The sequence below is a fragment of the Haemorhous mexicanus genome, chromosome 10 (assembly GCF_027477595.1).
Source record: "Haemorhous mexicanus isolate bHaeMex1 chromosome 10, bHaeMex1.pri, whole genome shotgun sequence".
NCBI lineage: Eukaryota > Metazoa > Chordata > Aves > Passeriformes > Fringillidae > Haemorhous > Haemorhous mexicanus.
The window spans coordinates 22,200,527-22,484,290 of NC_082350.1; the positions used below are offsets into that span (position 1 = coordinate 22,200,527).

The window sequence follows — 283,764 nt, forward strand, 5'->3', positions numbered from 1 at the left end:
TTCACAAGCAACCTGGGCTTTAAGCAGCCTAATTGCCATTTACTAGCAGCTGGACTAGCTCTTAATGCTCAGTTCTGCAGAGGAAAAGGCTAATTCTCTTTCAGTGAACAGCATGTGTCAGCTACAGCAAATGCAAAACTCAGACTTGCTGTGTGTGTCATCTGGTGCTTCTGAGAGCTCACAAAGGGCTGAACCCACCACCTGCCTGTGCGGAGGATGGCGGATTTTCTGTCAGGGTATGGCTAACTTGCTTCTTAAGATGTTGTGTAAAGCACTGAAAGCTTCTATAACAACTAAATAATTCAGAGAAATTTTGCAGAGAGGTCCCTTATGGGGCTGCCAGCACCTGCCCTCTATATTTTGGGGGTACAGAATGGCTTTATCCCCTCTGTCTAAGCATGTGGTGGAAGGGAACCAACAGGACACAACTCACCACAACCAGCTTTGGTCAAGTAGGACTTGAAAGTGGGCTGGACCACTGGTTCATTTTTACATCTCCCTTGGCAGGCACCAGGGGGGAGGATTCTTCCTGTCAGGAGAATTTGAACTCTCCCAGTATCCAAGGGCACAGAAACACCTCCTGCCTTTGCCCCTGCCCCAAGCCTTTCAGCTGACTCCTCGGCAAAGGCTGGGTTAGATAAGCACCAGTAACAAAGCAGCAGTGACAGAGCAGTGCATGTAACAAACAATGTGCTTGGTATTTGGAGATGACTCAGCTTTCCAGAGCCCTGCACTGAACGGGGCTGGAGCACCACTCTGACAGCCTTGGACAGCAGTGATGGACAAAGAAGTCAGTCTTCAATCGCTGTCATCTGTGCTGTGTCTCTTCCCAGTCATCTCCATGTGCTTTTGAGAGTCTTGTCACTCTTGGGGGTGACAAAGGTCTTGGCAACCTCTGTGCAGGCTGCAGTACTGCATGTGCTAGGAGCCACAAACTGAGAAGCACAAATTTCTGAGTTAATTAAATATATAATGACACTTTTAAAAGTCTCTCTAATATTGTTGTTGCTTTGAGCCTGTAGGGGACAGAATTTCAAAGGAAATTTTCTGGCTTATCCCTCCCACTCCGAACTGGTGCACAGAGGAGCTGGGTCTCAGTCATGTCTTTGTCGTTTGGGCTTGATGTAATTTTCTTACCAAGGTTCTCCTGAGTGTCCTGTCTATTCCCAGCTGATGGTTCCCTGGTAGTAACCTACTCGTGAGAGCCCAGACTGCAGGCTCAGATGTGGGCAGGGTTTCCCCCTGCTTTGAGGATCAGCCCACTCTTTTCTGCTTTCTTAACTGAAGATGGAGTCACTCCAGTGAACATGCAGAACGCCTTCAACAGATATTTTCAAAACCACACAGTTTCCTGCCTGGTGTTTTGGTAGTTATTCAGAAATCACATGTTAACACTAAAGTCATCAGCTTGTTTAAATGTACCCGTTTTATTTTGATCTATACAGGATATATAGATCACACAAGTGTGACAGTGCTTTTCCCATCTTGGATGGTCCTTCATTCCCAGGTTCCAACTGACCAGTAGAAGGTTCCCTTGTCCCTTCCTCCTGGGTTTGCCTCCCATGGGTACAGATGTGTCAATCAGTGTATATAAACTCTACAGGACCTCCTGGGCCCAAAGCCAGCCTCCATCCACATCCCTGCAGCAGAAGGCCTTCCATATATAAACCCAGACTCGAGTGCCTCCTCTCTGAGATGGTGAAGTGGTATTTTTGGGTGCTCTGCTTATGATTTTCTCTTTCATCAAGTCAGAAGCCCATGCCTTGATATTCTCCACCCGTTTCCTAAGCATACAGCATGTCTTACCTTTGGTGAATATTTGGGTGAGCTTTTTAAAGCTTTTCCTTGTTATGACATGACCTAGAACATCCCCCTTCTTCTTTTATTTTTTTTTTTAACCATTTTCATCTAATTCCAGGAGGAGTGCTTTCATAGACTGCCACATCTCCAAGAAGGCATGAGGAAGTAAACACCTCTGAGCAGAGCCTCCCCAGAAAGGCAACAGCAGTTGGCTCAAACCCTGTCTTCCTACTCAAACCTCACACTTTAAGCGCTACTCAGACAATTACTTTGAGTTCCTTTAAGTATCTGCAGTTGTTTTCTGACTCACTTCTGCTTTGGGCATTGATGATGAGTGGAAAGCCTGAAAACACTTGCAAAGTCTATTCTGTAGTTTAACCTTTTTTTTAATTTCTTTTTTTTTTTTTTTTTTGTGTGTGTGTGTATAAAAGAGTAATGCCTTTTGCAGGGGAAAGTGGCAAGTATTCAAGTGCTCCCAACAAGGCAGAAGCATCATGTGTTTGTGGCCCTGTCTTCTTTGCAGAACAACAAATCTCACAAGCCACGGTGAAGACACCGATCATTAAAAAAAAAAAAAAAAAAAAAAAAAGGGGGGAATCTGGAAAAATATATGTGCCCAGGAGGTTTTGGACCTGTACTGCGTCCAGTCTCTCGGGTCTCAGAGAACCCTGTATGCCTGGCTGCTGCCACCAAAGGCCTGTGGGACCTTTGTTGTCAGCACGTTTGCCAACTGCAGTTCCAGTTTTGTAACCCCTTTCCCGAGGAGAGATGTTGAACCCTACCCACACCTCAGGATAGATTGTAATTTAAAAAAAAAACCTCACTGTTCCTGAAATGTGTCTTAATTAACTCTCAGCAATTTGCATTTGACAAAAGATAGAAGCCAGTTTCTCTTGTTCTACTGATCTGTGCTTCATGCCAGATGGGGGTGGCTTCGGGTCAGGTGTTTCCCAGACCTGGGGCTGTCTTTTGGATGCAAGGCAACCCAGGAGAGAAAAGGGAAAGAGAGAAAATAAATACTGGTTGGCTTAGGGTAGCTCAGCTCCAGACTGATCCGCATAAAAAACGTATTGGGATGATAAATAATTTTGATAAAAGGCACTTGACAAATGGAGCAGCTGTTCTACCCCGTGGATGGGGCTGTAAATCCAGTATTTATAGGCAGGGGCTCCCAAAGGACTTCCCTGCTGTGGCAGGTGGGTCCTGGGGAACGTTCCTATTCTGGCAGCTCATGCATTGTGGATCTTACACCACTAATATCATCCCTGAGATGCAGGCAAAGAAAGGAGAGATTAGTATTCCTCAGCAGGACTGTGGGGACGTGGTTTGCTGGGGGCAAGGCCACGTTAGGTTTTCTGCAAGCAGTGCAAAAATGGGGTTTTGATTGGTTTCTAACCAGTCACAATTGGCACATTTTAAATGACTATAAAAGACCTGACACCCTCCTGAAGAATAGGGTCACCCTTTAATGTTTTTTTTTCTTTGTAGAGGAGGCACAAAGGAAAGAGGTTAATTGACAAACCAAAGTCCTGCATCAGTAGTGTGGAGGGTTCCCAAATTGCAACATAAAAACATATTGCCAAAAGGACATGTTAAAGCCCTGATCCTATAGCCAGGCTGAGGGGAGAGACATCAGCTCCTGCTGCATCTGGGGAGGCACGCACATTATTACATACAGCTCTGCTTTAGCTAAAACCTGAAATTTTACATTTAAATGTTAGCATTCTGGTAAATGATACAGAGGTGCCTCAAAGGGACCTCTGTCAGGTCCCTTTGTGGGTGGGTGCTTGCTACCCTGGAGAAGCCTCCTTCAGCTCAGGCAAGACACAGAGTGAGTCTGAGCTACATAAACCAGGCACAGGCACAGCAAGAGCTCCTGCTGCTTTTGGCAACGTGCTGGGGGTGGCTTCTAGGCTGGAGTGTCCTTAGTGGCTTTGGCCCCCAGTGGCAGCCCTCAAGAGAAGACAAATGCAATGGCAACAGAAGGGGTGTAAAGAAAACCCTGTGCTGGTCCTCAGTGTCAGATATTTTGGGGAAGAATAGCACCCCTGGAGGAGTGCTGTGGGTGAGTGAATGTCCTGGAAGTGAACCATCCCCTGTCTCTTTCCCCATGGTGCCCCAGGAAATTGCTGTTTGAGTGTACCACTCTGTTCCCTGGTATGAATCTGTAGAGGAAGGGTTTTCCAAAGAGCTCTTGCTGATTTTCCATTTACTCCCCCATCACAGTGATTACAGAGGTTTGTACTTATACAATGCTTCAGTAAGGGAGTGATGAACTATTTACAGGGGATTTTTCTTTTGTCTACAGCTATAGGAAAAATCCTGACAGCAGGGTTCACTCACATAGTCCTGCTCTGCTCCAAGGATGCAATGGAAAAACACTTCTCTCCCTGGAGAGGAACCCACATCAGCGGGAGGACGAGCAATCAGTAAGTGATAATGAATCAGTTAAAGTGCATTTGAGATCAATAGATGTAGGTTAGGACACATGTAGCCAGTCATTTCTGAGTCTCTTTTAACACAGCTGCATGTTAGCCTAAACCCCAATTATTATGCATTTTACAGAGTATAAATTTTTCAGCATTCTCTGTTCAGTTTGGGCAGAGTCCTTTAAGTACTGTCTTACATGGGCTAACAGTGGGGTAAACCAGCCTGGATTTAGAAAAATTGGGGCCACATGGTCACAGAATTATTGTGGAATAAATCATATGTTGGGGCCCAAACATGCTTCCTTGTTTGCTTCATTCCTCTTCTTGATGATCTTTTGAAGAAAGATCCAAAGCCCAAAGCACCTGAAGCTGTTGCTAATTGGGCAATGGCTTATGTGTCACTTAGATTTACTCATTCTACATACACCCCCTCACAATATAATTAACAGTGATGGCACTGTTAGATAATTAAATTTAGTTTTAGGCAGAGGTCAAATGACCTGGATAGTTTATATGGGGGCTGATGCCCTTCAATGACTAAATCAAAAACAGTGATTTCAGGGTCCCCCACTGCTGACAGCTGAGCTTTGGGTCATTAAGGTGCTCATTGCTCACCAAGGCCTGTGGGAAATATGGAATTTTCACATTTCCCCACTTTCCAAATGGAAATTAAATAGCAAAAACAATGACCTGTCATAGAATGATCCCAGTGTGTGGCAGAAGAAATGGAAATGGAGCTGATGAGGGATGTAGGGACTGAGCTGGGAGGGCTGTGTGCTTCTTCCATGGTTATTGTTTAATGAAGGATGGGATGTGGTAACTCCATTCCTTTATCTGGCTTGGTGGTGCCCTGCCCATGCTGCAACTCAGCCATATCTGTGCCAGTGCTGGCTGGGGCTGCTGTGACACAGCAGGGTCTGGCTGCCGTGCCCAGGGGGTTCCTGCCAGGTGGAAACTCAATCTTGTGCTGAAATGACTCATGGCAAAATATCTTGAACCAGTTCAACTGAGTACTTTGTTTTGAGTCACGGCGACTGTAACTGCAAGGTTTGTTTAGATGCTCCTGGCAGAAAAAAAGACAGTGTGCAGAGAGACACAGATTGGTAAATGTATAACTAAAAGAATAACATACTGGAAACATTTTTTTAATGGAAAAAGCTTCCTGCAAAAAACGACTGCTCAGTTTAAGCTTTTCCTGCAGCCTGGCTGGGTACAAGTACAGCCCACGTAGCAGCCCTGGCATCTCCGGAGGTCACTGGGTGCACATCTCCCCTCCAAGGCTCTGAATTTGCTCCAAGCAGCCCTCTCTGGGATCTTCCTGTCACTTCCCTCTATCACTTTATGCATTTCTTATTTCAGTGATAACAGGAGGGTCCTCTACATTTTTCCCATCTCTAGAGGCAGTGGATAGATCATAATTAAATCACAGCTTAGCTTGGGACTTGGCACTCGTGCTGAGGATCAGGGCAATCTGTCTATTTGCAGGATTAGACATACATACATACATACATATATATATATATGCATATATTAGTCCTTATGTTTTTCACAAATAATCCTGTGTGTTCTTGGATGGAAAGCACATTAGAGCAAGCCAGCATCTTCTCTCATCCTGTTTGTTCCTCCCTTCTCTGCCTGAGAACAATGACAGCAGGAGGAAGTCTCGCATTGGTTTGTTACCAGTTTCCAGGCAGTTTTGCTTCCAGCTCCCCAACTAGAAGCGCAACATTGCAATCCCTGGGCTGGAACAGACGCAGACAACATCTGGTCTAGAAAAACACCATGAAAGATAGTGGAGTTTGCTGAATTTAGCATTTTGATCAAATTTACCTCTTTATATGTGACAGGGCTATTGACTGTGCACGATATTACGGAGGGATGATGTGTAGCTTGGGAAGAGGGGTTAAATAGAGGCATGCTGCCGTCACTGCGGGTGATGTGCAGCCCCGTGCGACTTCCGCTACCTGCCACTTGGGCAGTTCATTACCAAAAAAATCACATTCTGCTGCGCCCTCGCAGCCCTGCAAGCTGAAACAGACACAGCCAGCGCTGCAATCGGGATTAGTAAGTGATAAGGCAGGGATGCAGTCCCCCGGGCAGAGCCGAGGACAGAGGCAGCACCAACCCTGCTGTTTCTGGGGAGGTTTCAGCAGCTCTTCTGGCCCTTGGTCCGTCCGTGTCCCGCAGTCCTGCCTGCTGAGGCTGCACCTCCCGCACCAGCAGCAGCACGCAGCCTCCCCACAACTGCACGACCGTTTGTAATGCCATTTATTATTACTTTTTGGAGCACATCTCCAATCAGAGAGTGTAAGAAAATCCCATCCGCCTGCCAGTTGACTCATGTGTAGGGTTTCCGCTTCCCAGATCTGCATATTGTAAGCTCCTGACACAAGTTGATGTTGTTAAGTACAGCTTCCATACGGTTCTCTCAAAGGCAACAGATTTTTTATACATATATATTTATATATGGCACCTGGTTTGGCAGGAACCACATCCGAAAAGGGGAAATAAGGAAAACTAAAAGCTGACTCTACCTAGCTATTGCTGGCTTGGGAAGCGCTTTGGCCAATTCCAAACACAGCATCAATCCCTTATTCCTACTGAGGATCAGCCTGCGAGTTGGTAGGGCTGGGATGGCTCCCGAGTGCCGAGGGAACAGGTCGACAACCGGTCAGCAAACCCAGCTGTGACATCTGAATCCAGCTGCAGAAGGGCCAAATCTCACTGAGCATCCCGAGGAACACCAAGCAGGCTCCTCTGGCCTTGGTGCTCCCACCTCCTGCCTGCAGGGTTTGGGTTCAGCACCTGAAACTGGGCAGCCCTCCCCACCGCACCTGACAGGCACCGCTGCCGGGGTCCTTGGGTGGGGGAACCCATGCGGCCTGGACCCCTGCGCCTTTCCGCCCAGCTCCAGCCCGGATGCCCGGACCTTTCTGTCTCGGGGGGATCTGCGTGCTGAACGAGCCCGTTTGCGCACCCCGGAGGGTCCCGACGCCCGGTCGCTCCGCGGGTGCCGCTGCCCCCACACGTAGAGTCCCCCTCCGTGCCCTCGCTCGCCACCGCGGCGGGTCCCGGCGCAGCCCCCGCCCGCCCCTGAGGGGGCTCTGCCCGCCCCCGCGCGGCGCCGCCCCCTGGCGGCGGGTCGGGCGCCGCCCCCGCGGTGACAGACAGGGGCGGCGCGGGGCCGTGCGGGCGCGGTGCGGGGCGGGCGCGGCGATGCGCCGCCGCCGCCGCCATCCCGGCGCAGCCCGCGGCGAGCCCTGCCTGCCTGGCCGCCCCTAGGCAGCCGCGCTGCGGGCGGAAGGACAGGGGCGGCGGCGGCGGCTTCTCCTTCCCGGCGCCCCGCATGAGGAGAGGCGTTAAATAGCGCCAGCGCCGCGGCGGCCGCCACTGCCCGGTCGGTGGCGGCGGGGCCGCCTGGCCGGCGGCGGAAATATGGCGAGCGATTCCCCGGCGCGGAGCCTGGACGAGATAGACCTCTCGGCGCTGCGGGTGAGGCGCAGGGCCGGGGATCGCGGGGAAGCATGCGGGACGGCACCCCTCCCATCCATCCATGTATCCATCCACCCATCCACCTATGCATCCATCCATTTATCCATCCATCCCCCGGTGGCGGGGAGATGGGGCTGGGGGTCCGCAGGGCTCGGTGTGTGTGTGTGTGTCTGTGTGTGTATGTGTATGTGTATGTATGTATGTATGTATGTGTGTGTGTGTGTGTGTGTGATGTGCGCCTGCACGTATGTAAATGCGGGCAAGATAACCGTGTGCGCGTGCATGTGCGCGCCCGCCGCCGCTCGCGCGCGTGTGTGCGCGCATCCACACGTGTGTGCATCCGCACATGTGTGCGCGTATCCGCGCGTGTGCGCATCCGCACATGTGTGTGTCTGTGTGTATGTCTGTGCGTGTGTGAGTGTGTCCGCCCCGCAGGTGTGTGCGTGTCCGGGTGTGCGCACCCGCGCAGCGCCGCGGGGACGCGGGTGCGGGCGGCCGGGCGGGTCCCCGCGGTGGGGAGCGGGGCCGGTTCCACCCGGACACCCCCGCGCTCCGATCCCCGCCCGGGCAGTACGCGTGGGCAGGCGGTCACGCAGGGATCGCGGTGCCGGGCACCGCCGGGGCGCGGAGCTGCGCCCCAGACCCCGCTTTCCCCGCCCCGGCCCCGCAGCCTCTCTCCATCCCTCTCTCCATCCCTCTCTCCATCCCTCTCTCCATCCCTCTCCCGCTGTGTCCCTGCGCGCTGCCTCCTCCTCACCCCCCGGGAAAATGAAGCCCAGCATGTACCCTTGAAATGTCAGTCTCGTCAGACGTGTCAGCCTCGGCGTGGGCTGTGGCCTGATGTCCCCCCTCGTCCATTTCTCTTGTAACTTTCTTCCTTTTCCCCATCTTGCCGGCCGTAAGAACAGCTCGTTGGAAACAAGCATGGGGAGTCATTGAGAGAAACAGCATTTATGCGGGAGGCAGCAGCCAGGCTGCTCCACACAACCCGCTGCATAGACAAATAAATAAAATCAAGCAGAATCTGCTGAAGATTTGAACAAGTGTATTTTTAGAAATATTATTTGCTTCAGTGCAAGAAAAAAAAAAAGAGAAGTCTATCTTTATTCACTTGCCCTACTTTCTTTCTGGTGAGTTTCTGGTTGATTAATAGTGTAAATGATTGCTCAGCAATACACAGTGTAGATGAGATTGGAATGGGGGAACCATCTGCCTTAAAAACAGACCTGGAGCTGGTTTCCCCTTAGAGGTGGAAAGTGTCTTGAAAGAAAGGTTGCTGAAACTGGTGGAGTTAATCCAGGAGAACGGTATAATTTGGGGGCAAGGGGGCCCTCTCCTTTTTCCCTGCCCTCTGTTTTTTTTTTATTTTAATTTTTTGTTTAACATCTGTGCTGGGAAGTGTATTTGAACTAGGATATAATCTCTTTTTAAAACCATATCCACACGTGCTTAGGTTGTTTTTTGGTTTGGTTTTTTTTTTTTCCTGTTTGTGGCTTTTTAATAGCAATGCACACCAGCCACAGTCAGGGTTTTGTTTTCGCTTTAGGAGGAAATGTATATTCCCCCCCTCCCCCTGAGACACAGCCCCATGGGCAGTGAGCAGAGCAGTGCTGGCATTTCAGGGTAACCGGAGACAAGGGGACCCAAAATCCCGACTGTGACCGGGGTGGGACAGCAAAACCCTGCTCTCAGCCCAGCAGTGGCCACTGCCAGCACAGGGCTGCTGCCACTCGGACCTCTGCTCCCTCTCAGGGGGAGAGACCTGCTGTGGCACTTTCCTGTAAAGGATGAGATGTGGTGGTTTGCAAGCAAGACAAGAATAGGAGCTTAATTTGCCATGGAATAGATCTTCTTCTAAACTAAGCTCCTCCAGCACTTAGAATAATTGTTAAAGGTCGTAAATTCAGCAGATAGGGCACAAGGCGTGAATCATTCCATGGGGTCTGAATCAGAAATCGATAGTAAATTTGCTGCCTGAGCACAAAACATGGCAGGGAGGAGTAATTCCCCAAGCCTTGCAAAATTTTTATGTATCAGAAAAGAGGTGTCACATTGCAGTGGGGTTGTAGATGAGCCTGGGTGGAGGAGATGTTGCTCTTGTTCTGCTTGTGTGTTTAAAGGGGTGAGAGGTGACTCTGTGAAATGCTGGGAGCAGGTAGTGACTCAAAAATCTGGCCATTTGTTCCCAGCAGCGGGGAAAGGAAGCGCTCAGGACACTTATCTCTGAGTTTGAGTCACTGAAATGTTCCAGGAGGCATGGCTTATGAGCCACAGGCAAATGGGTGTAAGGTGGACCTCTGATTGCCAGTTTGCCCGGTCCTTTGCTTTGGCTTGCCTCCTGCTGTCCCCGGGAAGGGAGGTGTATTTGCAGGTTGGCAGGGTGCTGTTGAAGGCTGAGCACAAGCAGAACCCTGCACACCATCATTCAATTCAATGTGCCACTGCCCACAGCCTTATGGGGTTGGATTTATAGATCTGGGCTGGAAGGTGACATAGGAGGTGGCAGGAGCTCCCATTTTTGCCACACTGTAGAGTTTATTTTGGCCACACAGTCGGGCTCCACTGCAGCAGTGCTTCTGCTTGATGTGCTGGTGGCTGGGCCAGGAACAAAGCACTGAATTCTGATTAAAATGCACGGCCTGGTGCACTTGGGGTTGGCTCCTGCCTTCTCTGTGACATGTTTGTATCCATCACTGGGCACCGTGCTCATTGCCCTGGTACCCAGGAGTGCCCCTGTGGATGCAGAGGACTGAATGTGCCAGTATAGGAAGGATTCTCAAACCAGAGATCTTCCAGTGGTGGTGCTGGTAATGAGGATTGTTAATGTTGCAGAAAACTGTAATTTAAAACAATGAGGCCATCAAACAAGTAGCACTGCATATTATACTGACAAGGGGATAAGATAAACTACATTATAATGTTCTTTTGTATGGGCAAGGGGATATTTTTTGCTAGTCCACTCAGCATGTTTAATAGCCAGATGACCTGGCAGTGTTATTAGCAGAATAATGATTAACGTGGGGATTCACACAGGATGTTGACAGGCATGTTGGAGAAGCAGATTTTTGCAATAAAATGAAAAAGAGTGAGAAGGGATGCAGTGGGCCATGGTCTGTGCTGGGAAATGCACAGCTGATCCCAATAGGAGAGAGCAGAAAGATGGGGCTGGGTTTGGTGGTTTTTTCCCCCCTTTATTTTTCCTCTCAGCGAATGCAAGAGCCTGTCATCTCTTGCTGAAGGCAGTGGCCTTGATCCTTCTCAAATATTCAGGTCAGTAGCTTTTCCTCTGCTGCATCCATCTGCAGGGCTGGGCCTCTGGCTGATGTACTGAGCAGTGGTGCTGGACTCTTCTGCAGTAGCTGCCACAGCTGGATTCATCTGAGTTGCTTTGCAAGGTGTGTGGGAGGTTATAAAAGATCTCAGGGAGGAAAAACCTTTCCCAGGGAGCTGATAACCCCTGGGCTGGGTCTGGCTTGGGGCCAGCAATCCCCTCTGCTCACAGCTGCTCCTTGTCTTGCAGGCAGGAGCTCGCCCTGGGCATAGGGCACCAGGCTCAGCTGGGATGTACAGCTTGGCTGAGGGTTTCCTGCAAGGCAGGGAGTTTAAAAAGAGCCTTTTTGGGGAAGAAGCAATTGTTTTCTTTGTGTACCTGGACGTTGCTTTTGTTTTGAACTCATTAACAAAGCCCAGGCTTTTGTTGTTTACTTCAGTGAAGTGCTGACCATGCACTCTTTGGAAACTGTATCCTAAAATCGTTTATTGTTTTGGAAAAGCCTGGCCTTTAATGCTCAGGCTTGGAGAGGAGACAGCACAGAATTTAAGGAGCCGGTGAGTATTAGCTGTTGCTGGGAAGAATTGGATGAAACCCAAAAATGTCACTACTCTTCCTTTAGCTTGCTTTGTATAGAAGTGAAGTTTCAGTGGCCCTTTGTTTGCATTAGTTGATCACTGTCAATGAAGATAAAAGCTGACATGTTAAAAACCCACAAAACTCAAACATTCTGGCATTGTCCTGTTTCTAGAACTTTGTCAGTTTATGGCATATTTCAGCATCATTAAAGATTTAGAAGAAGCTCTATTGTGGGATAAGCAGTGCAAGCCACCACTCAGGAGCATTACTCTGGCAGCATTATTTTAGGTTTCTTCTTCCAGCACCTTTTAAAAAAATTTCTGTAGCTCAACAGAATTTGGGCAGCTTTTGTAAAGGTCACCTTCCTAAACAGAAAGAGGAACAAACTTGACTGGAGATGACTTCTAGAGATTAAAAAAAAAAAAAAAAGATGTGAAAAGCTTATTTTGCTGTATTTTACGTGATAATGCCATACTTGCAACTAACTTTGCAAATTAATATTTAATTTAAAATTAAAATAATTTAATATTATTTTTGCAAATAACTGCAGAATTTGGGGCAGATGTTCAACAAATAAATATATATATTCACAGTTCCTGAGGAATGACGCTCGCAGGAGTATTCCATTTCCTCTTCCAGTGTCATTCAGTGCACATATAAGCTATGGAGCATGACAGTATCCATGTGCTTTGTCTATTTTGGAGTCCTTTAAGTTCTAAGCCATAAAGCTGCAGCAGAATACTTATCTCTGAATCACAGAATCATAGAATGGTTTGGGTTTGAAGGCACCTCAGAGCTTATCTAGTTCTAAACCTCCTGCCATGGGCAGGGATGCCTTCCCTTAGACCAGGTTGCTCCAAGCACTCTCCAGCCTAGCCTTGAACAATTCCAGGGATGAGGCATCCACAGCTTCTCTGGGTTTTATGTTGCAGTGCCTTACTACTCTCTGAGAAAATAATTTATTCCTAAGATCTAATCTAAATCTTTCCTCTAATTTAAATCATCCCAAAGGGATGGCAATGTCCAGCTCCATTCCTTGAGCCATTGGTGCAAATGTATCCTCTATGCACCTGTGCATGTTCTTGTGCTCATGAAAAGTTACAGTGGAAAAGGATCTGTCTTCTGTCAGATCTTTCTCTGGGGTTGATTGTGTTCTTCTCTCTGCCTTTTGGAGTTGTGCAGCCCAGCTGCTGCTCTTCTGCACTTACTCTTCAGCGCTGGTCTTCCTCATCTTTGCAGTTCTTCCACAACACAGCAGTGTATGGTCTTTTTGAAGGCATGGAGAGTTCTCTGTTCTCACTAATGCTCTTTTGCTGGGCAGCCATAAAAATTAATAATTTGGAGTGAATTTATGGCAAAATATATGCTTGAGCAGGCTGAAGTTTGAGCGCAAGCACTTTGTTGAATCAAGCCTTGAAGCAACAAAGAGCATTTGGTTGGTGTGCATATTTAAAATAAAGGGTCTGTTTTTAATCCTTGTGACAAGAAGGAATTAGAGGAGGTTTTTAACCTTGCTACCTGAAGGTAGTTTTTATATGCCAGGCTTGTAGATGTAGTGGTACAGTCTGTATGGGGTGAGGGAGGAGTTTCCATCTGATCTGTATGTAAATCCCCTGGATGAATCACCCAGCTGTGGAAGAGGTGTCCTTGGAAATCATCATTCATGTGAGGCCAGGTCAGGCGAAAGTTCCTGGGCTTGGCTCTGAGCTGCTCCCTGCAACCCCTTACCTGACCCCTCCTAGTGCACCCTTACCCTTTGCAAGGGTAATTATAGACACCAGTGGGACTTCTGTGACTCTGACCTGCAGACCAAGGACAGGGTATTGATCCCTGTCTCATTTCTTCATGCCTCATCTGTAAAGGGGTAGAATCCTGCTAGATTTCCCTAGGGAAAGCTACCAGCAGGCAGAAGGGTGCGTGGTGTGGAGGAACAGCTTTGGCAAAAACTCCTGTGCCTTGGGCTGTGGAGGATGGTGTTGAGGGTTCAGGACCTACCACCTGAAGGCAGCTGCTTGCTCTGGGATGCCAGGGCAACACGTGTTGTTTTCCCTTACTGCCAGCTACAGAAGAGACCAGGAGCCTCATGGAGTGAAGGGCAGAGCTGCATCTGCTCTCCCAGGACTTTGGCTGATCCCTTCTCCCTGCTGATGGCCTTTTTGGCTCTGACTGCTCTGTGGTGCAGAGCCTCCATCAGGAGGTTTCTGTTTGCTGATGCTCAGGTGCCTTCTTTGCTACCTTTCACACAGCCATTAAAGCAGGATGCAGGTTAAAACCCACAAGCCTAAGTCATTGGTAGCTCCACTGGGTGAGAGGTTGTGTTTCCCACTCAGAAAGCCAGTAGCTTTAATTTCTTTCTCCCCAACCCCCTTCCCCTGTCCTGTTTTGTCACTTTGATCTGTGACTGCACATTGAAAGTGATGGTCAGTCTGCTCTGGGCTCAGGAAGATAATTTATGTAAGTGAGATTTGATGTTTTCCATGTAAATTGTTTATGATTTCTAAAGGAGCTCTGGCCAAGGAACATGGTCCTTGGAAAATGGATACTCCCCCTCTCCCTGCATTCCTCCTCCGTGGCTGTTTCTAGATGAGCCCTGCAAAGGGCTGAGCATCCCCTTTCTGCCCTGGGATGAGGATACCCAGCACATCCCCCAGCCCTGGGGAGCTCCTGCAATGGCTCGTTAGTGAAAGGAGAAGAAAAGCCACCAAGGTTTGAAAACACTGATAAGAAGTTTAGTTGGCACTCAGTTCTATCTCTCTGCACGCTTGATTTTTATTTTGTAGTGGCCAATCAGAAAACCTTTCCCTTTGATCCAGAATGTCACTTTTCTGTGTTCATTTGCTGCAGTGCTTGCCAGAAGTTCAAGGTTGCGTGTTGGTAATAAACGATGGCAATCAGGCGGGCAGTGCTGGAATGGCCAGGTTGGATACCAGCTCCTGCTTCCATCCGAGGGGAGCCAGCAGCCTGTCCTGTCCCCACACTCAGAAACTGAGTTGCCCTGGCCAGCAGAAGGTGTTCCCTTTGCTCTGCTGTGGGTAACCAGCTCTGCTCTGCCACAGGAGCCCTGTCAGATATTCATGGCTTCGTGCAAACACCATCCACTGCCAGTCAATGAGGTGTCACCTGGGCAGGTGACACGGTCCCATCCTTCCTATGGATGCACCCAGGTGAAACCAGCCCTATGGCAGACACTGTCCCTGCCTGGTTTGTGCTGCTGTGAGCAGTGAGCTGCTCCTCTGAGCAAAGCCTGAGCAGTGCAAGCTCAACATCCTCTTGGTTCTGAGCGCTCCTGCTGCAGCGAGGGTGGGTGCTTCTGCTTGCCTGAGTGCACGTGTGGTTTTCAGCTTCAGAGTGCACACAACCTTTTGTTACAGTTTTTGCTGGTTCCCTCCAGCAGTGGCATTTCAGGGTGCAGAAAGTGTTGCTTTCAGAACAGCAAATTGTTCTAAAAGCAATGCTCTTTAAAAGCCAGGGATATTGCCTCGCATGCATATTCCTTTATAAACTAACAAGAAAAGTAAAAAATTTGTAGGGCTGACAGTTTCCCCTCCCCTTCCTTTTAAAAATTCCCTTTTCTCCTAATTTTGAAACTCAGCAGGAAAAAGCCTACTGCCAGCTGAGTCATGTGTTTAGTGCATGACAGAAGTGACTGTTTGGGATCATGCCCTTAATCTGCTGGATGGTGACTTTAGGATGCATTGGAGGTGGTAGAGCCTTTGCTGAGGAAAAGATCGCACAGCTTGAGCCTAATAAAATGTGTCTAATAACTGCTGTAGCATGCTATAGAAATACAAGAGATCAAAGCTTCAGAGGCATTTATTTTCATAATTTGTGGGTCAGATCCTTGCAGGACTAATTGGGTGCTGTTTGATGTCCAGGCAACAATAGAAATCTCCCTGTACATCAGAATATATTTGTCTCTTCCTTTTTCTTTCATGCAAAAGCATAAAAGCTTAGTGTGATTTTGAGATAAACTGGCAAAAGGGAAAGAGCAGATCTCCTCCCTACCTCACTGCAGTCTTTCTTAGCAGTATTAAGAGGGTAGTGAGGCACTGGGACAAGTGCCCAGAGAAATGACAGATGATCCATGCATGGAAGTGTTCAAGGCCAGGGTGTGGATGGGGCTTGGAGCACCCTGGTCTAGTGGGTGGATCTCTGCCCATGGGGGAGGATGAGCTTAAGGGTCCCTTCCAACCCAAACCATTCCATACTTCTATTACATTGGGGCCATAGAGCTGATACAGTGACCAAAACAAATGTGTCTACTTGCCAGATGTTGACTGTTTAATTACCATCAGTGTTTCAGGAGCACTAAGCCTCATGGCTGTTGCCTACCAGGCTACTGCTCCCCAAAACATGAGCCAAGATGAAACCAGAGAATGAGATGTGATGGTGCAGCTCAGTGCACCTCCCCAGCCGTGGCTCACTAGTTGTGAATCTCTGGTGGTATCTAAGCACCATGGGTGGTCACCCCCAAAACACAGCAGGTCAGATGTGCTTTGGGCTTTGCAGGGCACTTACAAAGGTCTTTTATTTATATGTATTAAAATAAAGTATACAAATCTAAATAAAAATAAGCGTGGCTCTAACTGTTCCCTCTTGAGTGGAGCAGGACAGCACAGCTTGTGTCCCTGTACCTGGCAAATAGACCTTCTTCAAAACAGGCCAGAATTTTCCAGGCTATTCACTCAGATGGGAGATGCCAAAACAGTCATGAAAAATGGCTGGAAAGGAAGGTGCAGTGCCCTTAAACTTGTGGGGTTTGTGTTTGATGCTCCCACTGAATACTCATGGTAGGTGTCTGGGGAAGGGGCTTTTCTTGCGTGTTTGCAGGTGCCACCATTTGGGGAGGAAAGAAAGATGGGTGTGCAAGGCAAATGTTTCTGGAGAAGAACCAGAGGCCAAAGCAACAAAATGAAAAGGACTTTAAATGCATTTTCTGGCGATGCAGACAGGCTGTCTTCAGTGCAATAAATCTTCAGCCTTTATGTATTGATTAGCTTCAGTAAATAGTGTGATGACTCTGCTCTTCCCATTGCTATTCTGTGGGGATCGGTGTGTTAGTATGGCTGAAGAGGCTATAATAGCTAAATGGGATTCCAGTAGTGAGAGCAGTTTACAAATGCTCTCCAAAGTGATCCTCACAGCCAGTGGGACTGTGTTTGACTGCTGTAAATGTAAACAGAATGCTCCACTGGTGACCAGGCTTGTAATGGCTGTGTTTTCTAACGGGTAAAACTCTGTTCTCTGAGCCAAGTGTCCTTCAGTGACTGTGCCCTGCCCTGGCAGGGCTGCTGTCTGCTCCTGGTCCCCTGGCTGGGGTCCTGTGATGGACACATTCTAAAGAGGAGAGGCTGAAATATGGGGCTGCCTGGCTAGAAGACAGAAAATGGCTGAAAATGCCCCTTTTTACACCAGCCATGTAATGATTTCTTAATATTCGTATGATGCTGGGCATAGTTTGAAGCGATTTTGCCTGTCGAGCTTTGTCCCTGCTCTTGGAGCCAGGTATGTGATGTGGCAGCCTGAAAGTGGTTGTGTTTGAGCTCTGGGCAAGCCCCAGGTCCTTGAGCATTTGCTATAATAAAGCATGAACAGAGCAGGAAGATGTCAGGAGCAGCAGTTCGTTGTCCTTGTGGAGCAGGGATGGATGGATGGAGAGCTGCTTTAACTATTAATTGCCATGGCTGGAAGCCCATCCAGAAGACTTTCCATTGGCATCTCCCTCTTTTGTGAATACCTGTAACAACACCCTGGTGAAGGAACTCTTCCAGAGGTAGTTTGGACCATGAGCTGAAATCCCAGGTTGCTCTGGAGACAGTTGAAGGAAAGATAGGATGGAGCAGATACAAAATTAGCATAACAATGCACCTTTAATTCAGCTTGAAGGAAATAATTGAAGACTAGTTGTCACTTACGTTTGTGACCTCTGCCAAGATGACTCACACTGCAATATAATATGAGTCACTTGTTAATGATGGCCTGTTAAGGAGAAAGTGCCAAATCCCTGTAACTTCTTCGCTGTGCTCTGTAAAAGCCAGGATGGGTGTTCAGGATATTATTGCCTAGAAGTAACTGATATGTAAGAGCACTGAAGCACCTTTACTTGGCTCTGGGTGACTCTGGCATGAAAAGGCAAAGGTCCTGAGCAGAAATGCTGCTTCTTCTTTGGCCTTGGTTTAAAAGAGCCACAAAACACCATGTAGCTCTCCTCCCCAGTGCTGCCTTGACATGCTGTTGCCCGAGGATGGGGACCCTGATAACTTTCCTTCCTGCCAGATGGCCCAGCTGGCCAGAGGGCAAATGCCTGCTGGTGGGACAGAGGGTGGGAGGGAGGGAGGTGGGTTAATGGGTGCTCAGCTGTGCATAGGGCATGAAACCTCTACAGAGCATGGGAGGGAGGTCTTAGAGGCATCCTGGCTGATGGGAGAATGTGAAGGGAGCAATACAATACTCTTTGGGAAGGTCCCTGGGGTACCACTGATGTAGAGACCTGCAGCCAGGAGCCTGGGGGAGAAGGGTGAAGAGCTGCAGCCTGTGGTCCCATGCTGTGAGGGCTTGGCCAGGCACAGCTTCCCCGTGAACTCCTCGCCTCTGACGTGTAAGAAGTTTTTTATGGCCTTAGGAACTTACAGTACTCCTGAAGCAATTGACTTGAGCACTCACTTGTTAATCATCTACTAGCTGTATTAGATGCTTCCTCTTACTGAACTAGAGTTTTTCCTCAATAAATGAGATTTCACAATCCACAGAAGAAGTGAGAGGCTGCTGTGGAGGTGCGGCTAAGGGCAGGAGCTCACCAAGAAGTGCCTAGCTCCTGTGCTCAGGAAGGGGTTTCTCAATTGACAGAAGCCTCATGATTTTGTCTGTAGTCAGGAAATTCTGTGAAGTGCTGACACCAGAAGTTATCTTGAAAGGGGAATATTTTTCCCTAGATCTCATAATTCTAGAGAAGCATGGAAAAAGGTCTTCTTGAAAGACCATAATCCAAAGGGCAAATAGAAGACTTCAAGTAGCTTATTGAAAATTCAGAAGAAAAAATGGAGATAAATGTGTGAAGCTTTGCCTGCCTTCTTCCACAAGTGATAAAACAGAGATCCCTGAGCTGCTTGTGCCATGCTTTCATTTTCCAGGTGAGAAGCTGCCTTACCTCTCTTCTGCCACCTGTTCCAAGGTATATCTTGCCCTCTGGACTTTGCCTGTTGGCAGTCCAGACAGGACTGGTGTCTATACAGGATCTTGCTGCCTTAGGCAGCACCAGTGCGGGCACAAGGAGACAGGAGGGTGGTGGTGAAGGGCTGTGGAGGAAGATTGAGGTGTGAGGGGATGAGGAGGAATCCTATCAAGGCAGTCTAAGGTGACCAAAGGACCTTGAATGTACAAGTTGGTTGGATTGCAGAAAATTGTGTGTAGTACCTTAGGAATAGCTCTCTCTGAGGGATGGAGGAATGAGACTTCCAGAAGAGAAGCTGCCAGCACAGTGGAACCCAGATCTTGAACACATCTGTATTTTGTCTTGCTCGTTTGATAATGATCACCCGATTCTTTATCAGTTCCTGCTTTAGCCTAGCGCTCCTGCTGCAGTGGGAGCTCTCAGGAGCTCTGATCATGCCTCTTGAATAGGCAAAAGTTTATCATGTGATTGAACTGGAGGCACACCTTGCAGGTGGGCAAACCATAACCCCCCCAAAAATGGAGCAGTGTGGTTGACCAGTGAGAAAGGGCAGAAGTTCACAGCTGAAGTTGGTTTCTCCAGGCCCTTTCACAATAAATGTTGGGTTTGTTTTTGCCTGTTGATGTGACCTCTTCTGTGCTGCTGGTGTACAGCAAAGTGCCTGCACAGATGAAATGTCCTCGAGAGAAGATGCAAAAGCTCTGCTCATTATCAGAAACGAGTAAAACTGCTCCAAGCTAATATGGCTGCCTAAAAATAGAAGTGGTGTTAGGGGGAGGGGCTGTCTTCTGTGTTCATTTGCCCTTGATTTTCATGACATTTTGCTGCTCTATATTGTGTGTCTTGTTCAGGAGACTGTGTGTCCTGGTCACACTGGAGGAATTCACAAGAATGTGTGCTTGTGTCAAAAAAACATCCTGAGGAGACTGAAGAGCTTGTTGGGGGTTTAGCAGTTAACTGGCAGAATGCAGTTATTCAGGTTTATTCCCTCATCCTCCTGCCCCTCACAGGTTCACAGCATGTTCCTTGCTGTGATCTTGAAGCCTCTCCTGAAGGAGTGGGAGGCCTGAAGAAGGGGATGTGACTGGGATGGGTGCTGTGAGGTGGTGGGAGCAGAGGACATCCATCATGTGTAAGCCTTGCTAGAGAGGACAGTCATACCTCAGTTGAAGGTTGCAGCATCTGCTTTGCAGTTAAGGAAAAAAAAAAAAGGAGAAAAAAATTACTTATAAGACTTAATTACTGAGTTATTGTTATTCAGTATTTAAAGCCCAAGTTTCATAACTGCCTTGTGATATCAGCATTCATGTTCTTTGTCAGTATTATGCAAGCAGCTCACCTTGTGATCATGAAATACTGAAAAGTGCTTTCTAATGCTCACCCTCGTTTCTCAACAAGTCCATAAAACCTCTTCTGCTTTCCATTAATTATGGAACAATGGGACAATTTCATCTTAAAAAGAGCTGAGCCTTTTTTGTTTTTTCTTGCAAGTTCTTGAACCAGCTGCTCCTTTGAGACCTGTCTGTTCTCTGAGACCAGAGTGGACATATCTTCTGTCCTTCACTGCATTGTCTTTTGCCACCTGGGAGAAAGCAGGAGGTTTATGGACCAATCTTAGGGGCAGAGGTCTTGCTCTACTGAAGCAGTTCCAGCTGGTGCTTGGCTGGTTCTGGCACTGCTGTGGTTGGTGTGATCTGCCTTCAAGGTTAACTGAGACAGCTGGGAAAGATGGGAGCAGGTCCAATGGGGATAACTCTATTTCCTTCCCAAAAGAGCTGAAATACTGGCTTGCTTGTTGATATTCAGTTGTTTTCCAAGTGGGAGTTTGTTTAAAAACAGAAGAAGCCCTTTCTGGCCCCCAGCAGGAGCCGTGCTGTGAGACCCTGGCAGTGCAGCTCTGGTTTCACCTGTGCCAGGTCTGGATTTTCCCCATCTTCCAGATTTTGCAGAACACTGAGAGTAGACCTCTAGTTTTCCTCTTGCTCAGTCCAGTTCTGCCACTCAGTGGCATCCAGAGAGAGGGTGGGACAGGGAGGGTTGTCCTGTTCTGTGGGGGTTTACCTGTGAGGTGGTTCTGCAGGTGACTCTTCAGAGGTGATGGGGTCTTTTGATATTCTTGGGAAAATCTTGAATGATTTCCTTAAGAGATGCAAAATTTAATCTTTCCTCTGAGCTTTCTCGAGAAAAAGGAAATTATTGTTTTTTCCCTTCCCTGTAGGGGGGAAGGGTTCAAATGTTTCTCTGAGCACAGATGTGGAGTGCTGAAGGGGATGTGTCCCCAGGCTCTCTGGCCAGTGCTGCTTCTCCACTCCTCCAGACTTTTCCTTATGTACACATCTGGAGATCCGTAACTCTTTTCACATGCTAATGGGGACTTTATGGATAAGATCCCCTGTGAGGAAAGGAATGCCAGGAGAATCTCATAGCAGGGAAATCAAGGCGAGGAGTGGTCAGACATCTTCCTTAGATTCACTTATGAGCCATGCAGCCCCAGCAGAGCTCAGAGTAGAAGTCAGGCCCTTTGGCCTCTCATCCCGTGTTGTGGCCATTAAACTCTGCTCTCCTAAGATTAGATAACCTGTGGTTTTAGTGTCTGCAAGTCTTGATGAGCAAATTCCTTTGGATAAATGCTTTTCTTGTATACTTGCCAACACAGAGTGATGTTTGGGACATGAGGGAAGGGAAATAACTTGCAGGCGTCAATTTTCAGGAGATGAATCAGATGAAGAGATAATACCCAACAGGTTTGAGCTGTTGGAGTGGCTCAGTGGTGAGGATCACATTCTGTGTCTCTGGTTTAGACTAAGTGATATGGGAAACCCAGGGTGCAGCTGTGCTGCCAGCAGCTTACCATGAGTTTGGATACTGCTGAACAATCTGGGTCTCTGGCAGTGTTGAGAAATGTCACTGGAGTTTGAGCCTTGGGATGGGTGCTAAAGGGATTGGAGTTGCATACTTGGTGTTGCCCTGAACAAAAAGTCCATCCTAGCTTTGCATCACTTGCAGTCTGGGAAAGCTGATGGTTGAGGTGGTTTTCCTGCATAATGAATATTCCTTTTCAACACAGGTCTTCAGAGAAGGAAAGGATTGCAAAAGCATCTTGGTGTTGTAGTACTTTGTCTTTCTTGCTGTGGCCTGTAAAGTTGGACCAGAGCTCAGCTGAGCACATGCTGCTTTTGGCTTACAGTGAAACTGCAGCATCTCCCCTCCCTTCAGACCAGGAGAGACAGTGATGGGCCAGCTGGGTCTGCAAGGAGGGATGAAGTGATGCTCTCTGAGGATTTAGGGTGGCCTGGCAGAGTTTGTTGTACTGTTTATTTTGCTTTCTGTGGCAGTGTGTTGTTGCTGAAACACGTGGATTTGATTTCTGGTTGTGAGCACCCTTATCTGCTTCTGTAGCCATTAGCTCTCTGTCTTGCCCATGTGGGAAGCTGTAAGCTGCTTCACCCGATAAGGCTTTTCTTATCTGTTCTGCTGTTTATTGTGTAGAATTGAAATTACTCTAGGAACTGTAAAAAAGACGATGGAGCCCGGGAATTGCAGCTGAGGAGTTGTGTTTCTCTTCCCTGCACAGACCAACAAGATGTCAATAGAAAGTATGAATGTCGCCAAGCATCAGCCGAAGCTGAGTTCTTGGTCGTGTATAATGTTAAGAACAAAACATATGTCCTGAGATTTCCTTTCCTTACGTTGTGCAGCATCATCAGAACACCCCATCTGGCCTTTTAAACTCATCAGCCTGCTTGTGAAATATTCAGTAAAGCTTGGGCTGAGTTTGCATCACTGTCAGTAGGTTGCATCTTTTTGGAGTGACTTTGATCTTGCTTACTCCGTGCTGAGTAATTTACAGTCCTCTCCCTCTGAGTGTCTGGCCCTTGCAGGCTCTCTTGTTTCTCCTAATCGTAAGCATTTAAGTGGTATTAAAGCTGCTTATCCCAGTCTTGTTCTTTTTTAGAGTCATTAACACCTCTGCAAAGAAAGTGTAAAACTCTAGTAAAGTCAGCTGGTGGCACTTTGCAGTGGTTTGAGTGGTTCTAGAGGGAGCAGAGGGCTGAGCAGGGTGTTTGAGAGGGGTGCTGGTGGTGGCGCAGTCCCAGGGGTGGGGAGCACCCAGGCATGGTGGTGTTCCCCTTCAGCCTGTGGTCAGGGCTCCTTTCTGGGTATGAGAACAGGCACCTCAAGCTTTTGTTGAGTTCTTCCCCCACCCCAATTCCCTAGAGGCCAGAAACATCCATCTCTCTGTGTATGCTGTGCCTCGTTCGAGGACATGTCTCAAATGATGTCAGCAATTTGCTTTTCTATTCGGTTACCTTTACAAAGAGATGTTCAAGGGTGATCCCACCAGGAAGTCATCCAAGAAAACCCAAAGCTGGTTTTGTTCTTCACCTTGTCTGTGTTTCTGTGCAGCAGCTGTGCCACAGTGGCCTGTTCTGCCTCGTGGCCATGGAGAAGTCCCACTCTTGCTCTCATGGCTTGGTCTGTCGAGCCAGTTGAGCTCTTCACTAATTAATGGGAAATTGTCATGACTTATGTTAGGCTGGCAGGAAGAATTAATGGGGGTGAATAATAGCACAAGATACATGGGAATCAACGTTTTTCTCCTTGGAGGCTGTAGATGTAATCCACTTAATATTCTGTGGAACACAAGATTAATATTCTTCAGCATAATATATTTGAGGGCTTTTCTTTTTAGTTTGCTGGCAGAGGCATTGCTGCATTGCTAAAGCTGAGGGCAGGGGATTAGGAGGGGGGGGAAGGATGCTGACCCAACTTCCAGAGGATTCAGGAACAGTGAAATCTGGCTAGAGAAGATTAAACTTCTTCCTTGCTAGCAGGACTTTTATGCAAGAAGTGTGCCTCACATTGGGACAGCCTCTGTTGAAACCTGGTAGGGTGTCTTTCAACTCCTTGGATGCCTGAATTATTGGGGAATAGATCTGATTTGCTTGGACTGTGTGGTGTGACTCTGCTGGTGGGCTCCCAGTGCAAAGCTGGTGCCTGCAGAGTGTGGAAACCAGCTCCAGCCTTGCACTTGTCCTCCCTCACAACATAGTTTTGCCATGATTTAAACTCATAGAACTGCTAAGCTTCATAGAGGTTCCTTTAAAATAATAATAATAAAGCAAAGCCCCTGTTCTTTTTCTTTCACAGGATGGAAAATATGCAGTGAGTTGCCAAGCTTAAAGAGGAGTAGATACAGCAGAAATAAATAAATCAAGACCATTTATTTTAAGTTGATTAATCTGATATCTTCATAGTTTTCTAAAATAAAATCTAGCCCTAGAGAGTTTAGCAAATCAAATAACAATAACGGCAATTAATTTAGAAGCAGTTACTAATGTTTCTCATCCCCTTTTCAGATCCTTAAACACTCATGATTAATCTCACATTGTATGACTGTGGGCCAAATCCTCGTGGGGATGTGCAGTGTCTCTCTTGGGTTGAAAGAGGTGGGCCTGAAGAGCTGACCCCATTCCTGAGTATGGGGAAGGACTGGGCAGGGCTGAGATGAGTGGCTGGTGGTTGCTGGCACCTTTTGCCTCCAGGAGGAATAGGTCTGATTTTTTAGTTGAAATTCTAATTATTATGGGCTTCCCCACTTGTTTTGCTTTCCTGTCTGTACTGGTCTTCAGGAGGCTGGTCCCTGTGGTCTTACAGGGCTTGCTTAGCTGCTCTGTGTGTGTTTATATTAACGTTTCCAGCCTGCTTGTGTGAACTAATAAAAAATTGTGGAGCTCTGCAAAAAGCCAGATAATGTCACAGCTGGTTCCAGGGACCAGAGCTAGCAGAGAGCTCCCAAGGCAGGGAGGTGTCACAGGGCTCCAGTTTGACAGGGAGCACAGTGGGTACCATAAAGCAAAATGTAGTGGTTGGATTTATGGGACATCAAGATGATTTGCAAAGCAAAACCTGCACATCTTCCTGGGATGTGTGGGAGAATGGTCCCTCACCTTGTCTCATCTAAAGTGCTGTTGTAATGCAGATATCAAATGAACTAAACTAAATCATCTGTGTACCCCTGCCAAGTTTAGTAGTTAGGGGCATTGGTCTTTGAACTAAAAAGCATCTCCCTCAATTTCTGAGAGTGTTTTGCAATGTAGGAAGCCACCAAGAAATAGAAGATTTGCTATGGGAAATACTTCACACCCTGGCAAAAAACAAATCTTGCAAATCACTTCAGCAAATGTGGATCAACCCTGATTTTAGGCTGTTTTTTTTTTTTTTGACATGGATCAGGCAGGAGCTTGCTTTTTGCTGTGGGATGTTGTTTTCCACCCAGTTTGAGTGTCTGTCATAACCAACCTTTTGGACTTCCTGCTGGGTCTGGCATTACTGAAGACAGCCTGTGAAATGTAGGTAAAAAGGTGAGAAGCCTTCATTTCCCCTTCCCCACATCTTGTTAACTCTTGGGTGAGACATGTATTTCTAAATTGAAACATGCAAATTAGTATATATTTGATAATCTTTTAAATAATTCTGCTGATTTGTCAAGACAATTAAATGTAAAATTGAGTTTATGAAACAAGGTTTTGGCATATTGTTGGTATAGTTGTGGAGTTTGTAATTTTTCTACAGTCCATCCTCCAGAGTTCTGATCCATAATTTAAAGTGATTTGTTCCCCGTATTGTCCTTGCTTGAAACTGCTGCCACTGGAGAGTTACCTGCCTTTCTTGCTAGCCAGCCCTTGTAGAGCCAAGTGTGAGGAGCTGATGACAAGTGGCAGGCTGTGGGTAAACTCTTTGAAAAGCACAAAACCAGCAGAGAACTCCATCTCCAGATGATCTGTGAAAACTGGGCTGATGTGAGAAACTCTCAACTGAATCCAGCAGGGAGGTGATGTTTCTCCAGAAATGTGTGTAGGGATGAGAAAATGTTGAAAAGTTATGGCAGCTGCTTTAATCTGGGATTCAGGGATTTCTGGAATGCATGCCTACATGCCTGGCTGTGTGTTGGTTGTTGCACAGATCCCTGCTGTTGAAGGCTGTGGTCCATGGCTTGTTGATGCTACAGCCCTTTCATCCCTGACAAGACTTCTGGTCAGCTCAGCCCACAACCATAACTGAAAAATAGACATAAGAGGTGCAAAACCATCCTAGTTTAAAAAAGCAAAAGGTGCTTTTCTTTTCTTGTTCCAAAATGCATCTGGGAGTGAGACATTCTCCTGTTTTAAGCCATCCCTCTGGCCATACCTCTCACTGCAAGGAGGGAGCAAGGCTGTCATTTCTTGGCAAGGGTGATCCCAGAGGGTGATCCCAGCAGCCTCCTGTGAGGGCTGCAGGAGCTGGGCTCCAGCAGTGCCTCAGGAAAGTGCAGACTGGCTTTTGTCACCCCTGCAGACACACACAGACGAAGCCCCAAGGGTGGCCTGCTGTTGGAGACTGCATGTTAGCCTGTGTGTGAGAGGGTGCTCCCTTCTCCTGGCACGAGCTTGGCAGCAGCCGTGCTTTGCACAGTGCATCTCCAGGAGTGGGATGTTAAGAGGCTGCAGTTCCCAAAACAGCTGCCTTGGTAAGTAATTAAACCAACTCCTCCAAGAGCCCATAAACCTTTGACAGTGTTTAGTGGCAGGTAACGATTTCAGCTTGATGCAAACATTTGCTGGCCAAGGTTGAAACTCTCTTTCTCAGAAGGGTGAGATCTAAACACTTAGGAATAATATCTTATTGGTCTGAAACTACATGAATGACTTCCAGTGAGGAGAGCGTCCAGCTGCTGTGCTCTAATTGATGTCTGCATCTGAAGAAGTGTGGTACAATACTGGTAGTGACTTTAGATCTTCTGGGGGCTATAGATGTGATTTATAATTGGCACTGCAGCTTTTTAGAGACACTGAGCTCAGCCAAGCCTTTTATATATTGCCTTGTTGAAGTTGTGTGCTTGAATTAGACATATGTTGAAGGGGTTGATGGCGCTCTGGCTGCATTCATCTAGCAAGGCACTGAAAACCTTGGGGTTCACTTAGCAGTTGTGCTTTTGCTGATGCTTCTGGTGTGATTGGCTTCTGGCTCTTCTGGATGAACAGTCGGCTGTGAGCTGGAAGGTGGGCTTGTCATACAGCTGCAAACAATTCCTGGAGTCTGTCGTTGTGATCTGTGGGAAGTGCTGTAGAGCTTTAGAAGGATGAGAGGAATGGCTGCTTTGGAGGGAGACTAACTTCAAATGAAGAATAAATATAATTGTGTTGTCTTGAGGGTTATTGAATATCTCAACATTTTCTTACCACGCTGAGACTCACAGAGGCCACACGTTCATCTTCATTAGCCTCAAGTCAAAACTTGCTGCCTTTTGCTTGAATGACATCAGGAGAGATGAACTCACCGTGTTGTGAAGGAGTGTCAACAACTCTCCATGCTTTTGAAGGAGTGGGAAGGAGGCTTGGACCCTTGTTTTGATTAATGTATATGTGTAGCTTGTGGGTGGCTTTTCCTTAGCCTGGACTGCTCTGACATGCAACATTGGAGGAAGGTTAATTTTAAATATGTTATTGTTGTCCTCTCCTGGTATCACTAGTACATCTTGGTCTATGGGACCCACCATTTGCAGTGCTGTAACTGCATCATTTTGGTTGGAGAAAACCATTTTTTTCCAGGTCAGTATATGTGTTCCTTACAGGCTTAGAGCTCCCACATTTCATATTTGTGGAGAGGGTACAGAATGGCTGCTTTTTCTTTTGACGTGCTAGAAAGGAGAAACTAGGTCAGAAGAACTCTAATTTTGTGTGTGCAAGTTTGAGTCTGTGAGCAGGAAATCTGGAATACTCAGTTTTTTGTAGCTTCAGTGGCTTGGTCTCTGCAGAACCAAGTGGGAATGAACTGTCTATGTGCATAAGGCATTTTGTATTTTTCTTCCCTAAGCACTGGTGTTGGCTATTCCTTTACTGGCTGGGGGCTACAAATCCACACTTAGATCCTAAATTGAACAGGTAATAGTTGAAGAAGTAATAGAGTTTTATTGACTGAAAAGCCCAATGTGGTGATTAGTTCTTATTTAATTTTGCTGCTGCCAACTATTGGCAGGTCTTAACATTCTGGAAAGGAAAGAGACGCTCACATGGTGGCTGGGGCTTTATTGCAGTGAGAAGCTGGAGAGGAGAGTGCTGGAGACCTGGGAGAGTGGATTTATGGTTCAGAAAGGGGGAATGGACAGAGCACAGATGTGGCTCTCAGTAGGGCCTGGAAGAGCTTCTCCTGGTGAGATGCTGCAGAGGAGTGGTTCGAATAGATTTGTAAACAGGCTTCTCAGGTGTCCAGGGGAGAAATTTTTCTTCTGTTAATGACTTAGCCTTGAGAGCAGTTTTTCTTACGCTGTGTAGTACTGCTGTTTCTTGACTAACATCTTCTTTTAAGTTACGGAGCTGGGTGTTTGGGGGTGAGGCAGGACAAACTGCTTCTCCAAAATGAAAACAAAGCCCTTGGGGAGTTCATTATTACTCTTCCAAGTAGAGCAGCTTGTATTGCTTGAGTAGGCAGGAGGTGCAGTGGTAGATGGCATTGATGATAGCTTGTTTTGTGAGTCTCTGGATGGGTGGGCGAACGAGGGGAAGGTACCAAAGCTAGCAGGAGAAGGCGTGAGATTAAACAATCCCTGTGAGAGCTGAGTAACATCCAGTAGTCCAGCATGGTTCTGCTTCATTGCTTGGCTTTTATCTCAGAAATACCTATGCAGATTTTTGAGGTTTTTTGCGCTGCTTTAATTAATGGGCAGCCTTGGGGCTGTGTCTGTGTGACTGAAACTTGAAAAAGTCATGTCCCCAGCATCTTTTTTAGAAAGTTCCCAGTGACTCAGTCAGTATTTTCTTGCCTTGGCCTCTGCCTTCCTGCTTCGTTAGCTGCTGTCTGCAGCTATATTAACAATCCTCTCCTGGCTTGTGCAGTCCATCTTCATATTACTCACAGGGCTGTTAACTACAAGTGCCTTGGAGATGGAGACAGCCAGCTGATTACTAAAAAGCAGCTGTGTCTTCAAGTGCTCTTCAAACCCCTCTATTTTTCTGTGAACTGCGTGTCATTTGGGGTAACTTCCCCAAGGTGATCCAGACCTTGTTTTGTCACGCTGCACAAGTGCTTCAACTCCTGCTGTAGAAGCCAGTGCAGAAAGTGCTGCAAAAGGAGGGAGCTGATGCCCCTTCAGAAGGAATAGCAGGGGACTTTGTAGAGCTTGAGGTCCCTGGGGTCCTGATGCCTGGGAGATTTATGGCTGTTTGCAGAGTTTCTAAAGCTTCTTTCTAACATGAGAGGTGGCCTCACAGAGTATGGCCCAGCCAACATTTGGCCTTGGGGAAATGAAATCTCGGCAGGTCTACAGTGTGAGAACAAAAGGCTTCATCCTTGTACTCATTCCTTGCAGTGATGCTTTGCATAGTCAGGAATGTTACTCTGATGACAGTTTTGCCTATTGAGCTCTTCTGCTGAAAGGCTTTTCTGTCTCTCCTGCACTGCTTGCAAAACCTTTCTCACATTCTGAATCAATGATCTTTCACTTCTGGTTGGAGTTTGGTAGGGTTGGAAAACTCAACTTTCTCCAGGCAACTGTTACCTCAAGACAACCACTTGGGTTGACAGTGCTGCCGTGCCAAGCTGTGTGATGCCAGGTGGGATTATGGCTTTCCTGGGTTGTCTGGATGACATGGCATTGCCATTATGACCCAGCTTTTTGGGAAGAATGACCCTCTGGTGCTTCCCAGTGCCAAAATTTCTCTTTGTAACTCCTAGGACTTGTCTAGGCAGAGGCACCTGCACACAGACAGAGCTCCCTGGGTCTCATGTTGAGGGTGATGAGTAAATGGCTTTGTAAGCCTGCTTTGTTTTTTGTGGGATCTCCTGTTGAGGCTGTTTTATTATGGAGATGTAAGGCAAAGGCTCATAATATCCTGATGCTTGGGAGCATTAGTGCACAGGCTTTATACCTTGGTGGAGTTTAAAAAAACTCTTCTGATGCCACAGAGCTGCTTTAGCTGATTGGTGCCTGGGGATGCTCCTCTGTTACTGACCCGGAACTGTGCTGCCTCTGGTTACACAGTGCTTTTTCCTTCTCTGGGGTTGTAACATTTGCTTAATGACTGGGTAGCTCCATGATTTTTGGCTGGAAGTTGTCATTAGCTGCTAGAATTGGAGGACTAAGTGCACAGTGATTACAGAGGCTCCAATCTCTGATTTCCCCTCCTGTGCATCCACAGCAATCGTGTTTTAATTGGTGTGCCCCTGGGTTCCCCTCTCCTGAGCATCTTTCCACTGTCTCCTCATGTAACCCTTCCTGTTACATCCCTTTTGTGTGGGCTAGAAGGGAGAAAAATGAGTCTCCTTCAAGGAAAAACAAGCAGATTTGGTGTACAGGCTGTGTATAAATATTTCTCGTGTTTATGGACACCTGCATAGTGGTATTTAAAGATGGCTAACTTGTGTTCTGCTCACTAGCAGCACTTGTCTTCTGTTCACCATAGCCAATACTGATACACACCTGCAGCCCTTGGCCCTTAGGTGACTTAGCCCTGGGTGTGGATATTGATCTCTGAATAGTCTCCTCAAGCAGTGTTGTGCCTTGGACTTGTTGAGACATTGTGGTGTGGGCAAGGACATCTTTCAGCTTTAGTTCTGTGGGTTAGGCAGAAGGGAGGGAGCAGTTTTAACCAGGAACCTGCCAGCCCCACTGTGTGCTCCATGCTGATAAGTCTTCAAAAGGGAGGCCTGTTTTGTTACTGAAATTTGAATATATCCTGCTTTATCATCCACACACAGAAGTCCCTTTTCTGATAATGCCCCAGTTTCAAATACACTGTTTACTGAAATAAAGTGGCCTTTTTTGTCCTTACCCATGATATTGCTGGAAAGGATGATGCCTCTGTGTTCTTCTGTGTCTCAGACTGGTTTTAGCCACTGAAACGTTTGTGCCACTGATTTTCTTGAGAGATTTGTAGAAACATAACAATTTCCCACTTGAATTTGAGCCTGTCCTGGCTTTGCCTGTGGCAGCATGGTCATATCCTGGCACAAAAGGCAGGTCTGGGCAGGTCCCAACCCATCTCTGCCTGGAGGAACGCTGGGTCTGCACAAGCCTTGCTGCCAGTGCTACTCTGTGGAACATTTCCCATCCCAATGGGTAGATGAAAAGTCCTCTTGAGTGTATTGTTGCTTTACAGAGAGAATATTTTATGGAGAGCCTGAATTTGTTCCTGTGTTTTCTGGCACAAGCTCTGAGTAGCAGGGAGAAGGGAGGGACCCTACCTTAGTTAAAAGTATCTTGGCAAAGTCCTGGTGCTACAGCTGTAAAAATCCTTTTCTAGTTAAATGAAGCTAATGTAGAGCTGAAAATTATTTGTGGGTTTGTCTCAAATGCTGTCTCTCTCCCCCCTGTTTTAAACAATGCACCTTCTTTGCCGAAACTAACAGCTCACCTCATTTTTTCCTTTTATTTGTGGGCTTGTTATTCAGTGCAGCTGTTTGCGGTTACAGGAGGTACAGTAGTTCTTGTGAAGGCATTCTGGGGTGTGGGAAGAGCAGGCTGCAGCAGCCTTATCACCTTTGTGTTCCTCCTGGACTGAGGAGAGGGCATCAGCAGAAAGGAGGGAGGTGCCAGGCTGGAAGCAGCTGTGTGGGATGAGCTTTGCAGCCACCCCCAGCCAAGTGCAGCCTGGCGCTGCTGTGAGCCCTGATCTGCAGCACAGGCTATATTTGGTCTGAGATTATTCCCTGCTTGGCCTGGATTGGTCCTGGTTGGGGCTCTGCAGGGTGGATTTCTTTTTCCCCTGGCTAACATCACCCGTGCTGTGTTCCTCTCTATTTTTCTTCCTCCCTGCCCACTCCAGCCTGCCCGAGCTGCTCTGGTACCCTCCTGCAGCATCTCAGCAGGGGCTTTGTGGGATGTGCAGGATGTGCCCCTGGTACCAGGGACAGTCTATTCCCAAGCAGCCTTTAAGATGCAAATCTCTTTTCTGTGTATCAATCAGTCCAGGGGAGGCCAGTGGGAAGCAGGGCTTTTTTTTCCCTTGCCCACACCATCGTTTGCTGCGTGTTTTCTGGAAAGGCCATTAATAGCATTTTATTCCTGGTTCTAATAGTGGCTCTTGGGGAGAAGCTTTTCCCTTTGACTGCCTGCTGCATGCGAGGAGGGCAGGTCTGGGAGGAGAGATCCAGCCCCCTGTGCTCCCTGACAGTGCTGGTGCTCCCAGCGTGTTGGCTGTGCTGAGGTGGAGCTGTCTGTGGCAGCAGTCAGGGGAGCAGTGTCACTCCTGGCTGTGCAATGCTTCTGGAAAAATGCAGGGAGAAAACAGGATGGAGAGGGGACATTGCAGCAGAGAAACTGCCTGGCTGGTGGGAGACAGGCTGGGATGTCAGGAGTGGAAGGTGTGGGTGATGGGAGCTATGGGGGAAAGCCCTCCTGGCACAAAGCTGCCCCTCGCTGGCACAGAGCTGCCCTGGGCACAGTGACAGCAGAGGCAGGTGTGGGACTGGCATCACAAACAAGTGATGGATGGACTCAGGCAAACCTGTTGGAGCCACAAATGTGACGTTTGCACATGTCAGAGCAGTGAACCTGGGACGGTGGGATGGGGTGCTCCTGAGTTTTAGGATTTGTAGAAAGCGGTTGGAAAACATATTGCAAAAAAAGAGTTCTTTTTATCAGAAATGGCCAGCTGCATCCCTGGATGTTTCTCCAAACCTCCTAAGCATATGCCCTAGGCACAGCTTTCTTCTGCCTTAATCTCCTAGTGAATATTCAAAAATAGATATACTTGTAGCGCTGGAAAAGCCTCTTTCAGAGTTGTTTCAGCACTGCAGAGAACAACCCTTAGGAAAGAAACTCAAAAAATAAACAGCAGCTGCTGCCATGTTTCCCCCTCCCCCACCTCCTCACCCAGTGTGGAAACCCGGTGTCAGTTCCCTTTCCCATCCATTCCTGGCATTTCCCTGCCTGGTACCAAGGCAGCAAAACCCACAAGCTATCCACACCCAGCTGAGATGCTGCATGCTGGAAACCTGTTGAGCTGCAGCTTCACCTGTGTCCAGCCCAAGTGTGTGGATGCAGGTGTGTTTGCACCAGGGCAGATGTGTCCTCGGTGGTCTCCCTAGCACAGCTTCCCTGCCCTTTCCTGCAGATTGTCCCAGAAGGCTGAGTGGGGTTCCCACCCTGGAGTACCCCAGGGTTTCCCAGGCAGCCTGAAAAAGCTGCTGATGGAGGAGCAGGCAGAAGGGGGATGTGGCATTTCTGAATGGTCAGAGGGGTTACTGTCACCCTGTCATGGAGCTGTGCCAAACCCCGGCTGCTCCATGGCAGCACGTGTTCCTGGCTGGATGGAAAGCTGCCCCAGCCACGTCAGGACTCTGATTAACTTACTTTTTCTGGATGAACCTTGCTTCTCAGCTTCTCACAAAGATCCAGTGTTTGACTTTTGGACCCACAAGCATCTTGAGTTCATGCAGCTTTGTAATGAATGAAGCCTCTGTGTCTGTAATGGGGTGGTGGGTGTCCATCTCCTCTCTCCTCAGGAGTGCTGCTGGCTGATCCTCTTTGGCAGGTATCCCTGGGAGCTGGTAGCCCTGGGCTCACTGGGATGCCAAGTCATCCAGCAGCTCAAGTGACTCAAAACCCAGCAGGGAGGATGAGGATGGGTGGTGGTGTGGGAGACAAGGATGGGCTCAGGGACACACAGACCCCAGGGATGTCAGGATGCCTCCACATCTGCCAGCTTCCAGGGCGATTGTGCTCTCCAAAATTGGAGCAATGAGTCCTGGAAAAGGAGGAGGAGCAAGAGAGTATAAATAAAGCTTCTGGAAGGGGAAAACCCACCAAGAGGAGAAAATAGCAGCACTGGTTATTCCTTTTTTCCCCACCATCCCTCCCTGGTACCTCACTGCTCGTATCATCTTTGGACTGTGCTGCTGGGTGCACATGTGTGTGAGACTGCACTTCCCCTGGCTGGGCACATGCTAGGTGCAGGGGGACCTGGGGACAGGATTTTGTGCTTGGTTGCCACCTTTACAAGGTATTGTGTCCTCATATAGCATTGCCTTGTAGCTGCTCATCGCAGCTGGCAAACTGGGATGTCAATAGCCAGGGTGCACCAAACCAAAAATGGCCTTTAGACCTAGTAACACTAATGCTGCTGACCCCAGAAATAGACCTGGAAACCCCTGCTTTGAGCCCCAGAATGGCATCCTGCCAGTTGGATTGTTTTATTCCAAAGCTGATGCATAAGAAAATCTAACTTCTAATAGCAAATGTTTGCTGTTGCATTTAAAACATGCCCTGAGTATTCGTAGATCAAGCAGATGACAGTCAAATGGATGGATGTTCCCTCACAGGCACCTGCCTGGCATCTCCCAGCCCAGGTGCTGGAGGTGGGCAGCAGCTGGCAGGTCTGTGCTGCCCAGAGTGCTGGGGCTGCCCACAAAGGGCTGTCACCTGGACAGTGTCACGCTTCTGCTCATTGTCCCTGTATTTCCCATCCCTAGTCTGTCTGAAAACGTTAAACTACTCAAAACCCTTGTTAGAGAAATGCTGATCTTCATCAAACGTTTATTTTTTCAGAAGTCTATAAATATTGCTTATTTAACATTCTTTTTCTTTTCTCCTAGGATCCTGCAGGAATCTTTGAATTGGTAGAGCTCGTTGGCAATGGTACCTACGGGCAGGTCTATAAGGTAAGAGTTCCAGCTGAAGTGATGCTGTTTGCCTTGGCTGTGTGTTGAACATGGAGCATCCCAGCACATCACCTTGACTAGGCTTTGACCATTTCAAACCTGACAAGAAGCCTTGCTGAACTCTGACCCTTTGGTCTTGTGTGCAAGTACCGTGTAGCACACAGAGCTCTTATGATAAGCAATTCACGTTAGTTCTGAAGCTGTCACAAGAAAATGAATTGCTTTTTTTTTCTCCCCCTTTCCCCCCAGTTGCTTTTTATTGATTAGATGATGAGGAGGGAGTGAGAAGTCTGTGCTTTAATAGCTAAATCTCGATCTCGTCTAAGAGCTGAGTTTACGGCTGCAATAGGCTGCCAAATGAGTTTGCTACAGTCTAGTGCTCTGCTTGCACACAGGCTTGCTGCCATCCTTTCCACTGGCAGGAACCTGCTACAGGATTAAAAACACTATTAAAATGTTTTTATTAAAGTGCCTGTTACAGTCAGTAGGATTGCTTCAAATTTTTCTAAACATCAAGAAGCAGCAACCCAGATGAGAATAGTGAAGGGACTGTGAAGAGCAGGATTTTTAAAAGCATGAACTTCTTTACAAGAATCTTTAAAATGTCCTTCTTCTGTATTATATCACCTGTCCCAAACACTTCTTAGCTTGGGGGATTTCCAGATTTTGTTATCTTGGTGGGGTCTTTTTATGGACTGTTCTTGTGCATTTGGGGTGGGATTGAATTATTTCAAGGTCTGGGGTTATCTGTGTTTATATGTGGTGGGGAGATGTTTCGTGTCATGGTTGCATGAGGAATTTGCCAACTTTTATGGTTCTGCTGGGAATCAGTACCTCCCCTGGGCCTCATTCTCCAAGAAACTCCTGTATGTGTGGGCACAAGTGCTGTGTACACGTGTACTCGTGCGTGTGTGGGCACACAGAGATCCTGTTTACCCATCATGCCCATGTTTCATTTTGACTATAGAAAAGAATATACTCATGTGCTCCTACTCTGTGGTTTTGGAGACTCAGCTCTTGCTTGTCATGCTCTCAAAGACAGCGAGCTGCCCCTGCTGAAGAGAATGGTGTTCAAAGAGCCAAGATTCCCCCATCCTCCTGCTGCTGTAGACTAATCCTGTCAGTAGAAGGATCAAGGGATTGAAGTGAACCGAGGATGAACTGGAACTTCTGGAATTTTGAATGTGTGAATTTTTGAACTGAAACAGATTTTTAAAAAAAAAATAACAAAAACAAAGGAAAAACCGCCCCACCCCAAAGCTGTTCTTATGAAGGTTATATTCCAGGGAGCCTTCCCCTCTGGTATTCATTGTTTTCCCACCATGTGCTCCCTGCCACGGGAGCTCCTTTCTGAACTGTTTTTCTTCTCAGCTGCTAAAATAACGGTGGAAGGTGACCTAATTTTAACTGGTTCATATTTCTATCACTCCGTGGAAACTATGTGCCTGTAACGGCCTTTTCAAAGCGTCGTGTTTTTGTGGAGAGCAAAAAAGGGAAATAAGCTAGTGCTGCTGGTTGTGTGGCTCAGCTGATCAGGTTTCCTCTTGCTGGGTTCAATTCTTTCTGTGTGTTACCTCAAAGGGGAAAAAAAACACCCAGAAATGTCCCAAGTGTAGGCTGAACGTTTCTGTGTTCCTTTTTCCCGTGCTGTAAAAGGGGAAAATCCTCCTCCTTACTGTTTTTAACGTGCTGGAGTAACTGGATTGTCCTCGGTGTGATTCAGTGGTGCCGGTGCCAGACAGGATGGGTACGGGGGTGGAGGGGAAAGCATTGCTGTCCAAACCAAATTAGTAAGTATTGAGGTATGAGCTCAGGCTAAGCCTGACTTTACAGCTCTCCTAAACTGAAGTCCTGGAGTAGCACACGCTCTATAAACAAAAGGAGACTTTGATATAAAACATACATAACTGTTTATGGTGTCCCACCCTAAAACCCAGCGTGGAAATAAGATCTCTGTGATTCTTTTTCTCCAGATACCACCGCTGTATTTATCTCTTGCAGCAAAACAAATGGATCAACTTTCAACACACACAGACCTTCTGGCTCCATTCTAAATCAGCCCTTAGAAGTGATCCATACCTAGGAGCAGCGTCCTCTGTAATTAGATGGTTGTTCCATTGCCATTTCCAAACCCCTCTCAGGCAGGGCTGGACTGTTCACAGAATCATTTAGTTTGGAAAAGGTCTTCATGATTGAGTCCGGACAATAACCCAGCACTGCCAAGCCATGTCCCTAAGTGCCACATCTACACATCTGTTAAGTCCCTGCAGGGGTAGTGACCTACCCCTCTGTGCTGTGTTACCTGAGGTGCACCATTTGCTGCCCTCCTAGAGGCTCTTGTACCTCTGGTTGTGATTTTGGGTTCTGGTGCTGGCTGCCAGCCCGAGCTCTGCGGGTCCAACCCCTGTGCTCTCAGCCAGGAGCAGTCACCTGTTGAGCATCACCCCCCCTTCTCGTGGCTGGTCCCTCTCTGAAGCAAGAAAAGCAACTTTGCTGTTGGAAAGAGGCAGAAGTGAGATGTTTATTCCAGGCAGGGGATGATGTTTTGTGTCTGTGTGCTGCAGCCTTGATGTTTCTCCTAGAAAATCTGATATAGCAGCAGTGTCTGACACTGCTGCATGGCCACGTTTGTGCTGGAGACTGCAGGTGTCCTGGTGATAACCAGCTGGCCTGCCCGGGACCTGGGGGGAAAATGTGCAAGGTGCAAACTTCCTATTGACCCCATGGGATAAAGGGCATGGTTATTTCTTCCTACAGCTGAATGATCTCTCAGCCCTACAGGGTGGGGAGCCTTGAGAAGTGTCTGGGAATACCACAGTAACAGGAGCCCTCAGAGAGCAGGGATTCATGGAGCCAGCCTCAGCATCTGCTGCGTTGGAGTGGCTGGGGAGCCCCTGGCACAGCACATGCCTTCTCCTTGCTCGTGGGAGGAGAGTCGTGTTGGCCAAGCCTGGTGCATCCTGAGAGCTCCCAGAAGGAGGGCACCACTGCCAGAGCATCTGCCTCGGGATGCAGCTGCTGCTTTGATCCTGCTTTTCTGGGTCATGGTTTGAAGATCCCTTTCAGGTGCTTCACTGTGCTTCTGTGAATCAAAGCCTTGTTTTCTGAGCCTTGTGCTTGAGGCAAAGGCCATGGGCTCTGTTTGACCTCTGTATTTTCAAATAAAGGTCTTCCTTTGCTCAGAAGAGCAGGTTAAAATATCCCTTTGGTTCTTCCCAGCTCTGGCCATACCCCAGTGACCTGGGCACTGCAGGAGCCCTTGGCAGTGACCTGCTCTGCTCTCACTTCTCTAATCCCACACAAGCTCCTCACTTTGGAAAAATGCAGAGAGAAATAACATTCCTTGTTCACTGCTTAACAATCTCTTGTGAATAGCTCGATTTTTATTCTAATGAGGGACTGCACTGGTGATGATTTATCTCTCTAATTGAATCGGAAGCTTTGCTTTATTTTCTAATAATCCTGCATCTAATGTTACAGATTGTAAACTGGTTTTGATGAAAGACTGAGAACTTGCTAGCTTCTGTGCCAGACATTGTTACAGTAGTGAATTTTTCTGTCCTTGGATTTTATTTCTGTTATAGGTATTTAAGGAAATGACTATCAGGAATACAATGAGTTGGACTTGGGGAATTAAGCCTTTGCCTCACTGGTTTTTAGCTGATGCTGAAAGCAACTCTAAACACAAAACTCACTAGGATCCTTCAGAGCATTATCTAAACTGTGAGGAAATGCTGCTTTTATGTCCCAGAACATTGTTATTGCTCTTTATTTCTCCTCTGCATGAGAGCAAACAAATACTCCTTAAAATACTGCATGTGCTTAGATTGCCTGGATAGATCAGGGCCATAACCAGTGGGGTGTCCAGCACCAATAAATACAGGGTTCAAAGGAAAAGGACTCTGGGCTGCTCAGAAATACCTGTCCAATAGATGGATGCAAAGCTTGGGGACATATGCAGTGGGCTACTTACTGTGCATTGAGTAACTGGAAAACCAGAGCAATCCCCCAGTGCTTTTATGGGCTTAGCCATGGCCATTAGCACAGTGGCCAATGGATGGTGTCATCCAGGAGGGATTTTGATGCAAGCCTTCACAGTAGTGAGAAAAAAAAATCAGGAAATAGATCAGCTGGTAACCTTTGTACCTCTCATCTTGTGTGTTTTACAACATGGAAGTAAATGATGTTGAGATTACATATTCACGTGCTTCTTCCCAACTGTGCCAGGAGGACAGTGGTCATTAATGCCAGATCCTGCTTTGCCTGGTGCCCTGGAGGTGTGGCTCTTCATTTACAGCTTCAGCAAGGTTTTATTTTATAGGGTACAAGATAGAGTATGTGGGCACCTCTGTAACTGCACAATAACTATTGATTGCTTAATTATCTGGTAAATGCCATATAATCAGCAAGCTATTAGGCAGCAATAGTCTGTGCTCTCATTTAGAGCGTGTGGGATCCACGTGCTGCCCGTGTCAGCTGTGGCCCTCCAAGGAGCTGCTTTACCATCCCCACCTGATGGGGCAGGGCAGGGGAATCACCCCTGGGAGCCACACCAGGGCAGGTGGAGCACCTCTTAGTCCTCTGCCAGCCCAAGTGAGGCAGCTGTTTGAAGGGAATATGTTTTTTGCAATTGCTTTTTGTTGTCTCTCTGTCTGGAGTACAATACACTTGGGAAAAGACTGAAGAAATGCATCCCAGGGTCTTAAGTCAGGACTTACTTATTGCCTAGCTGGTATTTGCCAGAAGTCAGGGCCAGTCCACCTGGAGGCAAATGCTCAGGTTTGACCTAGTAGGTGGAGATGTTGAGGTGTGTGGGTATTAGAAAGGAAGTAAAATATTTGAAATCCAAGTCACCTGTTGCTGGAGAGCTGGGAGCAGCAGGACTGCTGGGACATTCTGGTTCCTGAGACAAACCTGTGGGAATGTCCCAGGCACATTCTATCAAGCCTGTGTTTGATAGAGTTGTCTTGGAGTTTGCAGGTGCCAGAGGAGGAGGGATAATGCATGTCCTGCACTCCTGGGTGCTGTTTGTGCACTCCATGCACAGTGACATCCTTCTCCTGGCATCCCCAGGCATTCCACCAGTGCAGGCTGGTGGGGTAGCAGGTAAATATCCTAAGGAAAGACTTTTAGAAGACTCCTTTTTCCTTTAACTTATTTTTGAGGGTGGATATGAGAAAATAGAGTGGAGTGTGTGCCATGTTTAACTTGCCTGACATCTGCCTCAGTCTGGCTGCTGCTGATCAAGTGCTGGGCCCTTGCATCTGCCCTAGTGAGATCAGAAACTCTACAGGTTCCTGGGTCATTAATAGAAGTTCAGATAATTAGCCAGAGTGAAGAATGACAGTAATTGTTTTTAATCATCAGTTGGTTTATTGTCTCTCTTTCTGAAAGGCTGATGGTCAATAGCTCGATAATTAATCACTGCTGCTTTATCCGTGTGGAAGAAGCTACCATGCTGCACACAATTAATATTTCCTGGGGATTGTTGCTGTAAAGAATTAACTGTAGTTTACGTACACAGCTTTTATAGCTGCAGACTGACTGCTGTGCCTTGCTTGAGAGGCCAGACTGAAGTGTGCACACCAGTGCCTGCAGAGCAGGTCGTGCTGCTGGCCACACTTGTCCCAACACCTGGCCTGCTGTGCTGGGTGCTGGTCCTGAGCACACCAAGGACACCTGGTGCCCCCATTCACGGGCTGCTGAAGGAATTCAGAGCCCCCATCATCTTGGAGTCTAAACAAGCAGCTCTAACCCTAGACAGCTGTTGCATTTGTAGGAGCACTGTGAGCATTTCTCATTTCCCACCTTCATGTTTATAAAATGAACTGTGATGTTGCAAGGTTGGGTGTGATTTGGGCATTGGTGGTTCTGGTGTTGTAGCCTCAGCTTTGGGTCTTTTTTAAAGTTTTCAAGCTCTTCAGGGGCTGCTTTTGGTCCAGGCTGAGTGTAACCACACATATGTGAATGTGTGTAGCCATCTCTCCTCATGCTCTGATGGTCCCTCTGGTTTGGGAAGCTTCCTGGCTTCCCCATGGTTTGGTGCTGCTCTGAGAGCCTGCTCCGGGGGACTGAGGCAGGGAAGCACTTTGTGTCTGCCCATCCTGCCCTGTCCCAGGCTCTTCCTTCCACTGGGATGGTTTTGGTGTTGGCTGGAACGCTCACAGCCACATCCACACCCAGACCCTTGTGGGTGGTTATTGGCTGCTCATCACCTTCAAGGTCAGGGATGGCCTGAGTGTGGAATGGATTTACAAGACTTAAAAGCTGCTTTATAATCCTTCTGTATTACAAGCACAGCATTAAATATTAAGCCATTGTTTCTGCTGGGGTGGCTCCATGTGCCAGCAGAGAGGATGGTGATGTGGGGATGCTCACCATGGCTGGGGTCTCCACTGCTTCCACAGGCACCACCTCACAGGTGGTGCTGGGCTTTACCCAGCTCTTTCTGGGTTGCAGGAAAGGGCTGGGCTGGAGTGCTGGTGTGTGATAACTCCTGTAGCCTTATCAGAAAGAAAATTGTCAACCTCAATGTAGCAGCTTCCCCACGATGTTATAGTAGCTCTGGAGGAGAAGGTCCTTTCCATGCTGACTCAAATGGAGTGTGTGTGTTTCTGAAATGCACATTTGTTTTTGCCATGCAGGCAAGGAAGTCTGAACCGAAAAATGCTTAAAATGATGCTTCATTCTTTAAAAAAAAAAAAAAGGCAAAAGCTTTGTTACCAGAGCAACTGGTACATCTTGTGCTGCTTCATTTCTCTGAAACACAGAGCGAGCCCTCAGCCCTCCCTCCCCCCCGACAAGAAACCAGCCCCCACACACCTACACACCAATATGTCACATTAGCTTTGCTGCTTTCTGAATAATGTAAGGGAAAGGTGCTTTTATAGTCCTAGAGAATGCAGGTTATAAAAGGTGATTAAAAATGTCTCTGTATTGCCTCCCTTTAAATCTCTGTTCCCTTTCCCTCCCTGCTGAGTTTGTGAAGGGAAAGGGCAGGGTGAAGGTCAGGAGCAGACTGGTGTGTCTGTGGAGTGACATTTGTCCACTCTGCCTTGCATTGCTGGATGCTCTGATTCTGTAAATACTGCACAGCTTTGTAGGACAAAAAAAAAAAAAAAATCTGCAATGTCTGAGGGTTAAAAAAGCTGCTTTTGAAGATGCCAAGTAAAGTCAGCAGTGCTGCAAAGTGTGGGGAATGTGGTGGTTGGGTCTGCAGTGCCATTTGTGTGGGTGCCAGGCATGAATAGGGACAGAGGGAGAGCCCCCTCCTTGGCTTGTGGCATTACAAGGTACTTTGTGCAAGCAGCTGCTTTGTGGATCATAGGAGCAAGCACCATGTCCAGTGCCACATTCTCCTGTCCCAGAGCAATGGCTGGGCTGGGAGCTCAGACTTGGCTAGATCTTTTGTGGGGGCCCTGAAAGTGAGAGGTGAGGATGCAGTGAGTGGGGGAGGCGTTTAGAAAAGAGCCAGCTTTCAGAATTGGGGTTATTGCATGTGAAAGCAGCACTCTGTGTTTTGGGAGGGGAGGCTTCTTGTGTGCTGAAGCTCCCATTGCTCTGCTCACTGTAGTATCTTACCAGCAGTGTTTTACAAGGGTGTGGCTGTGGCTGGTGGGTGCTGTAAAGGTGTGGGTGCTCTAAGGCTCGGGTGGGTTACAAAACACATTTGCTCTTGGGTTATATCCCTCTAATGGGAACCCCGGGCTGCAGGGCACAGGTGAGGAGCTTCTTCCTCTCAGCAGAAGCTGGTACCTGCTGTTTTTTGCAGCTGTAAACTTGGATATTGTATTTAAGAAGTAACAGGCTCTTGTAGTGAATTGGAGCCTGGGGCAGTGCACAGGGAGCTGGGGGCCAGGACCTCACTGCTGTGGACTTCTCCAGTGACCTTTGCTAAGTGCCTCCTCTTTTCTCCTTTCCCATCTTTCTTTCCCATCCCTGTCCTTACCCTTTTCCTGATATAATCAGAAAGAGAGCAATGCTGGGGTGGTTTGGGGGGCAGAGCTCAGAGCTGCTGGGTGGTACCAGCATTGCAAATCGATCTCTGAGGCCGTGGGAGGCTGGGTGCCCCTGCACCAACATTTTGGAAACAAAATGCTGGGAGCAAGGCTGATTCCCAGAGGAGCAAGTGCAGCAGCTGCTACTAGGTCAGCTGAGGAAAACAACCGAGAGAAGCACTGAAAAATAGGTTTTGGAGCTGGGAAGTGTTTTGTTCCTCCCAGCTCTGGAGGTGCCACTCTCAGCTGGGAAGGCACTTTTTAGAAAGCTTAGAGAAGGGGATGGGAGGAGCAGCAAGCTGTAAACGCTGGTCCAGGCTGTGGATTTGAAGCTTTTGCAAGTGCTGTGGTGTTTGTCTTCAGAGACGTTTCTCGCTTGTCATTTTTTTATGTCACTCCAAGTTTTGATGCAGCTTGGCTTGTGGCTGACCCTGAGGACTCGGAGGCAAGTGATGCCTACAGGGAGCTGGCTGGAGCTCTGCAGCTTCTTCTGGTTATGCTTTGAAGGCTCACTGAAGAGAGATTGGTGCCTCTCTTCAAATCTGCTCTTTATTCTTAGGTTTACCTGGGAAGCCCTTTACACTAATTTCCTAAAGATGGAAAGTGCCAAGCAAACACAGCCTGCTTCCAAATGCTGTGGGATTTTTTTCCTTTTCTTGCATAAGAATGGCAGATTGGTGTAATTTTTTTTTGTTGTTTTGTTTAAGTCTTCATATTTTTTGTGTGTCTTTAGGTGTCTTAAATTCTTGTGTTGAAATGTGCCCAAGGAAGTGTGTGGCTAGAAGCCCAGCTCCATCCTCACATGCCCTTGTCTCCAGCTCATCTCAGCCTGTGTGTAGGTGGCTGGGAAGGAGGTCAGTTTGGACTGCAGACAGAGCTGCAATTAGCTGGAGAGGGATGTGGAGGAACTTTGTTAGCACCAGCTGAGGTGATCCAGCCCAGAGAGTCTGTCAGGTGCCACAGCCACCCCTCCCTGTGCCCAGGGCTCACCCCTGGGTGTGGAGCATCCCAGCCCACAGTCACCTGCCTTGGGCTGGGCTCCAGACCTGTGCATTGATGTCCCAGTGGTTGCTGGTATTCTCTGACTCCCCTCCCCAAGCTTTTTTTGCTCTCCACTGGAGTAGGGCAGTGCTTTTAAAGAAGTGTTGGTAAATGCTCCCTTTTCATGTGTCCCCTTGTTTTTCCCAGCAGAGAGGTTGTGATGGGATGCGTTCAGGAGACTCAGATGGGGCCTGCAGGCTTGCAAGAGGATGAGAAATTTAAGTGCTGGGTTGGGGTTGGTGGACTTTCTCTTGGTGTGAATCTCTGATTTAGTGTGGGGCTGTAGGATCCTCCTGGGTTGTTGGGCTGTTTCATTTGTGTGGTTGGGAGTCTCACCAGGAGTCACAGCAGCATCAGCAGGAGGAGCACCCCAGAGTGGAAGGGATGCTGCTTTGCTTCAGTTTCTAATATTTACAGGGATGTTTGTGACCCAGTGAGATTGCAGAAAGAATAGCCTTCTGCATGCCTCTTCTTTTTTAACCCACACAAGGTGAGCCTGATAGTGAATGATACTTGAAATGGCCTGGACATGAAGGGACAAAAAGGGACAGCGAGGTAATCCAGCCTATTGTGTTCAAAAATGGGAGCTGTGGAAGGGAGAGATTTTTGTAAAGGACAGAATTTGGTATCAGATGCCTGTAGTTAATTTTAGGCCACAGGCCTGGTCTGGAAGCTGTGCTGCCTTTGTTAGCTCTCCATGGGCACTGAGAAGGAGGGGCAGGAGCACCTTGGCTGGGCAGGTGACATGCTGCTGTCACTGGAGGAGATGCTCCACCTGGACTGTAGGGAGCAGATGGTGATCCCATCTCATCTCATTTCAGTGGACTGGCCTTAACTTGATGTGATTTTTTTTTCCCAGTTAGTGCTGAGTGTGCATATTATTTTAATAAGTCTGGTTTATAATAAACCAATAAACAAGTGGTGTTAGTTCCTTACAGTTCTTCTGTTCCCTCAAGAAATGGTTTTTAACAGGGTTAGTGTGAAGAAATGTATCTTATGTTTGACTACATGGTATCTAGAGCAAATGAGGTCAGGATTACACAGTAAAACAGCTACATTAGAAATGTATGCCTAATTATTAGCTAAAAGGTGTGATTTGTTCCTGACAGGTTGGTTTTGTGTTTTCCTTTCCATAACTGTTGCTGTGTGAACTTCAGGGTGGTTCCTCCATCTGGCCAAGCAATCTTAATTAAGGTCTGCAGGGATTCCTGGGGGGGGGGGGGGGGGGGGGGGGGCTCAAGTTTGGGATGGTGTGGGAATCTCTGACACTGATCTCTCAGTTGAGCTCCTCCTCCAGAACCCCTGTTGTAATGGTAAGTAGTAGGAGGGTTGGAAGGGAAAGCTAGGAATTTGTTCCAAGGCCTCTGCTCCCTGTCCTTAACTTTCCTGATGATGGTGTAATGACCAGGGCATTGGGTTGGTGGGGCTTTGTGCCTGCATTCAGGTCAGTGTCTTGTGTGGCAGTGTTGATTTGCATTTAAAAAGCCCCAAACTTAGGGTGGCTGTTGCTGAGGAAAGGTTGAATGTGTCAGCCTCAATGGCAAAGCAAACAGAGGTAAGCAGATGTGCTGGGAGACACCACCATCTCTTCTGCTCTGGGCTCTGAGGTCAGCAGAGTGAGATGGGGACAGGGAGCCATTTCATCCTTCCAGCTTAACTCTTTTCTTCTTGCTTTGCATTCCCTTTTGAAAAGATGGGAGATTTCCATCATATCTTGCAGTTTATAAGTCATTATGCCAGTACTTTCCTTGGTGTTGTAATTTCTCCCTGAAAAAAACCATTATTTGAGGATAAGATGCCTCATTCAGTAACTTGAGCATTCAGAAGCCTCCAGCCAACCTCCCCTGTCCCCACCTGGGACATAAAAAGAGTTGAAAACTCTCACGGACAACACGAAAGGCTGGAAATGCATCTTTGTTTTCCAGAGGTAGAAATTCAATATAAGCAGTCATCAGGGCTTAGGAAAAATAGCAAATTCCACTGGATTTGCCATTAGTCTCTTGTTCTTTTGGAGCAGTTATGGCTGTAGTTGAAGTGGGCAGCCCCAGTGGAAATGCCTTTGCATTCCTGGACTTCACAGATTTTCCCTTTCACACTTTTATTCAGCAGGTCCAGGATCAAGGCCAAACCTTTTCTACATAACTAATAGAAAGACAGCCAGTTCAGCAGAATTTCTGTAAATAGCCTGTTCCAGATGAGTTGTGAATTGTGTATGTGAATGCCAATAAGGCTAACACAAGGGGTAGTTTGCCAAAGAAGATGGAAATCTTGTCAAGCAGGCTTCTGAAACACAATGTCAGATTACATTTTTGGACTCTGCAGAAACATTGTTTGCTGTAGTCATGAAACTGCCCAAAATGCAGGAAAGTCTTGATCCATGGCACTGAAGAGCAGCATCCAGGGGGTGAGTGCTGGTCAAATAGAAAACACTCAGCATCAGCTGAAAATCCTGCAGCAGCCCAGCAGTGAGCTGGGCCCTTGAACACCTGCTGAAAGAATTCCTCCAGTATTTTAAATGTTTTTTTTAACTGACAAAAGCCAGCATCTGTTGGGATAGTCATGGTGCGGTTTGGGGTACTCCACACCCATTTGGGGGCTGGAGGGAGGGGTGGTGAGCATCTCAGGGAGGTCCCTCAGCTGGGCAGTGGTCCAGGGCATGGCTGTCCCTCAGTAGTGATGCTGTCCATGGAGTTCAGCCCCCACAGGAGCAGCTGGATTCAAAGTCTGTCACTGTTCAGCCATTAAAAGCCACCATGGATGGGGGTGGGGGTACATTGTTCCTTCATGCGGGCTGCCTTGTAACTCCTTGCCCTGGAAGTGGATTTGCTGTGCTGGCTTGCTGGATTGTGCAGTCCCAGGAGAGCCAGGTTACAGCTTTCTGCTTGAGGGAGAGGCTGGTTCTCATGACATTTGTGTATCTTTGGCCTGGGCTGACCTGGGCTCTGTGAATCACTGGCATTTATCCTTGTGCAGAGAAAGCACAACACATTTGCTCACCCAAGTTAAGCACGACAGCACCACCTCCATCTTCCAGCCTTTTTCTCCCTTGTGGCAATCTTGGGGATTTGGTTTGGGTCTTTTTTACTTGCATCTGCCCACAGTAGCTAAAACTTGGCATGGCCAAGGAAATTTGGTGCTTTTCCCATGCTGTTCCACATCAGATACAGGGTCGCAGAGTGGTGCCAGCAGTTCCACAGGGCACCTAGCAGGGGATTAGCCAAAGGGCTCACAGAGAGCACAATTTTGGGCTATGCCATGTGTCTAAGATCACTCTTCTCCCTCCAAATCTGTCATCTTTCTTCTAGAAAGAGCCCTAAACGTGTGATACAGTGCCTGGGGTTGTGTTTAGAGGACTCTGTATATCAGCAGTTGGGTTTAAGCCCAGTGGGGGCAGTGTGTGAGCCCCACCCTCAGCTGGCTGAGCCCCTGGCAGTGGAATGTGCCTGCCAGTGAGGGTGCAAGAAGCCCCAGCCAGCTGTGAGGACATCCCACGTCCCTGGGGAGGTGATGTAGCTCCTGGCATAGCCACAGCAGTGTGTGCCTTTGCTGGTTACTGCCTTCAGCACTATTCCAGGGCTAGGGAATGTTCCTTGGGCTTGGGGGAGCCCACGGCTGAGTTGGCATGGGGAGAAATCCAGTGACAGGCAACAGCAAATGCTCTTGAAAGCTCCAGCAGATGCTCCCAGTATTGAGTTTTCTTCTTCCCTCACTGGTGACTGTCTACAGCCTCTTTGGGAAGGCACTTGAGAAGAAAGAAGGTAATTACATAATTTAATAACAGGTGTGAGAGTGCCATTCTGAGCACACCAGCAGTGTGGAGGAGCTGGGGCTGTGGAACGTGACTTGTCTTGCACGGGAGAGATTAATCACGTCGGCTCCTGGGAGACAGGTCTGCCAGAGAGGTGCTTATGCTGGGTGCACTGTTCATATCACTCAAATTAGGCTGTGTACAAGAACTAATAAAAACAGGAGGAGAGAATTCCAGCAGAAGGGATCAATAACTTGAAAGCGTTTTAATTCAAAACTAGAAAAATGAGAGAGGTTATGGGCAAGGAGAGTATGTTAATAAAAGGAAAATGAGTATTTGTTACTGCTGGTGTGAAATGAGATAATTTAAGAGATGTTCTAAGTGCCTTTTGTCACAGTTAATGCCTTTTGTTAGGTTTCCAAGCAAGATGGAGCCTGCGACTTTCAATTTCAGGGTTCTCAGATGATCAAAATACCGTGGGGCAGCTTGATCATCTCATGCTTTACTGGAATGAGGTCATCAATAACTTTTGCCTGGGTGTGATTTACACAGTTGTCAGTGTCTGAATTGCCATAATATGTCTCTGCCCAGGAAAAATGCTGCATTTGGAGGTGGGGGGGAAACCAGCAAAGCAGAAGCTCTCTGGGTAGTTGGTTCACTGCTAATAATGGATACAGAAAAGTGATTACTTGTGATCCATTCAAACAGAAATACTCAGCCTCTAAAGCTGGAGGCATGGAAGCTGTTACAAGGTCAAGCAGTGTCCTTTAAGGAGAAATAGGTGGCACAGACTGTCAGTGGCAGATAACACATCTGCAGCATCATGAGAAGTACATCTGAAATTAAGATTAAAGGTGCTTTGCACTCGTATGGAGAGGGGAAAAAGAGAAGATAGAGATGAAATCAGAAAAAAGAGGATTAACTTTTGGTGGGTGACAGGCAATAGCTCTGGCCAGGGAGAGATTTTAGCAGCAAAGTGCTCAGTAACCCAGGGAATTATCAAAGGTTTCTGCAGCTGCTTCCAACCGATGGTCTTCAAGAGCCTGAAATTCTTTTTTGAACCTTTTGTTTGAACCTTTCTCTCACCCCAAGCCTGTGTGTGTGTGTGTATGTGCACATGCAAAATTTCATCTGCAGCCCCATATGTCAAGCTGGGAATGCAAAGGCTAGAGGCCCTGGTCATCCTCACTTAGAGGAGTCTGCTTTAATTTTAGATGCCTTAGTTTACACTGAGGCAAAAGGGGACCTGACCTGCAGCTATGCTGGCAGACCTCATTCTTTTGTTGACTTACACTGCAGGTCAGGGCACCAAGAGCTTCTAAAAATGAAGTCACTGTGTCTTGGCAGATGTTTTCAAGTCCCTGCTTTCATAAATGGGGTGGGAAGCTTTGCTGAAGGACCTGCAGGAGAAAGTGGATCTGTTGACTGATGGGTATGAGGTAAAGTTAGCTTATTTGAGGTGTTTAAGAGGGTGGCACTAAGTTTTGTCAATCTCACAATGCTGAGAAACCCTGATTTGTGAAGACAGATTTTGGCTGTAACCTCTTTGAGGAGTAGAAGGACTTTGACCCTTAATAATTATGGTATGGCAGTGGCTTCACAGGTGGGAAATTTGTATTTGTGTTTCCAACTTAAAGTGTTCCCAAAGGAAAACACCTTCCCTGAAGCGGAAGGAAAAAGATCCAAGGCATCAAATGTGCTTCTCCTGCACCTTGGGAAAACACCACAGCCAACCAAAACTTATGAGGTTTTCATTCAGATCCGACCCCTTGGTGCAAATCTTGGTTTTACAAAAACTTAAATGTTTGGGGTTTATTCCATTGTGGGGAAAAGAATGTGTTTGCAGATCTCAAGCATTTGGGGGAGCGTTGTTGGTTTCCTGGTGGTGATCAGCCCAGGGCTGCTGGTCTACAGTTCTGTTTACTTCCTCTGTGGCAAGATGCTCACTGACATCCAAATCATCAGGTCCATAAATACCAGGCATCTGGGAGGCCTTCCTGGTGTCTGGTCTGTAGCTGACCTTTCATTTTGCTGGCAGAAAACAAAGATTAGCCTTGAGATCAGCAGACTACAGTGAAGATTGCACATCCATGCTGTCAGATAAAAATAGAAACAGAAACTGGAAAGGGGAAATATCATATCTGTTAAAGATCATCTGTGTGCTATTAATGTGCCAGTGACCAGGCTCTCCCTGAGCTTGTGAGAGCTTTACCTGCTTAAAAAAGTTGTGTCTGAACTACAACAACCTCCCAAGTTTGTGTCCTTCTTGTACATATGTGGACCTTGCCTTCTCCATTTTCTCATGTGTCCAAACCAGTCTTATCAAAAGAGCATAGTGTTTAATCCAAGGCAAGCCTCAGAGGAATAAACTACTTTGGTTTTCATAGTCTGGTACAAAATTCTTTCTGCATTTCTTGGCACTTAGTTATTAATAAGGCATTTGTTCTGTTTGCTTGAAAACCTCCCAGCAGCCAGCACGTGTGTGCTATGCAAATTATTTGTGGTTTGGTTAAATACTGTTTTACTAGGAAGGGGAATAACTGAAATTAGTAGAGGAAAAATAAGTAATATTAACCCTCTGTAGGCTGTTCCCTTGTTAATTGTTTTGGTGATTTGGCTCTTGAACTGAGTGTGCCACTGTTGTAAATGGCAATTTGGGATGTGGGTTTGAATAGTCACGAACCCCTGAGTGCTTATTTTGTGTGGCAGTGGTCCAAAAAACTGCCAGCCTCCTAATTAACACACTTTTTCAATGGACAATATTAATATTCATACTATTATAATGTAAAATGAGTAATTTGAATAGACAGAATACCTTGCACTCTCTTGATCTCTTGTGGATTAACCTACAAAAGGCCACTGGCACTCATCCTTTCAGTCCTTAATGGGTACAAAGGCTTCTAATAAAACTGTTTGGAGCAGAGGTACCCAGAAATGTGTAGCAGATATAGTGCATGTGGTAGGGATGGTGATAATTTGTTAGAGTGGTGAAGGGAAACGGTTGTAATAGATGAGCACCTCCAAATGATGGAGGAGTGAGGCAGATCTCGGGGATGACTGGCCCCACAACATCCATCTAAATGATGTCAGCCTGGCAGCAGTGATGCAGGAGTCCCTCAGCTGAGCTGGTGCTTAGAGGAAAATAGTACTGAGGGGGGGAAAGCAGATATATGTCTGACTGGAAAACAAAAGACTCACAAGGCTGGCTTGTTTTATTGATGCCCACCATTAGAGGCTACCACAAGATCTACTGCTGAGTTTAGAAAAAGGAATGGAAGTGCAGAGAATGTTGTGAAAGAAAAGGGATTCACCCAGGAGAAAAAGCAGAGGTGCAACTGAAGCAGGAAACACGGGATTTAGCAAAGAGGTTGAGGTGTGAGGATTGTGGGGCGTGTTTGGCTAAGCCCAAGTCAGTTACTGAGGGATCCAGGTTCCTCCATTCACCTGGGATATGTTCCCTGTATCTGCACAAACCATCCTATAGCAGACACCCTCTGCCTCTCCCAAGGTCTGACTGACCTTGAGTCCTCAAAGAAAAACTGGATTTGGGGTCAATATTGAGGGAAAGCTGCTGCTGAAAAAACCAGACAGGTCTCAGCACATCTTCAGCGCTCGGTGCAGAGAAGGCTGTTAGCTGTGGGAATGAGCTTTGCAGATGGTCCATCTTCTAAAGAGCCCTTGCTGGTGCAAAAAGTGCAAAGGAAGCTGTGGTAGCTGCAGGTTTGGCTGTGGTCCCTGCAGGCCTTGGGGTCCTTCAGAGAAGCTGGTCTGTCTTCAGCAGCAGAGGAGAAAACCTGTGTGAGTGCAGAATTGATGGCAACAAATTTGAGTGGCTCGGTGTAGGAATAAGATCACTTTTGGAAGCATCAGGGGAGACTTTGAAGAATGGATGAAAGGGAGCTGAGTGAGCAGGCAGCTGTGGACACAGATTCCCTGGAGCCAGGATAGTTTTTGGTGGCGTCACACACAATCTGTCCATTCCCAGGGCCTGGCACTGGTCATGGTCTCTTATGGAGGATGCAGACACACCCTAGATCTCAGCAAGCCAAAGGCATCTGTGAGGAGCAGTGTTTTTCTGCAGAGGAAGGTGACTCAGTAGTGCTGCAGGGTTCAGTGATGAAACTGATTTAGTTCACTTTGTGTATGGGTAGCTTTAACTTCTGAATGAAAACTTAACCATGGAAACTGTAGCTGCTCAGTCAGAGCAGCAAACCCCTGTCTGCAGAGCCTGGCCTGATTCTGCTCTGCTGGTGGCATCCTTGTGTCTGTCTGTGGCCTGTACAAGTTGTTGGAATGGGGCACTTTTCCTGAAGGTTACTCATCAGCCCCTCTGCCAGCAGCCAAGATGGGGAGACAAGACTGAATTACCCAGCTGACTTTAGGTGCTGCCTTCTGCCTGGGGGTAGGACCTAAAGTGTTTGTGTGTGCCTGCCCGGGCTTCATCCCTTGTCTGGTCAAAGATGGGTGGCATCTCCTCTTCTCAAACAGCCTCAAATACCTCTTTCTATGGTGTGTTCAGGATGAACTCTTACCTTTGGTACCACCTGTGGGCTCTTCCCATAACCTGGTTTGCATCCCATGCAAACCCTGAACAAGGGTGATTTACACTCCATTGCACTTTGAAACCCCAGCAAGTTTGTGCATCCAACCAACACCAGTGGCCACATTAGCTGTCACTTGGTGCATCCTGTTCCAGCTGGGGCACATCCCCATCTTCATTAAATAATCATCCTGAGAAATGGACTCATAGCCCAAAGATCTGCACTGAGCTCTGGTACCTGGAGAGCAGCTCTGTGGGTCTGTTCCCATCAACTTCTGGGTAGGCACATTCCCACAGATGGGAGGACTGCCACTTAGTCTTCCTCGCTCACTTCCTTCTTAACTCAGTTTAGTATTAATTATTATAGATCTTACTTTACTTTTTACGGTGAAAGGAGACAAGAAGTATGTCTTCAGGCTGTGACAGAGATTACTTGAGTCTCTAAACAAAGGACCCACTAGAAAGGTTGGAGACATCCCATTAGCCGGGGGCTCATGGAAAAATTAGAGGCTTTTAGAGCCCAGGTTAGTGTTGTGAATTAAACACTGAAAACCTGTTTTGTTATTGCAGCGTTACGTGAACTAGCAAACCTCCTACAAGGAATTTCTGATTGAATGAGTGGAAAATAAAAGTTCACATCCCAGATGCTTCTCCATGGTGGCTGTGGGGGCTGGCTGGGGCTGGGGCTGGCAGCCTCCCTGTCAGCCCTGGCTTTCGCCCTCCGCAGCTCCCTCCCTTGAGCAGAAGATATTTTGGCGAGCAGTGAAACAGCCAGTGAGGCAAAAAAAAAAAAAGCCAAAGAAAGGAGAGAGGAATAATAATACATCTAATACTCAAGCCAGTTGGGAGGGGAGGGAAGCTGGGCCGAGTGGTGCAGAGCTGTGAGTCACAGGCAGCTCTGCTCCTGTGCGAGCCAGGCGAGCGCAATCCTGCAGTATCGCTGCTGCCAGCCTTGGCAGCTCCCCAGCCACGGGGCTGCCCTGCTCCCACATCCCCTCATCCTCCTCCACGCTCCTTTCCAGCCCCGTGTCTCCCACCATGGGCACCGGGGATGCCCGTGCCCTTTGCTCCAGCAAGATCCAGGAATGGGAATTGTGTGTCTGGAGCGAGGTGCCCGGTGCGGGGTGGCACTGCTGGGCACACGCTCTGCTCAGCTGAGCTCCCTCGCTGCTGCTTCCATCTGCCCCTGTCTTTGCTGCCAGAGTTCATAGAAGTACCAAAATCTATTTTCCTGCCCACACTTGCTTGTCCTTAGGTATCCTCTTTTTGTAGAGCAGTTTCATTTAATTGATTATTTTTCGGAACTTTTGGGAAGAAGCCTCAGAGAAGGCCTTAAAATAGAGAAATCATGTAAGTTTAAATATTTTTGAGGAAGGCTGGGAAAATATTCTGCAGCCTGCTCTGTGACCTTTCCATGTCTCCTAGGAGCCTGAGATAACTTATTTTTGAATAATCCCCTATTTGCATTGAAAATATGGAAAAACTCATTTGTATAGCTGCATGTTTTGCTTCAAGGTGAACAGCAGTCTCAAATGGACTGACTGGTGGCAAGCCAGGGCTGATGGCAGGAGGGTGTGTCCCTCAGAACGCCAAGGCACAGGGCATGATTTTTTATTTTTATTTAATCTCACAAGAAGGCTGCAGTTAGCCAGGCCAGGCTTAAGGTCAGGCTCAGCTCCGCCTAAAAGCTCTCATGGTATTTTGTTCAGTTGAGCTTGAGAGGGTTTATTGCTTCATTTTTTAGCCTCAAGCCAGAAATTGTTTTCCCCTCTTTTTGCAGGAAGGACGTTTTCTCACAGATCCTTTGCTTTGCTGATGACGGAAGGAAATTCTTGCGAGCCAGAATATTCAAATGATGGTTTCCTTCTAGAAAAAAATAATATCCCCCTTTTTTTTTCTTCCTTCTCTTCACTGTAAAATGTTTGTATAACACAATACCTGTCTGGGGAATGTGCTGTATTTTTAAGCTTTGGTTCCCATTCTGGGGTTTTGCTTTGTTTTTAACCCGTCTTTGCAGCATGAGCTGCTGCTGTTCCAGTTAGCTCTGTTCACTCCACATGGAGACATTTAATGAGAGGTCTTCCAAGGCTCCCCTTTCTTAGCCACATGCCTTTTCCTGCCCTGGCTTGAGATGAAGCGTGGCTGCTCCTGGAGGAGCCTGGAGTGCCCTTTGTGGGAGCAGCTCGTGGCAGCGGCTGCTGAGGTGACAGTGCCCTCCATTCCAGCTGGAGCAAAGCTGTCAGCCAGCAGCCCGAGAGGAGCACAAGAATGAACTCTTTATTTCCTAATTACTGTTATTTTGGCAGATTGTTCTGAAGGGTCTGTAACTGATCTCTGCTGCAGTGACTTTGGCAAGGGGTGGCTCACTCCAGCCTCGCCTGCAGAGCTGTGTTGTCCTGGTACAGCATTCTCAGCCTCTGTCAAAACACTGTTCCTTGCTAATTTTCTGTAATGGTGGTGGTACTTCAAGCTGGGACTGAGCAGACAGTGAGAGCTGTAGTGGTGGGATCTGTGTGTTCACCAATCCTTCCTTGCTCCCCAGGCTCCCTGGCTGCCCCAGGCAGTGCAGGTAATAGGGATGCTGTTCTAGAATGGCCACCCTGATGTCAGGGTTAGCCAGGAAGATGTCAAGAACACATATTGTTTTGAGCAGAATGAGGTATCTGCTTACAAAGCAAATGACTTCTCATGGTTAGGTTGAGATCCTCACAAATTTGCAAATTCTGGGCTGTGTAGAGATGAGGCACCCAGCTTGCTTAGTGTTGCAGTGAGGAGATCACCTCTGTGGTTATTTAAGGATAAATCAATCAATGCTCAATCTCATCTATATTTGCTCCTAATGTGTTTATTTACATGCTCAGCTCAGGCATATGAACAGCCCTTTTAGAATCGGGGGGAGAAGATGCTCCAGTTAAAATGGGAAATTACTTTCTGCAGCATTTTATCTTAAATCCAGTCTATGTTATTGCTCCAGGACTAGCTGGGTGTGATGAAGAGCCAGGAGCCAGCAGATTACTTCAAATTCCTTTTTTTTTTTTTTCCCTGAGGAGACAGAGGAGGGAAAAAAAGCTGTCAGGGTTCTTACACCAAGAGGGAAGGGAGGAAGGAGTAAGAGGGAAGCCCCAAGTGGTTTGCTGCTGCCAGGGTGGAGGCACAGGGGTCCCAGCCCTGCACCTTGGGGTCACATCCAGGCCTGTCAGAGGAAACAGTCACTGTTCCTTCAGAGGGACAGAGGGATGCATGGTGGCAGGACACATTGAGGCAGGCAGCTGAGTCATGGCTGCAGCAAGGGGATGCTTGGGGAGCAGGGACCCTCACCCTGGTGCCCCCAGAGCATCCCTGCCCGCCCTGTGGGGCTTCAGATGGGCCCTGGCACAGTGGAGCAGGCATCACCTCCAGCAATTAAGTTTTTCTTCATCTTTCAGTTCTGAAGCAGCATTTACATTCATATCCATTTTTTCCCTGGCTGCTGCTGCATTTATACCAGGGGAACCTTTTTGGAGAATGCCTTTGACAGAAATGTGTTTTCTTATCCCTTGAAGCTGAAAGCCATAAAGAAAGAATGAGTTTAATGAACAGACCTTGCCGAATCACCACCTTGAAGCTCTAGCTGCTCATGTGAATCAGAACTGGCTGAAAGTAGGTCATATAGTAAAAATGAATTAGGCTTACTTCACATTTTATTGACTCTGCCAGTTTTTCATTCATAGAGGCTTATAGTTTGGAATGTATCTTGTCTTTTTAATGCTAGGCTGAGGTAAAAGGGGAGAGCTCTGTTCCTTATTCCCTCCCTTTTGCCTTGAATGTTTCTGGTGGTTGATTTTATGATGGCTGGACTTTCTCTTTCCCGTTTATTTATTCTTTTATTCTCCTGCACTCAAGAACTGCTTGAATGATGAGCATAATATGTTCACAAGTGGGAATTCAGCCTGGTCCCAAAAGTTTGTGAAACACCTAAATTAGTCTTAAAGTCTCTGAGAAGGGTTGAAGAGGTGAGGTGGAGGTGGGGGCAGAGGGATTACACTGGCATCTTCTCCTTGGGGCTGGGCTGGGCAGCAGGATGGCATCATGTGGGTTAGCACAGGGAGGGGTCAGTCCTCTGCTTCCAGCCTCTACCCCTGTGAGAAATCCTGGATTTCAGGGTAGGTCAGACCTACCTCACCATCTGGCAGATGATGGGCTCCACCTGTTAATTCATGCAGTGTGGCTCAGCTGCAACTTGGGCAGCTTATTCAGATCAAACTTTTAATTTTGTGTAAATCCTTCAAGTGTCAGTGGTTCCACTGCTCGTCCATCCATCCCTGCTCATGATTAATTACTCTCACTCATAAATGATGCTCTTTATTTCCCATTAGTCTTTGTCTATTTTCAGTTTGGAGTTATTTGGTCTTGTGGTCTTTGCCATTTTCTGCCTCTGTCTGGAATTGTGATTTTTCCTGAAATTTCTGCTGGAGTTATACAACCTGGTCTCAGCTTTACCAAGAAGCTGGAAGAAAGAGGATGGAGAGAAGGCAGAAACATTGCAGTGGTGAGATCCCTGACTTGTGCATGCAGTGTTCATTTAAAAGACATTTTTTAAGGGAGACACATAATACACAGCACTGAGATTTTGTCTTGTATTTAGGATTTCTGTTGTGGCTAATGGCAAAACAGGGAATGAGGGCAGCTTCTGTAATGATGGATGATTTTTCCCTGCCTTCCTGTCTCTGTTGCCTGCTCTAGATGGCACATACTTTAGGGAGGTAAAAAATCCCTGCTGATAAATTAGGATTTGTTTTGAAACCTTTTCTCTGCAATTACAGCTAACTGCTTTGATCTCAACTGAAGACCTTTATCCAATGACAGAATATAAATCTTCTCTACCTGTGGTTTCATAACTTAAATATAGCCAGAAACTGTCTTGGTAGGAAGAGAAAGTCCCTGCTGGTAGCCCTGTACCAGCTGACTGGGGAGGGCACAGCAGATAGTACAAGTACCCTCTGTCCTTATAATTACTGTTGGACAATCCACACATTACCTAAAATCCCAGCTTGAAAAAATTAAACTATTTAATCTTGTATAATACAATGAAAGACATAGATGAAGGCCTGTAAGTAAGCCACTATTCTACTCCAGAAAAGACCTTCATTGACTATTATGTGAACAATAAATCTTCCATTTTCTGTTAAGAAACAGTAATTACAGAATCTTCAGCTGCGATGGGTATCTCCTGCTGACAATAAAAGTCTGTCCTCCAGCACATCATCAGCATCTTGGTGATGGATGCTGTGGACTACGCTGTAAAGATAATGTAAAATACTGTCTGTAGTATGTGCTGGCAGCCCTTTTTTAAGCCTTGTGAGTACAGATTGGGAAGGTGCTCTGTGTATCCAGGAACATGTCTTGTTTGTCACACTTTCTGTTTTTAACAGTTCCAGGATATTTTTGCTGTTTGGCTCGGTTGCTAGCAAGGAGCTCCAAGGAGGTAAGCTCTGCTCTTTGGTAGGTAGGAAGCTGCCTCAGCAGACATGGCCAAGGGAGATGACCTCTTTCACTGCTTCACCAGCAAAATCGAAGTGGAAAGCTGAGTGGATCAATGGAGCCATAATCCAGTTTCCCAGCATGGAACTGGGTCACAGGAAGCATGGGCAGGTTGGGAGCTGAGCTGTGACCAGGAACATGACTGTGGGTGCAGCTCCAGCACTCAGGGACACCTCAAGGTCACATCCAGCTGCCGTTCCCATTCAATCTGATGGGCACTGGCTGCCCTACAATGGGTATTGGTATGGGAACCAGGTGAGGGGGTCAAACAGGAATTGTCTTCTGTATCCATCATCCCTCATCGTTAGGCTGATGTGGACACTGCTGGAAGGCAAATGTGGAGTCTCTGGCTCAGGATCTACAGCTGGAAGCAGCTCTGCTGCCCAAGCTGTCCCTGGAAGGTTCTGCTGCACCTTGTCATGACTGGTTTCAGGAGATCTTGACTCCAGATATCATGGACCCAGCAGGACCATGGAGCTTCTGATAGAAACTCTTGTGATGAGCGGGTCTTGGGCAGAAATGGAAGACTAATTGTGATGAAGTCAACATGAAAAAGGAAATGTTGCCAAAACCTTGCAAAGAGCACATTTTAAAAGTACACTCCTCAGCACTAGGTTGATGACCACCAGGCTTTGACTCTGCTTCCAGGCCATCCATAGACACTGAGGGCTCTCTGGATTCCATTTTTTGGTGTTGAGGAAGACAAGAGCTGGATGGACTCTGAGCTATTTTTAATTCTCAGACTGTTTCTTGAGAAAATATTTCTCAAAAAAAGTTGCAATCTTATTAAATGGCAGTATATCTAAATGTACTTAAAATTTTGAGATTTTTTAGTTTATTTCTTTTTTCATGGCCTAACGTTTTATAATCTTGCAGGAGTTGGGTGGCAGCAGAGACTTGGCCTCTGTTTTGGAGAATGCTCAGGTAGATCTGATTTTCCAGGAGTCTCATTACAGAGCCTCTTTGATTCCCCTAGAGTTCAGAGTGAATCAGGGTCAGGGTGTCAGGTTGTTGCCTGCTCTGGCTGTCATGTCACAGCACAGCCTTTTTCCATGCAGGGGTTCACATGCTTGAGACTTGAAATGACCTCCATAAACATTGGGAGGTATGTGTGTGCCTCCATCAGCGCTGCTGGGGGCTTTGGTCAAGTCCTAGCTGGGGTTCTTTTAAAAAGACTTCAGTTAGAAAAGCAGGTGCTGTGCTCTGACCCTTAATTTTCTCTCTTCTCTTCCCTCTCCCAGTCTGTTCTTAAGCCATTGTGCATCAGGCACGTGAGAAACACAATAATGGTTTGAAGAGAGCATTAAATAGACAAATAGCCAACTTTTGCCTTTAGTAGCTTCACTTCATTTTCCCCCCTTCCTTCCTGTAATGTATTGTTTCTGTGTTATTTCTTTTTTTCCCCATTTCCTCATTTATTTATATCTTTCCCTGACTGAAATTGCCCTAGTTACAGCTGTCACATCCTCACTTCGTGGTGGTCTGATTTGGCAGCCCTGTTCCCTCGTAAAACTTACAGACAAATGACGGCGTTTAACTCGCGGCATCCTCTGGTTGCTCTGCACTGTCACAACAAGATTAGAGCAATTCACACAAAAGTAGAAAACCCAGCTGTCTCCTAGGAGGAAAGTCTATTCCTCCATTCCTTCACAGGCTGTGAAGATGGAGCAGTTTTTTGTGGAGAGCTGTAGTTGCATTTCTGTAGTTGCATTTCTGTGTTTAAGACGTGTTAAGTGCGTGCTGCATCCTCCTCTGTTAGTGGTGCTTTCGTGGTGTTCTCTGTCCACCCTCTGCTTGTTTTCTGGGGTTGGAGTCAACTGGGCACCATTTCATTGCTGATGGTTTAAATCCCAGACTGAGGCGTATTGTTCCTCGGAAATGAGCAGAAATAACTCGCTGAGATGACTGCCTAAATAATTCACTCTTGGAGGAGCATTCTTTGTGCACTCTCTGAAGCAGTGATGAGGAAGGAAGTAGAATGCTTCTCCTGCACAGCAGCACATTGAAAAACATCTCCACTTCTTTTTCAGTGACATGAACGGATTTTGCAGGCCATCCTAATGTTCTGCTACCTCCTGTCCAGTGACTGATGTGATCCATTTCAGATTATACAGTATTTTTCTTCCTGTCAGGGGCAAAAATTGGCCTTGCCTTGTGGCTGGTGACTGAGGAGCTCCTGGCATTTCCTGGGATGACTCATCTCTCGCCATGTTGAAATGACTTTGAACTCTGTGGTGCTTTGGTAATTAATTTGGCATCTTCCTGAAAGGGCTTTCAACAGTGACTCCTTGTGACTTCTTTTGCTGTTTAAGTCATTGAGCTGTGGTCATGAGAAGCTTTGTGGAAAGGGGAACTTTTTTGGGTTTCCTTGCTGCAGGATTAGTCAGATAACGCCCAGTGGGCTACAGCCTGAAAAGGATCAGATGTGTGTGGTCAAAGCACAGGACTAGGGTTGAAGAGCTGAATGTTTCTGCTGTGTGACGTGGTTTTGGTATTTTCAGGGCTGTCGACCTTTCTGTGCCTCCCTTGGCTCATCAGTACCATCAGCCCAATGGGGACATTCCTCACTTTGTTACAGTTCTTGGGTAACTGATGCTAAAACCACATTTTCTAGCCAGTCCTTCTGACTCCCTAGGGCATGCTAAGTGGGCTTGGCAGTCTTGTGAAGCTCGGGTGGGGGGGGGGTCCCTTGGTGTAATCTCTGGGTTAGGAGAGGGGTCATGGGGGACCCAGGTCCTGTGCTGCAGGAGGGCTCCCCAGGCATGGATCTCTGCAAGCAGATGTGCCTGTGACTGAGGAGGAGCTTCACAGCCTCCACGGGGCTGTGGCTGCTCTGAGTGCTGGTTCTGCATTCCTGGAGCATTAGGGGAGATCACATCCCTCATGGAGAAGAGTCAGTCCTGAACCTGGTTTTGGCAGTGCATGGAAGGATTAGGGTACTGTTCCTGTGAGGGACCAGGGGCTGCTCTTGCCTCCATGAATTCATGGCATGTGCCCCACCATGGGAGCAGGTTTTAAATTTTGGGGATACACTTGGTTACAGGAGCAGCCTTGTGCTCTTAAGTGAACCACCTCATAAAGGAAAGGGTGGGTTGCTGTGATAAAACACTGTGATCTGATGTTGAACTTACTACATCATCTACTATTCTGTTAGGGACCACACTGCTCAGTAATGCTGTGGCCCCAAAGGGAGAGAGCACAGGAGAGGATGAGCAGGTGAGAGATGAATTTAGCTGGAGATGGTCCAAGAAGCACCCTTAAAATATACTGGTATGGATAGAAAAACTTCCTGCTGGTTTTAGAAGAAGTGGAACAAGTGGGGTCAGAGATCTCCTCATGCCCTCCAGTTTGTGGCATATGTGTGTCCCAGGGCAGATCCTGCTCTGGCCATACCTGTCTGCATCACAGGCTTCTTACTATAAGAAAATGAGGGTCCTTTTTCAGAGTGGCTTTGAATGGTGCTGGGTTTTTTGACCAAATACCTGGGACCTAGCTGTGATCTTCACAGAATGGCTTTTGTACAGACAGTTTGATAAGAGCCTGGGCTGTGCCACTATGAAAAAGCTGGGATTTTTACAAAGGCTGCTGTTCATGGAAATAATGTAAAAATTTTATTTGTTGTCAATACATGAAAGCCCACGCTGAAGATGAAAACTCGTCTTGCAAACTGCTCTCTAAATTATACCCATGTGGTGTTTGGAACATTCTGCTCAACCCTTTTAATTAAAGATTAAACTCTATGAGACAATTGCTTTGCATCCCTCCCCTCATCCCCCTTTGCTTTTTTGGCTGTTTCTTTAAAACATATTCCCTCTCTTGGGAGGAATGACTGAATTCTGTTGCTCCCAAATGTCCAAAGGTATGTTACTTGCTGAGTGTATGCAGTGGGATGGGCTTGGTGCAGGAGCAGCAGGACTTGTGGTCCCTTTTTCCCAGAGAGCAGCAAAGCCCACTGGGTACCATACTCTGACCCCAATGTGTGGGTGAGTTGCCATGGCCAGATAATGTGTCACCCAAAAAGCCTTGGCTGTTACACACCCTGCTCTTCTGCTTTTACTGACAAAGTCCCTTTTGGTCCATGGAGAACTGATGCTCGCCTCAGGGACAGCATTTTAGTGCCCTGTTCTGCCAGAAACCTCCTCTTTGGTGAGCATCACTTTTTGTGGTTTCTTTTGCCTTCTCTTCTGTGATGTGGGGTTGTTAGTGGTGTTGTAAGTCCTGGTGCTTCTGCAAGTGCTGTCAGTGCTGGGCAAGCAGTCAGAGGCTTTGATGTGTCAGGTCAGCTGAGCTCAGCATAGCGTGAGGGTTCAATTGTGCCACCTAAATAAACAGCATTTTACCCAGTCAGCTCTGCTCTTCCTGCCTGCTTTGGGAACAGCCAGAGATGGGGTCTGCAAAAAGGCAGCAGGGATGTGAAGAGATGAGTGAGGGACTTCTCTCATAGACAAGTGACCATCACAGAAGGGCCAGGTGCTGGACCTTGCATATTGCTGGTGGCTGTTGCCTGTGCAAGGAGCAAAGCTCTTTCTGTAATCTGTTCTTGCTCTTCTTAATCTCTTAATGTCTATTTTCTTCTTGATACCTTGTGAATAAATGGCATCAGTCCTGGGATTAAAGTTCAGATAAGAATCTCCTGTAAGATTGAGACCATTTTCTCTCCTGAAGGCTGTGCATCTACACTAAATGGCTTAGGAGTCAGGGAGCAAACGACTGTAATGAAAAAATTGCTCTCACGAACCATTGTGTTCTCACACCCTGTTATAGGAGAATCCCAGAGTGTGTTCAGTGGTGTATTTGCAAGAAGTAGATGGGCAGAAGGGACTGTAAGTGGGACAGGTGCTCTTATATCACACAGAAGGAGAGAGCAATCTCATTCTTGCTGTTCAGAGGAGCAGAATGCACCTATATCACGGCAGCAAATTGAAAAGTCGTGGGTAGAAGATTAGGTTTACTAGCTGTAGAATGCCTCCTGGAATTCAGATAGAGCTGTGCCATTAATAGAGCATTAAAATTTGATAGCTCTTGGCTTTGTTGGAAGTCTGAATTTACAGCTAGTTACTGGGGTGTGCTGTGGACCTGGAGGAGTTGGTGGAGGGTCACCATGGCGGCTGATGGAGTGTCCACCAGCATTTCTGTGCTGTGGCCCTGCTCCCTCCTCTGGGTCAGCCTCAGCACCTGGGTGGGCATCATCTGTGTTTGCCCTGCCTTGGACAGGGCTTGGCCCAGTGGAGGTCCCCTCCAAGCCATACCCTTGCACGTTCAAAACAGTCAGGGTGCTGTTTTTGTCTGTGGAGTCAGCAGGTGTGAGGAACTGGCTGAGCTGAGCAAGTCTTGGTTTAGCTGTGCTGCTTTCTGACTGTTCCCACATGTGAAATGGGGGGACATCCCCACCAACAGGCAGATTAATGTCTGATTTCTGCACCATCAGTGCCAGGATGTGATGCATGTTCCTTTTGCCTGTGGACAGTGGCTAATCACTGGGGAGCCAAGGGAACATCACACTGAGCACCATGTCCTTTTTCTGGCAGCACTGGCTGGATACCATTCCTGGTTCAAGGCACTGGTGTTTCCCAGGCAGGGCTGGGGGTGGGAGCAGCAGGGCTGGCTGGGCACACTGCATGCCTGAGCACAGCACACATCATCCCCACTGCTCGCTTCGGAAGGTTTATTATTTTTAGACGAAGCAGGAGATGGGAATGTGCTGAGCTGGCTCATAAGACCTGCCAAAAAAAGAACATCTTTCAGGACTTTAACTTCCATCCCTGTGTCGACAGTAGAGCAGTCTACCTGGAATTGATAAGTGGTATTGCTTAGAGTCAGTAAGACTTTTGTAACACCTCCATAAGGTATGAAATCTATTACACAACTGTTGGAGGAAATCTGTCAGGATAAACATTAGGCTTTAAAAATAAAGCAGGTGTTTTGCACCCAGAAAAATTAAATTACTAGATTTTTAATGCTACTGCTAAGAAAGACCGAGGTGCTTTGTGGGACAAATCATGGCAGCCCTGTCTGTTCTGGGGCTGTTGGTGCTCATGGCATGCTGTCAGGCACACAGCCCTCTGGTTGAGAAAAGCAGTGGAAAATGCCAGAGTCCTGGTGCAAGGACAGGCAGAGCTGCTGGCTCTAACATCCATGGGGTTAGGCTTTTTTCCATCTGTACTTCCCACTTCTTATGAGTTGTTCAGGAGTTTGTAAGTGATCCTCCTCAGCTTTCGGAGGGCCTGCGATGCTCTGAAGTGGTCCCAGTCCTGCTGGGCAGTGTGAGCTCCTGGAGGACACCCTGGCTGTGGGGTTTGCCCCTGTCCCAGCGTGTGCCACAGCCCAGCAGCAACTGCAGAGCAGTTTGTGTGACGGGAGGAATGCAAGGCCTCCCGCATGACGTGCACCTTCAAATATGCTCCTTTATTCTTGGCCCTTGCAGCCAGCAGATAAACTCGTGACTTATAGGGTAAAGACAAACAGCAGAAGCACAGCCTTGAGTTATCTTGGGTGACATTATTACTGTGATGAAGTACCTTGCAAGGACGTTATCACATTGTTTTGCTCCATTATAAGGTCAGCCATTGAGGGCTGAGTCAAGGAGGGATATGGCATTTTTGTTTTGCACAGTAAGCTTGATAGGGATAACTCATTTTTTTCCCAGACTGATAAACTGCATTAAAAGTTTTGTTCAAGACACGTAAAATTAGGGGTAAATTTAAACTGTGTGGAGTAGAGGTAGCTTTTTTTATTTAAATCTTTTTGTGAACCTAGTCAGCAAAGCATTTAGAAGTAGTGTTGGCTGTAGCTTCACTGAGCCGGGGACAGAACTACCCCAGGTTTGTAGTGAGAGGTAATGTCTTTTATTAGAACAGCAGTTTTTAGCCAGCCTGGAGGAGCTAGCTGCCTGAGCCTTGGGGCATGCTCAGCCCTTTCCTCAGCCTGGGAAAAGACGATGAAAATATTTTCAGCAGTCTGACTGTGCTAGGCAGGATCTAAATCAGCTTCCTGGGGCAGTGATTCAGGTAGGGTGGGAAAGGCTGGTCCATGTCCATGCAGAATGGATGGGATTCTGCTGCCATAAGGAGATCCAAGATCCTTGGGGTCAATGGCTGATGTGAAACCCACTGAGATCGACTGGAAGGCATTAGGGATCACTTGTGTTTGGGGACAGAGCCCAGGCAGCCTTATTTATGTCCCCATCCAGCTGCTCCCACAGAAGACAACTTGCAGGTGTCCCCGGGAATGGGAGAGCTGGCTCAGCGAGCTCAGCTTTCTCTTTGGCTATCAGTGCTTTGCTTCCATAAGTGAATGTTTTCTGCCAGAAAAATGTTCCCAGCTATATTTTTTTTTTCCACTGGCTTTATTGAAACACTGTGCCTTTCTTCTCCTGGCGTCCCAGCTGGTGCCTGCCCTTCCTTTAGTGCATACCAAGTCCTCCCTTCGTCACGGAGAGGGGATGCCCAGATGCTCTTGCTCAAAACTGGTTTACATTAGGGGGAAAAAAAAAACTTTTCTGCAAATTAAAAGTTTGTTTTCCATGGAGAGTCTTGGATTTATTTTCACATAGTATCTTGGCAGTTTTGAGAGGGCTTCTTTCCTTTTCTTATGGGGTTTTGGAGGTTTTTAAACTATCTTTACTTGGTGCCAGCCTGGAATTGAGCATGAAAGTAATGATATGCTTTTTAGCTGAATTTCCCAAAGAAATGAAGCTGTGCCAATGGCATGCTTATCAGTGAGTCTCCTCTGTCTCCCAGTCAGGGAAATTTCCTCCCAGCTCATCCCAGCCAGATTTTGCAAAAGTAGAGGTCCCTAGGACCAGTGAATGTCCCTAAGACAGGTAGTTGGAATAAGCAAGAGACCCTCCATGCTGCTGAGGGAACAGCTGCAAACACTGACATTACTGAGCATCCAAGAGTTTATATTTATGAGTGGCAAAAAATAATTTTCATAAACTGCAGTGCTTGTTTCTCTTTTCCTTTTTTTAATGAACAGAATGGCTCGTTTATACAAGATGCTTAAAGGGCCTTGTGTGCACCACTTATTTAATGGCTTGTAGTGAGCCTTCCTGGGAAAGTGACCTAGTTCAAGTCCCCGGAGGCTACTGCAATAAAAATGATTATGAATAAAACTGCTCTTATCACCATATGGCAGTTTCAGGCATTGCACATCCAGAGTCTGCAGCGGTTTTGTCCAGAAATGGTGAGCTTTTTCTTAAATAAATCTATCCAGCAAAGGCAGCAGAGGAGGGGTTGCCATTATTATTAGTGTTTCTCCCCGTGAACTGGCAGCAAAATCCTCGGTGGCTGGAGAGGGGAGGATGGGTTTTGTTCTGCAGGCTGCCCTGGATAATGTGCTTTGGGGAGCTGAAATCCTCCCATGGAACAGAATCCGTTCTGCAGGTGCAGAGCACTTTACTTTTTCCTTATAAGCCCAAGCAGAGATTTAATTGCTGCTCTTCAGAAGTGCAAAACAAGAGAATGTAATAATTAGAGCTGTCAGGGTGTCCTTTCTTTCATGCTGATGCTGACATTAGCTGGTTTAAAGCCTATTTTTAACCTCTGCAACATTGAAGACTGACTGTGTATTTTCAGTCTGGCTTTATTTGTTTCTAACTTTGTAAATTTTAAGTAGTGTAAACTGGAAGAGGTGAGGAGAAAGAAGAAAAACTGGATGAAAAAAGGAAGGAAAAACAAACCAAATGGAATGAAAAATGCATTGGTAAATTATGTTCATCTTACAGTGACTTTTTTTCTTTTTATGATCCTGCAAAATTCCTTCTAACTGGAAGTTGAAAAATCTCAAAACATAAAACCACAAGTGCCTGGTAAGATAAATATTGTGTTTAATGTACCTTCAGACAGTGCCCTGGATACAGCAGGCAGCACGGGGACTGTTTTTCTTCTTCAGCAGTCATGGCTTTATCCAGCTTCATCCCTGACTCCTCTGGGGTTATCCTGATGAGCCAACAGCAACACCAGGAAACCACGATGTGCTGATTCAGCACTTTGCATATATTGTATGTAGGTATGTATATGTGACTGGATATCTATGTGCATGGATTTAAAAAAAAAATAATACATGTATATGATGAGTGTTAAAAGTGAGCCACTGTTCCCCTACAGCTTTGCTGGGGCAATGGGGATCCACTGTTTTTTATTGGAGGCTAACAAAAGGCTGGGCTGGTGGAGATGCACCTATGCAGGGCGCTGAGGACTTTGTCATTTTTTACTAAAGGGTCTCTCCTTATCCTGGAGGAATAAACCCAAAGGACACAGTGAAACTGAGATGTTAGAAAGGTCACAGTCCTCTGGTGCTGGTTAAATACCTCATTTAAAGTGAGTCAGGGATGGAAGAAGAGCAGTGTGGTTGTGTGGTCTCAGTCTTGCTAAATTAGTGCCAGAATGGGATGTTCAGACAGTCTCACCACATGGCTTCCCATATATGTTCTCATATATTTTTCTCTGTCTGGCATTTAATTATCATTTTTTTTGGTACCTGTCAGTGCTGCCAGCAGTAACTGGAGGCTGTAGGGAGAGGTGGGGATGGTTGTGTGGTGAAGGACTCCTCTTGGATCCATCTGATGGTGGTGTGAACTTTGTCACGTTGCTGATTAGGCACTGAAATCTTGTGGCTGTAGCGGGACAGTCCCAGTGAAGACAGTGGATGTCTGCACAGAAGTGTATGTTAGTCCACCTCTTGTTACAGGAGAGCACAGAACGTGGTGTTGGCAGTGGATTTATTGTATTTTTTTGGTGTTTCTTGGCATGGATGGCTCATTCCTTGCTTGCCCTCTTGGTTCCTTGCAGATGGATTAGAGCGTCATAGTGCCACTGCTTATGGCCTCTTATAATGCAAGGTATTGACATCCAAAATACAGAATTCTAATCCTAAAATTACAACCTGCTCTTTCATAATGTGAAATCAGTTAACCTCCAAAGAGTTCCCCAGCCCCTTGTTAGTCACTTTGCACTATTAAACTGAAGCATTAAAGCACAAATGTTACACACACCCGCTGGCTCTCAACCTGCCGGCCCCAAATGAGGATGGGGTAGCAAAGGATGGAGCTTTCCAGCTCCAGTGGGCTCAGTGCTGCCCTGGGGAGTTAGTGTCTTCACCTTTTCCTTCTCAAAGCCTCTTGGAGTGCATTGTGGCACCCAGTGATCCTGACTTTCCTCTTACACTGGGGAAAGTGACATACTGGAATTGCTGGAAAGCACTGATTAAATCCGACCTGGGAACTGGGGTTGAAAACTTCTTCCCATAAGGCTGGTCCAGCTGTAGTTTGTGTTCTGTAACCAGAGTTAAGCCAGAACCTGGCTCCCTCCATAATGAGCTCAGTTACTTGCCCATTGTGAGCGCCATGGTTCTGGAAGCTCTTGAGTTTTGGTTGGTTTTGTAGTTAACTTTTCCTGAAAGATCAAACCAGGACTGTGCTGTTAAGATTACTGATCTGTTTTATCCTTCCCCCAGTAATCAGGAATGAAATGGGCATTTCTGCCAGCACCAGAAGTACCTGGTTTCCATTGTATTTATGTCTCTTGGTTGATTGAGTACTTCCCTAATTAAATTAGGATTCTATTATGTCTGCTTATACCTATAGTCTCTCACTCCCATTACTTTTTTGGCAACACTGAGGCTGCTATAATTGACTGGAGAAAGGGGCCAGCAAGATTAAAAGCTGTTGGGAGATGAACCTCATGACAGGCTGCATCCAGCATCCTTTGCCACCCAGCTGCCTGTTGCCATGAAGTTGGTAGAAAATAATTATCTTTGATGTCTTTGAAGTTAGCTAATAGTGTTGAAGCCCCCAAGTGCACACATGCATGCACCCACGTGAGTCGAATCCCAGCTTGTTCCTGAGGAAGCTGGGATGAAATGGAGGAGGGATGGTCTCTTTTCAGTCCAAGCTGAGCTTGGAGGGCTTTGCTCTGGAAGGTGGGGAATGTGTGTGGTCAGCATGTTAAAGTGTGGTTTGGCAGGCGAGGAATGGCACGATGAGTTGTGCACTTGTGGTAGCACAGTGTGAGAGGGAGAAATGGGCTAGCAAGTGAACACTGAGGGGTTTTTGTGTAAGCAGCAGCTATTCCCAAATGTGGTCTGTGCACAGAAAACCAGGCTATTGCCTAGAAAATCATGTGCCAGAGTGCTGGGATAAGTCTTACTGGTTTTGGGACAGGTAGGAGATGGTTGAGTCTATCTGAAAACAGAGGTGTTTCTCCAGGAGTGCCACAGTGCAGACATCAGTAGAAATAAATGGAGTGGAATAGCCCCTGGAAGGCTGACTGCCCTCATTCCTGCCTGGAAGGGGTGACATGACACCCTCTGAGCAGGAGACCCTCCAGGCTGGGTCCTTCCTCACAGGAACCCTGCAGGACCCTGGGGTGCATTTCAGGAGTGCTGCAAGAGCTTCCCATTCAAGTGTGCCCCAGACATGACAGTGGGACCTCTGTCCTGTCACAAGGTTGAGAAAACAAGTTAGTAGGTTGAAAGGTGGTGTGATATCTTCCTCCATATGTTATGAAAATCGTGGAATGATGGGAATCCTTGCTGGAAGTCCATCTTTAGTCTGAAATGTTTGTGTCAGGTTTAGTAGTGTAGAAAATACGTGAAAATCGAGGCCTTGCATGGCAGATACCCATTTGTGAATAATTACATGGCAGCAGAGCTCAGTTAACAATTTTTTTTTTAAAAAGAAACAAAACAAATTTGTAGAAACACAACCTTAGGACTGCAGTAAAAAAGTGAGTTACCTGAGAAATGTGAATCTTCTGGTTTGCCTATATGACGAGAGGGAGGAAATGCTAAATATTGGTGTGGCGGCACAGCCAGGTCTTAGAAAAGTAATTACATAAATGTTCTTGGCCCACCTTCCCACCTTTTTTGCCCTTTTTTAAAGGATGTATATTCTTTTACAGCATGGAACAATTTTGCAGCCTTAGATTTGCCATTTATTCATTTACCTGTAACTAAATGAGATGTACTTCTGCTTTTCTGAATTAGCCTGTTTCATTTTCCATGCTTTTACGTGCTTTTTGCTCTAATTTGTGTGGTGTCCAGGTACCACAGTCAGAGAAGAATGGGTGGGGGAAGGAGAAACCCTCCCATCAGTCCTGTCCCTGCACCCTTCTCCAGCTGAAACTGTGGGGTCAGTGGCTTTTTACCAAGTCCTCCAACTTCTTTTTCAGATGGATGCCGGGTACCAGGGGGATACCTGGTGTCAGTTGGATGCCTTGCCAGGACTGAAGTGAAATCTTACCAGGACTGTTGTGGAAATGAAGCAGGGAAAAGCAGAATGTGAAAAACAGAGGAAAATGGAAAGACTGAAAATAAAGGAGTAAGAGGAAGGAGGCATTAGGGGCTCGAAGGACCTGGATAAGCTGCTGTCAGACAGTGCTGCACAAAGCCTGAACTTCTATTTTTAGGGTCACTTGGGTTTATACTTTACTGTAAATAATGGGTTTGGGGGAGAAGAAGAGAAATGACTGTTCTTCCTGCCATCTGTCCCACTAGGCTTTGTTTCACTTCTGCTTTCCTTCCTTGGAACCACAGCATTTGCAGAGTGAGAGGTGTTGGCATCCTCCCACCCATTGCTCCTGGGACTTGCCCCAGCACAGCAGAGCATTTCCAGGTAGCACAGGAGCCAGGGAACCACCATGTACCACCCACCTCCTGGAAATCTGCTTTGCCCACTCAGACATTCAATGGCAATTTACCACCTCTTGTCATCCAGGACCAGGTTTGCTGTATGTTGGAAAATTTTCCCTAAGTGTTTGTATTTCAAGTGGTTCTGGGCTCAGAGCAGAGGAGCAAGGGGTGGGTAATCTAATTTGCATAAAATCATTGAGGAAAATGGGACACTTGTTTTGGAAAGACAGGTATATTTTTGACCTGTTTACTGAGCTTTCAGAAAGAGGAAATGATTTGAGATTTCCTCAAAGGGATTTCAAGCTGTCCAGGAATTTCAGGGGAGACCAAGATCTGCTTTTCTGTTGTCACATGGGGTGTTTTTCACTTCTTCTTACTGCCTTGTATTTTCACAGAAATGGGACACATTTGTGCTAAATCACAACATTGTGCATCACTGATAGTTCAGGCAGGGTTTATGAGCACTTTTAAAAGACTCTTCCCCCGTCATCATTTAAGACAGAGAATGACTTTCATTTATCATCAGCATAAGCCCTTTCAGGAGGGAAGGGACCATGGTTTCATAGCACATTAATAGGCTGCTACAGATGGCATGTCCTGAGCAGGTGTAAGGAGCTTTTCCCAGGCTGCAAGTGCTGCTGAAATCTCTTACTCTAAACAACTATCCTCCACGACCACAAAACCCAACTTGCAGTCAGGGGACAGCTTGGCTTGGCCATCATTCAGGTCAACTAGTGGTGACTGATCTCCTTGCATGGCTTTACATCTACATCAAGGCAGTTTATCCCCTCTATATTTACATTTATCTTCAGGGTAGGTTTTATTTGCTGAATTCCATTTCTTCCTGGTCCAGCACATAAGCGCTTTGAGAGCCTGAGAAGACAAGGAAAAATACTGCAACAGAAATTTATGGGGTGCTTGTGCATGAAAAGGAACAAGATTTATTGAATTCTCTGGTTCTTCTTGATCTGGAAAGTACTGGGAACAGCAGCCTTCAGGGAATACTTCAGCTCAGCTCTTTCAGAGACAGTTAGGAATTTGGAGATCTGGAGGAAGGAAACAAAATGTTAAAAGCTTAAAAAAGATGAATAGAAAAAAGATTGAGACTTGTAGCACAGGTACCTAATCCAGTTGAGATATTTGTGTCAGAAGTTTTGACGATGGCTCATTCTTTTGTCTGAAATTACTCATCTTCCTCCTTTGTTTGAAGCACTGGAGGCTCATGGCTTGTAGGCAGCAAGGATGAGTTGTGGCTTCTGCAGTCACCTCCTGTGCAGTCCTGGTGCTGCTGCCAGTGACTTCTCAATCACATCACCACTGTGAGCATTAATCACAGTTATTCACTTGCAGTTAAACAGCCAGGATGGATTTGAGTGGCCTTGCAGGCTCTCTAGAGTGTGCTTGGTTGGAGGCACCATCAAGAGAAGTGATGCTGGGGTCAGCAAACCTGCTCAAGTGAAAGGCAGGAGCAGGATGCTGGAAAGGAGGGTCTGAGTTAGGGGGAGTGCCTGTCCAAGTGTGCTTTTTCCCAGTAAAAAGATTTCTGTCCACACTTCTTGTTTCATTAGTGAGAACTGGCCCGTGCAACTTTTAAATCCCCAAAGAGTGGGAAGGGGAGGGAGGAGGTTTAAAGGCCAGACTGATGGGTGGGTTCCAAGCCATGTGCTGAGCAGCACTTCCATCTCTCCTCGAGAGACTTTGAATGTGTTTTGTTTAAGGACAGTGCTGCTGGCACTGTAAACATCTGTAGGGAAGGAAACAGCTACGTCAGCCACACAGAGGGCCCAAAGTGTTGCAATGGTGTTCATCTAATCTTTACTGACCTGAGAGCTTTGACTCTGAGGGAGAGGTGGTGACTGCTCCCGCCATCCCATGTGCTTTCTGCTTGCAGTTGCCCTGGTGTCTTGCTTCTAGAGGGTGATGATCTGAACGGAGACAAGTTGGGCATTGGGAGGGAGCAGACATGATCTGCCACATTTGTTGTCCCACTGTCTGATCTTCCATTTTTGTATGACTGACTGAATGGCAGAGGGAATTCAGGGGAGCAGGGATCTTCTCTATCACACCCTGAACACAGGTTTTCCATCTCAAGATTGATGCTTGAGTGGCCCTTGGTCTGGCTCTGGGTGCAGCTCTGCAGCACTTCTAGCAGAAATCTTCCACCCATGTCCGTGTGCTGCCCTTTCCATATTAGCAATGCATCTTCCTGTTCAGCCAAGACTTCCCTTTGTGATACAAAATAAGCTCTTCTCCTGAGGAGCTTTTTTGTTCAAAGGGGTCTGTGTGTGCTCTTGTGAGGTGGGGGAAGGAAAATCTTTCATCTCTGGAGAGGACCCAGGTGGCAAACATGCACCCAGGAGAAGAACAACCCAAAGCAGAGACACATCCAGAGGTTTAAGTTCATGGCCTGCTGGTGCCTTTGCTGTAAACATCCTCTGCTCCTCACAGTGCTGCTCCTGTCTGAGCAAATGCAGCCCTGGCATTTCATTATCCTCTGGGAGTCTCCCACCTGCCTTTGCCCACCCAGGAATCCCCCAGGTTCATCTCTTGCAGAATAAGAGGAGCACCAGGACATCTCTGCATCATCTCAGCCCGTCACCTGCATTGTTTGGGACAAGAGGAAATTGCTTCAAATTGCATCAGGGGAAGTTTAGATTGGCTATTAGGAAAAATTTCTTCACAGGAGGAGTTGTCAGGCACTGGAACAGGCTGCCTAAGGAAGCAGTTGAGTCACCAGCCCTGAGGGATTTAAAGGATGAGTAGATGTGGTGCTCGGGGATGTGGTTTAGTGCTGGACTTGGCAGTGGAAGGTTTACAGTTGGGCTCGTTGATCTTAAAGGTCTTTTCCAACCTAAACGATTCTGTGATTACTGAAACAACAACATCAACAACAAAAGAAGAGGCAAGCACATCTTGTAGCTCCCTCTGGGAAATGTGGTGTCCGTGGAAATATTAGAAACTAAATCTCAGGGTGATATTTCTGCAGCCAGTGTGTCCTGCTGAGCTACAGCTGTGGGAGGGATGAGAAATACCAGGTGATCTGAGAAGTCAGTTTTCTGCTCCAAAGGCAAAGGAGTAGGTTACATTTATGATGGCATTTGTACAAAAAAACACATCTGTCCATGGGCTTAGTGTTGTTTTTCTGGGCATTAGGTAAGGGGTTGATCTTTTGCTCTCACAGGCTGCTTGTTTCCCCTCTGATGCTGGTCAGAAATTGGGTGATAGTAACTGAATTTTATCTTCTACCCTTCACATTTAAGGAAACCTTCCTCTGTTCTCTCATAAATGCTGGCAGCTCACTGTGTGCTGATTGGAAACAGTCAGTGCTGCACTGGCAGAGCTGGCTGAGGCCAGGGTTGAAGCTGCAGAAGCCTGAGTCATCTCATGAAACAGATCAGCTTTTAATTACAATTTCTAGTGCACTTTTTAAGCAGTCTTGTGGAAATGCTGTGTAGAAACATTTGAATTAAACATGTAAAGAAATTTTGTTGACTTTTTTTATTCTTGTTAAGTCTTCTGGGAAAACAAAAGCCCTTTGCTTAAAAAAAAAAAACTAAGAATTTATAGACCACTGTTGTTTGAAGGTGTGAATGTAGGGTATGGCTGTGTGAGGAACAATTCCTGATATTCTCTAACATGTCTCTACACTTAGGCAAGGCTTTGGAGGCTTTTTGCAATATGGCATCACCCACTGCACCATCTTTATGGGGTAACTAGTATTATTTTGCCCATTTTACCAGGGGAAAACATTGAGCAGCAAAGAGCCCAGACTCTCACCCAAGGTCGAGAGCACTCGGTGGGGATCCAGGAATAGCACCCAGCTGCTTGGCTTGGCCTTGGCCTTGCATCCCAGGAAGTTGTCTCACACCACTCAGCACTGGCTGTTCTTTCTATCCTTTCTTGGAGTTTAAGACTCCACAGTGCACTTAAAAATCAGCATTAACTTAATCAAGGCTCCAATGTACAGGAAATTTATATACCCTGGTAAGTGTATACCAAAACTTACCCCTGAATGTGAGTGTTTGAAAAATTGGGCAAACTGACAGGTTGGGTTTTTTTTCCCCTGGAAAAATGCAGGGAGGTCCTTCCCTGCTTTTGCATATTGGTGGCTTCTACAAATGACCTTTGCCCACACTGTTATACCTGAATACCAAGCAGCATAACCAAACCAGCATTTTGTCTGACAGCCAGCTCTTGCTGAGGGGAAAGACCTTGAATATGAAAGAGCTTTTTAATATGAATCTGCCTGTACCTATTGGTGACTTACAGTGCTTAGTAAACGTTGCTCCTACTGGGAAAGGGTTAAAAGGCTGTGGTGGGCTGGGAGGAGTGGCATGTTGTCCTGGCTGTAGGGAGTGGGATTTCTGGGTGGCCTGAGCCGCCTTTAGGTAGGAGCAGGATGCAGCTGGTCCTGAGTGATGCTTCTAAAGCTGTATCTTACCAATTTCTTTCTCTTAGTACAGCTGAAATTGCAGGTTTGTGGCGTGACTCAGTGCAGTGCCTGGCCTTAGTTCCTTCCTGGCGTGCCTGCAGCATGGCATAGTCCGTGTGGATTAGCTGTGGATGAGGTCTCACACTGAGCTTTTCAGATTGCCACTAAGATCTTTATCCACTGGAATAAAAGGCCATCACCCCCTGCCCATATGTGTTCTCCCTGCAAAGCTGCAGGCAGCCTTCGTGAGCTGCCCACGTTCCTGCAGGCAGCTTTTTGGGCTGCTTTGAGAGCTTTTTGTCTGCTTTGTTTCACTTTGCAAATAACTGTGGGTAAAATCCATAGCCTTCAGTCGGTTCCTTCAAACTGTACAGCATCAATTTGTATCTGTACATGTTATTGCTCTCTAATGGCTGCAGAGCCCTCCTGCCTTGATAACCACATCAGGCAGTGGCTGCAGTCCCAGAATTGCCAAATAGTGACCCGCTGTGCCAGTGCTGGGCTCGTCCCTCCTGTGCCCAAGTGCTGAAGGTGGCAGGGACACGTGGTCCTTTCTGGCTTCCTCCCACTCATTCCTGAGCTGTACTGTTCCCATGCAATCCCTGGTACTGGCTTAACCTTCCCCTGCTAATCCCAAGTCCTCCTCCTCCTCTTCTCCCTGCTTTCAAATCCCTGGCTAAAGCCCCTCTCTGCTATGCTGCCTTGTGGCAAGGCTGGATGGGGGGTTGTGTGCAGGGCAGGGTCTTCTGGTTTGTGGGGTCTTTTAGGGCTCACTCCTTTCCTAGAGGAAGCCTTGCACCCCAGTTTATTTAGCAGAGGAATGAGGACCAGTGAGGAGCCCTGGGTGTCCTGGGAGAAGGGTCCTTTGGCACACGAGGGCACCCAGTGGTGGCATCAGGTCTGTTTTGCATGGAAGGCAGGGAAAGGAGGCTGCCTTACTGCTTCATAGAAAAGCATTTCCTTGCCAGTGCAAGGGTAGGAAATTCCTGCTTGCTTGAGAGAGGAGACTTGGAGATGGAGAAGCTGTAGAAGCAGAGTAGTTTAATCTGCTGATCGACGCTGTTGATCCCAACCCTCAAGGCTGGCTTAGAGGGTGAGCCTCAGAGGGGCTGTTCTGCAGCAGAGTCAGAAATCCCATCTTTATCCCAGACAAAGCAGCGAGTGCACACGTGACAGACACAAAGCAAATACAAGGGTGAAGGGGTCTACGTGTCATTCATCAGCCTCCCGTTTCCAATAAGCAGTTCTAAAATTTTGCTGCTCAATACCTGACTTGCTTGAAACATTGGACAGCATGAAAGCTTTGATGCCTCCCTGTGCAGCCAGATTAGTATGTATATCACAGAGGATTGCTCTAGGCCTGGCTGGGTCTTTTAAATCAGTGGAACACAGGCTCTGCAAAACGTTTATTGACTCCTGACAGTAAGTGACTCAGGGTAGGATGGGATGGACAATAAGTTGTCAAGGCTGCTCAAGGCAGACAAAAAGCCTGGAGGCAAGTCTGGATGAAAGGGAGTGTGATGTCCATCTGCCTTCAACTATGTGAGGTCTAAAATTGATATTTGAGCTGACATAGATAGAGAAATGTGCAACACAGGGTCTGCAGTATCTTGAGTTACAAAGTCGTTGGGATTAGGGGAACACCTCAGCCCTCCACAGAAGAAGATCTGGGGTTATTTATGTCATTCTTACATTCATTTTCCTCATGCTACGACCTCAGTCACCCAAGAGATAGATGTGAGACTTTCTGGCAGCTGTGGCATTTCCTCCTAAGCCCCATAAAATGTAAGTACCTTTATCAGCTTGTTCTTGTTACTTCTGCCACCCTGAGACAGGGACTTGGAGTCTGCTCACAATTGATGAATGAGTGAAGCCTGAGTGTGTGAATTGGCTCAGGTGCCAGTCAGCCCTGCCACGTGGGCAGGAATCAAGGGGTTACATCTGTGCTGATCTGAGGGTTTCCAGGACTGGAAAGGCTCAAAGAGGGAGGCGGTGGAAGGGTTGTAAGGATGGCTTGCTTAGAAAGTGGTTCAGAGTGACTGGACATAAATCCTGGCTCATGATGGGCATGTTCAGCTGTTACCAGCATTGGACTGGAGCTCAGAAGTCCCCAAATTTCTGCTGGATTTGGAGTGTTAGGGTTGGTGCATGAATGAAACTGGAGGATTTGTGTTGAGGCTCCTTTCTACAAGCAGGGAGTCATGGAGCAGGTGGGAGTGACAGAGATGAGAGACTGATAACCTCTGCTGAGGTGTCCAGAGAGATCCATGGTGGGATCTCATCCTGGGCCATCGTGTCTGCAGAGAAACAGGGCCATGGGGGCACGTGGGGCAGCTGTGCTGTGCTGTGAGCTGAGATAAAAGAGTGCTGCCCTGCAGTTACATGGAGAAACACAGGGAACAGGACAGACATGGCTGGGAGAGCAGGCTGGGCTGCTCAGGCAGCTGTGGTGATTCATGGGAACGTGGACACGCTTGGTTTGTGCCATTGGCAAGTCAATGAAATGCAGTGGAATCCCTTCATGAAAAGCCATTGACAGCCATAGAATTAAATTTCCTGAATTAAATGGCCGGGAAAACACCACAGATATTGGGCTTCCCTTCTTACTCAGTTTTCTTTACACAGCCACAAAAAAAAAGTACAAAACCCTCAAGCAGCTTTGGATAACAGATGCCTCTGTGTTACCTGGTTCCCCTGTTGCTGTCTCCTGCCACCAGTGCTGTCCATCCCTGCTACCAGAGAGGATGCCAAGCACTCAGGTTCACAGAAGGTGGTTCTCCCTTGCTGTTGTTGGTTGAAAAATCACCTTGCACTTCACATACCACCTCCAAAATTGAATCTTGCTACTATGAAACTGGAGCCGAAGTCAAGCAGATGGCACTGCAGAGGTGTTTCCAGAAACTCCATTTCCATCACTGTGTGTAGTGTTTTTTCCAGAAGGGCCATTTTCAAAACTCAGTTTGCAAGACTGTTATTGATTTGGGGGATGGCTTAAAGAGCAGGTGACAGTTCAGATGTTGAAAAGCAGCTGTTTAATGTGTGGTACAAATAAATGGGGTACCACACCCCTGAGGAGGCTGAGGGGTACCTGTGTCCTTTGGTGTTCTGGGATGGATTGTCATGGGAGGCAGCAGCACACGTTTGCAGGCATTAAGCCCTGTCTGCCCTGCAGCAGGGATCAGGTTAGGAGCAATCTCTTTTGAAGGAAATTGTTTTTCTTGCAAGTACAGAAGACATAGCAGCAGCTGCCAAAGCACTGGGTGTTGTAGAGACTGCTGGTGCCCCTGAGCTCTGGGCACAGCAGCTTGTTCTCATGCTGAGCTTTGGGTCTGAAGTCATGAGCAGCCCCAGTCGTTAAATTACATCCCTGGTGCCCTGGGCTTCCTTTTCCTGTGTCCTGCCCAGAGCCTGCTTCATCTGTGATGGGAACTGGTGCCTGAAGCTGCTGAGCTCGTGCTGGAGTTTGGGTTTGAATGCTGGAGCTGAAGTGGTTCTGGCCCCAGTAAAGCCAAGGTGCCCTGGGACCAGGCAGAAATGGGTGCTGGGGGTTGCAGACAGCAAAGGCGTGTGGAGATGGGCATCTGTGTGGCATTCTGCAGGTGTGACAGCTCCCTGCTGCAGCCCAGACCTGGCCAGTGTCCCATGTCAGGGAGCAGTGCTCTGGGGGAAGGTGCCAGCTGTGGGCTAGCCTGGCCCTTGGAGGAGGCTGGCTCTTCCTTGGGCCACCCTTGAGAGCCAGGGGTCTCCCTTGGGAGTGCTGGCTGGTCCAGGCAGTGCTCCCTGCATGGCTCAGTGCTTCCCACTGGGAGCAAACCTGGTGCTGCTGTCAGGACGTGGCCTCTCTGAAAGGGTGCCTTGTGGGTCTCCTAAAGGCAGATTTAATTTTAGTTGTGAGCACTGCAGTGTTGAATAGGCAGCGACGTGAAACAGAAGCACAGTGGGGGTGTTAAGGGGTGGTAATAACATGGCTGTCATGAACTAATGTTGTTGGGAACAGGCTGTGCTGCCTCCTTTTAGCTGTGAAAATGTGCACTTGCAGAGGAGCTGGGGCAAAGGGAGGACAGGCTGTGTGGGAGAAGAGGGAGCATCCAAGGCCTGGCTACTGCCCTCCCTGCCTGGTGGGCTCCCCCCCTTGGCAGAGACCCGGGGGAATTGGCCCATGATGGATCTGGGAATGCTGGGGAAGGGAGCAAATATCACAGAGAGCCTGGGGAGGCTCCATGGGGTTCAGTGGTAAATGGTGACATCCCTCTCCTTCATCCCACTGATACTCTCTTGAATCTTGCTGCCTTCAATGTGGGACCAACTCAGTGAATATTGTCCTGAGACACTGCTTGTCCTTCTTGTTATTTTTGTATATACATTACTCTTTGTCAGGAACATCTCTCCTTAGTCCTTTGGTGCTTCAGGTTCCCATGGGCTGCTCCTAAACCCCACTTTTGGGGTATATTTTGTCTGTTAATGATCTCCATCTCTCTCTGCTCCCTGCTCTGGTGCTCAGCCCACTCCTCTTCCAGCCCAGCCCTGTTCTTGTTGAGGCTTTGACCTCCCTTTCCCAGAGCAGTGTTTGTTCCTGGGCCCTGACAAATGCAGAAACACCTTGAAATCTGCTCTGCTGCAGGGTTTGCTGTGACCATGAAGAGCAGACCTTCAAAAGCTGCATCTTCAAACACTTGTGGGCAAAATCTGTCACAGTCCTTGGTGTGACCATGGAGGAGATGCACAGCCTGACATGCCCAGTGGGCTGGTGCTGAATGGTGCCACAGAGAGGGGGACAGCCTTTCTAACCAGTGTTCTTCCCTGGTTGGAAATCAGAAATGGGGCAGGCCATATCTAGAGGAACCATCTGTAGAAGCTTCTGGAAAGATTCAGCTCTCTGATGCTGATTTTGGACTACTCAAGGCAATGGTTTTATCCATGGAAGAGGGAAACCTGGTTCCTCCTGAGCTGGAGGTGGGAGTGTCCAGCCTCATTTGAACTACAGGAGGGATAGAGGATGGAATAAGTACAAGCACTGGCCTGGGAGATGTGTTTCCATTATATAGGGAATATAAAACTGTAGTCTTGCTCACCTATAGGCTGTAGTGCATGTTATTTCTGGAGATGAATAATATGCTAATTTAACAATTTCGTTTGTTAATCTAATAATCCTGCCTTCTTTACCTAATGTCAGAGCTATTGTGGAACTGCAGTAATGGAATTGCAGCTCTCAGAGCTGCCACGTCCTGATCAGAGCTTGGATTGATACAGAGGGCTGGAAGACACTTCTGTCCAAAGGTCAGCTCTGTTGGGTCAGCACAGAGCATTAGTTTGGCCCTGTGCAATTAGAGATGTCTGTGCTGGGAGCAGATTTAGGCTTTTCCAAGGGGAAGCTCTGGTTGTTTAGTCCAAACTGAAGTATTAATAAAAATTCCCAGCTGAGCACCAAAAAAGAAAAAAAAAATCCACTTTTTTAAGTTTCTCTTTGAGTTTTTTGAATGTTTTTCAATATTTTACTCTTTAAAACCTTGGGAAAGATGACAGGTGTAAGGGGAGGATTGGCCATGAGTGAAATTTGTGTTTGTCCCTCCCAGTGAAAGGTCATCTTCTCTCCAGAAATAGCCCAGAGGAAGGGCAGAGGTAAAGGTCTGTGCCCAAGTGGGCAACCAGTGTTCTGAGAGCTCAGGAGAGCAGAGGAGTGGCTCTGCCCACCAAGTGAGATGTCAAACACTAGATGCAGCTTTTTTTGTTTTTCATAGGTTTTCCATTTCTTGGAGTTTCAGGTGTGCCATGTGTTTTGGAGGATGCCATTTGCAGAGTGTTGAAGTCTGGGGAAGCAGGGGCTGGTTTACGTGGGGTTTGCCCCAAGTGGAAAGGAACTGCAACAAGTCAGTCACGTTCCTTTGGTGCCTTGAGGCAGTGGGGTCACTCTGAAGCTCTGAAAATCTGTTTGTGAGCCCAGGAAATGATGGAGAGATGGAAGGGTGTGGAGGGAAGGAAGGACACTGCCATGGTGGCCAGCTCCTGCTGTAGTAAATTAGAGAGATGGGGCTGAACCCCTGGGCAGGGTGAGAGCTTGGTCTCCAGTCTTTAGGGATATCTTAAGTCCCCAGTGGCTTGAAATCCCTCTCCCATACTGGAGTTAAGTGCAGGCAGCAACAATAAGGTTTGGCCCATGATGGCTCTGTTTTAATCAAAGAGATATGTTACTCTTTGTTAAAATAAACATTTTCCCCATCCTGTTCTATGACTCAATTTTTCTTATGCTGGCCTCCAATGTTTTAACTGCCTTCTCAGATACATGGATTTATTTCAGATGTATTACAGAAGAGATCTGTAAACCAAGTGCAAAGCTTGTGTACGTCATTTTTAGCCAGTTTTTTTTTAGGAGATTGCTGAATTTTCACACTAAAATAAGACTATTTTTTACATCAGTAAGTATTTTAGCCCCTCAGACTAGCTGGAGAGGGGATTTTGGCACCCTCAAGATTGCTTTCAATGGGAAACCAAGTACATAAATATGCCTGTACTCTGTAAAAGCTGAGAACAAATCATGCCAGGTGCTATAAAATGGTCTAATGTACAGCAGGATGGCAGTTCAGCTTCAGAGCTCCTGTCAGAAGGCAAAGCTCCTTCTCCCAGGAAAAACTGGATGCAGTTTTCAGTGCATTAGTGCTGAAGTGCCTTCATGCTAAAAATCTTGGACTGAGTCCCTGGATTGTCTTGAACTACAGGAAAAGAAGGAACTGGCAGGACCTAGACCACGGAGCTGTGAGAGGTTCTGACCCATCCCAGGAGATCCTAACTGCAGGTCTCGGATGCTGAAGCAGAATCTGGAGGAGATGAGACTCACCAGTGGCACCTCAATTGGTGTGTGTGCAGAAGTAGGGCTGGGCAAAGAGTTTTTTGTAGCGCTTACCAAAAATTATATGTGAAGACAGAAAAGTGACCTGGTGACTTCTAACCTGGTAAAATCTCTGGTGAGATTCTTCTAGGAAGGATATTCAGGATGTGGTGGAGCTGAGGATGTGCTGGGTTTGGAGGCAGGGGTTGAGCAGTAGAAAGGGTGGTGGTGGTTGGGCTGCTAGCACCAGGCTCAGTATTTTAACTGTAACAGAAATGAAATTGAAGAAATTTATTTGGGAGGTTTCTCTGCTGCCAAAGTGGTGATATTTGTACTTTTATGAGACTTTTTGTTGTTTGTCTCGCTGAGATTTCTGCATGAGACACAGTGTTCCTCAGTGGTGAGGGCTGATGTTGTGGTCTGGTCCCAGCAGGGCTGTACATGTTGAAATTTCAGCAGTGCTTTGCAAGAGCACCCTAATCCCACTCATTTGAATATTTATATGCAGCATTACTAAGGGCAGTGCAAAATGGTTGGATTTTAAGTGTTTTGCTGTAAAGCACCAGGCATACAACATGGTTACTCCATTAAATGGCTGCAGTGGGGATTTTGTATGCATGGGGCATTGGAGGCTGCATGTCCAGGCTGGGAAGTGTAAGAGATGTTGCCCTGCCTGGCAGAAGGAAATGGGAGCTCTGCATTTCCCAGCAAAGTGACAATTCTGGTTGTGTCCCACTGGCTGCAGCAGGTGGTGGGTCATTTATTTTGTTGGATGAATAAAAGCCGACAGCACAAGTTAAATAAATATGATGGAATACATTTCTGGGTACAGAAACTGCAGTTCTTGCTTAGAGGTGAGATCCATGCTTGTGCAAGGAAAATTTAAAAAAGCAACAATCAATCATCCTCTTTCTGTCCTTAAAATGTGGACTTCAGTTTTGGCCCAGGATATGCAGTTGTTGTCTACAAAGGCTGGTATTGAGGCCAGGGTTTATTTATTTAGTAAACATAATGCCTGAGTGCATCAATTGATGTTTAAAAGCATTTACCAATGTTCTGATTGTGTGCTGGTCCATTACACTTTATGGAGTGTGAGGACCACAACCTTTGAAGAAAAAACTCGTGGTGCTTGCTTCATTTGTAGAAATTAGTCCTAATACTTGACATTATCAAGTTAGTGATAGTTGATATAACATTTTGAGAGTAATTAGGAGCATGAATTTATGCTCAGATGGATGTTCATTTAAAAACTGTGGCAGCTTTGAAGATCATGCTTGAATAATCCTGAGGCTGAAATGTGGGTTTGTACCCAAGTGAACCTTGACAGCAAATCTGGAGAGGGGGAAATGCTTTAGTAGCTCAGTTTTCCTCCTGTATGTTTTATGCCATTGTAGCCCTCTCCAGCATGCCCATGGGGGCACCAAAATGGAGGACTTTTGAAAAAGTGGAGATTTTCTGTTGAACCACAACACTTCTTGCCTGTTCTGAGCCACATCTTTGGTGTCGAGGAGACAGAGTTGAGCAGGGCTCAGTCTTAGTGTGGTTTTTGGATGGATGATGGCTGATGGTGTGCAGTGGTTTAAAGGAAAAAACCAACAAGTTTTGGTGGGTGGAGGACACACAGGAGGTAGAAGCATCACAGCAGAGCTTTTTGGTGCTTTTCTTGTATTCATACCCCAGCCCTCTTTTGTAGCTTCCTTACAGCAGCACAGATTAACACTGGACAACGTAACACTTGACATTCATTAATTCCCATTTTCAGCTTGCCTTGTCTTTGGCAGAGGTGGTTCCACTTTCTTATCCAGCTGATACTTTGGAGAGACTGCAGGGGCATGGGTGCTTCTGGACTTGCTTCCAGGCTTTGGGCACAGGCACTGGAATCTGCATGGCCAAGGTGTCAGAGGTGGCTGATGCTGTGAAAGGGGTTTATTGCTGCCGTGGTATCTTTAATGGGTACAGGTTGGATGCTGATTTCTTTTCTCTGTTGCATCTCTCACTTCCAGTTCTTGGTGTCTTCCTCCAGCCTGTCTGTATCTTTATTGCAAATAGGGTAAAAATTGCAGTAGGGTAAAAATCAACTGGGTTTTCTAAACTATTTATGAAGGTTTCACAGCAAGTCTCAGTGCTGAGCAGTAGGTTGAATTAAAAGGGATGGTTGGCTGGTGAGGAGATGCCTGTTTTCCCCGGATGGTTTCATCTGTCAGGGTGAAGCTCTACAATCCATTGTTGTGAGCAAACTGTAGAAAAAGCAAACCTTTGCTGCAGTATCCCAGGGTGAACACTTACTGGTTCTACTCCGCCTGATTTTGCGTGACTAAGTGCCCCTCATGGCTTACATTAACATATGTTTCCAAGAGGTTTATTTTGTTTTGGTAAATGTTTATACGATATTAAGTTCTTACCATTGTCTGTAAATGTTTGGGAGGTGTGCAAGGAGGCAGCAGATTCCTGGGAGAAGGATGCTGTGGACACACAGGGATCTTTTTCCCCTTGGCTGGTGCTGAGGGAAGCAGGAGCCCTTCACCATGGCAAAGCTGGGGCATTGCCTTAAAATACAAACTGAGGTGGTGATGCGTCCTATGAAGGCAGGTATAACTCCTAAATCCATGGCTTGAAATGCCTCAGCTTGCTTCCCTTTCCTCCAGCTTGTGGGAGATGGGGCGTGCCATGGCCCAAGTGTTTACCCTGCTCGTGCTCTGTGGGCTTTAATTAAAGTGTCAGTACACGTGGGGACTTCCTGGGCAAGCCAACAAGGACAAATTTAGGAAGAGGAGGGTTTGTTTCTGCAGATCATGCTGTCTAAATGGATGGTGTCTAGCAACATGCCCCTCCTCCCTGATGGCCACATCCAGGGGATGCTTCAGCCACAGCCTGGGGCTGCTGGGCTGTGCTTGCTTTTATTACTTTTTGTGTTGCATACTCTTTAAAGTAAAGCTCTTTTTCCACTGCTAGAACATGGGCTTGCTCAGGACGTATAAATTGTGTTAATAAATGAGTGAGGAGCCCTGGTGGGTGAATTGGCTTCCTGGTGAAGTCATAAATTTGGAGAGGATGATGCTGCCTTGCTCCACAGCCGGCGTGTGGGTTTTGCTTCCCAGCGCCGTGCCTGGAAACCTGAGGGACCAGGGAGAGGTTCCCATGTCTGGTAATTTGGGGTTCTTGAGCTGAGATGGTGTGAAAGACCATCTCCAGTCTGCAGGAGGCCTGGGAGACCTGACACAAACCCCAGCTCATCAACACACACACTGCTGTGGGGGCAGGAGGAGCCTGCAATTTAGGAAAAGCTTCTAATTTTCCCCTGTTTCTGCCATGATGCAGCTCTTCCCCTCTTCGCCTTTGCTGCTGGTTCTGTCCTTGTGTGTTAATTATCAATTAGCACACCAAGGACAGGGCAGGAGCTGCCACTGCCTCTGTGTCTTCCACACCATATCTCACAAGACGGGGCCTTGGGCAGCTTCCACCGTAAATAGACATGTAAACTGGGAAATAGGGACGCTTCCCTTTGCCTCCTATGAGGATCAGCATTTGCTGGCTTTCCTGGAGGAAAAAGGTCTTTTCCTCAGGCTGCCTGGTTTGGAAGCAGAGCCCATGTCCTGCAGCTGGGGGTGGGAATGATTTGATATGAACAATTTGGATGTGATGTTGGGTGATCAGTTTCTCAGGAAAGGAGGAAAGACTGGGAACTGCCTTTCTTGATGGCAGTTGTGTTGGTTTTAAGACCTCATAAATAGTTGGAGCTCTTTTATATTTTCACCATCTCTCCCAGGCATTTTCCCATTAGGATTAATGTAGTCGAGCTCTGTGCAACAAACAGTTCATTGCAGTGATTTGCTGATTTTTTCAGTTGCTGAAAATTGTAAAAACCTCTCTAAAGCCTGCTAACCAAATCTTTCTGAATAGAAATAAATTACTGGACAGAGTATTCACTCTGGTGAATTCACTATGGTGCCCTGCAGGCCAGGGGTCCCAGGTGTGTGCCCAGGGAGCTGGGATGGGACCCAGGTGGGCTGAAGGCAGTGTGGGTACCCCAGCCAGCACACTCCCATCATCTCAGCTCCAGCAGCCCATTTCCAGCCGAGTCATGCTCTGTGCTCAGGAGAGGCCCCAAGCTGGTTTTTTGTGCATGGCTGAGCATTAAAGGGTATTTCCAGCACTTGTTTGCCAGGAAAATACGGCACTGAAGGCCCTGTACTAATTAATTGTAGTGGCAGGAGGAAGGGGAGGGAATTGCTTTCTCATCATGGCTGCTGTGAAGATGCTCTTGAAAAAGCAACAAATAATGTGTGGATGCTGCCAGGGCAAGGAGATTGTTAAAGGATATTGTTCACTGCGAGGAAAACACTGTCACTGAGCAAAAGCAAACAAATTTCTCCCTTTTCTTTTGCAGGGTCGTCATGTTAAAACAGGCCAGCTTGCTGCTATTAAGGTTATGGACGTCACCGGGGTAATGTATCCTCATCTTCCTCCTGCATTCTGAAATTACAGATAAGAGGGGAAAGGGGATGGGGTGTGATAATGTATGGGGGTGGGTGGAAGACTGATGTTTCCTGGGGTGTGAATTGCCTTTGTCTTAATTTGATGTGTGCCATTAAAAGGTTTTAGTTTTAATAAATATGTGAGAAAAAAGTACATCTGGAAGAGTTTTGGAGATTAAGTTCTTCATGCTGAAACAGAGCAGCATCCAGTTCCAGCAGTGGCTCTTTTAAATATCCTACTAAATTCTGAAGAAAATCAGAGATTGATTTGAGTTGGAAGGAACCTTAAAGATCATCCATTTGCAATCCCTGCCATGGGACACCTTCCACTATCCCAGGCTGCTCCAAGCCCCATCCAACCTGTCCTTGGACACTTCCAGGGATGGGACAGTCGCAGCTTCTCTGGGCAACCTGAGCCAGGGCCTCACGACCCTCACAGGGAAGAATTTTTTCCCAATATCCATTTAACCCTGCCCCCTGTCAGTTTGAAGCCATTCCCTCTTGTCCTATTGTACGTGACTTAGTCAAAAGTAGCAACAGGATTGTGTATTCATAACTCATTTTTGTTTTTCTGCATCCATGATTTTCACTGGAGAGCTTTTGTTCACCAAAAATATGTCGCAATTATTGTAATGAATAACTTCACGAGGCAAGTTGAATAATTCCTGTGCATCCTGCTGATAAAGAGGAAGAAAACCACACCATCCTGGTCTCAAAGGTGGCTCTTTTGAAACTTGTGTCAGACTGAGAACCAAGAATTTACAAATCATTAAATTAATAACAAAATTTTGGGGAAAGGATGGTTTCACCATTTCCCAATTGCCACAAAACAAAAAATTATTTAAAAACAGAGATGCATTTAGGAGCGTGAAGTTGCTTTTTCTTGAATATTTTTTTTCCAAGTGCAGTACTATCCCTCCCAAAGTTCCTGCACTGGAAACCATGCCAGGCTTGAGAGTAAGAATGTGTTTTGCTGTGTTTTGTATTTTTTTTTTTTTGACTGGAATAACACATTTCAAAATTAGGACTAGATCACAATCTGCCCACCTTAATTTTTGAGTTAATGTTTTAGTAGCTTTCAGGAGCTCAGCACATGCAGAAATGTCTCTCTGTGAAAGCAGTCAGCTGGCCTTGGGAATCTGTTTTGAAATACCTTAGATGTTGTGGTGTGGTATTAATATATATGGGACCTTCGTCCAGGTTATTTTTGGTGCTAACAGGTGAAATGGTGTGTGGAAATAAGTCTGTAAATGTGAATGAGATTTGTTCCTGTTTACTTGTAGTATCTACAAGTGCCATTTATCTCGTTCTCGTGGGAAGCAGGCTCCAAGGGAATAGGCAAACCCACCAAGCATAAACCCATGGCATAAATAGCAGTGAAATTCCCATGGGATGAAGTCTGATGTTAGAATGAATTTTAGCTGAGAAATCAAAATATTACTTTGAGGCCAAACACAGGCTTAGATATGAATCCACACTTAATTCAGTTGTTTTAAAATACTTCCAGGAAGGATATTGGAGAAAAGTACCTGAAATCTGATACTGCCCAATAATAATTTCATACACATTTTTAAGTAGGTGCCCCTGGTCTAAGACTTTACCTTGTAAAGCTGGGCCTCATGTGTGAATGTACAAGGTGTAAATCAGATATTTGTAATGGGATGTGGCTTTTGGATATTTAGTTGTTTTCCCCTTAGGCTGCTTTTAGGCAGGAAAGGCTCATTCAGGGCAGGAGCAGGCGTGGGCAGGGTGGGCAGTGACCACAGTGCAGGCAGTGCTGACCTGTGCTCTGCTAAGGGCTGTCTGGGCTTCGTAGCTCTTGGTGCTGAAGGCACTTCTAGAGCCTGCAGGAATGGTCCTGGGCGTTGCTGGAGGAATTTCCAAAGCTGGTCCCTGCATCGTGCCTACAGCCATGCTCAGCACCTGCTCCAGGCTCAGTGCAAATGCTGCTGCTGAAAACCCAAACTCAGTCCTTGGCCTCCTCCTCACACACAATTTCAGAGCTGCCGCTGCTCCATTTGATCCTGACCTTCCATCCCACCTGTTTTTCCAGGATATCCCTGGTGACAGTGTGTCTTTCAGCAGTCAGCAGAGAACAGAATTAGTGGGGCCATCCCAGCCATAGCCATCTGCAGCTTTTGGAGTGTGCAGCCCAGGTTGGATGGGGCTCTGAGCAGCCTGGTCTAGTGGAAGGTGTCCCTGCCCACGGTGGGGGGTTGGAACTAGGTGATCTTCAAGGTCTCTTCCAGCCCCCAAACCCTGATGATTCTGTGTTCAGTGAGCTCCCAGACAGCATTTCATCCTGACCACTTGCTTTGTGCTAAACCCCAACAGGCTCCTGACAGTGATGCTTTGTTTTACTCATCTCTGCTCTTACTAATTATCTGTTTGGGAAGATTGCAGAATAGAGGTCCTCAAATTGCAGTACTTCATCAGTTTGGGCAGCTGCTCTCTCTGAATTAAGATTCAGATTCCTTTTCCAGGGGCTGGTCCTGCTGTGTGCTGCATGACCTACATCCAGTGATGGATGTAACAGAATCAGTTGATGGAGGCAAAGTGGGGCAGCAAAGCCTGGCCTGTGGCTTTTGTTGGGTTTGGGATTGGAGTAGTTGCAGCAGCTTGCTGTGATGATTCCATTTTCTTCCCTACCTCTCTGGATTTGCTGAGGATGATTGTTCTCAGTAGTCCTGCTTGGAGCAGGAGTTTGGGCTGGAGCCCCTGAGCCTGTCCATGCAGACACATCCCCAGGTGCCATCCGCAGATCTTATGCTTTGGAGGCTTTTTCCACCCATTTTGAGTTCTTCAACTTGAAGATGGAATCTTTAGACCAAGTGTCCCTCTGGCTTGCCTCCATTTTTTCCTAGAGAGCCAGGCATGAATGGAGGGATGACTGAAAAGCTGGCTGGGTGCTGAGAGAGCTGGAGGAAGTTTGTCCTTGATCCCAGCACTGTCGAGCATCCAGCTACCTTTCAGTTGTTGTTGCAAAGGGCTTCAATTAATAGAATCATCTCTGATAACCTTCATGTTATGTGCCCTGGTTTCCTGGACAAATGAAAACAAGGAAAGTTGTGTTGACTGCTTGAAGAGAGGTGATAAAGATTCTTCCAGAATAGTCCCCTGGTTTCCTTTGTAATATTTGAGCTTGTTCCTCCTCCTCTTTGGTGCTTATACCCTCTGTGTTCTTACCAAAAATAAAACTGGAGGTTGTTTATACAAGCTCCATCCAGATATTTCTTGTGCTTGTTCTTCCTGTCTTCACCTTTGCTGTTCTTCCCTGAAAGGTATTTTGGGAAGAAAGATGTATTTCTGTCTGTGTTGGGTGACACCTGGTCAGGGGGCACTGCTGCTCAAGAAAAGCTGCTCCTGCAGCTCTGCTGCTCTCTGGGTGCCTTGTCCTTTGCCCATTTGTAAAACTGAGGTCAGGAGAGGCAGGTGAGGGACACAGTGGAATAAAGGAGAATGAAGAACAAAGAACCCTTCTGGTCCTTTATAATAAAGCTCACTGACATCAAGGTGCTAAGTGCTTCCTGTGGAAATACAGGGGGCTGGAACTCAGTCAGCTTAAAATAAAACCAGGGCACGTTTGATGGGTGTGAGAACAAAGAGGTGGGACATCAGCACAGGTATTGGTGTGGCTTTTCTGCCTCTGCTGCTTCAGCTAAAGCCACTTTGTGGGTGGGACAGAGAGGGGCTGGGACAGCCCATGGGAATGGTGCTTGTCACCAGGACTGAGTTACTCTGATGAGTTTGTGGGCAGGCAGCCCCTGCCTGCTCCCCATGTGGTGCCACCCCACCACCAGCAACTCCTGGTGTCTCCAGAGGTCCTGTGCTGCTTCCAGGGTGGGCAGGAGTGATGTGCCAGGGAGCTGGGGGTGCAGGAGCCCTTCTGCCATGCAGTGGTTTGTAGAAAAACACCTTCTTGGGCCTCTGGTGTGTCTGTGAGGGTGTGTTAATGCATCACCAGGGTAACACAGGTAAGGTTGAGCCTCAGAGCAACATGAGTCTCCAGAGCAGCTCTCAGGCTCCCAGGATCTGCTGCAAAGTGGCTGTAAAAAATGATGCAAAAAACCTGGGAGGTCAGTCAGGAATGGGGTGCTTGGAAGTTCACCCATGTGCAAAGACAGCTCAGACCCTGTGAAGTGCAGTCTCCTAATGCCTCTGGTTTTGTCTTTCTTTTCTTTTCACTTCATCCCAGGATGAAGAGGAAGAGATCAAACAAGAAATTAACATGCTGAAGAAGTATTCTCATCACCGAAATATTGCTACGTATTATGGTGCTTTTATTAAAAAGAACCCACCAGGCATGGATGATCAGCTCTGGGTAAGTTGCTTTCTTTTCTGTAAAATAACTGGGATTTAATAGAGATTTTTTTTACTCTGAATTGTTCTCTTACCAGCACCCAGCTTACACAGAACCCCTTCTTTTGCATTCATCTTTTTTCAAAGCCATGGCTTTGATCAGGCTCTTGCTGCACTGCAAAACACATCTCCATTTTGCCTTCAAATCTTTGCAGGCTGATTGTAAACCCATTTTTATTCTGAAGTGTCATTAGCAATATCTTTATTACAATAGTCAGTTGGAAATCATTCCAGCTTCTGGTAGCTGGAGAGAGCTGGGAACATCTCTGGGAAGATGGAGGCTGAGGGTGACTCCTGCCAGCTCTTGGCAGTGCTTCTTGTGCTTCACATGTTGTGGAGCCTTTGCAGGCAGATAAAGAGGAGGGGGACAGTGAGGTGAGGTCAGGGGGATCTGTGGCTGCTCAGCCACTTTGGTGGAGATGCTTGACGTTGCTGAAGGGCACTGAGCTGCTTTGCATCTCCACAAATCCTTGGCTGCCTCCTCCTGCTGCTTCCCTTGTCAGGGCCTTCTTGGTTATTAATTCAGCTTTCCCAGAGCAGGGAGGATGGAGTTTAAATCTGCTCTATCCCTGGGGAGAGACAGAGCACCAGAGCCCACTCCCTTCAGCAGCAGCTGGTGCTCAGGGGGCTGGGCAGGGCAGTGGCACCACGAGTCAGGGCTCCGGTCATTGCTGTAAAATTAATTAAAGTTGTTGTACTGTGTTTTGAGCTTGGCTGTGCTGGTTGGAGTCTCTGGAGCAGCAGCCTGCAGTGCCACTGGCCATCAGAGCAGCAGTGTAGGACCCTGCTTTCCTTACAGGTCTCTTGGAGAGAAGGCTGTGTTACCAGTACAACGACCTGGGTGTTGTCCTGTGGTGGAAAAAGTCTTTATTTCCTCACAGTCTTGTAAATCCAGTAAATTCTGCCTTACCCATGTGAGGGGCTTTTTTAAGTCTGTGCCCAGTGTTAGGACTGGTGGAGGTATTCCTGGGAAAGCTCCCCAGCCCTGGAGGAGAGGTGTGCTGGTGCCACTGTGTTTAATAGCTGTTGTTTCAGGATCTGATTGAATTAGGACTCATGTGAACTCTATCAGTCTTGCCTCACAGATAAAGGCTTGTTTATTTTTCATTGGCTCTTTGTTGAAATAAAATGGTTTCTGATAATGCCCAAGTAATTCTTTTTATCGACACTCGGGAGGCTGATACGGAAATAAAAAATAGGGAACTCTTTCAGTGGAGATTAAGATCTCTCAGAAACGTGGCAGGCTTCCGACATGAGGGATTGTCAGTGCTGCTGCTCCATTCCAGAGCAGCCACTTGCCCTGAAAGATGAGCTCAAGCTCACTAAACAACCCTGTTTTCAGAAATTAGGGAGCTGTGCAGAGAGTGTTATAGCAGATGCATCACAAATCTGCTGTGTTAGGCAAAAAAAAAAGGAAGCAAAAGTCATAGGGACAACCTTTATGGAACATTTAAAAAGAAATTTAAAAATATGAGGTAGATTTATTCTTGTGTTGGATAATGCGTTGCATTCTGGGTTGCTGTGGGTCTTCAGGAGGGTTTGTACATCTCCAGCTGAGGTGAGGGGGTCCTGCTCTGGTGCAAGGGAACAGGGTGAAGGTGGGCTGCAGAATCTGGGGAAGTTCCCAGGGGATCCAGATAATCAGTTAACTGCTGCTTCTCAGAGTTAAACTCATTAAATCCCCCTTGCTCTTCTCAAATCTAAGCTATGGGATACCAGGCTATGCATAACTCAGAGAGGTTGTTGAGGTATTTTGGGGTGAGTGAATTTTAAACGGTGGGAGATGAAGCATTTATTTAGAAGTGTGAGCTGGATGGGGGAGGTGACCCCATCCCAAAGGACCCCTGCCCTGAGCACTGCTGGAAGCTGCAGGCACTGTGACTGCACGGACATTGTGCCCCTGTGCAGGGTCGTGGAGGTGCCACTCAGCTGGACACTTGTCATCTGCCCTTGCTGTCCCCTGTGCACTGAGGCCATGGACAGAGCAGCCCCCCCACCACGTGCAGCAGGCACAGGGGCTGTGCAGAGTGGGGGGGCTGAGCAAAGGCTGGCAGCAACCCAGAGCCCACCCAGGGCAGGGCAGAGCCCACACGGTCCCCAGGGCCAGCGCTGGCTGCGATGGATGGGCTGCCATGGCAACCCTGCCCGCAGCTGCATCTGTCACCAAGGGGGACAAATTGCTAATAGGCAGGTTGCCAGATACCCACGTGGTAGGGTGGCCTCTGGGGTGTCCTCTGCAGCAGATAATCTGGGCCAGTGTGGGGGAGAAAGGAATGAGGGTGATGTGGGAACAGCCCCTAGGTCAGGGTGGCAGTGCTGCAGCTGTGCAGTGCTCAGGACTGTGATTGTGTGGTTGCAATGTGTTTTTTCACTCTGTTGAGCTCTAGGGGCCCATTGAATTGCTTTAGGGTGATGTGAACAGAGTCACACCAGGGATCTGGAGAGCAGAAATGGGGACAGCAAGGCTCTGTTGAAAATTGAGCATGAGCTGTCAAAGCACTGGGTTACACCTGTGCAGCTCTGAGCAGGATTGCTCTTAATCTGCTCATATACCCCGAAAAATATTTTTGGGCAGTTGCTGATTCTTTGCATTACAGAAATTAGATCATGAAACATTTGAGAGGGGTCAGTTTTCAGTTGAGCTGTATCTCTCTTTAGTCTCTCCAAGCTCTGCAGTCCCTGGGGAGTGTGAGAGGATCAGGGCTGCTCCTCTGGCCCCTGACCGAGAGCTCAGGGTTACCAGAGCAGATTTCTTCTGCTGTCTGGCAGAGTAATCCAGCTCGATTTAACTCTCACTGCTCTTCAAAGCGACGTCAGTGCTGTAAACACTGTGAGCCCAGCTCCTTTTGCTGCCATCCCTAACCCAAAGACATCAGCCTGCTCAGGACTCGTGGTGTCAGCTGCCTCCCCAAAAAGTATGGCTTGCTTGGCTGGGCTTGACATCCAGGGAGATGCAGGCAAGTCATTTCTTGAGGAACTCGTGTGAGAGCGCTTGGATGCTGCTGTTGGAGAGGAGAGAGCAGAGCAGTGCTGGCCCCCGTGCTCCCACCTGGGGGTGTGGCTGCAGTGTCAGCCTGCTCCCACCCCAGCACCAACAGCAACAATGAAAACCTGGCCTTGTCTCACTGCTGAATTCTTTAGCTGCTGCTTAACACCAATTTGATTGCTATTTCTGTTTCTGAAATGGGCATCTGCTTTTCTGCTGATCCCCCAAGGGAAGGTCTCAATGTTTTTAATGCTCCATCCCTGCCTCCAGGTGCCACCATGTGGGGCATGAGGGACTCCTTTGCATGGGAGTCAGGCTGAGGGGTGGGATGAGGAATTTGAGTGGCCTGGGCATATGGGATCATGTTGCACCCAGTTTCTGTTTACACACACAGCAGAAGGATTGATTTCCAGCAGCATTTAGCCTGAGGGTGTTGTGTGCTTGTTTCCTGTAACTTCAAAGAAGTCAAATTGTTCTTGAGCTGAGGCATAGGAGCAGAGAAGGATTTGTCTGATGTAGTAAAGTATTTCATTTGGGGAGTTCCTCTGGACAAGCTGGAGCAGTTCACTGCAGGATGAATTGGGGTTGGTGTTCTGGAGATGCTTGGGTTTGAGCTCTTCCAGGTAATACACAGCAGTGATTGGAACAGCGGTCTTGTCATTCCCAAACTGAGGAAAGTAGTGGTTGATTTGAAAACTGAAAAGGCTCTTTAAACAAAAAATTCATGAGACAGCAGGACACAGAGATTTACAGCTGCAGCCTCTGAATTTGCCTTGCTTATGAAGTTTGCTGTCACTCTGGTATGAAGAGCTAAGTAAATGCTAAATGAACTGTATTTAAAAATACTTCTTCAATAAATGTCCTTGCAAATTAAATTTCAGGAGATGATCTTACCTTTAGCCCATCCTGATGATAATTTTAATTATGGTTAATATAAATTCAATATGCGTTTCCAGTTTATTGTCTTATTCCATCATGGCTTCATCCCTTAAGAAAATTGGTAATGATGCAAATGTCTGAGGGCAAAGCACTCACCCAGAGGTATGAGATTCATGAGAAAGTATTTCAGTATCCAAGTGCCCTTTGAAGCCTTTTCTCAGTGTATTAAGCTCTGCCCTAAAATCAGCAAGAACTTCTGCTCATTTTAATTTTTCTCCTGTAAGACTGTTGGTTTCCAGCCTAAACATACCCCTAGTGTTCATAAATTGATATTATGGTAGTATCTGCATTGTTCTTCTCCCCTTCTGGTGCTTACCTGTCCTTATTGTTGGCAATATACACAGATAGCCCATAACCATCCATTCTCTGCATGGCTGAGCAAGCCCTCAGCTCCTCTGAGAAGACCTGGTCATGTTCCTGTGCCCACTCCAGTGTGCATTTCTTGTTCTTGGCCTCCATCACCCAGCAGGACATCAGTGCTGTGGGTCAGCTCTGACCTGGGCTGTTGGGTGTCTCCTTGGCCTGCCATCATCTGTGGTTCCTCTCCTTGGAGGCTGCACTGTATGAGCTATGGTTGGCAATTCTGTAGCATCCTTCCACCTGAGGAGCATGAGAAGCCGTGGAAGCAAAAGGGGATCCCAGTGCTGGCTTTGCATGGGGCAGATTTTGGTCAGTGACCCATCCATTTCTGCCATTTCTTCCATTTCATGACTTAACAGGGATGTTCCAAGAATTTTTCAGCACCAGTTCAGGAAGAAAAGAGAAACTTAACATCAAAACTAAAGATAGCAGTGTGGTCAAAGCCAAGTAAGGTATAGTCTGCTCAAGTATTTTATTTAGCCTGAAGGTTTATGGCAGTCCTGTGTCTGGATTTTATGATCATTATAATTTATGATAGTCTTAAATCACTGCGCTTGTGCAATTTGGTCAGGAGTAACCCTTCTGCTGTTTTAATTCTCTTCTTGGCCTGTGCTTTTAATCGTGATGTCACTTGCTTGGAGAACATTAAATGCCATGTCAGCCTCATGTGATAAGAAACTTGAAACATGCACATTGAAAGAATCTGGCAAGGGACTGTCTTCAAGTAGGAAGCAGATCTAATTGGAAAACACGGTTTCACATCAGAGAGGAAGGCACTTGCCCAGGCCTTGGAGGAGGCTTGTTGCACACATGGGCTGTGCTCACTTTCTGGAGCATGCTGGTGGCTCCTGCACACCCTGGGATCTGTGAAATCCCAGGGAGACAGACTCACATCCCGTGCTATTTTTGTAATGTTTATTTCACAGTTGTTCAATGACAAGATTAAGTTTGGGCTGGGTTAGATCATTACATTTCTATATTTGATATTCTGAAACTTTGGAAGTGGTACAAGTGGCGGTGGCCAGTCTTGTTGGAACCAGCCTGAGCAGTAGGACAGCAGCTCTCTCCTGGGAAGCCTGACACTGCTTGGCAGCCTTCCCCTCAGAGGAGGTTTCCTGCTCAAAGACACGGTCAGAACCAAAGTTTGTCTGGTTAAATAAAAAATAAAAATTTAAAAGTACACCTGGTTCCTAAATCATAGGAAGCTTTCAAATATCTGCCTCGGTGCTTTTGTATTTTCAGGTTTGAAGAACTTGCAAGAGGCAGAGTTTTGTTTTATTGCTGTTGATACTAAGCATTGATCAGAAGTATAAAGGGGGGCATTTAGGGGTAGGGTTTGGGATTCTGATCTCCTCCACTGATTCTCAGCACTGGCCTGATTCCTCTTTATTGCTCCCAATCTTTTGGAGAGCCACAAGCCTCTCAAGCCTTCCAGCCTTTTACTGCTAACAAACCCCAAATGGATTGCAGGCTGATAGGTCCAGGATGATGTTCCAATGGCTCTGTCTAGCACCGTGGGGTCCCCACAGAAGCAGTGCCAATGTCAGGATGCTGCTGCTGGTGTCACTGCACAACATTTATGTCATTAATGACATTCCTGTTCCCTTTGGCAGCTGGTGATGGAGTTCTGCGGCGCGGGCTCCGTCACCGACCTCATCAAGAACACGAAGGGGAACACCTTGAAGGAGGAGTGGATTGCCTACATCTGCAGAGAGATTTTGCGGGTACGTGTCCAGGGGGAGCTGAATGTTGTTGGGAATGTGGCAATTCAGGGCTCAGGGGACACAGGAAGCCTTTGGCTCCATAGATTTCCTGGATGCTGTGCTGCCATGGGCTGGAGCCTCTGCGGTGCCAGCAGGCGTGAATGATTCATGTGCCTGTATGATGCATAATAAATAAGCCCTGCTTAATGCCCTTTAGCTCTGTTAGTTGCCTGAATTTTAACCCTTTTTTTCCTTCAACGAAAATATAATCTCCTATTAGTATTAAAAGGGCAAATATTTATTTATGCTAGAACTACGTTTTTAGTTAACAGAAAGGTGAGGACTAATAAAGTCTGTGGAAAGAAGAATCTTCATGATTAAAAAGCATCCTATGTTTTTTTAAATCCACGTCTGATTTTAATGAAGATACTGCAGCTTTTATCCTCACAATATAAATGTTTGACTGAGATGTCTTAAAATGGGCCATGCCAGAGTTTCATGTACTGGGAGCTGGCAGCTTCAGCAAAGACTTTCCTGCATTTTGCATTGCTGAGGTTAGAGGATGAGGTTGTAATGGCTGCCCTACATTAAAATCTATTGCTCTGTGAGCTGAAGATTTTTTCAAGAGAAAGCAGGAATATTTGGCATGTGAAGGAAACCTGTACAAGAGCCATCAAGTGATAGGATGAGAGGAAAAGGCCTCAAGTCGCACTAGGGGAGATTTAGGAAAAATTTCTTCATCAAAGGAATTGTTAAGCACTGGAACAGGCTGTCCAGGGAAGGCTGGATCCCCGTCCCTGGGGGAATTTTAAAGGGATGTGACTGTGCCACTTAGGGACATGGTTTTATGGTGGCCTTGGCAGTTGTCAGGGTTATAACATGGTCTTAAAGGTCTTTTCCAAGCTAAACAATTGTTTGTTTCTGTGAAGGAAAATGAGGCAGAATGATCACTCCAAATGGATGTGCCTGACACTGAGGCTGCCGTGGGTGTCCAGAGGTGACACAGCATTTCTGCATTGACCCTGAATGCCACTGTCCACACCAGAGTGATGTGCAGAAGTGCTGGTGCTGTAACTCATCAGCTTTTGTATGGACACTGCTTTCAGTGCCAGGAGGTCACAGTTACATGGGCTTATTTTAAGTGTATGAGCTCCATGAGCCTGTTCCTTAAAATAGTCCCTGGCAGTGAGTCAAAACCCAGCCTCTGACTCATGTCCCAGGGCCAGCATTGGGTGTCACCTACTGCGTTTTGGCCACACATTGGGGTGATGGTGGGTGGCCTCTGTGGGGTGTGGGATGAGGAAAGGCTCCCAGCTTCACATTGCAGAACGTGGCTCAGGCTTGGTTCAGACAGTGATGGACAGTTGGAATTCTAACACGAGGCTCAATCCCACATTGTTAAAGGATTTTTTAAAATCCTGTGGAATTTTTGTTTTGCCTCAAATGCTCAAAGGTGCTGGTAACCAAGTATAATATGGCTAAAAAAAGGACTCCTGTACAGATATAATCTGTTCCACAGTTTTCCCAAGGTAACGAGCATAAAATGACTAATAACTACCAGAAGCGATAGCAGAAATCCTTTTCTTCCTCAAATAGGAATGTTTAATGTGAAATGCAAACCTAGTGCAAAATTAGTTTTTGAAGTAATCCGTATTTTTCCTAAGTGGCCAGTCTGGGTGGATTTTGCTTTAAAACTGAAATAATAAATGAATTAAATAAAAATGTAGGTTGCAAAAAGAAATTAATGAGCTAATAAACCAGCTCAACAGCAAAGCTAGTTTACCTTTAGCCTTTGAGACAGGCTTTTCACTTGAGCTATATCTCTATTAGGGATATGTGCAAGTTATAATATTTGTATTTGCATGGTAGCATTTTTAATACAAGTTTCTCAGTGTACTGAAATCCAGTTTATTGGACCAATATAACAAGAGAATAGTTTTCTTCAGTTTCTGGATGATGGAAATGGAGAAAGGAGACAAACCCACTCTATTATTTCTGCCACAGAAATGGCTCCCTGAGGCAAGGGAGCTCATGGGGGAAATCATGTCTGGAGTGACAGAAGAATTTGGGTTAATACAGGTTCCTGCTGGAATGGGAAAGATTGGGTTAAAACCCCACAGAATGGACAGGCTCCTCGCCAGGCATGTCCTCCCAGCATGGGACATGGGACAGTGTTTGGAGCCTGTGATAAACAAAAGCATTCTCAAGTGCTTAGCTCCAACTGTGAACCTTTCATTTCTGGAGCATAATTGGTTGAGGAGGAATGTCAGGAAATAACATGCTTTGAACTTGGGTTCCTCTAACCTTTCTGTGAATTCTCCAGGGCTTGAGTCATCTACACCAGCACAAAGTAATTCATCGAGACATCAAGGGACAGAATGTATTGCTGACAGAAAATGCAGAAGTGAAACTAGGTAAGAGTGGGTTAGAGCTCCTGGAAACTGCAGGTGGGCTGGCTGGGGAGAAGCAGCAAAACTGGCTTGTACACGACCAGAAGAAAGAGGATGGGTACCAAGAGCTCCTCTGTGGGTTTTGTTATGTTGGCTTTGATGCATGACCTTGGGTGTTGACCAGGTCCTGTGCCTCAGACTACCAGGGGTTGATGGCCTGCAGGGGTTGATGGTTCTGCTTGCAGACATGCACCTGCAGTGGTGTTTCTGCTCAGACAGCTCTGCCACCAGGTACAGGTTAAGCAACCAACACCAATTTTTCATGTCCTGGATTGAAAATTGCCCTGTGAGCACCACCAGATGTTGTCAGTGGCTGTTGCCCTATAGCTGCATAACAGTGTCCTGGAGAAGAATCCATTTTCAGTTTAGCATGACATAATCCAGACTCCTTTTCCAGGCTAACCTGATGGAGGGGTTTAATTTGCAAGAACTACTCTGAATTTTGTGCGCTCTGTTAGTCACCCTGGAGAGGAGCAGGCATTGGTGTGGAGATCATATGGAAGGCAGCAGATCAGTGCAGATGACGTGTTCACATCCTCACTTGTCCAGTATTGATGTTATTGAGGCTGTCTTTGCCCAGTTAATTTTTGTTGGTGATAGAAGATCCCTTACACTGGTCATGTGTCTTGGGAGCCTGGTTTTCCCATGCCTCCTCTCTCCCTCTACAGCAGAATAAACCCCTGGCTTAACAGATGGCACCACCAGCTCATTGGGTTTTAGGCTGGTGAGGATTCCTCTCCAAGGGGAAATTCTCCAGGGCAAATCTCTAGCCATTGTGTTGTGTAAAGTGCAGTTAGTGGACCATAGAGTTTTCTCTCATTGGTTTGATTTCATCATTTTTTGCTTCATTTTGCAGCTCTCTGCTTGACATTTCCCATGGGTCTTTGTCCTTGGTCCTTAGCTCCTTAAGTCTTTTGCATTTCTGCCATTTGCAGCAAGAATTTAGGTAGAAAAATGAGGCTTCCACCAGTATTTGGCAGGCTTCAATTCAAATGAGCAAGCATAGAACAAAGGCTGCTGCTTATTCATGTAGCTAACCCTGTTTCTCATTAGTATGAGGAGCTGTGATTTCTTTTCATTGCCTCCTGGCAAGGAGGAGAGGGCCCAGGGTTTTGTACAAAACCTGGACATCAGATGATCAGGTTTGTCCTTGGCTGACCTCTGTAGATGCCAGCAGAGATCAAACAGGAATGTCTTCAGCCACGTCCCCCTTTCCTGGCTGTGCAGAGCTGTTCTGAATGAGCACAATGTTTTACATGGAGCAGCAGAGCGTTGCTCAGGTTTGTCTCTGACCTTGCCATGCCCTGCTGTCTCCCTGCTGCAGTGGATTTTGGTGTCAGTGCCCAGCTGGACAGGACTGTGGGCAGGAGGAACACCTTTATTGGCACGCCTTACTGGATGGCCCCCGAGGTCATCGCCTGCGACGAAAACCCCGATGCCACTTACGACTTCAAGGTACCTAAACCAGCATCTTCCTGCTCAGAGAATCATTGCAGCACTGAAATACACGTTGGAAGGCAGCACAGGCTCCTCCTGCTTTCTGGCTGTGGGATTTTGGGATGCCAGTTCAGGTCCAACCTGAATCTTTGTTGTGCTGTTCGCATATCCAAATTTACTCTGAGGAGTCTTTCCCCGTGTGGAGAAAGGTGTCAGACTCAGACTTCCTACCTGCTACCCTGCTTTTTGGTGCTGTGTATTTAAATACTCCAGTCAAACAAGCTGTATTTGCTCTATTTACTCTGGAGAGGAGTCAGGTCAGGTTTAGAAAGGGTAAAATCACATCCTCTGGCCTGCAGGCTGATATTCACAGGGAGATGTGAAGGCTGCCACACAATCAGACGTTTAGGGGGCTGACCTACTTTTCACATGTCTCTCCAGCCTGTTTGAAGTTTATTTTTGGATCAGTGGCAGCACAACATCGCTGCTGAGTTATAATGTGGCACAGAGCCCTGTGCCATGCAGCAGATCCACAGGAAGGTTAGGAGTCCCACCTGGCCATTCAAACTACAGTGAGGTCTGATGTTTAAAGCAGGGAGAGCTTATTATAGTTTATCCATTATAGTTTATCCTGTTTCTGCCTTACTACGAGTTTCTGGACACACATCTGTAGAAATATCCCTTGTTATTTTGTCCCTTGGTTTTTTGAAATGTCCAGAACTTGAATTTCTAGCTCCAAACCTCCTATGGTTCACTGAGTTTGTCCAGAGAGGAGGGCAGGGCATCACCAAATGAACTCTGGGGGGGAAGGTCAGGCATATGTGAAGCTTGCTGTACTTCTGTTCTTGTGCCTGCTGAGAGGTCACTTCACAAGGTGATGTTTAAAAAGGACTTTGAGACCCTCTGGTGTGAGCTGCTTTCTAGAAGTAGAACACTCCAGTGTAACAGAGCCACAGCCCACCATTGTGATACAATTTTGGCTTCAATTACTGGTTGTTCAGAGAAATTTTTGAGAAATGAACGATTTTGAAGAAGCCAAATGATGCTTTGCTCTTGCAGCCGTTTAAGTGCATCAGTCAACTTTTGAACTGAGGCTTTTCCAGAGAGCAGCTCTCCAGTCTGAGTTCAGACTCTGGGTTACAGAAGTTGTTAAGGATGGGGACATGTAGAAGTAGTTTAATCTCCAATTACTTATTACTCTTTGATTAACCAATTACAACAAGCATTTCCTCAGCTCTGCTGAGGGCAGTGCTGCATGACAGGGCTGCACCCTGCACTGGCTGCTCTCACTTCTCCACCGACAGCTGCCTGTGCAATGCTCTCATTAATCACAGCTTTTTGGCTTTATTTCTTTTTAAAAGGACTGATATCTTCATAGGCTACTTCTACCCTCTGAAATCCCTGAGGATTTTCTTCCTGCCAGAATAACTGGGGCATTTAATATGCTGTGGACTGATGCACAGGCTGCAGGAGCAGAATCCCTCTATTGTCCCCGAGGATCAGATGCTCACAGCGAGCCTCTGAAGTTGGCTCTGGCCATTTTCCCGTGGCTGGGGGTGTGGAACAGGAGCTGATTGCTGCTGACACGCTCCTTGCAGGGTGCTTTCAGAGCTCCTGGTGATGTGGGAGCCACTGGACATTAGTCCATACCCCAGATCACAGCCTTGCACCTGATGCTCTTGCTTTGAAGTAGGGTGGGGATGATGTAAATGATAATTATTTCTTTTAAAAGGGATGCAAATCAGATGCTCTCAGGTTTGGCTGACTGGCTTAAAATACTGAATACAAAAAATGAGATTTATAGGGTGAGAAAAGGAATCCTCACAGGCTTAATCTCTTGGACAAAAAGCCTCTGATCTCACTGTTTTCTTAGCCAGAAAGAGATGCCTGTGTAATCTATGGAAGGAGGCAGTAAATACCTCCTCACATAAATAAACCACTTTAAAAAAGAACAAATAGAACCCCCCCTCTGTTGTTGAAGTTATTTGTTGTTTTTTTCCCCAGCCAGTCTTCCTTTTTTCTTTAGAGATATCTTGTCAATAAGCTTAGAATCAAAAGAAGGAGGAGGAGAAGGGAGCCTGCTTCCCTTCCCAAGGCAATGCAAATACATCAGCACAGCATCCCTTTGCTGGATGGACTGAAAGGCTTTTTAGTCTTAAAAATAAAAACCATTCAAAAAAAATCCTGAATTCCAGATCATTATAAAATGTGTGCTTCCCGCTGAGTTTTCTGCTTTCTCTGGGAGACTCAGAGAGATGATAATCCCTTTCTGTATTCCTCCAGCTTTAAGATCACTTGGCATCTTGCATATAACACTGGGCACCTCAATATGGAAAGACCCATTAGGAATTTGGAAGGAGTTCAGTGGCAACCCAGAGGGAAGGGGTCATGTGTGCTGAATCATGTGGAAAGACTGTGATAATTAAGTATGCAGCAGAAATCCCAGCTGGCCAGAAACAAAGAGTGGATGAGACTGTGCTGTGAAAGGGCTGAAAATAAGATTTGAGAGAGAATTTTTAAACAGGTGCAAAGATGTGTAGCAAGGACAGCATTTGTTGAGAGAGAACTTGAGCTAAAAATGAGGAAAAGTGCCCTGAAATTGGAAATCCAAGTTGTCTTTCCTGGAGGGTGTATGTGGAAAGGTGCTTGTGGTTGTCTCCAGCTCTGGCTGGGACTCTGTAGTGGGAAAAACAACCTGTCTTGGATTTTCTCACTAAATGGTAGGTTTAGAGGCTTGAGGCAGTTTAGAAAGAGCAGCTCTTGAACTGGAGAGGAGAAAAGTGAAGTGGGACTGCAGAGACATGGCAGAAAGCAGGGCAAGGGAGAGCTGGATGTACAAGAAGAAGGGTGGAAGGCAGAGTCCATCCCTTCCAGCCTTAGGTGGAAGCACCAGCATTGGTCTGAGTCATGTTCCCAGACCAGCAGAAGGGTTGTACTCATTTTCTCTCACTGGGCACATCCAACCTCTGCCTCCTGCACTGCCAGGAGAGCCAATCCATCCCCTGGGGCTCATTGTCAGGGCTAGGGCTGCAGCCACAGCTCAGTAGTGATGGTGGGGTGGGGAGGAGGCACTGGAGGGCAGCTCACTGCTGCTGTCTGGCAGGGAGCTGGGGATTTGGATGGTCCTGCTGGCAAGGGAGAGGATGGAAGGAGAACTGTAAGAGGCATGAAATCAGAGTTTCTCAGATAGGTGTGTTGTCTCTGCTCTGATCCCTCAGGAGACTCAGGGCTGAGCAAGGCTTGGGAACAGGGTAAATAGAAGTGTGCATTTCTCCTTGCACTGGCAATGTCCCTCTGCTTCCTTCCACAGAGTGACTTGTGGTCTCTGGGGATAACAGCCATCGAGATGGCCGAAGGTGCTCCCCGTGAGTAGAGTCATGGCTCTCATCATTACCCCTGGGTTAAAAGTGCTGGGCTTTGCTGAGCACCAGCCAGAGCTCAGCTCTGTGCAAGGAACACCACCCCAAGGTTTTCCCTGGGATTGCTGAGGTGGAGCTCACAGCAGCCATGGGGACAAAGCCGCCAGGGCAGCATGGCCCAGGGGGCAGGCTGGGCAGGGAGCAAAGGCAGCTGTGTGACACCTGATACATCTTGGAGCACTCTGGGCCATGGTTTCCTCAGATAAAACACAGATGAAGGGGTGGAGGTCTGGAAGCAGGTAAAACACCTCAGAGCTGGTGTGGCACTGATAGTGACACACTGGGTTCACCTGGGTGCACCTGCACAGGTCACACTGCCACAGTTTTCAGTGTTGTCCTCAGGCTGTCCTTGCTGGAAAATGCAAGTCAATAAAGCAGAGCATTGTGCCACGTGGTGTGGCTGTCCCATGCTCTGGCCCACTGATGTCAGCACCCAGCAGGTGCTGAGGACCTGGAGCTCCAGGAGCAGAGATGTCCCTAGCTAGTCCCTGCAGTGACCCTGGCAGTGCTGGGGACACTCACAGCCCTTGGGTGGGGACATGACAGCCTGAACTCAGAACCTTTGGATGGGGACATCAGCCCACTCCTGGGCCCCAGGGCTGGGGGGCTGTCTCGGGGGGGCTGTTGCTGCGCTCATCCTGCCACGAGGGTCTGGCAGCCTCAGAGGAAGCTGGGATCTCCCAGTTGGATCTCCCAGTTGGATGTGTGTGCTGTATTTAATGCCTCTTCTTACAAATTGCAGCTCTGTGTGACATGCATCCCATGAGAGCCCTCTTCCTCATCCCCCGCAACCCGGCCCCGAGGTTGAAATCAAAGAAGTGGTGAGTTCCTTTCTCCATCTTTAGGGACTGTAAAAACATTGCTGGAGCAGTCTTTTTCTGCAGCTGGGCACGCTGGGGATGTGGTGTTGATATTTATGACGCTTTGGGGGTTGGTGATGATCTCCAGCATCATGCTGGTCAGTGTAGGTTTGGGTTTTGGTCTTCCATGGAGAGGAAGTTTGTTCTGAAGGCTCCACAGTGGGATGGAGGCCTTCCTTGGTATGCAGAGAGAGCAGCACACTCACCCTGCCATTTCACAGTGCAGAGTTGGCTTTTCCTGGGCAGTTGTGCAGCCTGAAGTCTGATGACACTTTGCTTGGCTCCTGTTTCATTCCAGTCAGGTTCCGTTCTCAAGTGGAAACATGTATCCAGGCCAAAAAAAAAAAAGAGGATGGTTTATCTTGAAGGTCCAGGAATGCTGAGATTTGTACTTTGTTTGGGCTTTATTTTAAAATTTTGCAGGAAAAGATACATCACTGTTTTGGAAAAAAAAAAAAAAAGGAAAGAAAGTGAGGCATGCCAATAAAAACCCACAGGAAAAATATTCCTTAAGCCCAGCCAGATGTTGTTTTGTTACTGTATGTTCTGTATTGATGGAAGTGGAGTCCTTAAAAACACTTGTCTTTGGTTTGTGCTGTTTTCCTGCCCCAGGTTCAGCAGTGGTTTAGTCAGGAATGATCTGCCACATGTTGGAGAGACAGCACTGCCCCTTGTTCCCCGATGGGCTGAGCTCACAGAGGGAAGCTTTGCCTTAATCCTTTAAATTATGCTTAATATCTTATTGATTGCACACCCATAAAAAGGAGAAGAGCCCCTGGTATGTACTGACAACACTTGGGGCAACAGCAGCAAATATTTTATTGCTGACAGAGGAGTGAGAGGGACTTGGAGACCTCTGCTTTGGACACATGGTGTTGGGCTTTTAGGACCAGCCTAAAAACTCACCCAGGCTTTGGCAGGAGGCATCTCAGTTGGGTCAGCCTGATCAGCTGCTCCAGTACCAAACCAGAAGGAGAGGGACCATTCCCAGCTGGCTCTGCAGACGGTGTCAGATATTCTTGTTCTCTTTGCATGACCTTTTGAGGATACAATTAGTCAGCTGAGAAAATAGTGTAGGTGCTTGTTTTCTGCCAGATCACCAGTCTGCTCCTTTGTTATCCTCACTCCTACAGCACAAAAAGGATTGTGAGACTTGAGAGTTTATTTTTCATACAAAAGTGCTGTTTATTCAGCAAAGACTCCCTCAGCCTGCAGGCAGAGGGGAGCTGATGAAAGCAGATTTTGAGCAGGATGTTTCCCCATGTCCTTAAGGTAAAAATGGAGCTGGGATGGAATTTATATTTTAGTCCTTGCCCTGCCATTGCAGGATGTGCTTAGTAGAAGGTGGCATGTTCCTGGGCACCACCTTCTCACACACATCTGGCAGCTGTGCCAGGTTTGCACATCCTGTGGGGTCTGCCTGGGGTCATTTGGTCTGCCCAGAATTGTGCTCTGCCTGTGCCAGGGGTGGCATCCTGAGTGCTTGGATGGAAGATCTCATGGGAAGCCACAGTGTAGTAAAACTCCAGCTTCAAGAGGCAGCTTGGTGCTCACCTGGCCTCTACTCCCCTTCCATGATCAAGCAGGCATCCCTGGTGTCCATCAGAGCTGGGACATGTGTATCTCAGGTAGCTCAGACTTCTGCTCATCTTCCAAGCTGTCATTGCAGTGGAAAGCTCCAAAGGATCCAGATAAAGGTGCACCAGCTCCTTGAAAGCAAATTTTTGCAGCATTTTCAGTGTGGCACTGGGCAGATTTGCTGTCCTTGGCTCATTTCTCAGCTGGAGGTTTTTGGGCCTTGCCAGGATGAGTCCTGGAATTCTGCAAGCCCATCCCAGGAAGAGTGGAGATGTTTGACCAGGCTTTTGGGGTGGCTTCCTGGCAGTCAGTGGGCTGGATTTCAGAACCACAGGTCACAAGAGCAAAGCAAAATGGAGAAAGGTTCAACTTGAGTTTGTCCTTGCTTTTGTGCACAGCAACACATAAATAAAAGTACACTACATGGGCAGACCATCTTTTTCCTTGCATGTAGAAGTAGTGAAGGGACCCCAGCCCCTTTGAGGGTAATCAGGACAGCCAGGAGAGAACACTGGCATGAGAGCCTGCCCTCAATTAAAAATTGCAGAGAGGAAAATAATTTTGTTGCTTGCTAAATCCTCAAACTGGCTTTTGAAACAGCACTGTGTTCCTATGAAATTAAAGTCTTTGGTGTATCATTTTCTTTCCCAATTAAAGCCAGCCAGCAATGAAGCTTTATTTTCCTCTTCCCCTGTTTGCAGGCAAAATGAACTCAAACTTTAGTGATTTTGTTCCCATAAACCTTCTCTAGCCCTGCGTTGTAAAAGACATGAAACCTCTTTGTTAATGAGGTGATATTTGCACTGTGGTACCACTTTTCATCCAAGCAGCTGCAAAAGCTTTGCAAACATTGATTTAAGCTTTACAAACCCCAGGAGCTGGAGGAACGTGTGTTTCAGGAAGGTGGGCTGACCTGGGCCTGGGGAGGGGGTGAGATGTGTGGTGGAGTCCTGGATCAGAGCCAGGGAGAAAGCCCTGGTCTTCAGCTCCAGAGAGGGCTGAACTGTGCCACTGAACAGGCTGGCTTGTTTGGGAGAGGAAGATTTTGGGAAATGCAGCAGCCTGAGCTGGAAAATGGATGGGAAATTCCTGTCCATAGCTGCTCAGGCAGCAAAGGTGTCTTAGGGCATCACAGGGCACTGGGACCCCCATCCCATCACTTCCAGGAGGATAACTCTTCAGCTACTTCACCTGTACCATATTTGCACATGCTCTGGACCACACATCCAGGATGGAGTCTCTCAAGCTTCACACCAGCAAGGGAGGATTGTATTTTAAAAGTGTTTTTTATTTTGTTTTTGAGCATCGCATTGGTTGTGCCTTGTGGGTACACTGAAACACTGTGTTTCTCAAGGCAAGGTGGGGAAGGCAGATTTGCTCATTAGCAGAGCTGGAGGGAAGATTTAATTGGATCCAGTAGCATATTTTATTTTTGCATCTCAATTTGTATGGATTAGCACTTGAAAGATAAATCACTTTTGGTCTGACAGCTTAAAAGTAAAATCCCTGAAAGCTTATTGTTTTACTTCTAATGCAATTCTGTAGTATCTGTTGGCTTCTGACAATAATTTATATTCATTTTCTTATTTGCTAAAGCAACATAGACTACAGTAGCCTGTCAACATTTTCCTTTCTTGTAAATCCCTGTTCTCTTGAGTTTATAATGTGGTGAAATTAGTTCCAGGAAAACTTTGGATATGCAGCACTTGAGACTAAGACAAATTTGTTTATTAAAGATTTGGCGGAAGCTGTTTTAGCTGAGATTGAATGTTACTTTGTGGGCAGGGAGGAGGGCAGGGCTCTGTTCCCATCTCTATCAAAAGAGCATGTCCCAGTCTCTTGGATCAGGGGCTCTGGGGCTTGCAGGTCCCCCAGCCCTGGTGAGTTGTGATGCTGCTGAGAGAGCAGGGAGGGACTGCAGGCAACAGGATCATCCATAAGTTGCCCAAGCTCTACCGAGCCCTGCAATGTTGGGACTTACTTAAATCTAAAAAAAAAAAAAAATTTAACCTAGCTTGAAACACTGCCTGGGGAGCTATAAAATATGAGGAACAATCCATTCAGGCATTGTGTTTATATCTCTGTGTGTTGTATCTCGTTTCTACCTGCAGTTTCACAAGTTCAGAGGGAAGGGAGCAGGAACACTCCCTTGCTTTTTCATGGGTGCCATTGGTGACATCTTGCTTTGGTGATTCTTTGGGTCATACTGATGGTTCCCAGCTTTCTGGGATAACGAGCGAGAGCTGAGAAAAATCTTCTCCAACTTTCTAACATGAGAATCAATACATTTACCCTTATTTCTACACCTTCCGTCCCTGTTCTTGACCAGGTCTAAAAAGTTTCAGTCCTTCATTGAGAGCTGCCTAGTGAAGAACCACAGCCAGAGACCAACCACGGAGCAGCTGATGAAGCACCCCTTCATCCGAGACCAGCCCAACGAGAGGCAGGTCCGCATCCAGCTCAAGGACCACATCGACAGGACTAAAAAGAAGCGAGGAGAGAAAGGTCAGTGGACAAGAGAGAAGGGTTAGTGGAGAAGAAGCAGCACTCTGAGCAATCCTTGACCTCTGCCATGTGTTCAGATATCACTGTCTGGGCAACCCGTGACCTCTGCCACGTGCTTGGGGATCCCTAGTGCAGACCAGGGCACATCCAGGCAGGTGAAGCTTATGGGTAAAAGAAGGAAGACAAAAAGGATTGGGTTGCCCAGTACTAGTTCCCCTTATTCAGATGGCTGAGTTTGTTTGCAGTCTTGTTAAATTCAATAGGTGTGAGCTTTCATGTGGTTTTGGGGACAGATTGTTTTGTTTGGTTTGATTCCTCTCAGTCGTTGAAATGAAAATAAATACCTGTAACAATGCATGCAAAGCAGACAGGTGACTGCCATTAGAGTTAATCAGTGTTTTTAAATACTTTTTTTTTCCTAATGAAAAATGATGCCGTTTTTTAGGCCAGGTGGTAATTTCCACATGGAACATCTAAGCCTTGATTCATTAAAGCGTGTGTATAAAATTTACGTTTGCATAGATCCGTGCTGGCGTGTGGGAGGGTGAAGCTGCTAAGCTGAATTTTCCCCAGCTCACGTATTTCATGCCAAGTGTGTTGATCTACGTGACATCCCTGCAGCACCAGCGATGAGCAGAGCTGTGCAGACGAACATCCAGATAAGACCCTTGCCCCAAAGCAATTCTGCTGACTAGGAATAACCCATTAAACTGAATGTTTTCAGTGAGCTCTCCAGGCCCTATCAAAGTCCTCTGCAAGAAAGATCAGATAGCAGAAGAAACTTGTTAAAGTATTCGGCTGCTTGTGAACTGAATTTTAATTTGAAAGCTCATTTGTAGAATCCAGCAAATTAATATGTTGCTATTTCTCTTCTTATTGGTAGCGGAATTAATTTTTCATGCGTACCTTCCAGCCCCTTGTAATAGATTTCACTACAATCAAGACAATAAAATGGGATCCCAGTCAAGTATTAAATGTGTTTAGTCTGGCAAATGAAGGCTGGACCCTAGAGATGGAGAGTAATTGGATAAATGCAAGCTTTTCTTTGACTATAATTCCCTTCATCCGATAAAGATGATATCCCAACAGAAATTGCAGTATGTAACACAACATTGCAGTGAGCTTTTATGCAGATATCTTCATTGCCTGGAAATTACATGGATTTGCATAGGAAGAGCATATGTTTAGGGAAAGAGGAGCTGGTGCCTTCAGAGCCTTGGTTAAATCCCACCTTCCCATGGCTGTGGCTCCAAAGGCTGGTGGTGCACCTCCTGTTGCAGAACCATCCTGAAGAAGGGGGTCACTCCCTGTCATATGGGGATAAATTTTTATTTTGTGGACATCCCCATCTGTACGTGAAGGGGCTGTGGTTGTCAGGGCTGTTGCCATCTGTGCTGGTGGCTTCCCTGGCCTTGTGGCCCCCATAAAATCACAAAATGCAGAGCAGTAATGCTGCTTATTCTTGGTCATGCAAGGTAAAGAGAATTGGCAGTTCTGCCTTCAGAGCTCTGGGGTTTTCAGCCACTGGAAAAACAAATGAGTCCAGCAAAGGGCACTGATGAGCAATTCTGTTCCTAGATGAGACAGAGTACGAGTACAGTGGAAGTGAGGAGGAGGAGGAGGAAAATGACTCTGGTGAGCCAAGGTAAGAATCAGCATTTCATTTGTGCCCTTACATCCCTTTAGCTGTGTATAAAATCAGCTAGGATTATGGGCTCATATGAACTGGAAATGGAAAAAGGACATTCTGAGCACAGAGTCCTGTTCCCTGGCAGAACAGAGGAAATTCTCGCTGCCGGGTGGTGCGTGGGTATGAACTGATGCTCTGGATCACCTTCACCAAAAGCTGGGGAAGAAAAACCCCATTGCCTGTGGGATCTGCAGCACAACATGGTGCTGTCCTGGGAATATGGATGCTGAGATGTGGAAAAATGTGAGGTGAAGTTAAAAAATTCTTTAAAATGTGGTTCCTTACATCCAAGTGTAGCTAACTCCCTGTTTCCATGTAATTTTTCACCATGAAACCTCCCAGGTGCTGCTGCAAGCACTGTGGGGCTGGAACTTTCTTCGCTGACATTTTTCAGAGCCGTTGTAATTAGTATCAGGTTATTCCATTATTTCTCTGAGATAATGTAGTATTTTAATAGCTGGCAATGATTCATGCTAAATGTGCTTTGTGCACAGCTAAATATAGTGTGTGCCAGCCACTGCAGCACCAGAGGCTTTGGGTAGAAACTTAATGTAAAAGAAACCTTTCCATTTACAGTGAGTAAATGACCGATGAGCCATGAGCAAAGCTCTGTCACCCTGCCCTGGCACCTGCAGGCCCCCATCCCTCCACCCACTGCTGCCCAAGCTCTGTCAGCTGTTGGGATGCTGTTGGGATGGAGGGAAGAGGGGCCACGCTGGATAAACCACACAGGGACAAGAGCTTCAAGGCTGCAGGGAGGGGATCTCTGATGCTTCTCCTGTGTGCAGCTCCATCCTGAACCTGCCCGGGGAGTCGACGCTGCGGCGGGATTTCCTGCGGCTGCAGCTGGCCAACAAGGAGCGCTCGGAGGCGCTGCGGCGGCAGCAGCTGGAGCAGCAGCAGCGCGAGAACGAGGAGCACAAGCGGCAGCTGTTGGCCGAGCGGCAGAAGCGCATCGAGGAGCAGAAGGAGCAGAGGAGAAGGCTGGAGGAGGTAACTGGCCAGGGCTGAGCTGGTTTCTTTGGGTGGAGCAGCAGGATTTCTGGTGGCACGTCCCAAGGGACTGTTAGTAAGAGTTGCCTCCTTGAGCCAGGTCTCATAAGTTCTTGGAGGTGTATTAGTCACCCAGGATAGCTCAGCTACCTTTGGAGGCATAAAATCAGCAGGACGGCTTCTGTGGCAGTGTTGGAAACAAAAAAGTTTAATAAAAGGCAAAATAACAAATAGAGGAAAACCGAGTCAGGTGCAAGAGGTTCTTGCTCCTGGTAACACACCTCACAAAAGCGATTAGTTTCTTTGTTCACGTCTTTTTTTAGTAAATTGCCCAAACGGGACTTTTTGGCTCCTGTCCAATTGGCTCTCCTTAAGTTTGAGGTGAAGTCCCTAAGCCTATGAAGTGCCTTTTTCACCTAATCGAGGAGAGAAACTTCTGGGCTTCTTTCCTTTCTCAGGGGCCAAAGGATAGTTTTGTCACTCTGTCAACAAGGGGCACATTCCTATAACTGTTCTCAGGTGGTTTAAGGTCATGTGCTGACCTCTCCAGTCAGTAACCCCAAACATTTTGTCACACTGGTCAAGCCTCTCTGCTCATCCTTTTTTTGTAGCCACCTCCAGTCACTCTCCCCACCATAGCCAAGTGTTGCCAACTTTTGTGAAGGTAATAAAACTGGTTTGCTATGAATAAACCCTTGGTATTCCAAACCTAAAGGGGTCCCTGGAACTACTGAGCAGACTTAGACCATGACTGGGGTGACAGCTGTGTTCAGTTGAGGTGTGCAGTCCAGCATCTGTCAAGTTCATTATGATTATTTGCTCCTGTGGACTGTTACAGTGGAAAAGAAGCTGAAAAGCTCAATTTGTCCTATCCCTGGATCCATGTGCCATTTGTGTCCCATTTAATTCATAATTTCAACTTCAGTCTTACAGTCCCTGCCAATTACAATTTCTCTTGCAGGGGAGGGGCAGATGCCTGCCTGACCTGTGCAATGATCCATATGTGCCCTGAAGGATAAGATTTCATTACCCTTGTCTTAACATACCAGCCACAAATGCAATCAGTCTTAAAATTATCCACCCCATTTAAAATCCAGCTGCAGGATTTGACCTTGTGGCTTTGGATGTCCCTGAGCTGCTCAGCCTGGCCATGTGCTCTGGAGGATGTGCTAGCTTTTGGTTTAGCTCCTGGTTCTTGTATTGAAGAAGTTCACCAAAAAATAAAGGGGCTTTTCCCCATCTCTTGGGGGTTTTGATGGGTTTTTTCCAAAAGGCACCCATTGCCTTGCTCTGAACTCAGCCTAAGTGACTCATTGAAGGGTTCATACATTGAGAGTCATTAAATTAGCTTTCTGAAGAGGTCACCAATGTGTCTGATAAAAGGATTTTCAGTAAATGGACTGTTAGAGAATCCACCCCCTTAATCTGTTGAGCAAGAGGTCTCTTACTCTGGTCACCAGTCTCACCCTGTACTGGGTAATGCCTCAGGCCAGGGGCACAGACAGGAAGGAATTTCAGGCAGCTGATGGTGATGATGGTGATGGTATGGCCCCTCTTCGAGGTGGTCCTCTGAGCCCCTCCAGGGCAAAAATCAACACAGGCAAATCCCAGGCAAAGCATTCTTTCAGTCTGGTAAATATGTAGGTCTGTCGTGTTGTCAGAGCACAGAGTGTTCAATACTTTGTAGGTCAGGCTTTGCTGGAGCCCTGCACCCATCCCAAAGCTGGCAAAAGGACAAGGAGAGGACAAGGTTTGCACATAGATGCACCCCAAAATCCCCTGCCCCAGTGGGTGTTTGTGAGGACTGTTGTAAGGAAGCCTGGTTCTGCCTTTGTCTCAGCCTGCTTGCTGCAAGTAGTACAGAAGCAGAACAACAGCAGAATAAAAGCAGACACCAGATTAACTGCAATCCTGTAATGAATACAATGCTTGCTGCTGTATTAATATGTTCTCTTCACACAGAAGAAAATTGTTCTCTTTGCTGCTTCCCAGGCAGGTTTTGAATGGAGGACTAATCCCTTTGCTAAGCAGGAGAGCTCTGCCCTGAGCTGCAGAGTTGCTGCCTTGCTGGGCTGGGCTGTGCTCAGTCCCCTGGGCTCTTCCACTTCCCTTCTGTCCCCAGGTCATTGGGGGTTAATGCCACCATAGCCAAGATTTGAACCCAGTGCCTTTTCTAGTGGCTCTGAACAGCCCCACTGGGCTCTTCATCCACTGCCTTCTTCCCAGCTGCCTTACAGCTTTTGGAACTCAGGTGAAAGGGGATGTGCTGAGGCAAAGCTGGCCAAGAGGTGTTTGCAAGCTCCTGCCATGTCAGAGGAGTGGGGAAAGGCAGGGGGGCTGTGGCTGAAGAGCATCCTCTGCTGTCCTTGATGTGATCTGTCCCACGGGCTCAGCCAGGATCAGGGCAGATGCTGGGGCCAGCTGGCAGCTGTGGTAGCCCCAGCATCTTCTCAAGTGCCCATTTCCTCAGGTCCATCTGGCCAGGTTTAGCCTCACCTGCATCCAGCCACAGAGTAAAACGAGCTCTGCTCTCTATTAGACACTGTTTGTGTGGTGAGCAAGGAGCAGCTGAGTTGCTATGGTGAGGATTAAAGCTGGAGTCCTTGAAAGAGGTACAGACCTTCTGTTGCAAACGTGGTGGGATGTGGCAGTGGTGAGGACAGATGCTCCCCAGCATGGCTGGCTGTGCCTTTGCCAGCTGTAAGGTGCCCTGAATCTGCAAAACCAGAAAATCTGTAAGTGCAGAGATTAGCAAATAAAGTTTCATGGCTGCTGCAGGGATATGCCACAGTTTGGTCTTTGCCCTTCCTGGGTATTTTGGGGCAGGAAACCTCTGATGGGCAGACAGAGGTAGCCACCAGCAGCTGTCACAGTTGTGCTGAGTTTGGTGTGGCTGTCCTGAGGCTCCCAGCACACTGCATGGCTGTGGAGTGCTGCTCCAGCCAGGCTGCTGCTGTTGGACCTCTCTGTTTTTTCCTACACCAGCTTTGCACTAGCTTTCATTAATAACTCTTGGCCAGGGATTTGTTTTGGTTAATAGGAACAGGATTTCTTCCATGCTACTTTATGGTCTGACTAAGATGGGGTGTGCCTCCAGCAGGCAGCAGTGGTACCAGCAGATCTCTGGGGGAAGAGACCAGTGGAAGACTCAGATTACTGTGTTTTCAAAATAAATTTGACCTTTAAAACACAGCAGAGCAGCCGGGACAAATAAACCCTTGGAGCTGGTGGCTTTTGGGTCTCCTAAGTCAGGCTGTTCAAGCTGCCAAACATATTACTGTGTTTACAGAAAGAGCTCCTACTCATCATAAGATGCCATGGAGGTGTCCAGGCTGAGGGAGTGAGTTGGCATTTGGGACCAAGTGCAGCTCCAAAAGGACTGGTGTAGAAGGATGCCAAGTTCAGAAATGCCTGGAGTCAATTTGTACTGGAAATGCACAGCAAAAGAGCTGAAGAAAGGCCTTAGTGGGATAACTGGCCCATTCCCCCATCAGTGCAGACCTTCAGGGGGTTTGTTTGGTGGTTTTCCAGTGCTGTCTCTAAATACTGGCAGGGGTAGAGCTCCTACTCTTTCTCATGTCTCATTTAACAGAGCTCAAAATGAAAGAATCACATTTTTTTCTGTCACCTTGATCTTCCTAAGTGGGGATTTCTGAACCTCTCACAAAGTACCTCCCACGTTAGGGCTTTTTTGGGGAAATCCACCATCTCCTGATGTTGCTCTAACTATAACATCAAATGCATGTAGAAAAAAGTCAAGTGAGGAAGTCTTCTGGAAGGTCTTTATGGCCTTTTTGGTGCCCTCGAGACCTTGCTGCCATCCTTTGCGTGTCTCCTTGCATCTGTTGGACACTTGGGTCTCCTTTTTCAGGAGCTGACCAATTTCCTTCTCTGAGGCTGAATCTTCTTCCAGGCAGCCAAAGAGATTTAGATTTGCAGCTGTCTTTAATTGCAGTGGAAGTAAAAATGCCCGAGCCAGCTTTGAAACCGGGACTTTCATGGGAGCAGAGTTGCAGCTTTGTTTTCCCTTGTACAGAAAGTTGGTCTCATGAATTCAAAATGTGCACCAGAACTAACCCTCAAATTAGGAAATTAAATATCAATAGATCCAACAGCACTGCAGAAAATGTTTGTGTCATGCAGAAGGGTGAATAGGCTTGAATATATTTTAATTTTTCCCTATATATACATATATTAGATATATATAGTTCCCTAATCAGCCTTCCATTTGTTGCTGGCACAGAATGAGCCTTGATGCACTGGTTTAACCACCAAAACTCCAGCTGAGCTGTAGGAATAACACATCCTGAAGTCTGGAGCTTTAGGGATCCTGCAAGACAAATCTCTGTGCAGACCCCTTGGCAGCAGTGGGCAGATGGAGTCAGAGAGGGCTTTGCATAACCTCATTTTTCTGCCAAATTGTGGATTTTTCTCCTTCCTAGGTATAAAATGAAGGTCAGATCATTACAGGGAATGTACCAGGCAGATCTAAGCATCTTGCTGTTTTCATTTGAGGTTCCAGTTAGTGCACTTACTGAGCTGGATGTTCAAGGGATAAAAAATTGCTGAAGCTCCTGTAAATGTTAACCAGCAGAACACTACCGACTAGAAGCTCTTATAAAGAGATTAAAAAAAAAATTCAGCAATTAGTTGTAGGTAAATGTAATTTATCTAAAGTGGTGGTTTGTTATTTTCTTCTGCATGTGCAGTTTTCCTATAGCTTGTAGGAACCTGTCATTAAGATGGCATCCCCCTCATAGTTGTGTGGTCCATGGGGACACTGCAGTGGTCCCAGCAGCATTCCTGCACCCATCTCCAGGGAGATCTGTGTTTCAGCAACTCCTGTAGTGCAGGTATAAGCTAAACCTCATGTCTCTCTCCTTTTCCTTTGGTCAGGGTGCATGCAGGGCTCATAGTTTCTGAAGCATGAGATTCCTCCTGCATGGGGCATCCCTTCATGGTGATCCCAAGTAAAAGCTCTGCAGTGGTTCAGAGCAAATCAGATCCCTATTTGCCATGGTGGGAAGTTCTGACCCAGATTCTCTACCAGTGGGAAACACCTCTCCATGCTCCAGTGCTTAGTGTGTCAGAAAAGATGATGTTCCAGCCACAGTCACTCTTTCCCTGGTGGCTCAGATAAATGAGCCTGTCACAACAACGCAACCACCTAGAATATTTGTTTTCATTTGTCACTTGGAATTCCCCCTCCACTTCATCCCTGGCTCATGCTGGTGTTTGGGAGCAGCAAGCCACGGTTTCCTGGAGCTTCTTCTTGCAAGTGTCTGTGCCTGTCTGAGCTCACAGGGTTCAAGGGGCAGCTGCAGCTCCCTCATTGCTTGTAGCCCAGGATGTGTCTGATCTAGCAAAGTGAGCTTGCTCTTTGAAGTCCTTGTTTCATGCCAGGCCTCCAAGGGCCTCCCCACCAGAGGTTTTGCCTTTGTGTGTCTTCTCTCATCAATATTTAAAACCTGTCATATCTGGTGCAGTGCAAATAAGATCCCGTTCTGGCTTACAAGCAGCTACATATAGCTTTACCTGCAGAGTTATATAAATGCAGCCCTCATTAATTGGTGCTCTTGCCTTGCATGAATAATGGATCTGGATAGTGTAAATACACACAGTAGTTTCAGGCTTGCAGAAATGTGGGAAGTGTGCTCTTGCAGTTTGAGAGGGAGGTCAGAAAACAGGCAGAAAAGGAGGTAAGGAAAGAGATCGTAGAATCTTTCCTTTTTTTTTTTTTTTGTTTTGTTTTGTTTTGTTTCTAAATGTAGTTGTTTTCAGCTGCATCTCCCTGATCCAAATCCCTCTTTCAAAAATGGTCCACATCATCCTACTACTGGGTATACTGGGGTTTTGCCCATTGCAGTGCCAGGTCCTCTCCAGATGTTTGCCAGCTGCTGCAGCAGGGCCATACAGGGAAGGCAGCTGATTCAGCCCTGCTGTGCTGGGCTGCAGTGTTCAGCTGAAGGTGCTGGTAATGCTACAAATGGTGACAAATGACCTGCCTCTAATGTGACCTGACAAATGTGCTGTGGAGCTGCAGGGCAGTGCTGCACTGCTGGCCTCCATAAATGTGTGTGTGGGATCCTGCTCAGAGCCTCAGCCCCAGGAGCCTGCCTGCAGCAGGGTGCAGGGGGCCTTTAAGTATCCAAAAGAGCATCAGGCCTGGCTTTGAAGGGAAGTGGTCCCTGTGGACCTCAGTTCTCATTCCTGGAGTTAAATAGGCTTTTAGAAGGCTGCTGGTGAGATGCTGCCTGGAAGGACAGGGGCCAGAAGTGGGGCAAGCTCACTGGGGCATGTGGTACCCAGGAAGGATGGTGCGCTACTCCCTCCTTGAGAAAATTGCTTTTGCCTCCTTCTTTGGAAGGATTTGGATTTGTTCACCTGCTAGATTGGAAATGAAGACCATTTGGGTGATTTTTATTTAAGAAATAGCTGTGGTATTCAGGGCCTTGCCTCCTGCCAGCCAAGCCCAGCCTACACAAGCATTATGTGCTTTATTCAGCAGCGTGATAGTTTAACTAAAAAAGCCAACCATTAAAACCCACCCCCAAACCAGTGTGGCACAACTGGGACTGGAAGCTCAGGGTAACATTTATTCAACACATTAGTCTGAAGATCTATGCTTCAGAGGTCATGGGAGCAGTGACCATCACCTAAAGAGTCAGGGAGCGCTGGCAAAGCCAAGAAATCCAGTATATCTCCAGGATGCTGCAGAGTGCCCGTGTCTGGTGGTGAGCCCTCTGCAGTTTCTAGTGCAGAGTCCCAAAAGCTGCACCCAGGCCCACGTTCCCCCGTTGCCAGTGAGGACAGGCAGACACAGAGCAGCACATGCATCCCTTGCCCACACGGGCAGTGCCAGTGACTGTGCCTGGCGTGGGACACGCCGCTGTCTGCAGCTGGCAGGTTATTTCAGGTTGGAGACAGTTTTTCCTTGCCTGAGGCAAGTGGAGCAGCTCTGGTAAATATTGCTATAGGTGGCACTAAAGCTGTGCTGCAGCTCAAGAAAATCAGTGGAGTCCATGTGAATGTTACCTGTGGGTGAGGAGGCAACAGCAGAACAGGCTCCTGATGGAAATGCTAGAAATGCTGGGGAAATGTTTGTTTCAACATCTGTAGATAGATTTTTTTATCTCCATGGAAATCTATCTGTAAAGATATCCTGGGATGTGTATCTCCACAGAGACACAAATATATAGAATATGGAGGAAAATGCAGTATCTCTATAGGTGTCTACAGATAGGTACAGATTTTAAATCAGTCAATGCAGTGCAGGTTCCTGCAGAGCAGCAGTTTCACAGGGAGGCATCTTGGCCTCTGGAATGCTCAGCCAGCTCTTCAGCTGCTGGCTCCCCACGATTTAGTGAATGCATGGCAGTGCCAGCATTCCCACTGCAGTCTGCTCAGCCACCGTGTGTCGGCAAGGGAGAGAAAAAAGACAGGAAAAAAAAACCAAGGAGAAAGAAGGGCCGGGTGTCTGCTTCAGCGGGTGCCTTCCCGTTGGCGTGAGGCTGCATCCAGGGGATGATGGGGATGATGGAGCCAGGGCAGGCAGCTCCAGAGCCAATCCCGGCATTTGAGTGCCCTCTGCCGATGCTGCATGTGGTGCTGCAGTGAGGGGCTGCCCTGGCCAGCAGCCTGTGCAGCACTGCAGCACTTTGCTGCCAGCCCCTGCTCCCGGCATGGTTTAGGCTGCTGGAGGAGTTAGGCTGGGTTAAAAGCAGGCGTGTGGGGGCTGCAGGTGCACCCAGGGTGACTCACAGCAGTCTGTGGGTTGTCATCACCCCAACTCTCCCTGTCAGCAAAGGTGCCACAGAGTGGAGCAGGCAGTGATGCACCCAGGAGGGAGTGGGGCAGGCATGACCTGACAATAGCAAGGGTGTCACCATGATATTTTCTGAAAAATCCTCTCTGCCCAGGATCTTCTCCTGGGAAGATAGAAGCCTTAGCTTCTTCATGTTTTGCTGCTCTGGAATGTGTTCTTGAGATTGTTTATCCAAACATGTGAGTTGTTTTTAATTAATGACCAATCCCAGTCCAGCTATGTCAGACTCTGAGGAGTCAGTCACGAGCTTTCATTATCATTCTTGCTAAGCCTTCTGATGTATCCTTTCTCTTTCTTTAGTATAGTTTTAGTATAGCATTCTTTAATATAATATATTATCCTAAAATAATAAATCAACCTTCTAAGAACATGGAGTCAGATTATCATCTCATCCCTCATCTTGGGGACCCTCACAAACACCACATGAGGGAAGTCTCATCCTGGTCATTTGGTGCTTCAAAAGAGAAAAACCCTTGGATTTTGAGTTTTCCTTGTTGGTTTCTGGTCTCAGCAAGCGTAAAGAGGGATGCATTTCCCTTTCAGTAGGCAGTAAGTCCCCTGGCTCTGTCCCTCATCCTCTTGGGTGGGTTTGGAGCTGAGATGTGTTACCTGTAGGCCATGGGCTTGTGTAGCTCCCAGGTGTCCGAGGCCTCATTAACCCCCTGGTTGGCCATGCACTGCCCCCATGGCTTCGTCTGCAGGTGGGAGAAGAAATTATCTGGTTCTGGCCAGGAGGATGCTGTGGGTTCTCCACAGCCAGTGCCAAGCTCCAGAGTGTGTGAGGATGGAGTGCATCAAGGAGTCCCTGTACCACCCAGTGATCTCCTTGGATGGGTGGGAGCACTCTGGGTCTGTGGGCAAGGCAACATCCCAAAAATGATGAGAAAAAGGACTTTGAGCTCCCGGGCAGAGGGATGGGGATGCTGAGCAGTACCTCCTGCCCCCCACAGCAACAGAGGCGGGAGAAGGAGCTGCGGAAGCAGCAGGAGCGGGAGCAGCGCCGGCACTACGAGGAGCAGATGCGGCGGGAGGAGGAGCGGCGGCGCGCAGAGCACGAGCAGGTAACGGGCTGGGAGCGGGGCCACCGCCTTCAGCACGCCTTCCTCTGCCTCTAATCAGAGATCTTCTTGTAAACACTCGTTTTTTACCACTTGAGAGCAAATTGCTTAATTGTTAACGCTGTGTGTGTCGCTTTCACTGCTGTTGTTTATTTCTGTGTGGATCCACTTGCTGGCCCGCAGATGTGAAGGCACTTGGTGCAGGTTTTCCACGCCCGCTTGTTCTTTGGGTCAGATTTTTTTGTTATTCTTGGGTAATGTTGGCCATTCCCCAGTGGTTTCCATTCTGGTAGAGTGGTGTACACCCTGGGCTCTTTGGGCAGGGATGGAGGGTGCCAGGACTGATTGATCAGATCACTTGGGCGGGGCGGATGTGGGTGCCCACCTCATTCTCCTTCCTCTCTGGAAATACTGGCTCTTTTACCTTCTCTCTCTTTTTCCTTTGATCCTTGCTGCCCATGCCTCCAGGAGTACATCAGGCGACAGTTAGAGGAGGAGCAGAGACAGTTAGAGATCCTGCAGCAGCAGTTGTTGCAGGAGCAGGCGCTACTTCTGGTAAATGGGAGGCCACGGCCACGCTTGCCGCTTTCTGCTCCTGTCGTGTCCGCATGCCCCCGCGTGCACCCGTGTCCCCCCAGTGCCTCCTGACATGCCCAGACATGGGGGACACCGCTGTCACCACCCTACCTGGAGCCTCCTGTCCCGCTCCATGGCTGCAGCATGCCTGGATCCCCCGTTCTGCTCAGGGCTGGCTCCCCTCATGGTGCACGGCTCTCATCGCGTCCCCTCCGCAGCATTGGCGTGTCTGTGTCCTCCTGAGAGGAGCAGCCCTGGTTGCTGCTGTGGAGTTTTGGAGGCTGTTTGCAGCATGTTGGGGTGTGTTCGAGCTGTTGTGTGCCTGCATCCATCAAACTCACCCTGCCATGCTGTTCTTCATGTTCTGAGCGAAGGCTTTTGTTTCAATTTCCTCTCAGGAACACTGTCTATTCCCTTGTGTGCTGTTTGCATTCTTGATGTCCTCTTTTTTTATATAATTTGGGTTTGAGTTCCTTTTTACTGCTGGTAGCTGTCTGTTACTCTTACTGCATTTTCTTTTAATCTTGTTGTTGGTTTTTTGGTTTTTTTTTTTCTTTCTATTTTATTTAGGAAAAACAAAAGTCCTCACACAAATAATTACCTTTTAAAAGGACTTCTCAAAATTTACTCCTTTAAACTCAAAGAGCTGCTGGGATTCAGAAAAATCACACGATTAGCTTTGCAGTCTGGCTCTTCTCAAGATCAATTAATTGCTTCTACAGAGGAGCTGGCTTCAGTTGAGTTTTGTCTGACCATAAAATGGTTTGGGTTGGAAGGGACATTAAAGACTATCTCTTTCCAACCCCCTGCCATGGGTAGGGACCCCTTCCACTAGACCAGGTTACTCTGAGCCCCATCTTGACCAGGTGATGTTTAGCACCTCATTGAATTGATCCTTCATTTCTCTATCCAAAAAAACCTGGGCAAAGTCAGTGGTAACTCCTAAGCAAACATCAGCCCTTGGGGGTCTTGCAGGGTTTCCCTGACAAGGCAGTGCTCACATCCCTGATTCCTCCCAAATGGGGCAGTTCAGTGGCTGCAAAGCATCACTGGCAGAGTCACAACTCTGAATTTGCTGGCTCTGCTGTCTCTCCTAGGGGATGCTTTACAGCTCAGTCCCCAGTGTCTTCCAAATCAGCGAGCTCTGCCAGAAAACAGCCTTTCAGATGCTCAGGCCCCGTTGTTGACCCAAACAGATAAATCTGCAGGTTGCAGGCTGGCTGGGCACCTTGTGACTGTGTTTTCTCCTGGGCAGGAGTACAAGCGCAAGCAGCTGGAGGAGCAGCGGCAGGCGGAGAGGCTGCAGAGGCAGCTCCAGCAGGAGCGGGACTACCTGGTGTCCCTGCAGCAGCAGCAGCAGCAGCAGAGGCAGGACCAGAGGCCAGCAGAGAAGAAACCCCTGTACCATTACAAAGAAGGGATAAATGCCAGTGAGAAGCCAGCGTGGGCCAAGGAGGTAAGGGAGAGCAGGGAGGATGATGGTGCTCGTCTGTATCTGAAATACACACAGCAGGTTGTGCTGCACAGGGTGGGGACCCAGGAGATGCCTTCAGCTGTGCTGGGAACACTCCCAGCTCGGTGCAGTGTGTCTGGGTTTGTACAAACAGGGGGAGGTTTTTCCATGAGGGCATGTGAGAAGGAGAATGGATCCCTCCTGGAGGGGTTCAGCCTGTCAGGGGGCTTGTGGACATAGAATCATAGAATTCAATTAAGGGGTTGGAATGGACCTTGAAGATCATCTCCTCGTTCTCCTTCCTGGCATGTCCACAAGTCTGCAGGGGTCAGGGGTGAATGCATAAGGTGATGGTTTGAGGTTCTTTGCTGAGCCCTAATTCTGCATAGGCAGGGGTTGGACAGCTTTTCCCCCAGGCTCAGGGCTGTATCCCTTGGGGTTGCTCTTTCCTGATTTTTTCTGTCAGGCAGAAAGAGGGGATTGTAATAGTTGTGAGATCTTGAATATTAATTATTGCTAGTCTGAATAGTCTTGAAAAGAATAAGACGTGCATTGTCTGTAATGCAGATTCAGGACCATGTGCTAACTCTTTTCCTTAATCTCTTTGTGGGGACTCCAGTAAGACTGGTGCCTGCTCTTGCTGTTAATTTTTCTAAAGTTGCATCATCATTCTCCAGCCCTTTCAGTGGAAGAAGAGGTTTGATAAGTGGGATTGCAGATGAGGTGTTCCAGATGTGCTGAGCTGCCTCTGATGAGAGAGGCTTCCACCTGGGTGGTTCCTATGCAGCTCTGTGCAGAACTGGGTCACTCTTGTCCATCTGCCAGGGTTCTGAGAGTAGGTAGTGGGCAGGGAAAAGGAAATAAACTCTGTCTTTGATTGCCTGGTTTTAAGTAAACCCTCCAGAATATTGCTTAAGTACTTCTGGCACTGTCTGCAAAACTTTAGCAAAGGTATGTAAAAAAGAATATTATTTTTTTATCTGGGGTGAAGGAGAAGAGTGCTGGATTTAGCTTTCCCTTTCAAACACAAAGGCCCATTTCTTCTGTTTCATGGGGCTGGCATCTTTTTGATGCTGTCCCTGGAATTAGGACATTGGGAACTGCACAGTGCTAATAAGAGCAGCAGAACATGGCCTCTTCCCCTTTGCCAAAATCATAGGGAAGATGAGATTTCCTGTTGTTGGGGAACTTCTCCAGCTTCCACCAATTAGCTCTCCAAACCATTTATTCCTTACCTGTGTCACTCTGTCTGGTTTCTAATTAAATGCTCCAAGCTGTGGCATCTTTCTGCTGTTGGGAGCAGTAGTTTGATGTACTGCCTCAGCAAAGCACCCTTGGGAATCTCCCAGAATGACTCCTCTTGCCTCCATCCTGTTTTATCTTCTGTTTAGTCCTACTTTTAACACAATTCAGGTACTTTGCTGCATATATTGAAGGCCCACCTTTGCTGGCTCCACAGATAGATTTGTGCTGATACTTAATTTGCCCACCATGGTTTTTGCTATGGTTTAGTAATTTCCATACCCAACCCATGCATGCTAATTTAACAGAAATATTGAGACTTTGTTTTCCTGCGGGAACAATGAAAAGACAAGTCTGGTGCTCAGCCTACAGTTTCTGGAGGCTGTGCAAAGCTTATTTGGATATTTCCTGAGGATTTTGCATTATATCCCATACTGCCCTTGTTTTTATGCTTTTTTGATCTCAAATCTTCCCTCATAGGAGCTTGATCATCACAGCTGAGCCCTCCTCACGCTGTGCCTGTCTTTGCTTTTCAGACCTCTCCTTTGTGCACACATTTTCCCACCTCACTGGTTTTCACAGGGTGACCCCAAGACCCTGCAGGAGTGGGATAAAGCATCAGAGTGAGGCCGTGGCCACTCACCTTGTGGTCGTGTCCCTGCATCCCCTGGTTAAGGGACTGGCCTGTTGGTGATGACAAAGCTCTGGGTGAGGAGCCAGCCTGTGCTGCATCTCTCACAGCTCCTCCAGAGCACAGACAAGGAATTCTCTTGATGCTGAACGAAGCAGCCTGAGCAGATAGTCCTGCCAAAACGCATGGATGCACATTCCCTTCTGCTGCCCCTTCTACTCATCATCTTGTTACCCAGGGTTATCCACTGGAAGCTAACTTGGGATGTAGCTTGGATGCTGTCCCAGACCTGTCCTGTTTTTCCAGGCACACCTCTTATAAATTATGGACTATTTGGGCCTTTTTGGAGATCATGTTGGGACCCTCTGGTGATCCAGCCAGGGATTTGGCATTAGCACTCTGAGCTCTGGTCCTGTAATTAGCAGCTCCCTTTGTTAGTGACTTTTTTGTTACAGATCAGTATTTGCTGAACAAGGTGTTGCAGATAGCCAGGGAAAGCTTGGTCAGCTGAAGGATGGGTTTGGGCAGGAATGTACCACACATGATTGTGCAGAAAGGAGGGGACAGGTTGAATCAGACATTTTCCACATGGTGGCTGGCCCCTGTGGTGCTTTCCCACTGTTCAGAGCTTCCATGAGAGCACTCAGGGCTCAGCTGTGCAGCACAAGCTGTTCTGTTCTCTACAGCAGCCAACACCCACATCAGCTCCTCCTTCAATCCCAGTGGCTTTTATCCTGCTCCCCCTTTGAAGTGATGTATTAAAACATTAGCAGCCTCTACTGGGACTGCACAGACACTGCTAAGGATGTTTCCAGTTTGGGGGAATCTTGAGTTCAATTAGAGATGGTCTGTACTGGAGCAGTGATGAGCTCCTGGAGGGTTTTGCTGCCTTTCCCCCCTTTCTGCCTAACAGTGGAATCAGTAGGGCCCCACCAAGCACAGCTGGAGAGTCCCAAGAGCATCTTTTGCTGTGCTGGTCCCACAAGGTGCAAGTGAGGAGATACTGGCAGTGGGAAATCAAGCCCCTTTCTCCTTCCAGTAGCCAGACATCCCCATTTGATCTCTCTCCTGCCTTCTCCTGCACACCAGCTTGGAGATCCTCCACGATCAGCTGCACCTTAGGGCCTGGCGTTGTGCCGGGAGCAGCTGGGGCGCACGGCGGCTCCGGCTCCGCCTGTCGCTGTCACTGCCAGGGCCTGGCTGAGGAGGAGATGGTCTGGAGCAGCCTGTGACCCAGCACTCGGGCTGCTGCTCCCTTTTCAGAGGCAGTTCTCCTTCCCACCCTGCTCCCCTTCTCATCCCTGTGTCCCCTTCCTTGGGCTCTGCTGAGCAGAGCTTTGCACAGCCTCTGCTCGCTGGTGGGCCTGGGGAAGTTGTGGTGACCTTCTAGGACACAGCAGTAGCCCAGGTGGCCCCTCATGAACTTAAAGAGTAAACAGTCCGTAACACAAATTTATTACCTAGATTTTACTCTGTCTCATGCTCAGTCTCTGACAGGGATTAATTTTTATTCATATAATGGTTCTTTTGTTTCATGAGTACTTACTTAAAGAAGAGCTGTGGTTCTTTCCAAGCAAACCTGTTGTAAAGATTGCCTTTTACTGTGGCATCATCCACAGTGGAATTGAGACATGCTAGGGGTATTTAACACTTTAATGACTCATAAATAAAATACACATCAGATCTCAAGGTATCAAAAATTCTGCATAGCATATGCTGCCTGAATATCAATGTACAGCCTAACTGCAGGATGGCACGGCTGGGTGAGCTGAAACCACCGTGTTCCCATCAAGGGTAGCTGAAAGCAGTGGGCTTTGGGTTGATGTTCTCTCTCAGTAAAAGAGGTTTTTCCCCTCCCATACATGACAAGGTGCCAGACTCAGTAAATTCAGATCAAAGCCAACATTTTTCTGGCTGCCATGTTTATTCTTTTATTCAGATCAAACAAAACTACCCATTGTGGTGTTTATAACAGTGAAGGAAAATAGTTCTCTTGCTTAAAGATCCATTTGAGAAGAAGCAAGAGCTTCTCAGAAGTCATCTTCTAGGAACATCTCTCTGAGGCATGCTGCTTTTTCTTTATTTTTTCTTTTTACTTTGTTTGTTTTTTCCATTTCATATTCAGAAATTAATTAAGCATATAAATTCAAGCAGTCCTTTTCATGCCTTTAAAACACATTTATTGCATTTGATAATCCAAGTTTGATGGAAAACTTGGGTTCCTTGATCACAGAATCACTTAGGTTGGGAAACACCGCCAAGATCATCAAGTCCAACCTGTGACTGATCACCACCTTGATTAAGCAATAGATATGATATACCTAAGGAGAAAAGAGCTTTCTGTATGCTTATGCTACCTTGGATTCCCATTGGAGTGGGTTCCCTGGGGCGCTGACCCGTCCCCGTGTCGCGCAGGTGGAGGAGCGCTCGCGGCTCAATCGGCAGAGCTCGCCCGCCATGCCCCACAAGGTGGCCAACAGGATTTCTGACCCCAACCTGCCTCCTCGCTCCGAGTCCTTCAGCATCAGCGGCGTGCAGCCAGCCCGGACCCCGCCCCTGCTCCGGCCCGTGGACCCGCAGGTAATGGTGCTCCCCCCTTGCCAGGGTGCTGGGGGTGCTGGTAAGGAAACAAGAGTGGATGGAAGGGAAATAGCATCTGGCTCCCTGGTTTCTCAGCCTTAAGCATGTTCATGAGTTAGAGCAGCATCTACATGCATGAGTGTGTTCCTCTTGTCACCTCCATGTGTTAGCAACATCACGCTGTGTTATACCTTCCTTTGAAGCATCACGTACTGGTTACTGCTAGAAACAAGCTGGAGGACCAGGAGGAACTGCTGCTCTGGTCCAGTGCAGCTGTTGCTCTGATCCTGTTTGGATCTGGTTAATGTAAAGGGCTAAAACCACAGAGCCTGGTACAAAAGACCCGGGATGCTTTGATGCTGAGGATCATCAGAAGGAGGTTTTGCTTTCTTTGCCGCTTTGATTCAAGGTTTTGTTTTGGTTTTCCATTGAGTTGACATCAGTCACAAACACATCTGGAGAGGGCATAGATCACCATGACTGTCACAGAGGAGGGGCATCGTTATTTTAGAAGTTCCTCCCAGCCATACTGGGAGCCGTACTCCCAGAGGTCTGCAAGTACTCTGCCACCAAAAGCTGTAGGAGGGAGTGTCAGTGCTGGCTCTGGTCCAGCCCCTGGAATTGCTCCCAGAGATCCACAGACTCCAGCAGGGATTTTAGAGGGGTGTACAAAGCCTTTGCTCCAGGTTCAGCTGGGCTTTCTATGGAATATGTGCCAACTAAGTGCCAGCCACGTGTGGCACCTCCAGTACAGAGCCAGCTTTAAACAAAAATATGCAGGAAAGCCCTGAAACATACTTTTTTCTATGCATTGGGAAAGTGGGCAAAACCCCACTTTATTGTCATCCCTCTGACTGACTAAATAATTTTCAGTGACCTTCTTGGCGTCCTATACCATCAGCAGCTATAAAGACCTTTGTTTGTCAATAAAGTACTCATGAAAGAGTTGCTCGAAGCCCAGAGCCCCATGACAGTGTATGTGTGTATACTCCTGTACCCATGAGACATGGACACGTGCAGAGACTCGTATGTAGAAATTTCAAATAAAAGTCACAACCCTGTTGTATCAAAGGAGTGCAGCTTCACAGAGTCCTCGGAAGAAGCTCTGATTTCACAAACTGTAACCTTGTGATTTTCTCACATTTCTCAGAAGAGATATCCTTGCAACCTGTAGGGCTAATCCATGGGAGCCACCAAGACCTCTAGAAGCTCATGCCTCAAGATATTTTTTAGCCATCTATGCCTCAGAATTCCTGATGATTTTTTTAATCAATTATTATTTATTATCGTTTCCTTCTTTTTGTTTTTTCATTTTTAACATGGAAAATCCATGCCAAACCTCATTAGTACAACCACGGAGGTGCAGGTGTAGGAGCTGGACTTTGAGCCAGCAGCAGCAGAGCCTGGGGCGGGCACGGCATGTGCGGGAGTGTGATTTTTAACAGATCTTGCCTTGAAGTGATGTAAGTCAGAAGTTCCTGAAACCAAGGCAGTGCTGATCTCAGACCAAGGGGGCTTTTCAGTGCATCCAAAGTGCTAATCAAAAAAAAATTTTTTTTAATCAAATTTAAATTTTTTTTTAATTCCTTTTTTGTTTTTTTTAACCCTCCACTTTGACTGATAGTTCTGTTTTGACTTGGTGCTTAGATTCCACATCTGGTCACTGTGAAATCCCAAGGAAGCTCCTTGTCTGGGTCTCAGTCACTGCATGAACAGCCTGCAAAGGGACTGGCTGGGTTTCAGGAGGCTCTGACGGTGACCTCTCACCGCACTGAGATGCCAAGGCAGAACTCGGACCCCACCTCAGAAAACCCTCCTCTGCCCCCTCGCATTGAAAAGTTTGACCGAAGTTCTTGGTTACGGCAGGAGGAAGACATTCCACCAAAGGTAACACAATCACTCCTCGCTTTCAGCACGTCAGAGGCAATCCCAGAGCTGAGTCCCTCTGGCAAAGCAGAGTGGGCAGGACTGAGCCCACCCAGAGGCTCTGCAGCAGGGGCTGACCTGCCCAGGGGCTGCATTTCCTCAGGCAGGGTTTGCAGGACATGCTGGGAGCTGCTCTTGGCTGCAAAATAGCTGCAAAACAGCACTGCCCTCCAGCAGAGAAAGTTCTAGAGCTCAGACAGAGGCCAAAACAAATTAATCTCTTCTTTCCCTTGGATAAAAAACAACCTTCTGATTAAATAGAATTATAGGAACATAAAATTTGTCATACTCAATAAGACGGGTCCTTTTTAGTCCAGTACCATGCCTCCAGTTGCAATCAATATTGATGGAAGACTTGTAAGAGCTCCAGCAGCTTTATACATTCATTGACATTTTGGCAGTGTCTGGCAGTACCTCTTTAATTAGGATTTTTCTGGGCCAGTATTTCGATTGTGTTGTTTATGCACCTTCACTTTGGAAGAATTATAACTTGGCCATTAAAGTTGCCCTTACAGTGAATCAGTGCTCAGCCAGCAGGATTTTTACAGAGGAGAAATGATTATAAATTGATTAGTGACAGGGAGGCAGTATTTGTCCCTGATTGAGAGGCAATTTTTCTATGTATTTACAAAGTGAGTGACTTGCCTTTTGAAGAGCAAAGTCGCAGTCACCAGGTAAGCCTCCCTGTGCAAGGGATCTGTGATGGTGTCATGGGTGTTAATAATGAGCCTGTTTCTGCTGAAGCAAGAGGAGACATCAGTGCTCTGCTGAAGGCAACAGCAAGCCAACAGCTCCTGGAACTGTGTGCTTGGCTCCTCCATAGTGCAGGAGGGTGGGTGGCTGCCTGGTTTTAACCTAATTAAGAAAAAGCCCCTGCAATTTAATGTTGGCTTTTGCCATGAGTCCTTTGAGAAGGACACTCAGCCGCAGCGATGCCCTGCGTGGTGAGACTATGGCTGCTGGGATAAAAGCTGTTCTCCAGCCCTGTGCAGTATTTTCCCCCTTGGCTGAAAGAAAATGGCCTCTGGAAGGGATCCCCACCAGATCACGTTTAGGGCTGTTGTGTTGGCAGCACCACCCAAGAAGAGCCTGACTGCACACTGGGCTGCCCGAGGTGGGTTTGGTGGCAGGAGAGAAAGGACTGCCCCGAGAGGCAGGGCCGGCTGTCTGCGTGGTCCAGGGTCTTGTTTCTGCCAGTGCTTGTGGCTGGATGCTTCAGAGGAAGGTGGAAAACTCCCCAAGTCCTGACTGCAGAGTACCCTACCTGGAGGGGAGACTGCTTTGTGCTGGGACAAGCTGCAGCTGGTGATGCTGCAGTCCAAGCTCTCTAAATCTTCTCTTATCTTGCTTAATGGAACCGTGTGTTTGTTCTTTAAAAAAGCCAAGCCTAATCCTTTTTCTTGCTAATCCTGACAAGCCCTTGGCCTTTCTGTTACCTGGTGCAAGGTATTGAGCGGTGAGTATTGTCTTGCCTCTCCACATCACCTGAGGTGCTGGGGGATGAGGCCACTGCACCTGTGACCATGCAGTGATTCCTGAGCTCCCACGGGATGAGAGTTTCAGGGTTACCTGTCACTGCCCCTCTAGGCTGTGGTTGGCTTTGGGTGCTCGTGCTGAGCCCTTCTGCCAGCAGCAAGGTTTTGGCAGTGGCATCTGAAGCTCAGTGAAGGTCACAGTGTTTAATCCCAGTGTTAGGTGGATCTTCCCACTGTCAACCCTCTTGTTTGTTCACCAGTCAACACCTTCTGTCCGCTGGCATGTGTCATACCTGAGCTAGATAGAAAACCTCTGTTGTGGCTGTTGAAATGCACTTTAGTCTGAATTTTACCTTAAATATTACTTTTATGGGTTTTTTAAGATTTAAATTATATATATATTTGTGTGTGTATATGTGCATATGTTTCTTCTAGAAGTAAGTGTCCTGTTTGGTGGTAGCCAGGCTGCTCTGGAGGCTCCTGTGCCAGGAGCATCCCTGAGAACACCATTGCAGCTGGCTGCTGCCTCACACTCCAGTGAGTCCTTCTAAAAGCTGAGAGCCTTGTATTTTATAATTGCCCTAAATACTGCCTTTCTCTCAGTGGGAAATGAGTTGTAAATCATCCTTAAGGCAGAGCTGGAAGGTGATCTGTGATGGCTCAGGTGAGGAGTGGCCCAGCCTGGCTGACTGCAGATGTCTCCATTCTTTTCCAGGTGCCTCAACGAACCACTTCCATATCCCCTGCCCTGGCAAGGAAGAATTCCCCGGGCAATGGCAGCGCCCTGGGGCCACGGCTGGGCTCCCAGCCCATCCGGGCAAGGTGAGGGCATGGAGGGGACCAGGTGAGGGCATGGAGGGGATGGGCAGTGTGGAGGTTTCACTTGTTGGTTTTTCTGCGTCTGGATTGAAGGCACTTGAGACAGTAGTTCATGTTCAGACTCAGGTGTTTATTATTTCTTATCACTAAAACAGTCTCACTACTGGGAGTTTGGCAGCTTTTCATTAGAAGGCACAAAGTGGCCAACAATCTCTTGTTACACGGTCTTTTAAGACTAAACTATCCAATTAAGAGCTGACACCCAGTTTATTTTCCCTTTTAACCCAATAACTGATCCTAAAGAGCCCCCAGTGCAGACTTCTCTGCCCAGTTACAAAATGCCACCCAAACCCATGGAGAAGGAGGAAGAAGAAGCATGAAGAAGAAACCCAGGACGACACCCTGTGCCCTCCATCTTGCTTCCATCCACAACATACTAAAAATCCCAAAACCTAAATTTCTCACCAAGGGATACCCCTGCTCTGCTCTCTATAATCTATTGCACACTTTTGTGGATTCCAGTCTATCTTGAAGTCTAGGAAACTTTCTCCATGAATGAGGGTCAAAGTCAGTGCTCCCCTGGGGGTCAGGGCACCCCAGAGCAGACAGAGAAATATTCCTGGTGCTCTGGGTTTCCACAGGGCAGGAGTGACCCTGGTGTGCTACTGCTGCACTGCCTGGCATCGCCTGGCTGGGAGCACAGACAGGGGCTGGGGTCCAGCCCTGCCTTAGCTGACTGAACACCACTGCATTTGCAAGGCTTCTCTTGTGTCTGGGATGAATTTTTGCATCCATTAGTGATTTGTACTGACAAAGCTTTGAGCACTGGAATCCCTGGAGGCTTTGCTCCCTTGGCTGAATGCATTCCTGAGCATTGCAGGATTTGGAGATGGATGCTGCATCTGCTGCTGTGGAATCAAACAGGAGTTTGGGTGCTCTCCTTAGTGAATTTAGGTCCTGATTCTCACCTCTTGCATATCAGTAGATCCCTATAAGCCAGGAGGTCTCAGTGGTACATTCCATACATTTCTTATGTATCAGAGTGGTTTTTCACAGATAATGAGTGAGGAATGTGCTGCAGGACAGACACTCATACATACAGCTTGTTGAGATCTTCTCTAGATGTAGATCAAGGATTAAATTCCTTTCAGCTGCCTAGGACAGGGCCTTCAGCTCAGCCAGATCCAGCTCTGGCACAGCAGTGAGCCCCTAGGAAGTGCTGTGCCACTGCTGTGGCCCCATCTCTGCCGTGTCACAGCTGTCCCTGGGCATGTTTGAAACGAGCAGGGAAGCTGACAGGCTCTGCTCAGAGCTGGATGGAAAAAACACAGCTTAGTCATGCAAGAGCTTGTCTCTGATTCACAGAACAGACCTCAGACAGGCAGATCCTGGGAGAAATGCGAGTTCCAATTAGCCTTGCGTGAGGGAGCTCCTTGGCTGCTTCTTCCTGCCTTGTCCTCAGAGGGTGAGGTCAAAAAGTGACTGTGGGGATGTTCATGGTGTGTGCTGTCACCAGGGTGAGCATACGCCTCCCTTTCCAGCTCAGTGCACTCCTGTGCTTCAGCAAACTCACAGCCCTGATACACTGGCAGGGCCAGCAGTAGGAGGAAGAGAATTTTTTGTTGTTCCCTTTTTTTTTTTTTTTAATTAGAGAAAAAGCATATCATGGTTTGTTGCTCTTCTTTGCCAAAGGCTGAAACATTTTGAATTCTTGAAAATGTTGTTCTTTTAATTAGCTGTTGCTTGAAGGACAGTTTAAAATGCAGAGGGATTTTGGATGACATAGTCTTTTTAAGTGATGGTATGGAAAGTAAAAAGGATAATGAAAAGCTGGGATTCAAGTTCAAGGTTGCCCACTGTTTCCTGCACCCTCACTGTCCCAGTCCTAGTCAGTGCAGGTAAATACATAAGTTGCAATACAATGTTTTCAAATATACTTTATTGGTTAATTTAGCTAAGGATTTCAGCCATAGAGCATGAGCTGTAGCCTTCAGTTTGATGAAAATTGGAAATTATTAGGATGCTACCACATGTCCATTAAACTTAAGTTTTCATTGAAATTATTTCATGCTTTATTTCTCCCACAGTAATGTAATATTTTTCCTTTTTCCCCATTTCTCCTATTGGTTCTTGATTCTCCCTGTGCATAAATGCAAATATTACAAAAATATCCCTTCTTTTATTTGTCACCCCGTTGTGACAAATGAGGGAATATTTACTACACATTTTAAAGAGGCCTTTGAATAAGATCACCTCCAGAAACATTGTATAAAACCAAATTGCCTAACTCTGCATGAACATCTCTTCTGATATCATTTCAATGCCAAGTAAGAATTAATTTCCTAAAGGCATCTGATACCCGGAGAGATTAGTCACTCCTTGTGTATCAAGGGCACTTTTTATTCTAGATTTATCTGTGTTCACAAGGGTGAGAGAAATCAAGGAGGAAAAGTGGATATCTGATGCGAGTTTGAAGTGAAGCCATGAAAATCAGGAACTGTGAATTAAGTGGTACAAGAGGTCTGCAGTCTTGCTGCAAATTCGAGATCCTTGCTTTGCTGAAGTCTTTGTCTAACAGCACATGACAAATTCCTGCTTTCATGAAGAATTTTGGTGGCTAATTAGGTAACTCCAGCTTTGCAAATCTACAGTCAGGGAATCGAGAGCAAGGAATCTTTTCATGGTTGCCAAATTTTACAAAATAAGAGCAGAGAGCTACTCCAGGCAATTTTGTGGGGTTTTTTTTTGTTTTGTTTTTTTGTGGTTTGGTTTTGTTTTGTTTTGTTTTGGTAATGTTTTTTTGGGTTTTTTTTTTGTTTTTTGTTTTTTGTGGGTTTTTTGTTTGTTTGTTTGTTTGTTTGTTTGTTTGTTTTTGTTTTTTGTTTTGTGGTCATAGAGCACCCAGAATTGGTGACCTCAGCCCTGTCTCCTCCCTGTCCAGAGGAGGACTCTCCTGGCCTTTGCAGCCACCCCTGTCAGTGTGGGAAGGGTCTGGAGCCCTGGAGGTGGGTGTGACCCTGGCTGATGGTGCCTCTCTGTTCTGTCCTCCTGCAGCAACCCCGACCTGAGGAGGACAGAGACCATCGTGGAGAGCCCCTTGCAGAGGACCAGCAGTGGCAGCTCCTCCAGCTCCAGCACTCCCAGCTCCCAGCCCAGCTCCCAGGGTGGATCCCAGCCTGGCTCCCAGGCTGGCTCCAGCGAGCGCAACCGAGTCAGAGGTGAGCTTGGGAACATCCCTCAGCAGCAGGCACACTTTGGGAGGCTTCCTGACAAGCAGCAAGGGCAAGAGGCCTGTGATCTCATGCTTGTTTTTTAAAAAGAAATTAAAATCAAAGGATGCATAATTTCTGATGTGCTTTTGTGACCTGCTGGCCTCTTTGCAAACAGAGTTGCCGACAGCCCCATTTCCCTGGAGGCTGATATCAGATTGCCACAGCATCTCACTGCCAAGTGGCCCTGGCAGAAGGAGATGGGGGTTATGCTTTAGGGTAAACCAAAAAACAACCATTGTGCTTCCTGTCTTCATCCCCCCAGGTGCACCTCTTCTGATGTGGTTTCTTTGGGAGTGTGTTTCACTTTTAATTGATATATATTTTTTGGGAGCTTCATCTTTGTGCCCGAGATGGGATCAGAGGAGTGATGTAACCTGTAAGAAGCTTTCTCTCAAATGCTTTCACCAGGCAGCCGTGCTGACATGGGGTTTATGTGTGTAGACAAATTGTTCCTTCTCATCCTGAAGCCCCTCTTAAAGATATTCCATTCCCCTCTTTAATGGCAGTGGAGTAGTGGAGTTGCCACAGCTCATACACCCACTCATCTGCATTCTGGCACAGCTGCACACTTCCAATCCCCAGGGCTGAAGAACTTTAAGACAAATGCTGCCTCCATGCATTGAATATTTTATGACTTGGCCATAAGATGATGGTGTCTGTTGTTGAAAGCATCAGTCCTCTAGGTACTCAATAAAAGGAGTTTGTAACTCATTGTCATTTCAGGTTTGGTTTTGTTTCTACTAATGAGGAATCCTGTGACAAATATTGTCCTAGCGATGTCAGATGCTACAGAGCTTTTCATTTATCACATGCCCTGCTCTTCTGCAAAGTAAATTTGTTTCTTTAGTAGAAAAGGAGCAGTAACTCCGTGAGAGAGCTGTTGGTGGAGGCTGGGGAGGATTATGGCTTCTCTTGCTCTCTTGGTGGAGAAGCAGAAAGGAGGAGGAGTGTTTTTCAAGACAGCAGAAGCAAAGTGATGATGAAGCCCCCATTCCCACCTGTCCCAGGTGACAGGATGCAGTGGCTTTTGGCAGCGTTTTGATTCCACTCTCTCCACCTGCCTTTCACCAGGGAATGCCAAGCCCGAAGGGTCCCCTGTGCTCTCCCATGAGCCTGCCAAGGTCAAGCAGGAGGACAACAGGGACGTGACACGACCGAGCCGACCCGCTGTGAGTCCTCACTTCCTTCCCATGGGAATGCTGCCAGCTGGCTTGGCCACGTTTCCCTTCGGTGCGGTGGCACAACCACGGGGACCCCAAAAACGAGGCTAGCACTGCTGCTGCTCCAGCTGAGAGACTGGAAAGCAGCAGTACAGCAAGAGCCCCTGGGAGATTTGAATGCTTAAGAGAGTGCATGAGTTTTTACCAGGAGCCCAAGCCTAGGGGAAAGCACTTAAGCCTGTGTTTCCAGGTGAAGCAGACGCTTAAGGGCTTCGCTAGCTTGGGCGCGGCGGTGGCCGATGGCACATGGTTGTGTTCCGTGCTGCATGTCCCCCGCAGCACCCGCCCAGGGATGCTCTGCTCGTGAAGGCTGGGGAACCAACCAGCCCCCGACAGCCTTCCCAGCTTAAAACCCCACCTGGTAGTGGTCTCTGTACACTCCCCTTCTATTATTCTGAGCAAAATCTCATCCGAAGTGTTTCCTCCTGGTTTAATGCTGTTGACATTTGTATCTTAAAACTGCAGAGTCGGCCTAAAACTATATGAATTTCCACTGCTTCTCTATTTTAATGTGTATTAATGTTTTGTTGATGATGTTTTTTTTCTCTACACTCCACAGCGTTGAGCTAACAATTCTAATTTTATTTCTAACCTGCTTGCCCTTCCTCTGGCTTTTTCCTGTCCCGATCTGTTTCCTCTGATGCTGATTATTCTTCCTTTACCCACAGAGCTATAAGAAAGCTATAGATGAGGTTAGTGATATCTTTTCTCAGTGGGTCATGCCTATGCAAGGTTGACTAGTTAGTGCTTAATTCCGAGCTGGGTTTTCTTGGTGCTGGCGTTGATAAAGGTGGCGATGCGATCTCGGGTCGGACGGGAGAGCGAACCGGTGGCGTTCCGGCGTCGGGAGCCCGCCCGCGGGGAGGGGACAGCACTGCTGGTGTGCTCTGCTCAGCCCTGGGCTGCCCAAAACCTGCTGGCCACGCCACTTGCATGGAGGCCAGGGCAGAGGCATCCCTGTGTTCACGTGGGGGAGCAGGTGGTGCTGCCGTTGTTGGAAGGAGAAGGAGCGAGAGCGGAGGTTTCTCGTGCCAGTGGAGGAGGTCGGGCAGCCTGGACCCCTCACCACATTCTGCTCTCAGCCACAGCCCCTGGCCGCCTGCTGATTTCAGTGGGGCCATCACGTGCTTTTTGAAATGTGTTCTAAGCCTAATTCACAAAAAGGCATTTGAAAACCAGAGCAGTGGGTTGTTCATTCTCATGGACCAGCATCCACTTGCAAAGCCTGTCAGCAGAGCCATCTCGGATGTTGATGGCAGTGCTGGTCCTCATTCATCCTCTTAAAAAATAAGAGTCCTGAAGTACACCTTTTTCACTGAGGATAATATTTTAAATGTGCATCTGGCAGTGGTGAATGTTTAAACATTCATGGGAAAAGACCCAGCATTCCTGATTTAACATTGAACTTGCCTCACACACTCATTGCTGTAACTGCAGGGCTGTAGCAGAAAGCACTGGTTTCAGCAGCCTCTTCTGCAGCCTCTTCCCTCTAAAAATAGAAGATATGAAAGAAGGAAGATGTGCTGGTTAGTTAACTTGTTCTCTTGGATAAAATATGAGCAATACATTTTGTTTAATGAGGTGCTTTGTTAAGAAAAAAGCACATAAATCAGTGTCTAAATAGAGGCAGCATGTGTGCTGAATTCAAGCTCAAGGAGCGATGTGATTTCAGAAACCAATCTGACTTGATTCCAGCAAATATTAAATCTAAAGAAGGCTTTGTAATTAAAAGTAATTAAAGAGCACTGACACCGCTAACTTATGTTATTATGCCACCCTCAGTAATAACACTTGGAACATGTGTGGAACTACAGAGCACTTTCTCTCAGGTTGTCAGATTGCTTTTGGTCCAGGAGCAACTTGGTGAAGCTGTTTAATCCTACACAGTGCTCATTACTTAAACAAAATGATAGCATCAAAGAATTAACCATCCCGAGGCAAAGCCTTAACTAGGAAATGTGAGTTATCTGATGATATTTTCTGGGAGTATTACTGCTCTTATAACTTTCAAAGTAGTTATTAAAAAGTAATTAAGCTGATTTTTAAAATATTTTACTATCTTCTAGTGATGGCCAAAAAAAGCTGATAGGGTGCCTTGAAGCACGTTAGAAGTGGAAGGTGCAAAAAAGAAATAATTTTCACAGTCCAGTGCTGTGACAGGGAGGAGTTCAGTTCTAGTCCTGTGCTGCAGAAGTCCAGCTGCAGTTTTAAGAGGCTCATACACAGTCCTAAAATTCCTTTTAAAGTGAGAGGCTCTAATTCAATTCAAAGGCAAGTGCTCAGTAAAGAGCATGTTTGATACTCTAAATGGAAAGCATTGTTAAGCTGCTCAAATTGTCACTGATTCTTATTTAGGAAAAGAAGCAGTCGTATCATAGAAGCTGCTACAGCACTAATTAAAATAATTAGTTGTCGTGACTGCAGATTTGACTCTATTTCAATCTCAAACATGTTGGCATCGAAAAGGAGCTCTTGAAATACCACAATCTCTCTTTAATCATGGTAAAGAGCCTTTCTTTAAAGGTACAGAGGCCATTTGGAGGGACACAGAACTACAGAATCAGAGAATGGTTTGGGTTGGAAGGGACCTTAAAGTTCATCTTGTTCCACCCCACCCTGTCCATTAGCAGGGACACCTTCCACTATCCCAGGCTGCTCCAAGCCCCATCCATCCTGGCCTTGAACATTTCCAGGGATAGGGCAGCCACAGCTTCCCTGGCCACCTGTGCCAGGGCCTCACCACAGTCTGAATAAAGAATTTATTCCCAATATCTAATCTAAACCTACTCTCTGTCAGTTTGAAGCCATTCCCCTTTGTCCTGCCACTCCATACCCTTGTCCAAAGTCCCTCTCCAACTCTACTGGAACCTCTTTAGGTGCTGGAAGATGCTCTGAGGTCTCTCTGTGGGGCCTTCTGAACAACCCATATAAAACCTATCACAGGTACCCACTGTGAAACAGGGATTGACTTTTTTCTTTCTTTTTTTGGGATGTTTATACTTCTGGGTCTGATGCAAAGCTCTCCAAAATCCAGGGGAGTTTCTATGTCAGAGCCTGGGCAGGGCAGACCTGGGAGCAGAATGTGTGGCTGTCACCGGGAGCCTGTCGGGAGGTGTGGGTCATCAGCAACCAAAGCACAGATTGCTTACAAAACATTCCTCCTTCACCATTAAAAACCAAACTGGGTTTGCATCTCAGCCATAGAGCTTCTCCATCCTTTTCTTCACATGTCAACAGGATAGATTTTAAGAGCTCCTTTTGCCACAATAATTAATATTGCCGTAGTCGCCCTGCTGGAACGGTAAACTGGAAATGCAGTAAATGAGAGTATGGCCGTAAGACAATTGTGGAATTTAGTCTTTTTCAATGAGTTTCTTTCTCCCTGATCCTTTATCTCTGACCGAATGCACTGATGCCTACCTCGGTCACTAATATAGGGAGAAATGGTAAGACTGACAATTGCAATGCTTTGTTCGTCATGTGCATGTCTTGTGCAACAGAGTTCTCTAACCCATTCTAATTCGAGCTCTCATGCTTTTCTGCCCTACTGCTTCCCCCTGCATTGCTATAAAAGCATGTAAGATAACAAAAAGTCTCTTTTCTACACGGTGCCTGCCATGTTCCTTGTTTTGAAATAGCAGTGTCTATTTTATATGACTGTCGGGTCTGAGACCTCATCAAAGTCATGGTAAACTGAAAAATTATGACTAGGCTTCTTTGGGACTGCTCCTATCTTTTTTCTTGTTTCAAGGCTTTTTTTCTTTTTTTTTTTTTTTTTTTTTTAGTTTTATTTCTCCCTTAGCTTGTAGGCTGCCACATTTCACATAAAGTGCTTAATGGGTCCCGCTGAGGGATTTTTTTTTTTATTATTATTATTATTATTTTTTGATCGTGTGGCTGACTCAGAGCTGTGACTCCAAAGTCTGGCTGAGCTGGGCGCTTCTCCTCGTGCTCCTCACCGCCTCTCGGCAGCCGCCCGACAGCGGAGACTCACCATGGAAGCAGCTCTTGACGTGGGGATTGCACCACTCCATGGGAGATGCTGTCATTGCTTCCTTCCCAAATGCATTTATTACAGAATAAATACCATTACGGGGTCTCTTTGAGAAGTTTGAAAGAAGAGAAAACCCTGCAGGAGAAATTCTCCGAGCCAATCTTTGAAGTGACGTTGTTTTCCAGTTTACTATGATGGTGACTGAACTTCACCTTTTCCAACAAATATAATTTTGTCGTGTATATACATATAAGTGTGTGTATATATATGCACATACACGTTCCAAAGAGAAAAAGAAGAGGTTGGCTATTGACTTTTCAGTGAGCGTAAATCAGTTTTGTTTTGTTTAATAAATGCTACATGCTACAAACATTGTCGTACGTTTGTCTCATGTTTGTAACGACTCTGTAAAGCTATTTCTTGTTGCTCGTGCTGTTAGCATTGGCTTTTGGAGAGATGTATGTGACATTCTCCTCGCTCTGAATGTAACAGCCTTTGCTTCCTTGTTTCCTTGCCCCCATCCCCTTTAGGATCTGACGGCTTTAGCCAAAGAGTTGAGGGAGCTGCGCATCGAGGAAACCAATCGGCCCCTGAAGAAGGTGACAGACTATTCCTCCTCCAGCGAGGAGTCGGAGAGCAGCGAGGAGGAGGAGGAGGATGGGGAGAACGAGACACACGATGGGACCGTGCCTGTCAGTGACATCCCACGGCTCATGTGAGGAGCGCTTTCTTTTGGGGGGGGCAAGCCATGAAACCCTGGTCTGTGTTTTTCTGGAGGTGAAACCCCAGTGTGTCTTGGCCTGGAGGGGAAACCTTGGTGTGTCCTGGCCTGGAGGAGCAGTAGCTGTGATAAAGGACATGGCCAAAGAGTGTCCATGTTTGGTGGCTGGCACTGGGAATGGCGTCATGGTTGCAGTGGATGATGTACTCACACGAGTGTTTTTCCTGTTCCAAACCAGAGAGAATTAATGGGAAAAACTAAACTATTTCTGCTGCATAGTCAGTGAATGTTGGCTCAAAGCTGATGGAGCTGTACCTGCTGATGAGCCAGGCAGGTTTTTGGCCAGAGTGGGCACAGCTGACCTCATCCACACCGTGGGTCCTGCCCATGGGATGGATGTGTTAAAATTCTGCCTGCTCTTGAGCCTGGTCTTGCCCCAAATTAAGTCATGCTTAAGTGTCAGCACTTGGTGTCCTGCCCAGTGCCAACTGGTAGAGCCAGGATTATAACAATCCTGAATCTTTGTCTTGGATTTCTGCCCTTGGCACAGTCAGTGTTGGTGGGTTAAAGTGGTGAAATGAAGAGATCAGCAGACTGTTGTGTCCCGTGGGACATTTGTGCTTTTGAGTCTCTCCAGATCAGGCAGCACAGCTTCGACACTCACAGGGAGCTGTTGCCATTCAGAGAGAGTTCCTGGAGCATCTCTGCTCAGGCTTCCCACCCAGTGCTTTGCAGGGGCATTTCTGGAGGGCTCTGCCTGGCAGCAGGATCTGAATCCTGCTCCTTTGAATTCACAGAGGAGCTGGAGGAAAGATTCAGGGGATTAGTTGTGTTTTAATCAGTTCATTTCCATTTTTCCTGCTAAATGAGTTAGAGTTGATGCAGGCATACCTGACTTCAAGAACATGGTTTAGCAGTGAATATGATGGTGCTGGGTGAGTGGTTGGACTCAAGGAATTTAGAGGTCTTTTCCAAGCTAGACAATTCTCTAATTCTCTGATTCATGGAGCATCGAGCAGCACAGAAGCCCTCTAAGTGGAAGGGAGACCATGTCTCCTTGGGTCCATGTTATTCAGAGTGCCAGGCTCCTGGGCTGAAGCTTCCTTCCAGCAGAAGAGTTAAAATCAGAGCTCTTGAATTGGTTGGAGTAGGTCAGGAGGCAGAGGGATAGCTCTGAATGTGCAGCAGTGGGATGGGCAGTCAGGCGTGCCAGAAGGGGCCTCAAGCTGCTCATGGAAAAGGAGTTTAATCAGCAGTGGTTAATTTGTGCTGACATCCTTCTTCAGACACCTTGGGTTTGACACAGCACTTCCCAGTGGATAAATATCTCACTGGGTGCCTTGCAGCCACATGTGTGGGATGACAGCAGTGAGCTGGATGCCCCCAGCCCCTGCCAGCCCAATGCCACATGTCCCATAATGTCCTGTCCCTGAGTGTCCCAGAGACACAGGGTGGAGATGCAGGGCTGTCTGCAAGCACAGCTGCACTGCCCCTTGTCTGGGGAAAAAGAAAGCAAATCCTCTGAGTTACACACAAAAGGTACCTTAGCTCAAGTTCAGCCTCGATGTACTTTGGTGTTTTTTCTAACAGAGATGTATTTTCCTATGTTCAGTGTTTGTCATTGGAAAGTGGGGCCAAGAGAGATCATCTCATCTGCAGCACCTTCTGAGTGATCTTTGTGTAACCCGTGTTTAAACTTCCCTGGGTATCCTCCCTGAGCTGCTCTTCACTCCAGCTCTATCTAGGTCTCTTCTGCTGCAGGATAAACCTATCCATTGCTCTGTGTCCCAGTGGATAGGAGGGATTGCTTATTCCATCCACCTCTGGAGATAGCATTTCTCCATCTGAAGACTGATGACTCCCTTCAGCTCTCTCTCCTTGAGCTGTGCAAGCCAGCTCTTGCCCATGGCCAGGGAATTCTTGCAGGATGACATGGAAACTGTGCACTGATGAAATTTGGGACCTCAGGGCTACCTCAGCCATTCATTCACTGGCTGTACAGTCTCAAAATTAGCATAACCTCCTCTGGCCCTGTTTTCTTATTTTAAAACTATAATAACTGTGCTATTTTCTCATCCTGTGGTGAAAAGCTAATGATAGGGAGGTGTTAGCTCCTCACATGGAAGGTGCTGTGGGAATCTGGTGGGCTGCTATCTGGAGTGCCTTTGTGCTGCCTGTCCAGTTGTAGGTTTGATACAATGCAGTCAAGGAGCCAGTCCCACCTCGGGGTCCCCAGGGCTCAGATCCCACCTTAGACCAGTAACCCCATGATTAATCCAGGTTGTTTTGGCTTTTCACTGACCAGGCTCCCTCACAAGCATCCAGGTTTGTTGGTGTGCACAGGAGTTAAAGGTTGTATTGCCTCACACTGCTGGAAGCAATTGGTCTGTGAGGTTTTTAAATGCAAAGTAACATCCAGGGGTGCTTGTCGTTGCTTGTGGATTTGTTCCAGTTATATTTAAGCAGCCGGGCTGCTGAGTGAAGTAATGGGGGCTGCTCAGCACCTGTGACATCCAATCTCAGGCAGTCCTAAAATTTAATAAATTCCAGCCCCCTTCTTCAAATTGGATCATGGAAATTTCAAGGTGAAACCAGAGGTTAGGGCTGAATTTTCACCTGGAAAACAGCAGAAAGCTACAGGACACAGCTTGTCCTTCTGCCCACATCTTCTCCAGACCCCATCCCCTCCCTTGTTATTTGCCATCAGATGCTCTGGTGTTTCCTTTTCAGGAGTTGAGATAGGAATTAAAGGGAGTACATTTTGGTTTTCTGCAGCTTTTTTAGGTAGAAAAAAATTTAATATAAAGTAGAGCAGGAGCACCACTCCTTGTTACCCGTTCATCAGTGCTCCTCTCAGGACACCTGGGGATAAGAAAGAGAATGGTCTCTCTTTGGTATCTGTCGTTATCAGTCTGACCCTGCCCCAGTATTTCTGGCAGCATCTATCATTTCCACATAAATCTAAGTAGATACATTTTTTTAACTTTTCTTCCTGTGAGTTACAGAGCCTTACCCTTATTGAAATAATACTGTACTAGAGGGTGTTTTCACCTAGTTTAACAAGGGGAATGTTCACCGTTAATGCTTTTCCCCTCTGTCCCCAGACCCACAGGAATTCCTGGGAGCAACGAGCCGTACAACCTGGGAATGGTGACAACCCACGGGCTCGAGACTTCCCACGCAGATACGTTTAGCAATATTTCAAGGGAAGGGACTTTAATGGTGAGGGAGGTAAGTTGTAAAACAAACACTTCCATGGAGCATCTTCAGGAGGTTTTGCCCATGTAAGCACAAAAACTAACAGTGCTGTGTGTCCGGAACACAAAATGAGGAGTAAATTGTGCTCGTTAGCGCTCTCGTTAATGCAATTTACACTCGGAGCAAATGTGACAAGTGCAAATGTTTCTCAGAGCTACAAACAGCAGTGAATGGCAGTGCCAGGGCACGGTGGGGAGGAGGCTTCTGCAAATGGCTCTGCTGTAACCCCACCATGGCTGCAGGCAGCAGGAGTTAACTTCCATTTACAGCACTCAGTGAATTCTCTTGGGACTGGCCCAAAGTTTGCCGCCCTCTTCCCAGCCTTTGCCACCTTGGGACTGTTAGAGCCGTGCAGTGTTTGTAGAGCACTTGGGGGCTTTCAGCAGAGGCTGGTCCTGTAGGAGGCACTGGGCATCCCAGATGGGTGGGAGCCCTCATCCCCAGGGCTGTGGAGGTGAGGCTGTGGTGGGAGCAATGCTGATGGATGGTTTTGCAGCAGTGAGGCAGAGGAGGCACCTTCAGTGGCTGTGGAAGATCTCCCTCGGTGTTTCTTGACTCCCCAGCTGCTGGAATGTTCTGGTGATGCTGGTGGAAGTGCAGATGGGTAACTGGACTCCTGGTGAGAGGGCAGGAGGCCCTGGTGGTTAGGGAACAGGGAAGTCACTCTCCAGCCAGCACATCAGAGAGGTGGATGGGAGAGGAGAAGGAGGGGAGGGGAGCTTGGAGTCTGCAGTTGTAAAGGAGGGATGTTTAGATCGCATGTAAACTAGACTTGAGCTGCATTTTAGTTCTTAATTCCACTTATCTAATGTATTCACATACAAATGAAAAATATAAAAGCAAGTTTGAAAGAGAGGAATGAGTCAGCAAAAGAAGTCACAGCATGTTTGCTGCCTTTCTCCATCAGTTTTGGAGGGAGTAGTAATACAGTCCACCCCATCCCTCACTGGGGTGGAGCTGTTCAGTGCAGGAAGGGTGCTGTAGGTGAGTGAGTGGGAGAACAAGGCCCTGTGTAACAGACAGCTGTTCCTGAAATGAGCTTGTGTTCAGCATCACTACAGTAAAACCCGTGCTGTGCCAGCAGGGCTGGGTGAGAATTGGAATGCAGGAGGGTTTAAAAGGCATGGGCAAGAGAAGCAGCTGGAAAACCCCACTGGGAGGAGAAAGCATGATAAGAAATCCAAACTGCAGCCTTGTGCTGGGTGCTTACTGTTTTCTCTCCCCTACCGAAGCCATGAGAGGATGGTCTCACTGAAGTCAGTGGGCTTTGAGCAAAAGAGCTTTTCACTCTTTGGTGGGATGGCAAGGTGTGGTCAAAGGTGATGGTAATGAGCAATCAAAAGATGAATGTCATCAGGACTAGTCAGAGGCTTGGTGAGTCCAGTTAAAGTTTCCACAAATTCCAATAAATGGGTAAATCTCTGTAACAATCTCATTGATGTGCTCCAGGTAGGTGAGATTCATCAAAATGGCAAAATAAATTAGGAAGGGAGAAACTTCCCAGTACCTACCTTGCACAGGGAGGGGATGGAAAGGAAGAGGACCCCTGTGGAAACCCAAGGAACCTCATGTGCAGGGCGAGCTGCTGGTGGTTCTGCCCCTTCTCCTCCTCTGCTGCTGCTGCTGTTCACTGCTGGTTTGGGTCACAGAAACATGGGACAGGGCTGTGCTGGCACTTGCAGTCAGGCTGCTCTTTGCCATAGCTGTGCAAAGCTGTCCAGGCTAATCTGATTGAGGGCTCAGATTCTGCTGTCACCAGTGGCTGTGTGGGAGGGGAGCTGGCCATGGGGTTTGCACCCATGGGGGCAAGCACAGAATCTGCCCTACATTCCTCGTCTCCAACCAACAGTGACCAGGCCTCTCTCGCTGTTTCGTGGCTAATTACTCTGTATTGACTTTGTCATTAATCCTGTCTTTAATTCTCTGGGGGGGGGGTTTGGTTTGCTGCTTGCCAGGCTGCATGGGGATGGAACAGAGAGGGTCCTTCTCCTGCGCTTGCTCTGGGAACCATGGGACTGCCGACAACTTCGTTTTGTTTGGTTTTTTTCTCTTCTTTTTCTCTTCCCTCCCCCCTCCCTTCTCTTTCTTCCTCATGCCTTGTGTCTCTGCAGACCTCTGGTGAAAAAAAGCGTTCTGGCCACGCAGCCAGCAATGGCTTTGCAGGTCACATCAATCTGCCTGACCTGGTGCAGCAAAGCCACTCGCCGGCGGGCACGCCGACCGAGGCCCTGGGGCGAGTCTCCACGCATGCACAGGACATGGACTCGGTGCCTGAAGTAGGTGGTGGGGGACTCCTCTTTCTCCTCTGCACTGCTTTTAAATCAAGTATTAACATCTCTGCCCCCTGACGGGGCTCTCCTGCTTTCCTCCCTGCCTTTCTTGGCTCTTCCCTCTCTCTTTCTGGTCCCCGTGAGTGAGTGTAGTGGAAATGCGAGGGAATCTGATGGGTTACTGCTGTAGGGGTCTGTGGCTGATGGGAGAAGGATTTATTAGGTCTTTCAAGCCCACCAGCTGAAGTTCTGGTGGTGTGACACCAGTGCTGCCAACTGAAAAGAAAGCCCCATTTTTTTTGGACATTTGGATATAAAAGGAAGTGGTGAGAGCCAGTGATGCCATCAGCTTCAACTGGGCCCAGCTTCCATCTGTGCCACCTTTGATAATTATTATGACTGAAAAGGTTACCAAAAACCAAAGCCAACAAAATTCCAGATTGTTCTTCAGAGAAGAAGAAGAAGAAGCCTGCACACTTTTAAAGTCATGTGTTTCCTGTCATGGCAAAATGTTTCTCTCTGGTAGGTGTTTTATAGGCGCATGATTGAACATTAAAATTGAAGAAAGTGTAAAAAGTCTTAGTACAAGATGTGACAAATAAACCAAGGGAATTGATGTGTCCAGCTTATCACCCCTAGCTGTTCAGTTAATTTTTCCCATGAGAAATTAACCCATTTGGTGCTAATTAAGCTATTGTATTTAATGTTGTTGTTTCATTTGGTAGGTTGTACATCAAAAGTTCTGCCATCCTATGTTCTTTCATAGAAATGGTGTTCTCACTCTATGGTGTACTTTTACTAGCAGTATAAAAATAAAAATTTCTTGGAATTGGGCATTGATAAAACGTAAGAACAGATGGTGCCTGACTTGACCTCAAATTTTTATCTGTTTCCTCATTGGCATTAAAAGCAGGAATGAGAGAGTCGATCCTGAAAGTAACACCTTCCACAGTCATCCTGGGGCTGAAATGCAGCCTAGGATTGAGTTTAAATGTATTCATTTATAGAATATCAACCAAAAAGATCTTCTCCATTTCTAAAACTGTATTTTTAGAGTTGACTGAGCAGGGAGTGGGTGTGAGTGGAAACTTGGGGATTTTGTTCATAGGCTTCCAGGTGGCTCATGGAAGCACGACCTCAGCCTGCAGCTTGATGCTCTTTGTAAGCCACAACACAGGTTTATAGGCTGTTGAACAGAACCTGGGGGAAGATGAAGTCTTAATATTTAAATATCAGCCTTGGAAGCTATTAAAATGTCATCTTCTGAGGAGACTAACTGAATGTGAGCAAGGAAAAATGCTCAGTGCATTGAGATGAGGGTTTTCTTTGTAATTCATTTACTGGAAAGCACCTGGCTCTCAGCTGGAAATCCCTGCAAAAACTCAAATCTTCTCTTCCTTAAATTGCTATTGTTTTATGGAAAGACCTACAGCACAGGGAAAGAAACTGTGTATTTCTTGGGTAGGAGACAAGCACAAAGCAGCAGTATCTGTGCCCACAGCCTTCCCTGCTGCAGGCTGTTAACTCCTTCAGTTACCATGTTCTGCTTAGAAATCCATCCTGTTTCTATGGAAACAGCCAGGCTGTCAGGGAATAGGGCTGGGAGGGAGGCAGGATGCACAGCCTGATTTTGGCATGGATGCTGGCTCGCCCATGGATGCCAGTCCCAAAATGCTGGGAAAAGTCACGAGCCATGAAGCTGCTCCTACACCTGGTTTTTTGTGCCCTTGAATCCTTTTATGGCTCACTGGAGGGCAGGCACAGGCCCGCCCTGGTTTCAGTGGGGATGTGCCAGGGTGGTGGTGTTCCCCATGGCACATGTCCCCAGGCAGGGGGGACTTGTCCCCATGGCAGCTGTCACACAGGGACTGTGGCAAGTGGGTGTGGGGAGCAGCTGGGACTTGGTGACTGGGTGAAAGCTGAGGAAGATTTATTTCAGAAGGACAGTGTCTCAGAGAAGAAAAACGTGAGCTGTAGTGGTGCTGCAGAGTGAGCTGGGTTTCCTGCTGTTGCAGCTCCAAACTGAGCTCAACCATAAAGCGTGTCCTGGGTAAATGCTGGAGTAGGAAGGATAAGCTGCTCAAAGAAGGGGAGAATTCACATCACTTTGACTCCAAACACCAGGATTTCCTTTTGCTTGGAAGGAGGTCTTAGCCTCGTTTTCTGCCTTAAAGCAATGGTTTTAAAAAGAAAGCAGTGTGACACTGCAGTTTGTTCATCCCTAGATTCCCTCAGCAAAGTATTGGCTCTGACATTTCCTGTGATACCCTCAGGTTAAGTTTTGTTAACTTAGAAATGCCTTTCTGCAGTCCCACCTGAAGTGCTGGGGATAATTTAAAACTGTGCCAGCTGCCCCAGGCCAGGGCTTCACAGGGACTCCCAGCATCAACCTGCCAACTTCAGCTGGAATGGGAAAGTGGGAAAAGCAAACCCTCACCTGCCTGACGTCCCAGAGAAGGTTTAAGGCATGTGTGTGACGTGCAGAGAAGTAAACAGGTGGATTGATGATCTTAAAGATCTGCTCCAGTCTGAATGATTCTGTGATTCTGGGTTGGATTTTACCTGCCTTGGCTTCTGCCTCTGGCCCTGTGGCTTCTCTGCTGACTGTCCTCATGGCTGTGCTTCTGCCTGTGAGGAGAGAGCTGAGCCAGGCCCTGCTCCTGCCATTTTCTGTTGCTCACAAACACTCAGAAATCCAGTTCAATGTTTGTTTCTGATTAGTATTGAGGAGGAGGAGCAGATGTTCATAGAGGGCTCAAAAAGGGTGCTGCAGAGGCAGGCACCATTTGCTAATTAGAAAGTCTTAGATGTACACAGGTGTTATTTCTGTGCACTGAGCCCTCTCTTGCTGTTCATTTTCCAGTATGGTATGGGAAGTAGCACCAAAGCCTCTTTCACCCCCTTTGTGGACACCAGAGTGTATCAGACCTCACCTACCGATGAAGATGAAGATGAGGATGAAGAGTCATCTGCTAATCGTAAGAGCCAATGTGGCCGGTTTGAGATGGGAGGGAAAGCAGGTCAGGGAGCCTGAATAACCCCAGTGAACCTCTCACATTTCACTTATTCCAGACATAGCTGGTGTCTGTATCTTTGCCCTCTCTAGCTGTCCTCCAACTTCTTCTCCTCCCCACCAAAATGTCACCAGAAAGATCTGGGAGGAAATGGGGAGCAGCAGAAATCCACCCTCCTGTCTACTTGGGCAAACGAATATCTTGTAACACAGTGATGACTCACCTATGGAGAAATAAACCAAATACTATCATTCTGTCCCAAAAAAGAGGTGACAGAGCATTTAACCCATCTCTTCTCCCTGTCCTCCTGTGTTCCCTTGCCAGCCCTGTTCACCAGTGAGCTGCTGAGGCAGGAGCAGGCCAAGCTGAACGAGGCGCGCAAGATCTCGGTGGTGAACGTGAATCCCACCAACATCCGCCCGCACAGCGACACCCCGGAGATCCGCAAGTACAAGAAGCGCTTCAACTCCGAGATCCTCTGTGCTGCTCTCTGGGGTAAGCCCCGGGCACGCCCTGCCCTCCCTGTGGCTCCCAGGGGGTGGGGATGTGTGGCAATGTGCCCCTGCCTCTGCTTGGCCCCTTCTCCATCCCCCAAGGGTCGCGTCCCCCGTGCTGTAGAGTGACCCTTCCTGTCCATGGGAAGGTGCCAGCCTCAGCTGGGTCGGTCACACTTCTGGTGGCAGCAGAGAGGAGCTCGGGGATGGTCCTTGGGAGCAGCCATGGCTCCTGGCACCCATGGCCCTCTGCTCTGCTCTCTTCTCCAGGTGTGAATCTGCTGGTGGGCACGGAGAACGGCCTGATGCTGCTGGACCGAAGTGGGCAGGGCAAGGTCTACAACCTCATCAACAGGCGGCGGTTCCAGCAGATGGACGTCCTCGAGGGCCTCAACGTCCTCGTGACAATATCAGGTGCTCCTCTCATGCTTTCACCCCATCATTCACCTGCTCGGCCTTGCACAAGCCCTGAGTGGTTCCAGCTCAGACAGAACCTGCTCACTGGTGTCAGAGAAAAGCTCCCAGGGGAGCTGGACCTGGTTTATTCTGGAATTAAATTCTTTTAATCTGCTTTCAACAGTTTGCTTCCTTCACCTGCTGACTGCACTCCATCTCCAGTCTCCTTGAGCAGGGAAGGGGAGGTGCAGGATACAGGCAGGTGGCCCAGCAAAGGAGGTAGTCACAGCTTGAGGGGGCAGAGAGCTCTGCTTTTGGGTCTGTTTGTCTCTGGCTGAGGGAGCCATGATCTGTGGCTTTAGATTTCCTGTTCAGACCACAGATGTGCTTGGGCTGTCCCAATCATTGTGAAGTCTACAGGCTTTTCACTGTCCCCACGTTTAGCTGGGAGCTCCAGAGTGCTCGTATCAAGCTCATGGGGTGATTTCTGGCAAAAAACCCCAAAACCTCTGTAGTCCAGTCTCCGAGGAGAGCATCCAGCACCCTCCTGCAGAGCAGCCCCGAGGAGCACATGGGTGACAGCCAGGGGAGAGCCTTCTCCTGCTGATACCTGTCCAGCAAAGCTCACAGAAGGCAGCAAGAGAAGTGCTCATGAGGAAATTGTTTGATAGCATCCTTCTGTTTCCTTTCACATTTTTAAGACACTCTGGCCTTGCTCTGCCTTCACCTGCAAATCCTGCTCCCCCCATTCAGCCAACACTCCAAACTCACTGCTCCATCCTTTACCTGGTCTGCAGCTCCTCTGTGGTTTTGGGATCCAGCTCTAGGGATAAGGGGTTGCTGGAATGGGAATAGCATCAAACTCCAGGATGATGCTGAGAATGAGTCCTGGGGACTTGTGAAAATCTGAGAGCAGACAGGGTCTGTCCTTGGGGACCCATCTCACCAGGCTCAGTGTGAGTTCTGTCCTGTCCCTGTCATGGGGGCTCTGCAGCCACAGGGATTTTGCAGCCATGTCACAGCCATCCAAGAGCAGGCAGCAGTGCAGAAATTTGGCAGCCCCTCAGCACTGCAGAGCCCAGCACCAGGCTTGCTGGCTAACAGCAGTGCCTGTCACAGGCCAAGGAGCTCCTGTCTCATCTCCAGGGTGGAATTAATGTTGTATGAAGGAGAGGGAAGGAAAGAAACCCAGTAGCTGAGTAGCTGGATAAGCTTTAAGCTGTAGGAGAGTTGGGATCACTGCCCCACTGAGCCCCGCTGTCCCTCTGTGAACACTGATTTATAGGAAAAGGAATATTTCCAGCCTTTAGGAAGCAAAAGTCTGCCTTTTCCAGTGTCTGCCTGAAGCCTGCAAGACAGAGGTCTGGGCTTCACTTTCCATATATTTCTTCCCAAGGAAAAATCCCAACACAACAACTAAATTACTATTTTCAATTACTATTTATATTACTTTTATCATGAAATGGCCTCACATTCTATCATCTTGTGATTAAAAATAAGCACTGAAACCTCAAGATGGTCCTGCACATGTGCTCTGCTCTGACAGGGACATTTCCTTTGCCAACAGGAAAGAAGAACAAGCTGCGTGTGTACTACCTGTCCTGGCTGAGAAACAGGATTTTACACAATGACCCTGAGGTGGAGAAGAAGCAGGGCTGGATCACAGTTGGGGACCTGGAGGGATGCATCCACTACAAAGTTGGTGAGTGGAAGTAAATCTCTGAAGAGATGTGGTTTTGTTCTCTGGTCTTAGGTCTGACCTGACATTTTGGTATTAAAAATATGGGTAGACCATAGCCACAATTTGGAATTCATCTTTATGCATTAGGTGGGCTCTATGTCATGAGAACCAACAGAGGGATGGCCTGAGAAGCTGTTCCTGGAGATTTGTAGGAAGAAAGTGAATGTTTTTAAAATTGGGTTTGTTTTTATTTTAGTGAAATATGAAAGAATCAAGTTCTTGGTGATTGCCTTAAAGAACGCTGTAGAGATCTATGCTTGGGCTCCTAAACCATATCACAAGTTTATGGCATTTAAGGTAAGTTTGTCTTTTACACTCTGTATTTGTAAATACATGAGGTTTCTGTACTCTGCAGAGCAGAAAAGCATCTTGCTTATGTAGCTGAGCTCCTCAGGATGCCTGGCAGGCATGGGAGATGGGATCCTTGCTGGCTGAAGAGATTGGATATGTTCTGCTTACAGCCAACAATGAAGTGTTGTTATTAATTTATGCTAGCAGGCTTTACTTGAGGAATTTGCAGAAAGCTGATCAAATGCATACGAGTAAAATTGAGTTGGGGATTTTGGTAGGTCTTTTTTTAGTGAGGTGTTTGTGTTTGGTGTTGTTTTTTTTTTCCCTCTGACTAATTTTTAACATACAATACAAAAATAGGCTGCCATGATTTTCTATTTTCATTTTGCAAGGTCCTCTCCCCTTCTGCAATTTGGATTCTGTTTCAAGACAAAAAGTTTGGGAGAGTGACCCACTCTTTCTCTTTTTTCCTCTCTTTTCACCTACCTTGGTTTCCTCAGTGAGACCTTCCTCCTTTCCAGCCTGCCAGTGGGCATTTTGTGCTTAGTCCTTCAGAGCACTTTTCATCCCAAGCTCTGTGCAGAGAAGAGTCACAAGGGCAATGCCTTGTGGAGATGTTCATGCTGAGTAGTCTCGTGTTACATCTTTCCAACACAAATGGACTTATGCAGTATTAGGTCACATTTGCTTTTTCTGAGCAAAAGCCAGGGTAAAGGGCTCAGTGACATGGAGAGCTCAGCAGCATCAAAATGCTCTGGGATCCAGCTTCCCACAGGTGTTTTTTTCACTCTCCTGCTGAGCACCTAAGCCATGGTGCTTGATCTGGACATGGCTGGAGGTTGGTCCCAGCCTTGCTGCAGCAGGTTAGATGGAGCAGGGAAAAGTAGGTCTTAGCTAAACTGACTCATTTCAGCTGCCCAAAGCAGAGCAGTGATCTCTGCCAAGCCAGGAAGTGGGTGGTCACGGATCTCTGCTGAGAGAGACTGAACACACACTCATGTAAAATTGAGCTGTCTCCTTCCTTCAGAGACCAAATCCTTGTGTTAGCCTCGGGCTCCTTTGAGAGAGAGCTGGGCTTGGCAAGGGTGGGCACTTATCTGCTGGGATGACTGAATACCCTCTGAGGCATCTGACAGGGGAACAGAGAGGCAGGAGTATAAATAACCACATATTTAGTAGGAAACACAGTCAAACAAATATGATTTCAGAAGCGTATCAGGCTGCTGCAATGGGGATTTGTTGGTTTTCTGTGATGCTCATGGAAGGGATTATAAAAGTCTTTTGCAGATCTCCAGCACAAGCCGTTGCTCGTGGATCTCACTGTAGAAGAAGGTCAGAGGCTGAAGGTTATCTTTGGATCCCACACTGGTTTCCATGTGATTGATGTAGATTCTGGGAACTCCTATGATATCTATATACCATCTCATGTGAGTACCTGGGCAGTGCAGCTGCCTGAGGAACACAGGTCACCAGTGAGGTTTGGGCAGGCTCCCAGGGGCTCACAAGTGGGGACCAGTGATGAGTGTGACATTCCCCAATGCTTCACTCACTTAAAGAGGACTCAGGGCTGTCACATACTTCATGTTCATCTGCACAGGCTGTTTCTGTCCTCATGCAGGAGCAGTAAAGTTTAAGGTTGCCGTGTCCCACAGAAAGGACAATCTGTCTGTACACTGCATGGAGCAGTAATAGAACTGTCTGTAGGATTTTCTTGTTGGGTTATTTAAACTCCATCTATACAGTAGACTGGTCTAGGAGAAGTGTGTCACTAAAAAAAGCAGGAATTGTTGCATCTGATCCGAGCAGCAATCTCCTCTGTGAGAACTAGCAAGAGCAGAGGGAGAAATTCTGGGACAGTTTGGGATGGTTTTTTGTCGTCTTAGCTATGGAAGGGCAGACATGGGTGGAAAGTCAATGCACCTGCCCTTGGAGCCAGAGGATGATTGCTGAAAAATAGGATATTTCCTCCCTAGGGCTGCCTCTAAAATTCTGAGTTGATTTACCCTGATTTGAACTGGTGATGGATTCATTGGCTCAGTCACTCACTCGTGTTCCAGCCAAGTGTCAGCCATCAGTCTTGGGGGCGTGTATGTTGTGATCTGTCTGGAATTGCTGAACCTGTTTATCCTTGCTGTGTCAGACAGCTTTGATGCTGGGGTAAACATGACAGTTTCTTCCCCTTCAGGCTTATCTCTGAAACCCAGTGCCTGTGTGGGCAATGCAGGGAGGGCTTTGTTCTCTGGTTGGTTTGGGCTTTTTTCCTGCAGTGCTCTGCTCCCTTCCCCTTTCTCCATTCAGGGTAATTCTGACTCTCAGGGTCTGTGTTCCCTGCAGATTCAGGGCAATATTACTCCTCACGCCATTGTCATCCTGCCCAAGACGGACGGGATGGAGATGCTGGTGTGCTATGAGGACGAGGGTGTCTATGTGAACACCTATGGGCGGATCACTAAAGACGTGGTGCTCCAGTGGGGAGAAATGCCTACTTCCGTGGGTAGGTCAACCCTTCCTCTTCACCTGCTTAAAATTTAAGCCACAAGCAAGATGAGGAGTTGAGAATGCTGGGATGGAGTCATTTGGGATGAAGGGGATTTCCCTCTTGTATCAAAGGGGATTTCCCTCAGTCAGCTATGAGATGTGATTGCTTAATTTGTGCAGTTTGGTCCTCCATAATAAAAGCAAGTAATTTCTTGAAGATTTGAACTTTTTGAGTATAAGATAAATGTGAGATAATGCAAGCTGTTGCACTGGGGGGATACTGTGTTGAGTGGAGGGGGGCTGGGTGTGGAGCTGGGAGCCCTTGAGTTGCTCTTCTGGCTCTGCTGTTGCTCAGCTCCACAGCCCATGGAGGCAAAACACTGCCCAGCTCCTCACGTTGCGAAACCGGAAGAAGTGATGCTGCTTCTGTTTAAATTTCTCAGTAATTTCTGGATGAGAAGTGCTCTGAAAAGACTGCTGTCTCTGCAGGCCATCAGAGCTCTGCCATTGATCTGCTTAGGCTTTGAGTAACAGCTTATGAGAGCTTTTCTGCCCATTGCATAATATTTAATTCAGCACAAGTTGTAACACCCGCCAAATGCTTCCTTTTGACAGCCTACATTCATTCCAATCAAATAATGGGCTGGGGAGAGAAAGCGATTGAAATCCGGTCAGTGGAGACAGGACATTTGGATGGAGTATTTATGCACAAGCGAGCTCAAAGGTTAAAGTTTCTATGTGAAAGAAATGATAAGGTAAGTCCACTTCAAAGCTTGTATCTGTGCTGCGAGCTACAAGGTGCTTTTAGAGCTTATGTCCGGTTTGTCTTGAGATTAATAATTAATCTGAAGGTTCTGTTTAATAAGCAGTGCCCTTAAGCCTATTCCCAGTTAATTTTCTCCAGTGGATGGAGACCTCAGCCTGCAAGATCTCTTCTCCATCTAGCTGAGATCTGCGTTGACTTGGCTTGACTTTCTCCCAGTTCTTTCATCTGAACATTAAATTGAGGCTGCCAAGTGAACTCTGAAAGTTGAGTATCAGCAAGGGTGTGTAAGTGACCCTGATTTGAGCTCTGATGCAGAAACATTTTGATGCATCTTTTGATGCACTTTAAATTATTTTCCTCTCACAGCCTCATCCATTTCTGTGGACAGCAGTGATAAATACTGCTCTGGAGGGTCCCGAGAGTTGCATGGCTGTCATGCAGATGCCCCCTGCCACAGGTGCTGCAAGGGGGGCAGGGAATGAGGAGAAATTGCTGAAGGAAAAGGCATTTTTTTGTGGAAGAGATGGTTGAATGCTGAGGTCTTTCTGCAGGTGGTGTTCCCTCCTCTCACAAGGTGTCACTAAGATGAGTCAGGAGCCAGCAGCAGGGAGATCTTTCATAATGGACACAATCTCAAAACCAGTGAAGAAACCAGTTGCTGTGTCCCCAGAGCAGGATTTAATAATGTGCAGTAAATGAGCTTTGAGGCCGCGATCACTGTAGTGAACAGCTGCTCATTAGCTGAGCTCTGCCCTTCCTGGGGCATGGAGGTAGGCTGAAGCTCTGCAGGAAAATGTATCCTAACTTTGCAGTTGAGTGTGTTATGAGAAGCTGTCCAAGAAGCTACACTGTAATCTTTCTAAAATCCTGGAACCAACTGATCACTGATGGGTTTGAAATACTAAACTCAGATGTTTCTCTTTCTGGAGAACTGGTTAAACTGGTAAGATTGAGTAATTAAGGACAGAGACTTCAAGATTGTTCCCTTCAATATTTGCAAATTAAAACTTATTTATTTTTTAAGACCCCCCTTGCGATCAAATGCTGGTGGATTGTGCCAGAAGCGCCAAAACCCCTGTCCTTCATACAGAATCCTGATATGTTTCTGCACTTTGAGCATGTTGAAGGGAAGCAGTTTTTTCTGGGCTTTACTTTCAGGAATAGCTGAAATACCAGGACTCGCTTTTCCAAAAAAAACCCATTTCAGACTGAGGCAGATATCGACCAAATGGTGAATGTTTAGCAAGATCCAAACCACTGACAGCAGTTTTTTTGTTAGTACTTCATAATAAATGATGCTGTGGCAGTAAAATGTGATAAACCTGGTATTTTCAATGCATTCCAAACTCCTTGGTAGTGGGGGAGAAGGAGGTTTAATTACTGCATTTACTAATGAGTGGCTCAATTTAATCCCAGTCTGGCATGGGTTAGCTCCATCCCCTGAGTATTAATAAGTGTTTTTTCCTTCCAAACAGGTATTTTTTGCATCGGTGAGATCCGGAGGAAGCAGCCAAGTGTTTTTCATGACCCTCAACAGAAACTCCATGATGAACTGGTAACAGAGGAGCACTTGGCACTCACCGCCATGGCATTATTTCTAATTTAAAGGACATTAAACACGTGGACTAACACTGTAGAGGCAGGTGGAGGGCGCCGAGGAACCCCCTCCCCACGCTCCCCCGGCGCCGCCAGCCCCGGGGCAGGGACTGCAGCCAGGGATGGACTTTCACGCTTGGACCCCCCGAGGTCTCCTGATTACGCTGTGTTATAGTGGGTTATGAGTTTTCCTTTATTTTATTTTATTTTATTTTTTAGTTTTACTTTTTCTTTGTCCCCTACTTTGTAAGAACGGGGAAAGAAACAGTGTCAAAAAGTCTGTTTTTAATTCTGTCTGCCTGCTAGCATCAAATATATAGTATGTTGTAAAGTTACCAATTAAATCTGGTGAGAGACAGCACAATAAATGTACCTTTTATCTTTGTGATGAAGGCCATAACCATATAGCTGGGTAATTTTAGAAATCTTTTGCCTTCACCAACATTTACATGTTGCTTTTGGCAGCAACGGCTTAACGGATTTTTAAAGAAGAGAAAAAATAATAGGTTTTTTTCCCCTCTTTTGGGAAATGGATTTTAAATGGCTAAACTACTAGCCTTAGACTAATAAAAATCAGCTACCATTTTTGTCAAGTCTGTCAATCCATATTTCTATATGGATCTTCACATAATGGTGTGTCTTGATAGGGACAGAGGTGCCATTTCTTGTTGCTCCGGAGGTGCCCGCCTGGCCCGGGGCTTGGCGATGGGCACCAGGACAGGGGATCGGAGGAGGAGAGGACAGAGGAGCGGTCAGAGGAGCCCCGTGCTCACCCCTGAGGTGGATTTGTGACCACAGAGGCTCCTGGGATGCTGTGGGCACCAGACCCTGCTGCTGAAGTCGGTGCAGGTTGTGGGTGTTCGTTCCCCCCAGTCCGGAGCCGGGCACTGGCGTTTGGGAGCAGTGGGCACAGGGATGGGGACCATGGAACAAGCTGCCTGTCCCCCATGTTCTGGATTGGGCTTGTAAAGAGCTTAAAAAAATATATATATGTGTGGTTTCTTCGGCCAAGGGTCTGAATCTACTCGTTTTCCACCCCCTCCACTCCCTAGGAATTACCCAACCTACAGTGAAAGACAACATCTGTGCCGAACCGTGTGTGTGTGTTTAGTTCAGGTTGAATCGTGTCCTTATAAACTTTGCTCAGTTGATTTCTGTTTTCAGTGCGTATCTGGGGTTTTCTTTCTCAGTAGCTGCAAGCATGGCCGCCTGTGGTGTTGGGGTGTCGCATAACAAGGTCTGTGTTGCTGGTTTTAACCTACCTCGTTTTGGTTGGGGTTTGTTTTTTGGTTTGGTTTCGTTTTATTTTTTTTCCGTTCCGCTGTCGATCACAGCGCTGTTACCTCCAGCGACATATAGAGAGCTTAACTGGCAATCTTGGTGTACTCAGTAACGATGGCTTTATTAAAAAATGATTAAATCAACAGGACTTGGTCAAACTTGAATCTTTATCAAGGGTAAGAGGTGTTGTGGGCTGGCGGGGATGGGATGGGCCGGGCCACCCTCACCTGAAGCATTCTGTGGGCAGGGTGTCAGGGTTTCGTACCGCAGGGATTGCCAGCGGTGGGACTCCCAGGATGTGGAGTTCAGGGAAAAACAGGTGGGATGTACTTTGTGGTGCCTTCTTTGAGCACCAGACACCCTCCTGTTGGGCTGGTGCAGCCTCTGGAGAGTGTAGGGATAGCCACAGGATCAGATACTGGTATTCAAATCCTATCACAAACACTGATTGCCACCAGCTCTTTGTATTTTCATTGTGGTTAAAATAAAAATCAAATAAAGCCCAGAGCTTTTATTGTGTTGCAAACTGATAACTGTTTTGGGGTGTTTTTTGTTCTACTTCAAGTGACAAATGCACAGCTTTGGATGATTTTTGTTATTATGGGTTTTTGCATACAGTGATGAAATAGCAGGCAGTCATTGAGTTTAAACGACTCAGGTGGTTTGTGAATGTATTTTTTTACATCTCAGAATAATTTGAAACAAAAATCACAGAAGCCAATATTACCACAGTCTTGTCTATGGCATGTGTGTATGGAGATAACACAGAGCAAATGCTTTTCTGGTGCCAACCACAATAAAACACAAAACTTCACCATTAAGCCATGCCTTTTATGTTTGGGTAAATAAATCCTGGGGTCTTGGAGGACATGGAGTTAAATGGGATTTTCAGGGCTCCCAGTCAGAATGCTCTTTGTCTGGAGACTCTTGGGAAGGTGGTTTTGGAACAGGATGAGTGCGGGGAGGTGGGACATGTCCTTTGTGCCCAGCAGTGAGCAGTGGCCAAGGGATGTCTTGATGGACCATCACCATCTGAAAACTCCTCTTCTACAAAGCCAACCCATGGTTATTATAAAGACATTTCCCCTCCAAAGGTTACTTTGCAAAAGTAACAAATCAAAGCAAACTTTGATTTGCTTTTTCTTTGCTGAAAGTAAAATGTGCTTATGGTTGATTAATGCCCTCAGAAACTACTTATTAGTAGTGTTTAAAGAAATAAAACCTGCAGCTCATTTTAAAATCCTATTTCTGGGACTTTTTGCCCAGGAAAGGAAATTTGTTCAGCTGTGCAGTGCTGCAGGAGGAAAAAGCAGTGATGTCTGTGCATGCAGGGGTCGCTTGAGCCTGTTGCAGATTCAATTATTTACAGAGTGGCTATGAAATTGTATAACTCAAGGATGAGTCGTGGTATATGGAAGAAGAGCCCTGAGAGCTGGCATGAGGCCATGCAAGGGCCATGGTTAGCTCCACCACCCTGAGGAGATGCTGGTTACCACTGCCAGGTGAAGGATGCTCAGAGGTAAGGCTGTAGCAGCTACTTGTGGGAACTGAATCTTTTCAAACCTGTCTCAGAATTATTATCAAATGGCCTTTTTCTTGTTGGGAGGTGGTTTGGGGGTTGACACTACTAATTTTGGGGTAGAACAGGGAAGCACGAGGTGACCCTGGCCCCAACCCCAGAGCTGGGCTGGTTGCTGAAAGTGGTTGAAGTTAAGTTGCAGTTCATTGTCTCGATGTGAGCCCACTTAAGGTCTTTTCCTGCAACAATTTGATGCTCTGTAATTGGGGCCAGCATGAGCATCATGCAGGCCAGCAGAGACTGAACCTGCCTGTTCCCAAAGGTGTGGGGTGGAGCTCCACGTCACACCCTGCCTGTGTCTGGGCTAAGCCACCCACCTGGCACAGCTCTGAGGAGATCCAGCAGAGATTCCTTAGCAATCAGGATGCATTTCCGGGGACAGGACGCCTGTCACAGCTGCTGCTGCCCTGCAGCATCCGTGCCCTGCCCTGTGCTGCAGTTGGGACCTGCAGCTGGAGAGCTTTGCTGGGTTTGCTCCAAGTTTTCTCTTCTGGGAGATGCTGCACCACCAGAGCTGGGGGGTGGGAAGGGGCTTATTAACCTCCGGTATCTTTACAGCAGTGCTGTAAATGCACCAAATTCTCTCTCCTAAATGTGTTTTATCAGCCTCAGCTGCTGTCTCTCATGTGGCCTCAGCACTGCTGCCCACCTCAGCTGATGTGCTTAGAAAGGAGAAATGAAAGAACATAATTTTGGTTTTGTGCCAGCCACTGATGTGCTACATCAGCCTGCTCTTTGAGAGCCAGTGTATTGCAGACCAGATCTACCTTTTTTCCTTTGTTTTGTTTTGGTTTATGGCATACTTTTCCTTTTCTTTTTAACATCAAAGCTGTCTCTGAATGAACCAGAGCAGTAAAATGGATGTGCAAATTGCCCCAGCACCTGGGTATAGCCTCACAGCCCCTCTGGAATCTTAGAATTCCTTCCACTGAGGTGACAAGGGTGTTCAGCTGTTCAAAAGCAGAGCCCCACCATAAACTTAAGCCCATTGCTTTTATCACACATAGATTATCAACACCACCAATTACACTACACACAACACAGAGCAGGCAATAAGCATGGCAATTCTGTCTAACATTATGCACAATTCTTGCACTTTATTATTTAAAAAAAGCATTAGCAATTATGCAGACCCTGTTGTTTGCCAATCACCTAAACACTGCCTGGCCAGGCTCTCCAGCCATGGGATGGGTCAGTGTTGCTTTGGGCTGTGCTGTGTCACTCTTTGCACCCTCTGGACTGTGATCACAACTGGCTGTCAGATGTGCAAGAGATTTGATGGTAGGTCATTCATCCTGGTGGAGCCAGGCCTGGTTCTTTATCCTGTAGGAACACTCTGTTTCTCTCTACCAAGCTAACAATCAGCCCCTTTGAAAAGTGACTGCAGTGAGAGGAAGGTTTACACACCAACCTTTCCCATCTGTGAGCCTCGGGACCAGATTAAAGCTGGCCTCTGCTAGTCACCACGTCCAGCTTCCTGTTCAGAGAATTACAGAGTCAGGAGTCTGTTAGTGGCACTGAGACTTAGTATGTTAAACACTAAATTCCCTGGGGCCAAGCTGAGGAGGAGTGTGTCGCAGCTCAGCTAGCACCAGCCAGGGGCTCAAAGGCAGAGGAGAGGCAGCCCTGGCACTGGGTTGTAGGATCTTGCCTGGCAGGGAATGTAAGAGGGGCCAGGGGGTGGGAAAACCCCGGGATAACTCCATACCTTTTGCCAGCAGACCTGGCCAAGGGATACATGTGGCTGTGGGGCTTCCAGCCTTTGGCATCCAAAGTTTCCAGGGAAGTGGAAGGGCTGCTCCTGGGGAGGTGAGTGGTGTTCACCCAGCCTCCCAGCACTGCTCCAGCTGCTCCACACCCCATCCCCAGAAAGCTGGATTCTGGGAAGGCTCTGCTCTAAGCAGCAGTGGGCAGGACATGGGAAGGCCACCCTGCTCATGGTTTGTTGGTGGCCTTTGATCCCTCCAGTTCCAATAGTCTGGGAAGAATAAAGAGGGAAAGACCTTTGTGCCAGGCACCTGCAAGAGGATGGGGATCCCTGAGGGGTACATGGAAATCTTGGACGGGGACATCTGTCCTAGAAAGGTTTTCACAGTGCCTGAAGGTTTGGTCTTGGGTCAGGGCCCCCATTTGTTTTCTGATTCAAGCCTTAGCAGCCTGGAAATTGTCAAATCCTGACAGTCCCATTGTGAAGGTATTTAACTGCAATGCAAAGAAACTGCTTGTAAATGCCTGGGTATCCACACACAGCGAGCAAACAAACACCATTGGCAAAGATCTCAGCAGGAAGGACAAATATTGGGGAAAACTAAAAAGCTCAGCCTTGGGGCCCTTCCTGTCACAGCTACACCAGCCCTAGAAGGGAATGCAGGTGCTGTGGCTGGAATCAAAGCCTGCTTAATGTAATGAACTTTCCTCTCCCAGTTAAAGTTTTACCTTTCTGGAGACCAGTGCAAAGATTAGTGGTCTTACACTCATCTTTGTTGTTTTTTCTCTTGCTCTTCCTCTGTAGAAAGTACATTTTGTGCCCATGTGAAGCCTGGCTGACTGAGAGCATCATCCAATGAGTGCTGTAGCTTGGCTGCTGAACCCATCAGAGGCTGATCTGGAAGATAATGACTTTAATCAGCATTAATCACCTTCCCAGCTGACTCAGACTTTGGCACGGTCTGCTGCCGCTAAGGATGCCACTGTCCAACCCCCCCAACCCAGCCCTGCAGCTCCTCTCTCTGACCATGTCAAGGACAGCAAATCTCAAGCCCAAGCAAGACCAGCTCAGACCAGTTTGTGCAGATGTGCAAAGTTCGTGAAAGCCAAGTGAGCTAACGCAAAAATATTTGGCAGCATCAGTAGTATTTGGCAGCATTGGCAGTATTACCCAGAATCCACAATATTTGACAGCACAGCCATCAGCTGTGGTGGTGCTGAGAGGCTCACTGTTCACACCACTGTAGGATTTTTAATGAAAGCCTCTTTTAACGTAATATTCTGGGTAATTTTGTTGTGGTCTATATCCCTATACACGCACAGCTATCTCCTCTGACAGGTGTATACTGGCATTAGAGCTGCCTGCTGAGGGGGCTCTGTGTATGCAGGTGTCTGTGTATGGATACACAGAGAGACCTGTGTACATCTGTGTTTATATGTGGCTCTGAATGTGATATACACACAGGAATATATTTTAAAGTAGGTGCTAAATGCTATTAAAATAAAACTCTTAGTCATTTTCTAGCTGCTTTGCTACATATGCTGGGGAGGTTTCTTCTCCCTGATTCAGCAAGAGGATTGTGATGTGGCATGCACACCCAGCACAGAAACCAAGGTAGGTGTTGAGCATCTCGAAACAGGCTCAAGCCCCTGGTTCATCACATTCCAACTGTTCAGCTGAGGGACCGCCCCAAACCAGCCCTGGGGCTGGATCATTTGAATTTTCCAGATCCATTCTATGTCTTTACAGGTCTCTCATTGTTTCGTGTGTGTCCCAAACACGGGGATTGGTGGTGGCTGCTTTGAGCTGAGCGGTGGCCAAATAATGCGTGGAAGACTTGGGTTTCTCATTAACTCCAGAGTTGATATAGTCCCATCTCTCCAAGCACCAGCCCATTTTCCTGCCTCCATCCCAGCTCTGCTGTCCTTCCTTCCCTGCCCAAGCCCCCACCTTGCTCTGCAGCCCAGGACAGTGACTGTTCCCAGAAGAAGAGTGGAGGAGCTGTGGAGTGGACGAGAAAAGGAAAATGCAGACAGAGAAGGTAATCATGGCTCGCCAGTATTCTTGCATTGACTTTCAAGTGAAATGACTAGAATTTCTGCAGGACCCCAGCACTAAGCAATCCCTTGCCAAAACTGAAACTAACCAAAAAAAAAATCCCCTCCACTAATTAACTGTGCAAAGGGGAAAAGGGCCAAGGGGCTATTTTTTATTTTTAAGAGCTCTGCGGGCTCATTGGATAACTTTAACTGTGATGGGAGGAAGAAATGCTTTAAAGAGCGCTGCTGAAAAACACCCTTTTGGTGTTTGTTTCCCAGCTGTTGTGCTCCAGGGATGGGGATGGGGAACAACACACTGCTTCTGCAGTGTGCTGCTTCTTGCACCTCTGTACTGGGCAGAGCTTTGGCTTCTGCGAGCTCCAGGGCCAGGACAGCAGGGAGAGCTGGACTGTCATTGTGGGGCAACACCACTCTGCCCGGGGGACCTAATCTTGCCTGTCCCCATGAGCTTTCTTTCTCCTTTGGAGCAAGCCAACCACCTGTGCTGCTGCAGCAACATCCCTGGATGCCACTGTCCCAGCCAGCTGGGCAGCAGGGTCCCTGGGACAGGGGTGGGATGCAGCCCTCCCCCAGTTTTGGCACTGCTAGGACAGTATGATGAGGTTGTTGTTTGCTTCCAGCACCTCACAGGAACATTGGTTCTCTCCGTCTTCACTGCGGTGTTGGGCTTCTTCCAGTATGGCTACAGCCTGGGGGTCATTAATGCCCCCCAGAAGGTAAGTTGAGCCCCTCAAGCTGTGCATGGCCAAGGAACTACGGCTTCAGGGTAGCCAGGGCCGGTTTGTCCCTAGTAGAAGCCCTCAGGAGGACTCTGTCCCTTCCCAGGCAGTTTCTCCCACAGAACAAAGCCCCCATGACAGGGCAGTGGGGTGAGAACACAGCCAGGACCCTCATCTGGCACTTCCCCAGGGGAAGGAGAGGGGTTCTGCACGTAATGGAGCTGTCCCCACTGCAACATGGTCCCTGTGCCTGAGCCAAGGGACTGCAGCACCTCCCCACCAAATCTAGTGCCAAATCCAAACACCACACTCATCCCAGCCCCAGGAGGGGGAATGCTTTGTGCCTGCCCTCGTGGCCCCTCCCTGCTGTGGTCTGGGTGTTGTGGAGCTGGGTTATCCCAAGATTTTACCCCTGCAGAGCCTGCAATGCATATCTTTTTCTGAGGCGGAATAAAATCCAAAACAGGGGTTGGGGTGGTTATAGATCTCAGCTGATGATGTTTTTCTTCTTTACCTGTCCCAGGTGATAGAAGCGCATTACGGGCGTGTACTGGGCATTGTCTCCCCAGACAAATATGCCACCAATGCCTCTGGGGAGGATGGCATGTTTCTCCAGGCTGGCACAGAAGGCACACTCCCAGCCCCGACTGACATCAGCGAGGACCTCACTACCTCCCCACACATCCTCACCATGTACTGGTCCCTGTCCGTGTCCGTGTTCGCCATCGGGGGTATGGTCTCCTCCTTCACTGTGGGCTGGATCGGCAACCGGCTCGGGAGGTGAGAGGCTCGTGTGTGCTCTGACTCTGGGCCACAGCCCAAACCCTTCTGACTGATTTTTTCCCATAGAACCATTTCCTCCCTGTAGAAATACCATTTGTGTTATTTTCAGCAATTTAGGAAAAAAAAGGAAAAATAACCGTCCCAACTTCCAAAATACCGTTTAAACCATCAGAGAGGTTGGGCTTTTCAAAATCCTCAGTCACAACTCAGACATTTTATTGCAACTTGAGTGTTTCAGAGAGCAGCTGATGAGCTGCCTTGATTAAGCTCTGAATTCCCCCTTTTCTTTCCATGGCAAAGGAAGAGAAGGACATCTGCATGGTATTTGCACAGGATGTAAAGTATCATTTATAATATCATTTTAACTACTCTGATTGTACCCTGGTCCCTGTATTTTGCAGTGCCTGCTATCATTGTTTTTCCCCTGTAGTACTGATTAAGTGACTTCACAGCTCCTCTTGTGTGTTGCAATGGCTGCTTTGGCTGAGTGAGGTGCCAGAGGAGCTGTGCTGCTGCTGCCTTGCAGAGTGAAAGCCATGCTGGTGGTAAACATCCTCTCCATTGCTGGGAACCTCCTCATGGGGCTGGCAAAATTTGGGCCATCCCACATCCTCATCATCTCCGGAAGAGCGGTCACAGGGCTGTACTGCGGTGAGTCCAGGCTGGGTCAGCCACTGAAAGCAGTTCCCTGGTAGCGTGTCCAGGGCTGCAGTTCAATGTTTCCCATATTTTTTAATCCTTTTTTTATAGTTCAGAAGGGGTTTCACAGGTGGGAGTTTCCCTCTTCTCCCTATGTCTGCCCTTCTTGATCTAGGATCTTTCCCAGAAGTGTTTGGGTTGGCTTTATCATATCTCCATTTTACACATCCTGAAAGGAGCAGGTCCCTCTGTATCTCAAGGATGGGCCTTGCTGGTGGCTGCTGCAAGAGCACATCACTAGCCAGGCTGGTTAACACGTTCTCTAGACAGAGAGCACAGGACCACTGTGCACAAAGAGGATATAGCCAGCAAATAATTGGGAATTACATTAGAATTAGCTTGGAATAACAGTCTTTATACTGTTACTGGTATGCAAATACAATACACCACTCTGAGGTTTCACGGCAAGTTTTAAGAAGGCTCTTCACCCTGTGATAACTTCAGCAGGTAATCCCTGCTCTGTGCTGTGATGTGTGTTTTCAAGTAAAAAGACTTCCCAGTTTGGGGCTCTGAATGCAGGGACATCCCAGCACCTTTCCAAGGTGCAGGTGGTTCCCAGTCAGGCGTGAGGGGCTTGGTGGGTCGTGGGGTGCAGCACACAGGCTCCATCCTCCTTTCCCGCTTGGGAAGTGGTTTCTGCTGGTTGCTGAGCTGCGTCTAGAAGAGGTGACACACACGTGTGCTCTGTGCAGGGCTCTCCTCTGGACTCGTGCCCATGTATGTCAGTGAGGTCTCTCCCACGGCCCTTCGAGGAGCGCTGGGGACGCTGCACCAGCTTGCAATCGTCACGGGCATCCTCTTCAGCCAGGTAAGCAGGAAAACACACACATCCAGAGAGGGTGTTTCAGAGAATAGGAGGACCATAGTGATATACTAGGCTATTGTTCACCATTCCACTCCAAAACTGAAGGAGTGTGCAAAACAATCTGTTTAATGGGGTTAACCCCTGCCTTCAGTAAGAGGTGTCTTAACAAAGACAACTTCTCAAGAAATAAAAAAATACTTCTGCAAACAATTTCTCCTCTTCCTGAAGAATTTTTTTCAGCATCTCATCAGTGTCAGGCTGGATTGTGAGCCTGAGATGCCTGATAATCAGGTTCTCAAAAATGGCTTCATCAGGGAAGTAGGGAGCCCAAACCCCCATCAGCATTGCCCACCGTGGCACAAGTCCCAGCTACACAACAGGTGGGGATATAAAAGTACAGAAAACAAACACATCCAGAAAAAGAGTTGGTATTTGTTCTAGTTTTCCCCCAGCTTGTCACTTCAAAACACCATAGTGGTCAATTGCTTTCTCTTGTTAGGGTGCAAAATGTTCCATTCAAATATGCCTCAATTATTCCAGATCCTTGGACTAGACTTTCTTCTGGGCAATGACGAGATGTGGCCCCTGCTCCTTGGTCTATCTGGCGTGGCTGCCCTGCTGCAGTTCTTCCTGCTCTTACTGTGCCCTGAGAGCCCCCGCTATCTTTACATCAAACTGGGGAAGGTGGAGGAAGCTAAAAAAAGTAAGAAAGAGATTCTGGGCTTGTCTAGAGTTGTTTTTATACTTGACATAGTACAAAACAGAGAAGGAAAAGCCTGGCTGAGGACTCACATGTGACTGTGGCTGCTCCATCTCATGTTTTGAGCTGCTGAGATACAAACCAGAGCTGGATCAAAAACTATTGAGACATTTGCATGGGACTAAGCAGCACTGCTGAGGGATGAGGCTTGAGAGTGATCTCAGGGCTGTTGCAGAGCTGATGTGCTGCTGCCCCTGACTGAACAGATGCACCCTGGATCCTTGGCTTACCTTGAGTTTTGCCTAGAGATTCTTGTCCTTACATATACAACTTACCTACCACTGAAAATAAAATTTCAATCTTTTTTTTCCTTAAGATTTGAAAAGGCTTAGAGGAAACTGTGATCCAATGAAAGAGATTGAAGAGATGGAAAAGGAAAAGCAAGAAGCTGCTAGTGAAAAGAAAGTCTCCATAAGACAGCTGTTCACCTCTTCCAAGTACAGGCAGGCTGTCATTGTGGCGCTGATGGTGCAAATATCCCAGCAATTCTCGGGAATCAATGCGGTGAGTCTCCCCAAAATGTTTGTCTCTCAAGAGATCCATGCTGAGCATGAAAAGGCAGCTCTGGCTCCATCCAAGCCATGCAGGGATGGAAGAAGGCTTTCCCATGGCCACAGTGGGCTCCTGGGTCCCTGTTAAGCTGGCTGTGCGAGGGCAGGAGGGGAGAAGGGTGGGAGGGAGACCAGCACAAAACCAGCTGGCACAGCAGGCCCATGCCTCTACCCAAGTTTGTCAGCAGTTTGCTCTCTTTAATGACATCATGCTCACTCCAGAATCCCTATTTTCTAGCCATTTTTAACTAAACTACTTTTGCACCACTTCCTGGAATACCAGAAATCCATTTGACATCCAGAAGCATTAAAGAGCACACAGGGATGCCCAGGCTACATGGCTCCAGGCCATGCCCATCCTATCCACCAGCCACCCTTTACCTCCTGCCCTTAGCTCTCACTAGAAAGGAATCACCTTATTCTTGGAGAGAAGAAAGAAATGAGAGTCATTGCAATGAGAATATTTTAAAAGTAATGTAAAACTCAGTCATACTAAGTTATTTGTCTTGAGTGCTCAGTGCTGGTGATCTCGATTTTAAGATTAAATATAGACTACATAGAAGAAAACAGATTTAATGTGCAAATGCAGTACCTCAAGAGGGGAATTTCAACAGGATTTTTAACTCCCTCAGGCTCCTATGAAATTTTCAGCTTTAATTATTATAACAAGCCATTAAAAGTTGAAAAATTAATCATAATTAAATTGCGCCACATCTCAGCCAAGCAAGTGCAACTCTTCTCTCACGAGAACAAAAAGTTTCAACAGGCCTGTTGCCTAATCCTTCATCCTGATGTATTCTGATAGATCTTTTACTACTCCACAAACATTTTTGAGAGAGCTGGCGTTGACCAACCAGTTTATGCAACCATCGGTGTTGGAGTGGTGAACACGGTCTTCACTGTTATCTCTGTAAGTAAATACTTCTGCCCCCTGGACTACAAAGACACATAAGGTACAACATGGTTTTGAAACATGATTTTATCCTGGAGCTGGGATTTGCAGTGTTGCAGGACTGACCCTGAACACCTTATAGGGAAAAATCATTCCCTGGGAAAGTTGAATTTGAAAATTCAAGCCTTCACATAGAGCATGTGGCTATTGATCCGCACTGCTAAATGCCTTGTGAGTGGAAACTGCACCACTGTGTTCAGGGAAGCTCTGAAAACTCTGCATTTCCCCCTTAAAGAAAAGTTGCCTTTGAAAGTGCAGTTCTGCAGGTCCTATATCCCCAGGGAACAGGCAGGGAATGCAGGCTCTGATGGGGAAGTCACCAGCTCCCAGTCTGCTCTTACCCGTTATCTTTCAAACTTTGTATGTACATAGCACCTGCACGAGTGATATCCAAAGGCTATTTCACAGCAATAAAAGTAATCCAGCACCTATCCTCATCCTATCTGTGCAGGGCTCTGCAGCAATAAAAGGATGGTTCTGTTTCCACAGACCTTTCCTTCATTTGTCTTTTTCCTGAGAGGATTAACACAATTCCTATCAGCTGGCAATTAGTTTATAATGTGGCCATTAATATAGGACCAGGAAATGCCAGGCCTATTTCCTTCATACCTCTCTAGAGATTTAGGGAGTAAAGAACTTTCACCAACATGATGCAGGACCGGCTGCAAGGCAGAAATACACAGCTCCAAGAGATTTAGGACAAGGGGACAATTTTAAACTGAAAGAGAGGAGGATTTGATTAGATATTAGAAAGAAATTCTTGTCTGTGAGGGTGGTGAGGCACTGGCACAGGTTTCTTAGAGAGGTTGTGGATGCCCCATCCCTGAACTGTCCACGGCCAGGCTTGGTCTTGTGGAAGGTGTCCCTGCCTATGACAGGGGGTTGAAATTGGATGATCTTCAAGGTCCCTTCCAACCTAAAACATTTGTACTCCAGTATGTGTGAGAGAGGACATCTTGGAGTAAACCTGCCTTAGAGAAAGTCCATCGTAGGCCCCATGAGGAGAAAATGTGATGTTTATTGTGAAATGAAGCACAGTGGTGTGCAGCTGGAAGAAGCCTTTCTTCAGCATGGAGGGTGCCCTGCAGTTTGATCCCCATCGTAGAGTTGTGGTACTTGCAGCCTTGGGCATTTGCTCTTTGCTTCTTTTGTCCACGAGCACTTAAAAATTACCTGCTTTTGTCAATAAATGACAGACCCCGATCAAAAGGCAGAAGTGCTGACAGCTGGGTGGACCTTGGCAAGGAGAGAAGGGAGCAGAGACTCATCCTCTGCAACTTCACGTGTCAGCACATGAACTGCCTTCAGCAACAGTCTCTGGGAAGTGTAAATCATGGCTGTAATGGCAGCAAAGGTGGGGCTGCTGGCCAGAGGTGTCCTTTCAAGCAGAGGGGAAGGAGGAGGCAGCCTCAGAGGCTGCTGCATGGTTAGTCCAGGACAGCTGCATGGTCCTCTGGAGGGACCTATAGCTCCCCATCGGGTGAGGTGTCTGATACAGACTTAGGTATCTGTCAAAAGCTGGGTGACATGGCTGGAGTCCACCAAGAGAAGCTGAGAATGAGCAAACTAAGCCTTGTGACTACCAGCAAAGCAAAAGGAGTCTGGGAGTGATTGTAGGAAAAATCCTGACTGCAGCTGCTACACAACTGTCCCTGTCTTAGGACAGGCAAGGTGCAATGGCCTGTGATGTGACCTGAATTGTGCTACATTTCGAAGCCTGATTTCAAACTAATGCAGACCTAGTAAGTTTTTAGTTTTTGGAAGAAAAAATGAAAAGGTAGAGAGAGAGAAAGTCCGCAGTCAGCAATTCATGTGTAGGAGCAGTGGGAAGTCCTGAGAGATTGGAAATGCATGGGTTCTGAGTGTGTGTGCCTTTGCCTTGCCCTTGGCAGGGTGACTGCTCAGTCAGGCTCTCCAGCAGCTGCCAGCAGAGTTTCTGACACTTGGAAACCAGCACATAAACCTGAACCACTAGAGCTAAAAGAGCAAAAGAGACAAAGTGTGGCAGTGGTAACAGGTTGGTTATGGCTAATGGACCTGATCCTGAGAGCAGTGGTGCTGGACACTGAACTCCTGCATGCGTTTCTACAGGTCTTTCTGGTGGAGAAGGCGGGCAGGCGGTCCCTGTTCCTGGCAGGTTTGATGGGCATGTTAGTCAGCGCCGTGGCCATGACAGTTGGGCTTGTGCTCCTGGTAAGGATTTTTCTCCATTTTCTCTCCCTGGTTTGAAAACAAGAGAAGATCCCATCAAAATCAGTCCAAACCATTGGTGCAAGCCCCATCAAGATTAAAAAGCAAATAAGAGGTGGCCTCCTTTGCTCAACACCCTGGTTATTAAAGGGTGCCATTCTGCCTCATTCTGCTGAGCTGCAGGCAAGGAGAGGGCTCAGAGTAACAGCTGAGCTGATGGCTGTGAACTCCTCCAGGCAGCAATGCTGGCACCACATGCCCAGCCAGCACCTGGCACAAGAGTTTAAGACCTTAATTATTCATGTCCAGTCCTCCTTTGTCTGAATAGAAAGAAATTTCTGAAAAAGAAGCCTAAATAAAATAATTAGTGATAATTAATGAGAGTTACATTGGGACTATAACACCAACCTCTTGCAGAGCCAGTTTGCCTGGATGAGCTATGTCAGCATGGTTGCAATCTTCCTCTTCGTCATCTTCTTCGAAGTGGGGCCTGGGCCCATCCCCTGGTTTATCGTAGCCGAACTGTTCAGCCAGGGCCCGCGTCCTGCTGCCATCGCTGTCGCCGGCTTCTGCAACTGGGCCTGCAACTTCATCGTGGGAATGTGTTTCCAGTACATAGCAGTAAGAAATCTCTTAAACCATACAAATAAATGACCAGCACAATCCCATGTGAATGTGCCTCCCAGATTTCCATGCCTAGTCTGGCTGGGCACCTCAGCCAGCTGGGTAGGAAGGGGAAGCCATCCCTGTGGTGCTGATGGTGGGTCTCCCCATTCTCACTTTCCCACTGCAGGATCTGTGTGGACCATATGTGTTCGTAATCTTTGCGGGTCTGCTCCTCATCTTCTTCCTGTTTGCACACTTCAAAGTGCCGGAGACAAAAGGAAAGTCCTTTGAGGAGATTGCAGCTGTATTCCGCCGCAAGAAGCTCTCGGCCAAAGCCATGACTGAGCTGCAAGACCTGCGACGCAGCGAGGAGGCATAGACAGCCCGTGCACCCAGAAAGGAGGGACTGGGCATGCACCTCCTTCAGGCACCATGTGAAGAATGTTGGGCAAAAGTCTCATTTCACAAAAACCTTGCAGCTGGCAGACCAGGAAAACCCATCCATCGGATTCCTTCTGGCTGCTGTGGTTCACACCTCCTAGCCACAAGTGCCAACCTGGAATTTTACCCTGAGACATTTGGGACACCTGGGCTGCAGGAAGAGCTAGGGAAAGGACAGGAGGAGTCCATCTCAATGCCCTGCTGGAAGAGCCCAGTGGGACAGTGATCTTACCAGACAGGATTGAGCAGGGCCATCTCTTAGCAGAAATGAAGGAAAGACGGGCTGGCTGATGCTGCAGCCTTATGTTTTCACTTTTTTATCCCCATCTTTCTGCTTCATTCTGCTGAGTGACCTGGTGCCTTTAAAATCCAACTGCTCATGCAGTTTTGCCACCAGCACACAGCACTGATCACCCCAGGTGCTAAGGAAAACAGGTGGAGCAAACACCCCCTTACTCTTGCTTCTGCAGAGGAAGACGGTGGATCCCACCTGAACTGGTTGGGATGTACTTCCCTTGCTTTTCTATCTGCGCATTATGGAAATGCTGTCTGATCTCATAAGGATTTCTCAGTTGTAATTTTTTTTTTTAGAATCTTAGAAACTGTGGCTGGGCTGATGGGCACTTTTCCTACATTTCAGCCAGACTATTTAGTTCTCTCTTTCCTCCCAGGAAGCCTCTCCTCTCCCCCTTCTCACTGCTACAGCACAAGGCACAGCACAACACTGACCACACAAACAGCCTGGGCACTCTTGGCCTCCATGTGAGGAGACTCAAGCTCTGCTGCCACCCCTTCTGTGGTGTGACCATTGCCAGGGCACCTCCTTCCCCATCTGCACCTTCCTTCCCTTCTTTTCATACAGTGCTCAAGACCCACAGGCTCCAGGTCCAGCCAAGGGCTCAGGCTGCTCACAGAGCAACAATTAATAATGACCCAAGAAGAAAAGGGTATTAGAAGGTTAACTGGAAGGTGCCACTTACTAACTCCCATTTTGCACCACCTAGCCTTTTGCTGGCTGGGTGTGCTTCAGCCAAGATAGTGTGCAAGCAGGAGGTCATGCTGTTTCAACAGCCTTGTTTGTGCTCCTTTTGCTTCTTCATGAGACATTTTTATACGTCAGAATCAAACTCCAAGGATTTTTTTTCCTTTTTTGGGGGCATATTTTGGAACCATTGTAATAGCCTGCTCTCTGCTTGACTTTTAATATTTGCATGCTCCGTGTTGTGATACCAGGTTACTTTTTAGCAACTTTCTCAGGTTAGAAACCCATTATTTATTTAGAGATAAAATACTGTCATTGCTTGGTCACTGTGTGCTCACGGCTGCTGGTGAAGCAGTGGCCAAAATGTAACAGAGGATCGAGCACAATGAAAAGCACAAAATACATGGGCTGAGGAGGATCACACCGCTGCTATGGGTTTGGTTTTAGGGGAGGATCATGCTCCTTTCCATGTGCCTGAACTTTTTTCCTTTGTAGACTTTGCTGTCTTGGTATTAAGACCTTACAGCACACTCTGGTCACTTCCAAGTGATGGGAAGAGCTGCTACGAGGTCCACTGGCAGAAATTCATGGCCCTGGTGTGTGCACTGAAGCAGTAAGATTGCACCAAAGGCTTTGCTGGAGTGACTGCTGGGATTTAACTAGAGGAGAACTGGGTCAATGCTGTCATGCACTGCAGTGGTGGGTGACCTGGGTCTGACATGGGGCGTGCAGGGCTGCTGGAACCAGATCCCAGGCTCAGGATGAGAAGAGAGCAGCAGAGCTGGGGCACAGGTCTGTGTGGAGCTGTCCATTTGTGTGCTGCACACAAGTCCCCCCAGGTGACACTACAGCCACGGCAGGCTCAGAAGCTCTCCACTGGCTGTGTTTACTGTAAGTTAAATATAATGGACTGTCTGAATGTACAAAAAGGAGGAAAAAAAAGAGGACTCTTGCTATCAGCATTGTTATCTAGGTCTGTTAGATAAAAGATGAATAACATCTATGTCATGTGATGGCTTATGCTGCTATTTTTCCCCCTCTGTACATCTCAGACATACATCCAGTGCCAGATAGGAGTTATTTTCCTAGCAGGACACATTTGCTCCACAGGTGGTAAAAGCTATGCAAGCCCTCAGCTAAATCCCTTTGAAACAGGTGGCCCAGAGGTGAGCCTTGGGGTTGGAGGCAGCCTTGGAGCCAGTAGCAGCTGGCTTTGGGCTGGGATAGACCCTGACTGGAGGGGTGCCAGTCTTTGGCCCCAGCTGTCCACACTGCCCATTTCACCCCACTGTGAAGCACCTCTGCTTGCATGGTGCTGGTGCAGCCTAAAACCTGGTGGTGGGGCCTCTGTAGGCATGAGGAGCATTTGGGGAGAAGTGAGGTTCAAAGCAGATTTGCTGCTGCTCTGAGGGCCCAGCCAGGCTGGGTTTCCTGTGATCATCCAGGGAGCATGAAATTATTTCCTAAAATTCTGCTAGGTTTTGTCCTGTTGTCTGGGGGGCATCAGTGCCTCTGCCGGCAGCTCAGCAGTGAGGGGTCTTACTGATCAACACTGAGCAGTCAGTCCTGGTTCTCCTGTGTCACTGGTGAATGACAATAGAAAGCCCAGTCCGGTTACTATAGTGTAGCACATAAATCAGTTTAACAAAGCCCTCAGCATTAACACTGCCCACAGCTACAACACTGAACTTCTGAGAAGAGCTGCCTGGGGGTTCAGAGGTACCTAAGGAAAATGGAGTGTCAGACTGTGTTTCCTTGCAGCAGCTGCCATGTGGAAGGTAAGGGAGTTTTTTCCTTCCAGCCTGGGACAGGATGAGCAGAGTAAGGCACTGCTGGCCCTTTGTCCTCCCCATGGCTGCAGTGAAGGATCAAGCTGGGTTTTACTACCAAAAGAGCACTTGAGCCATATGCCAGCACAGGACGGGGTCATTAGAGTTAGTTAAATCTGACTATATGTTTACTTTTGTCTCATCCCATCATGCTGACAATTAGGACTGTACATTTTATCTGTCCTTGCTACATGTAAGTTCCAGTTAAAACTTGTTCTTGAGACACAGCTTGTTGAATCATTATGTTTATCTCTCACCATTACAGTTTTCTAAGTTGCTAATCATTAAGAAAATTTGAAAGACTAAGTCAAACTTGTTCGCTAAATGGTCATTGCTTTTTAGTAACATGCTAAATATGTTCTCATACCATCCCTGGCTAATAATGCAATATAATTAATAATCCCTGAGAAAGCATCTTGTCAGCAAGAGCTTTGACAGTGTTTTCCTAATGTGCTGAGACAACAGCCATTAGGACTTTTCTGTTGTGCCAACGGTATCCAGTCTCCCACTCTCTAGGCTTAATTTTAAAATTAGTTTGACTTCCCTAATTCAATAAACTCAGGACATTTGGCCCCATTAACGCTCTCCACACTAATTTATCACAGGTTTTTCTGCCTCACTTCAACTTGTTTTTCATCACTGAGAAGCACTACCCTCTATCTCTGGAGTCAAACAGCTGATAATGGTGAAGCTAACCCAAGTACTAGGTATGCAGGGACAGTCTTTGGTCTTTGAGGTATGATGAATTTTCTGAGGTGTTCAATGTCCTTATCTTCACCGGAAATCTATGGGAGCTGAGGAATTTCAAGGGACGATATCAGGTCTGGATCCAGCAGAATGTGTAAGCATCAGATTAAATTTCAGGTAACTGAGTGTGTTCAAGTATTTTACTAAATCCTGAAGCAACAGTGGCAAATTTCACCCAGAGGCACAGCCTGAGTAGCTGTGCTGAAAGGGAAGGAATCTCCTCCCCAGCACTGGGGCAATAAATCCTGGCTGCAGATCAGCAGTCCTTAAGTTTTACAGGCTGGAGATACAACTGCAGACCCAAGGCTTGGGTAGTGTCCTGTGTTTTGCCTCCCTGCACTCTGTTCAGGAGAGAGAGCGGCTCTGTGACTCTGAAAAACTTCAGGCTCCCACAGGTCAGGGTGGAATATCACTGCTCCAGCATTGTTGCAGCCCCAGGAGGGAACAGCTGGAGTTACTTTGTGCTTTCCTTCTTCCCTGTGGGGAAGCTACAATTACAGTGGTTCCTGCTAGCTCACAGTGTCACCCACTGTCGCACTGTCACCGCTTGCCTTTGATCCTCAGCATGTGCCCAGGGTGATTCCCTGTGTATTCCCAGGTGGGCTTGGCACAGGAAGCAGATGGTGAACGCCAGGAATAAAGCAGTGCCTGGAGCAGAGGGGGTGCCTACAGCAAGGTGACTACAGAGGGTCCTTGACCCCATTCCTGCAACAGACACACTGTACCTAGGAGCTCTGAGGGCCTGCTGAGCGTGGCACTGTCCTGTGGAGGGGAATCACTGATCCACAGCTTCTCTCAGGTCCTCCTGCTCAAGGCTGTGCCCACAAGCCAGCGTGAACCCTCACTCCAACAGTCAGGACATGATGGGATCCCAGGAAAGTCAGCTCAGCAGCTGAAACAGAGACACTGCTCAGGTTGGGACAGGGCTGTTTACACCACTCCACCCATGACCTGGTATTTCTAATCGTGTGACCTGACCCCACAGCCCAGAGGTGTAAACACCACCTCCTGCCTTCCATGGGCCGCCTGGAAACAGGTGGGATGATTCTGGAAACAGGTGGGATGTTTACCCCAGCACTGGCTGAAATGCATATTCTCAAGGCTGGGCTTTGATGAGGTGCTTTAGGGCATCAGAGTTTCTCCAGGACATAACTGAGAACAGACACAACTTGCTCAGTTTAAATCTTCCTGAAGTTTTCTAGTCCCTCTTCACTTCTTAAAGACACAGACAGGAGAAGAAAAACTTGGTAACATTCTGAGCCTACTTGAGAGAAAAAGGTGTGTGATCTAGCTGTGCAACACTGGAAAGAAAATACCTTTAAACGTGAAAGGCGTATTTCATATTTGTAAATGAAATACCCCATGGTATTTCATTTACAAATATGCTTTGAATCAAATTGCTGTTCTTGTATAGAGAAGTGGGATAATCACATTAATACTATCAAGAACTGCACTTTAGAAAATTAATGTCGATCTAGACAAAGGAACGAACGATGCCTGCAGGCAATAACTGATGGATTGGATTTCCAATGTTTTTTATTGAATCTCAAATAAAAGCTGTCTTGGAATATTTGTTTTGGGTCTGAAAAAATTAATATCATCTACAGCACACTTCAATAAAAAGACTTGATTTAGCCCAGAAGATCTCAGAAGTAATTCAAAATGAATCTGTTAATTGTGGAAAATCAGACAAATTTATCAACTGATACTTGAGGAAAAAAAAGTCATGAGTAGTGTTTAGCTCCAGGCTGTTGCAGTTTGGGTTCAGAACAGTTGGTCGTTTTCTCACAAAGTGTTTTTTTAGAAGATAAAAAGCCCTAGAGCATGTGAAACTCATCACACACTTGCAGGTAAACAAACACACACTGCACATGTTAAAACACTTAACAGGATGCCCCAGATTCTGCTTATCAACTGAGACAGCAGTAAAATGGCAGGATAAAGGGTATCATCTCCAGAGCAGGCTGGGTGAGGCAGCATCCAGGGAAAGCCCAAGTTAAGGAGAGAGATGATGCTGGGACCTCATGAAGTGGCCCCAAAACGTAACCCCTTGGCTGTTCAATTTGGAGTGTGTAACCAAGAGTGGGACTACAGGCAAACAAATCACAAATATTAACACAGATGAAATAAAACATCTCATGGTGAACCATTTAAAAATGTGATGTTAAAGTGACTTGTGTAACTACCCCATTAGAGAACAGATGACAAAGTCAGGGTCTAAGGGCAAAAAATGTAGGACAGCACACAGCAGCCTGTGGCAGTGATGGCTGAGGCAGGTGCTGCCACTGCTGCCACTGAATCCCTGCGTTTTCCTGTTTTTGTTGAGTTTGTAGGTGATCTGCAGGGCGCCCTACAGAGCTGGGGCTCATCCGCCAGCAGCTCACAGGAAAGCTCCTGGTGAATTTGTTCAAACAGCTCGAAGTATGATGACATCTGACTAGGAGGGATTTAGTAAAAACAGTCCTTTGGCCTCCAGGCCCCCTAATTAAGCTTCCATGGCCACAAACCTCTCCTGAAGCAGTGCAGGGAATGGTTGTTGGACAGGATGAGGACTGTGTCATAGTTTAGAATACTTTGCATTGGAAAATCTCCTTAAAGATCATCTATTCTAAACCCCTACCATGGGTACAGACATCTTTCACTAGATCAGATTGCTCTAAATCCCATCCACTCTGGCCTGGAACACTTCCAAGGGTGGGACATCCGGTTTTTCTGAACATGGTTTTTCCACACCTTCCCTCTTTTCAGTTTGAAACCACTGGCTCTTGTCCTGTCACTAGAGGACCTGATAAAAAGTCTCTATCTTACACATAATCCTCCTTAATATATGGAAATACTGCAACAAGGTCTCCCTGGAACCTTCTCTTTTCCAGGCTGAACAACCCTAATTCTGACTTTGTTTACAGAGGGTCATCTACATGGTCCTCCTCTGGATCTGCTCCAACAGATCCATTTGTTTCATATGGTGGGGACTGCCACATAGGGGTGGCAACAGTATTCCAGTACTAATAATTCCACCACTACTAGAATATCTAACAGAAGCCCTCGGTAAGGACCTCAGTCATCTCCATCCCTTTAGGCAGATTATAATGGTCTCAAAATGCTCGTTTTTGATTACTCTGAGTGGGAGCACACGAGGCAGACAAAGGAGTTTTGTGTGTACAGTCACACACGGCTCACACGGCTTTGGGGACATGTTGGGGACACATATTTTCCTCAGCGATGGTCTAACTCGCACCTAAGCACCTACACGGCACTCCGGCACTCGCAGCCGCCTCAGCCGCCCAAGATGGCGGCGGGGCGTGTGGGCTGAGGGGAGGCGGCGGCGCGCGGCGCCCCCTGGCGGCCGATGAGCGCCGCCTCCGCAGAGCCCTGAGCTCGCCCGCCCCCCGCCGGAGGGGGCGTGGCCAGCGCGCGCGAGTGGGCGGGCGCGGGAAGCGCCGCCGGCACGCGGTTCGGGGGAGGGGCTGGAAGGCTACGCCCCCCCGGGGGAAATGGCCGCGGGCCAATCAGCGACGGCGGAAGTGGGGGGGCGGGGCCGGACCGTGCGCGCGCTGCCCGCGCCGCCCCTTCCCGCCGGCCGCCGCAGTGGTGTCGGGCGCGAGTGCGCCGCGCCCGCCGCTCCCGCCCCGCTCCCGCCCCGCTCCCCCGGGACCGCCGCGACCGCAGCGACCCCCGGCACCCCCCGATCCTCCTCACAAGGTAACAGGAGCCGCGGGGACGGGAAGGGAGGGGGGCGAAGTAGGCCCGGGGGCGGGAGGCCGGGGGCCCGCGGCACGTGGCGGGTCCCGCCCGCCGCGCACGTGTGTTGGGCGGGGGAGCCCGGCCCGCGCTCCCCGCGGTGCGTGGTTGGGTCCGTGTCCGTCCCCCTCTCCCCCTCCGACCGCCGGGCTCTGAGCCGACCCTCTCGTTGTCGCGCAGCCCCCCCGCCGCCAGCCCTCCCCCTCGCACCGCCATGGCCGACGAGCTCGACTTCACCACGGGCGATGCCGGCGCCTCCTCCACCTACCCCATGCAGTGCTCGGCGCTGCGTAAGAACGGCTTCGTGGTGCTGAAGGGGCGTCCCTGCAAGATCGTGGAGATGTCCACTTCCAAGACCGGCAAGCACGGCCACGCCAAGGTGAGCTCTGGCGGCCCGGCTGCCGCACAGCCCGCAGTGTGCGCTCCTGCGGCTCCCGGCTGGCCGACAGGGAAGGGTGTAGCGTTTCATTTGGCTCCGTGTCCCGCCTTTGCCTTTCTCGCACGGTGTCTCATCACTCCAGAGCTGGCTCAAGGGGTTTCAGTCCCGTAAAGCGGGAAGGATTGAGGAGGGAGGGTTGGTTCTCCCAACTTTACTCGTTAACGCTTTAAAGTAAAAAAAAAAAAAAAAAAAAAAAGTCTTAACGCTCATAGGGACACAGTTTCTGTAGTGGGGTTAGAGTAAGTTCTGGAAGGGGGGCTGATGAAATCACTAGGGCGTGGTTGGGTTGTGCTGTCGCTGCCCACCAGAGCACTTCTGTGTCTGCCCGTGCCGGCAGAGTTTTACTATTGCAGTGTTAGAGCAGGAGTGCCCGTGCTGTGTTACATAATCCAGAGCTCGGCGGACACGGGTTACCCTGGCCCTGTTCTGCCGCCTTTGCCTCGCAGCTTCTTTCTTTATTCCAGCACTGAGGAGTGCCGTGTCCCAGCAGGGACATCCTCAGCCGCTGTCTGGGGCTGCAGCCTTGCTGCCCAAGCATTTGGTTCGTGCAGCTGTCCAGAGCTTGGAGCAAGGCTGAAATCCCCTTTCATTCATTCATTCATTCATTTAGCCATACTTTAGGGTGGGTGTATCAGAGTTTAGGGACAGATCTGTTACAAGCAGAGAGATTCGTAAGTTTCCACAACCTTGTGCAATATATGTAGGGGAGTAGAGTATTTGGGTTTGTCCAAGCTAGAGTAGACCAAGCTCTTCCTACGTTTTTCCTTTCTCTTTCCTATTTTTTTTATGGCTTGTTTTAGTAGATCCAAATTTCTTAAATACAAAAACAACTGTCAGAGGGAAAGGATGTGAAAAGAACTGGTTAAACTGGTCATCTAAGCTCTAGCTGCAGCAAGCAGTGCAGCTAGCATAAAGGGAGGTGGGAGCTGCTATGGTCTCTATGCATGACCACCTATTTTCCCTTTAACTGCCTGTTTCTTAGAACAGCTAGATCTTCAAATAAACATGTTCTTAACCACTGTGAACTCTTAACTTGCTGCTGTAAATCTACAGAAGGCAGTGGAAGATAACAGTGGCTGGTCTTGCTCTCATGAAGCGTTTCTGTAGTGTGCTGTGGAAGGGAGTGAGAGGCCCCCTCTTGATGTGAGGGATGTTTTCATACCACAAGCAAAGGGTTGAGGCACAATCTGGGATTGCACATGATCTCATAGAAAACTGAATAGAACCAGCAATACTGATGGCAATAACATCTTGCTTCTCTAGCACCAGCAGTAACTGAAGCAATTTTTCTACTCTTACAGGTCCATTTGGTTGGTATTGATATCTTCACTGGTAAAAAATATGAAGATATTTGCCCATCAACTCATAACATGGATGTCCCAAATATCAAGAGGAATGATTACCAGGTGAGTTAAGAGTCATATGAGGCTTTATAAAACTCTTACTACCACACACAAACTCTCTTCATCCCCAAATTTTCCTCTCAATAAAGTGCTGTTGTCAGAATTAATGGGACTTGCCTGTCTAGACATGACAAAGCTGAACTCATAGCATTTACTGACTTGCTAAAACTGCTGAAACTCACTGATGGAGAGAGAGCTCCTTAGTGCATAAACAGCCTCAGGTCAGAGTAGCAGTCTTTAAGCATGACAAGTAATAGACATAATTCATACCATGCTTTTTCTAGCTATTGTTATAAGGCCACTTCTGGATTCTTTGTGGTACTGGCATCCTTTAGAATATGGAGAGAGATTTTCCCTGCTGCAAGTTAATATTAGTTAAAGTAGAACCAAGATCTCACATAACTAAATTTGAATCCAAGCATAAATTGTTATTTATAGTTTCACTCTTACATGGGGTAGATGAATCACCAGAACAGTCCTAAATGGCATCTGAGGTGAATTCTAACTTGCCAAAGTTTTCTGCTCCTTATGGGGAAAGTGGTTTTAGGTGATATCCAAGAGTTTTGAAGTTCCTGAACTCTGCACTGAAATACATGTATGAAGGGGGCAACTTTTGTAATGCCTTCTGGTTGGTGAGCTCTTAAAAGCACAGTTCAGTTGAACTGTGAAACGTTTGCTATCTACTCATTTCATTGGGAATAGTTCTGGTCAGGAGCTGACACATCCCCATAATCTGGAAAGCTGCAATTGCTTGACAAAGGCCAAGTTCAGTGTTTAGCAAACAGTCTTAAGTGTTTTCAGGGCAGCTGATGCTGTTGAAACAAAGTGTGACCAGCCTGTCTTAGGGCTCAGATCTTCCAAGAAATTATTAGTGTTATCTTGGTGGTCTGTTGTTCTGGGATTCTAATTTTTTGGATTTACTGTTACGTGTTCCAAATTCCCCAGCCTGCTCTATGAAAATAGCTATTACTCTTAGCCCAGGCTTTTGGTTAGGCTGATAACAGCATTATAAAAGGGGACCAGGGCTTGGTGGATGTTCTCTAATCTATTAGTGCTTATAGTAAATGATAGTATCTCACTGTAGAGATGCAGGTAGAGAAGTGTATAGTTACACTGTTTGTGTTTTGTACACTTTATGCAAGCAGTGGTGTTGAGTGAATGAATGCCATTTCAGTTATTGTTTCTAATTCAGTGACGAAGAAAGCTGAATCACTGACCTGGAAGCAGTACGTTTCCTAAATCACACAGATGGGATTTCTAGTGTTTCACCTACTAGGAAGTAACCAGCAGAATTCTGTTGGTTCTTGATAGCAGAATGCCTTTTGCTACAGTTGCCCTAACTCAGCCCTCTGAACTTCTGTTAAAAATGGATTTAAATAAGGTTTTTAACTGTTACAGAGTACTAAAGAATTATTGTAACAGGTAGAGTTCACTGCCTTCATTAAGACACTATCTGCTGGTGAGTGCTGATGTTAAACTTCTGAAAATGAACTTCTCTTTGCAGCTGATAGGCATTCAGGATGGGTATCTCTCCCTGCTGACAGAAAGTGGTGAAGTTCGTGAGGATCTAAAGTTGCCAGAAGGGGATCTTGGCAAAGAAATAGAAGGAAAATTCAATGCCAATGAAGATGTGCAGGTAAGTAGGGAGGGTGGACAAGAACAGTTATGGTTAATCCTACTTGATACAACAAAGAAGTCTTACTCTGATGTGGACCACTTGTGTCTCTTTGTGAAGGGTGTGGGGATTGGTCCTTTGAGATGTAGGAGAACATTTGGACTGGAGCATTCAAAGGAGATGGGATAGATAATAAAATGTGAAAGTTTGTAACTTCTAGGAGCACTTCCTGTGGCCTGGGCCGGAGCTCACCTCTGTGTCTTCTCTTCCAGATATCTGTCATAAGTGCAATGAATGAAGAATGTGCTGTAGCCATAAAGCCTTGCAAGTAAAGAAGATCGCCAGGCTCGGGCAACTGCTCAGGTCTGGACAAACCACAGATCTATAAATTTGGTCCTTATTGTCACCAAAGCTCTGGCCTTCACAAGCAACCTCATTTCCTTTTTGAATTGTTAAAAAGCAGTGCTGGATTCTGGATTAGTGTTGCAGGCTAACTGGCAGTTTTCAAAATCACTGAGATTTTAATTCCTTAATTGTAACTATTTTAACATTCCTGTGGGTTTCAGCTATGGATCTAAGAAACCAATCAGGTGTTACTAGTGGATATATTTTTATTTGCTTGAGCAAAACAGTGTTTGTCTGTATGAACAGACAAAATACAGTATTCAGGGGCTTTTAGATAAGCTGGTAGGTATCTAGGATTATAAAGTGACCTAGAGCACAAATAGTATTTTTCTTGACATCTTTAGGTAGAACTGACAATAAAAGTAGCTTTTTTTTTTTTTTTTTCCTTTTTTTAAAGCTTAAGTACTTTGTGGATTGGGACTCTTGCAGAACTGTAGGTGCCAATCACAACTTTTAGACCAAGAAACTCAAGTGATCAGAAATGCCAGCTGGCTTGACCAAGCCCCAGTGGCCATGTGCAACTAAACTGTATTACCTCTGTTTTCTTCTTTGCCAACTTGTTGGCTTATTGTAACGATAAAATGGTTAAAAAAAAAAAAGCCTACCTGTGGTTTAGGCAGGCCTTTGGAATATTGAGTGGATAAGACATAGATAGGTCAAGGGGACACAAAGGTGAGAATGGATGTTAAAGCTATAGACTTTCACTCGAGGCCTTTGTCAGACTTGAAAAATAAAATAGAAAAATGCAGTTCAATTGCTTTCCTTTATTATATTTATCTTAAACTATAAAAGGGTGACAAAATCCATGGGAATCTGTTGCAGTGCTTCCAGCTTTAGGTTTTAACCTTCAGGTTCAGACCATATTTTTGTAGCACAGGGACCACACGTTTTTCAGAAAGTGGGACAAACTGTAGCATTGAGCCTAAACTAAATGCATGTGATTCTTTTTTTAAAAAAATAAAACTATTGTATTTTCAAAACATAAACTTGACAGACGATACTGAACAACCATGGCTTCACTTTAAAAGTAAATAACTTGCTACCTAGTTAGGGAAGCTGGCTCCTGTCCTGGGGAGTTCTGAGTCACAGCAACATGCATGCATGCCTCTGACTATTTAGTAGTTTAACAAGGCTTCACAGCAGTAGTTATGGAAGGATAATTAGCCAGCTCCTCTCAAAGGTGTTCAGCTTGAATTCTAAAACTTGGTGACTCTTCATGAGTGGGGAAACTTCCTTAGTCCCCAGCTCAGACCTCTCTTCACAGCTGATAAATTGTTTCATGAACTTGCCTTAATGCTCAGTGGCTGATGGAGGATGACACAGAAGCTGCCCCGGACAACACGCACAACTCACACTACTTGGCAGCCAGAGTTGGACTCCATGCTGCTCTTAACTGCTTAAAATGTTTTCAGCTTCATAGTTTGTACTCTCTAGTCCCCAAAGGGCTCGTGGCAACTGTCCTGAGCTGCCCTTGGCCATCCTGGGGCAGGGCTTAGCAAACCTTGGAGGTGTAATGCAGGTGGCAGAAGCATGCGTTGCCCACGGGCTTCCCACACCAGGGAGAGCAGTACCAGTGAAGGTAAAGACAGCAATAAATACACTCTGGTAATAAAGCACAGCTACCTGGGACACCTGGCTGAGGTAGGACCTGCCACACGCTCTTGCCTAGCACAAAACATGTTGCAGGTGAGCTCTATAAATAGCACCTTGACTGAAATGGCAAAGCTGCTTTTAAAAGAAGCTCTAGATTGAAATGCTTCCAGAATAGTTCTGAAGTGGTTGAGGAATAGTTCAGGCTAGTCTGCACTGTGCTCCTGTCTGCCTCTCCATCAAGCTGGTACCTGGAAGTCAGGCTTTGTTGGTTTTGGAGCTGACTGTAACCATTGCTGATGATGCTGGCAGCAAGCTGAACTGTGTGGTGTCACATGGGAGGTCACAGGTTGCTATGTCAAACTAATGCAAATTCTGTCACCACATTACAAATACTTCCAATATGCTTGAAAACTACAAGACTTGAATTTGCCCTTGCTCTGGTAGCGCTTTAGTCTATTTTCAGGTTCCTGTCTGTCCTCTAAAACCTTTTTGGAAGACAGGTTCTTGATGTCACTGGCCCACAATCTGAGCAGTTACTCAGACTAAGCTCTCTGGGACCAGGGCTGGTTTAACCCCTGTTCCTGCAAGTGGAGTCCTGGCCTGACTGGAGTTTTCAGGTACTACAGCAATCTGAAGAGAGAGGTTTCATGACCTCCAGCTTGCTGGAAGACCCCTCCTCAGGACTTCCAGACGTCCTTCTATTGCAACCTTCAGTTCTGCAAGATTTAAATGATTAAGTACTTCATTATAGGTTTGTTCTTATATACTTAGTTGTCTTCGTGAAGCACTTCAGACACCATGGAAGTGCAGAGCATCATGCATGAAGTTTCCCATAGGTACATAAGCATGTCTTAAAGCATAATCTCCAAGTTTCAGTAAGGTTAAAAGTTGCTTCTGAATTAAAACATGTATTGGAAGCATTTTTTTTTCCAAAGTAAGACGCTTCAGTTTCCTGTCAGAATCGTTGCAACAAACTTTGTGATCAGTAGTCCATAGAGATGTGTATTTTTAATATCCATAACCAAGTGCTTAGGGAAGTTCTCCTTTCATAGCTTTACTTTGAAACAGATCTTACCAGTGTATTTGTTCTGTATTACTGTCTTAACACTTAAATTGTGTCAAAACCATAAACTTCTTAGAGCTGATGGCAATTGCTTAGAGTGAAGCCTGTGAACACAGGGAGGTGGTGAGAGGTATTTCCACTCCAAATAGTGCATTTTTTATGGCTCCTGTTCATTGAGTTTCTCTTAGTACTTTACACAATTGGAAAGACTGCAGTGTTTCCTGCCTCAAATATTGGCAAATAATACTTTGAGAATTCAGTAGATCCTTCTAATTTTTGCTTATAATGGTGGTTTTTCAACTGGGCTCTTGCTGGTTGAGCCATGTTCTCAGGGCTGTTTTTTTTTTAAGCTGAAGTTCATTGTTTCTCTTGCAGGTTTTTCTAATCTGAAGTGTACCCAGAAAACGGTGCACGGTCTGTAGTTTCACAATACAGATAATTTTACATAATCTGTAAAGAAGTCAAGTTTGTTGACAGTTCTAACTCTTATGGTTACTGCAGGTCAGTCTCACAGAATTCAAAACTCAATAAATCCCACTTTTTTTTTTTCTTTTTGGTTGAGTAATTAGAACGTAGTTTGTTACAGTAGAACTAAACTTCAGGCTATAAAGAGACCTTGTTGAGGATATTTCAAGTATCCACGGGAATGTCACTGAAGGTGTGGATCTGGAGCGATCACAGCTCGGCTCGAGGTGGGCGGAGGCTCTCCTGCACCTGCACTGTGGCCCTGCAGTATTTGGCATCCGAGAGTGACTTGGTTTGTTGAACTCCAAGGAAATGTTTGCTGTGCTTTGCTGTATCGCAGACCCCTTTGTCCTGTGCTGTGTGTTGTAAGCAAACCTGGCTGCTGCTGCTCCCGGGGGCTCTCTCTGCTCCTGGGGCAAACCCGACCCTGTAACTGCGAGATCCGGGAACGGCGGCAGCTCCGGTGTCTGTTTGGGAAGCTCTGTTACTGTTCTCAACACCATGGAAACGATCAGGGGAAAGATTTGTACGTGTGTGTGTGTTTTGCTCCAGAAATAATAAAGGTGTCAGTGCTGTGGGGAGATGGTGTTCGTTCTAGTGACGGGAGCGCGGTGGGGCTGCCAGGGGGCTTCGCGGCCACTTCCAGGGGCGGGGGCCGGGCGGTTGCGGCTCTTGCGGGAGGAAGAGGAAGGCGTGCGGCCGCGTGCCCTCCCGCGGGAATAACACAAGGAAATTCCACAGGGGATTCCCTACCCCGGGCCGCCATCTTCCCGGGAGCGCCGGCGCCTCCCGGCGTGCCCCGCGCGCCGGCGCGGTGACGTCACCCCGCGAGTATAAAAGCGCGGCGTGGCCGAGTGCACTTCCTTTCTGCGGGAGCGGCGCGGCGGGAGCGATATGGCGCCGGTGAGAGCGGGAGGGAGGCGGCGGCAGCGGGGCCGGCCGGGGGAGCCCTGGGGCGGGTGAGGAGCCGGCTGCCGACCGGTGCCAGTGGGGCTTTCCCGAGAGGGTTTCGTGTAGGAGGCGGCCGGTTCGGGCCTGCTGCAGTGAGCCGCGCTGGCCGGGAGGAGGCGCTCCCGCCGCCATGTGCGTCCCCTTTGGGTCGGGAAGTTTTTTACGGCGCGGTTTGTTAATGGTGAGGAATTCTTTAATGTTCTAGCAAAAGGACCGAAAATCCAAAAAGTTAACCTGGAAGTTTTGCCTTGACCTGACCCATCCCGTGGAAGATGGAATCTTTGATTCCGGCAATTTTGTAAGTCGTGCTTTCGCTCATACTTGTGACGCATAGTATAATAAAAGTCTTAGTGCAGTAACTGAGTTACAGTTGAATAGCTACATTCTAAATGAGTTAAATCATCAACTGTGCTTTAAAATACTGTCATTAAAAAAAAAAAAAAAGGTTTTATAGCATACTTCCTTCCTTCCCATGAATAGAACTGTTTTAAATTAATTTCTGGTTGAGCACGGAGGGATTTTTTTTTTTTAATTACATGCTCTAAAATAGTTTTGCACTCTAAATACTTCTGCCAGGTTTTTAATGTTGCTTCCTGACTAGGGTCCCTTCCCTAGTTCATACCTAGGGTGCCATTCCCTAGTGTTCTATTTCTTTAATGTTGAAACAGGAACAGTTCTTAAAGGAGAAGGTTAAGGTCAATGGGAAAACTGGAAACTTGGGCAACACCGTTCACATTGAACGTCTGAAGAACAAGATCACAGTGACGTCAGAGAAGCAGTTTTCTAAAAGGTTGGCATGTGTTTCATTCTGTTGTATTTGTGGGGTTTGAACTGTGGGTTGTTGGATGTAAAACCAGAGTAATTTAGCTTGGAAGGGATCCTCATAATCATCAAGTCCAGCCATAAAGCTGACACTGCTAAATCCACCACTAATCCACGTCCCATAAACACACATTAATATTCAGCTCTTGCCTGCAAAATGACTCCCAATTAGTGCACTTCTGATACTTGAAGAGGTGTTAACTCTAACCTTCATAGCACTTGTAAATATTAGTGAAACATGTAATTGAAACAGATTTATTATATCAGATATTTAAAAATCACTTTTTAAAACTCAAGGTTTGATTGCTAATTAATGTTGACTCTAAGCATATTAATAGAGATTCTTTATATAGGTCCTTGGCAGTGTATCAGTGGAAGATGGACCTTTAAAATAACACTGAATTAATATAGTGGGTGGCTGTTTGATTATTTAATTGGTTGTATTATAACGAATGTGTGCTTGATGTGGGTTGTTGCAAACAAACCCTTCGAGCTTTAAACTGTTGAGTTGGTTAGGACAAACAAGAGTTGAGTGCACTGATGAGAGGTACACATCCTTCCCTGCATCCTCCTTTTGTTTGCTAATACAGGTGCAGCAGAATCTGTTATGTTAGACCAAGGTTTAGAACCAGTTACCAGTGATTTCTGGCTACTGGCATTTTGCCATGTAGTCCAATGAATAATAAATTCCTGCAAAAATATGCTTTTTTGCCTGTTATAGGTGAAATTTTTCTATTTCTGGGTCTAATTATGGTGGTACTGCCCTGCCCAAGACATCGTCTGGGGTGGAGTGCAGACAGCAGCTGTGGGTATCCAGTGAGAAGCTTCTGAGGTGAAATTCTTGCTTTTCAGGTACCTGAAATACCTCACCAAAAAGTACCTGAAGAAGAACAACCTGCGGGACTGGCTGCGCGTGGTGGCGTCCGACAAGGAGACGTACGAGCTGCGCTACTTCCAGATCAGCCAGGACGAGGAGGGCTCCGAGTCCGAGGAGTAACCCGGCTTCATGCTCACTGCAGAGTACAAAAGACTACAACATCTATTTATAAGAACACTTTAACTTATTGGTGAATAAATGTTTTGTACCCTGTTGGACAGAGCATGGTTGGTTTTCTGGTGTTTTTCTGAAGTTCTGCTTAGAAAACAGCGCGGGAGTTGTTTGGTTTGCAGTTTTCCTTCCACTGCCAGGAATCAGCTGTTCAGCTGGCATCAGTGAAAGTCCCAGTAATAAAAAACTGAGCCCTTTGCCCAGTACATGTGTAGGACAGTTAAATCAATTTTTAATCATACTGGTACAAATAATTCTCGACCTTGTGACTGGAAGTACGAGCTCCTGTGAATTTATGTGAAGATAATGGCAAAATATTTAATACAAGTTTACTCCTAGTTACTTAAGTTCAAAAATAAGCCTGCAGATGGTAAATATTTTTTTTCTGTGTGATTTACCTCATTCCCTAATTGGTTCTGGGATTCCTTTGTGTAACCACAAGTCAAACTGGAGGACAACAAAGATTTCATAAGTTTATATTAGATGGATAAATAAGGAGGTGGAGACAAACCTGATAACCAGCTAAAACATCTTAAAGGACTGAAATGTCCTTCAATATTGACAGTGCCCAAATTCCATAAAATCTATACAGATGTTTCTCTTTCTATGGTGTATTTTACAGCTCTTGCATATGGCTTCTGGGATTATTTCTTTAAAACAGGTATTTCTCTAGTACAGGTGGGGAGTTCTTCACTGAAATAATTCCATAACTATGAACTAGTTCTTCATATAATATGAAGAGAGGTTTGTGTTTTCATTATGAAAAAAGTATTTGTGAGACAGCACTTGCAGTAACTGGCATTTCAGTGCCATGTAGCGTCCTGTGTATGTGATTAATTAGAATATTTACTCAGGTTCCAGTGTGCTGGTGAACTCTGGAATAAGCAATGCCATATTTGTTCAATATCATAAACCAGGGATACATCTAGACTGTGATACTGAACTCTGTGCTTGAGCAAGTCTGGTAGTTGAGGCTGAAGTGTGCCCAATAAATTGTTTGATCTCTTTTTTAAATTATATCAGCATTGTTTTTGCTGGCAAACCTCTCAGAGGGAATTTAGAGACTTGACAAAGCACAAAACAATGCATTACAATCAAATGATAGCCACTTTTGTTACCTAAATCTACATGAGAATTACAGAAGGGGAAATGAATTTTGTTGACAGGCTTTTGGGTATCATTTGTCATTTTCCAATGTTCTTGGGCAGCTGTTCCTGGAGAAGGGAGCAGGCAGTGGTGAAGCAGCAATTAAGGGTGGTTTTCTTCTTTTTCTGAAAATCCCAAAGATCACTAATACTGTTACAAAACATTTACAGGACCAGTAATTAATGCTGTGTTGAACAAGCCACGTTTTTCATGGTAAAGCTGCAAGTATTTCTAAAACTCACCTGTTTCCTTTGCTGCAGGAAGTTAAGCAAAGGGCCTGACTTTACAGTTCCATTTCAAAACCCAGTCCCACCTGGTGTTTCAGAGCTGTGCTTTTACATGCCAACATATCCTTTACACCACACTGACACAACAAACCTGTTGTGATTAAATGGAACAAGCACCAACAAAAATCGGAGCTAATGGGATCATGCTGCCTTGTTATCCTTCCTTTCAAAGCAGGCTGGCAGCCACGTGTGTGGTTGTACAGCCTAGCAGACACAGATTGTCACCAGTCAGAGGAAAAGAAGGCCTGGGATTGCAAGAAAAAGAAACTTATTTCAGAGCTGGGTTTGGAGGAAAACCACCAAAGTGCTCCTGCAGGTTTCTATTGCTCCTTAAGTTTAATTGCAGTGAGGATGGAGGGCAGGAATTCCTTTTCCCAATGCTTGAAAATGTTAAACTTTGAAAAAGCAAAATTCTGATAACAACTGTGGATCTAGAGTACTTAATAAATTGAGTAAAATTTTCCTTTAGATCCAGCCAGGCATTTTTGTTTTGTCCCTGTGTTGCTGCCCAAGCTCCCCTGGGCATACCCAGAGCTTCCCTTCCTGAGTGTGGGTGCTTTTACAGCTCTTCTGCAGGTAGGACTTTTATCAGGTCATGGTGCATGTATGTGTTAGGCATAGAAACTACAAAAGAGGGTTTGAAATATAAATGGAGCTTTTGCAATATTATTATTAAATGTTTAATGGGGAAAATAGCTGGACTCTACAGATGAGACTCCAAGCAACACCTCAGAGAAATGGTGGTTCTTCCATAATTTCGTGTGTTTTTGCAGCTGAAGTGGCCAGGTGTGATGCAGGTGGCAGGCAGGAAACAAAGCCTGCTCTTGTTCAAATGTAAATTTATGCAAATTACCCAGATTCGAGTTGAAGCAAGGTTTTTTAAAAGCCAGAGGTCAGTGTTTCTGTGATTTTAGGCAGGCAGTAACTCAGCCAGGTGCTTGCTTTGCCAATTGTTTCTTTCCACCAGAATCTGCTGTAAAGTCACAGGTTTTTTCACATTTGTTTTGAAAGTTAAAAGATCCCAAACAGCTTGATCACACACAGGACTGACTGTTGGAATTTTCCATGTTTAGTGCTGGACAAGAGCCCAGAAAAGCCCTGCTCTTTAGAGGGCTGGGCTCTCCTCAGAGCAGCAGGGATGTGCTCCTGTGTCAGCCACGGGATGAAACTGTTGCCACAAATAATGCACCCCCAGCATGGAGACTGCACAGGTGACAGCAGTGGCTGCCACGCTTGGCAGCCACAGAAACACCCCAGTCCCAGATGATGCTCAGGTTGTTCTAGGATTTCCAGAAGTGCTAAGTACAAAATCCAGCAGGAGTGAGTGCTCCAGGAGCACCACTTTGCCTCCACCCAGCTGAGGGCCCTAGTCCATCAAGAGATTTAATTTGGGAAGAGGAATAATCATTGCATGTCAAGTCTTAACTTCTTTTTGGGTTGGGATTAAATGCACAAGACAGTATTTCTTGTTGGGACTCAGATGTTAGTTCTTATCCATGTCACAGTCTCACAAACCCTGAGTTCTACAGCACTTCAACAAACCAGAAATGGAGCCCCATCTCTCTCTCTACAAGGCCTTTTAAGGATGAACTGTCCAATTAAGAAATGACACCTAAATTCTTTTTACTTTTAACCCAATAACCAACCAACCGTGGCCCACAATGTGGACTTTTTGTCCAATTACACAAAACCACCCAAACCCATGGAGAAGAAGGAGAAGAAGAAGGTGAAGAAGAAGGACCAGCCTCTGCCATAAAACCTCCATTTTGCTTTATATATATTACTATATTCTACAACCCTTAAGTTTTCCACCCTGTGAAATCACACGCTTCAATTCAAACTCCACACCCACAATCCCAGTTCCATCACTCCATTTTGGAAGCCTTCTCCATGGCCTCAGGGCAATGCAGTGTTCTCTTGGGGGTCAGTGCCTGTCAGCACAGAAAATCCAAAATTCTCATTAACCAGGGCTCCAACAATTACAAAGCACCAATTGCACTGTTAGCACAGCAGATGGGCCAGGGCCAGCACCTGCCAGCTCAGGGCTCAGCAGGGCAATGGCACCATAACTCTTACAAGGCTTTAATACAGCCGAGATACTTACAAAAATACATTTTATAAATATGTGTAAATAAAATATCAGGTATATTCTTCCCTTTTTAATAGTTTTTCCCTTCATTTCTCAAAAAGTGGTTTGGCTGCTGTCTTCCAAATAAAATCAGTTTATGAGAGACATCCCACACATGTGAAATTCTGATGTCTGTCAAATAAGAAGAAACAGATTTTAAGCACAAGTGGCTGTTGCCAGAGCAGCAGTAGCAGCACCACATAGACTATTTATGTGTGAGCATACAGAGATATTATTTTTCTGCACCACCAGTCTTTTATCACTTTTGCTGCAGCAAAACTCTCGCTGTCTTCCATTAAAAAAAGAGCAACAAACCCCAAGAGATTTCACCAATTTTAAGCATCACTAATAAAGTTACTTCTAATGTATCTGCATGCTTTCTGTCTGCTGGCCCCCCTGGCCAATAACCCCATCAGAAAACAGCTTCATTAAATCTCCAGAAATAGTAAGATCAGAAATAAAGAGGTAAATAATAGCAGGAAATAGCTGAAAATGTGTTGTTTACAATATACTCAGCATGTGGCAGGTATTAAAAGAGGTGCAGACTCAACATTGTCACATAATATCAGCACAAAGTAATTAGAAACAGAGAGGCCCATGGAAAAATAAATACTCAATAATAGCTTGTATGTACCCAGCAGCAGGAAATGAGGCTCAGGAGTGGAGGGATCTGATTACACCAAATATAGACAAAAATAAGGAACAATTCTTGTTTCTTTTTACAGGCAAAGATAAAGCAAAGGCTTCTTATTGGGCAGATCAGAAGGAATCAAGTTACCTCCTCATCATAATATAATATTTACATATACTCTACATAGGTATCTATTTTATTTATCCATTATTTATTGGAGGGCTCTGGGGCCTGGCAGGGATTCCTGTCAGCCCCATCCTACTGCAGCAACTAAATCCACCCAGTGAATGCATCCTGCTGCCTCTGACTGCTGCCCTGCAGACTCAGGAATAGCTGAATTCCTGTGGGGTGTGCATTTTTGGCAGGGTGCTGGCATGAAGCCCCTCTTGGGCTTGCCTTGGCACTGTGGCTGCTATTTGAGCCCTAGCTCCTGCTGGAGCAGTGCTGGCTGGGGAGAGTGGCCTGGGATAACTGGGACAAGAACGTGCCCCAAATTGGATGCAGCTGGATCTGGGGAAGTCCTCATGGAGGAGATTGAGGGAGTGATTCCAATGAGGGGTTCTGTGACCACTCTGAGCCTGGAAACTGCCCTGAGCAGCATTTTGTACCTGAATCCCTTTGGTCTGGCCATAAATAAACACAGCACTTAGGAGCCAACAGCCAGGAAAGATTTTCCATTGCTGTCCATCCCTTCTGGATTTAAATGAGAAATTAAGAGAGAAATGCTCTAATAGTTCAGTAATTTCAAATTTCTTTTTTAAAAATTAAATAGCTTGACATATCAAGGCAGTTCATCCCAAGAAGAATTAAAGCATGATTTAAGCCTCACATTTGTTAAATGGCTTTTGCTGTGAGGCTGGGGGTTTAGCAGGGATTTTAAATGGGAACGTGGGACAACAGGATTTTTTTTGCAGTGGGCACTGGGTCTCAATCACCACACTGATGTTTCCTGCACTCCAACAGGGTGCTCTGAGCCTGGCCTCCAGGTGCCAAAGCCCACAACAGCATCAGCAGCATCTTAATCACTGGCACAAGGGGCAGGGAGAGGACAGAAGGCACTGAAAAATAAACACAGCAAAGTGCACAAACAGCAGAATTGAAAGCAAATAGCTAAAACTCTTCCGTTTGATGCAGAAGAGTAAAATGCTTCTGGGACTTGTGCTGCCACTGAGTTGGGTTGGAGAGACCCCAGTTATCCCCCACTTCTCATCCAGGACAGATAAGGGAGTGTTCAGCCACCCCTGTTGCCAACCTGATAACATTTCCAACAAAACTGCATTCATCAGTCTTCCTCCTTCCAGCTCATTTAGAAATTACTTACTGCTGGCAGATAAGGGTCCTGAGATAGGGGTAGTTTTGCTGACACAACAGGCTGGGAGCTGTAAAGCCTCAGTGCTTCTGCCCCAGCAGCTGTTTCAGGGTCCTCCCTCCTGCCCCAGCCATGCTGAGACCCCCAGAGGGATAAGACCCTCCCCATGGCCCCAGCTGCAGTGGGGGCTGCCAGGAGTCACTTGCAGAGCCTGTGGGGCAGCAAGGAGCAGCTGAACTGGGGTGAGGAGCCTGGAGCCCAAAGCAGGATGAACAGTCTCTCCCCTTAAAATGTGTAATTCCCAGGGAAAGTGCCTCTCAGGGACAGGGATCACGGCAGCAGGTGCTGACAGTGTTGCCCCCCATCTGAGCTTGCACTGAGTACCCAAGTTCCAAACTCCATTAGGATCCCTCCATAATTACACACTGCAGCCATAGAAGTATTTGGTGAGTATCTCAGTGAGTATTTGGTGTCAATCCTGAGCACCAGGGACTGGGATGAGCTGGATGGGCCTTGGAGGTTAGCAGGGAGAGGAAATCTGCTTATTCTCACCTTTCTGACCTTCACATCCACCCTGGAAAGCTCAGGAGGGCTCTTTTCCTCTCTCCCCAAACATAACAAAGAGACACGAAGCAACCAATGTTTTTGCAGGCACAGAATTATCTGTTGGGAGAACAAAGTGCAGAGATTGTGACATAAAGCTGCAACTTTCCTGCTCACCTTTAGCAGAGAGCCTGTTTCCCACATCAGACCCCCCCCCCACAAAAAAAAAATCAAAGCCCATTAAACCAGAAACCCGGGAAAACTCTGGGCTTCTGTTCCACTATATTTTGGGGATTTTGTTTGTCAGTACCAGTGGCAGGAGTGTCTCCCTGCCCAGCTCTGAAGCTCTGTGCCAGGGTGGGATTGCTGGACCCAGTGCAGAAAGGGCATTCTGCTGCTGTACACAAGACCCCTGGGAGGTTTTTGCTTGTAGGTCAAGAAGCTGCTGCTGTTGCTTGCCTGATTCCTCTGGGTGTTTTGTATTGCACACAGCCAAGTAAAAAGCATTATGATTATAAGAGTGTTTATGTGTGCTGTCCTGAGCTTTGCTAAGCCCCAGAAGCAGCTGGGATGCCCAATTCCCTTTAAAACAAATGGCACTCCTGTGCCAGACCTTTCAAGATAGTTTTACAAATAGACCTTAGAGATATGAGCTCAAAAAATGAATCTTCCAGGGTGGCTACATCCAGCACTGTAACTCAGAGATATGAGTCAGAATCAGTGCTGACATTAGGCCAGATTGGACTGACAGAGTGAACACAGGGTGCAATCAAAGTCCTTCCCAGTTTGCCCATTTTTGACAGTCCTGTTTGCAGGGAAATGCCTTGCTGGAACCCAAGGCTGCTGCAACATCATATCAACCTTGGTCTGGGCTGCCAATGGAGCAAGGTGGTGGTGAACTGCTCACAAGCACCCCATGAGCTCTTGCTGAAGTACTGGAGGGAAAAATACCCAAACAATGCACGTGGAGAGCTGCACTGGGCAATCCACACGAGGCAGCAAGGACTGTTCACTCATTATTTACCCAATACTTGGGACAGGTCTGTGGTTTATTCTTTTAATTTGAAATTCGCTGCACGAGTGTTTATCTGGACTTGGAAGCAGAGGTTAAGCAATGCTGCACTGATTTTTCATAAAGCTTCCCCAGGGTGTGACAGGGTATCAGATCCATTGCTCATGTCAGGGGGTGATAGCAGGAGAGCTCGCTTCCAAAATGGAAATACAGCAGCAAACTCCATCTCAGCTGCACAGGGGAAAGATCCAGGCAGAAGATCATATTTTGCCCCAAAGAGCTGCAGCCATGCTCTGCCCAGGACCTCCCACTGCAGGCAGGACATGACCCAGCTCCAGCCTGGGTGGGCAGCAGCAGCCAGGGGCTGATGGTCCAGGCTGGATTGTGTGAATCAGGATTATTTTGTGTTCTATCACACAGTCTGGAAAATAAATGGAAATCTGATTTGAGTAATTAAAAGTTCTGAGGTGAGTTCAGGATTATGGAAAAGAGCTGCTTGCCCAGCTGGTGCACAATTCAGCTGCATTCATTATCCATAACCAATTTTACAAATTTTACATTTCCCTGGGTATTTTTCTCAATGAACTTCAAGAATCAACATGTTGGCATGCTCATGCACATCCACATCCACTTGTACTTTCAGATTCCTCCTTGGCTCTTCCTTCTAAGGCAGTGCATTAATGTCACCATTTAGGTACTATTTACAATATCCTGAAGACCAAAAATTGAAGCTGAAATGCTTGAAGGCCCTACTATCAATACAACCACACTGTGATTCACTGCAGATGCAAAATAGCAACCAAATAGGCAAGGGAGAAGCAGAGCTGGGATGCAAGTCAGCATCCACATCATGGGATGTGGGTCTGTTGGCTGTGACAGCCCTGGCTGACACAGGCAGAACCACAACTACCTCATGCCAAGCCTCTAAAGATATGGAACCATCTGGAAGAGATGAGATATAGGAAAGCTAGATCCCAAGTGACATTTTAAACTTGTAGTCTAGATCTGAGAAAAGTGCTGAGAACAGGCTGATGGGATGCTCCAAATCATTTGCTGAAGTAGCTGCCCAAAATGATTAATTTATATGAAAGTGCACACTAGCACAGCCCAGAAGCAAACAATGGATTTCCAGGAACAAGAGTTGAGGGTAATTGTTGCCAGACTAGTTCTTGGTTGATTAGCCAAAAGAGAAACATTCTTTAGAAACTCCTTGATTTGGGTGAAATGTTTGCCAGGTCTGGGAGATTTCCTCTCTCATATCTGTTTCCATTAGCAGTTTCTCTCACTGGCTGGAAATGAGTTTCCTAAAATTTTAAGGACCCAGCAGACATGGAACTGAAGGTGACTCCTGGGAGCAAAGAGGAGAAAAGGAAAGAATTGTGACCCAGAGAGGCTGCTCTGACTCCAGCTACATCCTGGCCATCTGCTAGACTCAAACACCCAGCCAGAATAATGCACAGGGATTTTGCTGTCCTGTCTGGCAGACTGAATGCCTTGAAAAAGCCACAATCAGGTCACACCAGTTCTGTTTGCCACCTCTCCAGCACAGAGCTGCTGACATTCTGTGCCAGCTGCTGCCCAAAGGGGAGCACAGATGCCAGAAGATGCTTCATCACCTGCTGAGGCAGTTTTTGCATCCCTGCTGTTTGTTCACAGCCCCAGGACCAACAGAGTGTCCCATGACAGTGACAACAAGCAGCCCTGGCTGGTGGGCAGCAGCCTGGAGGGCAGCACTCGTTGGCTTTGCTGAGGACAAATTCTTGTCTCTCCCCACCCCAAAGAGGTGCTGGGGCTTCCTCACATGGGTCCATGGTCCTGCAAGGAGAGCTGTATCCAGCACACACCATCACATCCCCCTGGGATGCTTCTGGTTCCCCAAAGCCAGGGAAGAGCCACCAAGAAACCCCCTTGACTTTGTTACGGGAAATAACTGAACACCAGCATTTGCTTGCTGTAGAGATATCAAAATATCATAATTTCATTAAAGAGAGGAGATAAATTCTTCCCTGTGAGGGGGGTGAGGGCCTGGCGCAGGGAGCCCAGGGAAGCTGTGGCTGTCCCATCCCTGAAATGTCCAAGGCCAGGCTGGATGGGGCTTGGAGCAGCCTGGAATGGTGGAAGGTGTCCCCGCCCATGGCAAGATGATCTTCAAGGTCTCCTCCAACCCAAACCCTTCTAGGATTCTTTGATTTTACTCTCATGCCTCTCTCCTTTGATCCTGAATCAGAAGAACCAGGACAAATGAAAGCTGATCAGCAAACAGAGGAAATTTCCTAATGACACCCTTCAAGGTCTCTGCCAGCACAATTTAGATGGATGCATCAACATGAACAAACTAAAATGCACTGTGAATTAAGAAGCATTGCCCTGATGAGGGAATATTTGCTGTAATTTGTTTTGCAGGCACTTAGCAAAAACAGAATAAGAAGAAATGGGGAGAGCACCCAACAAAGTAATATGAAAATGGAGTCTCTGGCAGCCTCTGAAATGCACACTTTTAATGCAATTAGAGCATGGAGTGGATGAGGGACCCCCCACTCAAAGTAGCCAAACTCTAGTTGTGCTTTTTTTACACTGCTGCAAGTCTGAGCACAATCTGTTCCACAAGTGACTGGAAAATACATTACAGCTGTGAGGAAAATAGATTTTTCTTTTCTTCTGAACCTACTGTGAAATATGAATTGGGAATTCATTAGCTATGAGCTGCTGCAAAGTAACATTGTTCTTAAAATATTCTCCTGGTTAACTGCAGACAGAGAACAGGGGTCTTTCATTTCATGAAATGTCCTGGGAAGGATCATTAGAAATTACTTACAGAGTCTTTCAGAGGCTTTTTAATTTCCATTTGCAGACTCTACGTGATGACAAAGCAGACAGGCTTTAAGCTGGAGGAGGTTAGATTAGATTAGATATTGGGAAGAAATTCTTCCCAATGAGGGTGCTGAGACCCTGGCACAGGGTGCCCAGAGAAGCTGTGGCTGCCCCTTCCCTGGAAGTGTCCAAGGTTGGGTTGGATGGACTTGGAGCAATCTGGGATAGTGGAAAGCAGGGGATTGGAACTGGATGAGCTTTAAAGTCTCTTCAAACCCAAACCATTCCCTAATTCCATGTGAACAGTGGATCTGCAGCTGTTGAGTGGTGAAGGAGAGAGTGCCACAGGCTCTGCTGCTCACAGAGACAGGAGTTGGAAGCCAGAAGGAAGAGCACTGGCTGTGGCTGTGGTTTATCCATATCCCAACACCCTCCTGTGGGATGCTTAACAGCTTTGGACACAACAAGCACCATCAGTCCTTGGGATCTTTTCAGGTTCCTGCAGGTCCACCCAAGGTCCGTTCAAGGACAGGCACAGCTGGGACACTGTCAGAGCTGTGGGGCCATTGCCCCAGGCGTGTGTGCCCAGCTGGGCTGGGCTCCATCACCACAACATCTGAGCAAGTTTTGGAGGTAGCAGGACCACCAAGATCCACCACTGATGGACACAGGCAGCAGGGGTGGGATGGATGACCTGAAACTCTAAAGCCTTCTTGGTGGTGGAAGAGTTTGATTTCCACAGCCTCAGCAATACCTCATATCCTGCCAAGAGACCACTCATCCTGCTGAAGGCTGCATTTCAACAAATGAAGAACAGTCCTGCTCCCCCAAGGTCTGCTCAGAGCCTGGTGTGAGCCACGGAGAGCAGGTGGCTGTACATGTCTGTACATCCCTTGTTCTGCCCAAAGCTGGGGCATGGTCTGCCCTTGTGTAAGGTCCCAGCTATGCTTTGATGCCAAAATGCCCAGAGGACCAGGCCCACAGCTTTGGCTCAGGCCCTCACTGTGTCAGAGCAGTGGGGCTGTTATCCAGAGAGCCCAGTGGATGTGATGGGCTGGCTTCCAGCACCATCATGCAGCTCTAGTTAAACAGCCAGACCATGAAAGTGGATCCTGCAGGAGTGACTCCTCACCACCAGAGTGGGAGCAGCTTTTGAAGTCAGCACTTATCAGCTCAGTCCACCACCTGCACAATTAAACCTTTCTTCCCCCACAAAACAGGAGATGCCAAGACAAACAGCATAACCCCCTGACTCCCTGCTAATCATTGAACAAACCCACTACAAAGGTGACCCCAAGCCCCTGGGGAGCAGAGTGGGGACAGGGATGCTCTGGGGGATCTCAGAGGGGGGAAGGCTGTGCTCAGGAATGGCTGTGCTGTGCTCTGCAAACGAAGGGAAACAGTGGCTGTCCACACTGACAGAGGCAAAGGTCCTGAGGTGTATTCCCCTGCCTGGCCTGCCCCCCTCCCACCACTATTTACCTGCATTGTTCCACGTTTGGCATGGCAGTGATGCTCTCAGAGTGCTGCATTTGCTCAGGTTTCAACAAAGTGAGGGAACAGGCAGGGAAATGGAGAGAGTCAAGAGCATCTCCTGCCTGAGCTCCCTGCTGGCACTGGGGACCCAAGGGGACCTGGGCAAGGAGAGGTGGCAGGGCAGGACAGAGGACCCACAGTACCAGGCAGAGCACAATCTGCCAGCTTGTCTGCTCATGGAACAATTGATTTTAAAGGGCTCTGAATGAAAACTCAGAGGAGTAACATGATGGTTTTACAAGTACCTGAAAGAGGAGCTGAAATCTCCTTTCTCCTGGCTTCAGGCATGCTGATTTTCCTTGAGGTTTAGAGGCAAAATGTCTTCAATGTCCAGAACCTCTTGACAAGCAAGGAGCCACAGGCTGAGAATTAGGAAAAAGAATTGTGTGAGGTCTTCTTCAAAGCCAGAAATATCTTCAAAGACAAGATCTTCTTGAACAAAACAGCCACTTCCACCTCCACTGTCACTTACCTGACCTTTTCATTTGTCTGGAGAGCTGATAAAATTCACATGACAAGATATGCCTGGAGAAAAATACTTGCTTACAGGTTTTTGGTAGAAAAAAATATGCTTCCCCCCCAGAAATTCAAATCCAACCAATTTAAAAAAAGTTTCAAAAGAATACAAAAACAATTTGCATTTTGGTTGTCCAGTTTTTCCATTTCATTCCAAAAGGAAAATATCTAAGTGAGATATTAACTCCTGTTGGTATGGATATTTATTTCTGCTGGCATGGTACCTTCATGCCAGTCATTTGAAAGTGGTGAATAAATCCCTGCCTGGAAAGCTTTCAGTGAGAAAAGTGAGAGCCTGAAGGAAGAACTGACAGCAGATAACAATAAAAACAACAATCACTTTTTCTTTTTTTTCTCTTTTTTCTCCAGAACTGACATTTTCCTGTGGAAATGTGAAATGAAAAATGTCTTGTTCAGTGGGAAAGCAACTCAAGACAGGCAGTGCTTGCCAAGGACCCATCCCACCTGCCCAGAAGGAGAGCAGGTAGAGGTGAGTGGTGATGCTCAGCCACCCAGCCCAGCTCTGCTGCTTCCCCATCCCTTTTCTTCCTATTTCCACAGCTCTCCTGGGGCTCTCCTCCCAGGAGCAGCAACATTTCACAGCAGCATGCTGATAGCTATTAAAGTCCCACCAGGCACCGCAGCCGTCAGGGATGATCCGGCACCGGGACCGTCCCACTCCCCCTGCAGAGCCCTGGGATGTCTCTGAGCTCTCTGAAGCCCCAGCACCAACCCCCTCGTGGGCTCACAGCTTTCCTGCAAGGCTTTTCTCCAGATTCTCCCCCTTTGCCAGCACGGGTTCAGTTTTCCCATTGGTTTCACTTGGATGTGAAACTCTTTGTTTCCCACCCTCTCCCCCTGCCAGGCTCCAGGGACCACCACAGCGCTGAGCTCTGCTTCCCTCTGGGCCACTCTGCATCCCTAGCAATGAACAGCTGGAATCCTTTACATTGGAACCATCTCCCTCATAGATATTCATTAGCAGATGCTGCATCTCTCCACACATTCAGCAGAAGGAAGGTCCCAGCAGCACCTTTGAGTCTGCAGATGCTGGTGCAGAGGTGACTCCTCCTGCTCACTGCCCCGGCCAAGAGGGATGATTGATTTTACAGTGCCACAGCCAGATCAGCTGTCACACACAGCAGCTCTGGGGAAGGCTTCTCTGCCACCTCCTTGGGAGCTTTGAAAGATCTGTAGTAATTATTTTTCCTGAAGAAAACAGAATTAATCTTTCTGCTAGGGTTGCGGTTAGTTTTCCTAAAATTGTTTTTTTTTCTAAAGATTTCAGAAAGCAAACAAAGCTGCCTAGCACCATTTTTCAAAATCATTCCCTGTCGTGTAGTTCAAACACTCCATCAGATTTCCAGAAGAAAATAGATCAGATTTCTGAAGTGCTCAGTGGGTGCTGCTGCCTGCTACCAAACTGGGGATGTTGTCTTGTGCCTCAAAAGAGAGCAGCAGATTTGGCACAGATCTCACACGTCAGAGATGGGTGCCAAATACGTGCTCTGCCTGAGTTTTAGCTGCATTCTCTTTTCTGAAATGATTCATTTGTAGCCTTCAAATGTGAAATACAGATAATCCAGGGGAGAAAACAGGGGAATCCAGCAATGGATGTGGTTCCTGTGCACAGTCTTGCTTCTCATGCTAACAACACTCGGCTCTAAGCCCAGGAAAAGTCGTGAAAACCCTAAATTTTGCAACATGGACACCTCATGACACAGCTAAGAAGGTTTGGTAAAGGGGTTTGATGAGGCAGCCAAGGAAAAACCTTATTTTTTTCAGGTGGAATTGCCTTCTGTGAAAGGCACTGGAGAAGTAGCTCTCAAAAATTCACTCCAATTTCATGCAATTTGCTGTGAATTAGTTTCATCAGTGACAATTAAGCAGAAATGCCACCTGAAAGACCTCTAACCTTTGAATGTCAGACTTGGACATCAGCAATGCAGATGGCTCTTCTGTGCAACTGCTCTGCAGATAATCAAAGAACCATCAAATGTTTTGGGTTGGAAAGGACCTTAAAGACCATCTGATTCCAACCCCCTGCCATTGGCAGGGACAATTTCCACTAGAGCAGTTGCTGAATTAAACATTCAAACCTTCTTTTCTGTGGCTACACATAAATAACCCCCACTAAAAAAAATAAGTTTATTTCTCAAGCTCCTCTGTATGACTTTACAAACACTTGGATTTGGCAGGGGAGGTTGTGATCATGTTAAAATCAGTGGAGGTTTGCTCAGCAGCCCCACACAGCAGCATTTATTTCACCTGCTGAGCAAAGATAAACTGGGGCAGGTGATCAGGATCCCAACTGGGTCTTTGTTCATGGATTTAATTTATTTTTACCTGAAATAAGAGAGCACAACTTTTTGAGAATAGAGAATTTTGGCTTACCTAGCTGAAAATAAAAGAGGCGGGTTGAGAGAGGATACAACTCCTGTTTATAAGTAAATAAGGAATATCAGCAGGAAAAGAAAATAATTAGGCTAACAACCCTTAGTTAGAACTAGTGGGAATGAGCTGCCCATAAATTATTCAGGATGGAAATGAGAAGTTTCACCCCATTAAAGAAATCTTCATAACAACATCAATTCTTGCCTCCAGTTAGTCTAAAATATGGAGATGGAAGGGGGGAGCAGAATTTACCAGAATTTCAATTTGAAAGAGCAGAATGGCAGCAGCAGAAGGGAAAAAGCCCCTGTACACAGGGCAGCAAATGCACAACCACAATCCAACACAAATATACACACTACAGATTAACTAACAGTCTTGGGGAAGAAATGGCCAATATCCTTGGTTCCTCTTACTTTATGATTTCTTTATTATTGCCATTAAGAACCTTTATGGCATTTTATAGGATGGTCTGAATGCAAATTACAGGAAGGTCAGTGTAAAAACACATTTGTTAAATAAACTAGTATTTTTTAAACTTTCCTAAGAAAAGAAATGTCTCAGTGGATCTATAATGAGACAGCACTGTGGCCCTTGTCTAAACCCAGGGTCAGGGCATGAAAAAGACTGGGCTGGCTAATTGCAGTCTGACTCTTATTGAACTCCCCAAAATAGAAGAAAACACTTGGGGATTTCATAGTTCATTAGTATTTTTTGCTCTCACTGTCTTGAAAGCAAGCAGCGATGGTGACCTGTGATCTTCTGTTCAAAGAAAATTCATAGAAAGCTAAAAATAAGCATAATTGTCAGGTAGAGGGCAGTTTTGAGCAACACCCCTTTTGCCATAGTGCCGTGGGCATGACATTGTCCCCTCCCAGGACAGAGGGGACATTCCCTTCACCCCCAGGAGCCTGAATCCTGCCAGAGGCACATCTCTCTTTGATCTCCAGCATTTGAAGGACAACACCACCAACCTGCAATGCATTCCCAAGGTGGCTGGTTGCAATTCCTTGAACTTGCAATTTGTCTCTAATTGTAACACTCATTAAAGCTGTTTATAGCCATTGATTCTCCCAAAGCCCTCACAAGGCTGTAACACCCAGCAAAAAGCAAAGCAGGCAGAGATTAACTGATCAGAACAGGGTATGTCACAGCTCAGCAGGAGGAGCCCTGTCCTGACCCAGATCACTGCTGTTTTATAGCAAAAAATAAAAGGAAAATCACTCCAGGCTAGGCCTGAAGTCTGTGCTCTGTCAAAGTGCTGAGTGCTCAGCTCATGGGCACTCAACATCACTGCCTCACAGGGGACACTGCAGAAGGCAGAGGGGCAACATGAGACAAGAAAATTCATCTCCAAAGTTTTGGAGCTCGCTCTGCCTCTTTCTGAGGTGGTTTGTTCCCAATAAGTCCTAACAAGCAGCTCCTGGTTTGGTCCTAGCCAGTAATTGCGACCCTTTGGGTGTCCCTAAGGACCTGGGGTCTCCCTGGGCACTCCCTCCTTACCACCACCATGAAGTCCCCTCTAAAACCAGGTCCCACCAGATGAGCCCACCAGCTTCTCCACACAGAAAACAGCATGGCCAGATTTCTCTACAGCCACCCCAAACCTTTCCCACTTTCACCACCCCAAATTTGGAGTGCCAGGGTTACAGGGCACGTCCCGTTCCCACCTGCCACTGATGCTTGACCGTGGAACTTTCACTGATGATAAATCCCTCCTCACATACCCGGATAATCCTTTAATGAGCTGCCATGGATCATCCCCAATCTGGGGTCATCCAGGTCTGGTTAAGCCCAGCCTTGTCAGAGCCACCTTCACCCACTCGATGTCAGAGCTGGCCCATGGAAACGCCCGGCTTGCCAAGCCCAACACATCCCTTATCCACAAGGACACTCCTCACTGTGCTTTCTGTTCCTCTTGCCTAAACTAGAAACATTTCTGTGCAAGCCAGGGGCTGTGCCTGGGAGAGGCAATTCCAGCCTGGAGATAACACAGATACAGCTGCCTTTGTTCCCTGGGAAATCTGCTGACAGGGAGGAGGGTCCCACAGGGGAGCTGCTCTTTGGGGCCAGCCAAACTGATGCTGCTGATGGTTTGATACGAGGTGGTGTGGGCCAGGCTGGCTTTCCCAGAGTGCTGGAGCAGCGGGGCTGCAGGCAGCCAGAGTTTTGTGCTGCTCCAGGCAGGGTTTATCTCAGGAAAAGGCACCAAGGACGGGCTGCAGCCACGCGTGAACGGGAGGAGAATGGCCGAGCACGGTGATATCACAGCTCTGAGTCATTAGCTGAGGCTCAGAGCTCTGCCTGGCCTAAGAGACAACGGGCTGTAAATAGATGCCATGAATAAATGCCAGGAGAAAAAGGAGTTTGAATTTTACTGAGGAGGGTACTGTTGATGAATATTTTCGCAGCTTGGTCTATGCTGAGGGCCAAATCTGAACATCAAATGCCCAAGCATGGGCAGCCAGGGAAGCTTGAACTGCTCAGCAGAGATCTCATCCCCCTCCAAGTCTTTAGTGTCCTGATGCTGCCCAGCTTCATCAACCCCAGAGCTGGGATTGAATGGTTTTCTACAGCAGAGAAAGTAAAGGCACACATTATATGTTGACAGGAGCTAATTAGTTCCACAAATATACCCTCATTCTGAAGATATCCAAAATTATTAGTGATTTTTCATAGCTAAATGGTTTTGACAGGCTTTTCAAAATGATGGAAATCTGTTTAACTGAGGAGTAAACACATTCATGCAGATCCAGGGACAGAAGGCTGAGGATGCATCCTCAAGATGAGCTCCTCTGCAAACTCAGACCCTGAAAGTTCCAGAACCCATCAAGCAGCAATAAAGGAGTAAATAATAAAAGTAATAATCCATAGAGCAAAATGCTGCATTTCCTCTGTGTAACAGCCCTGGTGCCCAGCTTGCTGTGCCATGGTAGCTGAGCATGATTTCTGCTAAACACACACATCTCTCCCTCCTTAGGTATCACACACCGTGACGTTCTCTCCGAATCATCTTCCCTGAGCATTGCTTAGCAGCTCATTTCTGGTTATCTAACTCCAAGCAGCTCATCCTAATGACCATGCTGGGTTTTTCTTTTTCTTTCTTTTCTTTCTTTCAGCTCTTCCCATGCTGTTTCTTCTGGTAAGGAACTGCAAGTGGCAGCAATTTGAGAGCTCTGGGCAGGGAAGGCCATGGTGCCTGCTCCCCTTGCTGGGAGTGGGGATCTGCAGGATGCTCCTGGCAGCCAGCACAGCTCCCGTGGCCCAAAATGCACAAAAGGCCCCACTCTCCTTTGAAGCTCTTCCTCTGCATCTCTCCATCTTGAAATATCCAACCTTTTTTATCTTCTAAAAAATATTGTTTGAGTACTAAATGCCCAAATATCCCTTGCTGGTGGAATCAAAGATTGTAAAATCAGATTTCTCTGGCTGATGTCCCCCCACAGCCCAAGGTGCTGGAAAAGCTGCCCTGTAGTGCAGGCAGCAGATCTTCCACCTTCCACCTCTGAGGAAGGGTTGCTTTATAGGCTTCTACATTTTTCCATTCTATACCAGGCACTAATTAATGTGCACAGCAAATTATGCTGGAGAATTGTGTGAGAAGAGACTGTCATCCAAAACAGAAGGAAAAGTAGGAGATGTCAGTAATTACATGCATTTATTCCATCAAAGTGTGCTTCTGGTCAGATCATTAACTGCAAAGCACCACTCAGAGTGCAATCTGATATCTGGAGGAGTCAAACATCTCATGCCTTCTTGTGCCAGACGAATATTTCAGCTCCTGCATCAATCTCTCTTTCACCTTTCTCGTCACCATTGCAGTGACAAGTCCCTTTTCATGGCTTGCAGCATCTTGCCAGTTTCCTCAGGCAGAAAATTTCCCTTTCTGAGTCACTCTAGAATTTCTCAGGCTGTAGAGCAGCCAAAGCCTCCCCCTGCTTTCCAACTCGCTGTACAATTTGACAAAATCTTCACCCCAGCCTGGGGACAGAACTGCAGCCCCATAAGCAGCCTAAACATTGGGGGATGTCTGCTAAACCCTGAGCTTTGCAAGCTACAGGTGAATTTATCTACATGCTGCTGGTCAGAGGTGTCTGCAGAGGCCAAGGCAGGTCATGGGGGCTGTGACCACCATTTGGTGATGGACACCTCACCTAGTGGCCTGCAGGTCTGGACAACACAAGTGTGGCTCAAATGTTGAATTTCAGGATAGATCCAGGAACCTCTGAAACAGATCATCTCCATCCTGAAGCTCAGAGTTGACACACAAACCTGCTGCTAAAATTCTATTTCACTGGGACTGCCAGATCAAAACAAGCCCTACTTATTTTAGAATGACCCTGCCTAAAACCCATGGGGATGTGGTGGAGGAAGGCTGACTTTCCTGGGCAGGAATATTGTGGCCTCAAGCAAGCAAGAGCTGTGCCAGAACTTCCATCCTGCTCCAGGCTGGGCAGGCTCAGCATCCCAGGGGAGCCTGTGCTGTGCAGTAATGGTGCTTTGAGTGCAAACCCAGTGGCACACAGCTGGCAGAATAACACTGGGAGGTTCCACACAGCCCAGCACCACATGACTTGAGTGATGAAAGCTGGAGATTTCCTTCCTCTGTGTGATCAGGCTCCACTGTGGCATTAAAATCAGGGCATACCATGGAAAGGAAGGTGAGGGGACCTGGCAGGTCACACTCCAACATCAGCAGCTGCTGAGCCTGCCCTGGCCAGCCTTGACCTGCAGCATTGTTTAGAGGGGAATGATTCCTGGGCAGGATCTGAGGTCCACTGGCTGTGCAGTCTGAGGCAAATGACTTGGTTTTCTTGTTTCCAGTACAGCAGCTTCTTGTATAAATATGAGATATTTTGAAGATGAAGGTAAGAGAAAGGACCCTTGGGGAATATAAGGATTTGGTACCCACTGATACTTCAGTATAGCAGACATCTGGAGAGAACAGGAGAGGAAAACAGCTAAAATTTATCTAAAATTTTCCCTTTCTCCTTTAAATAGCATCCTTCCTTAGTTTGGTGGGGTTTTTTGTTCTGTTTTGGTTTTGGTTTTGTGCAGGTACCTTGCAGGAGTGCCCACATCACCCTGGCTGGCAGCAAACAGAGGGTCACAGCCAGTTCTGGGCCACAAGCACCAACCCCTAGAGAAGGAGGCCAAAATACGGGTCAAAAGCTGCAGCCATTTGGTGAGTAGCTGCAGTTTGTGGTTATTTCAGCTAATAAAATTGTAATCCTCTCAATGACTGGTCCAAAAATAGGTTACAATTTTGGAGAGAGACAAAAAAGCATTCACTCTGCTGCTGGGGTCGTTCCCTGCCCTGCAGCTTCACTCTGCTTTCCAAAATAAGGAGCTCTGCTGTCAATGCATGGCTGCAGAAGCTCTGCTGGAAGGTAATTAGGGCAGGACACAAATATTCATGATGGGGATGGGTCCCCTGCCGCCAGGGGCATCCTGGGACAAGGCACCTTTTAGTACAAAAATATTCCTGCAATCTCTCAGAGCTGCAGCTTAGTGTAATAACGTCGCTCCCAGGCAGAGCACTGGCAGATGTGCAGCAGCCAAATGAGTTCTGCAGCCTGAAGCAGCCACCCAAACAGCCAAAGGGAAAGTAAATTTCCCTCCAGCACCAGGGTACTGTGGGGGTGGCAGCAGAGCCCAGCCTGGGAGGCTGGAGAGGGTCAGGGAGCACCAGGGATCCCATTCCCCTTCATCCCACACCTTTTGGATGGGGTTCTCTGCCCCTTTCAAGGCAAGGGTGTCTCTCCTTTTCATCCTCATCTCCTCTCTGGCAGAAAAAAATGTAGTGAAAATGCCTTACCCTGCTGAATTTATTTTAAATTTCTGCAAATTAAGTAAATTCCAGCAGGATGGAACAAACCCTGAGCACAAAAGGTATTTCAGGATCACAGCATTTCCTGTGTGTGAAGACCCCAAACATTGACCTGCACCCCCACATGCCCCTGGTTCAGGCAGTGAAACACCCAGACCTGTGTTTCACCCTTCTCATTGCCTCAGGCTTGAGAGGGCTCAGCCAGTTTAAGGTCAGGAAAGGATTTAATGCAAGCAAAGAGTATCTTAGAGAGACTCTGAAAACATTAGCAACAGCAATATCCAAAAATGTTATATTCATTAACTGATTAAATCATACAACAGTGGAATAATTCACTTTAACTGCAAGCTGTAGCACAGTGCCTAGATTGCCAAGCCAATAGATCTTTTCCAGTCTCAAAAGAACCTTTTCTACAGTGGATACTGGCATCAGCACAGAATTTAAGACTGCTAATGCAGCTGTTAAGAGTCTCCCCATGGACAGCCCATTCCTGAGAGTGTTCAAGGCCAGGCTGGATGGGGCTCTGAGCAACCTGGCCTAGTTGAAGCTGTCCCTGCTCATGGCAGAGGGTAGAATGAGATATTCTTTAAGGTTCCTGCCAGCCCAAACCCTTCTGATTCTAAATTCCATCCCCTCTCAACACCATCCAGCTTTTGCATTTTGCTGGGGCCCATCAGCACTTGAGAGTTGTGTGTTTCACTCCTGATGTTCAGAGCAGGCACTTCTCAGCCATTGAGAAGGGAATGTGGAAGCTGCCAGTATTTCTGGAGACACTGAAATAAACAAAGGTGGATGGAGAGGGCAAAGAGCCACATCCCATGGGAAAAGTGCTAAGCAACAGCAGGACCAGCATCTGCTGCTTCCTGAGAGTGGGTGCAGAATAATGACATATAAAACCACATTTCAAACCAGTGTGGGGCACCAAGTAGAGAAGATACACTTCAGATGGTGAATAAGAACCTCTTCCATCTCCTTCTCTTGTTTTTCTCTAATAAAATTGTTTTCTCTGGGCGCTGCAGAGGTTACAAGCACAGCCACACTTCAATGCAAGTCCCTCACCTACCCAGGCACACAGGGGCTACTTGCCAGCCAGTTTTTCAGGTCCTCTTGTGAGTCTAATTAAAGCTTTCCTTTTTTTTCTTTTTTTTTTTTTAATGGGAGAAGCAGAGCTGCTAATTAACTGCTGAAAATTATACTGGAGATCCAATATCTGCTGTTCAGCTACCTTAGTGCTCATCAGCTTCCCAGGGTGAGGGAAGCAGCAGCAGCAGAGGTACAGAGGGGATGGGAAAAAAAATATCCAGCAACTTTTGTAAACAGTGGTGGATTGGAAATGGCTTTAACCTGAATTTCACAAGAAGCAATAATAAAAAATATGTCTATATATAAAGGTTGGATATCTGCAGTAGAGTGCCAACCCACTAAGTGTTATCCTCTCTTTGCATTTCCATTTTTCCCAATTTCTTGCAACTCTTTTTCATAAAAATGAATAAGGGAAAAAATAAATCAGATGCTAAAAGCACTTTTAATTCCCTGATCCTTCAATGTGTGACAGATCCTGACAGGGAGGAACAGAACACTTGTTTAGGTGAAACTTTATATGACGTGAGAGCCATCCTGTTTGCAAGTAATCCTGAAATCCTGGGACTAGGAGTCTTTATTTCTGATTCAAGGGATTATTTAGCAAAAAGATCCCTGTGGGAGTATAGGAAACACCCCCAAAATCCCTGTGGAGCACAGAACAATGTCAATGGCAACTGGCCCCTGAAAATGTGCTGCATTTATATGATTTGTGTTAATTTGTCATCTTAAATAGACCTGGCCACCAGGAGAGGATGGGGTCAGGAGGTAGCTAATAGCACATGAAGTGCTGTTGCTTGAGGAGCATTTCAGGGAGTGCTGCAGCCAGGCTGGGAGGTGCTTTTAATTAAGATATAACCTAAAAAGGCTTTTTTTGATGAAATGCCAAAAACAGAAGCACGAGAGAATGAAGCAAGTGATTTGGGCAGATGTCTAACCAGTGGAAATGATTTCATGAATTGCCCTTAAAGCAGCAACAGAGCTAATGAGACATTTTGCAGGTATCAGCAGAAAGGATGATTGCACTAAAATCCTGGTTTTTCTTTTCCCCTGGCCCTGCTGACCTCTCTGGAAATCCCCATGCAGCCTCCCCTGCAGCCTGAAGAGCCAAAGCTACCAACAAAGCTCCCTCCTGCCCCTTGGAGAGGAGCCACTGCTGTGCAGGCTGAAGCCAACCCTGGTGTTCCTGTGGCTACATTTCACAGGAGCTTTGAATAACAAAAATTAGAAAATCTGACCATGGCTAACAAATAATATCTGCCTGAGCAGCAGCTCAATGCAGCACATCCCTCCGTGACTCCGAGAGATCCCAGAGGAGTCCCTGTGGGGACACTGCCTCCTCTGGGAGCCCAGGGCTTCAGGATGGCCTTCCAAGGACAAGGAAAGCCCTTCCCTGCTCATGGCTTAGCTGGAGGGATTAAACACTGTTCAGCTGTGGTTGCCGAGCTGTTGCATGTTGTTTGTGCTTTGCCCACTGAGTGGAGCTGGGCACTCTCCCATCCTTCCCCTCCGGGCATGGTGGCAAGGGTTTCTTTCCCTCTCAGGACCAAGGGACAGGGTATCTGCTGGCAGTGTGGCTGCAGTTCTCACTGACAGGTCCCCACATCACTCAAGTTTGAGGTTTTCCCCCCAGTTTCTACACAGAGATTGAGTTTTGAACCCAACTGATGAAGCCTTGTGCATGACAGGAACATCCACACCTTCAGGTGAGGGATGACAGAACTTCCTCCTTCAACACTTTCCCTCTTCAGCTTTTTGCACAAATTCCACTCATTCACCTCTCAAACATCTACAGGCACGGACAGGAATGTCTAGTAACACAGAGGGTTTTCAGGAACCTCCTCATAACCTGGTCCCTGCTGTGTTTTTTACACCTGTTTTATACAAACCACCTAAAATACCAACAGATGATACAGAAGGTCAGCAACAAAAATATTCCCATCATCTGCCATGAGGATCAATTCAACCATTAAAACAAACTATTTGAGAGACCATCCAACACCTGTACAAGTTTATACATTCCCAGCAAAAGTTCCCTGGGAATCTGGGAGAGCAGTGACGATGGATGAATTCATCCATCCACCACCACCTTTCCTGCTGCCCAAGATCACGTCAGAAATAACCTCAGAGGAGAGCAGAGCAGGTCTCTAGGGAAAAGAGAGGACATGGAAATAAACCAGGGTAAAATTACAGCTGTACAAAACTCATTGCATTACCCTGCAATGGAAGGATAATTAGGAAATTGGTTTTGTACTAATGATTCATATCTAGCTGGGCAGGAGCTATGTCAGGAACACGACTTTAATTTAACCTAACACTGCAGTACAGAACATGGCTTGCAATATTTTTATGCCCAGAGCCTCCCAGCATTGCTGCCTCTCCTCTCCCACCCCTTCTCCCCACATCACTGTCCCAGACAATGACATTTGGGGACCACCTGCACAGCCCAAATAGCAGCTAATTGTCCTTAGTGTCCTTGCCATGAGGCAGGTTCAGTGTGAAATGGCTGGGCTGGTGGGATTGCTTTCCATGAACCTGATTATGATTTCTGAGTCAATTTGTTACCAAATGATCTTCTAATTGGTGAGGCTGGATAAAATCCATGAGATCACTGAAACTTTATCCTAAGACTGCCCCACATGGTGCTCCTGTGAGGAAGTCTTTAAAAAAAAAATCTCTGAATGACACATTCCTGGAAGTCAAGATTTTAGGATTTGTTCAAGCCTTCCTATTCAACTATAACAGATTTTTTCATGTGTTAAAGGAGATCATTCTATTCAAATTATGTCAGCACATTGTCAGTGTTGACTGAAATAATCATAACTTGCAAAAACAATGTATTTGTGCAGCAGATATATTAAGGTTGCCTCTACAAGGTTTTTTTCTTTGCAGACAAAAAAAAAATCTCTGCCTGAACAAAATTTACAATTTCTCCTGGAAGCATTATCTGTGGAAACCATGCTACTGATATGCAATGAGACACAAAAGTCACCCACCCCTGCACAATCATCTGTGGATGAGGAGTAGATTGATGTATAGTTCTTCAGTTTGTGAAAAAAAAGTCGACAAGTTTTTCACTGATCACCCTACATTTATGTGGCAAACCATGAGTTCTCTTTGGTGGGTAATTAATTTAATTAATGTGGAAATATTTAATAAATGGTAGATTTAATCTTTCCCCTTTTTCTTTGCATCCCAGACTTTAGAGTAACTCAATATCTGTTCCAAATTTATAAAGGGAGCTTCTTTCTCAATAGTGGCCTCAAGGCACAAGAATATACTGAATTTTACGTACTTACATAAAGTAAAATGAGAAATATCCCATTAGTCAATTCCTTTTAATCTAAGAAAAGGGAAAAGGATTTCATAGCATGAAAAATTTTCTAATGTATTGAACCATATTGCCATTATTGCTTTATTGCCTGTTATCACAGGGCTCTTATCAGCACATCCTCCTGGTAAATGAATAAACCCTTTCACAGCACAGCTCTGGCACAAATGATAACCCTGGGATGGGACAATGGAGTCAGAGGGTTCTTGTCCTGCCCGAGGGACCCACCACTCATCCATGTGGGCAGCACTGCTGCCCTTGGAGGCTTTGCACAAAGCAGAGATTTGGGGATTTAAAGATGAACAGGACCCTGCCCAGCTCCTACAGCCTTCCCCTGCCCATTCCAGCCAAAACCAGGGCAGGAGCTGGTGCCACACCCATCCCTGCTGGGGGGACAGAAGGAACCCCCAGAGCTGGTTCTGCTCTTGGGCACCAGTAATTCACTGGGTAGAATTTGCCTTTGAGGGATTCTTTCAGAGAGTGTCTCACTCCAGAGAGGACTTCACACATTGCTGAGTTAAAGAACAGTTAACAAACCCTGATGGGAGTGTCACAGTAGGCAAATGCACTGCTGGTGGGGGTGGGCTGTATTTTGGTGAATGTATGTGAGAAAAAAACACTTGCTGACCCTTCCAAGATGCCTGAATGGGATCTTCCCAGTTAAATCTCTGCCTCTTCCACCCTATGCATACAAAAGCAAAACACAGGTCTAAACTTTCACTGTGAAGCCAGTTCTGTGCCAAGTGACCAAAAAATCACTTCACTGCATCAGTTTCCTAATTATTTACTGGTGCTACCTTTCCTGTTAGATAGGGTTCCCATAGCAACATTGCTTTTATCACGTAAGAGGATTTACCAGATTAAACCAGACGCCTTCAGGTAATTAAAATACACGCAATTTCTTTGTTATTTACATTTCTGCTAGTGAAGAACCACAATACTCAATTCAAACCAGGATGTTGAGGATCTTTGGGACCAAACAAACAAGAAATAAAGCTGTCAGTGTTTGTCTAGTACAAAATGGGGCCACGCCAGCTGCAGGAGGCATTGCACACAAAAAGCCTCCCAGTTTGGAGCATGCAATGCTGAGAAGAGCAGGCTGTGCAACCTGGTATTTGCATTTGGAGACAGTGCCAGAAGGTTGGGATGAATGGCCTGGTTTATTTTCTGGAGTCAGTTTTCAAGAGAAGACATAATGCTTTGGATGTGTAAGAGCTTTAACCCCGGTGTCCTGGGCTCAGTGATGGTGAGGGGTGGACTTGAAGGTGGTCACCTGTTTCCCAGGTGATTTCAGCTGGAGATGGCATTTTCCACTTCTGCCTTGCAAGGTCTCAGACCTCCAGTTTATTAGAGACTGTGCAAAACTCATTCTTCCCAAAGCTGCAAGATTTGACTTCCAGAAAAAATGGCTCAAGGATCAAACCCAATGCATCTAATAACTTCCATCTTTCTCCAAAGTGTTTGCATTTTGGGTTTTGCTAAAGGGGCAACCCTTTAGCACTTCCAGAGGCTCTCTCCCACCTTTACACCTGTGATGCTCCTGGTTGCCCCAGCCTGTTGCAGGTGAAGGCAGAGACAGGGTCTCCTGTAAGGTGGTGGGGATTGGAGCAGCTCTGGGAGCTCTACCACTAGAGCTGGACCAAAACAAGAAAAGAGCAGGGAAGGTCAGATCTGGAAAAAAACCAGCCTTTCTTTGGGAGATGAAGGGCATTTTGCACAGAGGAGTTGCTTCTGCTGGTGCTGTGGCCATCAGGTAAATTCTGGGAGGTTGGAAGCAGATTTTGTCCTTGTCCTGGGGAACTGAGACTCCAGCCAGTGAAAGCACTTTGGTTGGAGGGCTGGAAGAACCTGCACATCAGCAACAGTGAAGACAGGTCATGCAGAAAGCTGAATCTCAAGATGCTTCACTGTGAAACTACATCCCACACCACAGTATATTTGCATGGCTTCCAGTAAACTGAACTGCAGAAACTCCCTCTTGAATTAAATCTGTCATCGCTGTATTTTAAGATCTTTGTTTCTAATTAATGTACAATATGAGTGACTGCTGTGGAAAGTTTTCTTGTTTGAAACTATTGGGAGTATTAAATTCAATGTTGTTCTTCACTGTGTGCTGAGCTACACCACTTATTTACTCCACAGCTTAAGTCTGGAGGAGTGAGGACTTGAATCACTCCATGTAGGAGGCAACTTCAACTTTAACAGCAGAGGCAGTTCAGACTTGCAGCCTTCTTCATGCCTACTTTGAGAGCTTCAGCAGGAATTTAGTGCATGCTGTCTAACCCTTGGGAAGCCTCAACTCCTCCCAGCAGCCACCTCTGCACAGACCAGAGGTGGATGAAAGCAAAAAGTCATTTAAGTGCAGACAAGGGTGTCCTCATCGTCATCTGAGTCTCCTAACAGCTTCTCAGGGGGGTGAACAGAGCAGCTCACCCTCTCAGAAGTGAGATTTGCAGTCCCCACAATCCACACAGACCCACCACGCTGAGTCACATTTCAAGCTTCTTTGCCAGACATTATAACCAAGAACTTTTTTTCTTAAGTTACAAAAGAGCTAAGTTCCATTATTTGGTGCTACACACCATGTCCAGCTTTGCATGACACAGAACTGCAATTCAAACCTGACTGCTCTGATGACAGGCAGAAGAGAGTAACCTGTAGCTGAAACCACATCAGGCCCTGGAAGTGCAGTTTAGCCCCTGGAAATCCAGTTTAGCCCTCAGAAAGCCAATCTAATGCTGTCTCAGATATTTCCATTGCAAATGGCTCATGAAGCCCATGTGTGACATCGCTGTGGCCTTGCAGTGTTCTTTTAATTGTCCTGGCATGTCTTCAAAAAGATATATTTGTTTTCAGGAAGATGAAATGGAAATAATTTTTAATGGAAAATGAGTACAGAAGGGATTACACAGAAGGAAATTAAACCAATACTGTTATGCCTGGCAAGTCTCCTCCCATTTTCGAATAATCTGGTTAACTCTTGATTAAAAAACCACAAAGAACTGGAAGACAGGACAATGCCCATACAGCAAAGCTGTAAGCTCAGCCAACACCCTTCACTCATCTGGGAAAAATGTTGATTTGGGGTTATTTGGAGCAGATTTAGGTGCTTCCATGGAGAATTAATGATGCCAACACTGCAAAGTAACCCAGTGGGCTGCTCAGCAGCCCCTTGCAAGGGCCTTGGGTTTGCACTGAGTGGACTCTTCGTGGGGAATCCCCTATTCCTGAGGGCTGCAGAGAAAATCAAGCACCAAAGCAAATGGCTCATGTGGCATCCCAGAGGTTCAGATGACCACCTGAACTCATGAAAGATTTCTAAATGGACAGAAAGGGACATGATACTGCTTTTGGAGAACAACGAAGATGCCGGGCACATTCAGTTCCTCACTGCCCTAAGACCTGAGGGTCATCCACAAATCCTCTGAGGAGGCTCTCACAACTTTTCACTCTCTTATAGCAGTGTTACACAAACACCCAGGAGCTCCAACCTGATGTTATCACAAAGTAAGATGACACATTCCTACAGTCTGAGGGCAGGATGCTCACAGACCCACTCACAGAAGTGAAGGTCTCTGCTCTGGATGGTGAATTAATCAGCCTCTGAGCTCTGAATCTTTTCCAGCTGTCCCTAAAGCATTCATCTACCTGAGGGCTCAGCCTTACCAATCTTTACAGCACAAACATTACCCACTCGGACTTATTTGGATTAGAATTGCAAACCACTTATTTTCTAGACATTAAATTTTAGTATAAAGTTTCAAACCCTATTGTGAGCACTCTCCATTCCCTGCTGTAGCCTAGCAGCAGCCACTAATGCTGCTGGCACACACTCTTGCCAGGCTACACCTAATCACTGCCCACTGAGCCATGGCACAGATACAAGAGCAGGAATAGACAGAGCTGTTGTGGATCACAAGTGTGATCAGCTGGGAACTAACTGGGACCAGCAGCTGTAAAATGTGCCATTGTCAGAGAATTTGGAAGGGCAGGTGCCTGTACTCTGGCAGTCCTTCAGCAGTGCTTTACCACTGCCTAGGTGGTCTCTGGACTTCAGTACAGTTTGCCCCAAGGGTTGGTCCCAGCCCTGTCCCCAGATTCATCTCTGCTTGGGCAGAGTGATGTTAGACCCATAGAATCCCCTAGGCTGGAATTCTAGGGTCACTGAGTCCAGTCATAAATCTGACTCTGCCAATTCCAGCAGCTTCAGGGTGGCTTTCCATTATAACAAGACAAGGTGTGGCTGCCTGAGGAGCTCCTGCCTGGTCTGAGGTCTCATCCTGGTCCTCCACAGCCAGCAAGGGATGGAAGCACTTCACAAGGACAATGCACCTCCCCTGCCCCAGATGTCTGTTCAGGAACCCCAGGGATCTTCACAGAAATGTCTTGGATCAGACATGACTCATGGAGTGATTCAAGTACCTGTGACTCAGCTTTCCATTGATTGTTGTGGTCATGGCCCAGCTGGTAAAATCTAACATGAAGGTCATTTGAATGAAATGAAACAGGCCTCTTCCTAAGGATCATTTAGTGGCTTTGACTCTTCCCCATGGATTTCTAATTTCAGAACACAGAATGACAACATACAATCTCTTCCATCCAAAGCCTGACTCATTTATCCACACAAACACAACAGAGGCAGGGGGGTTAAAACAGTGATTTCTTACTCTGCCTTGGCTTTTCCCTTGGGCACAGCCAGTCTGCTCCTGTGATCCTGCTTCTCATGCCCCTGGCTTGTGTGTGTTCCTGCTTTCCCCTAGACTGCCTGGACAACAACTGTCTTGTTTAAATTCAATTTTTCAAATCATACAGTTTCTCATCTTCCCTCATAGGGGAAGCCATTTCCTACCTGGAAAGAATCATCCATTGGAAGTTAAGCAACAGTGGAAAGAAAACCCTGGGATAACTGGTTGCTTGCTGAAAGATAACCCTGGTGTTATCTTTCAGCAAGCAACATCACTTACAACAAACATTACCCCACACTGTGGTCCTGAACATGTGACAAATATTTTCCTTATATTTTTAAATTAAATCTGAACCAAAGCAATGAATACCCCAATTCTGAATGAAACCCCTGTAAACAAGAGTTCAACTGGGCCTTCCCCAGAGACAACTAATTTTATGCTTCATCAGAAAGAACACATTTTACTTCCAAGAATAATTTTAAGCCTTTCCCTAATTTCCATACGTTAACACTCAGAGGTGATTAGAGTTGCAAGACATGAAGTAATCAAGTTTAAGCACTGTACATAACAGTCAGCACTTTCTGCACAAGGCAGAACCTACCCTCAACAAATTTATTAGCAGAGTTGCCCTTTCGAGACTATCTGAGGATTCTCTGTTGACAAAAATATTTCCTTTATTCCCATGGTATTTGCCTACAGAATTCCCTGTAGGCAAAACACCAAAAGAACAGGACAATAAAGAAGTTGCCTTCATAACTCTTCATGCACAACTTTTGGGTTGTATGGGGCCCTCTGAGCTTTTTTTTTTTGCTTGGCTTTTTGACTCATCTGAACTAATTTACTTTGGGTCAAATCCAGAAACCCTTATTGAGGCAAAGATTCATCACCTTCAAATGACCAAATCTTGAAAGAAGCTTCAGTCCCAGAAATAAAACCATCAATTCTATCAGGCTACCTCTCTGCTAATAAATTAAATAGCTTTGGGAGCATTCTCTCAGATATTGGCCAGCTGGCACAGGATGATCTGTGTCCATAATGCTTCACTCTCCCAATCTGCAGAACAAAAAGTTTTGTGAAAATTGTCTGTGGGGAGCACAGACCCATCCTGGTGCACCCTGATCCCACCTCATCCCATCTGCACCATGCCTGGGGAGTACCACGGACATCTCTAAAAACTGAATGGTATCAAGGACTGACCTCCTGCACCAGGAAATGAGACCCCAGAGTCCTTGAACATGAGCACAAACGTAGCCTCAAACTCCAGCTTGGGTCAGCACTTGTTGCTGGGTTTGCCCAGTCCTTTATCACAGAAACTATCAGTGAATCCAAACGTAAAACTGAGCCAAGGCTCCTGAACTCAGCAAAACATGACACTCTTTGGGTTAATCTTGGAAGCTTGAACTTGCAGTTTTCCAGTTAAATGCCTTCCTGATACAGCTGATAGGAAAACCTGGATAATCCTTGTACAATCCACTGCATTACTGTATTTCTCCACTTAATCCCTCGTGGATAAGAGTGAGAGGAATTATCAAGAGAACAGGATGAATTGACACTATTGACAGACCAATGTTGTGAAATATGCTCAGTACTGAACATATTGCTGCCCCTGAGCAGCAGTGAGGGAGGTCTGGGCTGTGGCTGCCTTGGCACTGCGCAGAAACCATGGCGTGATGCCTTACTCTGCTTTTTCCTCCTCCTCAGGCAGGGCTCTTGCCTAGGGAATGACTAATGCCATACTCAATTTCCTTAATTTGGCTTTGTATTGCTTATACTGCAATGGAAATTTATGTTGGAGTCTGAACAGAGAGAACCTGCTCTGAAGGGAGGGGAAGGACAGCCAGAGCCAGAGCCAGGGGGACTCTTGGGCTCACCCCCAGCTTAGTGCTCGTGGCTCAGGAGTCACCCTCCCTCAAGGGCACCACTGTCCACTTCAAGGGAGCACTCTTCATTTAAGTCAGTTATTTCAAAGATTTTGCTGCTTGCTCCAGTGTCTGCTTTCTCCACAGGTCTCACAACAAAGCCAAGGGAAATCCCAAACATGGAACCTGAGCTGTGTTTTGCACTGTAACCTCCATTTAGTACCGTTCCTCTGGTGCTCATCCCTCTGTCCAGTCCTTCCCTTGTTCAGGCCAAGCCTTAGGCTAAAGGATGTCTCAAAACCTCTGAGGATGGTTTTTCTTCTCTATTGCTTGAAATGCATTTTTAAAAAAAAAGTTAAATATCTTTTATTGTCTGTGTAATACAGGCAGTACTGCACCATCTGTGCTTCACGTTCAGGGAGGGAGAGGCAGGAAGCCCTTGCATACCCAAGGAAAGGCCATCAAATTAAATGGAACAATGGAAAAAAAAGCCATCCTGTAACCTAGTTTGTGCTCCTACACTGTTTATGGTGATATGAAAGTGCTACTTGATCAAAGAACAATTTCCAGGCTATTGTACAGTCAATTGGATTTTTCTTGGATACTGAGCTGTTTCCCGGCTCCCAAAGATATTTAACCTGGAAACCCTGCAGCAGCCAGAGCAGAGGAGTTGGAAATTGTGTGCAGATGCACTAAATGCTCATCCATGGCTCACATGTGTTCAGTGCCCTCCCACCCAGCCCGTGGGATGTGCCCTGTGCGTGGCACTGCGCTGCACATCCCACAGGGACCAGGAGGGCTGACAAAGGAAAAGGTAAAAGGAGGCCAACAGCACAAAAGATGGAGGCAGGGAAACATCCATGGCAGTCTGGGATAAGGAGGGACCCAAGACCCCAGTTTACCAAAGCTGACATGCTGTTTCCCCACCCTCTCAGCAGCAAAGGCAGCTCCATGGCACGGAGAGAAGCAGTTCAATCCCTCGCCCCCAGACACCACCACAGGATCACACAGCGTGTGCTGCAACTTCAGCATTAAAATGAGAATCTCATCCCCACCCAGCTCTTTTCAAACTTAAAGGGAAAAAAAAAAAAAAAAGAAAAGGCATTATGGAAGAGTGGGCTGGGCAAACCATGAGTAATAATTCCTGACCCCATTTGTTGTTAGTTATGAGGAAAAGGTTCATTCTCTCCTCCTTTACCTATTTTAAGTGGTTTAGAGTTCTTCATTCCTCTCACTGAATCTCAGAGTTACTTTACCAACCTCCAGAACACTCCTAGCACAGCATGGTGTTGTTACAAGCACTCAAGAACAGCTTTGTGTGTGCACCAGGTGGGCCAGGGGCTGGTGCAGGCTGGTCCTCCAGGCATCAGCAGAGCTTGCAAGGCCTGGGATATTCTGAATTGACATCACTCAGGTCTTTTACAATGCAAAATAGGAAAAGAAAAATAAAGAAACTAAATTACTGCACTGTCAGGAAAAAAACATAACTCCAGGAGAAAACGGCAAGGCAGTCAAATATTCCATCCTAAAAATATTCAAATGTTCAAATATTCCATTCCAGCTCAAAAAGAAAGTATTGGCTCTTTCTGACAACACTATTACTATCACTAAATTTGTATTATTATTTCAGAATATTAATTCCATGCCCCAAAGGGTCCAATAGACTGCAAAGAGAGTGATTAGGACAGCAAAGTGTTTTGTAAAATGGCTTCTGCCATCTGCCAGTCCTGTACTGCTTTTCAGCACTCAGATATCACTGATAGCTTCCCATCTGCAAAGCCCCTACCTTGCTTTAGTCACTCCATGAGCATTTCTTGGTTTCCACTGCCCCACAGTCCTTCTGCATTTAGTTGCTGCCATGAAGATGATGAGAAGCACATAGACATTTTACTCAAAGTCACGTTGGGGAAGCATCACCCAGCCCTCCTGTTCCAAACCTGTGCTTACAGATGAGACTCCATCTCCAGTGGTACCCAGCAGGGCCCCTTTACCTGCAAGAGGGGACTCTGAGCCCAGCCTTGACAGCCTGAGGGATTCCTTGAGTACAGGACTGAACAGGGATGGGAAGTAAAGCAATTGCATTAGACAAGAAAGACAGAAATTTTTCTTCTTTTTTTATGTGCACTCAATAGAAGAAAAATAACTGCAGGCAGAGACTGTGGGTGAGTGATGGGTTCTCAGCTTAGCAATATCTCCAGAAGAAATTCTGTATATTATATTTTGCTCTTGAGAGCAGTGATGGACGAGCTCTTCTCCTTCACATCTTCCCACAGTTAAACAGAGCAGACTCTCACCAAGCTGGCTTTCTCTTGCATGACCTTTTAGGAAGGAACAGGGTCAATCCTCTTGGGGATTCACAGCAGGCTGTGCAGACTAGGAAATGCCAGTGTCTCCCCAGCCCCTCCACAGCTTCTCTGGGCAACCTCTGCCAGGGCCTCACCCCCTCTGAATAAGGAATTTCTTCCTAACATTTAATCTCCATCTCTCCTCTTTTAGTTTAAAACCATTCCTTCTTGTCCTATCACCATCTGCCTGTGCAAAATGAGAAATGTTCAGCTGAAAAACACAGAAATGAGAAATGTTCAGGTGGCAAAAATCCCAGGGGAAGGTGAAGGTTTAATACCCAGACAAGAAAAGCCAGCAAAGTTGTTCTCCATAATACAAAATCTGAAAATGGGGACAGAGCACATCCCACTGCTCTGCTAGTACAAACTGCAAACAAATTGTTTCTGCGAGGGAAATAGATCTTTTCTGAGCAAAGAAAAAAAAAAAAAAACCAGAGTGGGGACTAATCAAATTCCATGTTCCTCATCAGTGCAAGACTGATGCCTCCCACTCCAATGCCATTTCAATAATTTGAAAAGAGAAGTCAAACCTTTAATGTCTAATTTGCTTTTCTTCTAGCTATTTTAAGGACCAGAGGACCTCAGTGTATCAGTACCCCTCCACAAGCATTCCTGAGCCCATCTCCAAATCTCCCTAAGTAAGAAGTTCATCATGCACGTGGGTCATTATGGGATGGTGGCACAGACCTGAAGGTCTGAGGTCAGGTTCAGAAATCAGAAGAGTTCTGCCATCCCCAAGGCAAAGTTTTGGCCAACCACTTGTTCCTGGCTCATGTTGGTGGAATGAAAGCTCTGATTTCTTTGGCTACTGGAAAAGGCCTGGAACTCCCTGGCAGCTGCAAGCAGGGAACAGATATGTTCAGTTTGGGGCAAAAGCAAGCATGGATGTCAAAATTTCACTTTATCAGATTCATCAATCAATGTGATAATTAAATAAGCAAACCCAAACCCAGAGGTATTTTTTTTCATTCCGATCTGTACTTATTGCTTCTCATTCCTTCATTTCTGCCCACTGTTTGGCTGAAGCTGAATCCATCTGAATCACATGACTTCCATGGATCAGTCTCCCATGAGGCAGGGGAAAACATGCATCCAGATCCAGGTCATGATTTTGCACGCCCAAAAAGCATTTCACACATTTTTAGGATATACCTCACCCTCACTGTTTTGAGCTTTTTTTTAGCTCATCCACTGGGTACTCAGGTGGGAGACCAGGAATAACATTAGTTTTAAGAAAAAAAGAAACTGTTCAATATTCTGGAAATGTTGAAGCTGGGAGGAGAATTAAAACCAAAACAACACCACCCTTCCATACAGAAGAAATTACCACTGTCTAGCCATCTTTTATTTTTTAAATTTTATAAGTTTCCCCTTGCTATTAAGAATAATTTGCACTGCCAAAAACTGATTTCTCTTTGCCAGCTCCTTCTTGTAGTCTATAGCCTCCTTTTTCCTATGGAGACAAAGCCTTGGTGAATAGCAGCACTGCAGATTTACCAGATAAACAACAAAAGAAATGTTACTATATACTCTAGACTTTGCCTTGAAAGCATCAATTAGATGTGTATTTCCAGCACAAAAAAAAAAAAAAAAAAAAAAAAAAAAAAAAAAAAAAAGTGAAATAAATAAAATGCACTTCTTGGACTAGACATGGCTTTTAATTTTAAAATTCAAGTTAACTCTTGCTCATGATGGTGCTGGACTGGCATGGAGGGGGCCCTGCTCAGTTTTTCTCCTACATTTACAAATGAACCAAAGCTTTCTTACAGGAAAACTCCCATCTCTAAAGAAAACGATAAAAAGAGTTGGTAAATCTTTGTGAGGTTCCTGAGTGCCAACAAAAGAGCAAACTTGAGCCATTCCTTCAGATGGATTTGAGGATGGCAATGTCCACCCCGAGCTGGATCCGTTCCCCAGCACATTCCACACCAGCCACAAAAGCCAACATTTGCTTACAAAGCAATTGTTATAGAGCCAGCTCCTGACTTTTTAAATTTATTGAATACTTGTTCCTCCTGACTGAAACTCCAGCAATCTCCCTGCCAGAACTAATATTTTAAATCGTGTATTTTAACATAATTTGAATAACTTTTTCAAAACAAGTTATTGCTGTCCGTGTCCTCTTATTTTTCATCCTGCCTACTCCCAAGGTCAAGGAACTCAAGAGGGGCTGCTTGATTTTTCTGAGCTTTGGACAAGAATTTCCAGACCCAACAAGAGCACTCTGCCAGCAAAGGGTGCTTTTGCCATGGGCTCTCTCTGGGGTGCAATGGACACTTAACAGCAGGACCACTCTTGGTTTGTTTTTATTCACTCTCTGCCATGTATTTTAAACTTTTGTCCTCGCTCAAAAAACCAACAGTTGTGCTTGCAACATTCTTTTGTAAGGTCTTCTGTGGCTACCACAAAACTCTTCAATCAAAGCTGGAGTGACAGCTGAAATTCATCTTTTCTAAAACATTCTTTTCCATCTTTAGTATTGTTATTATGAAAAAGTTTGGGTTGGTGCACATCTACTGTCCACACAGCCAAGCAGGAATGTTTATCACAATGACAAATTGACCTGTTTTGGTTTAAAGGGGTGCCCTGTAATAACTTGGTTTTAAATAAAGTTCCTGGGGTAGATAGGTGACAAGAGTTACTAGTAGCAGATCTAAATTAAGCTATTTTGAATCCCACATTACACAACGATTACAACCTGTTGTACCCACACTGATATTTTTCCATGGTTCTACTCTGTCCTTGCAACTCCTTCATGTAAGAATCTCTTGTTTTTCAGTTCAGGAGGGCAACAGGACTGAAGCTGTTTCCCTTCAGCACCAAACAGCACATTTGATAACCAACCTGACACAAAGGCAAAGGAAATTCTGCTTCTATATTAATACAAAAAAAAAAAAAAAAGGCATTTTTAATTGGTGATAGCTCAGCTGAGAGCTGCCTTCTGAGTCACACCCCATCTCCTGTACAGGGAGGTGCTGTGAGCCCAGAGGAAAGCACACCACTCTGTAGGTGTCTTTGGTTCTGTCGGGTCTCCAGCCTGCCAGAAGCAATTTCTCCAGGAGAGGATTATTGACTCTGAGCTGCATCATCCGGGGGATGCAGCAAACTGATGAGATTTAGAGGATGGGAAGGAAAACACAGAACCCAGCTGAAACAGCAAGGAATATTGTGTGTGGACTAAACACATTGAAGGAATTGGAAAGCAACAGTGACAAACGGATAAAATAAATAAAAGTAGGAATCTTCCACCAAACAGCTGCTGGAAATATTATTTCTAACTTGGTTTTCCCTGCATTCTGACTGCCATCCTCACCCTCAGTCTTTAAAAAGAAAATAAATTTTATAGATAACATTTTCTTCCTCTAAGGCAAGATATTTTGCACAGAAGAACAGAAGAAGAAACTTGCTGCAAGCCCTCCCAAGCCCACACTTACCACACTGCTGGAGAAGGAGGACACCAGGCAGCCTACTGGGGTATACTGAGAACTAATAACAGAAAACTGCTTTTCCCAGATCTTTAAATGGAACAGGAAGGCTTTTTTCTTTTTTCCTCTTTTTCCCCCCCATTTATCTCCATCACAATTGCCTTGATCAGTGTCTCGGCTCAGGGATGGTGTTTGTGCGTGGGATGGCTGTGGGTAGGACCCTCCACCAGCGTGAATCAGCCCAGCTGAGCCGGCTGGTGAGGCCATCAGCTGATTCCTGCCAGCTGAGCCGCTGCCTCCCCGGCTCATCCTCCTCCCAACACAGAGCCCCGGCCGCCAGGCTGAGTCACAGCTGCTTTGAAGGTGGCACTGGGGTGGCACTCGTGTCCCTCCCTGCCCCGGGAGGGGATGCTGGGGAGGAGGTTGTCGCTGCGGCAGCGAACCTCGAGTCAGAGCTCTGAAAATGACAGCAGGGGGGACAAGAAAGGGCTCTGAGGAGAACAAGACCCCCCTTCCAGCCGCCTTCTGTGACAGCTCTTCAATCTGCTTCTGCCGGGGCAGGGGGAACAGGGAGGATGGCTGATGCAGGGATGACCGAGTTCCCGAGGACTGTAATTACATGGGATTAAAATGCAGAGCTCTGCAGTTATTTTGACAGAAATTACAACCTCAACAGGGGGAAAAGTCAGGGAAGGGCAGCAATAAAGCAGAACAAGCAGGCAAATCCAGCTCTGATTTAAGCACATCTCCGCTGCCAGATTTGGCCACTTGGCACCCACTGACAGCTGTGTATTACCCAGTGATCCCTCCTACCAGAGGCAAAATCACAAATTTCCTTAGGGATTGCTAAAATGGCTCTAGATTTCTGCTTCAGTGTTTGGTAGCATTTCTTTCCTCCCCACAGATATTTTCCTTCCCCCACTGCTTTTCCTGCAGAGAGGAGCCAGTGATGTGTTCCCCTGCCTGCTCCTCTCCCTGGCCAGCAGCACCCTGGGCTGCCCATGCCCTGCTCCCCCCTGCCTTCAAGAATCATTAATTATCCTAAGGGAGAACATTTCCTTTAACTGCACAATGTCAAATGACTCTTCAATTTAAGAGCTCATCTGTTTTCATCAGTCCAGGGCTGAGCTGCTGGGCTGCTCTGTGGTGAGACCCACTGCTGGTATTCCACTGGTGAGCGTGCTCTGCCTGGGAAATACTCAGACAATCCAACTGCCAGTAGGGAATAATATCTTGTAAGTCATGGAAAAGACAGGAAAAAAAATATAAAGAGGAGGATAGGCTTGGGTAAGTGTTTCAGATAGGGAATTGTGAGGGTGGGTAGGGGCTGATATTGGTTACTTTTGAGGAGTCCATCAGGCTGAACATCTGCATTTCCAAGCAGGGCTAAACTCCATCAGGAGACTGGGTTTGCTCCAATGCTGTTTTAATGTTTAATTTATTCAGAATAATTTAGCTTCATTTGGGGAGTTGCAAATGAACTGTTACTTGTTCTGTGTCAACAAATCACTGGGATTTCTTGCTTAGAAAAATAAAAAGGAAAACAGACACACTGACAAAGCCAGTGCTGCTTGTTCATTATCCACCTTTCCACAGACACCCAGCAGTGGCCAGTGATGCTCCACAGCAACTCTGTTGAAACACAGCACACCTCCAGACCAATGGCCAGCAGGAAAAGGGAAATTACACTACTAGACTGCTATTTCCAGAGTGGGAATTGGAAAGAATGGAATACCCAGCAAAGCACATCTTCCTGAGCTCCCTCCTCTATTCTTGAACACCAGAACCTCCATAAAAGCCCCAGGATAAATTGACTTTCTGATTTGGTATGGGCACAAGAGGATAAAAATTGCCTGCAGGTGTGTCCATCTGTATTGTGTTTGAGGAACTGGTGGTGTCAGGCACCGTGTGTGGCACAGGGCATCAGGCAGCTCGTGCTCCCCAGGGAATGGGGAAATTGGGATTTCCAGCTGGGTGAAGCCTGTTTGTACATACATTAGTGTGGGGTGGTGGTGGTTAAATAACAGTTTCACACTACAATATTTTTGCTGTTCTACAGCAAAATTTCATTATGCACAACTTTTCTTTTTCCTATCGGTGTAATAAAAGCACCTCAGGAAATTCTGTAATGTTAAAATCAGTGGCCAAGTCTCCATTCAGATCTGAAATTAGAAATAATGCTGTATCAGCACAATAAAGTTGTTAACAGAAGACCAATTAAAATTTCTCCTTAAAACATAGATCCTGGGTTTAATCCCTTCCTTTGCCATCAGTGCTCCTGCTCCTCCTGCTGCTGGGCTGTTCCTGTGCAGGCAGGTCCCCACTGTCCCCTGGGGTGACCAGTGCCACCATGCAGGAGCAGCTTCTGGGTCAGCAGCCACTGGTCACCATTCCCAAGGAGCACAGAGCAGCTTTGTCCCTCAGCTTGATCCTTCCTGGTGGGAAAGACCCAGAGGCCGTTCCCTGCTCTCAGTGCTGCACCCACCAGCCCAGCACCAGCACAAATTGAATGGCAATAAGGAATGGGGATTAAAACCAATTGTTTTTATTAGTCTGGTGGGAAAACACTGAAGCATTAGCATTTTTTAATTAGTCGTGATGCTGTGAATGTAAAAGATGACAATGATGAACTCTGCACATCCTTCTCAAGGAGCTGGAGTGGGGGGTGGAAGGAGGGGGTTTTCCCTCACCCCCTCCCCTGACTGCAACAGGCAGCCTTTCCTAACCAGGACTTGTATAAACCAGGAGAAACATGAGTGAATCATATGCTTCAGAGTCCCTGCTGGTCTCTGTTCTCATAAATCAAGAAGGTAAATATAGATCAGTCACTGCCTGGGTTTATCAGGGTGTGTTTGAGCAGAAGCTGGGCTGTGGATGCTTTATGTGGGCAGTGAGAACACACCCTGAGCATTAATCTGGTTTGTCTAATTGATGTGGTTGTTTCTCTTTTTCTGACTGGATACATTAAGAAATTGTTCATTCACTCCTCCTGTTTTTTTTTATTGAAATCTACTTTACTGTACCTCAAAGCATGAAACAAAGCAAACCATTTCATTTTCCCTTGTGCCCTGCACAGAAGAGATGGAACCAACTCCTGCTTCAGCTCTCCTTTCCAGCTCTGCTCACTGCTGGTTCCATGAGACTGAAAACATCACCTCACATTAGGTAAATCTTTTCATAAAAGCCATTAACTCCTTTGTGGAAAAACCCAGTGGATTTTTCCATGAGATGTAATTTCTAAAAGCCTGTAGTTATAAACGCACAACATCAAAGGGCAGAAAAATAACAATAAACTTAAAAAAAGAAAGCAGCAGAATAGTTCAATGCAAGCAGCATTTTATTTATGTACATTCCACCTGATTTCAAGAGCTACATCACATCTGTACCTGGCCCACTCCAAAACCAATTCATCAAAACATGTACTTTTAGCATCAGATCTCATGGAACCAGAAAAGAAAACAGTATTTTCTTTGCATTGATCAACAGGGCTTTTTTCTATGAAGGACTTTTTTTTCCCCCTCAATTTTCCAGTCCTTTTCCTGCACTCTGAGTCTTTTGCATGCTAGCTGGCACATCAGTGATGAAAAACACACTGTCCTAATATCCTCCTCCAGCTCTACAGAAGCTTGCTTGAAACCTATTTACTGCTGGGATGTGCATATTAATGTCTTGTCTTGTTTGCCTCAACAAACAGAAAGGAGCTATTTTAAGTTAGTAGAAGACACACAAACTATTGAAAGTCCAATCTTTGTTTTCTAGAGAAGCCATCTGGCGCCCGTTCCCTCTTTTGCATTGGTTTTACAGCTTCTCTGGGGTGTGGACAGCACCTCCCCGTGTATCAACAAAAGGTCAATGAGGGATGGCTGTCCAGGTCACGGGACCTGTGCCAGGGACCTGACACAGGGCAAGGCATTGCACCAAAGCCAGGGGATGGGGCAGCCACATGCTGAAATCCAGCTTGTCATTGAGCCAGGACCCTGATCTCTGATAGTGATATAATGAATACCAAACTAAAACCTAAAACTCTGCTACCCCAGGCTGTGATCTTATCAGCCTCCCTGGAAAGCTGAGCTGCACCAGCCCCTGCAGGCCTTGAATAGGAGATTTCAGCCAATATGCTGCAGGTAATTCAATCCCTGCTGCTCTGCTCTCCCAAGCAGCGCTCAGCCAAGGCTGCATTACCATATTAAATCCACAGTGACTTCAGAGGTGTGGGCTTTGGCTCCTCGTCCTTCAGCTGACATGCAAAATCAGGGTGAACAGACCTGGAATGGCCCAGCTGAAATATCTTGGCTGAGCTTCAACTGAGAAGCTGTGTTTAGTCTGAGGCAAAGTGCACCATGGTGCACATCTGGATAAAGCTTTTGCCTTCAGTGCTGACCCTTCCCAGCACTGGCCTTTGGCTTTAGCAGTAAGGAATCATTGGGGCAGAGTAGATCAATAGAAATGTCAATGACAACAAACTATCAATTCAATACCTTCCTCTTTTGTTCTGCAGTGCTGTTGTTTCAGAGCAGATGTGCTGTGCTCTCCTGCTGAAGAGCTGATGCTACTGAGCTTCCAACCCTGGGGTGTTTCTAAACCTTCCCTTTCCTGCAAGGCCTGCTCCTGGGACAGCAGCAGTTATTCTGAACACGCAAAAAGCTGCACTTTTTGTGAAAAACAAACAACAGACAATAAACCCTCTTATTTGCATGCAAAGCAAATGCACTCAGGCAAACAGCAGCCTCTCATCAAACCCTGGGATGGGCAAAGCCCTGTCCATTATTATTAGCAAGATGGATAGATCACACAGCCAGCTATGATGCCCAGGAAGCATTCACCTAGCTTTCTTTTTTCCTTCCCCAGAAAAAAAGTTGTTTTCTTTTTTATCCAAGCAGAAACAGTTCAGTCTCTGGGTCAAACTTGGTAAGAAAATGCTAAAAATCTCTTCAGACCATTGATTTAACCTGGTGTTCTCAGCAGTGGCCAGCGACCTTTTGTGTATGAGCCCAAAACAAATGCTGTGGGTAGCACTGCTCTTACTGAGGGCACCACAAACAGCTTCTCCTGTGTGTGGACAGCCCAGCAGAGACTAAGCTGGACCTGTCACCATGGTGTGTCACATTGGGGACAAGCAGCTCATGGGTGTTCCCCAGCCCTTGGTGCAGCACTGCCCACCCAGAGCCTCACTCTCCCAGCCATCTAAAACGAGGTACAGGTGATGGGGAACTGAAATGGGTCCAAAGTGGGTGCCATGAGAGGCAGCAAGGGAAAACTGTGATCAAAAACTGTTTGGTGTGTGCAGCACCACAGCAGAGCAAGTCAGCCCTCAGCAGCCTCCCAGAGCTCCCCTGAGTTGTTCCAGGCCAAGCTGGATGGGGTTTGCAGCTACCTGGTCTGGTGGAAGGTGTTTCTGCCCATGGCAGGGGGCTGGAATGAGAAGCTGTTTCAAGTCTCTTCCAACCCAAACTATTCTGTGATTCTATGAATAAGCCCTATGGCAACAAGTCTTCCCTGCTCATTGCAGGTGAACCAGGCTGTATGTCCCCTTGCCAAAGCCTTGTCCTCAGAGCATTCCCACACTGATAACAAAACCATTTACAGCATCCAATCCTACAGCAAATTAAAAATAAGGTCTCCAAGCTCTTTACTGAAAAGAGTGAGTTTCTACCTAGAAGTAGCCCAGCGTGGCTGCTGCTAGAGCCACAGCTTTACTGAGATGAGGAACCAGCTAAGCCAGGCAACCCTCGCAGCTTCAGAGGCACCCCTTTACAGGGCACATGATGGGTGGCAAACTCCAGGACCCACACTCTGAACTGAGCACTGAACCACCAGACGAGCCAATGTCAGCAGGTGCAGGCTCCATGTGGCACATCCCATCAAACCCAGCATGGCTGGGAGGCTTTGGGGGCTGAAGGACATCAAATAAGTGCTGCTTTTCTGGGGAGCATCCAAGGGGAGCCACACTCATGCCTAACACAGAGATGTTGCCCTGTGACAGCTCTATCCAGACTCACAGCCTGTGTGTGGTCTCCAAACAGATCCACTACTGTCCCTGCACTGGTATCATCCTTGTGCTGTTACTTTCTCTGTTACTCTCAGAACAAACAAGTGAGACCAAATCCTGCCATCAGCTTCACCCTGTGACTTTAATAAAAATCTAGATGAGCTAAACCCACTTGCAGGACAGCAGGAACTGGTCAAGTATCACTTGATTAATCCATAATCATCACAGCATACATGGTGAGACCTGGATGGACACTTAGCAGCTACATGGTGGCCCAAAACATTCATATTAACCCATGAGATGAAGAAGCTGAGAAGGCAACAAAAATAAGACTTCTGTCTGGTTTGGTTGTTAAAAGCAGACTTATCTGAATAGGAAAAGAAAATAGTGTGTGGTCCTTTAAATAAGGCAGCAGCCTCCAAACACTGAATCATTTAATCCCCTCTCCTGGCAGCTGCTTTATCCCAGCCTCCCCCCGGGTCTGCAGCCCCAGGGCAGCCCTGCTGAGGACTGCAGCTCCCAAAGGTGGGGTGTCCCCAAGGTGTCCCCTCCCCACACAGCCCCCAACCCCCTTCACACAGCTCTTCCTGTGTCTGTGGCTGAGGTTAAGGCTGCCCTTCCCCTTTGGGGATGGTGGTGGCACAACCAAAGGACATCACTTCTTCTGCATGCACCAGTGACAGCCTCCAGCCAGGGGAGAGGCCACAGCTCATGCTGGAGCTAGGCTTGGATTGTGTGATTGCATGGGGATTTGAAAGGGATTTATTTAATGCTCCATCACCCCGTGTGTCTCTGAACAGGGACTGTGTCTGATGGGTGCATTACCCATCTTCTCTGCTCAGCCTGGCATGGATGACACAGAGCATGAAAGAAAGGGGCTGGGAGACATTTTAGCTGGATAACATCAAATGGCAAAGCACTCCCAGGGTTGCTGTGCTGGGATTTTACCCATTTCTGTTTATGCCCATGCACCATTGATGCAGAGGGAAGCACCTGATATGGGTTTATGAGAAACATCCATGTGGATGTTTCCTTTCAACCTGTCCAAGATGCCTCTTAGCAATGCAGAATAACCCCAGAATAATCCTTTCCATTGCTCTAAGCATAAATAAAACCCATGGCCAGTTCCACTACACACAAGTGATTTAAATAATGAAGAGGGTGCACAGTGAGTGCTGGTCTCATCTCCTGCCCAGCAGTGTCAGGGCTGCAGTCCCTGTGCATCAGGGTAAGAGCTCACGGGGTCAGGGAGGAGGCAGGCCCAGCTCACCACTCCAGGCACTTTCTTTCACCTGCCCAGCTAATTGCAAGTGAATTCCCCCAGCTGAATTGCCCCACTGAGGTCCCATAAAGAAAGCAAAGACAATTCCTCACTGAAAAATTACAGCATGTGCAGCCAACTCACTCCCTGAGACTGGGCTGTACTTCCAATGTCATTTCATATGCCTGGGCTACAGAGAACTCTGAAACTCACCCAGGACTCCTACTGCAGAGCCAGTAACTCCAGTGAGATTTTATAAGTCTCAAGTCAGGCCTTTAATAACAGGACTGCCCTTCCTCATGCTGGTATTCATCGTGGCACAAGTCATCAGATGAGACAGCAAGAATAATCCTTCTTCTTATCCTCCTACAGGGATGCCTCCATCACTCTGACCCCTACAGGTACTCACTGAGGTTCCAGCTGATGGAAAAGGAAGAAGAAGAGAGGCCAAGCATCCTGGCAATGTTTCTAAAAATACTAGTACTTCTGCAGGGCTCCACTGGGTCTCTGCTCAGAGACACTGTCAGCTGAACTTTGCAGTGGATGTCTGGGAGTTACTGCTGTTCTGGGGGATGCATTGGGATGCTACAGACCAAATCAAAGAGAGAACGCTTGTCAGAGCCATTGGACATGCAGAGGGAGCAGGTGGAGGGGTAACCAGCTCCCATCACTGCACCCCATGGCTGCTCTCTGTGATGTCCCTGTGCAGCCTGGTGCCTGCAGACAGAAGTGCTTTTCTGTGAAATATCAGTGGTTCCTAGCAGACAGCTGACACTCTCCAACCACCTTCACCAAACGACAGGAGGGTGATGTGCTGTGCCTTCAGCCCTGCTCATCTAACATAGGCTGCTGGAGGGATGGCAGCTAGCACAAACAGACCCACAGATGGCACAGGAAAGGTGCTGCAGCTTCCCAGCTTCCCCCTCCTAGTTTCAAATAGTTTTTTCCTTTGGAAGCATAACCCAAATCAGTGCACTTTTATAAGACCAACAGAAATGTTTTGAGGTGACCAAGCACAAACATTGGGACCCTGCTGTAAATCCAAGGGGAACCCAAGCTGTGTGTCTTGAACATTCCATTAGTCAGTTTTGATGATGTCAGAACATTCTGAGAAACAGCACTGAAGAAAACTCATCAAAACAATGGAACTGGAGATGAGACTTTCCTCTCTGGGGAGTTTTCATGGAGGGAGAGAGGGCTTATAAGGTGAGGATGCTGGAAGCCCTAGCAGAACCTAGGGGTCAGCAGGCACCTAGAGATATTGATTGTTTTAATATGAAGCTGTGCAGATAAAGAGATAACCCAGAAAAGCAGGAACTGTGGTATTTAAATGGCATGATTAATTAGTCACGGATGAGACAAGTATGAGGGGATTATGAGAGGTAAACAAACATTTTAATTACAGTAAGAAAGAAAGTCAATAGGGCAGCTTTTGCTGACTTCTTCTCTCTCTGTATTTAGAGTCACAAAAAAAAAAAAAAAATTATGTCCCATGAAATTGGAATGGCCAAATTTGATGGTGAGAAGAAAAATAGCCAAGATAATGAGACAGCAGCTGGTGGAGACCCCTGCTACAAGGTGTTATATAGGTCAAAGCCTTGTCAAATTCAAAATAGGATAAAGTATTTAAATGACCAGTCAGATGGCCACTTACTAGAGAAAAGTGGGCAGAAATTAGTTTGGTCTAGAAATTGGACAGTGCCTGGGGACAGAGGAAATTCTGCTGCAAATGTACCATCATGTGCTTGGCTGCTAAGGAAAATTTCACCTTAATCTGAGGGTGACCTCACTGATGGGACTTGTTGAGAAAGCAACTTGTTCTCATTCAGTTCTTCACGTACATTTAATCAACCTGAAGAGAAACATTAGAGGGTAGCTGTAAAAATTCAAGATTCAATTCCTGCAAGATTGGAAGTAACAAAACTCATGAGAACAGGGTAAAGATTAATGAGAAAGAGCTTAAGTGATCCTCTGACAAAATGTTTGTGACATTTATTACTCAAGGTGGCGGCAGGTTGTTGTGCACAGCTAACAGCAGGTGCCACTGCATAAAACAGAAGAAATCTTATAAAAAGGAGATTAAGGCTGGGATAAAACAGGGTCTAGAAAGCTACTAAACAGCAAAGTCCTCTGAAGAAAGATCTCTGAGCAGCAGAGGGAAAGTGGAAGATGGGGGTGGTGTCATGGTACTGCACAATGATTTTTAAGAGGGCAAAAAAGCTGCTACCAAACAAACTTCCCATGCTCTGGTACACCAGCCCCAATTCATAAATACAAATCAAATTATTCTGAACACACACACATAAATAAATCCCCCCAAAACTTGGCCATACTGCCAGTCCTTTCAGAAACACACCAGCCCATGGGCTTTACTCACACATTCTACAAGCACCAAGGAGTTGAGTGTGAGCACAAAAGGCTGGTGGCGCTATCAGCTGGAGTTCAACATGGTCTTAAAATTGATGCAAAACAAGGGGGAACAACAAATGGAGAAGGTTTTCTCTCTTGCACAGATGTAGTCCAGGGGAAGCTCCTGTTATCAGCTATCCACAGCTCCATCCAGTGTCCAGGGCCTGAGTGAAGCCAGTGGATGTGAAGAGAAACAACAAGCAAATGGGAAGCATGAGGACCACAGACAAGGACAGGAGAGCTGCAGCTCTGAGTGTTGCTTTCAGGCAATCAAAGAATAAGGAAAAGAACAAAAACAGGGTTTCAAAACTGCTGGTTGTGAGGAAGGTAATCAGCTGACTGTGCTTTGTCTCTGTGATGTGATGTGTGCTGGCCAGAGTGGCAGGAAGGGAACAGAGCATCCTGTCATCCTGTGATGACACCTTCTGCTGGCCAGCAGTAACCTGGAAGAGATTTTTCCTATGCCTGTTTGGAAAGAGAGGGACAGCAAAGAGACTTCCATGAGGGAGGGAAGAGAGCAAGGTAAAGCTGTGCTGGAGAGAGGAAGGAGTCTGGTAATAAATTGGGAAGATTATGGCACTCATCTGGAAAGACACAAAAACTGCCACAGGAGTCAAGGCTGGAAAGGAAATTGGAGATGACATGTGGTCTGCTCTCCTGGCCAAAAACGAGATCATAGATATGGAATCATAGAATAGTTTGGGTTGGAAGGGTAAAGGTCACCTAGTCCAACCCCCACCCTGTCTGTGTGTATCTGTGCACTGTCACTGTCTGTATGTCCCCAGAAGGTCACTGCCATTGATGCAGCTCCTGTCAGGGTCACTCACGCTAGGCAAACATTGGCTTCTGAACTGAACTGAACTGGTTGCACTGAAGGATCCCACCTTTAACTTTTATCAGAAGAGATTTATTTCAGTTTTTGGAGGATGAAAGGTCTCTCTCCACTGGAGACACAGCTCTCATAGGGAATAGGTCCTGTTAGAAGCTATAGAATGAAACTGTAACAGATACTGAAATCAGATCCTCCCCAGGCATCACTGGAGATGGACCCAGGTTGGATTTGATGACAAAATACGGATACAGACAGGGAGTATTTCTAGAGCAAGCTAAACAGCAGAAACTGAGAAACAAAACTGCAGAAAGGAATAATCTTGATCATGAATTTCAGCTATCCTCTAAAGTAGCTACGGGTATAAAATATTAAATATATCCTGCACCTGATACCTAATTCCTCCCAGCTGGGCTGTGCAGAGGGCTGGACAGCACAGCATGCTGCAACGCATGAGGCATTATTTCAGTCCTAATTCTGCCTGTTCCGGGATTACAGCATTAACACCCAAATCTCACAGTGCAGCTCAAGGAGAAAAGAAAAACGAGATTCCCCACGCTCTGTCCGTGGGGCGAGGAAAGCCCTGCGCGGCAGGAGGCAGCCAGGAGAGTTATTTTTCAGCAGCCAGACAGTTTGGGGGAGGCCACCCGCAGCCCTCAGGACACTCGGACAGGCAGGGAGGACTCGCAGGGAGGGGAGGTGGCCATGGGGGTGGCAGCCCCGCGCAGGGAGCTCTCCCGGGGCCGGCACGGCCCGTGGCTATCGCCGGCGGTCACATGCGGCAGGCGGGGAGGGGAAGCGCTGAATAATTGAGGAGCTGCAGCGCCCTCCTCCCTTCCTCCCTCCCTCCCTCCCTCTCTCCATCCCTCCTCCCTCCATCCCTCTCTCCCCCTCCCTCCGCCCTGCGTGCGCGGCCGGGAGCCGGGGTCGGCGGTGCCGGCGCAGCCCCCCCGCCCCGCCGGCTGCAGCAGCGCCGCCGCCCCCGCGGGGAGCGCGGCCCCGCAGCACCGCCCGCTGCCCTCCGCGCCCGCGGTGAGTGCCCGCTCCGCGGGGAGGGGAGGGAACGCGGTGCGGGGGGCGCCTCGGAGCCCCTCGGAGCCTCTCGAGGTGCGGGGGACGAGCGGCGAGCCCGGGGAAGGTCTGTCCGGAGCCCCGGCGGGGAGCGCGGCCGCGGCCCCCCCGCCAGGCAGACGGAGCCGGTTTTGTGCCCCGCTGGGCAAAGGGAGCGCGCCGAGCTCCTCCGGGCCACGGGGCACCGGCCCCGGGGGACCCCAGCCCGGCTCAGCATCCCCCTGCCCCGGCCCGGCGCGGCCCCGTGTTTACGGAGTGTCGGGGCACTCCGCCGCGGGGAGGAGGCGGAGGCGCCGGGGCTGACGGCGCGGGATTGATTGGAAATGGGGAAAAAACCGGAGTGACAGGAGGGACACCGGGTGGCCTGAGCGAAGAGACAGCTCTTGCTACAGGTGACGGCACGGAACGCGGCGCGGGAAGGTCGGGACGCTGCGGGAGGGGGGCAGTGAGGGGAACAGAATCGGAGCAGAAGGGAAACAGCGAGGGAGGCGGGAGCGGGCAGGTGGGACCCGCGGGGCCGGTGCCACCCTCGGGGCTGCTCGGGGCTCGGTCGGTCCCGCGTGCGGCAGCGGCTCCGGGCGGGCGCTGTCCGCGGTGCTGAAGCCCCGACGGGGCGGCCCCGGCCCCGCCGCGACCCCGCGGACGGACCCCGGTTACGGCTCCGTCCTCCCCCCTTTTTGCGCCTGCAAAACTCCCTGCGACTTGGAGGCCGGGAATGGAGTTGGCTTCCTCTTTACGTCACCCCGGCTCGGTGCTGTTTGTTGATTCCGCACGGGTATTTGGGAGCTGCCTGGCACCAGCCGCTGCCCGCCTCGGTGTGCTCCAGCAGCACCGTTCCAAAGCCTCATCTCCGCTCTCTCAGCTGCTCCGCAGCCCCGGTGTTGTGGCCTATTAAATGATAGTTTATACAGATCGACTCGGTGCCCTCCTGGCACAGGAGTGCTGAGTGCTCCAACGCAGGGCTTCTGGAAGAAGCACCGGCTCTGCTTCCTGGGGGAAGCCCTGTCTGGCTGACCCCAGAGAAGATTTTTGTCTCAAAAGAGCCATGTCTGATTTAATCAAGCATATTAAGTTATTAATTCTCCCAGTGTCCCTGAGTAGCAGGCAAATAGATTTTAGCAAGCCAAGGCATTTGTTTAACTGCCCAAAAACTGTCATGAGACTGAAAATCTGATTGCTAAAGATATTTACATGTGTTTGTTTTATTGGTACACATTGCTAAGGCATGTGACTTAGCAGAGTTGAAAAACATATTGTAAATAAACAAAAACCCTCAAACAAGCCAAAAACAACACTAGAGAGGAAAGTTACCTAGATTAAACTCAGCATTTGTTCTTAAAATATACTGCTCCATGGGGACTCTCTGTTGCATGAGAACAGAGAATTAGGGGGTCTTGCAGAGGTCCAAGGTCTGATTTCCCATTTTCACCTATTAAAGGGGGTAAAATTATCCAACAAAATGGTTACTGATGAGTAGTAAATAGTGTCAACAAGGAATCTTGTGTCCTCTTGACACGAGCTCAAATGTGCAGTACATATCTGAGAAGACAGCACAGATGCAAGAGCTGTGATAAGACAAGTCATTGAACAAGAACAAGGGAAAAAAAAAGCTTGTTTAGTTGCTCCTCAGTAAGTGGAGATGTAGGAAGGAAATTTCACCTCAGCCCTTGAAAACAGACTGCTAGAGCACAGCAGACATCAACAAAAATGACAACAAAATTGGAAGTAAGGAAAAAAAAAGGGAAGGAAAGCCAAAACCTGTCAAGGACTGGAGAAAGGCCCTTACAGAGGAGGAATTACAGCACCTGAGAATTCACTTCATTAAAAAGCGGGGAGGGGAGTGATATGAATCCTTGAATCTGAGAGCCTCTACAGAAAGAAATTACCAGGCACTGAGTTATTCCTCTGTCTGCCAAAGAGAGGCACAACATGAGCTGGTGCTGAGATGCTAAAGCCAAAACATTCCAATATAAGGGAGGGATCACATTTTTGAACAGAGGAGTGCTGATGACCTGATGAAGGAGCCATCAGAAAAAGTGCTGGACTCTCCATCTGTTTATGTCACGGTTTGATGTCCTCCCAAAATATGCAACTTAGCCAAAGGCATTTGGCTCCCTGCAGGAGTAATTGCCTGGAAACCAATGGGCTGAGACTCAGACAGAATTAACTCCAAGGACTTTATGGTACCTTTGGTCCTTAATTCCCCAAATAAGGCACGGAGATGCTGCAACTTTAATTCCAGGTGTCCCAGCCACCCCTCTAGATGAATACTACCCCCTCAGTGGGTGGGATTTTTAACCACATGCCAAGAACAGAACAAATAAGTGACCAAATTCTATTTTGAATCCTCCAGTTTTCCAACTGGTTTCATTAATTAACTCCCCCTCAAAAGAATATCTTTCTTTGTGCATGTTGCAGTAAAGGGAAGCATTTTAAAACATAAAACATTCTCCTGAGGGAGTTATTCATGACTCTCAAGTCAAGACATATCTTGACTTCCTTCTCTAAATTTTTTTTTTTGATTATACAAAAATGATGAAAATTTATTCTTTGTGTAACTTCAGAGTCTCAGATGGGATCATATCAGGAAGGATTCCAGCCAAAACCATTTTAAAGGATATATTTGTAGGCTGATTTGACACTACTTCCTTCTGAAGATAGTCTGTTTTCTCAGTTCTGAAATCACACACATATAATAAAATTTCTTCCATGTTCCTTTAAAGGCAACAGATTTTCTAGAAAATTCAATGAGAACAGGAAAAACCTCATAATAGCTAAATTAATGTTTTTTCTCTGAAGCCCTGCAACATTCAAGCAAATAGGATGGCAAGAAGTTACACAAACATAAACACAGTCCTGGGCTCTTCATGAAGCCAAGCAAAAAAAGAGGGTAACAGAGCAGTCTGTAACTGATTTCTTATCCCCAAATAATCAAAACTTTGCTTTCAGAGCACCTGAGCTATTAAAATTGTCATAGTGTTTAAGCAACATATTGTTGTTTGGATTATTAAGACATTTTAAAAACAAGAATGCAAAAATAAAGCAAATACTTCTTCAGCTGTGGGTAGCAGTGGGATCTGTATGTCACACAAAAACAAAATCAGCAGGGGGGCAGCATGTGTGACTCTCACATTAATAAAACAAATAATTAAACCCCCAAATCACTGCCAGATTTGTGACCACTATAATATATAAAGCCATGGTTGGGTCTGAGCATGTCAGTCTGTGAGAGACAGTAGATCTAGGTATGCAAAGTATCCAGAGCCCAGAAATACAGCAGGCATTTTTCAGCTACTTCCTATGGATGTGAAAACCTGGCCAGAGTCTCACCTCAGTCCAGGGTGAGTCTGCTGAACTCATTAAACCACCCACGTGTAAATGGGAGCAGACCCAGATCCACAGAGAGTCCTAAGACATTTTTCATTTACAAGGAATTAGACATAGCTAAGCTGTGGTTGTCAACGGGAAAATGCCAAAACTGAAAGAACTGGAAACTGTAATTTTTCTTTTGTATATAGAGGAAAATTCTCTTGAGTTTGCTTGGCTCATTGAATAGCAGCCCTGCTTCCAGACTATGCAGTCATCTTCAGGGGATGGGGTGCTCTGGCCAGCGTTTATGCTCCCACCACAGCCCATCCCCTGCTGTCACCAGGCTGGAACATCTCTAAGAGAAAACTATTTTTTCCCACAATAAAACTGTCAGAGCGAAGCCCAGGCACTTATGAAACAAAGCCAGTGAGGTGGAGCCACACAGCACATGATCCTGTTGTTTCTGTTCCTCTTCACAGTCACTGTATCCATAATTCATTGAAAGTCATGATACCATAAATTAAATCCACCTGGCAGGTGAACAGAAGAGGAGCTTTTGCAGCACATGTGTTTCCAGCACCACATCCTAATTCTGAGAGGACAGGATCAAAGTGGCTTGCTGCCTAGAGGGAAATGGGTTTCTGTTGCCATGCTACAACTGTCTATGAGTGTATCTGTGTCAAAACTTTAGTAAAAATCTATAAAACCAAGCATGGGCTCAGGGCAGCCCCTCTCAGCAGCCATTGGCTCTTGTTTATTGGTGACCATGACCTCAGTTAGTGGTTTGGGCCATTCCTCCTGCACATCCTCAGCTCCCTGAGTCTGGGCTGAGTCTTCCTCAACAAAGTTTTTTAAAGCTGAGGATAGAAACACCCCTTTGTGCACCACTTGCACACTTGGGCACATTCCACCTGCAGCAGCACGATTAAAACTTAGCTTTAAACGTGTGCCTGAGCATTACTGAACCAGGTCTTAATGATGGACCTGTATGAGCTGTGCTAGATGAGCCACTGCCCCATGGTGCTCAGCAGTGCCAGGATGGCTCCAGATAGGATTTGGGCACGCTGGTCTGGTAGTGAAGCAAACATCTGCCTCTCCTGGCTGTCCTTCCCTCCCAGGTGGGAGCAGCAGGAAGCCCTGGGCACAGGTATCACACCACTCCAGCCCTGGAGCCACACGCTCGGGAAGCATCTGGAATCTCCAGAGCCTTGTCTAAGATGCCTGGGCACCAGCAGGTGTGTTCACTCATTAAACAACTGGCTGGGAAGCAACAGAGACTGGGAGATGTGCAATTAATAACCAGGGTCACCAGCTCTGCTCGAAGGAAATTAAGACAGAAAGAAGCAATATGTCCTTTGGCTGGGAGCTCTGGCACAAACAGCAACAACAGTCCAGCAGCTCTTCTCTCACTCGTGGGCAGGCTCAGCAGCAGAATTATGCTTGCCAGGCAGGGCAGCACACCGTGGGGACACTCTACTGACTGTGGCTGGGAGACAAAAGTCTCAGGGAAAGAGGTTGGGTTTGGGGTCTTGCTGCTAAGGGAGGCTAAGAGCAAGGAGGCAATTAGCTACTTTAAGTTGGGCTAATCATGTTGGCTCACACTGATTCCCTTGCTACAAAAGGACATCTGTGGGCAGTGTGTGTGCATTGCTCAGGAGTATCATCATACTCTAGCTTTTTTGCTGTTATCACTTTTAAGAACACATAATTCTTCATTTAATTCTGCCTCTCTAGTACCATCCTAGAGACCGATTTAGTGTTAGTCTGCAGTAAGTTTGTAACTCACAGGATGAAAAGCCCTCCTGCTACAGCACCAGGTATTACTCACATTACACATCACTTAGGTGTTGCAGTGCCTTTGCCTGACTGATGATGATAAATGACTAAACACATGAACTCCATTCTAAATCATCATTTTTGATCCACTTGTGATCACATTACTCATATAATCAGTTGTGCTGAAATGGAGCAGAATTACTCATGTAAGGAAAGAGTTTTTTGTCCTAGTGAATAAGAAGAATAAGCAGCAAAATGTAATAAAATCAGCAGGAGCTGCTATTCACCTCTTTGGAGGTGCATTGAACCTACCTCAGGCTTCTATTGAGGAATTTAGAGACACAGGTTACAACCAGCCAAATTTCCCCCAGCTCAAGGCTCCTATTTGCATATGCAAAAAGCTCCCACTGATTTGCATATGCTACTACTGCTGCTTCTGGAACCTTTAGTAGGCTTGGGATTGAAGAATGCCTTTTTCCAGCTTCTTCTGAGGAAAGCAGTTGTTTGAGATCCTCTCCTGCACTAATTAGCTGATAGCCAAAATAGTGGAAGTGGGGCAGTGAGGCATAATCAATTACATTTGTATAACTGCTGATGGAACACGATAAGTAATTAATGAGACCATGTGCACAAACAAAAGATAAATGCATTTGAAGCTTGGCAAGAGTGAGTAATGGTGTAAGTTTGATGTGCTTACTGTGTAAAAGGCCAGTTCAGACTCCTACTGAATTATTACAGAAAGGTGGAAAGACTGCTGGTGAGTGAGAGTCAGCATTGAGAGGAAAAAGCCCAGCAGTGTCTTAGTGGGGAATAAAGGAATCTCTACAAAACCAGCAATCTTCAAAATAAAACTAGAGGTTTAAAACCAGTGGATTTTCAGATCCTGTATTTGATATGCAGGGGAATTTTTTCTTTGTTTGGATGACGAAGCCTTAGTGTTAAATCAGTTCTTTGCTGAAAGATTTGTGATTTCGTCACTGGGTTCAAAATGCTACCCAGAAACTAAATAAGTTGTCATAATGATGTATCAGCCAGACTCTAGCAAGAGTAAAAATCCATTTTGTTTAGAGAGCCTCACACATTAATAAATAACCCATTCTGTGAATTATGTCAAATGAAAAAAGCTCTCCTGTCTGGCCTGCAGCAAACCATAATGACTTTCACTCTGCAATGTAAAAGTATGGATCCACTGAGGAAAGAAAAAGAAAACATAGCCCAGTAATTACAGAGATTTCCTCTTGCGTGTTGTTAAAGCAAAGACAGTTTTTAAAGGAGTATAATTCTAGAAGAAACTGTCTGGTTGCCCAGGTCTAGAGTTTCAGTGACACCAAGGCAGCTGTTGTCCATTCTCACTGTGAGATTTGGTACAGAAAATGGGTTATCTCATCAAGGTGGGAATTACTGGAAGTACAACCTACTACCTAAAACCAGGGAAAGGCTCAGAGTCACAAACCCCAGGCTGCAACCACCCCACTGATGCTGCTGGCAGTTGTACTGTCAGAGGAATCTACACCCAGCATTGCAAATTGACAACTCGCTACATTCCGGAAAAATCAGATAATGCTTCTCCTCTTGTCACAGCTCAGGGTCTGGAAATGCTACTCACAAAAACCAAGGTGGAGGAAGGATATGCCAGCATATTTGCAAGGCCAGCCTGGATGGAGCCCTGGGCAATCTGGTTTAGTGGAAGGTGGCCCTGCACATGGCAGGTTGGGTTGGAATGAGGTGATCTTTAGGATTCTGTCCAACCCAAACCATTCTGTGAATCTACGAGTCAGTTGAGACAAATCTGCATTCCTGGGCACCCCTCCCGTGGTGTTTAAAATGCCTGAACCTCAATACATTGGTCCTTGAAACCCTGAGCACCCAGACCTGTGAACCCAAATTTCCTTTAGGAGTTTCATGTGTTCTACATCACTGCAGTTTGTGGCTGCAGAAAGGAGGGGGAGGCTGTGCTCAAAGAACTGGTATCAATATCTGCACTTGGAATGCAAAATCACACAGCACCACAAAAGAGCATTTGAAAGTGCAGAGAACCTCTAGGGTCGAGCACGTGCAGGTACAAAACCAATATTGACTTCAACAAGGCATGTCTAGGGGACTGTTAATCATTTTTAGCATTGTTTCTCATCTGCTTCCCTTGAAAACCCAGACAGATTAACCACCACACACTTCTTTGAGGCAGTGAATTTCTCCATTTTACTGGCAGAACAACAAATTTTACTCATTTCACATGGTTTCACTGCTTTCCTAGAGGGAGCCTGTCAGAACAGCTCCAAGATGTTCCTGGTTCCCCACCTCCTGCTCAGCTCACCCATCTATTGATTTGCCATTTCCCTGTCTTGTTGCAGTTTTTAAGGCTTTTACCTTCCCACCTCAAGACAACAGCAACAAACGAGACCTTTTTGCAAATGTGCAGATTGATTATACCTCCTTCTCCCTAGTTCTTTTTTTTTTTTTTTTTTTTCCTTCTGGTGGTTAAATAGCTTTGTTGCAAACCCAAACAGAGCACTTCATGCATATTGCATTATTTCAGCTCGGCACACACAGACTCCTGTATCTGTCATACCCTGCATCCTTTCCTACACTGTTTGCACCATGGCAGTGATTGGTAGCCATGCAAAAAGGGCAGAAAACAAGTGGAAAAACAAAATGCCAGTCTTTAGACTGGGGCAGGTGGATCTACCAAGGGGAGGGATGTGCCTGCAAGGATGTGCATGAGCATCTCCAAAAGGAATATTTCAGCTTCCATCCCATTCAGGCTGTAGGAACTGTAGGTGCTCCACATGCATCCAGCCCCTAGAAAGGAGGAAAACACTGCTCCTTTCAGTCCCAGAGCTGTTTGTCACTAGCCTGAGGATCCCAAGGGAACCTGGACCAGCTGCTTGTGAAGTTGGCATGTAATTAATCCTGGCAAAGTTTAGAACAGCTCAATATCAAGGGATCTGCTGGCCCTCCCTGTGGCACGCTCCAATTTCACCTCTGAATGCATCACCTCATCTCCCACCTCATCCAGGCAGGAAGATGAGCCCTCAGCTACCAAAACCTTCTCATTGCTCACCTGCATGGGCACAGATCAGTGCTCAAATATTGATTTGCTATTTACTTAGGAAAAGGGAAACACCAGCTGCAAGACAGAAAGAAGTTTTGATATCACTCCCATCCTTCCCTCTGCCTTTTCCCTGATTATCCAGGCAGTCCAGTCTCTCCCCAGCAAGGACAGCAGCTAAACCATCACTCTGTATCCCCCCTGAAGGCTGGGAAGAGGGAGAAAGGGTGATCCCTATGTACATGCTAATTATATCACCAGACTACACATTTATGCTCTTTTAATACTTGCACTATAGATTAGAATACAAAGTTTGGGAATTCCTGGGGGCTGCCTCTAGGTGCTTGGCACCCTTACCTTATGTCTTTGGTCAAAAATACACATTTCCTCATTTATTTTGCTTATTGGTCAGAAGAAGATGATGATGCTTAGCCATCTTACAGCAGTGCCAACACTGCCAAATCACTCAGTATAACCTTGATGGAAGCACCATTGAAAAGTGCTGTTCAACCTCTCCACTTCCATTTTGCCATGAAGACACACAGAAAATATCCCATTTTTTCAGCTGATGCACAGAGAAAGCTGGTCTTAAACCTGAAGTGTTAGCAGTGGTTTAATTTAGCAACTACTGTAGTTTAAATTAACCACAGCTCCACTTGAACTGCTCAAGCAGAGGTAAAAATGGAAAGATTAAAAATAAGAAAAGCCCCAAAATTACCAGCCAAGGCACAAGGCCAGATTGCTGGAGCTGGACCCACGTGAGCAGCCGGGACCGGCAGGGACCAGCCCTCGCTCTCGGCTCTGTGCCTGCCTTTTAAATCGCTTTTAGGAGGGCTGGTGATGGAGACAGAGCCAGCTTTTACAGTGGCAGCCCAGCTGGGGATCAACACTGTAAAAACAAGCACATAAAGCTGCAAATCGAGTCGCACTCGTAATGAAAACATTTCGGGGAGCAGGGCAGAAGGCATCCCTGCGCTCGGAGCTGCTGCCCGGCTGACGTCAGCCTCTCCCGGCTGGAGGAGCTGGGATGGAATTCAGCCCCCGAGTGGCTCCCGACAAACCCGCCCCACCGCTACCGAGCTCGCCATTAAAGGGAAAATCAAGGGGCAGCAGGGAGGTCAACCCAGCACGTTTGTTCCTTTTTTTTCTTGTTCTTTTTCTGGGATTGCAGCGGGGTTTGCTGCCAGGAGATGCCTTTTCCATCATCTCGAGATAGCTCCAGCATCCCTTTGAGCCTCCGGGGCTCTGTTTGTCCGGGGGTGATGTTGGCACACAGTCCCTACTGGATCACAGAGTGGGTCTGAGAGGCTGATGCTCCTGCACCCTAAACACCACAATTAATATTCCTGAGGTCCACAGCTGGCACTGCCTTGGGGGTTGATAGGAACCTGCTTCAATCCCAGATTTCTGAAGCACAGCTCTCCTGGGCAAGGAGAAGGGACTTTCCCCCTAAAAATCTCTGCAGCAAATGGGCACTGGTGTCCTGCATGCCAGGGCCAGACCCGGGCAGCTCCAGCTGCTGGAGGCATCAGCAATCTTTGCTCTGCAGCAATTACTCTGTGAGCCATGGAAAACCAGGAAAAACCCAGCCTTTTCCTCTTAATGAGTGCCCCTGCCTGGCTTTCCATCAATACAGCAACAGGAGCTCTCTTTGTTCCATTTACCACATCGATATTCTGTTCCTTGCTGCATCCCCAGCAGATTTTAATAGAGATCTTTGCTCATGGGTACCCCTACAGACTCCTGGACAGAGGGGAGTCATTAACAGAAAATCAAAAGCCATCCTGAGGCACAGGTGTGGTTTGGGGACAATTTTCTAGAGAAGCTGGAGCTATGGGGGGTGATGAGGGTGGGAGATGCTGGGGGGACATTGTGCTGCATCTCCCCAGCAGAATGAGTTTTCTACAAGGAATAATTCAGCATCAACCCAGACACCAAGGAAGATCCATGCCTGTAAACACCTATGTCTCTCCTTCTGGCTTGATTGCAGTTTTAGTCGATTTACCCTGATGAAGAGGAGTGTTTTGGTACAAACAGTGGTGCTGACAAGCACATGGTGGCAGCAGCAAGTGCCAGCCAGTGAGGGAAACCAACCTGAACAGCCTGATGGTGGAAAGCCGAGCAGCTCCAAAACCCAGCTGCAGCTTGTCCCCTCTGAGCCACAGCTCCCTTCATCTTCCTGGGTTTATGGTGAGGACAGAAAATTTAAAAAAAAAACAAGTAAAAATTCCTTTTGCTTCCCAAGTAAATATTCCTTTTGCAGGGTTAGTGGAGCAGAGCAGAAGTGATCTGCCCCTGTCCCATGGAGGTGGTTGCCATCCATGACATATTTTCTCCTGGTTTCAAATGGAGAGAAAGGAAAGGCTGTTTTCCAAGCTACATAGCAGCAATATGCTGGTCTTGCTTAAACATCTGGAATACTTTTGAATGACTGCTTTAATTGAGCATAGCAGCAATTATAGAGTTATTTCATTTCAGAGGTTTTGAAAGGGTTTTTTTTTTTTCCTTGATGACTTAAAGGAGAAGACTAAACCCCATGAATTTCAGGGCTCTGTTGGGCTGCCATGCAGGAGCACCTGGTCACAGCCCAGCCCCAGGCAGCTGGAACAGCTCAGCAGCCTAAATCTGGGTGCATCACTAATCCACCAGCCAGTTCCTGCTTTAAATTTAAACCATTTAAAATATTTAAGGGTTTTTTTCATCATTTTAGCAGTTAAGATTATTCCAGGACAAGACTGCCCTGTCTTCCCTTGGGGTTCTTTGCAATGCTGATGAGAAAGTAATTTCTATACCATGATGTGGCTTGAGAGTGAGCTGGGATGTCCAAACCGGTCATCTCTCTTTGGGTTGAGGAATTCACTAATTTTTCCAGTGTGGATGTGAATTCCTCCAGTAAGGAGGATATGCCACCCTTCCCAAAGCCTTCATCAGACACCCAGAGACACAGTGATGAAAAACTGGGGTCCCAATCCCCCTTAAAACACAGGACAGGTCTTCCCATGCCAGATCATGACCTGGTGAAGGCACCAAGGACCAGCCTGAAGCTTTGGTGCCTACATCCCACACCATCCTACCTCTTCTGGAGACCCAGCTACTCACTAGTTTAAGTCAATTTAGTGCAAACCCTAGCACAGAAATCCAAGTATTTCAAACTTAACCAAGAGAAGCTACAAAGTTCAAAGGAAATAATTAAATAAAGGATGGAAAGTGGGAGCGCAGTAAGAACTTTGCCAGCCCACACTCCAGAGGTGCCATGCTTTGGATAAAAGGATGAATTTTGAGTGGTTTTCCTTAGAGTTGTTGTTTTTCACATGGCTAAAACACAGTCCTGGCAAAGCAGAGCTATTGTGGAGAGGCCAGGACAGGAACATGTTGCCCTGAGGAGAAAAGAAGGCTCAGAGGGGACCTTATTGATCTCTACAACTGAAAGAATGTTGGAACCAGGTAGGAGTCAGTCTCTTCTCCCAAGTAACAAGTGACAGGAGCTCAGGTTGTGCCAGGGGAGGTTTAGATTGGATATTATGAAAAATTTCTTCATGGAAAGGGATGTCAAGCACTGGAACACGCTGCCCAGGGAATTGGTGGAGTCACCACCCCTGGGGGGATTTAACAGATGCAGATTTGGCACTTGGGAACGTGTGTTAATGGTGGGAGTTGATAATCTCAGAGTTCTTTTCAAAGATAAACAATTCCATTTTTATTCCATGAGAACAGGTCTGTTTCATCCTGGCTGGTGCAGACCTGCTGAGCTCTGGCTCAGCTGCCCTCTTCCAACACAAACCTTCCTTTAAGCCAGAAAATAAAACCTCACCTGTGAGCCAGCCCATCCCACAACCAGCTGTCTCCTTGAGCAACCCAGAAACCAAACCCAGGTTTTATTCTCAACCCAAAGATCCACGTTTGCTCAGTAACAATTTCTCATTATTATTCCTAGCCAGAGCATGCAGCCTTTCAGCCTGTGGTTGCTTGAGGTAAAAAAGCAGCGCAGTTTGAACAGTGATCAACCAAAAACATGAAATGAATGCTGTGTTTCATTTAATAAACTTCAGCAACACTGAAGCTGCCTTGTGGACACAATGTAATTTGTTTTGGATGTAAAGATGGAAAAAAATAAGTGTTTTGTCTTCAAGGCAATTAAAATAAAAGAATATTTCTGTATTGACAAGAAAGAAGCTGCCAGGTAAAAATTCATATTTGATAAGATATTTTTCCTGTTCCCTTGTATTAGCCTGCAGCTTTTCAATTCTTCTTGGTTTGCTCAAAGTCAAGAAGTCATTATGTGTCACCTGGAAGTCCCTGCTGCTGGTACTATGAGAACCACACAGTTTTGCTGAAGAACAGCAGAAATGGAGGGAGGGAAGAAGGAAGAGGGGAATGGCAGTTCCTGAATTGTTCTTGAAAATATGACTGGAGATGAAAAAAGCACAGAGAAAGAGGAAACCAAGATAAGGCCATGATTTTTGAGACAATCCTAGGGCTCATGGGTTCAAGCAAGATAATTTTAAAGTATTAAAAATGGCTGTAGCTGGCCATGCTGTCAGTCACTCACTCTCCAGTGGCCAGTGGAGCCCACGCTGCTCCTGCTGAGCTTCTCTCCCAGTTTGCCTTAACTACAGGCTTGGAGTCACACTCTGTCCCCACCAGGGCCCAGTGTGCCTCAGTGGCCACCAGCACCTCACAGTTACATGTAGCCATCATCACTTTTGGCAGCAATTAAACCACGTAATGAGAATTTGGAGGAAATCAGGTTCCTGCTGTTTGTAGCACTGTAGTAATGACTGAGGCTAAACCCATGTGAACACAAGGGAGGGCAGTGCATCCCTGATGTACAAAACAACTGAGGGTGGAGAAAGGAGATTTCTCCACAGCAGCAGCAGCATTGGTCAAAGCAAAGCTCTGCCAGCACCAGAGCCCAGCAAAAAACAACTTAGTGTCGGAACCCAGGAAATTCCTCTGGCTGCTCTGGAGGACTCGAGACCCTGCCAAGGGGCTCAGAGACCTTGGCACAGAGCCCAGGACCCCTGTGCCTTTGATCTTGACCCATGGAAAAAAACAATTGCCAACCTTTATATGAAGAATTACAAGTCAAGAGAGTTTAAGTAGAATAATAGTTAGTCTGTCACAAGGTGAAAAATAGATTTTTAGAGTTTTTAGAGTGGGGGTTCAAGAAGCAGGATGGAAGAATCTAAGCATGTCCACTCTTTCTCCTTCTTCTTGGCCTCCATCTTCTGCTGTGATGGTGGCACTTTTAAATTAGTTTAAAGTAGAGACTCACTGTCTAACATAAGTGATAAGTATTGAGAAGTTATAGTAAATAATGTACACGTAGTTTCTAGTATAAAAAGATAAAACAGGCAGTGTACCTCAACCTGACCTGCCAGACAGACCTGTGGCGGGTCAGAGAAAGAATGTTACAGATAAAAAATAATAAACAACCTTGAGAACAAGAACAAAAAATTCCCCATTACTTCTTGGATGGCCAGGCTAGGAAAAAGAAGCTTGTACGTATCTCAGAATCACTCTGACCAGCAGAGGTTCTGAGAACTTCGAGGGCCCTTTTGACTCTTCCTTCTTTCTTTGCTGTTTCAGTCAAACACTCTGTTCCCCTCTCTTGCAGGGCTGCCAGTGCAGGATGGAGCCGCAGCCACAGCCCTGAGCAGGTGCTGCTGACCCCGTCCGTGGCCCAGCCTTGCCCAGCCCAGCACCATGAGTGGGTTCCTGTCCCGGCTGGACCCGCGGCGGGTGCCCTGGGGGGCGGCGGGCCATGCCCTGCGCGCCCGCGTCCTGCGCACCAAGCCCGTGGAGTCCATGCTGGAGGGCACCGGGGCTGCAGCCACCCAGGGCGCCCGGCTGGCCAAGGTGCTCACCACGCTGGATCTCATCTCCCTGGGCGTCGGGAGCTGCGTGGGCACCGGCATGTACGTGGTGTCCGGCCTGGTGGCCAAGGAGATGGCAGGGCCCGGGGTCATCGTGTCCTTCATCATCGCTGCCGTCGCGTCCATCTTGTCAGGTGGGTTTCTGGGTTATGTGCCATGTCCTGCATCCTCTCCCTTCGTGGGTGGACACCCACTCAGCACCACAAGCTACAAGGAGGTAGCACCCTGCCCCCAACTCAAAACCATTTCCCACAGGTCTCACACAGCTCATGGGGTGTGCTATCCCTCCTTGCCCCAAAGATCAGACCAAACCTTGTACTGTGAGCCAGCAGCCAAGCACGATTATCCTGATCAGCTGCCAATGGCTTCTACAAGAATGGAGCCTGCTGGCAGTATTTTGGAGATATTTGAGAGTTTTGGAGAGTGTGTCCTAGGCCAAGAGTGTGGCCAAGCCACAGGACTGGAGCGAGAGCTTGTAGGAAACTCAGTTCCAACAGGAAGGATGTCAGTGGCTTGGGCAGTACCAGGGCCAGCTTCTTTTGTTGGCACGGCTAACAGTTAAAAAATTCCTCAATTAGTTCTGGAGTTGATTTCATTGGCTCCCATTCATGCAGGGTCAATCTTTGAATTTCCAAACAAAAAAAAATCAACAAACAAATGTGCAGGGAGAGAGAAATGATATATTTTAGTGAAAACATAGTGAATTCTGTCTCCTCTGTAGGAACCCAGCTGAGCATATGGCTTGAGCTGCAGTTTCTCCATGAAGCCAGTACTCCTGGCATTTGTCCTTTCCAGATCAGTGCTAACACGATGATGTGATGTTCCTGCTCTCTCTGCTCAGAGGACTTTGTATGCTATGTCAGTCTGGTATCCAGCTTTTGTCTGTGGGTTGAGTAAAGAAACCTCAGCAAATGGCAAAGGGCTTTGATAGAAGACAGGAAGAGCCAACACAGCAAAGTGACCCAGATCAGCTTTTCAAAACTCTGGATTTTTGTCATGAGAGGTGAAAGCACATTATGGTCTTTCCCAGGAGTTTGCAGTGCTGCTCCATGGAGATCCCACCAGAGCGAGTGGGAGTTTGAACCCCTGATGTCCTTGCAGCCCAGAGACACAACCCTGGCACAGCCAGGGGTAATCCTCAGGCTCTCTCCAAAGCCCACAACAAGAGCTGAGAGTTTGCAATGAGATCCAATGCTTATTTGGGTGCCCAACACAACAAATGAACCAAAATGCTTGTTTTTTATCCAAGTCAGTAGATAGCATCAGTGTCTCTCCTTCCCCACTGCAAAGGTTTTGTTGGCAGTGATGCAAACCAAGAGCAAGCGGAGTTTGGGTGGGTCTCTGCTAACAAAAACACCCTGTCCTCCAAAAGGGGTTTTTTCACCCCAGACATGAGCCTTGCCCCGCAGCAGGAGCTCCTCCCGCCTTTGCCCACAGGAGCCTGCGCCGCTTCCTGCTCCGCTTTCATCTCCCCTTGCTTTTGTAGCCCTGGGAAAGTGCTTTGTGAGGGATGCAGTGTTTTGATAGTCTCCTTGGCTGCTTCCTCACTTCAGCGTTAACGCTGCTGTTGTTTGTAACAGCAACACTTTTTTGGCAAGTAAATCCAAGCAAGAATTCAGGAGCTGGACAGGCTGTTAGACTCCTTGGGGATGTGATTTCAGCTTTCCCATCGTGGTCACGCCTGGTGTGCCAGGCATCAAGTTTGGGCAATTGTGCACTAACAGATTTTAAGGAACTTTTTCTTTGTCCATCACAGATCACTAAGTCAACCACCACTGCTTGCAAAAGTGAGCCCAGAATGGTTTTGGATTTTAAAAACCCCCAAAAACAGACAAACCAAAACCATCCAGGTCACGTGGCTTCCCAAGGAGACAGCCATAGAGAAGCCCTGCCATAGGGAAGCCTCTTTGCACTATTAAGCCTGGTTTCAGAAAGGGACTTCTCCAATTTCATCTACTCTACAAATTCTACTTGTGCTTTCCATAGTTTTAAGCAACACATACCTCAGGGTGCTTACACATACATCAGGGTGCTTACAAACACACTATAATTGATTAAACTGATAAATTAAGTCTCTTCTGTTCTCCCACTAGAAGGCTTTTCATTCATCTCTCAAGTAGAAATGCTTGCCCAGCTTCCCTCCACAAAGCCTCCAGAGCACTTCAGGCTCCTGCCATCAGCTGCAACTGCCAGCATTCCCCACTTTCACCCCTGTTTATCCAAAACCCCTCCTTAGCAAAAATCAGCAGTTTGCATCTCAGCCAACCCCATCACCCTCTCCACAGCCTTTCCCACCAGCCACTTTTGTCCCTTTAGTGATCTTCTCTCCTAAAGCAATAACCTTGTTTGGAGCACAGTGTCACACTCTTACCTGATAGTGGTACAGGGACAGGATCAGCAGCAGCCAGGATGGAGCAGGGCAGAGCTGAGCATGTGCCTCAGGGGCTGCTGGCTGCAAGATGAGGGCTGTGCTGACTGGCTGCACCTGCAGCTGCCTGGGTGGAGCTGGAGAGATGGGAGTCCTTGCTCTGTGGGAGCTTTCCTTATGGAGCTGCCTTTTATATATCAGCCCATGGTGATAATGAAATGCAATGGACAGGCTCAGTGGCTTGATGAAAATAATATGCCTTCCTCAATAAGTTGTCTGCTCTTGGTTGATGAAAGATGGTCCCTCTGGATTTCTTGTGTGGTAGCATGAATTATTTGGAGTTACCTCCAGAGCAGCTGAAAGGCCTCTCTCAGAAGTTATTTTTCACCTGAAACATCACTGCCATCATGCCAGTGCCCTGTGGGATGTCTCATGGTTCCTGTGCAGCCTTGTGCCAAGTATCAGTGGCAGAGTCAACACCCACATCACAGCCACCACCGTGCCAGCACACCAACAGCACCAGTTCTCCTGCCACCAGTTGTGCTGCCCAGTGGCTGCTCTGTGGATGGGATCTTGGAAAGACCAAGACCACTCAGCTGTGTTTATGTCCTGCTGAACAATGTCAGTAACTGTATAATTACACAACTGTAATGACTGTCGCACCAACTGCACAAGGGTAGCAGATATTCAGGGAAAGGAAATTATCCTCTGTAGAATGCTCTTTCAAAAAATGCACCGTGTTGTCTTGTTTTCTTCAGAAATTGCAAACACTCTTGATTGGGGGGAAGAAGATAAATCTGTCTCCAAATTAAACAGTTATGACAGGGAGGATGTGTCCAACCTGTCTCTGCAGTTCCAGAGCTGGCCTGGCTGTGCAGAAGCACTGGGAGAGCTGCATTCCTCTGGATACAGGGGAACAAGGTGCTGAATAGCTTGAACTGCCAAGCAGTAACTAAAACACAGTTTTATTGTGCAGTTAGATTGTAAAAATAATAATAATAATAAAAATATTAATAATAACAACAATAGTAATAATAATACAGTGCAAATGCAGCAGACATTAGTATATATTAAATATATGTTTGTGTTTAATACATGCTGACACCTAATGGTGATATTCTCAATGTATTGCTGTACCCAACCCCTAGTGAAAAACAGCTCTTCTATTTTGGGATCCTAGTAGAATAATCAAAAACTCCAACATTTTATACATATTCATTTCTTTGCTTTAGCATTATCGTTGTGTATTGATAACCATCCTCTTCAATCATTATCTTGTCGTTGGCTAAAACGAGAGCTGCCTACAAGAAAGAGTGTATATATATGTATTTGTAAGGCCATCAGAGAGAGAAACTAGATACTTGTCTTCGTCAGAGCACCAGTTTCATAAATCATTCAGGCCTGTAGTTATCTGTGAACGCTGTACCTTTGCCGAGTGCATGCATTTTTCATCAGCTTTGAATAATGACTGTCGGTAGGGCTGGGTGGATGATGGAAACTTCTTGTGGCTCCTGTTGGGCTGCTTTACAGAAATCAAGTTTTGAAGAGTCCCATTGCAAAGCAACCCACATTCAAGTTAAGCAGTGAATGGAATATAAAAATCCTCCAAAAGCAGGAAAACAAGCACCACCAAATTCAGCTTAAGAGATTCAACAACTCTGTGTTTGTACAGTGTAAAAACAGCACTTAAGGAAGAGCAGCCACCTCATAACATTTTCATAAATTATTCAGTCCCCTCTCTGTACTAAACTGATTGCAAATTTGAAGCAATTATTATCTTCCAAATGGAGAATATCAGCTGATAGAGAGCTCAATAATTACTATGTGTTTACTTAAGGGTAGTAACAGCCCTTAACCAATTTACCCATATGAACATCACTGGGGTCTTTGGGGCAGGAGCCTAATCAGTGTTAAACATGCAGGACCCTTCCAGTACTTGTCCTGAATAATATTTGGGGAATTTGAGACTAAGTACATCCATTCATTTTTTTTAAAAAAGCTAATGGTTGTTTTAATACATCAACGTGTCAGGGTCAGGTTTTTATTAAAAATTATCCTGGCATAGTAAGCGCACAAGGAGTTCAAAAAGTATTGAAGTCTGATGAATCCTCCTCCCAAACGTTTACAGTTAAATACTTTTTGCTTTTCTTTTCTTCTTCTGCACAGTTAGTTTTGCAAATATTCTTTAGAAGATTTAAATATAATATTTTTAAAGTGTTAAAATAAGTTATGTTCTCTATGTAAGTCATCTTCAAACTCCTCTTGCCTTGGTTTGAACAAAAGCAGGGATGATCAGGACAGTGCTCATGCCTGGATCTGCAGAGAAACAATGCAGGATGAGTGTTTGGAGATTGGAAGTTTGGGGCAGGGAGAGGTGTAGCCTTCTGTGGCATCTTCCTCTGGGATTAGACTGTGCAGCACTGGTCCAGGATCCCATGTAAATATCTGGCTGGTTTGAAATATTTCCTAGTGGAAATATTTCTGGTTTTTAAGCCAAGAAATAGGGTAAGGAGGGTCACCATGCGATGTCTTTGTGTTCCTGATGTTGGCTGCAGTCCTGACACCTCCTAGCACCTCCAGGAAGGTGACACCAAGGCATTTTTACTTTTTCCATTTCCCAACCTCTTTTTCCTTACACCTCTTGCTCTTTTTCCAACCAGGTGTTTGCTACGCTGAGTTTGGCGTGCGCGTCCCCAAGACCACGGGCTCTGCCTACACCTACAGCTACGTGACTGTGGGGGAGTTCGTGGCGTTCTTCATCGGCTGGAACCTCATCCTGGAGTACCTGATCGGGACAGCTGCAGGTGCCAGTGCCCTCAGCAGCATGTTTGACTCCCTGGCCAACCACACCATCAGCCGCTGGATGATCAACAGCGTCGGCACGCTCAACGGCCTGGGTGCGTCCTGCTGGGCTCAGATACCTCCATTAATTCAGGCCTCGAAAGTAATTGGAAGCTCGTCAGGAGTCAGGCATGGATATTAGGCTTCATTCATTATTTACTGTCTGGCTGGCTCTGGTATTTTGCCTCAGCAGCCTGGCGCACAGGCGGGATTGGAGGGGATGGGATACGGGATATTTTGAGCCCCTTTGGGATGAGCTGGCGTTTAGAATATGTGCACAGAAATAGCCAAATGTCAGAGGGTAGGGGCAGCACAGAAACCCTTCACCCAGTGCAAACACTCAGCTCAGTCCCCTTGAGGCACGCACAGAATTTTGTTAGAGAACACAAGCTGGTGTCTGCTGTACTGCCGGGGACTGGGGGCTGTGGTGGTCCTGTATGACCAGCAGTTCCAGCAAGAGTCCATGAATCCTACCAGTAAGCAAACCAGCCAGCTGTCCTGTACCTGTGTCATGAAAACTTCTTGGCTGATTGATTTTTAATGAGTCCTTGGCAGATACACGTTATGCAAATTGGGACACAGTCATTGGTTTGCTGCTCTCCCAAAGTCTGAACAGTGTCTTGAGACATCAAGATTTATCACCTTAATTAAATTAAACAACTTTAGCTGATGGAGGCACATGCCTCTGGAGACCACTTTTGCAATGAGACCAAAGAGTTCTGCAAAACTTCAAGGTCTGAAAAGTGTTTAAAACTACCCCACAGAGATCCTGGATATTCTGTGGATGGAGAGTAGCACATCTTTTTTCTCTCACATAGGAAAAGGGGAGGAGTCGTATCCTGACCTTCTTGCTCTGGTCATTGCTGTCATTGTCACCATCATTGTGGCCATGGGGGTGAAGAACTCAGTGGGACTGAACAACGTGCTCAATGTCATTAACTTGGCAGTTTGGGTCTTCATCATGATTGCTGGTCTGTTCTACATCAAAAGTGACAACTGGGCTGAAGGGCAATTCCTGCCGTTCGGATGGCCAGGGGTAAGTCCTGGGAGCACGGGGGGACACACAGCACCTAAATGCTGCTACACACTCAGCCTTGCTCATGGTGTACACACCAATTCTGCTGCACCCTCCAGATCCCACCCCTGCTAAATCCACCTGTGCTTTGGCCAGGGACCTCCAAATCCCAGGAGTGCAGGATTGGATCCGGACCTGCTCTTTCCACCAAACTCAAAGAGTACGGCAATGCTTCATCTCCTAACTCCTCTTAGCACAAACTCAGAACTTTTCCAAAATGTCCTTCTGCAGAGTCAAACTCCTCATGGAAGTATCCCCAAGGAAATGCCACTAATTGCCAGGCAATGGAGCAAAATGCTGTGGCTATCTGAGACAGGGAGCTCCAGAGAGCTGGCTCAGCCTCTGCGGAGTGGGGAGATACTTTTGTTGGCTGGTTTTCAACAACAATGTTCTCAAGCATTTGTTTTGAGCACTTCATAATGCCACCTGCCAGCACTTATTTTATGGATGTTCCCTCAAAGCTTACTGAGAATTTGGACATATTTGGCTTTTTTAGCTTGCTTGCACTGGTTTTTATCCAAGGATGAACAGAGACTGAAAATATCTCAGCTGGCCTAAACCCAAGATAATTTCTCAGATTTACACTGCTCAACTCCACTGGGGTTTTATGCAGAAAAATAAGCAAGAAAGTAAAGTAAACCATGAATCTTGGTTATTGAAAGGGTCCCAAACTGCCACATAGTCCCTGCACCTTCATCCGGTAAATCAATGCCTCTTTTACAGAGAACAACAGTAAGCAGAAGTGCTCTGAGGCTCACATGAGAACAGAGGTCATATTTACCTTTGGGTTGTGCTTGTGTTGTTATACCATACAATAGGATTGAAAAAGAGAAAATGGAAAATATCTGTTTTGCTCCAATTCAATGCACTAAACATCTCTTGGGGAAAAAAAAAAAAAAGTTTTAAAAGATAGATGCATACCCAAAACACAAAAACCTCAGTAGGGTGGTCTCATCCTTTTCAGCTGGTGCATGGTCTCACAAGTTGTTTGTAAAAGTAAATCCACCACCAAATACAAGTGTGAGATCCCCAGCAGCGTAGGGCATATTTTAAAAGGATAATTACAGACAGTCCCTGAAAGAGGTGAGTTTTACTGTGTGCAGTATCGCTAGAGAGCTGAGATGACAGAGGTGTGATGGACAGGTGGTACCCAGCAAGCTGCAAAGGTTTCACAGCTCCAGATCAGCCAGGCATTCTTCACCCTGCTCCCGTGTTCCTTTCCTATAAATGTCCTCACTAATACTGTATATTTTTAAAAATCACATTTAAAAAAAAATAACCAAACAGTACAAATAATTCCTCATCCAAGTGCTCCAGTGTGTGCTCCTAACCTGTCTGCAGCTTCCAAGCAAAACAGAGGTTGTTTGGGAAGCGGCTCACATCTGACGGCTGCTGCTCTCTCCTGCTTCCTCTGCAAGAGGATCTTGCTGCCACATGAGACATCTTGCTAAGGCAGAACATGTAAACATCTTCCAGATCCCTACTCATAAAAATGGATTTGGGGTGGAGGATTGTTAAAGCAAACCTGAAATTGGTTGATTGTCTGCTCTGACACTGGCAGGATCTCCCGGCGTATTCAGGCACTGCAGGTTTGTGGGGTGAGCTGCAGATGCCTCCATGGCTCAGGGCACAGTTGAAATCTTTTCCCCAGATCAGATTGACGGCTTAGGGGTGCTCTCAGGGTCAGTCCCCAGAGCTACATGTACACCCCCTGACCTGTGGCCACTCACCCTTTAGCTCAGACAAGGCACAACAGCACTGCTCCATTTTTGCTCAGCTCCCTCTCCCTGGCTGGGTGTCAGCCTCCCTTCTGGCACCCAGGATGTTTGATCCTCCCCACAGGTGCTCAAGGGGGCTGCAACCTGTTTCTATGCCTTCATTGGCTTCGACATCATTGCTACCACAGGAGAGGAGGCGAAGAACCCCAACACCTCCATCCCCTACGCCATCACGGCCTCGCTCGTCACGTGCCTGACAGCTTATGTGTCTGTAAGTAGTCCCTGCACAGGTGTGAATGTGCATAAATATGTATGTGTGCATAAAAATATATATAAATGTACCATGTGAGTCCTTCTGGGCACCTGCACAGTGCCTGCCAAGGCTCCTCTCCATTTGTCCCCAGGCTCCTGTCACCTGACAAGACCCCTCTGCCAGCTGCAGGGACATGGTGGCAGGCAGTTTTTTTTTTCTTGTCCCCATCCACAGCTATTTTTGCACCCAGGAGAGAAGCAAGGAAGGAGCAGCAGCATTGCAGCATCCTTTCTCTGTGTTTCTGGGAAAAGCAGCACTGCCTCTGCTGGAGATATGGGAGAGGATCCAAGTGAGGGGAAGGAGAGGCAGGGATGGCTGTGTGAGATTGCACTGCTCTGCACCCCAATAAAAACATGCCTGTGCTCAGAGATTTTCCTTGCAAAAGAGCAAAAATTAGTTATGAAGGAGAAAAAACACTGTTCTGATAATTTCAAAGAAACACACCTCTCCTGCATGGGAATGGGCTTCTCATGAAAACAAGTTCTTTGACTCAAATAGAGCCAGAGTGCTGCTCCAAGAATGCAATCTGGATTTGGGGTCTGACCCAGCATTATTTCCCACACAGGAATGCAGCCAAAGTGAGTGTTACTAACCTTGCCAGCCTCACCAGTCCCACTTGACTCCTGCATCACCCTTGAAGCGAGGTTCAAGCATCCCCTTCTTGCCTTTGAGTAGCAGAGACTAAGACCCCACAGTTTTCAGTATTAACCACCCTAGAACAAAGTACAAACAGACCAAATTCCAGCATCTTACATTCCCTCCACCCTGAGAATCTCCAGCAGTCCCCAGTGCTGATGCTGACAGCCCTGTCCTGCTCCTCTTGCCTTGCCCAGGTGAGCATGATCCTCACGCTGATGGTGCCCTATGATGCCATCGACACCGAGTCCCCACTGATGGAAATGTTCGTGGTCCATGGCTTCTATGCAGCCAAATTCATCGTTGCCATCGGGTCCGTGGCTGGCCTCACTGTCAGCTTGCTGGGCTCCCTCTTCCCAATGCCCAGAGTCATTTATGCCATGGCTGGTGATGGGCTGCTCTTCAGGTCAGTCATACCCGTGCTGGCATTTATTTCTGGCCTCTTGGAATGTGAGGGGAAATTGTTCTGGGGGTTTTTGGGGTCCCACACTGCCACTACAGGGAGCAATGGGCATGCACAGACATGGTGGGTGCAGAATAGGGCACAAGCCAAAGCGTTGTCCTGGGGGGAAAATATCAGAAGCAGTCTACGCTACAGTTTCTCATGTGGTGCTATTACCTAGAGATTCTGATTATGTGGGGATGAGTGTTTAATTCAAGAGCTGCTTGCAAAGGAGAGCAGTTAATATGGATAAAATATGGGAAGTATCCAAGTGCTCATTGCGGAGCTGGTCAGACCCAGATCTAACTCCAAATTCAACTTCAGCACTGTTGCCAGTCCCCACCTGGAATCAAAGTTCCAAAAAGCAACAAGACCTGAAGGGATCCCTGAGACTGTCCCCTGCAACTAGGGAAAGGTTATTGCAACTCTGTGATTTTAACTTTCTGTGATTGTTCTGTGCTCCAGGTTTTTGTCTCACGTCAGCTCTTACACGGAAACCCCTGTCGTGGCTTGTATCGTGTCTGGGTTCCTGGCAGCTCTGCTCTCCTTGCTGGTCAGCCTGAGGGACCTGATTGAGATGATGTCCATTGGCACCCTGCTCGCCTACACGCTGGTGTCCGTCTGCGTCCTGCTCCTCCGGTACCAGCCCGAGAGCGACATCGACGGCTTCGTCAAATTCCTCTCTGAGGAGCACACCAAGAAGAAGGAGGGCATCCTGGCTGACTGTGAGAAGGAAGCTTGCTCTCCTGGGAGTGAAGGAGAGGAATTCTCTGGCCCACCGACCAACACGTGCGGGGCAAAAAATCTGCCGTCGCTAGGAGATAACGAGATGCTAATTGGGAAATCCGATAAATCCGCCTACAACGTGAATCACCCCAACTACGGCACCGTCGACATGACCTCGGGGATAGAGGCAGATGAGTCTGAGAACATCTATCTCATCAAGCTGAAGAAGCTGATCGGCCCTCGCTACTACACAATGCGGATCCACCTCGGGCTGCCGGGTAAAATGGATCGCCCGACAGCGGCCACCGGCCACACGGTCACCACCTGTGTGCTCCTGCTCTTTGTCCTCATGTTCATCTTCTGCTCCTTCATCATTTTTGGGTCAGACTACATCTCTGAGCAGAGCTGGTGGGCTGTCCTCCTGGTGGTGCTGATGGTCCTGCTCATCGCCGTGCTGGTGTTTGTGATCCTGCAGCAGCCAGAAAACCCCAAGAAGCTGCCCTACATGGCCCCGTGTCTGCCCTTCGTCCCTGCCTTCGCCATGCTGGTCAATATCTATCTCATGCTGAAGCTCTCCACAGTCACGTGGATCCGATTTGCTGTCTGGTGTTTTGTGGGTGAGTCCCAGGTTCATTTATTTTTATTTTTTCACTGACACTCTTTTAGAAGGGTGTTGATAATAGCAACTTCCCTAATTAGAGTGCATAGTCTAATGCCTGGGAAATACCCAGTCCTTCTTATTTGCCCCTTGCCATCCTGAAGTTTTTAGAAATCTCATTTTATCCAGCCCCTGAACCACAGCTAAATGGAAAATTACACCTCCAGAAAACATCAGTTTCATGGAAGAGAATGACTCCATGCAAAGGTGACTATTTTGATGGCTTTTTTGATGCAAGGTAGGCGGGTTCTGGAAATTGCCTCACAGGCAGGTTTTGTACAGAAATCAGCCTGATTTCTTGCTGTCACCCACTCAAGCTTTTCAGCAGCCCACACCAGCAGTATTTCAGCACTGCTTCTCCAAAGTCCAGAGCTGCCCAATCCTAGAAGCCCTGTGCAAGTCAGATCTATAGACTGTATCTCCTTTTAGCTCAAGCCCTTAACTTCTGGGTAGGGCCATCTTAGGACTCACAGACTCTGTTGTGGATCCTTTTTTCCCCAAATTTAGGCTTTCTGACACATAACCAGGAGCCTAGCATATGCATAGTGCTTTACTTTGCAACCCACTTAGTCCACAAACCCAAGAGAATAAAGCAGATCTCATAGCTCTCCAAGCTGAGCCATTGGGCAGGGGCTGTCATCTGCATTTTTGGGCCAGAGAAGACATACTCAGTGCTTTTTTGGCCCTTTAGGTCAATAGGCGAAGCTGCAAATCCAGAAGAAAAGATCACTCCAAAGCATCAATTTAATCTGCTGTGATTAAGCACTTTCCTCTGTGGGTACAACAAATAACTCTTGAACTGCCAGCAATGGCAACAACTCAATTAAACCACTGCCGTTAGGTGTGATGAGCTCCACCAGCCCATCCATGGCTGTTGGGGATGGGACATCCCATTGGTTTTTCTGGCAGAGATATGTGATCCTGATTTAACCTCACATCAGTCCCCCATGGCTAGTCCATGGCATGGGGAGTCTGCATTTCTCTGTGAGGATGTCTGGGGTAGGTTAATCCCATTATCCACCAGAAATCAGATCTCTGGGTATATTTGCTGCCAGTGAAAGCATTTGTGCATGAAGGTGAAATCAGGCAGGGCTAGCAGGCCTAGAGTAGCTGAGGTCCAACCCTCTCCCTCTTACCCACCCCAGGTCTGCTCATCTACTTTGGCTATGGGATGTGGAACAGCACGCTGGAGATCAGTGCCCGGGAGGAGGCCCTGCACCAGAGCACCTACCAGCGCTACGACGTGGATGTCGACCCCTTCTCCGTGGACGACGGCTTCTCCTTCGCCCCCGAGGGTGAGAGCTACCCGGCCTGGGGTCCTTCTGAGGACAAGAGCTTCTCGTACCAGCAAATGGCGGGCGCCAAGGAAAGCCATCGGACAAGTAGCAGGTCGAAAAGCAAAGGCCGGCACAAACCGCCCTCGGATGCTCTGATCGCCAACGACGAGTTGGACTACTCGCCCGAGTAGCGGACGGGCAGCGGGGCGCCGCGCCGCCCAGGCGATGACGAAGGGTCCCCGTGGCTCCCCCATCCTGCCCCATCCTCCCCAGGTCCTCCACCACCGCCCTGCTCACCTCTGGTACTCGGGACACGCTCTGCGATCGCCGCTGACCCCGAACCAAAACCGCCCGTGGCCCGTCCCAGCTCCACCAGTGGGGTTCTGCTCTGGTGAATGCCGGCTGATCCCCCAGCACCGGCTGATCTCCCAGCACCAGCTGCACCTGTGAGGCAGCGGAGTGGGAGATGTGCCAAACCAGGAGGGTGTTGGGAGGTGGGAGGAGCCGCATGAGGGGACAAGTCAAATTGTCCCTAGGGAAAGTCCACCCGATGGCCACAGCAGTGGGATGCCACCCTAAAATTTTTTGGCACTTTCTTGACATGTGTGTTTTTTTCCCTTTGATCCACCTAGAAATGATAGCTGAGCCACAGGCACAGAGAGGTGGGTAGGTACAAAATGGAGATGGATACACTCTTCCCTGGGAGTAGCTCAGAGATCATAGTTGGTTCCATCACACAGTGGCCCATTCTGGTGCACTGCACAGAGCAGTGCTTCCCCAAGGCCATCCCCACACCCCAAACCCCAAAACTGTTATTCAAAATTAGTCCTTGTCTCAGTCCAACCTTAAGTCCCAGCACAGCCCAACACCCCAGATCTGAGGCTGGGAGCCTGATCCCATTCCTGGTCACAGTGAGGGCTGTGACTCACTCTTGGCTCAACCCTCTTTGTACAAATGGTCAACAAGGCCCACACATTCCTCTGAGCATCACCGGTCTGAGGTTAGGCACTGCTTCCACCACCTTGTGTCTTTTACAAAAATGACTGTGCTGTCATTCCCTCACCGTGCTGGGCACCTTCCAGTGCTCACTCTGCCCTCAGTGCTCCGGGTACCCACCCGTGCCCTCACAAAACAGCAGCATCCATGGGTCAGCCACGTCTTGGCAGGGCTGGGCCACGGGTAGCAAGCGGGGAGGACTTGGCAACTGAAATCTGACTCCCTACTGCCATCTGCACCTTGTACAATATTCTCTGGTTTTGACCTTGGCTTGGTGGGTGCTGTATGAAAAACACTTGAAATGCTGCTCATTCCGTAAGTGTCCGTATTTCAGTCTGAAACCAAACAGAGCTGGTGGCTAGTGGGGCAGAGGTGGCCAGCAGGGGGATGTTAAACCCCCTGAACGTGGCCATGGCCCCCAGAAGTGCCATCAGACTCCCTGCTGCCTGTGTCCCCATAGAATCATCGGTCAGCAGAGGTGGGGTTTGGTCAGTGATTACCAGCAGGTCCAGTTGTGGAGCCCATCATGCTTCGTGTAAAACATTGTGGTGGAGGAATATTTTTTGAATAAACAATAAACAAAACACATCAGGCAACAACTCCCATCCTCCCCCCAGCAGCCGAAGGCTGCAGATGGATCCATCCCAGAGGATCTAGTGCAGCCCAGACCAACCCCCAGTACCATGGGCTGCTGCTGGCATCCCAGGGGTCAATTTAATATCAACAGGGGCAGGATTTCCAATATGGAAACATCCTTGTGGATACTGAGATTCTTTAATGCTTTGGTACACTGGATGAGGCTCAGGCTCCCAAAACACCTGCCTGGTACCCTCTGTGGGCAAGAAGGTGCAAAGGGTGCCTGGACCTGTGCCTATTCCCATCACTCCTGGGATGCAAGGGCTTGATGGAGACGCTCTGCCTGGGGCTGCAAAAGTATCCCTCCAGCTCCTGTCCCAAGCAGTGGCTAACTACAGTCCTTTTCCCAGTGGAGAAGAACATCCAATTCTGCAGATCTTAACCTGGAGTGCTCCGAGCAAGCCAAGGGAAGTTCGGCTTCTGCAGCAGCTTCAGGGTGGGAGTGAGGATTTGGCTACAGGACCTGTAAGCTTTGCTTTGACTCCTGCTGCCCAGCCCTACCACGCTTCTACAAGGAGAAATACTGAGTGTGTCCCACTGAAAAGCTGTTGCAATGTGCACTGTTCACGGGCCAGTTCAGGAAACCTCTGCAGCAGCACTGAGCTCTTCCTGCGACGGTCACTGCCCACCCATGCTTGGCTGCTCTCATCCTTGATGCCTTAGAAGTACCCAAGAGAGATGGCACCTCGCAGGTCTGGATGTGTTTTCAGGGAGAAAGATTGATGTTATTTTCCTACCAGCTCTTGTACTATACCATATCCAAGGCAGTCGTTTTCGTCCTGCTTCCACACGGTATTTGGGCATCTGCCAAGCCACAAACTCATGCCCAAGCACCCTGTTGGGTCAAAGCCCTTTCTTCTTGCAGCCTTAATCTCTTGCTACGGAGCAGTTACCAGTACCAGTGTCTGTCGTCACGTCCGCTCTAGTCACGCCGTATAATTTGACAAGGCCTTTACCCCTTGCTCTTTGGTGTCTGTAGGAACTTCTCCATTGGATCTGAGCAGCCTTTTGGCTGCCCCATTCCCAGTCACCCGTCCTCCTTCTCCTTCCCGGGGAAGTGCTGGTGCAAGATGTCTGTGCCCCATCCTGGGACCACCAGGGAACAGCATTTGATGCCACCACGGCGCTGTCAGATGTGGATGAGCTGCTGTCAGCCCTTGCCGTGCTGGGGGTGGGAGCTGCACCACATCCCATCCAACAGAGGTGTTAAAGGAGAAGGTGAACAAGCCACAGGTCTTGGGGTTTTGCCAGTGGCCAAAGGCTGGGGTTACAGGATCCCTGCTCCCTGATCTGGGTGGCAGCTCCTGGGAGATGTGCAGGTTCAGCCTCTGGCGACTCACGTGCTCTCTCCTGTAGCAGCATTGGGCTCTTCAGTGGGCACTAGCAAAGGCTGAGAAGGCAAAATGTCCAGGTGTGGCCATCACCTCTGGGCACTGCTGGCCAGGGGGCTGAGAGGAGGTGCAAGTGCTTATTTTGCTGTAATCCCAACTCCAGCCTTTCCCCGGCGTGCCCTGAGGGAGGTTGTCACATCCCTGAGCCGTCAGGAGGACATGGCAGGGCGGGACCATCCTGCTCCCACCTCTGGTGAGAGGCACAAAGCCCCTCCGTGCCTGCCTGCCCTCCACGGGGCACATGCCCTGAGGGGCCAAATGCATGGTACAGGGGGAGCATAAATACCTCAAACCTTCCAGGCCGACTCTGTAAGATCTCAGCCCCTCCACAAATTCACTCCACACGGTCATGACCCCTCAGTCCGAGGCCCAGCACTCTGGCATACTCCACATGGCAGCAAAATCACACCCCAGCAACATGGGATGTTGTAAATCCAGCTTGTAAATGACCTTCACTTCGTTTTGTTCAGTCTTTCTGATGTATATCTTGCTTTGTTTTTTTTGCAGGTGGTACTTTCTGGTGTAGCAATTCTCTGCAGTTCTGGTATGAAGTTGGTGTATTTGTTAAAAGCAGTTTGTTCTATCCTTTTTTTTTTTTTTTTTGTGGTTTCCAGAAGCCCATTGGTGCACTGTACAATGGGGTCTTGTAATGTGTCATGAGAAAGAAAAAAAATATGCAGATATGTTATGGAGTGATTTTTATTTTCAAATGAAGGTGTTGTTGACAACTATACATATAATACATATATATATATAATCAAGATACTAAGAAAAAAAAAACTAAATTTACCAAAATCTGTATATTTTAATAAATGCATAAAGCTTTATTGTGTGCCTTTACATTTAAAAATCAAAGAGGAACTGAGGGATTTATAAAGAAAGCCAGAGACAAATATGTCTTAGAAATAGTTTCCATAGTAATGTAAATCTTTTAAATGAAAGACTAAACCAAAAAGTAATAATAATAAAAAAAATTCCCATGTAAATTTTGTTTAGCCAATCAGTACCTGAAGTTCTGATATTTTTCAGTGCTAAATTGAAGCTAGAAATTAAAAAAATCTTGCTTTAAGTGATTCAAAAAATCCATTTTAGAAGATCCATTGCAGCAGGCTGACTTGGTTATTTACTTGTAGTGTTGCGAGAGAAAATGGTTATTTGTTTACACAATAAAAAACAGGGGGAAAAAAAAGAAGGAAAAACATAAAGCAAATGACCACAGGCTGACTCTTGCAATGCAAAGGCACCAATCTGGTAGCACTCACCTTTCCCTGGAGGAGCCGGGGTGTCACAGCACTCTCCCCTCCCTGCACGGGCAGCAGGGCTGTGGAGAGGCAGGCACAGCTGCCTGTCCCCTTTGGGGTGCTCAGGGCCACCAGTGTTCCCCCAAGGGCTCCTTCCTGCTGTCCCTGTTATCTGGGAAGTGGGGATCCTGCCAGGTGCTCTCCCCATCATGGGGATGGGATAAAGAGCTCCAGCTGGTCCTGTAAAAGCTGCAGAGAGCTCTGCTGAGTGTCAGGGACCTCCACACTGGGGTGACCACATGGCTCACAGCCACCACTCCACACTTGATGCTAGGAATGGTGTGGAGCAGTTTTTTGATTTGGGAGAATTACATTTGATCCTATTTTGAGGCTTTGGGTCAGCAAATGAGCACTAAAAGCTTTCATGAGCCAACAGTGCTGTGGCCAACCCAGACTAACAGAGCCCCACAGGAGAGCAGGGTGTTTTGGGCAGGCACAAAGCAGGTGTTTCAGCTTTGATGCTTTAAAAAAGGATCAAAGCTGAAACTAGAAAAGTTTAATGTTCTTTGTGCTTCCTCAGAACCCTTCCCCTCTGTGGTGCCAGCACTAATACCCCATCACATTCGTGGCCCCATCTCCTCACACTCCGTGCTTGCAGATGTGTATTTCCCCTGCAGCTGCTGTGAGGTTGCTTTGCTTTGTTTGGTTTTTAATTCTCTTCCCTGAAATAAAACTTCTTCCTTCCTCTGAGCAGCACTCCCAGGGCCTTTCAAGAGTTGGATTTGGGGTCAGATGCTGGTAACCTGTGGCTGTGGGCAGAGCACACAGAGCCCCAGCACCATCCCCTGCCAAGGGTCCCCAGCACCATAAGGATCGTGGAATGGGTGAGGTTGGAAGGGACCGGGTGCATCATAACGGGGTGAGCAGAAAAACAAAATAAATAAATCCCCTAAGGGCTGCCTGGCAGGCAGTTCCCAATCAGGTCATGCTCCTCCCGCAGCACCAAACCCTCCCGGGGGCATCCGACACAGGTGTCCCTGTGCTTTTCCCTCCCAGCTTGCTCCAGGGCTGTTTGCAGGCAGCATCCCATCGGGGCTCTGCTCCGAGGTGTCCCACGCCGCAGTCGGTCCCGGGGCTAGGAGGGTGAACCCGCGGGCACAATCCACAATCCCCGGGCAGCCTGCACAAGCTGGCACGTCTGTGCCCCCCTCCGCCCGGGCACCCGCACATCAATGGCAGCACTGACAGCGTCCTCGGGCTGTACAAGAACCGCCTGTGCCCTGCCTGTGATGTCATGGGCACAAGTGTCCTGCCACCGCCCGCCGCCCGCCCTGGGGACATTGCACAGCTCGCACAACAGAGCCGCGTTCAAGGCTGCTCGGTGAGAAAGGCAGATGCTCGGGCTGCAGCCCATCCCAGGGCCAGGCAGGCAAAGGTCCCCGTGGAGCACAGCCAGCCTCCCTCTGGCTCCTTTTAAATGCTCCAGCTTCCCACGTGGAGGAGGGGAGGTGGGAGCTGCAGCATCCTTGCCTGTGGCTGCGTCACTCAGTTTGGTTTCTCCAGCTGAAGCAGACCAAGGACAGTCCAGAATGCACGAGGCTTGACTGACAGCCCTGTTTTCCCATTATTCATCATCCCAAAAAACTTGGTTGCCCAGACCCTTCTCCTCCTCCTGCTGCCTCTCCTCTGGGGCTCCCCTCTTGCCCATGTCCAAGCAGCAGCTACTCCTCATTTCCTTCTCTTGGCTTACACAAATTGTTTGAACTGAGTTAACATCTCTGGGAACAGATGGGATTTTGTATCAGTGTAATTAAATTGCTACAGCCTCTGGTAAGGACAGAGTTAGATCTTGATCTTTTGCAGTTTTGATCAGAGCAATGACCCCAGATCAGACCCCTCCTTTAGTTGAGAGCACTTTCAGCAACATGAGGTCTCAACTTCATGGTGCTCAGGGTCACCTCCACCACTTCAGGGGCTTTCTAATTCTTCCCAATATAAAGAAACCCACTAGTAGGTACAACTGGTACAAGCTGCTACTGGGAGCATTGAAAGAAACAAAGGATAAGATAACAGACAGTCCCATGCAGGAAGATTACTCATATTTTAAATATTCGTCATTTAATGCCACAGCAGAGCAGTTTGTCATCCTGAACTGCTGTAAAAAAAAAAAAAAAAAATCTTCAAAATCATTGTCAATCCCTGTCATGGAAAAACTGGCTATGGAAACACACAGGAAGGAAGGGAAAATAAAAGTAGTCAGGGGTTGCAGGTACTCTGTTATTTATTGTACAGTATTTCACTGAAAGTACAAAGGCATCATCAGTACTCACCAGAATTGTATTGTAACAGGTACATTATACTGCATGTTAAAATGTGCTGCTTTAACGAGGCAAGACAAACACAAACTTAGAGGAAGAAAGAAAAGAGTTTAAAAAAATGTAAAAATACATTTTTTAGTAACTGATCTGTACAAAAGAAAGAAAGAAAAAAAAAAAGAAACTGAACCAGAGGGCAGGGATTAGAGCCCCCAAAGTCATTTATAACTATTTAAAAAGGCACTGTTATCTACCATGTCATTAGGACCTTTGGGTTCTGTTTCCTTCATACTGATGACTGTGGGGGTGGGGGAAACACTGTTACTAAAATGATCAGACTCATACAAAAGTATTTACAGAGAAAGGCAGAAAAATCCCCTCCTCTTGTTCCAAAAGAGAAACATTTGCCCGGTGGGAGAGGACAGCCTTTCTCCCTATCCTCTCTCCCCAGCCGTGCCAGACCCGTGACCTTGAGGGGGGGAAATCAAACAGTGAGGATGGGGGAGAAGCTGTCAGAGTCCTCCTAACAATGGGAAAGTGTCTCTCTCGTTTCTGTTTTATTGCTTTAAACTCTCCTACAATCAGGGGAGCTAGAAGATAAACTAAAATCCCTAAACCCCACACCACATCCCCAAACCATCCTGGCTGCAAGAAGATGGGGCAGGCGGTCGGGACAGAACGGTGAGGACCAAGAGGTAGGGCTGGCTGGAGCTGTCTTTCTAGAGAAAAGGGGGGAAGAGACGGGGAGAATAATGCTTCAAACTACCAGACATTTGTGCTGCTTTTCTAAATCTCCCCCTGGGAGCCTGACAGCGCGTCAGCAGAAGCAAACCCAGGGCTCACGAACCCACCAGCCAAAGCATCCGACGGCAGCCGTGGGGCGTCCCCGGGGCGATTACACGTGAGCGCTCTTGGCGTGGGTGGGCGAGCTGGACCCCGAGCCGTAGTAGAAGCGGTTCTCGCCGAAGGTCTGCGCGTCTCCCGAGCAGCAGACGATGACACAGCCGCCGAAGAGGCAGAGGGCAGAGCCGATCCAGCCCGTGTAGAGCGAGTAGCCGAAGCTCATGATGGTGGTCTCGCGGTGCGCGCACACCGGGAACCAGATGGTGGCCACCACGCCGCACATGGCTGGGGACAGCGGGGAAGGACAGCGTTAGGGTTCTGAGCTGCGGGGAGTGACAGCAGAGTGTCACACGCGTCTGGGGACAGGGAGGAAACCCAGCCCTGCTGCCTTCCAGTCCCGCAGTGGGATCCAGAAGCAGCGGCATCAGGGCTGGGTCCGGACCTCCGAGCAGGAGGCAACATGGGAGCTTCAGGAATGAGAGATGGAGAGAGAACAGCCATCTCTCAGGCACCAGCAAGAACTGCTGCCTGACACCATATAATGTATTTATTAGAAGGGAAACAGATTTGTTCCCTAGAAATATCTTTAAGAGAGAAAAATGAGAGTCATCCTTGAAACTGATGTGCTGGAGAAGTACAGAATTAGGAATAGATTAGAAATGAAGAGGCCATGAAAACCATATGGATCAGTCAGAGAATGAAATCTGTGGACCTGTGTGAACTGGTTTAAATCCCAATTTCCACAAGGACTCACATGCTGTGGCCTCAGCCCATGTCCCTCCTCATCATTGCAGTGGCTCTACTGAGTGGTCACATAAACTTCACCAAAATCTCCCAGCACTCTAACACAGAGTAGGGTTTATGAAATATGAGCAGAAAATGAGCAGGGACAAAATAAGCAGCAGTTAGGCTCTGCTGGGGTTTTCTCATGGAAAGAGAAATGTCTCGCAGCTCTGGAAAACAGATTCAACTTCCCTGTGGAAAATTTCTCTCAAGCAATGGGGACAAACCCAGCAAGGCACTCCAGACATTTACTGAACTGAATAAAAATGGGACCTGAAGAAGTGAAAACAGGATCCTGCCTAGGGACTACAGCAGGTCAAAAATTACTGCAGGCTTCATCTTTTACTTCATATTCCATAGGGGGTTTTTCTACAAAAAGCCAGAGGCAGCTGCAGTGATGCTGTGAGGTGGCACGTGAGGGAGACAGTCCCCACAGAGTCCCCACATGCACTGAGGGCAACGGGAGTTGATGGTGTTAATCACCTCCCAGGAGCAGGTCCTAAAACAATACTCCTTGATGGCCTGTACATCTGAGAAGAATTAATCTGTCAATATTTACTTGCCTCCAGGACAAGCTGTGCAGGACTCCATCCTTGTGGCTATCAGAGAATCAGAGCAAAACAATAACAGGACTATGGCAGCGTTACAGATTTCCACCAACCGTGTTAAAAGGTAACTGGAGGCAGTGTCAGAAAGTTAAGGTTGCAAGAGGGAAAAAGAAAGGGGTGAAAGTAAAAATAAAATTGTTTAGTTAAAGCAGAGAACAAACCGTAGCTCCTGGCTGGTACAGCAAAAAACCCATCCCCAAAGCTGCAGTTATTGTGAGAGAAAATATTTTCTTATGGAAAAGAGAAGAACATTTGAAGGATGCTTATAAAGCCAGAAATAATTTTGGGCCTCTTCAAAGGAAGGGCCCCGCAGCTTTGGAAGGAATTTTGGAGAAGGCAGGGAGGGGAGAAGAGCATTTCTCCTGTGTGTGGAGTGGTCCCGCAAACAGCTCATGAACCTCCAACGCTTTAAAACAAAAATGTATCAGTTGGGAATCCACAAAGCATTCTAATGGGCTCTGGGAACAAAGCTGCTTTGTTGTCCGAAAAAACACAATCATCTTTTCTTTCTCTGTCAGCAGTAAATATATATATATATTTGTCTATAGACTATAAGAGCCTTATCTCTCCAGACCCTCCCCCACAAGACAGGACCAAAGAAAACACTTGCACTGGGGTGAGAAGAGCTCTCAGGGATGCTCACACAATGGCATCCCTTGTGCATGTGGCTCCACTACATGTAAAACCACCTTATTTTAATGCTGACAATAGCAGAAAGCTGTGAAACACAAGCCAAGGACTTTGCATGGGTTCACTTGACCTCTCTGTCCTCGGAGGCTGCCAGCTGCTGTCAGTCACCAGTGACCCTGCTGCTGAGCCAGAGGAATGCCCTGGAACAGGACTGGGCTTCATCACCCTGCATAGATTAGGTTGGGCTGTAAATCCTCTGAGGAGATGGGAAAAGGACAGTCAGCAATCGCAATGTCTCTCTGTGGGCTCAGATTTTATTCTGGTTGTACCGCAGGGAAAGGCTGAAAAAAAAGGTGATTTGACAAGAAACCCAAAAAGATTGGAAAAGGAGTTTTAGGGCAAGTTTCAAGTTCTAAAATGGCTGCCCACGTGGAAAAGATAGAAGTTGTTATCCCTTCTCTTGTGCTAATGTCGGGACAGCCTCTGCCTCTCTCTAAACAAGAAATCTTCAGACTGTAGCGCTGCTGCAGCCAATATAGTCCAGCAGAAATATAAAAGAAGGTCTGAAAAGAGAAGGAATATTTTATATTAGAGCAACCAATTTAGTTGGGAAAACAGGTCTGTTTTGGGGCACACGTGGAAATCCTGCCTGCTTTCTGCAGCTGGAGTAGGCAATCTTGTAAAAGCCACTGCCTCTACCTAAAAAATCCTCTCAGCACTGCATGGCATGAATGTCCTTACTCCATCAGATTGCTGTGAATCCACAGGGATACATCCCTGCTCCCAGTGTTTCCAAGGTTTTTTTAACTGTGGATTTGCAGTAGCTCAGTCTGCTGAGCTGAAACCCTTAATACTCAACATTAGAGATATGTCGGAGTCAGAAGGACATGCACAGAGACAAGAAGCACAGAAGGTGCTTGGGGAGCTGGGAGAGAGGGAACAGGATTGTTCTAACTCAAGGGACAGTGAGTCCTTGCCAAATTCCTTAACAGTAAGTTAAAGATTTTTGCAGAAGAAAGAATACTTTTCTTTCACATCTAAATTTAACTATTCCGAATTGCTGACTCAAAGTCACACGGATTTCTCTTTCAAAGCATTTAGTTGAAAAAAATAGATACTATATTTTTTCTGTGTTCAAGGCAATCTTTTTATCTATGGTTTCACAAGTAAGCCTCATGCAGTCTTCAGAAAAACTCATTAACATCCTTTATTTAGTGCACAATGGCTTATTTTGCAGTAGCAATTTTCACTAACATATATTTCATCTATTTTCCAGTGTCTGAGTCCTTCTCCACCACTGGGAAAATGCCCCCTTGGTTACCAGCAAGGGGTCCTCCAATTTAGTATCAACAACATGGGCTGGGCCAGGGTTTTTCCATCCTCACCAAAGTGTGAAATGTTTTCATAACAGCTCAGAGCAAACCTCTGCTGACAGTTGTTTTCAGCCATAAATCAATTCTCTCAGTCAGATAGGATCAAACAAAGCCATAAACACATCAGCAGCAGAATAGCAGGGCGTGCACACAGGTTGCACTCTGGCAGCCTGTGATTATCAGTGGACAGAAAAATCAAGGGAATATCTGAGCCCATGATTTTCCTGGCAACTTTTCAGCTTTATATATATATATATATATATATATATTTTTTTTTTTTCTTTTTGGATCCATGCTGTGTTTCAATCCCTGTTTTCCCTTATACTAAATCTCAGTGACAAACTGCCATCCCTTCCTTGAGCAGCAAGTGAAGTTTGCCTTGGGGTCAGCTCCCCTGTTTGCAACCCCACTGCCTCTTTCTGCTGCATTAGGGAGTGTTTTGGGGGCCATTTTCTTTCAACCAGAGCTCTGGGTGTTGCTCTCCCCTAAGAGGAAAAGCCTGGAGCCTGTGAGGTTGTGGAAACCATGAGTGAGAGCTCAGTGGCTGGAGGGTGAATAAAAACAGTCCAGAGCATATTACTTCTAGAATATAATGGATTTTAACTCAGTATTGTATCTTTCAGAGCCTGATCCAGGCTTGTTAAATGCTCTGGAATGGTGACACCTCATCTTGCAACTAGCAGATCATGAATCAGATTAAATAATGGCAAAGTCCTAAACTCTGTACATTATCCTTCTTCCAAAGGGACTGTCTTGCTGATGAGCCTGGAAAAAAATGGGCTTTGTAAATATAAATGTGGGTTGGTTTGCTCTTTCTTTTTTTAAAAAAAAGTAACCTAGGAGCAAAAGAAGCTTATTTATTCTTCATTTGTGATCTGACAAAAAGAGCATTATTGTAATTGTGACTAAAACATTGTGACCAGGCTGCTGATCCCAGCCCAGATCATTCAGGGAATCTGTGACACCAGTAAATCATTTACCTGTAGGTGCTTCAGAGCTCACAGGGGTGAAAATCAATAAGATGTGGTCCAAATCTGACCCAAAGATCATTTGTTTACCAATGTCTCCATGACACAAATGTGAGAGTTGTGATCTCTCACACTTCCTTTCCCCACAGAACCTGCCTAGTTGGAAAACTGTGCCCTGAGGCAAAGGGGAGCACCACAACTCTCCATCATCCCCTCACATCTGCTCTCCTCCCTGGTGTCCCACTGCAGCATGACTGGGATGGGACAGTGGCACACCAGACACCAAACCCTGGTGGGACACTGCAGCATAAAGGATTTCACTTGTTCTAACACAGTGATACCCAACACTGTCACTGCAATTTGTCATATGTGAGCTGGTCCTGTCATCCTTCTGCCCTTTGGGATTTTTAGGGACAGTCCTCCTGCCTCCACACCTGCAGCCATGCAAGCAGGGCTGACCTGCAGCATAGCTCTCCTCAGCTGGAACCAAAATCTTGTGGCTTTTGTGGCAAGGTGCAGCTCTGCTGGGCAGGGCAAATCCACCAGAGCAGACTACTCTGGCACTAAAATTTCATTCACAGGCAGAAAACCTCCACCTTCTCTTTCACTTCTCCAAGCCCAAATACATGACTCAAGGTTCCAGGACAGGGGTGAAGATCACATTCCAACAAGGCTGTTCATGACTGGGATGTCCTAGACCAGCCCTATTAAGCTGTTATTAAAACTTCCAGCTGTGCTCTTAAACTCCACAGGCATCAACAGGGCCCCTTGGACCCAATCCCTCAGATTTGGGATGGAAGGACTTGTGCTAACCACAAGGTGATGGAGGAGGGCTGACTTGCACAGAAGGAGCATCCAGAGGACAGCCCTTCTGAGTGTGCAGCTATATTCAGTGTCCACTTGAAAAAAAAAGAAGGAGAAGAAGAAAGAAGACGGGCATGATGTCAGTGCTGGCTGCCAGCGAGCAGCAGAGCCACACAAAGAGGTCACTTTGCCTCTCCCCTCCTCCTCTGCACAGACGGGTGAAAACAAGGCCCCGCAGGCTGTTGCTGAGATGACGAGGCCTCAAGAACATGCAGGTGTTGCATGGGGGACAATGAGCTCCACAGTCTGTGCTGCTCAAAACAATCTCCTCCACAAGCACCGAGGACGGGAAGAAATTCCCAGGGGAGCTTGGAGGCCAAGGGGGAGGCTGGCCAGAGGGGGTTGGGAGGCACAGAGGGAATGCCAGTCCTCTCCCCGTGCCAGTGCCATCCCTCTTCCCATGTCTGTGCCACCTCCACGCTCCTTCCCCTGTGGATGCCTCAGGACCAGCCCCGTGGTCCTGAGGCATCCACATGCCTCAGCTTACATTCCCTGGATGTCCAGGGAAAATTTGGAGGCTCTGCCTTCCCTATAAGTAGCTTGGAAGTTTAGACCCTTTCCCAAAAAATCGCTTCTACAATGAACCAGGGTGATCCACGCCTGCAGGCACTGCCCGTGTGCCATGGCCTTCCAAGAGAAGCCGTGCCTGAGGACTCCACGAGGCAAAGACAGAGGGATTCACAGCCCTTCCTCTTACCCTGCTTCATCCCCACCTCCTATCCTTGTCCTCCCCCTCCTGCCCCTGCCTTTTGCCCACCCGCAGGCTGCAGCAATGCTGGAGAGCACAAACCCTCCCAGGAGATGACACCCCAGCAGCCTGCAGGGTCCGGGAGCAGGGACGGGCTGCAGCCCCCCGGCTGTGGCGGGTGCCTTACCCAGGAGGATGATGAGGATCCCTCCCAGCTGGGAGCGCCGGTACTTGGCTGCCCCGGGCTCGTGGCCCATGCGGATGCAGGGCAGCACCGTGATCAGCAGGAAGATGGCGGGGAGGCCCAGGACGGAGGCGGCGATCATCAGCGCTCGACACGCTTGGACATACCCTGCAGCAAGGCAAGGGAGAGGATTTTGTTATTTGGCACAAGAAAAGGAGACTTTGGATGAAAGCTCCTGTTTGGTTAGAGCCCAAGACATGCATGGAGTGTGGGAGATGGGTTCATGCCTGTGTAAACAGTAAATCTGCACCAGGCACAGGCAGTGAGGCTGCAGTGCAGGGGGGAGTGCGTGGACATGGCATGTGCAGGCTCACAGTTTTTCCCAATAAACAAACAGCACTGCCTGGAAAACACCAGCTCTTCCCAGAGAGACACTGAGAAACCACGGAGCTGGAAAATATAGGAAGGGAAAGCAGGAGAAATTTTCTCTAGGAAAGAGTTTCTCTGTATCTTTTCATAGGGAGACATTGATTAAAGAATAAGATTTTAAAATCTTCAAAACTAATTAACAATAATTTAAAGCCTCAAAAACTCTCCCTGAATTCAGAGGGCTGAATAGTTGTAGACCCACTACTGGCACTGCAGGTCCATGGGATGCTGCCAGCAGCTGCCCCGAGGCAATGGGCACAGTTGACCTGGGAGGAGGAAGAGGAAGAGGAGGAGGAGGGACACTCCTCACCCACAACCACACCTCAGCCCTGCACCCCAGGAGCTCCCATTCCTCTCTTACCTGTCCCTGTGCACAAGGCAACAGGAAACAACAAGGATCAGGGTCTGTGGGGGTGCTGGGCAGGACCCCCACATGACATTTCTGCCACTCTGAGAGGGTCTATGTATTATAATATATGATTTTAAAAATATTTTTATACTATATGTATATATAAATTTTAAAATATATAATTTATATGTAATGTATATATATACTATACAAAAATTGCATATAAGTAAATTATACCAGGTCATTACTAGCATGCAAAAGGAAAAGGACAAATGTCAGATTTGCCCCAGTGCCTGGTGACCTCCCCAGTTTTCAGGACAGTCTCAGCACAGTGAGTGTGCTGGCTCTCTGTCCCCTCTCACTAACAAAAAGAAGCTGTCAGATGCAGACACAGAATTCCAAGATGTTTCAATCAGCACCAGCAAACAGGGGCCTTGAGCACATCCCAACGACTCACAGATAGAACCCCAGGAATGAGGATTTTACTGTTTCTGGAAATGCAGACGCTGTGTGTATTGAATATTTCCTTGAATTTTTTTCAAGAGGAAACTTTAAAAAATTTGTTACCTGAGGCATTCAGGGCATAAAAGTAGACCCTAAACAAAGGAGATGGCTGTACCCAGTGTGGATTCTGTGCAATCAATCCCAAGTAAATGAGAATACAAACAATTCATTTTAAAGACTTGACTCAGACAAAGAAAGGCTCTAAAGATATTTCAGCTATTGGGCACCCCAGGATAAATTTCCCTCTTGTGCCAAGCCGTGGGTCTCAAATAGGCTACGAGCAGAAACATCTTGGTTTGGGATTTGCTTCTGCTTGAGGGAAGCTTTGCTGCAAGACCCATTCACTTATTTATTCAGTTGCATTCACTAATGTTTCATTGGGGCAAAACCTTCCTCTGTCTTCTCTGCTGGATCAGATTTAACAACAGTAGCAATAAGGAAGGCAAACTTACTAAAATAAAAGTAACCACACACAGAGAAAGGGAGAATGAGAGACTCAACATTCCTAAGTGCTGTGTGCCACAGACCAAGCTCTGTAACGGAGAGAAATTCAGGAATTATCTTTCTAACCTCTTGTAAAATGATTTTCACGACAATTTAAGCCAGTAAACAAGGAAACATGAAAGAAAATGACAAGAAATGCTCATTTCTGCCCTGCCAGCTTTGAGAGAGGCACCTTTGACATGGTAGAGGAGTTGTAACCTAAAACACAGCAGAATGAAGTGCTAGAGTGAACAGTGGTTGAAACTGGCAAGCTCACAAACTAAACTTACAGGGACCAGACCTCACAAGACTTTAGCGGGTTGAATTAGCCCCAAAGATGTATTAATGCTGATTAAACACCTTGCTTAATTTTTGCTTTTCAGTAACCTAGATGAAAGCTACTATATCATTAAAAAAATATCAAGTTAAATGTAGTTACATCTGTTTGCTGTGTAAAGTTCTGTCTTGCCTCAGAATCTGTGGGAAGCACAAGACCATCAAGACTAATGATGATCTTCTGAAAGATTAAAAGCCACAGCAGCATTAATAATAGATGCTGAAAGATTCATTATGCTCCAAATCAATTTAAGGAATCAAACCTTAACATTTGTAATAGTTCACCATCCCCTTGAAGTGCTCTATTACACCTCAGTGTGCTCTGTATGTTTTGCAGTGCAATCCAGAGACAAGATGTGAGAGGAGCAGTGAGATTTTACCAAGAGCAATGATTAAACACTAACTGCATTTCAGCAGCCACAGAAAACACGAGACCTGGGTACGGTTAAAACCAGGTGTAAATCAATGAGAATCATGTTAAGAGCTATCATTCACCCTCTTTAGTGCATTTAATGGACCATGTCCTGTGCTGAGGAAGCTGGAGGAGCTTCCCCATCACCTCCTGTGGCAGCAGCACTTGTGCTGCTCTGGGCAAGGCTTCAGCCCTCACTCGGGGTGGGAAGGGAGGATGGGACACACTCACCCGGCAGTATGAGGATGTCCACGAGGGGCTTGCAGTGATAGAGACCTGTTGCCATGACACAGTCTGCCCACAGCCCCTTGGATCCCAGCTCATCCATTTTCCTGCAGGTGGTAATGGTGTAGCCGCAAGTCACCACCCAGTCGTTGGTGGCCGTGGCCACAACCACCCCGATCCACCCTACGAAGCTGCAGACAAATCCAGCCAGGTGCAGGCAGGTGGCCACCATCTCGGTCCTCTGGTGGGGACAGCTGACAGGACAGTGCCCGCGGGGGTCAGCGGAGCCGCCCGGCGAGGTCCCGGCTGCTGCAGCGGGAGGATGGGATGGGCAGGAGCAGGTCCCTGGTCAGGCTCTGCTGCAAACACTCGGCTGCCTCTGCCCAGCTCCCTCCCTGGGAGGGGTCAGAGCTGCCTCCGGCCCCACGGCGCAGGGGAGGAGCGAGTGGGGAGCCCCAACTTCTGCCAGAGCATCCGGAGCGTCCGAGGGGAAGGAGGCTGTGCAGGGGAGGAGATGCACGATCGCACCCAGCCGTGCTTGAAAAACAAGCCGGAGGGGTTTATTCAAATGCAAAATAACAGCCCGAATATTCGAAATTTAGCAGAGAGGGAGAAAAATTAAGGCAGTGTTTGCTAGCTGAACTTTAATAGTGGCACTGGTACATCCTCATGGAAAGGTAAGGGGAGAAATGAAGTGGACGGAGTTACTTAAGAGGTGGAATTGATCACCTCATCAAAGCCATCAGCACAGCTGCTGTAATGGGACAAAATCAGTCCTGAGTCTTTCCTGGTGTTTCCAGTAATTGTAAAAATATAAAAGACCCACCACTGCTTTCTCTGCTGTGCCTGGGCTTTCAGAACTATTATCTAACACTCACTGACTCTTAAATAGGTGTTTAACAGCACTATAGTCCCACTTTTGAATCCCAAATTAAAATGAGGAGCTTTTAACTCAGACTTTTAGTCCGAGTCAATCTACTATATGAATTTTAGTACATTTGATAAAACAGGAGAAGCCCACTTCAAAATGCCAGAGGTGGAGAAACTTCCCATCTTCCCGTTCTGCATCAGGAGAAACAGGCAGGCAGGACATTTTCCTAGCTTCGCTCTGTATTTTCACAGCACATATGCATGTTCTCGCGTGCCAGCACATCCCTGAGGATATTTCATGTCTATGTCCCCCTCCAGCGCTGCCGGTTTTGGGAAGGGAAGGTTGGAACCAGGCGGATGCTGCATGCCTGGAGAGACCACTAGTGGAGAGCTGCCTGCGGTGCACGGGCAGGGAACGGACAAGAAAGTGACACAACAATGAATTTCATTCACTCCTAGAGCTGTCAGTGAGAAAGAAATCCGGGAAACGCCACTCCGAGCTTAAAGTGCTAGGAATTAAATATATCCTGCTCCTCATCCAAGGGTGTTTTTTGCCGTTCTTTAACGACTAAGAAGCAAAACACGAACAAGAGCATCCTAACTGTCATTTGTCACCTGCTCCTTAGATGCAAAATTCAAGGACATGAGGTCACAGTTTTCTGTCAAAGCTTCATCTGAACACTGGAGCATACCAGTATAGTTAAAAGTTCTTTTTCAAGAGAAGCTTTTCAAATAAATATAAATTTAATAGCTGTTTTCACAGCTATTTTCATTTGTTTTATATTGTTGGTTTCTCCTCGGGTTTTTTCTATACCTGGTTTGTGGTATTTCTGTGAAGCCAAGCTGCCAGCTGGCCTTCCATGAAATTTCCTGGTGTGATTCCACCTTCCTGCATGGTTTTTCCTTCTACTGCACCCATCTCAGGTGGAGTGTGCCGTTACTGATATCCCAACACAAATTTATGTTGTCTAGGGTTCAATTCTAGATGGATTTAATCTTCACCTAAAAAATATTCCTTTTTATTTATTATTCAGGACATAAACTTGTAATCTCTTGGGTGAAAGTGGTGTTGTTCCACTTCTTGGACTGAGCAACTGCATTGGACAGGCCACATGTCACCTCCTGAATTCAAAAGGAGATGAGAGATTTCACCCCAAAGCTGAGGTTTGGAATCATTTTATACAGTGATAGTGCAGGCACATCCTAATGCACAATAAAGTATTTTTAAAATGCTGTAAGGTATTCATTGGCATATACATCCTTCTGTAATTCAGTCTCCTACATTTTTGGTTTCCTTAACCACAAAACTTCTTAACTCCATGTTTTCCTTCACAAATGTATTTATCAAGGAGTGAGCAGGAGCAAGGAGTAAATTTGACACTTTGGTAACCAGCACTGCTCAACAGAACTGGAGCTGGTGCCCACAGGGCACAGTGTGAATTACTTCATTAATGACAATAGAGACAGGAGACATTTACCATTTTGTCAGTGTTATAAATCACAGCACCAACAGTTAAGTGAATGTAAGTTCGCATGAGGCAAGTGGACAATGATTTACAAGATCAATAAAAGAAGGAACAAGAACGACTTGCCAGCTGTATGCCAAATAAGCTGATACACTTTGGGCAATAGTCTCAAAAGCTGCATTTTTAGAAGCAAGTGTTACACAGGCATTTATTCCAGCAACAGTGTGAACTCCTTAAAAATCAATCTTTTTACCCTTCACTCCCAGAGCTTTTCCTTGATCCGCATTGTTCTCTCTGACAAAAGACAGGCGTTGCAATTAGTCACAGCTACCCAAGCTATCAACACCCAGGGCTTTCTCATCCAAATGACTCACCTTGAACTTTTTCTTTACATTTTCAGCCTCATTATTTCTTCCCTGTTTGGAAATACAGCAGTATACAAAAGCAAATGGGACGCAGAAATAAACAAGTTTAAGTGGTACAGTCAGTTCTTAATTTTGTTCTATACTGAAGGCTCATCATTGTAATTTTCATCTTTATCCTGGTTCACACTGTTCCTTTCTCTATCTGTAAAATACAGGTTTGCAATTATGTGAAACATCATCAGGATTTCCTATATTGGAGAGCAGTTCATTAATACAAGGACAAAGTATTTTTGCACGATTTGAGGTAAGAAAAAATACCAAAATATGTGTGATGTGCTTTCTTATGCATGAAGAAAATCTTTTCAGTATGAATAAAATCCCCCAGAAAATCTCCAAAATATTATTTGTAGCAAAAGTTAAGGTAATATAATTACATGGTTTACAAAAACTAAGAACTCCTGAGAGTCACTCACCATCAGCAGTAACTATTTTTTCAGCAAATAGAGTAAAATTCTCATTTCTGATTTTAACTTAGGATAATCTCAGCATTTGATCTGGCAATGTGTGTTTTTAATCTCATTTATTATTGAGCTATGGAAGAGAGCTGTGAACAACTCACACATTGCTTGAGCAGTCAAGCAGCAACAAAGCTGGGCACCAGAGAACTTGCCAAGTATGCAAAGAGTTCTATTTTCAGGTATAAACACCAAATTTATGCCAAGATACATAGAAAGCTTGGTGCCAATACTTTTACAAAATCTTAAGAGCTTTAGAAAGTGGATCCACGGGGAGGGATGGCTTTGATCTTGTAGATTTTGCTTAAAATACCTTTTAGAGAACTGGGACCTGCTGCAGGCTGTGGGAGCTCTAACAAGTCTTGGTGTAATCAGATTTTAATTTACTGTAATCAAGGCAAGGAAGGCTCAGTCCTTGGAAAAGCATTGAGTTAAACACCTTCAAAGAGCCAAGTTGAGAAGTCAGTGTTCAAAAACATGGCAGAGAGAAGTGTTCTGACATTACAGTTCTTTATTTGTTTTTGAGTCCACGATCTATACAGGTATTTACAAGGCATGGAAATGGATAACAGCACAAAATACAATTGAGGTATAAGCTAAGAGCACAGTATGTCATGTTTCAATAAATATAATTCAAAATTTGTAAACTAAGTGACCAGATAGATGCATCTTGTCTACTAAAACCATATAAAATATCTGTTAAATCTCACGTGAGGTAGAGGACAGTTTTGTGTGTCATGTGATGCAACCACAGCAACGCTGACAATAAGACTGTACATCATTGGCAAAGTATTAAAAATTGTTGAATGCACTGATCATTTTTCACAGGCTTTTCTATGGTTTCAGAATTGTCACTCAACCTGTTGCCTTGAGCTAACATGGACTCAGCTGTTTTGCAGCTACTTTCTGTCATTTGAGAGAATTATACTGGCATGTCAACAGCAATAAATACTTTAGAGAGTGAGGATGAAAACACAAAAAATGTTCTGTCAATCACAGAAAGCAACGTGATGGCAACAAAATATTTCAGACCAACTTTTTATTATTTCCTAGAATTCGTTTAAATACAGTACAGCTGTGCTTTCCTTTAAGTGAGGTATCTCTTAGAAGAAAAAAAAATTCAATTGATATCGTTACACTAAATTAATTTTCAAATAGCAAAATTTTATACCGTGTTTGCTGTGCTTGATGAAGTGCTTAAAACTCATTTTTCAAGCATTTTCCAACTGAACCACTAACCCTGAAAAAACCAATTTGCTAAGTAATGGAGACACACTATAAAATCATCGTGCAATTCGTAAGCAATAACTGCTTTCACAAAAGCTAAAAAATGACTGCATTTTTTAAAATAGATATATGCAGCAAATAGAAAATTCTACAAGCTTTCTGTAAAGAAAACCAATGAACACTCACACTACAAATGTAATGAGCAAAAAGAAAATTGAAATTTGCAGCTTCCTGCTGCTTACTATCAATGGCTTAAATAAAATTACCAAAATATTGCAAGCACAGATTAATAGGTAGGAGAAATTACGTCTTTTGTAGACTTCACCATGTTATAGAAAACTCTGTTGTGTGGATTAATTACACGAATTAAGTGCAG

At 46.9% G+C, this 283,764-nt stretch overlaps 7 protein-coding genes and 1 long non-coding RNA gene across 11 annotated transcripts in view; 5 read left to right on the plus strand and 3 right to left on the minus strand.

Moving 5' to 3' along the window:
- The first annotated feature begins 7,459 nt into the window (after nt 1-7,459).
- Nucleotides 7,460-157,386, plus strand: TNIK (TRAF2 and NCK interacting kinase). 4 transcript variants are annotated; one of them, XM_059855775.1, is made up of 32 exons: nt 7,460-7,721; nt 34,316-34,381; nt 85,500-85,556; nt 89,783-89,908; nt 95,845-95,955; nt 98,258-98,348; nt 99,709-99,839; nt 103,132-103,186; nt 103,983-104,061; nt 108,008-108,183; nt 109,762-109,828; nt 110,662-110,866; nt 119,642-119,752; nt 120,218-120,304; nt 121,581-121,781; nt 126,067-126,231; nt 127,879-128,118; nt 130,348-130,454; nt 133,506-133,669; nt 134,795-134,892; nt 139,468-139,652; nt 142,763-142,889; nt 145,028-145,192; nt 148,050-148,164; nt 148,525-148,695; nt 148,965-149,108; nt 150,658-150,792; nt 151,028-151,128; nt 152,400-152,549; nt 153,457-153,616; nt 154,216-154,355; nt 155,842-157,386. In XM_059855775.1, the coding sequence occupies exons 1-32, from the start codon at nt 7,665-7,667 to the stop codon at nt 155,923-155,925; spliced, it is 4,071 nt and encodes a 1,356-aa protein (XP_059711758.1). In that variant the 5' UTR covers nt 7,460-7,664; the 3' UTR covers nt 155,926-157,386. The 4 variants fall into 4 exon arrangements, with proteins under 4 accessions (XP_059711758.1, XP_059711760.1, XP_059711761.1 ...); XM_059855777.1 differs by lacking the exon at nt 145,028-145,192 and having other exon boundaries at nt 7,461-7,721; XM_059855778.1 differs by lacking the exon at nt 127,879-128,118 and having other exon boundaries at nt 7,461-7,721.
- A 5,075-nt stretch (nt 157,387-162,461) lies between these two features.
- SLC2A2 (solute carrier family 2 member 2) lies at nt 162,462-171,233 on the plus strand. Its single transcript, XM_059855779.1, has 11 exons — nt 162,462-162,571; nt 163,211-163,306; nt 163,833-164,089; nt 164,619-164,743; nt 165,484-165,599; nt 166,137-166,299; nt 166,673-166,860; nt 167,713-167,817; nt 169,951-170,052; nt 170,467-170,670; nt 170,843-171,233. Exons 1-11 carry the CDS (start codon nt 162,557-162,559, stop codon nt 171,032-171,034), a joined length of 1,563 nt encoding a protein of 520 aa, XP_059711762.1. The 5' UTR covers nt 162,462-162,556; the 3' UTR covers nt 171,035-171,233.
- A 6,991-nt stretch (nt 171,234-178,224) lies between these two features.
- Nucleotides 178,225-185,959, plus strand: EIF5A2 (eukaryotic translation initiation factor 5A2). Its single transcript, XM_059855781.1, has 5 exons — nt 178,225-178,356; nt 178,576-178,774; nt 180,136-180,240; nt 181,742-181,873; nt 182,125-185,959. Exons 2-5 carry the CDS (start codon nt 178,610-178,612, stop codon nt 182,182-182,184), a joined length of 462 nt encoding a protein of 153 aa, XP_059711764.1. The 5' UTR covers nt 178,225-178,356; nt 178,576-178,609; the 3' UTR covers nt 182,185-185,959.
- Nucleotides 185,960-186,131: 172 nt separating this feature from the next.
- RPL22L1 (ribosomal protein L22 like 1) lies at nt 186,132-188,251 on the plus strand. Its single transcript, XM_059855782.1, has 4 exons — nt 186,132-186,281; nt 186,535-186,627; nt 186,998-187,119; nt 188,004-188,251. Exons 1-4 carry the CDS (start codon nt 186,273-186,275, stop codon nt 188,146-188,148), a joined length of 369 nt encoding a protein of 122 aa, XP_059711765.1. The 5' UTR covers nt 186,132-186,272; the 3' UTR covers nt 188,149-188,251.
- A 5,884-nt stretch (nt 188,252-194,135) lies between these two features.
- Nucleotides 194,136-225,321, minus strand: LOC132331481 (uncharacterized). Its single transcript, XR_009487601.1, has 3 exons — nt 225,074-225,321; nt 199,848-199,964; nt 194,136-194,363 (listed from the first exon to the last, which is right to left on the minus strand). It is a non-coding gene; the product is annotated as an uncharacterized LOC132331481 (long non-coding RNA).
- Nucleotides 225,322-250,382: 25,061 nt separating this feature from the next.
- On the plus strand, nt 250,383-266,537 carry SLC7A14 (solute carrier family 7 member 14). Its single transcript, XM_059855783.1, has 7 exons — nt 250,383-250,767; nt 255,662-255,898; nt 256,661-256,878; nt 258,760-258,906; nt 259,782-259,990; nt 260,492-261,369; nt 262,556-266,537. The coding sequence occupies exons 1-7, from the start codon at nt 250,464-250,466 to the stop codon at nt 262,876-262,878; spliced, it is 2,316 nt and encodes a 771-aa protein (XP_059711766.1). The 5' UTR covers nt 250,383-250,463; the 3' UTR covers nt 262,879-266,537.
- Nucleotides 266,538-269,214: 2,677 nt separating this feature from the next.
- On the minus strand, nt 269,215-279,365 carry CLDN11 (claudin 11). Its single transcript, XM_059855784.1, has 3 exons — nt 278,952-279,365; nt 276,211-276,375; nt 269,215-270,394 (listed from the first exon to the last, which is right to left on the minus strand). Exons 1-3 carry the CDS (start codon nt 279,175-279,177, stop codon nt 270,162-270,164), a joined length of 624 nt encoding a protein of 207 aa, XP_059711767.1. The 5' UTR covers nt 279,178-279,365; the 3' UTR covers nt 269,215-270,161.
- A 3,289-nt stretch (nt 279,366-282,654) lies between these two features.
- The window catches only part of SKIL (SKI like proto-oncogene), a 19,029-nt gene continuing 17,919 nt past the window's right edge, over nt 282,655-283,764 (minus strand). Inside the window, exon 7 of the mRNA XM_059855785.1 lies at nt 282,655-283,764. This exon is cut by the window's right edge and continues 4,099 nt beyond it. The gene's annotated coding sequence lies outside the window, so the exon portion shown is untranslated.

Bases quoted from the DNA above. Each gene is read 5' to 3' on its own strand.
- TNIK (XM_059855775.1), top strand. From the start codon at position 7,665: ATGGCGAGCGATTCCCCGGCGCGGAGCCTGGACGAGATAGACCTCTCG. The intron at 128,119-130,347 runs GTAACACAATCA...ATTCTTTTCCAG, and splicing joins AGGAAGACATTCCACCAAAG to GTGCCTCAACGAACCACTTC. The intron at 142,890-145,027 runs GTAAGTTGTAAA...GTGTCTCTGCAG, and splicing joins GGACTTTAATGGTGAGGGAG to ACCTCTGGTGAAAAAAAGCG.
- SLC2A2 (XM_059855779.1), top strand. The intron at 166,861-167,712 runs GTGAGTCTCCCC...GTATTCTGATAG, and splicing joins AATTCTCGGGAATCAATGCG to ATCTTTTACTACTCCACAAA. The intron at 170,671-170,842 runs GTAAGAAATCTC...TTCCCACTGCAG, and splicing joins TGTGTTTCCAGTACATAGCA to GATCTGTGTGGACCATATGT.
- EIF5A2 (XM_059855781.1), top strand. From the start codon at position 178,610: ATGGCCGACGAGCTCGACTTCACCACGGGCGATGCCGGCGCCTCCTCC. The intron at 180,241-181,741 runs GTGAGTTAAGAG...TTCTCTTTGCAG, and splicing joins TCAAGAGGAATGATTACCAG to CTGATAGGCATTCAGGATGG. The intron at 181,874-182,124 runs GTAAGTAGGGAG...CTTCTCTTCCAG, and splicing joins ATGCCAATGAAGATGTGCAG to ATATCTGTCATAAGTGCAAT.
- RPL22L1 (XM_059855782.1), top strand. The intron at 186,628-186,997 runs GTAAGTCGTGCT...ATGTTGAAACAG, and splicing joins TCTTTGATTCCGGCAATTTT to GAACAGTTCTTAAAGGAGAA. The intron at 187,120-188,003 runs GTTGGCATGTGT...CTTGCTTTTCAG, and splicing joins GAGAAGCAGTTTTCTAAAAG to GTACCTGAAATACCTCACCA.
- SLC7A14 (XM_059855783.1), top strand. From the start codon at position 250,464: ATGAGTGGGTTCCTGTCCCGGCTGGACCCGCGGCGGGTGCCCTGGGGG. The intron at 255,899-256,660 runs GTGCGTCCTGCT...TCTCTCACATAG, and splicing joins CGGCACGCTCAACGGCCTGG to GAAAAGGGGAGGAGTCGTAT. The intron at 258,907-259,781 runs GTAAGTAGTCCC...TGCCTTGCCCAG, and splicing joins GCCTGACAGCTTATGTGTCT to GTGAGCATGATCCTCACGCT.
- CLDN11 (XM_059855784.1), bottom strand. From the start codon at position 279,177: ATGGTGGCCACCTGCCTGCACCTGGCTGGATTTGTCTGCAGCTTCGTA. The intron at 276,376-278,951 runs GTGAGTGTGTCC...GCCTTGCTGCAG, and splicing joins GGACATCCTCATACTGCCGG to GGTATGTCCAAGCGTGTCGA. The intron at 270,395-276,210 runs GTAAGGCACCCG...CGCTGTCCCCAG, and splicing joins GATCCTCATCATCCTCCTGG to CCATGTGCGGCGTGGTGGCC.